General features: G+C 42.7%; 1 protein-coding gene and 2 pseudogenes across 1 annotated transcript; 1 reads left to right on the top strand and 2 right to left on the bottom strand.

Moving 5' to 3' along the window:
• Window positions 1-60,793: 60,793 nt before the first annotated feature.
• Window positions 60,794-248,015, bottom strand: LOC126105408 (glutamate-gated chloride channel-like). The gene is made up of 11 exons (XM_049912342.1): window positions 248,002-248,015; window positions 215,611-215,692; window positions 186,210-186,313; window positions 180,793-180,863; window positions 159,582-159,651; window positions 142,710-142,863; window positions 123,551-123,633; window positions 103,642-103,776; window positions 97,929-98,335; window positions 81,377-81,502; window positions 60,794-61,039 (listed from the first exon to the last, which is right to left on the bottom strand). Exons 2-11 carry the CDS (start codon window positions 215,685-215,687, stop codon window positions 60,794-60,796), a joined length of 1,473 nt encoding a protein of 490 aa, XP_049768299.1. The 5' UTR covers window positions 215,688-215,692; window positions 248,002-248,015.
• On the bottom strand, window positions 102,138-102,255 carry LOC126103714 (5S ribosomal RNA; annotated as a pseudogene).
• LOC126099993 (5S ribosomal RNA) lies at window positions 173,614-173,730 on the top strand (annotated as a pseudogene).
• Window positions 248,016-288,358: the final 40,343 nt, after the last annotated feature.

Genomic DNA, 288,358 nt, shown 5'->3' with positions numbered 1-288,358 from the left:
ACTGCAACATCCTTACAAGATCTTCAGACTGTTTTTGACCTCTCTGTATAACTTAATACATCTCATCATTCCTCACTACTTCAGTATTCCCGTTCTATTCAACCTGATAATTCTAGACGATTGATTAACTTAAGTCTATTGTTCATCATCATTAAATTCTGATCAAGTCCATACCTGTTTGTAGGTGCCAGTTACAATCTGGTATCTGATTTCTAAACTTCTGTTTGACTGCGATGTAGTCCAGCTGAAATCTTCTTGTTTCTCTGGTCCTTCTACAAGTGTACCTCCTCCTTTTGTAATTCTTGATCATTGTGGTTCCTATTGGTAGTTGAAATTTATTGCAGAACTCAATTATTCTTTTCCTTCGTTGATTCCTATTGCCTAGCCCGTGTTCTGTCATAACTCCGTCTTCTGTTTCTTAGCCTAATTCTGGTTCCAATCCTCGATGATTCTTTACATTCTGAATTACCTGTCCGCCACGATAGCTGAGTGGTCAGCGCGACGGACTATCATGCCAAGGGGCACAGGTTCGATTCCCGGCTGGCTCGGAGATTTTCTCCACTCAGGGACTGGGTGTTGTGTTGTCTTGATCATCTGCATCTCATCCCCAGCAACACGCAAGTCGTCGAAGTGGCGTCAACTCAAAAGACTTGCACCAGGCGACTGGCCTACCCGACGGGAGGCCCTAGCCACACATTTCATTTCATTCTGAATTACCGATCAATATCCTCATAAACTTTCTCTACCTCTTCATCTCCTGCTTGTGACGACGGCATGGGAGGTTATGCTTGAACTATTGTCGTTGGCGTTGTATTGTTGTCGACAGCGACGAAAACAACCCTATCACTAAACTCCTCACAGTAGCTCAGTCTTTATCCTACCTTCCTACAATTTTCTGCTGCTCTTCAACTACCCTATAACTGACCAGAAGTCATTATCTTCATTCCGTTCCATGTCACTTCACTGAATCCCAATGTATCTAAATCGAGATTTAACATTTCCCTTATCAGATTTTCTAACTTTCCTTCCAAGTTCAAACTTCGAAAATTCAATGCTCCGGCTGGTTGAATGTTACCCTTTCGTAGGCTATTCAGTCTTTTTCTCAAGGTTACTACCTTGCAGTACTCCCCTCCCCGAGATCCGAATGAGGGTCTAATCCGGAATCTTTGACAATGGAAACATTATGAAGACACTTTTTTTCAATTACAGGCCGCTTTCCTTGTTGAAACACCCTACGTGTCTGTAATGCCTTCTGCATTCCAATTATGTTAATCATTGCTGATTTCTCCGCCTTTTCCCGTTCCAAGTTCACGAGATTGCCACGAAACTTTGTCTGTTCTTCCGCCCTTCTTGACAAAACCGTTGGCAGAACGAGAATTGCTCCTTATACAAGATGTCTTCAGCCGCTGCTGCTGCTGATGATATTTATCCAAAATTTAAGTAGTGACGTTTTGATTACTAGTCAACGATGCTACCCTTAGACAAGGGTGTGGATCACTACGTCATAATAATACCTCAGGGTATAGATGAGTGCCAGATGATTTTGGCACTAGATAAAATTTTTCTTGAGTTTTTATCTCCACATAACGGTGAGAGTGGTCTAGAACACCTTATGCACTTCCAAATAGATGTCGCACGCCACACCTCCTTAGTGAGCCGATTTTCAGATCACTGGGAGTTCAGCTAGCTTTGCCACTGCAAATCCCAGTGAGCGCTAAAATCCTGTAAAGTAAAATACACTGAAGCGCCTAAGAAAATGGTATAGGCTTGCGTATTCAAATAGAGACATATTTAAACATTCAGAACATGGCGCTTCAGCCGGTAACGCTTGTGTGAGATTAAGTGTCTGGCGCAGTTGTTAGATCGGTTACTACTGCTACAATGGCAGGTTATCAAGATTTAAGTGAGTTTGAATGTGGTGTTATAGTCGGCTCACGAGCGGTGGTACATAGCATCTCCGAGGTAGCCACGAAGCGGGGATTTCCCCATATGATCATTTCACGACTGTACTGTGAATGTCAGGAATCCGGTAAAAGATCAAATCTCCGACATCGCTGCGGTCGGAAAAAGATCGTGCAAGAACGGGACCAACGACGACTGAAGAGAATCGTTCAGCGTGACAGAAATATAACCCTCCCGCAAACAGCTGCAGATATCAGTGCTGGATCATCAGCGTGACAACCGTTCAACGAAACATCATCCATATGGGCTTCCGGAGCGGAAGGCCCACTCGTGTACCCTTGATGACTGCATGACACAATGTTTAACGCCACGCCTGGACCCGTCAACACTGACAGTGGACTTTGATGACTGAAAACATGTTGGCTGGTTGGACGAGTCTCGTTTCAGATTGTCTCGAGCGGATGGATGTATAGAAGTATGGAGACTACCTCACGAATCCATGGACCCTGCATCCGGTCCAATTGACCGGTTATATCGTCAAATCTCGAGCTGGTTGGAGGGACCTGCCCATAATGCTCCTAAATTTATCAGCTGAGGAGAGATCCTACGACCTTACTAGACAAGGGAGTGTTTAGAAAGCACGAACACAGGCAATAGAAACTGCGGGAGGGCATTATCATGCTGAAATGTCAGCCAAGGATGGCTTGCCTAAAGGGCATAAAAGCGAGGCGAATAATATCGTTGACGTACCGGAGTGCTGTAAGGGTGCAGCGGGTGCAAGTAAAGCGGTCCTGCTATGAAAAGAAATGACACCCCACACAGTTATCCCAGACTGTCGGGCAGTATGGCGGGTGGCGGACGGGTTGGTATCCCATTGCTGTCTGGAGCGTCCCCAGACACGTCTTCACTGCTCATCGAGGCTCACTTCGAAGCGAGACTCATTTCTGATGACAATTCGACTTCAGTCAGTGACATTCTTGCCTGATAAGATAATGCCCTCTCGCACACGGCGAGAGTTTCTACTGCTTGTCTTCGAACTTGCCAAGCCCTGCCTTCCCCGCAAGGTCGCTGGATCGCTTCTCAAATGAGAAAGTTTGGAGCATTATGGGCAAAGCTTTCCAACCAGCTCGGGATTTTGACGCTCTGACGAGTCATTTGGACAGAAACTGGCGCGATATTCCTCAGTAGGACATCTAGCAACTCTATCAATCAATATTTATATATGAATTTTCAGCATCGTCAAGTGCGTTTGTTTTACTTTATGTCGACAACAATTAAAAATTTCGCCTCATGGTATACACTATTGCCAGCCGCTATGGCCGAACGGTTCTAGGCGCTTCAGTCCGGAACCGCGCTGCTGCTATGGGCGCAGGTTCGAATCCTGCCTTGGGCATGGATGTGTGTGATGTCCAGTCAGGTTTAAGTAGTTCTAAGTCTAGGAGACTGATGACCTCAGATGTTAAGTCCCATAGTGCTTAGAGTAATTTGAACCATTTTATACAGTATTGTGGAATTATGGTATTCCTGTTCATAACATTATCGATAAAACATATGTCTTAACATCACATACTGCTGTTTGTATGACCTATCATTTAAAGTAAGTAGGCATTTTGCTCGAATCAGGTTCTTTCAATAGTCGATTACATATATTTATCGAAATGTAAGGCTAAACTGAGACTATTGCCTTTTTATCCAAACTTTTCATGCTATATATCTTACAATATGTTGTTAACAGTCTTTTTCTGATTATCCTTTCACTACATAGATGGAATAGATTCCGAAAATATTATGAAGACCTGTTGCTTATGAAAAAAATTGTAAATTGGTGTGTGGAGGAGACGGGGCTGTGAACGTCACTTTTATGTAGCTACGTTTTGTTCTCTCAACGTTTTCATGCTCCTACACAAATTGTATATTCTAACACGCATTGTGTCCTTGTTTACGAAATACTTACACGTTTAGTCCTCTTATTTTGAACTTAGAAGGGGACGATCAGATCTGTTAATCATGGCTTTTGATGAGTTTTGGCTATGTTGTAGAGGTATTTGTTTTGAGTCCGTGGGCAACGGTTTTTCATGTGACGGCCCCTGGTTTCCGAAGAAATCGATATTGAACTTTTCTGTGTACTCCTACACGTGTAGCTTTAGATATATTTCTATGAAGTGAGCACAGCGCAGCGGCTGAATAATGCGACTACTATGTTAGTGGTACTGGTTCAAATCCCATTCGTTTACTATTTTTTTAATATCATCGTACATAATATCATTAAATAGTACGTATCTTAAAAAGTGATTCAAAAAATATTGATTTTCGCCTTAATAAGTTCATTAATAAATCAATCATTAAAGGAATTGTGTATTCCGTTTGTTTCAGAATAGACTAAAGAATCATCTTACTTGCTATCGCTTGCATCGCTTGCTGCGCTAGAACAGCATTACGCACGGTATTTGGCGCAGAAGCAACTGAAACACAGATTCGTAGAGCACCACGAGCATGTAATGAAAGTTACTGTTTTGCAGGTGCACCGAGTTTTCAGAAGTGATACCGGAAAACACAGTCCGTTTCAATTCAAAAAGATCGTTCTTTCTTCGGTCAACTTCGAGGAGAACCGCGCGTATTTGATCACTCGTCTGAAAGCAGATGCACTAAATTGATGCAGAATTAAAAAAAAAAAAATATGTTGATGGAATCCCACCTCGAACTGATTTCTCGAACTGTATTTAGTAAGTCGGGAGCATTTGGTATTCTTTTCATGACGTTTTAACCTGTGTGTAAAAATAAACGTCACAGGTTTGACAAAGTGGAGTAGATTTCGGTGGGATAATTTTTACGGCACAGGTCCCCAGTTCTCTTTCATCTTCAAAGATTTGATCGTAGAGTATTTTATCGCTCTCTCCTTCTCATGAACGAATAATGTAAAGAAATTTTTCTTCTCCCACTTATGGAAGAATGACAGATTTTGAAACCTCTTCGCGCAGCACTTTTGTGAACTTCACTAATTTCCTGCAGGTCACAATTACTCTTTTTTGTGTGTGGCAACTCGTCGAATCCTGTTTGAAAATTCCAACCAGATTTTCCGGATGGTTCTTGCATACATAAGAAAAAGTAAGGGAATATCTCTCCTGATGCAGTTATACTATACTGTGCTGTGAAGGAACGACTAATCTTGTTCAAATGGGCTTTCGCTTCTTGCTCTGCAAGGGATCTATTTTACATCGATTGGTTTGAGAGGTATTAATTACATAACTGTAGTCAAAATCAGGGATGAATAATTCCGTCTGTGTCTGGAATGCTTCCGCAGCTGCTAATACTTCGTCCGTCGATTAAAACTCTTTGGAGCTGTCAAAGTACTTGGTATTTTAGCTACGAACACAAACGGAATACACATTTAAAGAAAGTGAGGTGTAATGATTAGTTTATTAATGAAATTACTACGGTAAAAATGACTCTTCGAATAATTTCTTGCGACATATGCTATTTAATGATATTCTGTTAGAACAGGGTTTGAACTCGTAATGTCAGCGTGGTAGCAGAGAATCGTAGTTCCTAAACTTCGCTGGCTGTGAAAAAAATATAATATACGTTGCACATATAGAAGGTATGCATAAAACTTAAACATAGATTTTCTCGGAAATTAGAAGCCGTCGCATGAAAAGCCGTTAACCAGGAACTCATGACAGGTCCATCTACAACATACCTGAGACTCAGCGTATTCCATAATTAACAGGTCTGAATGACCCCCTGCTAATATTCACAGTAGACTGGGCTCTGAGTGTGTGTACGTCCGTATGTGTGTCTACGTGTGTGTGCGTGTGCTTTTGTTATGTGTTTCACTCTTCTGGTAGTTCTTTGAGAATTGAGAAAACACCGAGCGAGGTGGCGCAGTGGTTAGACACTGGACTCGCATTCGGGAGGACGACGGTTCAATCCCGCGTCCGGCCATCCTGATTTAGGTTTTCCGTGATTTCCCTAAATCACTCCAGGCAAATGCCGGGATGGTTCCTCTGAAAGGGCACGGCCGTCATCCTTCCCTAGTCCGATGAGACCGATGACCTCGCTGTCTGGTCTCCTTCCCCAAAACAACCCAACCCCCCCCCCCCCAATTGAGAAAACAGTTCCATTGCCGGGTGGGGGGCATGAATTTATAATTTATTTTCCTTTTACTGTGGCTATTTACATAGTAATTGTCTCCTGCTCTAAGAGCTGTTGCCGCAGTTAAGAACGTCTAGATCATTGTTTATGTCTGTTCCTCTGTGTCAGAAACGTTCACTGATCAGCCAGAACATTATGAACGAGGAATTGCTGTCGCTATAAACCTATCCAGCCGATAGCAGCGTCAGCTGGCGAGGAATGACATCTAGTCAGCTGCACGCATGTCGCATCTAGTATCAGTGAGCGTGCTGTCCGTGTGCAGAATGGGGAAGGCGCGCGATCCATCTGGGTTTGACCGAGGGCGGATTGTGATAGCCCGGAGGCTCGGCACGAGCATTTCGGAAACTGCAAGAACTTACCGGCTGTTCAAGAAGTACGGTTTTGCGAGTCTTCAACACGAGGCAAAACCGTAGGGAAACTACGTCCAGATGTCGTGGGGTCGTACGAACTCCCCTCATTATAAATGACGGACGTCGTAGGTTGGGCAGACAGGTAAAGCAGGATAGGCGGCGAACTGTGGCGGAACTAACATCAGATTTTAATGCCGAGCAGAGTACAAGTGCTTCTGAACACCCAGTGGACTGAACACTCCTAATGGTGTGCCTCCACAGTTGACGACACGTGCATGTGCCAATGTTAACACAACGACATCGGCAACTACGACTGAAATGGGCATGTGACCATCGGCACCGGACGTTGGGGCGGTGGAAGACAGTTGCATGGTCTGATCAATCCTGATATCTTCTTAATCATGCCGATGGGAGGGCGCGAAGCCGTCTTATTCCAGGAAAACAGCTGTACTGCTGGAGATGAAAGCTGGCGGCAGCTCTTTTGTGCTCTGGGGAACATTCAAGTGGTCATCCATGAGTCTAGTGGAGCTCGTGGAAGAAATCGTGACAGCGAAGGTTGCAGACCACATACACCTCTTCATGAGTATCATGTTACCCGACAGGAACGGCATTTTTCAACAAGGTAATGCGCCATGTCAGGAGCGCGTTGAAGTGGCACGAGGAACCCCGTGTCGAGTTCCAATTGATGTGCTACCTCTCGCCCCCTCCACAACTCGCCACTTCTGAACCCGATCGAGCACATATGGAACGTGACTGAACGTGGCGTCAGAGATCACCGGCCCCGTGCCCGGAATTTACGGGAATTAGGTGACTTGTGTGTGCAGATGTTGTGACAAATCCCTCCAGAAATCGACTAAGACTCATTGCTTCCATGCTACGACAGGTAGCCGCTGTTATCCGTGCCAAAGGTGAACTACCGGCTATTAGGTAGGTGGTCATAATGTTCTGTCTGATCAGTGTATATTGTAGGCGGTACGTGATTTCCAACTAGCAATAGGTGTGAGGCACACGCATGTACTCTGCTTATGTTTCATAAAAAATGCCTGCGTTATTGACGTTTGTGAAGCTTCCTTATAAAACAATGCGCGGTCGTCTGCCATGTATCGACGATATTATCTACCACTGTTTAGAGTTCATGTCTGGTTGTCGCAACGTTAGCCGTTACAAGAGCTTGCTGACCTGCGTTTAATGTATGGTGGAGCAGCACATAGTGCCTGGAAAGCCAAACGAACATACAGACAAACGTTTTGCAACATGTGTTGCAACATGTGTTGCAACAGGTGTTCCCCAGGGAAGCGTCCTGGGACCTCTGCTGTTCCTGATCTATATAAATGACCTGGGTGACAATCTGAGCAGTTCTCTTAGGTTGTTCGCAGAGGATGCTGTAATTTACCGTCTAGTAAGGTCATCCGAAGACCAGTATCAGTTGCAAGGCGATTTAGAAAAGATTGCTGTATGGTGTGGCAGGTGGCAGTTGACGCTAAATAACGATAAGTGTGAGGTGATCCACATGAGTTCCAAAAGAAATCCGTTGGCATTCCATTACTCGATAAATAGTACAATTCTCAAGGCTGTCAATTCAACTAAGTACCTGAGTGTTAAAATTACGAACAACTTCAGTTGGAAAGACCACATAGATAATATTGTGGGGAAAGTGAGCCAAAGGTTGCGTTTCATTGGCAGGACACTTAGAAGATGCAACAAGTCCACTAAAGAGACAGCTTACACTACACTCGTTCGTCCTCTGTTAGAATATTGCTGCGCGGTGTGGGATCCTTACCAGGTGGGATTGACGGAGGACATCGAAAGGGTGCAAAAAAGGGCAGCTCGTTTTGTATTATCACGTAATAGGGGAGAGAGTGTGGCAGATATGATACGCGAGTTGGGATGGAAGTCATTAAAGCAAAGACGTTTTTCGTCAGGGCGAGATCTATTTACTAAATTTCAGTCACCAACTTTCTCTTCCGAATGCGAAAATATTTTGTTGAGCCCAACCTACATAGGAAATATCATAAAAATAAAATAAGGGAAATCAGAGCTCGAACAGAAAGGTTTAGGTGTTGGTTCTTCCCGCGCGCTGTTCAGGAGTGGAATGGTAGAGAGATAGTATGATTGTGGTTCGATGAACCCTCTGCCAAGCACTTAAGTGTGAGTTGTAGAGTGATCATGTAGATGTAGATGTAGATGTAGATGTGTCATCCTAACTGGAAGTAAATGATCGGCATAAATACAAACTTATGGAAAGACCTGGTTCGATCAAGCTACAGAGAGCAAGCCAAGGCTCTTGTTGAGGAACAATTGTTCATTCACACGAGTGAATTTGAGATGTCGGCTCTTGCGGAAGACGATTCATCAATAAGCACACACCAACTTTCATGTGGAATTCACATTTCAGAAGTGTGGAATGTACACTTGACAGAAAAAGAGACAGTGGCTGAAATTTAGTTTACCCGCCACGTGTTATGCAGGAGCCAGTCACATTACGGAGCGTACAGATCCGTTCATAAAAATAAAAGTATTTAATTTGTGAGTGTAGTAGGAGGATTAACATCATTTCGAGAGTTAGCGTAAGGAACTACGTTCTAAAAACACGCAAGAAAACTGCGCCCCTTCATGCATTCCGTTGAAGACCTAATAAAAGCACTTCATTTAGTGATGTGGAGTCAAGAGCGTTAAGACGTATCTAAATGTCGGCAGCTGTAACATAATGCATTCCAAACTCAGTGGCATAGTCGGGGGTCTAGTAGGCAATCGCCTGGGGACAAGCTTTGATAGAATCTGGCTTAGCGCAACATATTTTGCGTTACTTGGTTAATTTGTTTAATCAGTAGAAACCACAAAATTAATATAACGACGATTCATAGTTCTCATTAAGGTATTTCTTGTCCTCAAAGGGGACAGCGTGTTCCTTTTTACACTTAATATCGCATCCAAAGACATTCAACTTCAGTGTCTGTCCATTTTCTGCACCTCCTCCTAGGTAGCTACAGTGACATACATTCCAAAGTTCATCACGAGTTCTTGACGCGGCGTCGGGACAGTTTTCTCGCATGGATTGTTTTGTCTCTGTCCATAGGTTTTCTATAGGGCTTAGATCTGAAGCAGGAGGAGGCCAATGGAGAGCAAAAATTTCTATAGGGCTTAGATCTGAAGCAGGAGGAGGCCAATGGAGAGCAAAAATTTTAACCTGTTCTGCAAGCCACTCCTGCTCCTTAGCTGACGCGTGTATAGGAGACAGAGTTTGCTGGATACAGATTGCTTCCTTAGGATATAGGTGTCACACTAGAGGGATCATAATATCATACATAATGTGAATATAATGGGCAGCATCAAGCAGATCATCTATCACGTGAAATATTGCAAGTTTACATCCATACCCAAAATGCCACAGACACACGGCCATTGTGAGATGACTCATGGATGTATTTGAAGTTGAAATGAGCACATTGCAGCCTGTATGCTTGTATTGGACTATCATTCGATGAGAGCAATACCAGTTCTTCGGTAAATATCACGTTCCACCAGTCACGATTGACGTTGTCCTCGGAAGATGCTAATTGGTAGAGTCCATGATCATCATGGCGTCAATCCTTGATGGGCGCACGTTTTCTAAGTTGTCCAGCATACCGAATCCGGCGCAGAACAAACTCACTGTCCTGTATGGGTGTTGCTAAAAGTCAAAGTGCAGTTAACACATACCTACTGGATTCTTCAGTATCTCGATAACTTTTTATCCATCGTCGCACAGTGCGCTCACGGTCGCCACATCGTGTCCCGGCCTCCGACGCAGTCAAATTCCCTTCCTGCACAAGAGAAATGACACAGTCACGGGTAGCCTGCTGGCCTCGTGGCATAGTGCATGAATAACGTGAGTCGACTGAAAACGAAGTGCTGCAGGTATTTTACCTTGAAAGTGTATAGTGTATTGTCACTGGCTATTATAGAACGAATGTTGCAATTGCAAACCTAGCTCGCGACAGACAGCCAGTCTGTTACCGTGTAATATCAGTCAAATTCTGTGAATAATTTCCAAATATTGTGTTTAAAGTCGTATTAAATTAAATTTCTCTATTCCAGGGAGGTCGTTCTCCAACAGAAGCGGCTTTCATTGATTTTCAGTCAAAAATCCGTAGTATTTTCTATGCGAAATTAGCTGCGTTTATCATCGAAATATGTCTCACATAATACAGTGTAGGATCACACGGGCAACAAATTGTTGAGACAGAATAATGTGTCTGTTATGGCGAAAAAAAGAAAAAAATTCACATGGATTCGCAGTTCAGGCGTTTTACATATAAAGCCTGCCAGTTGTTTATTCAGCTATAGTGACCATTCTACATCTACATCTACATCCATACTCCGCAAGCCACCTGACGGTGTGTGGCGGAGGTTATCTTGAGTACCTCTATCAGTTCTCCCTTCTATTCCAGTCTCGTATTGTTCGTGGAAAGAAGGATTGTCGGTATCTTCTGTGTGGGCTCTAATCTCTCTGATTTTATCCTCATGGTCTCTTCGCGAGATATATGTAGGAGGGAGCAATATACCGCTTGACTCTTCGGTGAAGGTATGATCTCGAAAGTTCAACAAAAGCCCGTACCGAGCTACTGAGCGTCTCTCCTGCAGAGTATTCCACAGGAGTTTATCTATCGCCACCGTAACACTTTCGCGATTACTAAATGATCCTGTAACGAAGTGCGCTGCTCTCCGTTGGATCTTCTTTATCTCTTCTGTCAACCCCATCTGGCACGGATCCCACACCGCTGAGCAGCATTCAAGCACTGCTCGAACAAGCGTACTGTAACCTACTTCCTTCGTTTTCGGACTGCATTTCCTTAGGATTCTTCCAATGAATTTCAGTCTGGCATCTGCTTTACCAACGATCAACTTTATATGGTCATTCCATTTTAAATCACTCCTAATGCGTACTCCCAGATAATTTATGGAATTAACTGCTTCCAGTTGCTGACCTGCTATTTTGTAGCTAAATGATAAGGGATCTATCTTTCTGTGTATTCGCAGCACATTACACTTGTCTACATTGAGATTCAATTGCGATTCCCTGCACCATGCGTCAAATCGCTGCAGATCCTCCTGCATTTCAGTACAATTTTCCATTGTTACGACCTCTCGATACACCACAGCGTCATCAGCAAAAAGCCTCAGTGAACTTCCGATGTCATCCACAAGGTCATTTATGTATATTGTGAACAGCAACGGTCCTACGACACTCCCCTGCGGCACACCTGAAATCACTCTTACTTCGGAAGTCTTCTCTCCACTGAGAATGACATGCTGCGTTCTGTTATCTAGGAACTCTTCAATCCAATCACACAATTGGTCTGATAGTCCATATGCTCTTACTTTGTTCATTAAACGAGTGTGGGGAACTGTATCGAACGCCTTGCGGAAGACAAGAAACACGGCATCTACCTGTGAACCCGTGTCTATGGCCCTCTGAGTCTTGTGGACGAATAGCGCGAGTTGGGTTTCACACGACCGTCTTTTTCGAAACCCATGCTGATTCCTACAGAGTAGATTTATAGTCTCCAGAAAAGTCATTATACTCGAACATAATACGTGTTCCAAAATTCTACAACTGATCGACGTTAGAGATATAGGTCTATAATTCTGCACATCTGTTCGACGTCCCTTCTTGAAAAAGGGAATGACCTGTGCCCTTTTCCAACCCTTTGGAACGCTACGCTCTTCTAGAGACCTACGGTACACCACTGCAAGAAGGGGGGCAAGTTCCTTCGCATACTTTGTGTAAAATCGAACTGGTATCCCATCAGGTCCAGCGGCCTTTCCTCTTTTGAGCGATTTTAATTGTTTCTCTATCCCTCTGTCGTCTATTTCGATATCTACCATTTTGTCATCTGTGCGAGAATCTAGAGAAGGAACTACAGTGCAGTCTTCCTATGTGAAACAGCTTTGGAAAAAGACATTTAGTATTTCGGCCTTTAGTCTGCCATCCTTTGTTTCAGTATCATTTTGGTCACAGAGTGTCTGGACATTTTGTTTTGATCCACCTACCGCTTTGACATAAGACCAAAATTTCTTAGGATTTTCTGCCAAGTCAGTACATAAAACTTTACTTTCGAATTCATTGAACGCCTCTCGCATAGCCCTCCTCACACTACATTTCGCTTCGCGTAATTTTTGTTTGTCTGCAAGGCTTTGGCTATGTTTATGTTTGCTGTGAAGTTCCCTTTGCTTCCGCAGCAGTTTTCTAACTCGGTTGTTGTACCACGGTGGTTCTTTTCCATCTCTTACGATCTTGCTTGGCACATACTCATCTAACGCATATTGTGCGATGGTTTTGAACTTTGTCCACTGATCCTCAATACTATCTGTACTTGAGACAAAACTTTCGTGTTGAGCCGTCAGGTACTCTGTAATCTGATTTTTGTCACTTTTGCTAAACAGGAAAATCTTATTACCTTTTTTAATATTTCTATTTACGGCTGAAATCATCGATGCAGTAACCGCTATATGATCACTGATTCCCTGTTCTGCGTCAACTGTTTCAAATAGTTCGGGTCTGTTTGTCACCAGAAGGTCTAATATGTTATCGCTACGGGTCGGTTCTCTGTTTAACTGCTCAAGGTAGTTTTCAGATAAAGTACTTAAAAAAATTTCACTGGATTCTTTGTCCCTGCCACCCGTTATGAACGTTTGAGTCTCCCAGTCTATATCCGGCAAATTAAAATCTCCACCCAGAACTATAACATGGTGGGCAAATCTACTCGAAATATTTTGCAAATTATCCTTCAGGTGCTCAGCCACAACAGCTGCTGAGCCAGGGGGCCTATAGAGACATCCAATTACCATGTCTGAGCCTGCTTTAACCGTGACCTTCACCCAAATTATTTCACATTTCGGATCTCCGTCAATTTCCTTCGATACTATTACACTTCTTATCACTATAAACACGCCTCCCCCTTCACTGTTCAGCCTGTCTCTGCGGTATACATTCCAATCTGAGTTTAGAATTTCATTACTGTTTACGTCTGGTTTCAGCCAACTTTCTGTCCCTAGTACTATATGGGCATTGTGACCGTTTATTAATGAGAGCAGTTCTTGGACCTTTCTATAGACGCTCCTGCTGTTTACTATTAGCACATTAATATTGTTATTCCCTGTTGTATTTCGCCTGCTCCTATCTTGCCGCGTCTCAGGAGGCGTCTTGTCGGGCCCAGGGAGGGAATTCTCTTACCTAAAAAAACCACATGTGCGCTCCACACGTACTCCGCTACCCTTGTAGCCGCTTCCGGGGTGTAGTGCACGCCTGACCTATTCAGGGTCTCCCTACATTTCTCCACCCGATAGCGGAGGTCGAGAAATTTGCACCCCAGATCTCCGCAGAATCGTCTGTGCCTCTGGTTTAAGCCTTCTACTCGGCTCCAAACCAGAGGACCGCGATCGGTTCTGGGAACGATACTACAAATAGTTAGCTCTGATTCCACCCTGCGAGCGAGGCTTTCCGCCTTCACCAATTCCGCCAACCGCCTGTACGAACTGAGGATGACCTCTGAACCCAGACGGCAGGAGTCATTGGTGCCGACATGAGCAACAATTTGCAGTCGGGTGCACCCAGTGCTCTCTATCGCCGCCGGCAGGGCCTCCTCCACATCTCGGACGAAACCCCCCGGCAAGCAGACAGAGTGAACACTGGCCTTCTTCCCCGACCTTCCCGCTATTTCCCTAAGGGGCTCCATCACCCGCCTAACGTTGGAGCTCCCAATAACTAATAAACCGCTCTCCCCGTGTGCCTGCTCGGACCTTGCTGAAGGAGCGGTCACATGTCTACTCACAGGCAGAGCGGGTGATGACACACGGCCAGCTTCCACATTGACCCTCCGCCTCGTGCGCCGCGAACGCCGCTGAACCCGCCACTCCCCTTGGGGAGAGGATGGCCCAACCGCGTCCGCTACCCGCGAAGATGTATCGACAGCAGGGACAGTGGGTGAAGCATGTAACACCTGGGGTGTTTATGAACGTATCTCTATTCAGTTAACATGCAATATATCTAGAGGTAATTCCAGTATATTGTCACGACGACAGAAAACATTAAAATTTTTCAGTACATTTCAGATCACAAAATGTTAATAATTTTACTTACATGTTAGATTGTAACTAGAAGCGGACACAGCTTTCAGGCGCTTGGAACATACAGGTGACAAACAGAATGAGATAATGGTCCGGACTCAACTGAAAGGTGTTTGCTTCTCAGCAGCTGACCAAACACGCCAGTGACGTTTATTCTTGATGCTTCATCAAGGCGACAAGGGTCGATGTCACAGGTGTCAGTGGTAACCTTCCGATGCACATAATGGAGGAATTTCTTGTGGGAGATAGAATGATAGACAAACATCACAGTAATAATATGTAGAGGAAATCTTCCAAGGGAATAAAAATGGTTCAAATGGCTCTAAGCACTATGGGACTCAACATCTGAGGTCATCAGTCCCTTAGACTTAGAACTACTTAAACCTAACTAACCTAAGCACATCACAGACATCCATGCCCGAGGCAGGATTCGAACCTGCGACCGTAGCAGCAGCGCGGTTCGGGATTGAAGCGCCTAGAACCGCTCGGTCACAGCGGCCGGCTCCAAGGGAATATTCTCAACAGATATGCAGAGGGCTTCGTGCGCCCAGAATCATTGTACAACAGAGTAAAAGCTCAAAGGGGGACAGAGTAAAGGAGAGAAGAGATTGCTGAATCTGAGCAGCAACGCTTCTCAGCAGCGCCTGATGGAGCAATAGATACCTCAACTACGAGAAGACGGTGGTAGAGTCTAATGGACCCGGAAATTGCAAGCCAAGTAGCAGTTTTCAGTATTCATTGGAATCGCAGTGAACAGAGACCACCTGTCTCTGTCTCAAAGAAATGAGTCAGCGGAATTTCAATGAATAGCATGAACAAGTTACTGATTGCTACTTGTCTACTGTGCTATATGACGAGTGGCCCCTGACTAATAGTGGATTATAGCAAAGCTTTGATGATTTATGAGTTAGGCCAAGTGGCAGACCAAGTGGTAATGAAAACTGGGATTATTGAAAGCACCTGACATTCTGTTAACGGCTTTGGTCTGATACCACAATGAATAAACGAGTTGGTAATAATAACAAACGAATTGACCACCAAAAGTAATAAGTTGCTACTTCAGCAGATCAAAACTGTCAACTACACCAAAACTACCAACCTGTTGCAATGTTGTGTGTTCCACACATTCCAACGAAAGAAAGCTCCTCGGTCTCATCTCTTCTATGAAGGTTGATGAATAACCTAACTAAACCCACATTGTCGTTAACATCCCGATTGTTCCACAAAGATAACACCGACGGCAAAAGAAAAAACTGATGTAGGGAAATTGTGCCAAGACGGGACAGTATTCTGTTCACAGAAAAGACTTTGTGCATTCATGGAACGGTAATTTGTGAAGTACACTACTGGCCATTAAAACTGCTACATCACGAAGATGACGTGCTACAGACGCGAAATTTAACCGACAGGTAGAAGATGCTGTGATATGCAAATGATTAGCTTTACAGAGCTTTCAAACAAGGTTGGCGTCGGTGGTGACACCTACAACTTGCTGACATGAGGAAAGTTGCCAACAGATTTCTCATACACAAACAGCAGTTGACCGGCGTTGCCTGGTGAAGCGTTGTTGTGATGCCTCGTCTAAGGAGGAGAAATGCGTACCATCACGTTTCCGACTTTGATAGAGGTCGGATTGTAGCCTATCGCGATTGCATTTTATCGTATCGCGACATAACTCCTCGCATTGGTCGAGATACAACGACTGTTAGCAGAATATGGAATCGTTGGGTTCAGGAGGGTAATACGGAACGCCGTGCTGGCTCCCAACGGCCGCGTATCACTAGCAGTGGAGATGAGAGGCATCTTATCCCCATGGCTGTAACAGATCGTGCAGCCACGTCTCGATCCCTGAGTCAATAGATGGGGACGTGTGCAAGGCAACAACCATCTGCACGAACAGTTCGACGGCGTTTGCAGCAGCGTGCACTATCAGTTCGGAGACCATGGCTGCAGTTACCCTTGACGCTGCATCACAGACAGGAGCGCCTGCGATGATGTACTCAACGACGAACCTGAGTGCACGAATGGCAAAACGTCATTTTTTCGGATGAATCCAGGTTCTGTTTACAGCATCATGATGGTCGCATCCGTGTTTGGCGACATCGCGGTGAACGCAAATTGGAAGCGTGTTTTCGTCATCGCCATACTGGCGCATCACCCGGCGTGATGGTATGGGGTGCCATTGGTTACACGTCTCGGTCAGCTCTTGTTCGCATTGCCGGCACTTTGAAAAGTGAACGTTACATTTCAGATGTGTTACGACCCGTGGCTCTACCCTTCATTCGATCGCTGCGAAACCCTACGTTTCAGCAGGATAATGCACGACCACATGTAGCAGGTCCTGTACGGTCCTTTCTGGATACAGAAAATGTTCGAGTGCTGCCCTGGCCAGCACATTCTCGAGATCTCTAACCAATTGAAAACGTCTGGTCAATGGTGGCCGAGCAACTGGCTCGTCACAATACACGTCACTACTCTTGATGAACTGTGGTATCGTGTTGAAGCTGCATGGGCAGCTGTACCTGTGCACGCCATCCAAGCTCTGTTTGACTCAATGCCCAGGCGTATCAAGGCCGTTATTACTGCCAGAGGTGGGTGTTCTGGGTACACATTTCTCAGGATCTATGCACCCAAATTGCGTGAAAATGTAATCACATATCAGTTCTAGTATAATATATTTGTCCAATGAACACCCGTTTATCATCTGCATTTCTTCTTGGTGTAGCAATTTTAATGGCCAGTAGTGTAATATTTGATCTAGCGCAGGTAAATAGAAAGATACCGAATGTTGCAATTCAATCACGTCAATACTGCACCGTGTTTTAACACTGGCTGCGACCTAAGCCTGCCAGTTTTTGTGCAGTCACAATGAGGATATTAAACCCAGTAATCAGTTCTAATCCTTGGTTACGTTACAACGCATGCATTGACTGGAGGTCGTCCCACCGAACAATTGAGCTGTGGGTTCTAGTTGTCTCCATAAAGTGTAAGTTGTTCACATCAAGGGAAACCTAAATATTCATTTCCGACGAACAGTCCCTTTTTCTTGCAGGACCCGGATCAAATCCGCGCGGCGGATTAACGACCGGGTGTGGATTTTAGGAAGTTTGCCACACTCGTTCAAGCAAAAGCTAGGCTAGTCCCCGGTCTTTATCTCAGAAAATACAATACAGGCACAATTAAAATACGATAACACGCAGAGAACGGTTTACACGATTTACAAACAGACCGGGAGTATACGACTTCCGTCCCTTAGGTTAACTGGCGACTGTGGCGATGGGAAGAGCATCTGGTCACCGAGTTAAACGGAATAAATTTACCGAGTCATGGAAACGGTGGACCCTGTACGACGGTAAACGTTTGGAAAGAGGGATTCCCTATGCTGCAGTGCTTCATAATTATGGCTCGAAAAAACTTAGACATTCTGGTTTCTTTCATTACTCCTTTTCATTAGTATTAGTTGTATTGGAGTGAAAAGGTACAAATCCTTATCGACTGTGGCGATGGGAAGAGCATCTGGTCACCGAGTTAAACGGAATAAATTTACCGAGTCATGGAAACGGTGGACCCTGTACGACGGTAAACGTTTGGAAAGAGGGATTCCCTAAGCTGCAGTGCTTCATAATTATGGCTCCAAAAAACTTAGACATTCTGGTTTATTTCATTACTCCTTTTCATTAGTATTAGTTGTATTGGAGTGAAAAGGAACAAATCCTTATGTTCAGTGGTCAATCTTTGGTAGGCCACCGTTTTCTTTCATTTTCTACACACGATGTTGCAATGATTTCTGTACTTTCTGTACCTGCAAAGTGACAAATTGCGGGATGGACTGAACTTGACGATAAACAGGTAATTCCTCTCTGACTAACTCACAAGATCCTATGATGGGAAGAAAGAAAGTGTAACCATCCTTCTGTAGGACCGTGCCAGTAGCGTTCAGCGATTTTCAGACCGTTTCCAGGAGGTCGTTGTGAAACAGGTAAGCGAGTAGGATATAAGTAATTTCCACCACTCTGAGTTTGAAAGGTGTCATTTATTCGATGTCACTCGTCACCGCTGTGTAAAAGTGGTCTACTGTCTTACATGGAGAGGGCTGTTGTCGGTGATCGCATTAGAAATAATGTAAATGATTTGCAGTCTTCATATGCTGTTAGAATTTTGGACGTCATTTGTTCCTATTCTCCAACAACGGAAATATTGTATAATTTTATTTCCTTGTGAGCAAAATTTTTGGAATCATAAGCTGTTGTTGGCCAGGTATAGACTGAAGATATTTTTCTCTTGCAGCCTCGATTTACCTGCAGGTATCATTTCAGGAAGATGTAGTTAGTCGGTAGTAGTTCACGATATATGACATACCGCCATACCAGGTGAACTCAAAGAGTTCAGAGACCATATTAATGATAATAGAGAAACGTTAAGATGGTGATTTACTTACCTTCTCATCCAGTAAAAGTGTTCTACATAGTCTCTTCCTATTTGAGTTTAAGCAACAGAAGATTCATACAACCTAGTGAAACTGTCAATAATCTCCTTTTGGGATGTTGTTGGATTCGTGAGTCACATTTTCACCTACTGCGGTCCTGGCGACCCATCAGAAGTGCATTCAGCATTTTTCCGTTTTTCGTAGGTTTGTATTCGCAACACTAAGTGTCGTCACTTGTGATTATTTCTTTTAAAAAATCGTTCGCATTTTTCATTTAAGTCAAGATGCGCCAGTTGACCACGCGGCTGTGATGTTTCGGGTATCGAGGCGTGCTTCTCTTGTTGAAACATTTCTAGAGAATGCCTGGAACAGTTTATTTAGAGATGTTCAGTCCGTTGCTCCTTTGCAATTCATGATGCAACAACGTTGTCACACTATGGTCGAACGTCCAGTATTTGTCACTGCCTGCTGACTGGTCGATAGCAAAAAAATGGCTCAATTGGCTCTAAGCACAAGTCATCAGTCTCCTAGACTTAGAACTACTTAAACCTAACTGACCTAAGGACATCACACACATTCATGCCCGAGGCAGGATTCGAACTTGCGACCGTAGCAGCCGCTTGGTTCCGGACTGAGGAGCCTAGAACCGCTCGACCACAGCGGCCGGCCGGTCGATAGCACATCATTCTGTTGTTCACAGTTGTCAGTTCAAGATGCCACCGTCGTTACTGCACTGACGTCGCTTTTACGACGCGTATAGAATCAGTCTAGGATATTTTTTGGCAGGCTGCTTACCTAAGTATGTACACAGTATAAACCTAATAGTATTTGCATGGGTTACATTGTCTCGTCAGTTAACGACTCTGATAAAACTGTCACTGCCACGGTCCACGGTTAAACTGCTTTGATTAACAACACTTTGGTGACACACAGTGAGGTCAGGAACACTTCAGCAGACAAATCACCAACAAACATTTTACTCTTCCATTCTCATCCAACACAACCTTTTCTTCGTGGTGAACACGAGATGTTCGCAAACTTCATGTTGCATTGGTTGCATAGAGTGACACTCCTCCAGGACGAAATATGACTCATTAGCACACACAGAAACAGTACTAACTTTAAGATTTTTTCATCATCTTCTGCTCCCGTAACTACAGCAAAAACAGCTGGTGAACTTAAGAACTTAGAGCAAAGGACAAAGAACACAGATTTTAATTATTCATAAAGAAGGAAGCATGTATTTCGTTTAATCACGACGGACCAGTTTCTAACCTATCAAAAGTACTATTGAAAGATGGCAAACACAAATTTAACTAGTCTACGACATTATACACTGAACAGCCAAAACATTATGATCACTGCCCACCGCGACGTTGGAAGCAACCTGTTGGCGCTGCGGGCACGTGACGCGGTAACTAAAGTATCTGAACGCAGCAGACATGGAAGACGGATCACTATAACGAAGATGTGGGCTGAAAATGTGGAAATCCGTTGAGATAAGCGATTTGGACAAAGGACAGATTAATATTACACTGAGCCTGTGAACAAGCATCTCGAAAACGTCGAAGCTTGTCGAATGTTCACGTTTTACTGTTGTGAGCATATACGTAATGAGGTAGAAGGACAGTGAGACTACCATTAGGCGCTAAATGGTTGGAAATCCACGATTCTTCACAGAACATGGCTTGTCTACTCTGTGTGGTAGGATAGGTGGTGGTCTGTGGCATATCCGCCGAAAAAACACAATACTGGTGCACGCACAACTGTTTCGGAGCACACCATTCATAGTACAATGTTGAACGTGGAGCTCCCCAGAAGACCACCCCTACGTGTTCACATGTTGATCCAAAGACATCGTCAGTTACGATTTAAGTGAGCACAGAACCATTGACATTCGACCGTCGATCAATGGAAAGCCGTCGGTGCTTCTGGTCGATCACATTTTTGCTACACTAGGCCGATGGTCAACTCCAAAAACGCCGTCATCGAGGTGAACGGCGGCTAGAGACGTCCAGTGCGACACAGTCACAGGCTGTTGGGAGCAATATTATGCTATGGGAGACATTCTCCTGCGCTTCCGTGGGACCTGCGGTAGTACTCCAAGACGCTGAACGCTGCGAACCACCTGCATCTTTTCATGGTTGGTGTCTTCCCCGACGGCGATGTCATCTATCAGCAGTATAGCTGTCTGTGTCTCGAAGCCAGAACTGTGCTACAGTGGTTTGAGGGGCATTGTAATGCACTCACTTTGAGGTTTCGGCGATCACATTCGCCTGATGTAAATGCTGTGGAACCCATCAGCGGCGCTACAGGGCGCCATCACCGCGTATGCAAATCAGCTGCTCGTTATTTAAGCGAATTACGAGGCGTATTCGGAAAGTAAGGTCCGATTAGGCGCGAAATGGAAACCGCTTTGTCTTTAGCGTGCCTATCAATCGCTTCACGTCACTCTTTTCAGTTCAGAACCCAAGGTGATCATGTAGAAATGCCTAAAACAACAGTGTCTCCCGCCAAGTGTGTGGACCTGGTGAGAGATTTCGCCTAAAGCTATACAGCCCACATAACACAAATGACATGCGTTTCTTCAAGACATTTTTCAGCCGCATTCTGCAGGGGAAAAGAAGACGCTATTGCAGCGTTTTCGGTCGGAAGTGTTTGATAAGCCCTTAATTGGCTCCCTCCGTTGTTCATCTCTGCTCACATGAACCGGTGGCTACGAAGACAACATTGTGGCACAAACAACGAAAGGAAGATCAACGTACAGAATCGCTGGAAAGCATAGGCGGCTGCTTTCTGTGACGAGGATACTGGAAAGTTTGTACAACGTCACGACAAATGTCTAAGTCGGAGCGGCGACTATTTAGAGAGGTAGCTAGAAGGTGTGGCTAACTGTTGCGAATAAAAAATTTTCACTATGGTTTTCATTTCACGACAGATCGGACCTTATTTTCCGAACAGCCCTGGTACATGACCTATATGTTGACGTCTAATCCTACATATCTCCACAAACCTACCAGAAAACTGTCGGATCCCTGATACGCAGAATCAGTGATTTATTTCGTTCCAAAGACGGAAAAACAAACTATTAAGCAGATGATCATAATGTTTTGGCTCATTAGTGTATTTGACGAGAACCTGACATGATTGCCTGTCTTGAAGGACATAGAGATAAGACGCCTCACTTTCTCAGATTTCTGGATAGGAAGATATTGTGAACAAACGGCCCTTATCTTTTAGAGTTTTTTGTTTCGATTAATGGCTGCGTTACATGATATGTCAGTACATCAAAATGCTTTATTTAATGCTCGGTGAGAGCATCGGATTAGCACTTTGTCTTGTATATTCACCGGTTAAACAACCCTCAGTAAAAATGGAGTGGCAGCTCTTATGGCGCAATCCAATTAGACTGCAGTCGGCTGACCATTCTGGAGTCTGACAAAAGGACGGTCTGACATGTGGGTCATCGATTTTGATCAAATTTTGCAAGGACGTTCCGTATTTAAAATAAATACATGCGTGTTCAAACTTTCTGCTAGATACTCCCTAGTTTTCGAAAAAGTCGTGGTATGACGGATAATTGTATTTTTAGTGCTATACATAGAAAGAGTGTCTAGAAACAAATATTTTTGTTAATGTAGTGTGCGGCCCAAAGTTAATAATGTTCGAATTATTAACGTTTCTGTCTTTGGGTACCCGTCATTCACACCACTAGCAAAGCGAGGTCGTCGGTCGAGGCGTCAAGACATTAAACTACCAAGCGGCTGATCCGTATTCCATTCTTGGTCGTTTCTTTTCTTCATTCGGTATTTCTTTCACTATATCTGATAATATTCTGATAACTATAGACCTTGCCGTTGGTGGGGAGTGTGGCGTTCCTCGGCGCTACAGGTAGACGTAATGTAAGTGCAACCACGACGGAGGGGTATCTGTTGAGAGGCCAGACAAACGTGTGGTTGCTAAAGAGGGTCAGCAGCCTTTTCAGTAGTTGCAGGGGCCAGGGGCAGCAGTCTGGATGATTGGCTGATCTGCCCTTGTAACATCAGCCAAAACGGCCTTACTATGTTGGTAATGTGAATTGCTGAAAGCAAGGGGAAACTACAGCCGTAATTTTCCTGAGGCCATGCAGGTCTACTGTATTGTTAAATGATGATGGTATCCTCTTGGGTCAAACATTCCGGAAGTAAAATCGTCCCCCATTCGGATCTCCGGGCGGTGACAATCAGAAGGATGTCTTTATCAAGAGAAATAAAACTGGCGTTCTACGGATCGGAGCATGGAATGGCAGCTCCCTTAATCGGACAAGTAGGTTACAAAATTAAAAAAAAAAAGTTATATATAGTGGGATTTAGTGAAGTTCGCTCGAAGTAGGAGCTATTAATACAAAATCAAATAGGGATAATGCAGGAATAGGTTAAATAATGACTAAAACATTGGCTACGGTCGCAGGTTCGAATCCTGCCTCGGGCATGGATGTGTGTGATGTCCTTAGGTTAGTTAGGTTTAAGTAGTTCTACGTTCTAGGGGACTTATGACCACAGCAGTTGAGTCCCATAGTGCTCAGAGCCATTTGAACAATTTGACTAAAACATAGAAACGCGAATAAGAAACTACGAACAACATAGTGAACGCATTATTGTAGCCAAGATATACACAAAGCCCACACGAACCACAGTAGTACAAGTTTACATGCCAACTAGCTCCTCAGATGTTGAAGAGACTGAAGGAATGTATGATGAGATGAAAGAAATTATTCAGACAGTTAAAGGAGGCGAAAGTTTAATAGTTGTGGGGTATTGCAATTCGATAGTAGGAAAAGGAAGGGAAGGAAAAATTGTAAGTGAGTATGGATTTGGGGAAAGGAATGAAAGAGGAAGCCGCTTAGTAGAATTTTGCACAGAGCATAATTTAATCACAGCTAACACTTGGTTTAAGAATCATGAGAGACGGCTGTATACGTGGAAGAGACCTGGAGACACCGGAAGGTTTCAGATTTATTATATAATGGTTAGAGATTTAGGAACTAGATTTTAAACTGTAAGACATTTCCATGGGCAGACGTGACCTCTTACCAGAATTTATTGGTTATGAGCTGCAGATTAAAAATTAAGAAACTGCCAAAAGGCAGGAATTTAAGGAGATTTGACCTGGATAAACTGTTCAAGAATAGGGGAATGAAATACGGTAGAAGAAGAATGGGTAGCTTTGAGAGATGAAATAGTAAAGGCAGCAAAGGTTCACGTAGGTAAAAAGACGAGGGCTATTAGAAGATCTGGGGTAACATAAGAGCTATTCAATTTAATTTATGAAAGGAGAAAATATAAGTATACAGTAAATGAAGTAGGCGGAAAGGAACAAAAACGTTTGAAAATGAGATTGACAGGAAGTGCAAAATGGGTAGCGGACAAATGTAAGGACTGAGAAGCACATGTCACTATGGGGAAGATAGATGCCGCCTACGAGAAAATTACAGAGACTTTTGGAGAAAGGAGAATCGCCTGTATGAATATCAAGAGTTCAGATGGAAAACTAGTCTGAAGCAAAGAAGGAAGAGCTGAACGGTGGTAGGAGTATGTAGAGGATCTATACAGGGAAGATGAACTAGAGGGCAATATTATAGAAATGGAAGAGGACGTAGATGAAGATGAGACGGGAAATACGGTACTGATTGAGGAATGTGACAGAGCACTGAAAGATCTAATTCGATATAAGGCCCCGGGAATAGACAACATTCCGTTAGAACTATTGGTAGCAATCGGAGAGCCAGCCATGACAAAACTCTTCTGTCTGATGAGTCAGATGTACGAGACAGACGAAACACCTTCAGAATTCAAGAAGAATGTAGTAATTGCAATTCCTCAGAAAGCAGGTACTGACTGGCGTGAAAATTACGGAACTACTACTTTAATAAGTCATGGCTGCAAAATACTAACTCAGAGTCTTTATAGAAGAATGGGAAAACTGGTAGAAATCGACCACAGGAAGATCAGTTTGGATTCCGGAGGAATGTAGGATCATGTGAGGCAATACTGACCCTGCGATTTCTCATAGAAGATAGGTTTATACGTTTGTAACTTTTGTAGACGTAGAGATGGCTTTTCACAGTGTTGACTGGAACACTCTCTTTGAAATTTTGAGGGTTAAAATACAGGGAGCGAAAGACTATTTACAACTTGTACAGAAACCATATGGCAGTTAAAGGAGTCCAGGGACTTGAAAGAGAGGAAGTGTTCGAGAATGGAGTTACACAGGGTTGCAGCCTTTCCCCCATGTTATTCAATCTGTACATTGAACAAACAGTAAGGTAAACCTAAGAAAAACTGTAGTATGAATTGAAGTCCAAGGAAAAGAAATAAAAACTTTCAGGTCTGCAGATGACATTGTAATTCTGTCAGAGGCAGTAAAGGACTTGGAAGAGTAATTGAATGGAATGGACAGTGTCTTGAGAGGAGGATGTAAGATGAACATCAACAACAGCGAAATGAGGATAATGGAATGTAGTCGAATTAAATCAGATGATGTTGAGGGAATTAGATTAGGAAATGAGACACTTAAAGTAGTGAATGAGTTTTGCTATTTGGGCAGCAAATTAAATGATGATGACCGAAGTAGAGAGGACATAAAATGTAGACTGGTAACTGAAGAAAAGCATTTCTGAAGAAGAGGAGAGATTTGTTAACATCGAGTATAGATTTAAGTGTCAGAAAATCTTTTCTGTAAGTATTTGTATGGAGTGAAGCCATATGTGGAAGTGAAACATGGACGATAAACAGGTTAGACAAGAAGAGGATAGGAGCTTTTGAAATGTGGTGTTGCAGAAGAATGATGAAAGTTAATTAGTATGTACTGAATAGAACCGGAGAGAAAAGAAATTGGTATCACAACCTAAGTAGAAGAAGGGATCGGTTGATAGGAAATATTCTGAGACAGTAAGGTATCATCAGTTTAGTACTGGGGTAAAAATCGTTAGCTGATTCTGGGGGATGTAGGCGTTGCAGTAATAACCCAGATATGAAGAGGCGTGAACAGGGCAGAACAGCATGGAGACCTGCATAAAACGAGTCTTTGGAATGACGACAACAACAACAACAACAACAACAACAATGAGCTTTTCTTTGCATTTTTTAAAAATAAAACATGGCAGGTATGGTATAATAATGAAATAAGTATGTATAGCGTATTGAAAGTTATTTTCATCATGATGCATAGTAATTGAAAAGACGTGATGTACATTATTGCGTAACCCTAACTGATCATCTATTACTGAGCGTTCTCGAAATCAGTGGGGTGAAACGTATGATAGAAGAGTGGTTCACCTGTTAAGAAAACCGCGTATAGGACGCTGGGGCGACCTGTTCTTGAGTAGCGCTCGAGTTCTTGGGATCCGTACGAGGTCGGAGTCAAGAAAGACATCGAAGCATTTCAGAGGCAGGTTGCTAGATTTGTTACCATTTGGTTCGAACAAAAAGTAAGTGTTACGAAGATGATTAGGGCTCATACGGAGGCATAAAGATAGTCGTTTTTCCCTCCCTCTATTTGCCAGTGGGACAGGAAGGGAAATGACTAGTAGTGGCACCGGTACTCTCCACAAAACGCTGTACGGTGGCTTGCGGAGTATCTACGTAGATGTAGACAGAAACAGCCAGAACATAAATATTTCTCGCAGCATGCACAACAGACCAACGACATAACGACGCATTGACAAGTTTTACTCTGATAGTGGAAAACATCTCTTTCACGTTGGTAAAACCAGATCTATCAATTTTCATGCGTACCAAGCGTGTAAAAGCATGTCGTGAAGGAGAGATGAGAATAACTGGTTCCGTGTCAATGCATGAATTTTGGTAGCATCTGACCAATGTTGTAATTCTCTGCTCTGTTGTGATGTCTCACGATTTTGGAGTCATGTGGTGAAATTCTTTACCTGTCGGAAAAAGTGAACGTCACACGGTTGAGAAACAGGTGTACATTTCGGTGTTATCACTTTAACGGTGCATATGGGTTTAGTATCAGCATCTACAAAAGTGCCATCATAGCGCGCTATTTATCACAATGAAAATAACTATACGTTATACAGGCTGAGTCACCTAACGTTCAAATACTGACGAATCGATTTCACAGACCGAACGTGAGGAGAGGGACTAGTGTAATTGGTTAATACAAACCATAAAAAAATGCACGGAAGTATGTTTTTTAACACAAACCTACGTTTTTTTAAAAATGGAACCCCGTTAGTTTTGTTAGAACATCTGAACATATAAACAAATACCTAATTAGTGCCGTTTGTTGCACTGTAAAATGTTAATTACATCCGGAGATATTGCAACCTAAAGTTGACTCTTGGGTACCACTCCTCCGCTGTTCGATCGTGTGTATCGGAGAGCACCGAATTACGTAGGGATCCAAAGGGAACGGTGATGGACCTTAGGTACAGAAGAGACTGGAACAACACATTACGTCCACATGCTAACAGCTTTTTATTGGTCTTTTTCACTTACGCACATGTACATTACCATGAGGGGTGAGGTACACGTACACACGTGGTTTCCGTTTTCAATTACGGAGTGGAATAGAGTGTGTCCCGACATGTCAGGCCAATAGATGTTCAATGTGGTGGCCATCATTTGCTGCACACAATTGCAATCTCTGGCGTAATGAATGTCGTACACGCCGCAGTACATCTGGTGTAATGTCGCCGCAGGCTGCCACAATACGTTGTTTCATATCCTCTGGGGTTGTAGGCACATCACGGTACACATTCTCATTTAACGCACCCCACAGAAAGAAGTCCAGAGGTGTAAGATCAGGAGAACGGGCTGACCAATTTATGCGTCCTCCACGTCCTATGAAACGCCCGTCGAACGTGTACCTCACCCCTCATGGTAATGTACATGTGCGTCAGTGAAAAAGACTAATAAATGGTATTAGCATGTGGGCGTAATGTGCTGTTCCAGTCTTTTCTGTACCTAAGGTCCATCACCGTTCCCTTTCGATCCCTACGTAATTCGGTGCTCTCCGATACACACGATCGAACAGCGGAGGAGTGGTTCTCAAGCGTCAACTTTAGGTTACAATATCTCCGGATGTAATTAACATTTTACAATGCAACAAACGGAACTGATTACGTATTTGTTTATATGTTCAGATACATACTTCCGTGCATTTTTTATGGTTTGTATTAACCAATTACACTAGCCCCCCTCCCCCCCCTCACGTTCGGTCTGTGGAATCGATTCGTCAGTATTTGATGTGGTTTACGAAACATATCCGGCGGTAATGTTAGGTGACTCACCCTGTATATATAATTATATGTTTATTGATCACGCCTACCAAAATTTTATTAAAAAAGGCAGAGAGAAGTGTTCTGATTATCTGAATATTTTCAGATGCAACGAAAATAAAAGCGACGACCAAGAATCAACCCACCAGCGGTTTGGTACTCCAATGTCTTGAGCGACTGACCGCCGACCTCGCTCTGCTAGATGTATAGGATGACGGGTTCCCAAGCTACAACATGAAAACACAAAAATATTAATAATTCTAACATTATTAACTTTGGACCGCATGTTATATCAAGAAAAATGTTTGTTTTTATACGATATTTAGATGTGTAGCGCTGAAAATACGATTTTCCGTCACCACCTTTGACCTTGATTTTTTCACAAAACTGGGGGTGTGTAGCAAAAAGCCGAAACCGAAACACGTGTCTCTTCGTTTTCAACATAGAACGTCCTTCCAAAACTTGATCAAAATCGGTAACTCACTTTTCAGACACTCCCCTTTTCAGCATACCAACGTATGGCGGAGCTGATAACCGGTAGGTATGACTGCCATTAACAAATTTCCACCTTGATCCCTCATAAGGTTCAGTTTGAATTTAAATATGACGAGATATAGAAGGTACTGAGTTTTTCGGGTCACTGTTTATAATATTTCAAGTAAATCCATAGTTTTAAGGTGCTGTACGTGACTGGTCCAGAACGTGGGTGTGGTTAGATGCATCATCATTTTCCTCGATTGTGCCTGTCCTTAGGATACGCCTACGAAATCACTATGCAGTGTTTGATGTGAACCTGCAGATTATGCTAAAGACAATGGGGCGAATGAGATGTGTTCAGACTCGAACCCGTCATCTGCTGTGTGAATACAAGGCGCATCTGGACTGCTACTTACGTACGATGAGCGGTTGGTCCACTTCAGCTCTGTTTTTTGTTATTGCTTTACAATTTCTTGCACAAAATTACTGTCTGTATGACAATGTGTTCATTATTCCTTATGATGCAGTCATAATAAATACTTACTATTCAGATAACTTCTGTGTGATAATGCCAAGAATGATCACCGCACACTTTAAGGATGATCTACTTAAGAAGAAGGGCATTTCTACAAATAAAATGATTCAAATGGCTCTGAGCACTATACGACTTAATATTTGAGGTCATCAGTACCCTAGAACTTAGAACTACTTAACCTAACTAACCTAAGGACATCACACACATCCATGCCCGAGGCAGGATTCGAATCTGCGACCGTAACAGTCGCGCGGTTCCGAACTGAATCGCCTAGAACCGCTCGGCCACACCGGCCGGCGGTATTTCTACCTGATATCTTTATAGGGTTAGGTACAGAGCTACAGAAAATTTTGAAATGCACCGAAGAAAGCTGTGAGTGTTCAAATGTGAAGAAAAATTTCTGCTAATGAAGTTACATTTCTGTTTTGACCTCATAGAATATGCACGAATAGACTCCATCCTATAGATTTTAATGGAAACAAATTTTACACCAAGTAACACCTGTCTCCAAGACAATTAGAGGAAATAAATTTTGCACAAGTGGAAAGGTACAAATCAGGAACAACTCAGTTTCTTCAGATTGAGCATTTATTGTAATTAGGTAAGTGACAACATTTATTGAACATTAAAACTTCATTTGATCGGATAAGTCGCTTGAACACAGCAACTTCATTCAAAACCGATTTAATTATTTCTGGAGTTTTATAATGAAAATCATGAAATAGCAAGAAAATTAGTTTCACATTGTAAGTTGCTATTGTTTCTGTTCTTTATCATGCACACGAAAACCATATATTTTGTTATCAGATGATCATTGTACTAAAACACATATTTTCCTTCAAGATGTTCATGTTTGCATGATGAATACTTCTATTATTATTCATATGAACTTGAAATGAAACATCTGAATATGGTTGATACGAGGACGATACCCTGTGAAAAGGAACGAAAAGGCGTTGACGCATGCATGGTGTGCTGTTCTCGTTTTTTAAATACTACAAGATCGTATACACTAAAGAAAAAGATATTTTTTATTTAATCACTACTACTACAAATGGTTCTTAGAGAGATAAGAAAAATCGTTATTTGTCACAATAGCTGCATGAGAATTTATTAAAACTAATGGTTTCGGTCAAACGATAGATCATCATCGATTTAAAGATGCCTTCAATCTGCATCATTTGAATCTAGATCAACGTTACACATTAAGTGCCTCGAATACACCAAAGTACCAGATATACACATAGGGCAATATGTTAACGGGGAGTAACGCTTAACACTTTCATATGACCATGAGATATGCCCTGTTAACATACTGCCCCAAGTACATGTCGGATACTTGCTACATTATGTTAGTTGGACGTACTTAGTCTATAACGCTGATCTAGATACAAATGATCGTGACTAGACACATGCCACGTAACTAAGGTGTTTTATACCCGATGATGGTCAGTTGTTTGATCGAAACTGGTGGTTTTAATAAAGTGACGTAGAGTTATTTATCAAAAATATTTGAAACGTCTAAATCATCGCCAGAAAGTCGGGCATAGTGTCTAGTGGTAAACCGCACGCCCTTAAACCGTGAGGGCGCGGGATCGATTCCTTGCCCGAACTCTGACACGCGGGTGCACGTTAAGCTGTTGGTCTTGTTTCTCCGGTTGGGTAACTGGTTACATTAGGGACATACAAGTCGGCGAATTTGTAACCAATTGAAAGACTTGCACCCAACCATTAAGACACCTCCTTGAAATAAGCATATAAAAACATAGAAATAACAGGAACGGAGAAACGGTATAAATTATTTTTCTTATTGAACGTCACGTCCTAAACAATTTTTATTTATTTACTTCATATCTAACATCAAAGTTAATTGATGTTTAAGATAAGAACGTTGAGCAGAAATGTGTGAAGCAGGGGTGAAAAAGTAGACTCGACCTACACTCAGAGTGCAGACATCCTTAAGCAGTTTCGATGTGAAAAGTAAGCTACATATATATAACTGCCAGTTACTAAACACCATTAAAAATGGCTAGTTCATAAGGGGACAGGTTGTAAGCCCCAAAGAAAATTGTGAATCATGTCTGGTTGCTTGTACTCTATCAGCAGTAAATGTGAGATACTAGTAGAATGAGCATCTCAAGAATTCGTAGACCATCAGAAAACCTATTTCCTCGGCGAAGATAAATCGAAACATTCGATTGATACTGTATTCAAAAATACGCCAGAATAAAACTTTGATTACTATAAAATACTTGTAGTAAACGCATCACAGATATAAGATCGTGTAAAAATTTAGAATCTGTTTAAGTTCCAGGAAACTAACGCGGTCCAGATACGACTGCAGCAACAAGGCCCCATTAAGGTTCCTCCTCAGTGAATAAGTACGTGTACCAGTAGAAACAGTTGAACAGGGTGAAGGCGATTGGGAAGGTGATTCGAGAGATGATGTCTATGCGCGTAGCGCGGGAGGGGAACTTGGCAAGGAAGACGCAGCAGCAGCAGTTGGCAGCCCTGGCCTGGAGCAGGCTGCCGGCACTGCCCGAGGACAGGAGGTTCAGGTTGGGCCTGCGGGACTCGGTCGCCTCCTCGCTGCCCACATCGAACTGTAGGTCTGCAGCGCTCCTGTGTGCCGGCGGCGCAGTCTCGATCTCGCACTCCTTACTCGACACCGCCTCTCGCCCGTGCTGCTTCTCTGGTTTGGTTGGCCCCACACTACTCATCATAGATGCGCCAGGTTGATTCGCTGCTGCCTCCTGCAACAGAAATTGTCATCGCTCACTTAGCCGTTGGCAGCTAACGTGGACGTACATGCGGACGCGATATCCGATTTCACGAGATGCAGGGCAATCGGCAGAGGGGACGATGTGCTTAACGTGATTTTGCGCTCTCAGCGCTCTCCAGCGACAGTTATCGGCTTTACGCGGGCCAAGTTCCTACGTTAGCTTGTAATATATCATTTCTACACAATTTGCTTCTTTGTAAAAGCTGTGTAGCTAGATTAGGAACCAAAGACAGTACTCAGTGTCTGCCTTCACAATAGCAGACAACGGTTAAATAATATCTCTGGGAGAGCATGATCGTAGCAATTACGACTAAGATTATTGGGGTTTCTTCTGTTCTGGGCTTGTTCATGACAGAAAATGGATGCTTGAATGGGCTATTAATCAAGTGAACGATATGTTCATCATCATGTATTAGTATGAAAGAATTTTTCTCATCAAAGAAAAATAGATGACTTTTCGACGACGGAGATTTATTACCTCAGACTCAACTAAAACACATTATTTCTGTTAGTTGTTAATACCTATGAAGAAGTTTCAGATTTTACTTGAGTGAGGTCGGTGCGACACTGAGAATTCCACGAACCTCCAACCAATGAGATAGGGACAACGTCGGTCAACAAGCCAAAAAAAGAAAAGCTTCTTTCCAGATCACGCTGAACCAGGAAATATACGACGTGACAAAATTAGTCTGTGTGTGATCAGAATATTACATTAAATTTTACATACAAACATACAGCTAACAACATACAACATTTTAAGCTGTGTTGAAATTTCACACTTTTCTTTCTGTGGTGTACAAACACAAAAAAGGCCGTACTTTGAACACAAAATAAGACAAAAAGGAAATATACATATCCTGTCAGTGAGGACATCAACTTATAAAAGTTCGCTACATCGAAGAAACTCACTCATTATGGAGAAACTCTTACATTTCTCGTAGCATCAAACATTACAGAAATTATTTTTACTAACTTCGTAAGGAAGTCTCAACCTTTTGGAAATTGCGAAGGTGGAGAAAAAAAAATCATTACCTAACAGGACTAGAATGCTATGCCGACCAAATCTCTGTCCAATATTATGGGGCCTCTTCTATTTACACTAGGGTGTAGCTTCCTAAAGAATGACTGTATTTTATCTTCTTGTCTTCTATGGGCTGTAATCACCGAAATGTTATTAATTCACATTTAACTATTACAAAACGCGCGAGTTTTAATGCGATTATAACTAAATACGAAAATTCTTTAACCACAAATATGACGTTCTCCGGTCGTTTCACAACTAAAAACCGTGCCAATAACAATTCGTTCTCGAGACATGCAATATGATGGTGCTTAGAAACAGCACGGATTCATGTAGTATAAGATATAACATAAAAGCCACCGAATAGGGGCTTCTACTGATCACGACAAGAACAATACGACGTCTTGCTTACTGCGGGCCTCAGGCTTCCTGCTTGTGACATAGGGAGCGTTCATGCTTACTGTTTATTCTACTTTACGTGACACGTTGCGGAAATATTGCATGACTTTCACTAAGGTGACAAATGTCATGGGATAGCGGTATGCACATATACAGATGGCGATAGTATCCCCCAGACAAAGTATAAAAGAGCAATGCATTGTCGGAGCTACCACTTATACTCAGGTGATTCATGTGAAAAGGTTTCCGACGTGATTATGGCCGCACGATGGCAATTAACAGACTCTGAACGCGGAATGGTAGTTGGAGCCAGACGCATGGGAATTAAATATTCCGACATCCACAGTGTCAAGATCGTGCCGAGAGTGCCAAACTTCAGGCATTGTCTCTCAACTTGCACAACGCAGTGGCCGACGACCTTCACTTAACGACCGAAGGCAGCGGGGTCGCGTAGAGTTGTCAGTGCTAAGAAGCGAGCAACACTGCGTGAAATAACCGCAGGTATCATTGTGGGACGTAGACGAACGCATCCATTAGGACAGTGCAGCGAAATTTGGTGTTAATGGGTTATGGCAACAGACCGAAGCTAGCGACTTTGCTAATAGCTTGACATGGCTTGCAGTGGCTCTCCTGGGCTCGTGACCATATTAGTTGGACTCTAGGCGACAGTAAAACGATTTTCTAATCAGGTGAGTCCCGATTTCAGTTAGTAAGAGCTGATGGTAGGGTTCGATGTGGCACAGACCCCACGATGCCATGTATACAAGTTGTCAACAATGCACTGTGCAAGCTGGTGGTGGCTCCATAACGGTGTGGACTGTATCTACTTGGAATGGACTGGATCCTCTGGCCCAAGTGACTGGAATGGCTACTTGGAGACTGTTCGTAGCCATTCATGGGCTTCATGTTCCCAAACAACGACGGAATTTTTATGAACGACAATGCGCCAAGTCACTGGACTACAACTGTTCGTTATTGGTTTGAAGAACATCTGGACAATTCGAGCGAATTGTTTGGCTACCCAGATCGCCCGATATGAATTATATCAGCTGTAGAGGTATCATGGCTCTATGTTTCGTGCAGGTAGCTTCCAACGACTTGTTGCGCATAGCTCAGTATTTCTGCAGCTTACTTTCGACGACTTGTTGAGGCCATATCACGTCGAGTTGCTGCACTCTGTCAGGTAAAAGGAGGTTCGACACGATATTGGGAGGAATCCCACGAATTTGGCCACTACAGTGAATTTTGTGTTTCACTTGACGAAATGGCTCAAGATGGTTCAAATGGCTCTAAGCACTGTGGGACTTAACATCTGACGTCATATGTCCCCTATACTTAAAACTACTTAAACATAACAAACATAATGACATCACACACATCCACTCCCGAGGCAGGATTCGAACCTGCAACCGTAGCAGCCGCGTGTTTCCGGACTGAAGCGCCTACAACCTCTCGGCCACAGCGGTCGGCCGAAATGGCTCCTCATCTAGAAATAGCAGAAAGTGACGTCACGAAATTCGTAAAGAGCTACGTCAACGTTAGCTAAATCTTCCCGCTTGATGACGGCTTTAGGTCGTAAAAAATTTAAGGACAAGAATAGAAGGAAATTTTCTTTTATTCCTCTGGAACTATAAAGGTAACAAGATAATTACAAAATTGCTAGGCAAAAAAAGGTGTAAAGTAGGGTCGGCCAGAGCATGCAGAAGTACATGAGTGCACAATGCGCTGCACCCGTGCCGTGAGAAACACAGCGAGTCTGGGCACTACTCAGTACGCCTCTGAACTGCTCGGTACAGTGCGGCATTCCATTTACCAGTGTGGTGCGGCGCTATTTCTTCCACTGTTTGGTGTGACATTTTTCAGTCAGAACAACTTTGGAGATGTGCCAAAGAGTCGTACGGTAAGCATGCGACCATGGTGTACGAGGGCTATTTAAGAACTATTCGACTTTTATTTATAAAATCAATCTTTATTCAGATACAATTGTTTGACACTAATCACCTCCAGATGAGTCCCCTTCAGCTTCTGCACATATCATTCAGCGCTGCTGCCACTACTAGAAGCATCGCTGGAAAACCTATTTTGGACGGTGCACAGTTGATCTGTCGAATTATGCATAATGTCTTCCATTTTCTGAAATCTGCTCCCTTTCAGAGCCTTTTTCAGGTCAGAGAAAAGCCGGAAGCCAATAGCTGCTAGGCGAGTGAAATAGTGGAATAGAGAGGCACAATCTACAGCCGCCTCATGTTTGGCCAAAGAACACTGAATTAATTGAGAACGATGAGTGGATGCCTCATCATAGTGAAGGTGCCAACTGCCTTTTGCCCACAAGTCTGGCTGTTTGCGTCTCACTGCTTCACGAAGGTGACGCAGAATTTCTTGTAGTACTCCTTATTGACATTAGTACCTTCTGGGGTGTCTCGTGATGGGCTACGTCTCTGGAGTCAAAAAGACTGTTAGCTTGACTTCCAAGTTGCTGCGGATCTGTCTTCTTGAGTCTCGGATATTATGGACGCTTCCGCTGCGATGACTGGAATTTTGTTTCTGAGTCGTACCCACAAACCCAGGACTTCTTACCAGTGATCACTGTATTAAGAAAGTTGGGGTTACTGTTCAAAGTATCCAGCATGCCCTGTGCGATCTCTGAACGAGGTTGCTTCTGTTCAGTCGTTAGTAACTTCCGTAAAAAGTTTTCTGAGATCCTCCTGAAGTCCAAAAGCACCATTAAAATGGAATTAATGGATTAAATGCTAATTTTAAACTCGTCTGCAAGTTTTCTGATCGAGATTCCTTTGTCCTGCTACACCAGAATGCTTCCGTAATCAATAAAAACCTCATTAACAGATGTTGAGGGCGTAACAGAACGCAATTCACTCTTCACTGATGAGCGGCCATTTTGAACTGGTTATACCACTCCTTTACGTGTGTGGTTCCCATTGCTTGGTCCCCAAACACTTGCCAAACCTTGCGGTTCACTGATGAGCGGCCATTTTGAACTGGTTATACCACTCCTTTATCTGCGTGGTTCCCATTGCTTCGTCCCCAAACACTTGCCAAATCTTGCAGATTGTTTCAACTTGAGAATAGCCAAGCCTCAAACAAAATTTGATGCAATAATCTTGTTCCACTTTTTCAGTAGTTTTTTCCACAACGCAACATCCGACGACTACCACTTATACATGTCCACTTGTCAACGGCTAGCCAGCGACTGATTATTTCCACAGCCGTGAACAAAAGTCAGGCATGTGCACTTTATGTTTACAAATATAGGCCGCGCGCTTGCCCTGATATCACGGTTGGTTTCAACAATAAAAAATAAGGTCGGATACGTATTGAACATCCTTCTTATAATTGGAAGATAAGGTAGGATACATTTTGAACAGCCTTCATATAATTGGAAGAGAACTGCACAAATGCTGAATAAGTCACTTAATAAAACGTCCTCAGCTGGTGAATTAATGACTTAAATATTACATATTTCGGGATAACCAATCATCAGATGTCTGTGAAACGTAGCTACAGCTGTGCCATGACACATCACGAAAAGATCCACGGGTTACAACTAAAGAACGCATAGCAGATGAATTGAAGTTGTACAATACGTACATAGCTGACAGAGGCAAACTGACAGCTTCACAGTGATAACAGCACTATGAAACAGAATTCGGCCGGTAGGCACGAAAGTGGATCTTTTGTGACTCTACCCAGCGTCAATTACATGAGCTACAATTTTTTTAAAGAAATATACGTAGTCGCGTAGATATAAAGATCTAGCTGACAATATAAAATATACAAATAACTGAATTGGTTACTTATAGCGCCAGTGTTTCCGACAAAAATTTTGAAATCGTTTTACGTAGATAAAATAAGAGAAAAAAGAGAAATCAGGTGTTTACAATGCCCTCGTTCCACGATCGCAAAAATTGTGGCAGGTGATCCAGATGACAACTTGATAAATTAAATACAGTGTTATTGTTGGCTTAAGAGTGCTAATATAAAAACGTACAAACTGGAATAATTTTATTTTGCATTTTGCAAATTACAACCATTCATACAGAACAACATACAGGAACACCAAGCTGCCTTTAGACCAAACCGATCGACAACGGATCCCATTTTCAGTCTAAGACAATTGTTTGAAAAACGCTGGGAATATGATAAAGATATGTATGGTGTATTCATCGATTTGCAACAGAATCCATTGTAATAGCCTATACAACGCACTGCGTGACTTCAGAATCCCTGAGAAGCTAGTGAGAATGGTGCAAACTTGTATGGATGAGTCAAGAGCACCAGGGCGTTTCCGAAGAGTCACAGCGAAAACGTTCGAGATTTAGACAGGTCTAGGACAAGGCGACTCTCTCTTTTGTGTTGTACTCAGTGTCATCCAAGAGATAGTAAGAAGGAATGCAGACAACAGGTGTGGACTGAAGTATAGATGTATGGTAATTTCAATTGTCTCGCATGTGCAGATGATATAATACTGGTACGTGAATCACACTACGAGTTGAAAGAAATATACTAGAAAAGGGGCAATTACGTATAGTAAATTGGGCTAAAGGTGAATCAAGACAAAACGGTGTTCGTGCAGTCAGATAGAAGACAAAAGTAGCAAAAATTTCTTGAGTAGAGGACATTAGGTTCAAAAGAGTTTACTACTTCAAATGCTTCGGATCTTGGTTTAAAAGCAATAACAGTATAGAAATGGACATCAAGGAAAGAATAGCAGTGGTAATGAAATGCATGTATTCCCTCAGTGAGATGCTCAGCTCAAAATCAATATCAGATGAGAATACATAACACTGTGACACACTCAGCAGTCATGTGAGACGAGAAAAGGAAAAACTATTAATATTTGAAAGTAATGTAACGAGGAAAATATGAAGACCGATCCTAAATAAAGGAGAATGGAGAAGGAGAAAGAATGAGGATATCTACCTCTTGATGCAACAGGCAACAATCCCACAGGAGCTGAAAAGCACACAAATCCAGTGGGAGGCGTGTAGTCCGTATGCAAAGAGAAAAGCAAGTGAAAGAAGCACGTGAGGGAAAACAAAATACCAGATGCTGCATAGGATGACCAAACCAGTGTTGGATGGGTGACATGGCGAAGGATCTGGTGGTCCTAGTGAATGAAGACGCCTAGAGGAACCGAGCATAAAGCAATAAAGAAGGGAGACAGTTTGTAGAAGCAGCTCACGGACCTCAGGGAGTATGACCACTGAATATGTGCGTATGTGCAAGTAAAATAATGAATTTTACTTTTTAAATAAATATACAGACGTATACAAGATGATCATTTGCAAATTACATTATGAAAAAATGGGACATGAAATACAAAAGCACAATTTAATCTTTACATCTCTTATTCTGGTGCTCTAATGTATGTATTGTGAAAAGGTTGACAGACATGACGTGTTAAAATCACTAAAAATAAAATTATAGATCAGACAACCTGAAGATCATAAACAACTTGACATATGCAGAAATAGCAAATTTTCAAATACATAAAATAAGAACAAAGTATGGTGGCTAGATAGGGGCTGTGGTGTTTCAATATTACGTCGCCAATATGTCGTTAAAAATATCAAAAGACCATTGGCGATTAGAGTGCAACTGTTGAGTCAGTACTGCAAGCGGGTAATGCTACTGGTGCAAAGCTATATCTGCAACCAAATCTACATAAATGCTCCGCAATCTACCCTACGGTGCGTAGCAGAGGGTACCTTGTACCGCTACTAGTCATTTCCTTTTCTGTTCGACTCACAAATAGAGCTAGGGAAAACCGACTGTCTATATGCCCCCGCATAAGTCCTAATTGCTCTTATAGTGTATACGTGGTCCTCACTCGAAATGTACTTTGGTGGTAGTAAGAGTGCTCTGCAGTACGGCTACAAACGCCGCCTCTAAAAATTTTCTCAATAGTGTTCCTCGAAAACAATGTCTCTTTCTTTCCGGAGATTCCCATTTGTGTTCCTGAATCATCTCCGTAATACTTGCGTGTTGTTCCAACCTACGTGTAACGAATCTGTCAGTCCGCCTCTGAATTGCTTCGATGTCTTCCTTTAATCCAACCTGCTGATGATCCCAAACACGCTAGCAGTACTCAAGTGTGGGTATCACTAGTGTCCTATATGCAAGCCCTTTACAGATGAACCAAATGTTCCTAAGTTTCTCCTGATAAACCAAAGTCTGCCGTTCGCCTTCCTTACTATAATTCTTACATACTCATTTCACTTCATATAGCTTTGCAACGTTACGCACAGGTATTTAAACGACGTGGCTTGTGAAACAACACACTAATAATGCCGTATTCGAACATTACATGTTTTTATTTTTTCCTACTCATTTGCATTAACTTACTTTTGTCTGCATTCAGAGCTAGCTGTCATTCTTCACACCAACGAAAAAATTTGTCTGAGGCACCTTATATACCCCTACAATCATTCTACGACATACAACATATAATTTTCTATCTTTCCCAGAATAACCAGTTCACACCCTTTATGTTCAGCATGGAGGATATTCATTCCTCTGTCAATGGGAAGTATGGAATGCCCTTTCTGTAACAGACGGCAACCCAAAGCCGTATCATTTTTGCATGTCTGTTCCCTGAATCTGATAGCAAAATCAGTACCTGGCTGTCCCACATGAACACAATCACAAGATACACGTCTAACCCTGTACACCCCAGACTTTTGGTACTCGCCCACTTCCTCAATACCGCGGAATTACGAAAAATCTATTCGAGACCCTTCCGAGTCGGAAGCCAATTTGCATCCTTGCATTTTTGGAGGCGTGTGCAATTTTTTTCGCGCTGTGAGCCCAAAAGGAAAGGGAGGCATATTTAACACTATCGTTTGATAACGGAGGCCGAGATTTTTGCGTGACGAGAACTTTTTCCTTATATCACGTATAAATTTTTGAGATTAACCGTTAGCTGATTTGACTTTGGCGATTGCATCTATTTCCCTGTTCGTATTCTCAAAATTTAGATATAATTTAGTCAGTCTTTTATTCATTAACAGGAAAGAGGCACTTTCCGTGCAAGTCGGTGACCTGAATCATTACCAATTATAATGTCAGAAGTTGTAGGTTTGCGGAAAATGTCTAAAAATAAACCTTCCCCCTTCTCTTGGGTTTTTTAAATCGAGAAAAATAAGGCACCACTCTTTGAATAATTCCGCGATTAACGGGATATTTTTTAATTTCCTTTTCACTTCCACGATACACACTGAAGCGCCAAAGAAACTGGTATAGGCATCCGTATTCAAATACAGAGAGAAATAAACAGGTAGAACACGGCACTGCGGTCAGCAACGACTATATAAGACAACAAGTGTCTGGCGCAGTTGTCAGATCGGTTACCGCTGCTACAATGGCAGGTTATCAAGATTTAAGTGAGTTATAGTCGGTGCACGAGCGATGGGACATAGCATCTCCGCGGTAGCGTTGAAGTGTGGATTTTCCCGTACGACCGTGTACCGTTAATATCAGGAATACGGTAAAACATCAAATCTCCGATATCGCTACGGCCGGAAAAAGATCCTGCAAGAAGGGGCCAACGTCGACTGAAGAGAATCGATCAACGTGACAGAAGTGCAACCTTTTTGCAAAATGCTGCAAATTTCAATGCCGGGCCATCAAAAAGTGTCAGTGCGCGAACCATTCAACGAACCATAATCGACATAGGCTTTCGGAGTCGAAGGTGCACTCGTGTACCCCTGATGACTGCACGACACAAATATTTACGCCTCGCCTGGGCCCGTCAACACCGATATTGAGCTGTTGATGACCGGAAACACGTCGCCTGGTCGGACGAGTCTCGTTAAAAATTGTATAGAGCGAATGGACGTGTACTGGTATGGAGACAACCTCGGGAATCCATGGACCCTGCATGTCAGCAGGGGACTGTTCAAGCTTGTGAAGGCTCTGTAACAGTGTTGGAGGTGTGCATTTGGAGTGATATGGGACCCCTGATACGTCTAGATAGGACTCCGACACTTACGTAAGCGTCCTGTCTGAGCACCTGCATCCATTCATGTCCATTGTGCATTCCGACGGACTTGGGCAATTCCAACAGGACATTGCGACTCTCCATACGTCCGGAATTGTTACAGAGCGTCTCTAGGAACACTCTTCTGAGTTTAAATACTTCCGCTGGCCACCAAACTCACCAGAAATGAATATTACTGAGCATATCTGGGCTACCTTGTAACGTGCTGTTCTGAAGAGATCTTCACTTCTCGTACTCTTATGGATTTATGGACAGCCCTGCAGGACTCATGGTGTCAGTTCCCCCCCAGCACTTCTTCAGACATTAGTCGAGTCGATGCCACGTCGTGTTTTACGTGTTCGCGGGGGCCCTACACGATATTAGGCACGTCGCCAAGGATACTCAAAAGGGTAGATCCCATGGCACGTCTATCTTTTTGGTAATAGATCTTATTACTGAACGTGTCAAAATGAAAGGGTCAGGGTAAACAATATGAGCTTAGTCGACTCACAAATTTCACCAATACTTAGCTTTCTGTACTGCAAAAGACTTTCTCGTATAATTTCCAAGCCGACCGTTGGTGGCCGAGCGGTTCTAGGCGCTACAGTCTGGAACCGCGCGACCGCTACGGTCGCAGGTTCGAATCCTGCCTCGGGCATGGATGTGTGTGATGTCCTTAGGTTAGTGAGGTTTAAGTAGTTCTAAGTTCTAGGGGACTGATGACCTCAGCAGTTAAGTCCCAAAGTGCTCAGAGCCATTTGAACTGCCTCATTTTGTGCAAATAAACACTGTACTTGCGGAAATAGCAAAGGGTAAATAGCGTACACACTACGATTCAGCGTAATTGAAGAACATTTTTCTGTGGAACAGTGCTGTACCAATGTTGAATAAAAGACAAATGTCGAATAAAAGTCATCAGCTGGGAAGTTTGAATAACATGTTTCAGGATAACCCATCATCAGATATCTAGAAAGAGAAGATACGTAGTCAAAAAATGGTTCAAATGGCTCTGAGCACTATGGGACTTAACATCTATGGTCATCAGTCCCCTAGAACATAGAACTACTTAAACCTAACTAACCTAAGGACATCACACAACACCCAGCCATCACGAGGCACAGAAAATCCCTAACCCCGCCGGGAATCGAACCCGGGAACGATACGTAGTCATGAGTGAAAGCAACAGCGCTGCCAGACCCCATCACAAAAATATCCGCTGGTTACAAGCAAAGGGAGCATACTAGATATATCGAGTTGCACAGATCAAGTGATGTTACAAAATACAATGTCAGACACAGACTGATGGCTGCAACAGTGGTAAGAGTACTACGAAACAAAATTCTGCAGGTAACCAGCGATGGTGTACCCACACTGGCGCAACACAGCGTCAGATGACAAATAAATATTCATGTGCGGCAATTTTTTAGAAAATTACGTAAAGTCTCATGGACAGAAAGATCCAGCCAACACTATGAAATGTACACATAACGGAATTGGTGGCTTATAGAGCCAATATGGCAAACAAAAGTTTTAAAATAATTTTGCGCAGGTAAAAGAAAAATACAAATTTTGTACCTGTACATAAATTTACAATATACTCCTTTCACCACAGCAAAAATTGAGACCGATCATCCAAATGACAAGTTGAGAAATTAAAATACAGAGCTACTGTTGCTTAAGAGCGCTAATACAAAGAACATACCTATATGACATTATAAATAGATGGGGCTTAAGAAAATAAAAGCACAAGTTAATATTTACATGTCTTCGTTTGGTGCCCTAACGTATATATTGTAAAAAGGTTGACAGACATAACATATTACAATTATTTAAAATAACACCATATATCAGAGAGCCTGAAGATCATAACACCTTTAAAGACGCAAAATTAGCCAGTTTAAAAATACATAAAATAAGAAGAAAACAAGGTGGAGAGACAAGGACTGAGGAATATCAAAAATCACGTAGTCAATATGTCATTAAAAATATCAAACAACCAATGGCGGTTATAACGAAATCGTTCATTCAGTATTGCAAAGGGGTCATGTGATTGGTGATTACAGACTTCTGTATCTTCTAGAATGTCCAGTTCACACCATTTATGTTCGGCATGGAGTCCATTCATTCCTCTGTCATCTGAAGCATCGAATGCCCTTCTTCTAACAGATGGCAGACCAAGGCCGTATAATTTTTGTGTGTCTGTTCCCTGAATCTGATTGCAAAATCAGTACCTGTCTGTCCCACACAACTACTATCACAAGGTGATGGTGATGATGATGATGATGAGATCATACTCTGAGGAGCATAGGGGACGATGCGGGAGACCTGCACCGCCGACTAAGCAAGGTCTAAGCGGAAGTGTTTTGCCATTGCCTTCCTATACACATGTAATTCTATACACCCCAGACTTTTGGTACTTGCTCATCTCCCCACCCACGGAATTACGAAAGAGCAATCAGAGCCTCTTCCGAGCGCGGAAGCCAATTTACACCCTTGCATTTTTGAAGGCGTGGGCAATTTTTCCACACTGTGAGCCCAAAAGGAAATGGGGGCGTATTTAGCCTTTTCGTTTGCGAACGTAAGCCGAGATATTTTGCTTGAGAGGAACTTTCTTCCTTATATCACCGTTAGCCAATCCTTACCAGGTTGTATTAACGAAGGGTGCAAAAGTGATGCATAGTAAAATTGCATGATTAGTCACATGAATTTTTAGTCAGAGTCGTGGTATCATAGAAATACTTAACGAACTGGGAGACGTTAAAAGAAAGTGGGTATCCTAGAGTTATGTTCGAATAAGGTTCTAATAGGATCGAAATTTATATTTTTGTGATGTGTCAGCATGATTTCTTTCAATGAAATCTAGAGCCAAGAGTACCACGGAAGTCGTCACGTACCGTTTAATATCTTTGCTGTTAATAATTATTTTTAGTTTTACCTACACAAATAAGTAGTTTAATCACAGCTGCGTATTTCAAGAGCAAAAAGGCTGCTTAATCAAGTTTAAACTGACATATTTCAGACCTGAGTTTCTCCTGGCGTATATAACGGTCGCTGAAAGTGTTACCTGGCTGAATTCCCGGAAGTTATTTGAAAATGACATATTTCATTCTGTACCGTCTACCTATAAACAATTACTCACTGATTTGAGACAACAAGGAAGGTAGAAACGTATTTTAGGACTGAAATAATAAAGTTTTAATTAATTAATTAACAGTCGAGATTGCTGGCCCTATCTCTAATCGACAAGCAGGACCCACTGACGCACACAAGTCCGCGGAAATGGCTTTCAGAGGGACACTGGTTGAGTGCGTCACACACAAGCCCAACATCCCCCCTTCCCCAGTCGCTGGAGAGCTATCCAGCTCTGAGAAGCTGCCTTGTCGGGAGAACTTGGTCACGGTTCTGCATGTAGATGCAGCGATATTCGCAAACTTCCAAAGGGCAGCCAGCCAGCAACAGGACGTGACCCTTGGGAGGGCACACGTTGTCCGTGCAACTACGTGGCCCAGTTCACCGTAAAGCCGACGGAAATGCCTTGAATGAACCGCTACGAGTTGAATTGGATACAGTTAGGGCTTCTGAGAACATACTCACTCATGATTAAATTTTTAAAATATTAAGGGAACACCGAGAAAGATGACGGATTTACAGAGGTATTGTGACAATTCGCAACGGTACGGATAATTGGAGAAGAAACTTCCGGCTCCTATCGAGTAAGGAAGGAACGGCTGCTTGATGTTCCGGAAGTGACGCAGAACAAGAGAACGCTGAAGTATTCCAAGCTTCTGCATTCGAAGCACGGTGGTTTTTTGGTATCTGTGACATCTTACAGCTGCATTCTCTCAAATCTGAGTTTCTGACGTCATTCTTACTGCCCTAGTACTAATACTTCAGTTACCTTACGCCATCTCCAAACACTGAAAATTTTTTCGCAGTTGTTTGATAGTTGATACAGTCACTTCACTCTACTTTCAGTGGTTGCGCGCCAGATGAAAAAGTACTTAATGTCGCACTACGGCACGGGTGCCGAGAGAATATTTTTTATTGACGGTGTATGACTTCCGCGGCCAGAGTCAGTCGACATAGAAGTTTTCTGGATTTGGTACCGCGTCGTAATGTAAAAACTACTGTTATGTATGACTTAGCTAACTGGTATGTACTGTTTGCTTTACATTACATTTTTCAGACATGTTGCACAAAACATATACATTTTATCGCCATTTGTTAAAGTCCCTAGTGAAATGAAATGATGGTATGGCATCATTGGCTGAGAAACGCCATCAGAGGTTCTTCGGCCCCTGGTGCAAGTCTTCCTATTTGACGCCATTTCGACGACTTACACATCGTTGCAGTGAATGAGATGTTGGACAAAACAAACACCCAGGCCAAGAGTAAAGAAAATCTCCCACGCTGACAGGAAACGATCCTAGGACCCTGGAATCTATAGGCAACGAGGTTAACCAGTCTGTCGATGAAACCTTTATTAGCTTGCTGACCGAGCGCGCTGAGCTACCGCGCCGCCAACTACAAGATCACGAGCTGTGGACAATGTATCTACCTGTAGTACACTCCAGTGGTCGTTCCGGCGGTAACCGTTGCTCCACTTGTTTTTCCTAAGAAAAATATTATATTTAGGGATAAAATTTAATAGCCAGTTCAGCCTGTTTATTCCTCATTACCGGTTTCAACAGTTGAGATCTTCTGGTCTTTAAAAACTTGTTGTTATACATCCTATTCCATTGGCTGTATCAAACATACCATGTTCACATTCTAGTGGATATTATGTATCATAATGCACACAGATCTATTGAAAAATAAAAATAATTACCGGTTCGTCAGAAATAAAAACAATACAGTTAAGAAGCACCTTCTGAAACTAGGGATGTCCACACTCATAACACACCACTGATTGCACGTTAGTAGTAGAACTGCGTAAAAGAGCACATTTCAGCACATGTTTACGTTTACATGACGAGTTCAATACATCATTGATAATCTGTGTAATTCAAAGAATGTGGGTCCTTGATGTATTTAACTCGTTATGTAAACGTCAACATGCGCTGAAATGTGCACTATTACGCAATTCAACGTCTAGCAAACATCAACGGAATGCTATGTGCTGTAGACATCCCCAGTTACACAGAGTGCTTTTCAACTGTATTGTTTTTTATTTCTGAGAAACCGGTCTTTATTTTTGTTTTTGACAAACCTGTGTGGAATGTGTTACATAATATCCACTAGAATGTCAAAATGGTACTGTGATACAACCATCGGAACAAGTTCTTTTAAAAAGATGACAGTCTCAACTGTTGAAACTGGCAATCGGGAATAAATAGTACTGAGTGCGATTTTGGCTATTACATTTTCTCCAAAGCAATACGGATCATTCGCCTTATCTCTAATGTCCGCCCCCGGTAGCTGAGTGGACAGCGCGACAGAAGGTCACTCCTAAGGGCCCCGGTTCGATTCCCGGCAGTATCGGAGATTTTCTCCGCTCAGGGACTGGGTGTTGTGTTGTCCTAATCATCATCATTTCATCCCCATCGACGCGCAAGTCGCCGACGTGGCATCAAATCGGAAGATTTGCATCCGGCGAACGGTTTACCCGACGGGAGGCCCTAGTCACGCGACACTTTATTTTATCTCTAATTTCTATGTGATATTTAGTTATTACTAATTTAGCCATTAAAACTATTCATCAATATTATTCTCCATGTAATAAAGTGCTTGATAAAAAAAGTAAAGCACCCAGAAGACATGGTCGTATGTTAATGTAACTTAAATGGTCGGAGCTGCAATTCTCTGTGAGAAGTACTGTAAGTAGGTGTTTAGGTTTCTTTATTGGTAACGCCACGTAGCGCTCTGTATGAAAATCACTGGCTGTGCTGTGTGCAGTCTGTGGCTGGTTGGCATTGTTGTAATATTCGCTATTGTAGTGTTGGACAGTTGGATGTGAACAGCGCGTAGCGTTGCGCACTAGGAGGTGAGCCGCAAGCAGTGGTGGATGTGGGGAGAGAGATTGGCAGAGTTTTGAGAGCGGATGACCTGGACGTGTGTCCATCAGAGACAGTAAATTTGTAAGACTGGATGTCATGAACTGATATATTATATATTATGACTTTTGAACACTATTAAGGTAAATACATTGTTTGTTCTCCATAAAAATCTTTCATTTGCTGACTGTGCCTATAAGTAGTTAGTGCCTTCAGTAGTTAGAATCATTTATTTAGCTGACAGTAGTGGCGCTCGCTGTACTGCAGTAGTTCGAGTAACGAAGATTTTTGTGAGGTAAGTGATTCATGAAAGTTATAGATTATTGTCAGTGAGGGCCATTCTTTTGTAGTGATTATTGAAAGATTGCTTTGCGCTAAAAATATTGTGTGTCGGTTTAGTGATGATCAAAATAACTAGAGAAAGAAATGTCTGAGTACGTTCAGTTCTGCTCAGCTGTTTGAAAATCAAATAACTTAAGGGGTTTATCAGCTCAATCATTCATAAATTTTTCTAAGGGGAGGTTTCAGTATATGGGCATGGAAATACATTAGTGGTGTTCTTGTTTCGTGCTGTTTCCAGGCCAGTTGCGGTAATAAGGTCGTGAACAGCGCCAGATGTTGAGTGATCAGTGTGAATGACACAATCAAGCCGCATACCTGTATGAGAGAGCGCGTTCAGCTCCTGACAAGAGTCTCAAAGGCGCCTCATTATGGGTCTTCATTTGGTTGGTTAGTCGGGCCGTGCAGTATCCAGATTTGTGGGGCAAACGGATGCGACAGTGACCCGATGGCGGACTGCATGGAAATGCGAAGTCAAGCGTGCTCGTCGTCAAGGTTACGGTCGACCCCGTCTGACCACCACAAGGCAGGATCACCATTTCGTTTACTGAGGACGTTGCAACCCCTTTAAATCTGCTCCTTCCGTCCGAGAACAAGTAAAGGACTTCCTGCGACATTCCGAGTCATCCCGTGCCATTGGTCGGAGAGTAGCAGCAGGAGACTAGGGAATTACCGTCCCAAGCGTAAGATGGCGCTGACACCGCAACACAAACGGCTTCGTCTGGAGTGGTGCCGCGACCTGGAAGCACGGACTGCAGATGAATGGCGCCGATCAATCATAGTGCTACTTCGGACGACCTTCTTCGGCTTACATGGGGGTGAGCTGGAAATAAATCCCATTCTTCCACTGTTTTGAAGGAACATAGCAGTTTACACCTCGTGTCATGGTGTGGAGTCCCATCGGGTTTAAGTTCAAGTGGTGGTTGGTAATGATTGACCGAGCTGTGTCGGCACAACGGTAGGTTCTCATGTACCGTATTTCACGGACAATGAGACGCATTTTTTTCTTCGAAAAATTGCCTCCAAAAGTCAGGTGCGTCTTATGCTCGAAATTAATATAAAAATTTCCAGTGTTTGATTTAAAATTCCCACCAGTCTCAAACATGGCTCTATATTCGACGCCGCGGGAAACCTATCTCGATCTGGTGGCAACATGGGATTCAGCTGGAAGCAGCGGTGCACCGATGCGACGAACTTGAGTTCCGGGGGATTCACAGGGTTGGTAACACTGTCCCACTCCTGCCACGCCACCACAAACCCAGAACAATGTCTGAAGCGTTATTGCAGTCTACGGTGCAAATGGACTTGAACTGAAAGGGATTTGTGTTACCGGTAGCAGTACAATATTTGTGTTTCGTAAAATAATAATAATAATAATAATAATAATAATATTCATACGACGCGGTTTATAAACTAAAAGTAATAGCATATGAAACCCAACATGAATTCACGCCGAAGAGAGCTTTCGAACGACCTACAATCAAACAAGTGGCTCAGTAGATAAAATAATCGTAGTCTAGAGTGAGAGGAAACATTATTATTAACTCTTTCAAGGAGTGCGGCATAAGTAAGGCTCTCAATGGCAGTGAGGACCATCTTATATGCGAAGAGGACAACGAAGACGATGAAGAGAAATAAGAAAACGCAGAAAAATAAGAAGAAGGAAGTTCAGATGACGATTTTCAGCGACTTTTAAAAGCAGTTCGATTTTATAAACTAAGAATTTTTTAGGCTGGCTTTGTAATCTAATAATGAAATTGTTAAAAATAATATTTAAAAAATTGCTTAAAATTAAGACATTTCTCACAGTCCGCAGCGTCTTATAGTCCGTAAAATACGGTATTACCTCTCATGCAGCTGTATCGTGGTGTCATCTTTCAACAATACAATGCTCGTCCGCACATGGCACTTATCTCTATTAACTGTATGCGTCATGGTGAGGTACCCATCTTGCCTGACGAGAGGTTACAACGGCTTTATGAGACGCTTCACAACCGAATCACTGCATGCATCCAGGCCAGAGCGGGTGCAGCGTCATATGGATCTGGTTCACGATAAAAAGTTCTGTGTAAATTTGACTTACTAAAATGGCGTAACATATCCTCTGAATGTGTGAATATTTCTCTTCTGGGTGGTGCACCTTCTTTTGTCATGCAATGTACCTCAAAAGTATCTGGTAATACACTACTGGCCATTAAAATTGCTACACCACGAAGATGTGCTACAGACGCGAAATTTAACCGACAGGAAGAACATGCTGTGATATGCAAATGATTAGCTTTTCAGAGCATTCACACAAGGTTGGCGCCGGTGGCGACACCTACAACGTGCTGACATGAGGAAAGTTTCCAACCGATTTCTCATACACAAACAGCAGTTGACCGGCATTGCCTGGTGAAACGATGTTGTGATACCTCGTGTAAGGAGGGGAAATGCGTACCATCACGTTTCCGACTTTGATAAAGGTCGGATTGTAGCATATCGCGATTGCGGTTTATCGTATAACGACATTGCAGCTCGCGTTGGTCGAGATCCAATGACTGTTACCAGAATATGGAATCGATGGATTCAGGAGAGTAATATGGAACGCCGTGTTCGATCCCAACGGCCTCGTATTACTAGCAGTCGAGATGACAGGCATCTTATTCGCATGGCAGTAACGGTTCGTGCAGGCACGTCTCGATCCCTGAGTCAACAAATGGGGACGTTTGGAAGACAACAACCATCTGCACGAACAGTTCGACGACGTTTGCAGCAGCATGGACTATCAACTCGGAGACCATGGCCGTGGTTACCGTTGACGCTGCATCACAGACAGGAGCGCCTGCGATGGTGTACTCAACGACGAACCTGGGTGCACGAATGGCAAAACGCCATTTTTTCGGATGAATCCAGGTTGTGTTTACAGCATCATGATGGTCGCATCCGTGTTTGGCGACATCGCGGTGAACGTACATTGGAAGCGCGTATTTGTCGTCGCCATACTGGGGTATCACCCGGCGTGATGGTATGACGTGCAATGGTTTCACGTCTCGGTCACCTCTTGTTCGCCTTGACGACACTTTGAACAGTGGACGTTAGATTTCAGATGCGTTACGACTCGTGGCTGTACCCTTCATTCGATCCCTGCGAAATCCTACATTGCAGCAGGATAATGTACGACCGCATGTTGCACGTCCTGTACGGGTCTTTCTGGATACAGAAAATGTTGGACTGCTGCCTTGGCCAGCACATTCTCCAGATCTCTAACGAATTGGGAACGTCTGGTCAATGCTGGCCGACCAACTGGCTCGTCACAATACGCCAGTCCCTACTCTTGATGAACTGTGGTATCGTGTTGAAGCTGCATGGGCAGCTGTACCTGTACACGCCATCCAAGCTCTGTTTGACTCAATGTCCAGGCTTATCAAGGCCGTTATTACGGTCAGAGGTGGTCGTTCAGTGTACTGATTTCTCACGATCTATGCACCGAAACTGAGTGAAAATGTAATCACATGTCAGTTCTAGTTTATTATATTTGTCCAATGCATACCCGTTTATCATCTGCATTTGTTCTTGGTGTAGCAATTTTAATGGCCAGTAGTGTAATAATAAATGAAAACTAATAACTGTGGAAAGTGAGAAAGACAGACAAGATCGAAAGAAACATCGAAAAGAAGAAAAATAAATTTACCATTATTATATAGTTATGTGAGTCGGGCGTGATATACTGTGAGAGTTTTTGAGTGGTCTTGTGCAATCTCGGAGACACGGGAACTCTTTGTCGAGTTTACTCTTTGCACTAGCTTTGGATACATCGTGGAGCCAGAAACAAGTTGACGATGTCTGGAAAATTGTTCGTTTCACCGCGTGTGTCGTAGGTTAGGTACTTAAGATCCAGTCTCCCTTTATAACTCGACTGCTGACCCTCGACTTGGAAATCTGAAGGTTTACTAAACCTGTTTCCCGTATTTCCTGTCCTGGTATCGAGTTGTTCACTTTCTCTACAGTATGTCACAACCTTCTGCCGTGCTCTCTTTTGGATTTCTGTGAGAAGTTTGAAGCTATTTAATTGGATAAACCATATTATTTGTCACCACACAATGCCTCGCAACAGGAATGTCATGAAGCTGCTGGCTCGCTTCTACCATCTAGGACTCATAAACTGGACGTTCCTCTAGGGATTAGCCCGGTGCACCAGTGGTTCAGCCAAGACAGCTAGGCTGCTTCCTTTCTCTGGATTCTATATAAATAATCCGGATATCAGTCGTGCCCTATCAGATAGTGCAAAAGACTAGCGTTTGGTTAAACGTGAGGTACTTATTTTAAGTGGTCTGGATCAGCAAAAGTAGTCATCTATGATGATAATATCAACAGTCTATGCTAGATTCTCAGTCTGTGGTCTCAATCTGGACGAGTTTCCAATCTTCTCCCTTGGCACGAGACACTCCGTGCAGCAGTTGACTTAATATCTGGGCTAGCGCACTTTCAGCACAGTGGTAATACGTGGAGGAGGGATGTGCAGGACGAGAGGGTGGTAAGAGTTTTAAGTTGCTCACTCCCGATGCCACTTCACTATTTCAGTCGTTATTAATCGGAGCAAATCAGCCGTGACCTCGGACCAAGTAACCCCCACACAGTGTTTCATGTATCAAGAAATACGTGTGCGCTACGGTTTAAAATAATCGGTGACGGTGTGAGCAAAATTCATTACCTTGGCTTGCAATAAGTCAGAGAAGCCAGTGGTGCACGGTCGCTTTTGTGGCCACTGAAATTTTCTTGAAACCGTTAATTAGTAGGTGGAGAAGTCAGCGAATACAATAAGTATATGTAATGAAATAAACTAATTGAAAATATGTTATATAACTGGATAAAATCCCGTAAGACAATGATGCAGGTTAAAGTAAACAGTTCGAAGTTCAAGAAAAGAATGTTCATTACACGAGATGTTGCACAAATGAGCATGGCGGCTTCACATAGATTTTCGAAATCAAACCAAGATAAAAAAGTTTCACAACAATTAATTCTGCAGTAGAAATGCAGCGCGAGGAGAGAGTTGAACACAGTATCAGAAAATACTTAAAATTTGCAGTTTCTCGCTTGCAGTCTCTACGTAAGCGAAAGTTCAGTATTCTCAACACTACTAGATCAAAATAACTAACAAATTTGTCACTCACTATTACAAATAATATATGCAGCGAAATATCACAGTTCACAAATGACTCATATTCCTTACTGAATGTTAAGTCTGGGTGGTCCCGTAAATACAATCAAAGAAACCTACGCAATAATTCTGTTCCTTCAGAAGTTAGTGTCTGGAACTTGCGGTACTAAAATTAATCAGAGTCCCGTAAAATTTTAAAGTAGCCGGCTTGAGTGTTCAAGAAATTCACAAAGCTCGACAAACGTTGATCAAAGCCACGCGCAACATATTATTTTTATTTATTCTTTTACTTTTGACGCTACGCACTCTCTATCTTTTATTTTTGTTTTGACAAGAATATCTACAGCCGCATTCGACTTTTCCCAGCTCTATTTCTGCCTTTTTTTATACAGCATAAAAAGAATAACAGGAAACTCCTTTAATTAACTTTGCAAACAGGGAAAAAGTAACTCCAAGATGTGCCTTAAGTGCGAAAACACACCGGCGACCGATCGCTTTAAAGACGCCACACGCCGGGTGGGGACGCGCCATCGGGACACAACACAGAAGCTTCGATGGTCATGAAATACAGTTGCACCTTTCAACCGCGCCGTCAGCCTGCTTAGCTGGGTGGTAACGTGCTCGCCTCCCATGCAAGCGGACCCGGGTTCGATTCGCGGCCGGGTTGGAGATTTTCTCCGCTCGGGGACTGGGTGTTGTGTTATCATCATTTCATCCTAATCACCGGCGCGCAAGTCGCCCAGTGTGCCGTCGACTGATATAAGACTTGCACTTGGCGGCCGGACTTTCCCGGATTGTGCCTCCCGGCCAACGATGCCATACGCTCATTTCATTTCCACCCCGCTCACGGGGGATGTTCCAACTACTGGGCGGGTAGTAAAAAATTCTTCCTAAGTAGTTAGCAAAAGTGTACCGGCATCTGACGGTCGTCTCATTATGTGGTGCTGTGTTAGCAAAACTGTCCAACCATCGATCTTGTTCTTGGCACCATCTCTGGAGAGATACATGACGGTCATAACCTTTATCCTGGTGACCGTATACTCCTTTTATGGAGGAAAATATGTCGCGTTCGCACAAAGGAGCTTATTGGGGACAATAAAGTGCTTTGGCACCCGGATGTAGAGGACCAGTATCTGCTGGAGAAGGAAACATCCGTCCGCCGCAACGCAGCGGAAAAGGCGGTGATTGCCCATATCGTCCACATTACACCACAGACAGAGGGGGTGTCTGCCAAGGTGAGGTATGGAGTTTGTGTCGCATCGGGTATTTAGCGGTGATGACGATTTACCAGGTGGCGCTAGTTTCCGTGGTGAAATTGTTGATAAACAGCGCACCACACCTCCTGTCACCGCAACAAGTTTTTAGCTTAATAAGGTGCAACAGAGTCATAGGTACGATTTTAAGGCTAAGTAGGTAGAAAAGTCACTTAGATAGAAAAGAGTTTTTCTACCAGGGAGCAATCAGAAAAAGATAGTGGTAGAATAGGAAGACACAAGCATCGTGAAACCTAGAGACAAGCTCATCCAGGTGACAGAGAACATACGGGCCGTGTCCAGAGATCTTGATGGCGAGGATAAGGTACTTCTGGTAGGAGAAGCAGAAAACAGTCTGGCTAACAACTTAGAATATAGATTTAAAGGTGACCTGGAGAAAATAGCAACAATACACACTCTTGTACAATTTGTCAAGGTTTTGTAGCGATATGACCAGCCTTGGGTTAACATGGCTATTAACTGTGTGAAAAAAGAGCTGAGCGAATTTTTGACTGAAAGTACGTCTGTGCCATGATTATTGCTGGAATTGGGAAATTGGGATACAGTAATTATAGCTCACATGTGAGTAGGAGGGAGAATGAATGATTAGCTGAGCACCTTGCAGAGAGTGTAATGGGGAATTGAAGCACATAAGGCAAAACCCCTGTGACTACTGGAATCATAGGGGTACATTTTTTAGGTTTCAATCAGGTTACAGACAGAGAGTGCTGATAGAAATTGGAGCAGTACAACAGTTTTGTAACAGTTTCCAGAAAAGTAGAATGAATTAGTTTCATGTGAACATTATAGAGTTAAAAAAGAAGATACGTGAGTTTATTGCATTTCTAGAAGATGTTGAAAATTCTGAAGTGATAGATGTTTTCTACTTCTCTGGATAGTAGGTACCCACCGGGGTGGAGAAGTTAAATATCAGGGGTTACAGAGTTGCATCATTTTCGTACAGAGTTAACATGGAAAAAGAAGGAGTTGTATCATATATTCGAGCTGGACACAAAGTCAACATTATTGAAACAAATAGTTTTTGTGTTGATCAGAACCTAGAAGCATGTACTTGTGAGTTGTTCCTGCGGAACACTTCTCTGGTAATTGTAACAGTCTACAGATCTCCTCTAGGAAACTTTAAGCTATTTATGAGAAATCTAGATGCATTATTGAGCTACGTGTCACATAAGAAGAAACAGACAACAGTTCATAGAGATTTCAATGTGGATTTCTTAAAAGCTACGGATGGGAAAAATCTAATTTCAGAGGACAGTTTTCCAATTCATGTGCAGCAAAATACTAGGATAAGGACTGATAACATTTTATAGACAGTACTGAAACAATTAATGTGCACTGAGTCGCTAATGAACTATCTAATCACGATGGACAGTTAATGGAAGTAAACAGTATGGCTCTTTACAACCTTGAGGCAGGTTCATACGAAGCAGTGAATATTATTAATGAGCACATGTTTTAAGAGTAAGTTAAGAAAGGTGCTAGGGGATGAGGTATATGTAGAAAGAGATGCTAGTCTCAGATTCAATTTATTTCATAGCAAATTTGTGTCAATATTTGAAAGTTGATTTCCTAAAACATTATTCAGAAGATCCATTTAAGGAAAATAAGCTGTGGATATACAAGGGAATTAAAATCTCTTGTAAGAGGAAGAGGGAAATTTATGTAAAGACCAGAGTAAGTCTGGACCCGTCATTACTTGCATATTGCAAAACTACTGTAGTACTTTAAGGAAAATCATTGAAGTTTACAGTAGTATGCATTACTGATAGAAATAAATAATGCAGACAATAAGACTGAAACTATATGAGACATTGTCAAATGGGAGACAGGACAGCCAGTACAAGATTCCATAACAATTAAACTAAACGAAAATGTTGTAACTGATATTTCACAAGCTGTAAGTAGATATAGATGCAAGTACTTTTCACAGTTACTTTCAAAACTTAACAGCAATTATGGGATCAAATGGTTTAGTTGAAGAAGCAAGAGAATATATTAACAACATTACATAAAACTTTAAGCAACTAGAAATAGCACCAGCATCCTTCGCTGAAATTAATACAATTCTAAAAATCAAAATCTCATGTGGGGCTGATGGAATTTCAAACATAATTCTGAAAAATTGTTCCAAGTTTACAGTTGTCTTCAGAAATGAATATTTGGTTTTCAATACTTGAAAAATTGTTCCAAGTTTACAGTTGTCTTCAGAAATGAATATTTGGTTTTCAATACTCAGATACTCTTCAACTTGATACTCCCAATACGCAAAAATATACTATTCCTCACAACACCTGTAGTCACTGATGTCATTACAGCTTTATTTATGTATTTATTGCTTATTTAGCCTGATAATATTAGGGCCTTCAGGTTTTCTCTTACGTCTGACCAGGAACAACAAATATAAGAAATAGAACATAACCATTACAATAATAATAATTTCCATTATTAATAAAAATAATAACACCCAATAAAAACAGTAATAATATTAATAACAATTGTAATAATGGTAATATAGAGAATGAAGATAAAGTAATGGAGGAATTGAGAATGATAATAATTATTCTATAATAAATTCGTTAATAATAACTTGCATTATTAATAAAAATTAATGTTCAATAATAATCGAAACATTAATAATAATACAATAATTGAAGCATTATGATTGGTACTGATTGTTTTAGCAGTTTTGAAGCCTTGTTTGTTATTAGAAGTGAAAGGGATAATGAAAGAGGAGAGCATTGAAAAGAATGTAGCAATGACTGCTAGGAAAGAGGAGAATTTCAATACAGAACTTTGTAGGCGAGGACAGGGAAAAGGGTTGGGGAGGGAAGGTTGATGAAAGTGAGCTGCAAGGAGTGATAGCTATTGTGATAGACGGTGGACCATTAGCTATCTTTTGAAGTTTGGAAGGCGTTTAATTTCTGTAAAACGAGGACTGTTCAATGAAGAATGATCAAAATTTTTTTATGGTCATAATTTCTCGCGCTAAAATTTAATCTTATGATATTCTGTTAGCTTAATGTGCAAAAAAGGCACCGTATTAGTTTCATTGTTGAAACTCCTGGTTCCCACCTGTGAGAGGCAGGCAAGGTCAGACATGTTCAGTATCGCCTATCGCTGCAATGGAGGTAACACGCGAGGAACAATACGCGGCTATGAAATTCTGCTTTCGTCTCAACAAATCTTCAGCTGAGGCCTATACAGTGTTACAGGAGGCCTACGGAGAGTCTGTTATTCCCTACAGCACAGCTCGAAGGTGATTTAAAGTGTTTAAAGAGGGGAAACAATCAATTTCAAAGGCAGTTGGACCCGGTGCTCCAGTTAATGCTTTTACGGAAGAAAACATCAACACTGCTGCTGTTATTGTGAGAGAGGATCGACGAATTACCTTAAGATCACTTTCTGAAATACTGAACATTTCATTGGGTGCCACCCACACCTTGGTGACAGAAAAATTACACATGACCCGTGTTTGTGCGCGATGGGTTCCAAGACTGTTGATTCCCGAACAAAAGGACATTCGCGTGCAGGTCCGCATGCAGTTAAAGTTGATGTTAGAGGAAGATTCGGAGTTTCTTTCAAATGTGGAAATCTCCTTCATCACCAACCCAAAAAAAAAAGCAAAAGTGGTTGTTTTGCTGGAAAAGTTATGGTCATCTCATTCTTTGATATTCACGGAATAGTTTATCAGCGTGTTTTACCTGCACACACATCAGTAACTGGACAATACTACAAGGAATTCTTGCAAACTTTTGCAAGTCCATATCAGGTGCAAAAGACTACATTTTCATGAAGCAGGCAGGATGCTGCACCACGATAATGCGCGGCCGAATATTGCCAATGTTGTTGCTGAATATCTTTCAATAATCAACGTGAAATGCATCCCTCACATTCCCTATAGTCCGGATTTAGTCCCACGTGATTTTTTTATATTCTCTAACATGAGGAAACGCCTTCGAGAGAGGCATCATAAATCATCAGAAGCAATGTGAAGGTTGTGGAGGCGATTTTGAAGGACCTCTCAAAAATGGTTTCCAGCATGTACTTGAAGACTGGCATATACGCTGGGACAAGTGTATCGCATTCATTGGAGACTACTTTGAGAAGGACCATCAAAATTATGATCATTCTGTATTCAACAGCCCTCGTATTTTGATAAATATTGCTCCAAAGACGGGTTCCTGATACAGGAAATGACTCAGAGAACATGGTAGTGTTGTGTTGTGATACAGAGAGGATTTTACTTTGTTGATAACGAGTATATCTGCTGTATTGTCCTGATAGTGAAGTAAGGATTGAAGATAAACAGGATGGAGTGCAATGATTGAGAAGACGATACAGCAAACACAGAGTATGATAATCTCTACGCTTACCGGCTCTTTACCACGATAAAGTGACACTTCGAGTTTCTTTTTAAGCCCAAGTGGAAATACTTTTTTATATTACTTTTGTGAATAAAGTGATGCTGACACCTTCTTCCAGGTTGCAGTTGTGTGGTCAATCTAGTCTTGGTTATGGTCGAGAATTATCTCCAAATTCATTGCAGAATAAGAGAGGGTGATTTCTGTGTTGTTTAGGATTAAGGTTGAAAGAGATTCCCTGAAGAATAATTGAGTCTTTTGTGGGCGATTAAGTTTGCTTACGTTTTATTTTGGTTAAGTTTCGAACCTATGTTCTACGCCCATTCTAATAAAGCAAGTAAGTCAATGCTTAAGCTCTGGATGGCTATACGCAGATTTGTTGGGCTTCTACTTAGTATAACTTAAGGTCTTCAGCGTGTAAAAGATATTTGCAATGCGAGGTAAAATCGACACATCATTGATATATAATTAGAAAAGTAAAGGGCCAAATACTGACCAAATACTGATCCTTGTGGACATGTGATACATTTTTGCAGTGTGACCTATTTGTTCCGATCATTACACACTGTTGCTGTGTAAGGTATGAGCAGAATCACTGTACACCACTTCCAGAAAAGTTTTAGTTTTTCAGTTTAACAAGTAGAATGTCAAAGTCGACAATTCGGAAGCTTTGCTGAAAAGCAAAAAGGGCGCAATAGTCACTTCTTGTGTGTCCATAGCTTGTTTCAGTTCGACAGTCACATTTATAAGTGCAGTCGTCGAGCCGCGATCTTTGCGGAAATCAGATTGATATTCGTCCAGAAGATAATTTCATGTTAAGAAATTGGTAAGCTGATTGTGACGTGTATATTCTGTAGCCTTAGCTAATTCTGATAGAACGTAGATGGGCCGGTAGTCCGAAGGTTCTTTGGCAGATTCTGTTTGGGTAGAGGTTCTATGCGTCCCTTTTACCACGCCATTAGGAAGCTGCTGGAGGTCAAATAAAGGTTAAAAGTATCCGTTATTATGATCATAACCATTGACGCCCTCTTCTTCTCTAACTGATTCGAGAACTTCAGGTCTGTATATTGCTTGTAGATCTAAGACGTTACTCTCTCAGACTGCTCTTAGTAATGTTTGCTCAAGACATTCAGAATCACGGCAAACGAAGCCTTACCTCATGTACAAGTTTTGATAGTATAACTCTCCCATTCTATAGCTGTCAACCTGAAATCCCCCCCCCCCCCCCCTATTACAACAACGTGAACAGAAACTTAATCACTGCAAGTTCTCCCTGAAGCGCTCTGTCACTACAGCTCATGAAGTAAACTGTTTATAAAAGCATCCACCTACCCTGCTGGACCAACGTTGTTGGTTAACTTCACCCAGATTATTTCACAATTCGGAATGTGTAATAAGATATTATCGAATTCTTTACTGCAATAAATACGCCACCACCCCTGGCGCCTCTAATCTACAACAGCAATAGTCTATATTTAGGATTTCGTTGCTATTCGCTTCCGGTTCCAAGAAACTTCAATAAGTGGTCATACTAATTCTGTAATCATATCATGGATGGTCCTGCAAACATTTTCTATTTACGATTGGCCAGGACGAAAATTTTCTGAGAATAATGTAGCTGCCCTACTTTCGATTTCAGCAGGCAGTCCATCACTGGTCCCAAAAGGCCTTCCTTTAACATAAAAAACCTCCTCATGTACACAACATGTATTCCGCTACCCAAACTGTCCTTCATTCGTGTATTTCACGTCTGACCTGACAGCAGAGGTCGAGAAATTCACACCCGATATCATCCCAGAATTGTCTGAACCTAGGGTTTAGACGTTTCTCTTTGCTCCAGAGGACTGTGATCGACTCTGGGTACAATGCTGTAATTAGTGTGCAGAGCTTTCACCCCACGTGCGATATTTTACCTAATCAGAGCAGAATAGAGTATGTAAGTTCACATTCGGACTGTCGCACACAGAAATTTGGAGATGCGCCACGGTGAGTGGAGTACGAAGAACTGCTAGCTGTGTGTTATTCAAGTAAACAGTTCATGTACTTTCAGGGAGAAAATGAAATATACATATAAATGAGACAGAAATAGCAACTGACTGTTAAAAGACGGACATTAATCATTTGAGGATCGATTTTATACGTGTTTTTTCCCTCATTTACGACGTTGTATTGAAAAACTGTAAGTACCGCAAGTTATTTTCCATGCGCCGCTTATTTTTTCAGAAATGAAAATGTAGACACCCAGACACGATAGCTACGTAATTATAGGATAGTGCTTGAGGCGTGGTATATTATGTATATCAGGAGGAGGGTTTTGACGACCTAGATACACGTAGCGAATTGTCTGCTGCAGCAGCCTCAGGCGCTTCACCTTGCTGGACGCGGCGCTGCTGTCCTCCACGGTCAGGGCCGCAACTGTACAAGTTTGGTGAGCCTGCTCCTTCGTCTTCTCTTGTGCAGTGTCTGAACGCCTCGTCTCCACCATCGCGATGTACTGATTCTGAAATGAAAACAACTACGTACTAGTTGGATTAAATTTACAGAATGCATATTTTTACAGATAGAACGTATTCCAGTATTTCGTCATGTAAGTTTGCTTTATAAGACACGAAAATTAATTTCATACCATTTTCTGTCAACTGAAAAACTTTAAACAATTGAATTAATTAAATATTTGAAAACATAGATTTTTTTTACTTAATGTTAAATTAATGGTTGGCCGGCCGTGGTGGCCGAGCGGTTCTAGGCGCTACACCTGGAACCGCGCGACCGCTACGGTCGCAGGTTCGAATCCTGCCTCGGGCATGGATGTGTGTGATGTCCTTAGGTTAGTTAGGTTTAAGTAGTTCTAAATTCTAGGGGATTGATGACCTCAGAAGTTAAGTCCCATAGTGCTCAGAGCCATTTGAACCATTTTGAAATTAATGGTTGTACACTCAGACTCAAAACATTAGGCATTATGAAGACAATGGAATGGGACGGAATAGGACGCAAATCGGTAGATGTAACGTACGTGTCTAAACCAACAAATGATTACAGTTTCAGAAAAAAATGGGTGATTTACTCAAGAGATAGAGTTCACAAACTGAGCGAGTCAAAAATGCGTTGGTCCACCTTCAGCCGTTACGCAGGCAGTTATACGGTTGACATTGATTGCCAAAGTTGTTAGATGGCCTCCTAAGGGATAACGTACCAAACTATGTCCAACTGGCGCGTTAGACCGTCGAAGCCCCGAGATGGTTGGAAGGCACTGTCCATAAAGCTGCAAGCGTTCTCATTTGGGGAGAGTTCCAGCGACCTTGCTGGCCAAGGTACAGTCGAAGACAATCAGTAGAAGCTCTCACTGTGTGCGGGTGGGCGTTATATTTCTGAAATGTAAACCATGAATGGCTTGTCATGAAGGGCAACAAAACGGAGCGAATATCGTCGACGTACTGTTGTGCTGTAAGGGTACCGCGGATGACAACCGAATGAATCCTGCTATGAAAAGAAATGACATCCCCGACCATTACTCCTGGTTGTCGGGGCGTACGGCCCATGACAGTCAAGTTGATATTCCACCCAGAAATGTCTTCGCTGTTCAGCGGGATATGGCATCTCATTGGCTGGAGTAGAATTGTCTTCAGTGATGAGTCTCTCTTCGAACTGAGACCGATGACCTCAGCACACCGGTACGTCGAAGGTATTCTACGTCCCGTTTTTTGCCCTTCATGACAAACCATCCTAGGCTTACGTTTGAGCAAGATTAAACCTGCCAGCACACGACGAGAGTTGGCGAGAGTTTCTGCTGCATGTTTTCGTGCTTTCCAAACCCTATTTTGGCCAGAAAGGTCGCCGAATCTCTCCCCAACTGAGAACGCTTGGAGCATCACAGGCAGATCTCTCCATCCAGTTCTGGATTTTGTCGATCTAACGTGGCAGTTGGACACAATTTGATCCGATGCCCCTCAGGAGGACATCCAACAACACATATCAAAGCCAAGCCGAATAACTGCTTGCATAAGGACCAGATGTCGAACAACTCGTTATTGACTTGCTCAATTTGGAAAGCTCTTTCTGTTGACTAAAAGAACTCATTTTTTTCCGAAATTGTAATCATTTGTTTGTCTGTACATACATGTCGTATGTACCGATTTCCGTCAAATTCGGATAATTCATTCGTACTGGGTCGTACTTTTTTATTTTTATTTATTCCTCTTTGTCTTAGAGCGTATTTGTGCTACTGCCAACTCTCCGATTAGTCTATACTTTTGAAACTATAAAATCTTCAGTGTTATTTCCTTTACTGTTGAGCTGTGTGTTTTACATATACTAGCCCTTGATTGCACAGTTTTTGGCTATAGAAGTATAGAGTTACAGTTCAAGCAATTGTGCTGCTGTATGTACTTTGAATTCTTTTAAACTGAGAATTTTTCTTTCGTTTTGCGTTTCCTTTGAAAATAACATTAAAGGCAGTACTCGAGTTTCTCGAATCGAATCACGTTGTACAGCATCCTAATATCTCGGAAGTATGTTGTGCATCAAGTCCAAATGAGCTTCTTCTTGTGCGCGATGAATGTCGTTCGTTGCAAAGGAAATGGGACGAAACCAAACTATTTTACAAGAAACAGCACTTATTAAATAGTGTAGGTATAAGAGTAGACACACATATTTTCCCCTGAAATGATACTATACGTATTACGTAAAAGTTTTAGTAAGGGGATATTGAACTGCCTATTTACAGCAAACAGACGTGCTATTTCGATGTTATTGCATGAAACGAATAGAATAACATAAGTTATGCTGCCATGTTGGAGGCAGTGCAATGATATCGTACTATTCTGTAATTTACAGTTTATGTAGTTTTTTATACATTAGTAATGGAATAATAAAAATCTTCATTCCACGTATCCAGCAATGATAATGTATCTGTAAAGATTCATGTTGTGTCCGTCCTTTTATTGTTGATGTTCAGAACAAAATTAGTTACTTTCACTTACAGGGTTACACAGTGTGATGAGAAACAGTCTCGAAAGCTTCTGAGGGTGTCACAGGGGAGATTGTGCTGAGAAATAATTGTTAAAGAAAAAAAACTGATAAGTTGCACCGTTTCCGAGTTACTTAGCACTGAAGTTAGCCAATCAGGTCATCACACGCGCACATTCAAGCAGCATACCAGAGACAGTGCCGCCAAATGTGTTCTCCGTTTGGTTTCCTCAAACCTAAAAAACGTAGCTTTTGCACACCTAGCTTAAATTTATAACTTCCGAAAAAACACGTTTTAACTATAATGAGCATTTGAACACGTGGAAATTCACGGGCCGACAGATGGCTGTGCATTGCCGCATTTTAGCGCGTGCAAGTACTTGAACTTGCGCACGTGACGACCTGACTAGATAACTTCAGTGCTAAATAAATTGGAAACGGAAAGACGTATAGAATTTTTTTCTTAACAACTTCTTCTCAGCGGAACTTACCATGCAATACAAGTTTTGCAGACAGTTTCTGACAACACTGTAGAGACTAGAGACAGTAATGTTTCTACATTTTCGTAGTGCCTCAAACATCTTTCTGCTTCAAGATGAACTGGATAAGTTATTGTTGAAGATATTTTTGCGTAGATATGAAAATGAGAATTAACTAAAATTCAGATCTGACCCCCCCTCCCCCCATTAAAATCAAAGACCGATTTTTTGTGGAATTTGACATTAGATCACGAAACTGTGTACGACCTACGTATACGAAGTATATTTTCAAGGAGACGGTAGAATCAGGTAATTTACCAACCGTTATGACTTCTGCAGCAGTCATCAAAGCACTTGGGAAGTATGATGTTCACTGTATCAAACGATCTATTATTCGAAACGAGGCATGTGACGATAGCCACTGTATGTTTGACACTCTGTTAGTTGTACAGCGGTATAAACCGTTACTAATACTGTAATGTCGAAACCACAGTCAAACCCAAATCTGAAGGTAGTGTCTTCAATGGAGTGTAAGTTTTAGAAGTACACAAAAAAACGAGTCAGATCGTTGTTGCAGAAGCAACGAAAAAAACATGCCAAATTTAAAAGAACGCAAAATCCCCAAGATTGGCAACGTTTTACAAAAGTTCGAAATATAGCGCGTACTTCAATGCGAGATGCTTTTAATAATTTCCACAACGAAATTCTGTCTCGAATATGGCAGAAAACCCAAAGAGATTCTGGTCATACACAAAGCACACCAGTGGCAAGACGCAATCAAAACCTTCACTGCGCGATAACAACGGTGAATTCACTGACGACAGTGCCACTACAGCAGAGTTATTAAACACGGTTTTCCGAAACTCCTTCACCAAAGAAGACGAAGTAAATATTCCTGAATTCCAATCAAGAACAACTGACAAGATGAGAAACATAGAAGTAAATATCCTCGGTATAACAAAACAGCTTAACTCACTTAATAAAGACAAGGCCTCCGGTCCAGATTGTATACCAGTCACGTTCCTCTCAGAGTATGCTGACAAAATAGCTCCATATTTAGCAGTTATATACAAACACTCGCTCACAGAAAGATCCGTACCTAAAGATTGGAAAATTGCTCAAGTCACACCAATATCCAAAAAGGGAAGAAGAAGTAATCCGCTGAATTACAGGCCTATATCACCAACATCGATTTGCAGTAAGGTTTTAGAACTGTATTCGAACATTATGAAGTACCTCGAAGAAAACGATTTATTGACATATAGTCAGCACTGATTCAGAAAATATCGTTCTTGTGAAACAAAACTAGCTCTTTATACTCATGAAGTAATAAGTGCTATCGATAGGGGATGTCAAATATCTCCATATTTTTAGATTTCCAGAAGGCTTTCGACACCGTTCCTCACAAGCGTCTTCTAACCAAACTGCGTGCCTACGGAGTATCGCCTCAGTTGTGCGACTGGATTCATGATTTCCTGACAGAAAGGTCACAGTTCATAGTAATAGAAAGTCATCGAGTAAAGCAGAAGTAATATCCGGCGTTCCCCAAGGAAATGTTATTGGCCCTCTATTGTTCCTGATCTATATTAACGACATAGGAGACAATCTGAGTAGCCGTCTGAGATTGTTTGCAGATGATGCTGTCATTTACCGTCTTGTAAAGTCATCAGATGATCAAAACGATTTGCAAAATGATTTAGATAAGATATCTGTATGGTACGAAAAGTGGTAATTGACCCTGAATAAAGGAAAGTGTGAAGTTATTCACATGAGTACTAAAAGAAATCAGCTAAATTTCGATTACGCTATAAGTCACTCAAATCTGAAGGCTCTAAATTCAACTAAATACTTAGGGATTACAATTACAAATAGCGTAAATTGGAACGATCACATAGATGATATTGTGGGTAGAGCAAACCAAAGACTGCGATTCATTGGCAGAACACTTAGAAGGTGCAACAGGACTACTAAAGAGACTGCTTACACCACGCTTGTCCGCCCTATTCTGGAGTATTGGTGTGCGGTGTGGGATCCGCGTCAGGTGGGACTATCGGATGACATCGAGAAAGTGCAAAGAAGGGCAGCTTGTTTTGTATTATCTCGAAATAGGGGAGATAGTGTCACAGACATGATACGTGAATTGGAGTGGCAATCATTAATACAAAGGCGTTTTTCGTTGCGACGGAATCTTCTCATGAAATTTCAGTCACCAGTTTTCTCCTCCGATTGCGAGAACACTCTGTTGGCACCCACCTACATAAGGAGAAATGATCATCACGATAAAATAAGAGAAATCAGGGCTCGCACAGAAAAATTTAAGTGCTCGTTTTTCCCGCGTGCCGTTCGAGAGTGGAACGGTAGAGAGACAGCATGAAGGTGGTTCATTGAACCCTCTGCCAGGCACTTTATTGCGAATAGCAGAGTAATCACGTAGATGTAGAAGGCACGTGTAATACTGAGGCTAATGTACAGTCAGAAAGGAACTGACGTCTGGACGGAGAGTACAGCTATTTAGACAGACAGCGAATATTCCAAAATGTTAGCATTTATACACACTTCGAATATTTCAGAATACACAAATATATGATAAATGCTAAATAACAAATAAGTACTAGTGGACGGGTGTGAACTGTCGACTTGAAGCCTACCAGCCAGCCACCCAGACCACTATGCTACACTGTGTGCACCGCAGTTCTCACCTAGAGAAACAGCGGCTTGCTGTTTCAGAAGTTCTCTCGAAGCCTACTGTAGCACCCTGGATCCAGGCCTTGTCAGTGGCCCGCCGTATGACGTTGCTGGTGGCTGATGAGCATCGAAGGTAGGGCCTGTAGCTGAAGTTTCCTCGCCGTCGAGTGGATAATCGATCTGTGCCTCTGACCTGTAGTAGGGCTTCATACGGAGGACATGGGTGACTCACTGTGCTCTTGTCTTCTTGATGAAGAGTCATAATCCTTCGGTTTCGTATGTGACGTCCGACAAGTCACAAAGGATACAATACGGCCGAAAGTGGTTCTTTAATAACTTCCGATGGTTCCACTTTCCCCCACAGGCGTAAAATTCCTTACTAAGTCTCCTGCGGTGTATGTCAAAGTCCGATGCTTGGTGTTATAGATCTATTGGTCTTCCTCCTGTGCGTCCAATGTCCGTTTTCAAGCCACCTGCCTTGCTTCTTCGGTCCTGGTGATAAGGTGTTTCACGTAGTAATCCTAGGTATTGTTCGGTTCAAACAGGAACAGTACATCCACAACCGTTTCGGCCTTACGAGCATGGGGCAGAAAGAATGATGTGAAACCTGTAGTTGCTTCATCGTGTTGCAAGCGAATGTCACTACAGGCAGCATTGTATTCCAACCTCTTTGTTCGACATTAACGTACATCGAGATGTGAGCGCATTTGCCTGTGGATGATAGGCAGTTGTCACTCTGGTTCAAATGGCTCTGAGCACTATGGGACTTAACATCTGAGGTCAGCAGTCCGATAGAACTTAGAAGTACTTAAACCTAACTAACCTAAGGACATCACACATCCATGCCCGAGGCAGTATTCGAACCTGCGACCGTAGTGGTTACGTGGTTTCTTACTGTAGCGCCTAGAACCGCTCGGCCACTCCAACCGGCTGTCACTCTGGGTGTGGTTGTCTCAGATACCAGTCTAGGTTGCAAAACTTTTCCATGGTCAGAGATCAACACTTGGGGTGCTCCGTTCTTCTAAATGATGTCTTCTACAAGAAACCTTCCGATTTCCGGACCTTCGGCAGTCGGCACAGCTTTAATGACAGCGTAGAAGATACGGTAGGCAGTGCAGACTGTTATCCATCGATTCCCGCTTGTCGGCTTCGGAAGTACCCCAAGAGGTCGTTTCCATTTCGGTGGAACGGCGCTGCTACAGGTGGGATTGGTACCAGTTGTCCCAGAGGTAATTGCGGCATGTGCTTCAGTCGTTGGTATTTCTTACAGTGGCTCTCATAGAGTCCAGGGAATCTATTTCTCTCTATAGTCTTTACGAATCCCATGTCATGGAAATTCTTCAGGATAGCTGGCCGTAGATGAGGTCGAATGACAGGCAACCATTTTCACCCCACTGGATCATAGTTCATCTTATATAATACTTCGTTTATGAACTGGAATTCTACTTTGGTCAGCTCCTCCTTATTTAAGTCTTCTCTGAATTTTGGTAGTGCTGGATCTTCTTTCTGCTCAGCAGCAACGTCATTTACTGCAGTGGTGAGTGAGATTTCATACACGCTGCTGTTTTTTGCCTTGAAAGGCAATCGCCATGCTTGTGTTTGCATCCATTTTTTGCGTATAATTATGACGACATACTCCTGAAGTTTGTCAGTCTCGCCACACAACCAAATGGATCCTTCAGGTTAGTCACCAAAAGTACGGAATGATAGTCTGCCACAACGGTGAATAGTTTGCCAAATAAAAACGGTCATAACCTGTTGAAGGCCGAAACCACTGAAAGGCACTCTGTCTCGGCTGTAGGATAGCTTATCTACGACTTTAGGGGTACTCTGGAAGCATAAGCTATCACCTTTCTGCACCTTACTGAATTTTCAATAGTAGTGCACCTATCCAATAACTGCTAGTGTCGGTGCCCTGCGCCGGCCAGAGTGTCCGAGCGGCTCTAGGCGCTACAGTCTGGAATCGCGCGACCGCTACGGTCGCAGGTTCGAATCCTGCCTCGGGCATGGTTGTGTGTGATGTCCTTAGGTTAGTTAGGTTTAATTTAAGTAGTTCTAAGTTCTAGCGGATTGATGACCTCCGATGTTAAGTCCCATAGTGTTCAGAGCCATTTGAACCATTTGTCGGTGCCGTGCCAAGCTCCATCGTCGTACAATGCTACAGCGGTAGTCACGAAAATAGGCACCTCGAGGTCACCTCACCGTCCTACAGCATGGTCCGTTTGTGAACATTTGAAATGTTAAGAAAAATTCCGAAAAAATATTGGACAATTTTTAGTCTAGAATATGATGGAAGTCTTTCCAAGAGAAAATTCTTGCGAGCTGCTACGAAATAAATAAATAAATCGTTAAAAGTAATGTTACCTTCAGCCTGTGGAAAAAAAACGGAGCCATTGAGGTATTTGGACTGAAAATAATATATGAACACTGTTAAAGTTAATAGATGCGTGTGATAGACGTTTTATTGTGAGGACGTCAAAGTAATCTGGGATAAAAAATAAAATACTGTAAGATGTGTGAAACAGTTTCGCCTGTATAACGAAAAATGTCGTTGCTCATGATTTTGCTTTCTGTTGGACCCTGTAGAAACTTCCAACAAGAAAATTGTTAAGAGGAGTATGAAACTATTTTTGTTAACAACTGAGGCTTTTTTTCTTTTTCTTTTTTTCCCGCAGATGTGCACGAGTACTGTATACGGCCGCCAGGATTTTAGTTCAGTCTTAATACGACCGGAGTAGCACTACACGTAGGCCCGCTCCTGCGTTTCACTAACTGCCAAACACCTGTCAATGCATCGCCACGCAGAAGACTGAAACCACACATGAACACACGATACCGTACGGAAATTCAAAATATACATATAGCGTTGGTCTACTGCACTGTTTAATTCACATGCGGCAACAAAGCTAGGAGGCAGGAAAATCGCAGCGCTTAATGCCGACGTATTCGAGGGAGCAGGTGTGACGTTCAGATGTCAAATTTCGTGAGAGGTACTCCAGCACTGGAGAAGATGTCAGCACCTTCTTAAGGACAATGAGGAAAGATGTTTCTTGCAGATTATTCCAAGAATATTTGCCGTCTCCCTGCAGTAGTTCTTGCAATGGATGTTCCTTGGTACAGAAGTCCTTCCACATTCCGAGAAAACTTCTCACATCACGAACGTCCTGTGCCTTCTCTTATTTTCTCTGGATTGAAACGCACTCCCTTAACATTAGTAGGTATTTCGAGATTATTACTTGTTTACCTTCGAAGAAGATTTTTCTTTGAATTTAGGCTAAGACCTGCAGTCTGAACGCACTTCAGTACGACTATTAGGTGGCTTTAATGTTCTTCAAATGTCTTAAAAATGACAAATTTAAATCCAAAAGACACGTCGTCTATTTAAGTTCTTGAAACATTGTTCATCGTAGGCTCGAAGGTGGCTGGAGCGTCACACAGTCCAAATGACATAACTTTGAATTCATAGAAGCCATCAGGTGTTATAAAGGCAGTTTTTTCCCGACCAGTCCCGTCAATATCGATTTGCCAGTAGCCTTTCTACATGTCTATAGCTCAAAAATACTTTCATACTTTCAAGCCGTCTAGGGTGTCACCATAGTGCAGCACTAAGTAGACATCTTTTTTCATGATTTTGTTCAGTCGTCGGTAGTCCAAGCAGAAACGCCATGTGCCATCATTCTTCTTCACAAAAACGGCAGCAGAGGACCAAGGGCCATCCTACAGCATCTTCTCTACTTCCTCTTGGAGTACCCACCGTTCAGCCGAAGACAAGCTACACGAGCACTGGCTAATTAGTCGGTGATTTCCAGTGTTCATACAGTGTTTTACTACCGGACACTTGGTCTCGGGATTTGAAAGCATCTGAAAACTGGCACAAAACAGGTAACACTCGCCGACGTTGTTCCTAGGTGTGGCACATGGGATTCTAGTGGCAGTTCGGTAGTAGGTTCCTCCCTTTCATTGTCTGTAGCCGTATGGACACGAAGCTGTCCGAAAAAAGAAATAAATAAATATATAAACACCGTTACGGCAAGCAGAGGAGTTAGATAGTTAGATTCCAATAATATCGAGGTGCTAAACCTGTGGAATCATAATAGTCAACTTATTGAAGAACCTGAGGAGCGTGAGTGGTTTCGAAAGTATAACTGTGATACTTATGGCACAGAACTCGACAACTTATGGGTCAAATTGAACAGAGCTCGCACTAGGCATGGTCAATGCGCAGATTAACTTTACAATTGACGTGCTACATAGTCTCCGGTTTGTGACTGTGGGGCTCCGAAATAGACAATCAAGCACATTAGAAGGGAACGCCCCTTACGTTCACACCAGGAGAGTTAGAGCAACGTCATGAAAGCTGAGCATAGAGCTCTTATATGGTTTAAGAACTTAGATATTGACATTTAGTTAGTTTTATATGTAGTTTTGTCTATCTGTATTCTTATTATAGACATACTAATGTTATCTAGCTATATATCTTCGCATGGAATAGTGGCTCAGTAGTTAGCGTAGCTGCTTCTAAATCTTGTGCCCCGTATTCCAAACCCGATTATTACTTTTTTTTCGTTTATATACTTACGTATGTAGGAGATTGCTACGCGAACGTTACCTAATGCATATTGATATAACGTTGTTATTATTCGTGTGCTAATTGTATGTCAGATGACTGAATAAAAAAAAAGAGCAAAGTATTTGAAGATTCAGTTGAAATTCTTGTAGTGTACCTTGATTTCTAGTCAATTACAAACACCGACTATCGAGAAAGTAATCCGTTATGCGTGGTTTGTCGCGAAATTATTGCACAAGAGCGAAATATTCACCAGTGTTAAACAACATTTCTTTCCGGTATCAGATTCATATGAAGAAATGGCAGTGTGGCAAACCCTCTTCGCTCGTTTCTCTAGGTGTTCGGAATATCTGTTTTTCGAATGTTTCTACAATCGGTATCATCCAAGGGAATGCACCAAATCTTCCTGAAGAATAAACATATGATTAAAATGTGAGATTTAATATAAGAATTCATACGAGAATGAAATTCAGAATATGCCATACATACTCATATTATATAATAAATGTGTGACACTTATCATGAAGTCCAGTTATAATTTTACAATTAATACAACGTCCTTATAAGCCCTAATTTGATAAAAAAACACTCATGTAGTAAACTTCTACGGAATTGAGTAGATTAATGAAAATAATAAAAATAAAATAAATAAAAAACAGTAATCCAGTTTCGACCGCTGGTCGCTAATTTAAGAAGCCGTGACACTAATGATTTGTCGCACGGTAAAAGTAGCATAAAGTACCTCGAAAATATGTCGAAAACTTTGACTGTCATTTTTTCAAAAACGGCCGAGTATCTACGGATAAATCAAGGCTCGTGCTCGCTTATTTTGACCCCCCTTCCACTACCACCATGACATGCAACACCTAACATTAAAGTTTGAAAATTGTCATGGTAAAACATCTATCAGAGCTGAGTACAGAAGGACAATAAAACAATCAAAAACTGAAAAATTTAGGAGATTGCTCAAAGAGATTAATTGGATGGATGTTTACAGCATCCAAGACACAAATGTAAAATACAAAACATTCATTAATAAAGTTAGCATCTTATTTGAAAATTGTTTTCCCCTGGAGGTAACTGAAGTCTAATAAGAAACCATGGATCACAGGATGGATAAATATATCATGTGAGACAAAAAGGAAACTCTATCTGATACGTAGGGACATCTTTGATACTAGCATTATAGCTCATTACAAAAATTACTACAAAATATTGAAGAAGGTTATCCAGAAATCTAAACACCTGCATTATGAGAAGAAGATAAATACATCCAGCAATAAAATAAAAACAATATGGGATATAGTTAAGTCAGATACAGGTAGGACCAGAAATCAGGAGGAACAAATAGCTCTAAAAATAAATGAAACCCTGGTAACATCGCAGTGAACGCACATTGGAAGCGTGTATTTGTCATCGCCATACTGGGGTATCACCCGGCGTGATGGTATGAGGTGGCATGGTTTCACGTCTCGGTCACCTCGTGTTCGCATTGACGGCACTTTGAACAGTGGACATTTCAGATGCGTTACGACCCGTGGCTCTACCCTTTATTCGATCCCTGCGAAACCCTACATTGCAGCAGGATAACGTACGACCGCATGTTGCACGTCCTGTTAGACTGCTGCCCTGGCGAGCACATTCTCCAGATCTGTAAACAGTTGGGAACGTCTGGTCAATGCTGGCCGACCAACTGGATCGTCACAATACGCCAGTCCCTACTCTTGATGAACTGTGGTATCGTGTTGAAGCTGCATGGGCAGCTGTACCTGTACACGCCATCCAAGCTCTGTTTGACTCAATGTCCAGGCTTATCAAGGCCGTTATTACGGCCAGAGGTGGTTGTTCTGGGTACTGATTTCTCAGGATCTATGCACCGAAACTGAGTGAAAATGTAATCACATGTCAGTTCTAATATAATATATTTGTCCAATGAATACCCGTTTATCATCTGCAGTTGTTCTTGGTGTAGCAATTTTAATGGCCAGTAGTGTAATAATAAATGAAAACTAATAACAGTGGAAATTGAGAAAGACAGACAACATCGAAAGAAAGATCGAAAAGAATAAAAATAAATTAACCATTATTATATAGTTATGTGAGGCGGGTGTGATATACTGTGAGAGTTTTTGAGTGGTCTTGTGCAATCTCGGAGACACGGGAACTCTTTGTCGATTTTTCTCTTTGCACTAGCTTCGGAAACATCGTCGAGCCAGAAACAAGTTGACGATGTCTGGAGAATTGTTCGTTTCACAGCGTGTGTCGTAGGTTAGGTACTTAAGATCCAGTCTCCCTTTATAACTCGACTGCTGACCCTCGACTTGGGAAATCTGAAGGTTTACTAAACCTGTTTCCCGTATTTCCTGTCCTGGTATCGAGTTGTTCACTTCCTCTACAGTATGTCACAACCTTCTGCCGTGCTCTCTTTTGGATTTCTGTGAGAAGTTTGAAGCTATTTAATTGGATAAACCATATTATTTGTCACCACACAATGCCTCGCAACAGGAGTGTCATGAAGCTGCTGGCTCGCTTCTACCATCTAGGACTCATAAACTGGACGTTCCTCTAGGGATTAGCCCGGTGCACCAGTGGTTCAGCCAAGACAGCTGGGCTGCTTCCTTTCTCTGGACTTTATATAAATAATCCGGATATCAGTCGTTCCCTATCAGATAGTGCAAAAGACTAGCGTTTGGTTAAACGTGAGCTACTTATTTTAAGTGGTCTGGATCAGCAAAAGTAGTCATCTATGATGATAATATCAACAGTCTATGCTAGATTCTCAGTCTGTGGTCTCAATCTGGACGAGTTTCCAATCTTCGCCCTTGGCACGAGACACTCCGTGCAGCAGTTGACTTATTATCTGGGCTAGCGCACTTTCAGCACAGTGGTAGTAAGTGGAGGAGGGATGTGCAGGACGAGACTGTTGCAGTTTTCTGTTGCATTTCCTCGATTCGGTGGTACCACTCCATGAATTTCTGCGATTCCCGGCGGGGTCAGGGATTTTCTCTGCGTCGTGATAAATGGGTGTTGTGTGCTGTCCTTAGGTTAGTTAGGTTTAAGTAGTTCTAAGTTCTAGGGGACTGATGACCATAGATGTTAAGTCCCATAGTGCTCAGAGCCATTTTTTTGGACTTTTTGGACTTTTTTGGACTTAACATCTGAGGTCATCAGTCCCCTTGACTTAGAACTACTTAAATCTAACTAACCTAAGGACATCACATACATCCATGCCCGAGGCAGGATTTGAAGCTGCGACCGTTGCGGTCGCGCGGTTCCAGACTGTAGTACCGTGGCCGGCCGATTATTTCGGAGAACGGACACACAAGCTGAACGCACAGTTGTACAACTACACCATGTGAACATTCACACACCCTTAGACGAGGTTCTTGACGTCCATGCAGCACAAACACCAGCCAGGATCGTCGTATTGTATGGGTAAAAGCAGCAGATAGTAAAGAGACGAGGTTCTTGACGTCCATGCAGCACAAACACCAGCCAGGATCGTCGTATTGTATGGGTAAAAGCAGCAGATAGTAAAGATACCGCAGCAGAAATCAGGGGCTTGTAAGACCGGTATTTGCTGTGGGACTGGAGGTACGGACACCTCCAGCCCGCCTCCACTCACACCACAGCATCGACGTGCACAAGCGATTTGGTCCCGTCTAAGGATCGCTTGGAGTGGCGTGCCTTGGTCTTCAGCGATGACACCATGACAGTAGACTTTTTCTGCACGCAAGTGATGGTCGTTTGTGCGTAGGACGTAGACCTGGTGAGCGTTGACTCGTACAGCACATTCGTCCAAGACACATTCGCCCCACCTTAGGCCTTCTCGTCTGGTGTGAAATAAGCTACAACTTTAGGTTCACCTTTGGTGTTTCTGAACGGGACGCTACTCAGCACTCGATACGTGCAGAATGTTGTTAGACCCGTTCTTGCAACAGGAAGATCATGTGTTGTTCCAATATGATAATGCCTGCCCACACAATGCGCGTGAAACTCAACATGCTATACACGTCGCGCAGCAACTGCCCTGGTCAGCACGATCTTCGGACTTGTCTCCAATCGAGCACGTGTGAGATATTACGGGACGAGAAGTAACTCGTGCTACTCGTCAACCAACAAATGTTACAGAAATATGTGCGTCGAGCAGGCGTGGCGTAACGTATCCAATGACAGTATACGCCACCTGTAGGATCAATTACATTACTGGCCGTTAAAACTGCTACACCAAGAAGAAATGCAGATGATGAACGTGTATTCATTGGACAGATATATTGCACTAGAACTGACATCTGATTACATTTTCGCGCAATTTGGGTGCATAGATCCTGAGAAATCAGTACCCAGAACAACCACCTCTGGCCATAATAACGGCCTTGATACGCCTGGGCATTGAGTCAAACATAGCTTGGATGGCGTGTACAGGTACAGCTGCCCATGCAGCTTCAACACGATAACATAGTTCATCAAGGGTAGTGACTGGCATATTGTGACGAGCCAGTTGCTCGGCCACCATTGACCAGACGTTTTCGATTGGTGAGAGATCTGGAGAATGTGCTGGCCAGAGCAGCAGTCTAACATTTTCTGTATTCATAAGGGCCCGAACAGGACCTGCAACATGCGGTCGTGCATTATCCTGCTGAAATGTAGGGTTTCGCAGGGATCGAATGAAGGGTAGAGCCACAGGTTGCAACACATGTGAAATGCAATGCCCACTGTTCAAAGTGCCGTCAATGCGAACAAGAGGTGACCGAGACGTGTAACCAATGGCACCGCATACCATCACGCCGGGTGATACACCAGTACGGCGATGACGAATACACGCTTCCAATGTGTGTTCACCGCGGTGACGCCAAACACGGTTGCGACCATCATGATGCTGTAAACACAACCTGGATTCATCCAAAAAAATGACGGTCTGCCATCCATGCACCCAGGTTCGTCGTTGAGTACACCATCGCATGCGCTCCTGTCTGTGATGTAGAGTCAACGGTAACCGCGGCCATGGTCTCCGAGCTGATAGTCCATGCTGCTGCAAACGTCGTCGAACTGTTCGTGCAGATGGTTTTTGTCTTGCAAACGTCCCCATCTGTTGACTCAGGGATCGAGGCGTGGCTGCACGATCCGTTACAGCCATGCGGATAAGATGCCTGTCATCTCAACTACTAGTGATACAAGGCCGTTGGGATCCAGCACGGCGTTCCGTATTACCCTCCTGAACCCACCGATTCCATATTCTGCTAACAGTCATGGGATCTCGAGCAGCAATGTCGCGATACGATAAACCGCAATCGCGACAGGCTGCAATCCGACCTTTATCAAAGTCGGAAACGTGATGGTACGCATTTCTCCTCCTTACACGAGTCATCACAACGACGTTTCACCAGGCGACGTCGGTCAACTGCTGTTTGTGTACGAGAAATCGGTTGGAAACTTTCCTCATGTTAGCGCGTTTTAGGTGTCGCCACCGTCGCCAACCTTGTGTGAATACTCTGAAAAGCTAATGATTTGCGTATCACAGGATGTTCTTCCTGTCGGTTAAATTTCGCGTCTGTAGCACGTCATCTACGTGGTGTAGCAATTTTAATGGCCAGTAGTGTATATGGCAGAGGCAGCGCCTGCATTGTCGCCCATGGAGACTACAGTAAGTACTAATATGGGTGTTTCAGCATGGGTCGATACCTGGTACATCAGATCCGCTTCTGTTATTGATCTGTAAATTGGAAACCTCTAAAAGATCGTATGAATTTTATTCCGGCAGTGTACCTAAATGGTCTGATGGAAGGAGAGTGCAGCACTCTGAGACTGTTTGTAGATACGCTGTAGTGTGCGGGACAATGCCGCCTTTAGAGAGTGTAGGAGGATACAGGATAACTTCGAGAAAATTTTTCTTCAGTTTGATGAATGTCAGTTTGCTCTAAAAGTAGATGAATGTAAAGTAATGCAGATGGGTAGGAAAAACAATCATGTAACATTCGAATGGTGATGTGGTTCTTGAAAATCGAGTAAATATCCACACGTAACGTCGCAAGGCGATATAAAATGGAACCAGCACATAATTTTCTACGAACGAGAACGTTTGTGCGAACCATTCTTGAGTTCTGCTCGAATGTTTGCGATCCCCCCAGGTCGAATTAAGCAAAGGCATCGAAGCAATTCATAGGCGTGCTACTAGATTTGTTACCGACAGGTTTGATGAACATACAAGTATTATGGAAATGCTCCGTGAACTCGAATGGAAATCCCTGAAGGGAAGACGATGTTCCTTTTATGAAACAGTATTGAGAAAATTTAGGGAATCGGTATTTGGAGCTGACAGCAGAGCGATTCTGTTGTCACCAATGTACATCTCGCGTAAGGACAGCAAAGTCAGGACCAATTAGGCCTCGTATGGTGGCATGCAGACAGGCGGTTTTCCGTGGTTCCGTTTTCGAATGGAGGAAGAAAATGAATGACTAGCAGTGGTGCAAGGTGTCCAACGCCATGCACCGTGTGTTGGCTTGCGGAAAATGTATGTAGTTGCAGATGTAGAAGATATTTCACGGGACATCGTACAACAAGTATTACTTATGTAATTTCATTGTGTGAGTAGCCACGCATCGTCGAAGAAAAGAATTTTAAATCATTACCGACGAATAAATTGATAGCTGTGGGAAACAATAACTGGAAAGCCATTTAGTGAAAAACAAGGTGGAAAACGTGAATCAATTTTTGATTTACTTTACCACACAACACATATCCATTATTTCTTGAAATAAGATCCTCATGATTTCAAAATCACTTTTATCGACAGGAAATGACGCTTTTCGCTATTTTGGGGCATCATCAGATTGGTATAGGGGTAAAAAATGACAATAGTGGGGCATATCCCGTGACAAATGGACGATGATTCCTTATAAAAGTTTACGTTACTGCCATATGTCGGCATTGGTGGACATAAGTTGGTTTCCAACATTAATTTATTACGTAAATTCATTGTTGTTGTCGATTGTAGAGAGGGCTGCACAGCCAGGAATTTTGCCTCTTTTGTGTTTTTATGTTAACTTTATCTACTCATTTTAATCTGCATATGCCTCTCTATCGTCATTTTTTTTAACCCTAGGCCAAAATAATGATGCCCCAAAAGGGCGAAACGCATCATTTCCTGTAAATAAAGAAGAGTTTGCAACCGAAACGCTCTTATTTGAATCAATTCCTGTACCAGACGCCCAGCACGGACTGGAACCAATTTTACAGAATCATCAGACAGAAACAATGTACATAAGCACAAATGAAAACGTATCTAGTGCATGGTTTTGTAAACTATGTTCTGCGCAACACAGCTGTTCCGCGGAAGGCGAATAGCTTCTCCGCGAAAAACTACTAATAATGTGCCCAGAATGAGATTTTCACTCTGCAGCGGAGTGTGCGTTAATATGAAACTTCCTGCCAGATTAAAACTGTGTTTCGGACCGAGACTCGATATCGGGACCTTTGCCTTTCGCGGGCAAGTGCTCCTTTATTAACAATGTGGTGATTTTTCCGACGTTTCGGCAACATTAATTATTTTTAAAAAATTTTATTATGATTTCTGTTTTACAGTTATAATTTAAAATTGAAATAATCGCCGAATAAAACAAGTTTTCCTCATTCTTTTTTAAGTTCAAGGATATATTCGGCCGTTTTGTGGATGACAGTGCGGGACCGCATCGTAGAGGGCAGGTGGAGGAAATCCTCGAACGAGAGGATATCCGATGAACGTCGTGGCCTGCCCGTTCCCCGATTTAAATCCCATCATGCACGTGGGAGGTGCGTTGGTTAGAGGGACTGCAGCACGTCCACATACACCGACGACGATCCAGAACTTGTCAGTTGCGCTGGCGGAAGAATGACACGCCCTGCCACAACAACTTCTTACCAATCTTGTGGCCATAACAGGTGCACGTTGAAGAGCATGCTATGCCATTCGTTGTCCTCCTTTTGTAAAATGTAGGGGACTGTCATTTCTGAAACTTCCTGGCAAATTAAAAGTGTGTGGTGGAGTAAGACTACTCGGGACCTTTGCCTTTCGCGGGCAAGTGCTCTACCAACTGACTACCCAAGCACGACTCACGCCCCGCCGGCCGGTGTGGCCGTCCGGTTAAAGGCGCTTCAGTCTGGAACCGCGTGACCGCTACGGTCGCAGGTTCGAATCCTGCCTCGCGCATGGATGAGTGTGATGTCCTTAGGTTAGTTAGGTTTAATTAGTTCTAAGTTCTAGGCGACTGATGACCTCAGAAGTTAAGTCGCATAGTGCTCAGAGCCATTTGAACCATTTGAACTCACGCCCCGTCCTCATAGCTTTACTTCTGCCAGTACCTCGTCTCCTACCTTCCAAACTTCTTCTGCGAACCTTACAGAACTAGCACTCCTGGAAGAGCCGGCCGGAGTGGCCGAGCGGTTCTAGGCGCTACAGTCTGGAACCGCGTGACTGCTACGGTCGCAGGTTCTAATCCTGCCTGGGGCATGGATGTGTGTGATGTCCTTAGGTTAGTTTGGTTTAAGTAATTCTAAGTTCCAGGGGACTGATGACCTCAGAAGTTAAGTCCCATAGTGCTGAGAGCCAGCCACTCCTGGAAGAAAGGATTTTGCGGAGACATGGCTTAGCCACAGACTAGGGGATGTTTCCAGAATGATATTTTCACTCTGCAGTGGAGTGTGTGCTGATATGAAACTTCCTGACAGACTAAAACTGTGTGCCGGACCGAGACTCGAACTGGAGACCTTTGCCTTTCGCGGGCAAGTGCTTCTTCCAGGAGTGCTAGTTCTGCAAGGTTCACAGAAAAGCTTGTGTGAAGTCTGGAAGGTAGGTGACGAGGTACTGGCAGAATTGAAGCTATGTGGACAGGTCGTGAGTCGTTCTTGGGTAGGTCAGTTGGTAGAGCACTTGCCCGCGAAAGGCAAAGGTCCCGAGTTCGAGTCTCGGTCCGGCACACAGTTTTAGTGTGTCAGGAAGTTTCATATAATTGCACACTCCGCTGCAGAGTGAAAATCTCATTCTGGAAACATCCACCTGGCTGTGGCTAAGCCATATCTCCGCAATATCCTTTCTTTCAGGAATGCTAGTTCTGCAAGGTTCGCAGGAGAGCTTCTGTAAAGTTTGGAAGGTAGGAGACGAGGTACTGGCAGAAGTAAAGCTGTGAGGACGGGGCTTGAGTCGTGCTTGGGTAGCTCAGATGGTAGAGCACTTGCCCGCGAAAGGCAAAGGTCCCGATTTCGACTCTCGGTCCGGCACACAGTTTTAATTTGCCAGGAAGTTTCATATCAGGGCACAGTCCATTGCAGAGTGAAAATATCATTCTGGAAACTGTCATTTCTGTTCGTCTGATTGCGTGTTTCTTCTAGTTGCCTTTCTGTTTGTTGTCTATGTTTCATCGAGCTATGTTACTTGGTGGTGACATATCGCACGAGAGTTACTTCCGTAGTTACGCTTCGCACACCAGTGTAGAAGCAAGAGTGGGCGATATTTGGAATCATAGTTTACTGCAGAAACAGTAAGGGAATTTCGCCGTCTTGTCAAAATACACCAGTGGCAGTAGACGTATTTCTAGTAAGAATACATTTAGTCGTCGGTACTAACGCTGAAAGTAGGTTCCTGCTAACATGTAAAAATACAGAAAGTTCTTTCTGGGTCTCTCACATCACCAGTGGTCAGGTGGCGGGATCTGTAAGTTAGCTTCTTTCTCCTCTTCTTCTTTAGGTTCCATTCGTAGGATACTAGATCAGATATCAGTAAGTTTGGCTTTTTGGTTTTCTGTTGCTGATTTTCTTTTTTCGTTACCTGATATTTTAAATTTTTCAAAATACAGTTAGCTGTAAACTGATTGAAATAATGAAACAACATTTACTACGAAAACTTTTTTAACACATTAACAGAATTAAACAGTATGAACTTCCGTGTTGCAGACGTAGCAATTAGTGCCCTGTCCCCTCCTCCCACGTCCCTCTAACCACCACTCTTTGCAGGAAGACAAACATCCTTGTAATGTTTCAGCGAAGGACTAAAAGGTACAAACGGGCATAAGAGACGGACGTGGCAAGCCATTAAAGGAAAGTGATGCAACTGATACGCATGCAGCGCGAGGACTGAGGAGTTCGTGTTTGGGAGCGTGCCAGTACCCACCTCGGAGGCCGCTGGGTTGCTGTGCACGGAGGGCAGGTCCGCAGCCAGCTGCCGCCTCTTCTGCAGTAGCAGCTCTGAGCTGGTCACGTGGCTCGCGAAGGTCGCGCTTTCCAACAGCGGGCCCAGCTGGTTTCGAAGCCAGAAAAATGCGATATCACATTCTAGAGCAGAGTACAGGTTCTGTAAAATTTTATTAAATTAGTACATTCTTGTGGAAACGTAGCAACTGTTTGTGAGCGCCAATGGTACTGTTTGCTGCTCTTCCTCGGGGCCTATCATAAATATGTGTCAAGGTAAATACGCAGCGCAGCACAAGGTCAGCCACCGCAAAACGCTGTTCATTGATGGGGTTAGATTATAGATATGGATTTTCCGTACTTCTACTGTATTTCAGGAACTAGTATTGCACTGCACTAAGGTATTCCGCACACAGTTTGAGCAAATTATCTGTCATGTACTGCGATTTATTAAAACTAATTACAATAGTTTCATGTGTTGTTGAATCCTTCACTACATCAGTATCAAGTGGATATTTTAAACTTAAGCGTATAGGGCTGCCGGCGAAGAACCATGAATGACTGTCCAGACATTGAAACTTTCTGATGTAACTTTCATGGAATTTACAGGAATGTGCCCGGTAGCATGAAAATATCCATAGGTTTTTTCCCGTCATTTGTAAGATAATTAAAATGACCTGGAAATTGTTCCCCTAACTATGAGGGGCATTCAAATGAAAACGAGACCAGTGGAAAAAAAAGGAGGTAAACTATTTATTATTTCAAAAATAATCGCCATAACTGGTAGCTGTGAGACAGGACGGTCAACGTCTTCATGGAAAAATATTTGTGGTTGACTAAGGAATTACGATTGCTCCCGGGTGTGCACCTCTTCGTCCGAAGCAAATTGGCATTCACTAATGTCTTTCTTCAGGACTCCAAAAACATGGAAATCGCAAGGGAAGGGTGGGGGGGGGGGGGTTAATCGGTAGTGTATGGAAGATGTATAAGGGTTTCGAGCGAAACGCCTACAGCATAGCCGAAACAACGGGCACACCAGCTGGGAAATGTCACAATGAAGTTTCTCTTTGCCTGGAAGGGGCCGCTGCTCATTGTCTTTCTGGCTCACGGGATCACAATATACGCACAGCGGTACGTGGACAAAAACTGAAGCACGCCATGAAGTCCAAGCGGACGGCATCAGTACGTTGCAGGATAAAATCCACCCACTTGTTGCCAAGGTTGTTTCGACTACGCTGCAAAGTTTGGCTGGGAAAGTCTTACATATCTCCCACACAGTTCCTATCTGTACCCATGCGATTTCAGTGTTCCCTGAAGAAAGACATTCATCGCCGTCTGTATGCTTCAGACGAAAAGGTGCTCGTCAGCGTATAATCAAGGTTCCGTATAACAACCACAAATATTTTCCCATGATGGCATGATCGTCTTGTCTCACGGTGGGATAAATGTATTACAGCTATGGTGGGTACTTTTGGAATAAGTTACAAAAAAATGGTTCAAATGGCTCTGAGCACTATAGGACTTAACTTCTGAGGTCATCAGTCCCCTAGAACTTAGAACTACTTAAACCTAACTAACCTAAGGACATCACACACATCCATGCCCGAGGCAGGATTCGAAACTGCGACCGTAGCGGTCGTGCGGTTCCAGACTGTAGCGCCTAGAACCGCTCGGCCACCACGGCCGACGAATAAGTTACAGTTTACTTACATTTTTTAATCTTTCTCGTTTTCATTTGACTGCCGCTTATAGAACATAGGTAACAGTGACATGACAGGAATTAGGCCGAGCTGTTCGCGCTGGCATTTACTGAACACTTCACCTGCATTTTAGAACTGTGTAGTGGCATCAACTGTATGAAAAGCACGCCGGACAAAAAATTAGTCTTATCCAGCAGACATTACGTTAGTATCGTCTTAGCACCGCCTCTTGCCTTGAGTACTGCCTTACTTTGGCGAGGAAGAGATCCCACGCGGTACTTCAGGTGTGCGACATCTAGCTGAAGCTGCCCATGATGGTTGGATCCTATAGAGCTACGGCGCTAAGCCGAAACATTACGACCACTGGGACGTTGGATGCCGCCTGGTGGCGTTGCAGGCACGTGACGCGGTGACATAAGTATGTTCAAATGTGTGTGAAATCTTATGGGACTTAACTGCTAAGGTCATCAGTCCGTAAGCTTACACACTACTTAATCTAAATTATCCTAAGGACAAACACACACACCCATGCCCGAGGGAGGACTTGAACCTCCCCCGGGACCAGCCGCACAGTCCATGACAAAAGTATGTACGAAGGTAAGTCATTTATTATGCGCAATTTACTTATGTTTTTGTTTATTATGGTAGTACAGTAGTTTTACGTTGATGACGCATACTTTGTTTATTTGTTGTTATATATTTGCAATTTTCAAGCTGCTAGGTTAGTTTCGTTATCGCTGCCGTGCTGTTAATCATGGCAGCTCCGCTGTCTATTTGCACTAAAGAAGAGCAACGTTCAGTGATTCGTTTTTTTGTGGTCGAAAGGCGTATCAGGTGCTGAAATTCATCGAAGACTTTCGGTACAGTACGGGAAGAGTGTTTTACCATAACGGAGTGGCTACGAATGGATTGAAAAATTCCGAAATGGTCGCACAAGTGTTACGCACTATGAAGGAGCCGGACGACCGTTTACCGCTACAAATGAAGAAACCATTGAGCGTTCACGTGAAAAGATTCTCTTAGACAGACGATTAACTATTGACGAAGTGGCACATCGTCTGCAAATTAGTCACTGTTCTGCCTTCTAAATCATTCACAACAGACTTGGGTTTCATAAAGTTTGTGCAAGATTGGTCCCAAAACAATTCACACAGTTGCATAAACAACCGCGCTTGGACATCTGCAAAAAACATTTGGATCGCTATGGTAACGAAAGGGACAACTTCTTAGATAGGATCATAACTCTTGAGGAAACGTGGATCCATCGTTACGAGCCGGAGAGTAAACGGCAGAGTATGGAATGGAAACATCCAAATTCGCCGTGCAGAAAAAAAGTTCAAGACCCAACCGTCCGCAGGAAAACTGGTGCTTACGGTTTTTTGGGACGCACAAGGTCCACTACTGGAACGTTATGGGGAAAGGGGCACAACAATAAACAGTGTACGTACAGTGAGATGCTTACTGCCAGGCTAAAGCCTGCAATTCGAAGGAAACGCCGAGGTTTGCTGACAAAAGGTGTTGTGTTGTTGCACGACAATGCCCGTCCGCATACTGCTGCCCACACTGCTGAAACGTTCCAGGAACTCAAATTTGAAGTACTGGATCGTCCTCCATATAGTCCCGATCTAGCCCCTTCTATCACTTGTTTGGTCCACTCCAACAGGCATTAAGGGGCAGTCGATTTGCCTCGGACGAAGTAGTGAAAGAAGCGGTGCATTCCTGGCTCGCAGCTCAGCCGAGAACGTTCTTTTATGAGGACATCAAGAAGCTTGTACAACGATGGACCAAGTGACTATTTCGAAAAGTTTCCTATTTGATTACAATAAAATTTTATAACTACTTTGCGGATAACAATTGTCTTACCCTCGTAAATGGAGTAGACCCGGACGGGGAATCACCCTAGTGAACATATGGGCTGCAAATGGGGAAATCCATTGAAATAAGCGACTTTGACAAAGGGCAGGTTATTATTACGCAGAGTCTGTGAACGAGTATCTCGAAAACGGCGAAGCTGGTCGAATGTTCGGGTGCAACTGTCGTGAGCATCTACGGAAAGAGGGAGAACCACAGTGAAACGACCGCGAAGGCGCTAAATGGTTGGTCGTCCACTACTCTTCACAGAACGTGATGTTCGGAGGCTTGTCTGCTCTGTAAAGTAGGGTAGATGGTGATCTGTGGCATCTCTGCCGTGAGAGCACAATGCTGGAGCACGCAGTAGTGTTCCGGAGCACACCGTTCATCGTACATTGTTGAACGTCGACTTCCTCAGCAGACCACCACTACGTGTTCTTATTTTGACGCAACGACATCGCCAACTACGCAGTGGGCATGGGACCATTGGGATTCGACCGTCGATCAATGGAAACCTCTCGGTTCTTAGGGTGAATCACATTTTTGCTACACTAGGTCGATGGTCGTCTCAAACAAATGCCGTCATCGAGGCGAACGGCGGATCGAGACGTGCAGCGCGTGGGACTTGTGGTAGTAGTCGAAGACACGCTGACAGCTGCGAACCACCTGCATCCCTTCATGTCTGATGTCTTCCCCGACGGCGATGTCGTCTTTCAGCAGTGTAGTTTCGGAGCCAGAACTGTGTTGCTGTCTTTTGAGGAGTGTTTATTGAATTCACGTTGATGTCTCGACGACTAAATTTGCAGATGTAAATTCTGTCGAATCCATCTGGGTCGCTATCGGCTACCATCACCGCTAATCAGCTGCCCGTTATTTACACGAATACATGATGTGTGCGTAGACATCTAATGTCACATACCTCCACACATCTGCCAAAAAACTGTCGGATCCCCCATACGCAGAATCAGTTATGTACTTTGTTCCAAAGACGCATATACAAGCTATTAAGCAGGTGGTCATAGTGTTTCGGGTCATCGGAGCACATACTGTTACAAATAATACCAGACATTTCCTCTTGGTGAAGATTGCCAGATTTAGCGGGCCAGTCGGAATGTGATAGAGTGCTGCTGTGTTACTCATCTCAGGCACGTGTACGTCAGTACTGTGAACAAGGCTGTTGTCATCCTGGAAGATGCCAGTGTCCACAGAATACTCAACATCAAAAAGTAAAAGAAACAGTTGAAATAAACATCTCAGTTTGTTCAAAGTTACCTGAACGGTTAGGCACAAGTAATGGTACACAAAGCACCATTCAACATCACAGAAGCTCATTCCACTTGAACTCCGTCCTTTACGCACTGCCGAAGTGGCCGCGCGGTTCTGGCGCTGCAGTCTGGAATCGCGAGACCGCTATGGTCGCAGGTTCGAATCCTGCCTCGGGCATGGATGTGTGTGATGTCCTTAGGTTAGTTAGGTTTAACTAGTTCTAAGTTCTAGGGGACTAATGACCTCAGCAGTTGAGTCCCATAGTGCTCAGAGCCATTTGAACCATTTGAACCTTTACGCACTGCAGGTTAAACAGCTCATTAGGCAGTCGGTGCGCTCGACACCTTGCAAACAGTTCGCTACGCAGTGTTCCCTCGAAATATGGTTGAGATGAACCTGCTTTCACAGACGGCAACAATTCCTGTCGAGTTGAAGCCGACTGTTACTGGCAAAGCGTACTGCTCGCCTCTGGCCACTTTCGGTTAAGATCTATTTCAGGACCACTGTTCTTATGCCGTGTTTAGGGGGTGCGAGAGATACACTATTTCATGTAGATACGCTGTTGATAAATCAATAAATCAGGTAACTTCAATCGTATTTTGGTCGTAGGAACTTCCAACAGCTTATTTCAGCTATTCTATCAGGACCTTCACGTCGATCCCACTTACTGCGCTGATTTTACACACTAACTGGCACATTCGTAACGAAGCCAGCAGAGTGCTGTTTCAAGCGGGTGGGCAATGCTTTACGTGGTGAGCTTGTATGGTGTTTTGTTGCGCAATACCGTACATTTCTAGTGCAAAAAGGCCTTAAAATGTAAAACCTCGCCAGATCAGTCACAAGCAATATTTTTACGTGCAAATAACCTTGTCAACAAACCAACTATAGAAGTTCTTTCTCTTGGATAAATCTACTTCCTTGCATTCTCTTCACACACTACATTTCATATGGTCTGGAATGGACGAGTTTACGACGCTTCTTTCATAGCTGATCCCACGTTTATGCTTGTTTGTTGCTAAAGACAAAGTATGATTATCTCGGACGAAGACTTGGTAGGAACTACGACGTCACGAAGTTTGTGGGCAACACTTCGTGTAATTGTTTGTCTTCACATATTAGGTAGGGACAGAGCATCGAGTGACGTTATACTGAGCGCACTATCCGAAATTTCCTCGAGCAATTAAACAGAGAACCGACTCGTGGAGATAACATCTTGGACCTACTGATAACAAACAGACCCGAACTTTTCGAATCTGTAAGCGCAGAACAGGGAATCAGTGATCATAAGGCCGTTGCAGCATTCCTGAATATGGAAGTAAATAGAAATATGAAAAAAGGGAGGAAGGTGTATCAGTTTAGCAAGAGTAATAAAAGGCAGATTTCAGACTACCTAACAGATCAAAACGAAAATTTCTGTTCCGACACTGACAATGTTGAGTGTTTATGGAAAAAGTTCAAGGCAATCGTAAAATGCGTTTTAGACAGGTACGTGTCGAGTAAAACTGTGAGGGACGGGAAAAACCCACCGTGGTACAACAACAAAGTTAGGAAACTACTGCGAAAGCAAAGAGACCTTCACTCAAAGTTTAAACGCAGCCAAAACCTCTCAGACAAACAGAAGCTAAACAATGTCAAAGTTAGCGTAAGGAGGGCTATGCGTGAAGCGTTCAGTGAATTCGAAAGTAAAATTCTATGTACCGACTTGACAGAAAATCCTAGGAAGTTCTGGTCTTACGTTAAATCAGTAAGTGGATCGAAACGGCATATCCAGACACTCCGGGATGATGAAGGCATTGAAACAGAGGATGACACGCGTAAAGCTGAAATACTAAACACCTTTTTCCAAAGCTGTTTCACAGAGGAAGACCGCACTACAGTTCCTTCCCTAAAACCTCGCACAAACGAAAAAATGGCTGACATCGAAATAAGTGTCCAAGGAATAGAAAAGCAACTGGAATCACTCAACAGAGGAAAGTCCACTGAACCTGACGGGATACCAATTCGATTCTACACAGAGTACGCGAAAGAACTTGGCCCCCTTCTAACAGCCGTGTACCGCAAGTCTCCAGAGGAACGGAAGGTTCCAAATGATTGGAAAAGAGCACAGGTAGTCCCAGTCTTCAAGAAGAGTCGTCGAGCAGATGCGCAAAACTATAGACCTATATTTCTGACGTCGATCTGTTGTAGAATTTTAGAACATGTTTTTTGCTCGAGTATCATGTAGTTTTTGGAAACCCAGAATCTACTATGTAGGAATCAACATGGAATCCGGAAACAGCGATCGTGTGAGACCCAACTCGCTTTATTTGTCCATGAGATCCAGAAAATATTAGATACAGGCTACCAGGTAGATGCTATTTTCCTTGACTTCCGGAAGGCGTTCGATACAGTTCCACACTGTCGCCTGATAAACAAAGTAAGAGCCTTCGGAATATCAGACCAGCTGTGTGGCTGGATTGAAGAGTTTTTAGCAAACAGAACACAGCATGTTGTTATCAATGGAGAGACGTCTACAGACGTTAAAGTAACCTCTGGAGTGCCACAGGGGAGTGTTATGGGACCATTGCTTTTCACAATATATATAAATGACCTAGTAGATAGTGTCAGAAGTTCCATGCGGCTTTTCGCGGATGATGCTGTAATATACAGAGAAGTTGCATCATTAGAAAACTGTAACGAAATGCAGGAAGATCTGCAGCGGATAGGCACTTGGTGCAGGGAGTGGCAACTGACCCTTAACATAGACAAATGTAATGTATTGCGAATACATAGAAAGAGGGATCCTTTATTGTATGATTATATGATAGCAGAACAAACACTAGTAGCAGTTACTTCTGTAAAATATCTGGGAGTATGCGTGCGGAATGATTTGAAGTGGAATGATCATATAAAATTAATTGTTGGTAAGGCGGGTACCAGGTTGAGATTCATTGGGAGAGTCCTTAGAAAATGTAGTCCATCAACAAAGGAGGTGGCTTACAAAACACTCGTTCGACCTATACTTGAGTATTGCGCATCAGTGTGGGATCCGTACCAGATCGGGTTGACGGAGGAGATAGAGAAGATCCAAAGAAGAGCGGCGCGTTTCGTCACAGGGTTATTTGGTAACCGTGATAGCGTTACGGAGATGTTTAACAAACAAAGTGGCAGACTCTGCAAGAGAGGCGCTATGCATCGCGGTGTAGCTTGCTCGCCAGGTTTCGAGAGGGTGCGTTTCTGGATGAGGTATCGAATATATTGCTTCCCCCTACTTATACCTCCCGAGGAGATCACTAATGTAAAATTAGAGAGATTAGAGCGCGCACGGAGGCTTTCAGACAGTCGTTCTTCCCGCGAACCATACGCGACTGGAACAGGAAAGGGAGGTAATGACAGTGGCACGTGAAGTGCCCTCCGCCACACACCGTTGGGTGGCTTGCGGAGTATACATGTAGATGTAGATGTAGATGTAGATTACTTCTTCAAATAAATTCGTTCTTCAAAACAATACTCATAGCCGACCGCGGTGGCCACGCGGTTCTAAGCGCTGCAGTCTGGAACCGCGCGACTGCTACGGTCGCAGGTTCGAATCCTGCCTCGGGCATGGATGTGTGTGATGTCCTTAGGTTAGTTAGGTTTAAGTAGTTCTAAGTTCTAGGGGACTGATGACCTCAGATGTTAAGTCCCATAGTTCTCAGAGCCATTAGAACCATTTTTTGAATACTTCATAATTCTGCCACTAATTTGCCGCACTTCAAACAACAGAACAACAAACAGAAACATCTTACATCCAGTCGCTGGAAACGCTCGGAGGAAGAGCCTGCACTGGCCGGAAAATTGTCCCGTCGACACTTGCAGCTACCAGATTTCCACATTTTTTAAATGTTTATTGTGGTATTTTTTGCCGACAAATATTAACGCTAACAGTCGTTAGTGGTCGTCAAGTAGCCGTTTTCGAGCAAAACGTATGCCCAGAATAAATCATAATGACTGGATAACAGCACTCAACTTACCCAGATGGCAATGCAAATCCAGAAATGAAAAAAGACACACAGTATTTCTTTTATAAACGCTGTATTTGCGACTTTTATTTTATAAGAATTAAGTCGTATTCAGATGGATGTTTCCGTTCCCAACGTTTCGTCCCTTACTACGGTAGACAACCTCAAAGGCTACAAAGGCTAGTTAAGTTTCAAATTTAAACTTCTGTCCCGTCTGTTAAATTTTATGAATACACTCCTGGAAATGGAAAAAAGAACACATTGACACCGGTGTGTCAGACCCACCATACTTGCTCCGGACACTGCGAGAGGGCTGTACAAGCAATGATCACACGCACGGCACAGCGGACACACCAGGAACCGCGGTGTTGGCCGTCGAATGGCGCTAGCTGCGCAGCATTTGTGCACCGCCGCCGTCAGTGTCAGCCAGTTTGCCGTGGCATACGGAGCTCCATCGCAGTCTTTAACACTGGTAGCATGCCGCGACAGCGTGGACGTGAACCGTATGTGCAGTTGACGGACTTTGAGCGAGGGCGTATAGTGGGCATGCGGGAGGCCGGGTGGATATACCGCCGAATTGCTCAACACGTGGGTCTCCACAGTACATCGATGTTGTCGCCAGTGGTCGGCGGAAGGTGCACGTCCCCGTCGATCTGGGACCGGACCGCAGCGACGCACGGATGCACGCCAAGACCGTAGGATCCTACGCAGTGCCGTAGGGGACCGCACCGCCACTTCCCAGCAAATTAGGGACACTGTTGCTCCTGAAGTATCGGCGAGGACCATTCGCAACCGTCTCCATGAAGCTGGGCTACGGTTCCGCACACCGTTAGGCCGTCTTCCGCTCACGCCCCAACATCGTGCAGCCCGCCTCCAGTGGTGTCGCGACAGGCGTGAATGGAGGGACGAATGGAGACGTGTCGTCTTCAGCGATGAGAGTCGCTTCTGCCTTGGTGCCAATGATGGTCGTATGCGTGTTTGGCGCCGTGCAGGTGAGCGCCACAATCAGGACTGCATACGACCGAGGCACACAGGGCCAACACCCGGCATCATGGTGTGGGGAGCGATCTCCTACACTGGCCGTACACCACTGGTGATCGTCGAGGGGACACTGAATAGTGCACGGTACATCCAAACCGTCATCGAACCCATCGTTCTACCATTCCTATACCGGCAAGGGAACTTGCTGTTCCAACAGGACAATGCACGTCCGCATGTATCCCGTGCCACCCAACGTGCTCTAGAAGGTGTAAGTCAACTACCTTGGCCAGCAAGATCTCCGGATCTGTCCCCCATTGAGCATGTTTGGGACTGGATGAAGCGTCGTCTCACGCGGTCTGCACGTCCAGCACGAACGCTGGTCCAACTGAGGCGCCAGGTGGAAATGGCATGGCAAGCCGTTCCACAGGACTACATCCAGCATCTCTACGATCGTCTCCATGGGAGAATAGCAGCCTGCATTGCTGCGAAAGGTGGATATACACTGTACTAGTGCCGACATTGTGCATGCTCTGTTGCCTGTGTCTATGTGCCTGTGGTTCTGTCAGTGTGATCATGTGATGTATCTGACCCCAGGAATGTGTCAATAAAGTTTCCCCTTCCTGGGACAATGAATTCACGGTGTTCTTATTTCAATTTCCAGGAGTGTATATAACTTCCTTCAAAAATGAAAAAGGCCTAAATTAACAAAATACAGTTTGACTACTCTCACTTGTGGTTGTATGTACACCCATACTTTCATAGCGCAGCGGAACTTTTTGTTACATTTAATATCTCCTAGCTCAGATTTATGCTTTCATGTATAACGTTGTTATATTTCGTCGAAATTACCTCCCAAAGCCACAACACCACAAAACAGCACAAACGTTTAGATGACATATCCAGCTAAGTGAATAGGGGCCTGAAGATGGTGCCAATGAGGAACCGAAACTGCTAATAAAACAAAACGAAATAAAATAATTAATAAAATTACGGCTGTCAGTATTAATTTTCTTTAAGTTTCAACAAAGAGTCCGAATATAGCAACGTTTTGGCTTACTATACATGCAATATCCTTACAATACGTCTATAACGCTGCAGACCCAATAGCCGTTAATGCCAGTTTTCTACACATTCGATAAGAAGATCTAAGCAACCGCACTGCTCCAACGTAACATGCCAAGTCGTAAAGAAAAACTGTTGCCGAGCAGACAATGAGAGGCATACGCTTTTTTCTCTCGATATGAAGTCATATTCAGTGCAGTTTACTGTAGCTCGTAACGACTTCACACTAGTATCACGCCTTCTATCCATAGCAGTGTCAAAACGGAATACGTCAGACAACTGTCTGACCTTCACAAACAACTTCCAGAGACCACTTCCTGGCCAGCAGTGTCCACCTGCTCGCAGCCACAACAGAAAACACACTCCAACTAACTGCCATTCCCTCGTTTCGAAATCTAGCCTGCCCACGTAAGGCGACGGCGTCCCCGGTATCCAATGTCTGAGCCTGACGAGCTCGAAAGACCACAGGCGAAGATCCAAGCGTAGCCGATGTAGCAGAGAAAATGCGGAAGTCATCAATGTCTTGCCGATACAAAAGTAAAAGTGCGTGCTAGAAATAGACATGTAAATAAATGGAACATATTAAAGATGGCTGATTAAGACAGACACATTTCAAACTGTTCGGCAGTTTATGTCAGTTAAATAATTTTACGTTGGAAAATTAACTAACAACGTCTTTATAGCCACCCAGGATATCTTCCGCAGTGGGAGAGTCTAACATGAGTTAGACTACGCCCTATTGTCCACGCAATTAATGTCACCAAAGATATGAGTACTGGGCGTGTAATTACAGATGCTTTCGTCGCTGTGGTCCATGTTGTTCGTCACATCTGAGAGAAGTCTGTCCGAGGACTGTTGAAGGACCATAGGAATTAGGGACACTATTTCATTGAACTGTGGCATTCTTCAAACATCACTTCTGTTTTATACTAGAGAGCAGTGAAAGTGGCGGCTGGGGGAGGTATTTTAATGCTCCCACCCCTCGTCTACCGCTCGTTTGTAACTGCCAATGAGAATCAGTTGGCCTAGTCTGGCTCGATCCACACCTTTAAGCACACACTTCTGGCGTGGAATCGGTTCTATCATAGGTGCCGTCCACGTAGCAACTAGTACCAAACGAACACCGGCCAATAAATTTTATGCGGGAATACTGCGCTTCATTCATACTGCTGCTGGTATGGCCATGCAACATTGCTGCTACCCACTGTCCAGTATTCGCTAATGTGTGCCTTACATGTAAGTGTACGTTTGCGAAGAGAGCAGTGACTTTCATCAGGTAGTACTGCAACTTTTGTTTAAAAATTAAGATGACTGAATTTCAAGACACAAAGAGCCAAACAGAGGGAGCCCTATACCATTTTTTTCCGGTCTTAAAGACAATATCAGAACACACGAAATATTATCGTCACCGCAGAATGCAAGAGATGTGCGTCATGTTTCACTACATGCCGTAGAGAGAAAATTTGTAGAAGATCGGGCAAAGCAAACCTGTGGTCCAGAAACGGAGTTTTAGTCGCCAGAAAGACGTGGATCGTCGTACTGTACTGTAATTTTGTAACCTAGGCGAGTGAACTACAAGCTAAAAGATATTTGATGTTTTACACGACAAGACTGCTTTCACAGGGACCTGCCATTCACGTTGAAAACTCTAATGTCTTTGGGATTTGTTGTGTCTAGACAAGACAGTCTAGACACAAGGCGAGGTAACCGAAATGCACGCGTACACACACACCGGCTGGCGTGAGTTCTGGAACAGGATACGTATTGAATGCTATAAAGAAAAGTACGTAGCTGCGTTAATACTTAACTTTAATTCATCCTTGTGGTACATCGCTCCTGACGATACAAATGAGACACTTTAAATATGGTTAATGGCGCCTTGCTAGGTCGTAGCCATGGACTTAGCTGAAGGCTATTCTAACTGTCTCTCGGCAAATGAGAGAAAGGCTTCGTCAGTGTAGTCGCTAGCAAAGTCGTCGTACAACTGGGGACGAGTGCTAGTACGTCTCTGTAGACCTGCCATGTGGTGGCGCTAGGTCTGCAATTACTGACAGTGGCGACACGCGGGTCCGACATGTACTAATGGACCGCAGCCGATTTAAAGCTACCACCTAGCAAGTGTGGTGTCTGGCGGTGACACCACAGGATTCAAGTACAGAATATGCAAAGAAGGACAATATATTCTGCTGGAGAGTTCCGATAATGCAGCAGCTATATTTCCTTTTCTGAGAAAAATAAACCTCAGGAAAAGCGCCATTGACCTTTCATTTATATCGATGTGATCTAAATCCGAATCACACCAGAAAGTACATCTGGCAGATTTCTAAAGGCAACGACGAGTTGAAAACATCGACTGGCAAAGGAAACGGATTTACCATCTCCCATGCAGTATCATATAGATATCGCTTCGTCGAAAGCGTAAAGGTAATATTTACATTCTGCAAATTCAGTTATTAACATGAATGAGTGAATATTGATGTACTTAGACACTGGTTTAGGTCTATTACTGGCTTTAGAAGAGAGTCGTGACATGTATTAGATAACCCCCGTACTCATTTAAGAGAAAAGGTGACAATTCCAAATATAAATAAAAAGAAGGAAGAAATTGCACAGTTGCTAGAAGAGAAATTATTTCAATTTTGGGATGCTACACGAAATCGATGTTGTAGGAACTCAGGGGCCATAAACGCATTTACAAACAATATTAACTTGACAGCTTAGCAGCAGAAATGGCGTACGAGGTTGTGAGGCTGCCCCTTATCACTACCAATACAACCCTGTAGTAAATGTGTGGGTTCTTGAAAGGGAAGGTCCCATCCAGAAATTTCAAACTGAGCATGAGAGATGAGCAGAATTTACTTGAGTAAACACTTGATGAGGTCACGGCGGAAGACAGGATTAAGTACGTACGTCACTCTAAAAAGCTACAGAAAAAGTCTTTTTGAAGGAAGCATCCGAGAAAAGTTGGTTGATAGCAATGATTTCTCGAGCACTAAATCTTCAGATAAGGAAAAATAAACAGCAATAAATTTGCATTAAAAGTTGTGTTTGTTGTTCCTCCCCCCTCGTCGAAGTTTTGAGCGCTGTTTCCTCTTTCTGCTCTTCTCTTTCACCTTCCATCTCCACTCCAAAACATTTATCAATATGAGGGAGAACAACCACCTGACGTACACTGCTTGTGCTGTCATTTGTGGGGAACAGAAGAGCTGTGTTTTCTGCCTTGTATTTAGTTTAAAACTAACATGCAACGCTCAAGAACTGTTAATTGTTTACATAATACTTTGATAATTTAACAGAAGGGTGGTAAGAAGGTACCTGGCTGATGAAACGTACGAAACTACATTAACATGGTGAGGCCGCTGTTTCACTATAGTGTTTTCTAAGCATTATCTTGGGGTATTGTTTCGCAGTCATAATAAATTGTTTAAAATAAGTAACTGTCCGCATCTGATCATAAAATCTTTGCTGAAACTTTATAGCTGACGTTTTGGGATATCATATAATTTTCAAGTGAGCGCCGTGCAATGCACTGAGCAGACATGTGCAGGATAGCACTGTCTGATGGTATTGACTGAACTCAGGCCGATGGCCTGTCGGTGACAAAGGTGTTCGGGGAGAGCACGAATGGGAGAGGCATACAGAAAAAGAGGAGAGGTTCCTTCAACACTTACCTCTCCAACCGGTCCTTTCACTGCTATCTGGTATGACTGTAGTTGCATTAAGACAATGGGCGTCACGCTTGTTCCCTTATAAAGAAGTTGAAGTGGATATGAAGGCCTTATTTAACGTCCCAGTTTCGCAGATTGTAAATTAGATCATAAGTGTAGAAGGACAGCATTGCAGCTAATTGTCTCACATCGCAACTGGGTGTTATGAAAAAACAAAGAATGTAAATAAGAAGGGGAGAGTGATGCACTGAATAAATAAGTGAATAATAAGGGAAGAGAGATGTACGTTGGAACGCTTTTCAGAGTTTCGCTTCCAGCCTGTAATGGAAATTTAACATATTTTCTTATTCAAGATTTAAACGATAATATTCACGTTTTACGTGCTGCAGTTTTTTTCAGGAATTGCAAACGTTACTGTGAATTTTTTTTGTTTTCAAATGTGAAAACATGTTCAAGTTACAACATGGTAATGTACACTTGTCACAAATATACTTAGTCGTCTATTTCTTACATTATTACTTTACTGCACACCAACAATCAGTTACTGAAATCAAATAAAACACTGCCGAGAGGGGTAGCTTAGTGGATAGCACACTGGTCTCGCATTCGGGAAGATGACGGTTCGAATCCGCATCCGGCCATTCTGGCTCAGGTTTTCTGTGATTTTCCTAAAACGATTCAGGAAATGCCGGGATGGTTCTTTCGAGAGGGCATCGCCACTTTCCTTCTCCGTCCTTCCCTAATTCGAACTTGTGCTCCGTCTCTGATAACGTAGATGTCGACGGAACGTTAAACATTAGTCTCCTCCTCCTCCAAAAAGCAGTTACACATTAAATACATTTTGAAACTGAAGCTACTGGAAACTAACACAAATTTCGATTTTCAAGATAGGTAAAATTGTTAAGAGATATAAGAACAGCAGTTATGTTCCATAGTAAAAATAAAACTTTTTTCTGCTACAAGATAGAAAATTTTGTTCGAATGACGAAGTATGGCTTATCTGTCAGTATTTTATAGGAAAAATTTTAGCAATACATAGAATTTTACGTGTCATAAAAATCTGTAACTGAAGAATTAACAATGAATTGAAACAGTTTTTATTTATTATACAGCATTTAAATTTGTAGAACTCTTTCTATAAATGCCGTACGAAACATAATCTCATATATGACAACAACCAATATTGTAGAAAATGGCAGATGCTACTTATGACGGTATTTAGTGCGCGTTAGTTCATGAGACTCTAAAATCTGTCACTAGACTGAAGTGTTCCTAGGTACACTGTAGGTACAGCACTCTCCACTAGTGTCTTGGCGACGTGGTTGTACCACAGTTGGAGAAGAACGGGACAGGAATCACCCCATCGCTACGTTAAATGAACACCACCGAGTTTACTAGAAGTGATGTAGGTCAATGACAGGAAATCTTGATCAAAATGCATCACATGAGATTTAAGTGTCAGGAAGTCGTTTCTGAAAGTATTTGTGTGGAGTGTAGCCATGTATGGAAGTGAAACGTGGACGATAAATAGTTTAGACAAGAAGAGAATAGAAGCTTTCGAAAGGTGGTGCTACAGAAGAATGCTGAAGATTAGATGGGTAGATCACATAACTAATGAGTAAGTATTGAATAGAATTGGAGAGAAATTTGTGGCACAACTTGACTAGAAGAAGGGATCGGTTGGTAGGGCATATTCTGAGGCATCAAGGGATCACCAATTTAGTATTAAAGCGCAGCATGGATGGTAAAATCGTAGAGGGAGACCAAGAGATGAATTCACTAAACAGATTCGAAAGGTGTAGGTTGCAGTAGGCACTGGGAGACGAAGAAGAAGCTTGCACAGGATAGAGTAGCACGGAGAGCTGCACCAAACCAGTCTCTGGACTGAAGACCACAACAACAACAACGAGAACTCCTCCAACTCGATAGGTAATAATATAAGCGTTTCGCAAGTGGCATCGCTCGCACAGGTGTGCACGCGGAGTGAAGAGGCAGACTGTGTGTATCTAGACGAAGTGGAGGCTTACCTTAGGAGACGTTAGGCTGGTGTCGTCCAGCGTCGTGTCGGTGGCCATGCGAGGCAGCTGGCCGCGCTCCTTCATCTCCCGCAGCAGGTCTGAACGGCTCGCGTGGCTCACCAGCGTCGACTCCAGCAGCGCAGTGAAGACAAAGGTGAAGCAGCCGCCTATCCAGACGTCGATGGCCATGGTGTAGGCGACCTGCGGCACCGAGGCGTACACGCGCGACACCTGCACGGCCAGCATGAGCAGCGCGGCCACCACCAGCGACAGGCGGGACGCGGTGTCGCCGCGGTCCAGCCAGAACGACGCCCACGACATGATGACCAGCATGCACGACGGCAGGTACACGTGGATCATGTAGTAGTTGAACTCCCGCCGCAGGAGCAGCTCCACCTTCAGGCAGCTGTAGTCTCCTGCAACAAGGCAAAGTGCCGACAGTTTGAGACCTGTCACCCAGTTTCTAAACAAAACTATTATTTGACTGTGAGCTAGAAAATTTCTTATATTTTTATTTGTGTGTGCTTGTATGTGTGTGTGTGTGTGTGTGTGTGTGTGTGTGTGTGTGTGAGTGCGAGCGCGCGTGTGTGAGTAAGTGAATGAGTTTGTGTATATTTGGCGTGCCTGTCTGTTATTGAAGGAACGATCGCACATCGCTGCGAAGTACACTACTGGCCATTAAAATTGTTACACCACGAAGAAATGCAGATGGTAAACGGGCATTCATTGGACAAATATATTATGCTAGAACTGACATGTGATTACATTTGCTCGCAATTTCAGTGCATAGATCCTGAGAAATCAGTAGCCAGAACAACAACCTCTGGTCATAATAACGGCCTTGATACGCCTGGGCATTGAGTCAAACAGAGCTTGGATGGCGTGTGCAGGTACAGCTGCCCATGCAGCTTCAACACGATACCACAGTTCATCAAGAGTAGTGACTGGCGTAAGGTGACGAGCCAGTTGCTCGGCCACCATTGACCAGACGTATTCAGTTGGTGTGAGATCTGGAGAATGTGCTGGCCAGGGCAGCAGTCGAACATTTTTGTATCCAGAAAGGCCCGTACAGGACCTGCAACATGCGGTCGTCCATTATCCTGCTGAAATGTAGAGTTTCGCAGGGATCGAATGAAGGGCAGAGCCACGAGTCGTAACACATCTGAAACGTAACGTCCACTGTTCAAAGTGCCGTCAATGCGAACAAGAGGTGACCGAGACGTGTAATCAGTGGCACTCCATACCATCACGCCGGGTGATACGCCAGTATGGCGATGACGAATGCACGCTTCCAATGTGCGTTCACCACGATGTCGCCAAACACTGATGCGACCATCATGATGCTGTAAACAGAACCTGGATTCATCCAAAAAAATGACGTTTTGTCATTCGTGCACTCAGGTTCGTCGTTGAGTACACCATCGCAGGCGCTCGTGCAGATGGTTGTTGTTTTGCAAACGTCCCCATCTGTTGACTCAGGGATCGAGACGTCGCTGCACGATCCGTTACAGCCATGCAGATAAGAGGTAGTGAAGTGTTTTACGAATATCTTTGAGTGTGTCAGCATTTTTAAAGTTAAATCTTCGGGAACTGATCTTTGGCTTCTCAGTTTGGAATGAAAAAATACATGTTCCGCTGTTTTAGGAAATTCAGTTCCAAACGGGGTGAAATACAGCCATACTGATGCACTGAGTCATCAACACCCAAGCCAAACCACTAAGGATAGAAACTAAAAACTTGGAGAGGGTGTGGCACCTTTTAAGAAGGGAATGTTCGAAATTCGACTCCTAAGGAGACGAAAATGGGATTTTTTAAAGTATTTTATTATGCAAGTAAATCTGAAGCTAAATCCTTAAAGGTTGTATTTGGCTTCGCTGTCAGAAATAAATAGAAAAAACGTGTTTCACTGCTTTTGGTAATTCATCCCCTAAGGGGGTGAAGTAGAGGATGAAAATTTTTAAGAACAAACAAAAACATTAAAAAAATTTCAGAGCTGAATCGATGAAAATTCGATTTTCATTTCTCTGTTTGATATATAAGAATATATATTAGGGGATGAAAGTTTCTCTGAAATGTCACCGGAAGAAAGCAAAAGGCATGATTAACAAAAATCTTGGATGTTTTGTCAGTAATGCATTTGGAAAAGATCATGCTTCGATGGCCTTAATTAGCGTAAAAAGTTTAAAATGTTTTGCAATTTGTGACAACATAGAAAGTCGCTTAAAGAAAAACAAAAAAAGAATTTGTACATACCATACAGCCTGTGCAAGTGAAGCAGCAGCTACTGAACTGGTCTGATATAAAAATTAGATTTTACTCTTGTGGAGGGACGTCTGTGACTTATTAATTGTTGTAAACTATGTGATGGTGTATTGTAAGATCGTTTTTTCTTGTTTTCTGAAATTCTGGTGGTTAATTTTCAGTAGAAGCAGTTGAATTATAATCCATGTATTTCCGTTGTATCTGGATTAAGGTAGAAGTGTATTGCGAGAAATCATGACTTCAGTCAACTGCTGGCATTGAAATAAATCAACGGTGAAGGCTGAAAATTTGTCGGACCAGGACTCGAACCTTAATGCTCTGATTTTCTAGAGCGCCTTGGCCATCCGAAAACGCTTCCTGTCCAGTCCAAATTTTCAACCTGTCACATGCAAGTAGTGCCCCCATACAGTATCTAGAGCCTCCTCGCAGGGCGAGGCAAATAAAAGTGGCTCGGACTGCTGGATACGATTGGACGTGAATGTATGAACATAACCACACTCTGTGATGCGTACATCACGTGTACGCCCGCTACGTGATCCACACCGGTTCAGAGCCTAGTGCGGGCTGTGTCAATGTGCGTGGAGCAGTGCAAAGGGGACGACGGTACTCACAGCTGAGTAACGGGTGTCCGCTGTGAAAAGTTACGTGGCAACGAAGTCGTGGAAACGGTGTGGTCAGTTGTTTGCTGAGAAGTTCAATGGTGTCAAAGTACCAGCATAAAGTGCTTAGTCTGAAAATTGCGTCAGTCGGGATCTGTTTCGAACAAGCTAAAGAAGTTCAGAAACGCGCCCTCACACCGGAAAATGTGGCTGCAGTTCAACATAAAATGCTTAAGAGTCCTACCACATCAAACCGACGCCTGTCGCAGGAGAATAGCATATCACGTCGATCATGCGGACGCATATTTCACCTGGACCTACACATGCATCCCTACCGTGTGACTTTTTTCATACATTAAAACCTACTCCTCAGCGCCTCCAGATTTGTGAGTGGCTATTCACTGCGATAAAAATGAATAGCTGGGACATGGGTCTGGTCATTATGTGTGATGAAGACTGGTTTCACCTGAGTGGTTATGTCAACGCACCGTATGTCATATTCTGGGTAGCGGATAATCCGCATAACTTCCACGAAACACCACTGCATGATCACAAGGTCGAGGTTTGGTGTGCCGTATCAGCACGACGCATTATTTGTGCCATCGTCTTTCATCAGGCACCGACTCGGCGCGTTACATTGCCAACATTTTGAAAACATTTGCGTCAGCATTAAGGGAGTAGGAAAGAACCATATAGTTACTTCCTATAGGATGGAGCAACTGCCCAAACAGTCGGCCGAATCTTGGAGCACCTGTACACAGTCTTCACGCCTGACAGAGTTGACAGTGGAGGTCAGTCTGGTCGCGTCCGTAGTTGACCATGCAAGTCACCTGATCTGTCAGCGTGCGATTACTTTGTATGACGAGTCATCAAGTCTAAGGTGTGTCACGAAAACGCTCACAGTCTTCAAAAACTGCAGTAAAACATTTCGAATGAGACTGCAGCAATTCCATCAGTCCAGCTTTGATCCACCTTCAACAACTTGCTGACCAGGGCGCAAAAGTGCAAAGAGATGAATGTTGGTCACTTTCAGCATCTGCTACAGTCAGGTTAGTACTGATTTCAAGTGGTTCAAACGGCTCTGAGCACTATGGGACTTAACATCTGAGGTCATCAGTCACCTAGACTTACAACTACTTAAACCTAACTAACCTAAGCACTCCGTCATCAGGCCACAAGTGGCCCGTCGGGACCATCCGACCGCCGTGTCATCCTCACTGAGGATGCGAATAGGAAGGGCGTGTGGTCAGCATACCTCTCTCCCGGTCGTGATGATGGTTTTCTTTGACCGGAGTCGCGACTATTCGGTCGAGTAGCTCCTCAGTTGGCATCACGAGGCTGAGTGCACCCCGAAAAATGGCAACAGCACAGGGGGGTCCGGATGGTCACCCATCCCAGTGCTGGCCACGCCCGACAGCGCTTAACTTCGGTGATCTGTCGGGAACCGGTGTATCCACGGCGGCAAGGCCGTTGCCATAACTAAGGACATCACACATATCCATGCCTGAGGCAGGATTCGAACCTGCTACCGTAGCAGCAGCGCGGTTCCGGACTGAAGCGCCTAGAACCGCTCGGCCAGGTACTGATTTTCTTTCCTCTGCTGTGTTTCTCTGTCCTCTAGGCTACTTTTATTTCGCCCACCCTGTATATATAAATATATGGTGTCTGTTCTGTCGGACATGTCCAACAGAACGGACATCAAATATTTATATAAAACAGAAGAGTAAAAATATAGATTATTTCAGTAGTTGTTTTGACAGAGAGATTTCTCTAGAGTCTGGAAATCGTTTTCCTCTGGTAAAACACATATACTACTGGAAAAATATCCGTTAACAGTAGAACTGATGTTTTATCAATAGGCAAGCATTGTACCAATCGATTGCAATTTCAGGCACTGACGGAATTTGGTCACGTGGCAATAGCGACTTGTTATATCATTAGAGACGTAAAAGCCACCTTGCCGCACCCCTAGTGAAAAACGTAAATAGGTTTCTTGGTTTTCCATTTTTTACCATGCAAACCCAATCAGCAGGAATAAGTATACTTAGATAACATTCTTCTCTCTTCCTGTTAACTGACATGATTGTGGATTCTTGTTGAAATATTGAATTTATTACGTAACTCTTTTCCCATGTCTTACTATCTTTTATTTACTCTAGAACATATGCTTGGAACCCGAAACACAGGTCGTGTGATATATAAAATCAACAAAATAGGCAGACGTGTATTGTCATGCAATTTTTTTTTTCGTTGCTTCTGACCAGCCTCCTTCTCGTATGGTTGGTTAGATTGTCCACGTCAGCGGACTTGTGGTCTCTTTTAACAACATTAACTTTTTATTAGATACGATAAAAAATATAGTGTCAACAGTTGAATATTGCAAAACATCAACCCAACTGTAGAGTAAGCGATAGGTTATCGGATATAAAAGGTCTTCATCCACTGTCTGTCTCCTAGGTGCCTATACTACTTGAATTGTCGTTTATGTAAGCCACTTTTTTAAGAGTACGAAAATAGATCGGTGCTTACCATACCCTGCACCCGTCTGTTACTTTTTCATAAATATCATAACTCAATGTCATCTGTTTTCAAGGATTGTGTTATGGGTCGGAAGAAAATCTGTTCACCACAATTATGAGTTAGCCCTCTGTCACTCTCATTCTCTTATATTGTAGCACATGGTCGTCAACAGGGATCAAGTGAGACCAGAAACACAGTAATTTCTAACTATTAGTGTTTCAACGACCAGTAGATCCAGTTTCACAAATTTAGAGAGTATGACTGTTGGTTGCATCTTTACCATCACCCTTCTCTCTCCCTGGTCAGAGTGGCCGATGCTCCAGTAGAGGCCATTGCCGTACCTGTGGTCGTCGCGGTGTTGCAGTAGTCCGTGAGGAACTTCTCAAGAGTGAAGAGCGACAGGTGTAGGTTGCTCATGATCTGCACAGGGTCGCCGTCTTTCCACAGGAGCACCACGTCGTCAGTCTTCCAACCATCTGCAACACAATGACTCGTGAAAAAATTTCTAAGAAACTTGACTCGCCAGGAAGTGGCGAAGACATTCCACAGTGAGCTTAGTACACTGCTTTGAGAATTCTTTTCTTAAGCTCAACTCTTTCAGTGCCCCTGAAAAGCTCACTCGTAGAGTTATTAAAAAGAGTTAGAAATCGATAGCCTATTGGCTTGCCTGACAATCAGATTCATTATCTCCTTCTGCCTCTCCAGGTTTAGGCCTAGAGCCTATCCCCGTCTCAATATGGTATTATCTGTCCCCGGTAGCTGAATGGTCAGCGTGGCCCGTTTTCGATTCCCGGCTGGGTCGGGGATTTTTCTCCGCCTAGGGACTGGATGTTGTGCTGTCCTCATCCTATCATCCTCATCGACTGCAGGTCGCCGAAGTAGCGTCAAATTGTAAGACCGGCACCCGGCGAACGGCCTGCCCGACGGGGGGTCCTAACCACACGACTAAATAAATAAATCCTTGGTATTTTCACACTTCTCTTGCCCCATGGTTTATAACCCATTGCTAGTTTAGGAAGTCTTCGTGGTGACATACGAAATAGACATTCTCTCCATTTTTCTTTGTATTGGATTGCCTTTTGGATTACTGGTTGTATTCTCAATTCTTCGCTAATTACTTCGTTTCTAATTTTGTCTTTCCCATTGCAGCCTTTTACTAGATCTTAGAAATTTGGTTCCCGACGCTTCTAGTTGCCGTAAATCTTTATTTCTCGAAGTCCAACTTCCTGCCCCATATAACATAGTATGAATGGCCATGACTTTATAAAATTTCAGTTCTGTATTTGTCTTGTTTTACCCTTATGTGTCCTTCTAATTGTGCCACATGTACGCTGATAAGAATTACTTTTTCTGTATATACATATCTTGATCATATGATATTTCACATTCTAAATACTTGATCATATGATATTTCACATCCTAAATACTTAAAATGGGCTACCTGTTCTATCGGTTTGTTGCTGAGGACTATTTTTCTTCTTACTGGATGAATGTCTAAAAAGGCCAAGATTTTAGTTTTATCTATAGGTCCTGACCGATTGTAACTCTCTATCGGTACAAAATAATTTAGGGTATCTATTGTATACAAGTATTTTATTTCGTAATTTGGTTAATACATTTACTGAAATGCACAATGAAACTGGTGGAAATCAAATATTCACTAAATTCAGATGGAACGAGGCAAAATAATTTATATACAGCATAAAATCAATAATAAATGGTAAATTAACTAACATTAATTAATATTATTTGATCTGGCGCAATCTGCCACCCATTTTGAAAAGAACGAAATCTTTCCTTGCATGTTGAAATCGATCACAATTTACTGCAACCCTGTGATACTGTCTGTCATTTTTTTTTAACACATATATGAATGAATGAACGAATAAGGTCGTGTGAATCACGTCCCAATGATAGAAGTTTTTTTTCTTTGATTTTCTTTTTTTATTGTGACATTGGACTGGTTGCATTCCAGGCATTCCAGTACCTGCAACAGTCTTCTATAGCTGGCGTCAATGAGTGTTGCATTGTGTAGTGTCCTGTTTGTGCTGTTAATGACAGATGGCAGCAGATCTTTACGTCGGCATCCGAAGTACAAACAGCCATCGACAGTGTCACATTAACCTTGATGGGACACTGCAGAGAGATATCGAATTTAACCGAGGACTTTGACAAAGAGCCTTGTGATCAGGGATCACCTCCTGCTCTTGCTGGGCAAATACTAAGGATGAAAGTAGTTTCAGTACTTTGATTCTAAACGGCTGTCTCCACGTCGACAGCTACAACACTAGCGTGAGGACGCTACTTCAGTTGCGGAGACGAATGTAACCTTAACAGACATTTACAAATCCATTTATCTGTACTGAAGTTAAAAGCAATGTAACACATCATCTCTGGCTTAAATTGATATAAAAGATAAAGACCAAATAAAGGCCCCATTGTTGGAGAACTTTCATGTGCGATAAACTGTTTAAATCATTAAATAAATAAGTGACTATCAACGTTCGAGGAGAGCCAAGTGATGTCATAGCGACACCATTTTTACGTGACTGTTCACATTCCCGAAGACGTATTTCTCCCGGAGAATTAGTGTGCTCTGAAAATTGAACATACGAATACTTCAGAAAAAATACGTTTACGGTAATATGAACAGTCACGTCTGATTTGTGTTGAGGTACAATTTAGCTCGTCACATGAGTAGGAACGAACATTTGGAGAACGTCACAGGGAATCAAATGGAAATATGAATTATGTCCACTTTGTCTTCTGTTATAAGACCAACTGCAGTTGCACGTTCCAGTAGGCGGCATGCAACGTGCTATTAGGGAAATTAGTGAAAGATATTGATCGCGCCACTGAATAGAGTGAAAAATATAAACGGACGATATAGCTTGTAACACCATAGCTCTAATGCTGTACGGATTTATTTTGCCTTTTGCTTGGGTTTAATGTTATAACATTGAGTATCTGTAAATGTGTTTGAATCGATAACATAAAATTGTATACTCCTTTCTTTGTTAAAACTTTGATGTCGTGGTTTGATTCTAAGCAACGTAGTATATCTGACATTTAAATTCTTTGTCCCATTTGGAGGGAACAAAACTTACTGTATGTTGTTGTTGTTATGGTCTTCAGTCCTGAGACTGGTTTGATGCAGCTCTCCATGCTAATCTATCCTGTGCAAGCTCCTTCATCTCCCAGTACCTACTGCAACCTACATCCTTCTGAATCTGCTTAGTGTATTCATCTCTTGGTCTCCCTCTACGATTTTTACCCTCCACGCTGCCCTCCAATGCTAAATTTGTGATCCCTTCATGCCTTAGGACATGTCCTACCAACCGATCCCTTTTCCTAGTCAAGTTGTGCCACAAACTTCTCTTCTCCCCAATTCTATTCAATACCTCCTCATTAGTTACGTGATCTACCCACCTAATCTTCAACGTTCTTCTGTAGCACCACATTTCGAAAGCTTCTATTCTCTTCTTGTACAAACTATTTATTGTCCATGTTTCACTTCCATACATGGCTACTCTCCATACAAATACTTTTAGAAACGACTTCCTGACACTACAATCTATATTCAACGTTAACAAATTTCTCTTCTTCAGAAACGCTTTCCTTGCCATTGCCAGCCTACATTTTATATTCTCTCTACTTCGACCATCATCAGTTATTTTGCTCCCCAAATAGCAAAACCCCTTTACTACTTTAAGTGTCTCATTTCATAATCTAATTCCCTCAGCAATAACCGACTTAATTCGACTACATTCCATTATCCTTGTTTTGCTTTTGTTGATGTTCATCTTATATCCTCCTTTCAAGACATTGTCCATTCCATTCAACTGCTGTTCCTAGTCCTTTGCTGTCTCTGACAGAATTACAATGTCATCGGCGAACCTCAAAGTTTTTATTTCTTCTCCCTGGATTTTAATACCAACTCCAAATTTTTCTTTTGTTCCTTTCACTGCTTGCTCAAAATACAGATTGAATAACAAAAATGGTTCAAATGGCTCTGAGCACTATGGGACTCAACAGCTTAGGTCATAAGTCCCTTAGAACTACTTAAACCTAACTAACCTAAGGACATCACACACACCCATGCCCGATGCAGGATTCGAACCTGCGATCGTAGCAGCCCCGCGGTTCCGGACTGCAGCGCCAGAACCGCTAGACCACCGCGGCCGGCACAGATTGAATAACATCGGGGAAAGGGTACAACCCTGTCTCACTCCCTTCCCAACCACTGCTTCTCTTTCATGCCCCTCGACTCTTATAACTGCCATCTGGTTTCTGTACAAATTGTAAATAGCCTTTCGCTCCCTGTATTTTACCCCTGCCACCTTTAGAATTTGAAAGAGAGTATTCCAGTCAACATTGTCAAAAGCTTTCTCTAAAGTCTACAAATGCTAGAAAGTAGGTTTGCCTTTCCTTAATCTTTCTTCTAAGATAAGTCGTAAGGTCAATATTGCCTCACGTGTTTCAACATTTCTACGGAATCCAAACTGATCTTCCCCGAGGTCGGCTTCTACCAGTTTTTCCATTCGTCTGTAAAGGATTGGCGTTAGTATTTTGCAGCTGTGACTTATTAAACTGATTGTTCGGTAATTTTCACATCTGTCAACACCTGCTTCCTTTGGGCTTGGAAGTATTATATTCTTCTTGAAGTCTGAGGGTATTTCGCCTGTATATAATTGTAATTTCTGTGTGAATAATTTTTTGTAGAAATTTCAATATGTGCAAATGTTCTGTTTTATTTAATGTGTTTAGTTGCTGTTATGTAAATTGCTGATCCTCACTTAGGGTTCTTAGTTATTCTGTATGTAAAAGTAGTTGTGGTTCCCCTCGGGAACGGAACTGTGTAGCGCGCGCAAATTGTGGTTGGCCTAGGTAGAAAGGTGGAACAAGAGTCAGTCGGGGACGAGCTACCAAGCTGTGAACTGCCGTTTAAAAGTTGCATATTGTGCTGGTTCCGAGAGAGGCTTTTTCTGCCATTTTCCAATGCCTCGGATGGATGGATAACTACCTGCAACGATTCTGGAACTGGTATCCATCATCGCCACCAAGAAGGGACAGAGTCCAGCAATTCTGCCAGCAAACCCACCTACCAACATGCATTTGCCACCACATTGCGCAATCACTGTAAGGGAATACTATAATGATGTACAGTGAATGATCAGCTTATTGGATGTGTTGGTGTGCTCAAATGTAAGGTAACTTATAACTGAATTTATGTTCCTACCTTTCCCTATCACAACACCTTTCCGGTTCCTCTCCATTTAAACTATGATTACCGAGTGTCCTAGTTTGTGGAAAAAATGAAAGCCTCAGAACATTAAATAATGTTGTTTGATCTTTGGTAAGAAGGGGGTGCTCAGATTTACTGTGAATTTAGTGAAATTGTGGGAGGCAGTAAATGTAGTTTTGTGGAGTTTCAAAGTCTCCTATTTAATCATTTGCTTGAAAGTAGAAGATTGTGGTAATAAAGACAACTTGCTGTTTCTTTTATAAACTAAAGTTCTTAAAGTTGAGGCTTATAAAGTGATGTTTAGTTAATGATCATAGCGCTACCTGTAGTAAATTTTAAAAGGTGAGTCAGTTCTTACAAATTTGTCAACATTGTGTTTCACTGTAGTAAAAGTGGAAAACTGCAATAGTAGAAAATTATATGTTCATGATTGCTAAGTGTTTGTCTCTCTTGTGTATTGGAAGTGCATATTAATAGTATAACAGGATCCACAGTTTCTCTATTGTGCTAATGCTAGGTAACAAGTAACGGGAAACAATTTATGAAAACCATAATTTCTTTATACAAAAGAGAGTGAGAAGCAACCTGTTAGTGGATTCCAATTAACTTTCATTTTAAATAGTAAAGTATTTAACTGAGAGAGACTTAACCTATGTCCAATTTGTGATCCTGCAGTGAATATTAATAGTAATGTTATAAAGACCATTCAGTTTGAACTCGCCCTGAAAGTAATAGTGTGGTTCGGTATCTGTTATATTTTTGCAAATAGTTTTTGCTGCTCTAGCTGTTAGCTTCAATCTTACCGTAAACATATCAATGCCTCAGAGTTCATTGCACTCGCGTGTGGCCAAGTATAGGCTGTGTTGGTCCGTTAAAGTTACTCATACCTACTTTCTTAAACGAGAACGTTAATCTTTCTCTTGTCTAATTAGGCTGGCGACCGTTTTCCTTATTCTTTAAACAGTATAGCTAGGCAAAAATATTGTTTGTTACTGTTCGAATATTTACGTAATTCTGACTTTAATTTCCGATAAGCCATTTCCGTTAGGTACAACACGGTCAACCTAGCAAAATTCCTCTCAGAGGGTAACACTGTTCTGTTGCGATATACCATAATTGCTTTAATAATATAGTTTTATTTCACAACCTACTTCCACCTTCGAGATTATGGTATAGCTGTAGCAGAAAGGAGTGTTATAAGCTCACACTTATGGGATTGCTTGCAAAAATAAAAATAAATAAAATAAATAAAAAGTCAAGAGGGAGTCTCCGGGTGGATATCGTCACAATAGCCCATTCAGAAGAGGCTGGAAGGAAAGGGAAATTGTAGGCAAAGTGTCTTTACTTACGACCGTGTTGCTTAATTTCTGGGATGCTGTACGAAAAGGTATTTCATGGAGTATCAAAGCAGCTTGCGAATGCACATATTCTATTTCGCGTAGGAAAGACCCCGCACCTGAGCATACCGTATATTTTTAGAAACTACATATCGATTAGATGCTCTGATTTTTAGTGCGTGATAGGCTAGATGGAGAGCTTTTTAATCACCTGGTGAATACTAAATCATGAAGCGGCCCGCACTGCATAAATGAATGAGCGAATAGAATACCTGCAGGTGGAACTGACTGCTTTGTTGCGACTCATCTGCCGATAAGTCATGAGTTGAGCCGAGAAGAACCGGGACAAGACGACCGAGCCACTGAAGGACCCTCTCCACTCTCCCCAGTAAATGATAGTTGGACGTTTACAGATGTACAGTACAGTTGAACCGGATAGTACGTACCACAAAAGAGCTATGCACACGATCACTTCTGTACAGTCGACCGAGGTAAGACTGAAGTTAGATTACTTGTAGATGTGCAAGAATGCATATCACAGCGTTTGTGTGAGCCAGCACACATGTCTTAACTACAGAGCTCTCACTTCGAGAAACGTGTTGTCGAAGCACGAAAGTCACTTATGTTGTACTAATTTCTAGTGCAGTTCGTTGTGTACTTTTTTCACGTAATCTTTTCGTTATCAACATGGCAAATCTTAAAAGAAATAACAAAACAGAGGAAATCATTGACGTTAGGTCCTTGTCTGGAAGGTGAAAAGCAGGTAGTGCGACGATTGAGGAAAGCCAGAATCTGTTTATACAAAATTGATGGATAAGCTAAAAGATTCCAAATCCCACACCGAGGAGTTAACAAAATTTTCAAAGAAATTGTCGCAAGAAGAAACAAACGTAGCTAGCATTACAGAAATCCGGACTTCTGAAGATGGTGTTTGCCTGCCTTCTTTGTTGTACTCCCATACGATGTTCTGAAGGGCCCCAAGATACTGTTTGAGGATGGAGAACCGACACAGAAGATACACATAACATGGAGGTAAGGAAGATAAGTTGTTAATGATTTTCCTTAAACTTTTGCGAAGAAGTGAACATCTTGAAGATGTATTAAAAATAATGTCTTGTATATGAAGTTATTTACAAAATAGTAGTGTGGTATCGATAGCTACAATGCCACGGCTTAGGTTGGCGCTACGACAGACACCGACGACAGTGCCCTCTAGCCGGCGCTGAAGAGCTTTACGGGCATCGTTACAGATTCTCCCCACTTCACCGAGAGCAGACGGCCGGGACACTTTGCACCTCATTCCAAGTTATCTATTCATTTTGCTAGAGTAAAGGTGATTTAAATTCATACTGCAGTACCGACGTGTATTACCTTTTCCTGCTCCTACTCGCTATGGCAAAAAAGGCATTTCTGGCCAAGAGAAGTCTACTAATATCAAATACCGGCCTTAATTTGAGGAAGAAATTTCTGAGGATGTACGTCTGGAGTACAGCATTGTATGGTAGTGAAACCTGGACTGTGGGAAAACCGGAACAGAAGAGAATCGAAGCATTTGAGATGTGGTGCTATAGACGAATATTGAAAATTAGGTGGACTGATAAGGTAAGGAATGAGGAGGTTCTACGCAGAATCGGAGAGGAAAGGAATATGTGGACAACACTGATAAGGAGAAGGGACAGGATGATAGGACATCTGCTAAGACATGAGGGAATGACTTCCATGGTACAAAAGTTGGCGACGAGGCCATCTTCCTATCATTTCCTTTTTTGCTCGGTACTGCTTTAGCTTTTTTTTGTGATACCCCTGTTTGCTTGAGTGACTGTATGTACGTGCTCCCACCTTTCGCTATATAGACTTTCATTTGTGTCAACCATGGCTTCGCCACAGGAACAGGCTTTGCTGTCCTATCTTGTACGTTTTCAGGCTCAGCAAATGACGCAGCTGTTTGCTGCCGTAAATGGACTGGTCACACTACAGACTGCAGCTACTTCGGCGCCTCCGACGCCACTGCCTGTACCGACGCCGTCGCCGACGGCGCGGCCATTTCGTGCCTTCAATCCTGACGTTGAACGCTGGCCAGAATACATAGCCCAGCTCGAGGCACACTTCGCAGCATACAACATACCAGGTACAGAGCGGCTTGCCTCTTTCATTGCCAACGTGGGTGTTGGGTTATACCGTGGGCTCGTGAAATTTTCCCACCACCCGCCCGGAAACTAAAACTTACGACGAAGTGATTGATGCTTTGAACTCCCACTTCCGTGACAGTGTAAATGTGGTAGCTGCACGATATAAATTCTTTAGTCTCCGGCGTGGCCCTACTCAGTCGAATAAATCTTGGTTAGCGGACCTACAGGGACTAACGTCTGATTGTGACTTTAATTGCTCGTGTGGACGTTCACATGCGGATATATTTAGAGACGCTGTTACGCAGAATGTGGAGGATCACCTGATCCGCGAACAAATCCTCAGATTTAAAAACCTGTCTTTGCAGGAAGTAGTAGACTTGATAGACAGACAACATACAGTATTTCAGACATGGCTACTTCCGCGTTCCACGTGACCCGGGTGTGTGCACTGTTAGCGCGGCACAACACGCGTCCTTGCCCAGCCAGCCACGCCGCGCCGCTCGCGCGCACGTAAACGTCTCAAACTAGGCACCCACTAAGAAACTGAAATCATGGCAGAACTGCTTTCGTGCCCACCCACAGGACAGTTGCCCATCCCGTCAAGCACAATGTTATTTTTGTAATAAGAAAGGACATGTGTAAGCTATGTGTAGTAAGAGACTCTAATTCCGAACTTGTCTCCCGTTCGCGTGATTCTCGTGGGCGTCACCACAACGGCAGCCACCATGATCATGATTTCCATCAGCCAATGGACGTTAATGCCATTTATTCAAAGACTTCTGCTTCACGTGCGACAACGGCTTGTGCGAATCAAGTTTTGCCAGACACTTCCTCTCGTATTCAGCGCGATGTGAGGAAACTTTTTGTGACTTCGAACATTTGCGGACGTTCTGTTCGCATGCAGCTGGACACTGGTGCGTCAGTTTCTTTACTGAACAAATCTACGTATGCCTTGCTTGGTTCGCCCCCCTTCGTCGTTCGCATTACACGCTGACTGCATTTACTGGACAGGAAATCTTAGTGCTCGTCGTGTAATTCGCAAGCCACATATGGTAGGACCCGTACAGTGTCTTTCCCTGTGCTCCGCTCTAGTGATGTTGGGAACATTTTTGACATGGACGCATTTAAACTTTTTGGCCTGGCAATTCAGGACAATGTACTTTGAATCAACGCTAGTGACCATGCAGACAGTGTTGCCGCACTATGCGATGATTTTACTTAACTATTTTCTGATGGGCTTGGTTGCGCCACATATTTTGCAGTGCATGTTAAAGACAATGCCATGCCTATTTTCCGGCGCGCCCAGTACCGCACGCAGTGCGTGCTTTTGAACTTCAGTATTTACAAGACATAGGTGTCATTGACCCTGTTTCTGCTTCTTTATGGGCTACGCCTATAGTGCGTATGAAAAAACCAAACGGTCGTCTCCGTATTTGTGCTGACTTTAAGTCTACAGTAAATCCCCAGCCAGTGGTAGCTACGTTTCCATTACCACGTCCTGAAGACATTTTTGGTAAGCTTAGTGCGGGAAAATACTATTCCACGATTGACTTGCGGTACGTATACTTCCAACTTCCGCTCGACGAACAGTCGCAGCGTTATTTTGTGATCAACACCCGCCTTGGATTGTTCGTTTCGCCGTCTTCGGTTGTACTTTGGCTCCTGCTATTTTTCAGTCTTACTTGCAGCAGTTGTGTGCCACTGTCCCTGGTTGTTCAAATTATCTGCACAATATAAACTACCTCCCATTAAAATTGCTACACCACGAAGAAATGCAGATGATAAACGGGTATTCATTGGACAAATATATTATACCACAACTGACATGTGATTACATTTTCACGCAATTTGGGTGCATAGATCCTGAGAAATCACTACCCAGAACAACCACCTCTGTCCGTAACAACGGCCTTGATACACCTGGGCATTGAGTCAAACAGAGCTCGGATGGCGTGTACAGGTACAGCTTCCCATGCAGCTTCAACACGATAACACAGTTCAAGAGTAGTGACTGGCGTAGTGTGACGAGCCAGTTGCTCGGCCACCATTGTCCAGACGTTTTCAGTTGGTGAGAGATCTGGAGAATGTGCTGGCCAGGGCAGTAGTCGAACATTTTCTGTATCCAGAAAGGCCCGAACAGGACCTGCAACATGCGGTCGTGCATTATCCTGCTGAAATATAGCGTTTCGCAGGAATCGAATGAAGTATAGAGCCACGGGTCGTAACACATCTGAAATGTAACGTCCACTGTTCAAAGTGCCGTCAATGCGAACAAGAGGTGACAGAGACGTGTAACCAATGGCACTACATACCATCACGCCGGGTATTACGCCAGTATGGCGATGACGAATACACGCTTCCAATGTACGTTCAGCGTGATGTCTCCAAACACGGAGTCAACCATCATGATGCTGTAAACAGAACCTAGATTCATCCGAATAAATGACGTTTTGCCATTCGTGCACCCAGGTTCGTCGTTGAGTACACCATCGCAGGCGCTCCTGTCTGTGATGTAGCGTCAAGGATAATCGCAGCCATTGTCTCAGAGCTGATAGTCCATGCTGCTGCAAACGTCGTCGAACTGTTCGCGCAGATGGCTGTCTTGCAAACGTCCTCATCTATTGACTCAGGGATCGAGACATGGCTGCACGATCCGTTACAGCCAAGCGCTTAAGATGCCTGTCGTCTCGACTGATAGTGATACAAGGCCGTTGGGATCCAGGACGGCGGTCCGTATTACCCTCCTGAACCCACCGATTCCATATTCTGCTAACAGTCATTGGATCTCGAGCAGCAGTGTCGCGATACGATAAACCGCAATCGCGATAGGCTACAATCCCACCTTTATCAAAGTCGGAAACGTGATGGTACGCATTTCTCCTACTTACACGATGCATCACAACAACGTTTCACCAGACAACGCCGGTCAACTGCTGTTTGTGTATGAGAAATCGGTTGGAAACTTTCCTCATGTCAGCACGTTGTAGGTATCGCCACCGGCGCCATGCTTGTGTGAATGCTCTGAAAAGCTAATCATTTGCATATCACAGCATCTTCTTCCTGTCGGTTAAATTTCGCGTCTGTAGCACGTCATCTTCCTGGTGTAGCAATTTTAATGGCCAGTAGTGTAGTTGTAAGCGGTCGCTCCCCTGACGAACATATGGAGAATTTGCGTGTCTTATTTACTGTACTTTTGCAGGCAGGACTAAAGTGTAACTGAGACAAGTGCAAATTGTTTCAAACTGAGATTCAGTATTTAGGACACACGATTAACGGACAGGGTATCCACCCCTTGCCGTCACATCTCAGTGCGATTACATACTTGCCAGCACTTAGGTACTTAAAAGAACTTCAGTCTGTGTTGCGCAAAATTCCGTATTATATTCCGTTTATACCAAACGCAGCGCAGATTGCAGCGCCTTTGCATCGTCTTCGGCGTAAGAACGTTCCCTTTGTTTGGACTTCGGAATGTGAGGCTGCTTGCAACACGCTCGAATCTGCTTTGTTTAGTGATCGCTGTTTGATTCCTTTCGATCCCTCCAAACCATTTGTTTTGGCTGTCGATGCATCTTTTCAGGGTATCGGAGCGGTTCTCTCACACCGCATTAATTCTGTCGTTCGCCCGATCGCTTTTGAATCTAAGTTGCTCAATTCTGCCCAGCAAAACTATTCTCAAAAAAATGGTTCAAATGGCTCTGAGCACTATGGGACTTAACATCTATGGTCATCAGTCCCCTAGAACTTAGAACTACTTAAACCTAACTAACCTAAGGACAGCACACAACACCCAGCCATCACGAGGCAGAGAAAATCCCTGACCCCGCCGGGAATAAAACTATTCTCGAATCGAGAAAGAACCTTTAGCTATTGTATACGGCGTAACTAAGCTTCATGATTTTTTTTTTTTTTTTTTTTTTTGTACGTTCGCAATTTCTATTTGGTACCCGACCATAAGCCTTTGACGTCGTCGTTCCACCCGTCAAAGCCAGTTCCGGCCTGTACTGCACAAAAGTTCATCGTTGGTCTTTGTTTTTGTCTAACTACAATTACGAAATCTTGTTTCGGCCTACGGCCTTGCATGGCAATGCTGATGCTTTGTCTCGTCTGCCTATCTGTCCTGACGAAGTGTTACATTCTTCTGAATTGTCCTGCTTGTTTGATTCGCAAGATAAGGAATTAGCTGATGGTTTTCCAGTGGATTTTCGTCGCATTGATTCCGCGACAGCTGCCGACGCTTCTTTGCAGATTCTTTTGCAGTATATTCGTACTTAATGGCCTCCATCTGCTTCACAGATTCGAGATCCACTTGTTCGACATTACTTTGCGCAATGTCACAACCTGTCTGCACACCACGGTTTTATCTTGTTACGAACTGACAATGATCAGTCTCGTGTGGTTGTACCTCGTTCGTTGCAGTCGGAAATCCTCTGATTACTGCACGCTGGTCATTGGGGTATAGTGCGGACTAAGCAATTTATCGCGTCGTCACTGCACTTGGGTCGGCATTGATAAACAAATTGAATTTGCTTGCTAACTGTCGATCTTGCTTGGAGCATCAATCTGCTCCCCGCCAGCGCTTCTTTGCGCGGCCGCCTCCTACTGCGCCTTGGCAGCGCGTTCATATTGATTTTGCAGGTCCATTCTGGGACACCCGCTGATTACTAGTTATTGATGCGTACAGCAATTTCCCTTTTGTTGTCCCTATGTCTTCTTCTACGTCTGCTAGTACTATTCGGGCTTTGACGTCTACTTTTCGCACTGAGGCCCTTACTGAAGTTGTCTCTGACAACAGCCCCAATGCGTGTCCTCAGTTTGAAGCGTTCTATGCTGCTAATGGCATTCGCCATCTGACCTCAGCCCCGTTCCACCCCCAGTTGAACTTCGAGGCTGAACGCTTTGTGCGTACGTTTAAGTCGCAGATGAGCAAGTTGCGCGCCACGCACTCTCGCGAGCGCGCTTTGGACTTTCTTGCTTCCTATCACTCCCAGCCTCCCAGTACCCGTTCCCCAGCGGAACTGCTACACGGCAACGTCCATCGGTCACTCCTGCAGCTATTGCACCCGCCGCCGCGTTCTCACGCTGCTTCGCCTCGTTCTGGCTTGGCGCTTCATGATTTGATGGTATCGCATTTTCTCTGGCAGGCAGCGCTGGGAGCAGGGGCACATTCTTCGCCAGCTCGGCCGCGCCTTATTTCTCATTTCTGGTCCTTCCGGCACTGTCAAGCGACACCGGAACCAGATTCGTTTGTGCCGTCCTCTGTTTTCTGCGCTGGTTGTTTTCCGACAGAATTGGAGGCATCGCGGCTTCCGCCGCCTCAGCCCACAACGCCACCGACGGCGCCTCCGCGGTGGACGCGCATGCCGTCGTCGCCGCTGCCGATCCGGTCACCTGCATCGGACGGATGCCTCTTGCCGCCGCCGCCGCCGCCGCCGCTGCCGCGTTCCTCCGCGGTGCCGGAACCGATGGACGCTGAACCTGCCTTCACGCCGCCGTCGCCCATGGAGGTCGTTCCTCCGCTTCCGCCTCCTCATCCGAGCATACCCAGTAGCGGTGTGTGGCCTGGGGAGGTTTTTCGTGGGGCGTTTTCCTCGCCCTCTCGTGAGCAATTCAGGGTTGAGGGTGAACAGCACGCTCCGGTAGTTCCGCTGTCCGCCCCCTTAGCTGTGCCGCTCTTGGGTACCTCCACCCGCCGTTGGAAGCCCTACTCAACGACGGTCCGTCATATCAGGGGGGATGGATGTGGTATCGATAGCTACGATGCCACGGCTTAGGTTGGCACTACGACAAACACCGACGACAGCGCTCTCTAACCGGCGCTGGAGATTTCTACGAATATTGCTACAGATTCTCCCCATTTCATCGAGAGCAGACGGCCGGGTCACTTTGTACCTCATTACAAGTCATGTATTCATTTTGCTAGAGTAAAGCTGATTTAAATTCATACTGCAGTACCGACGTGATTTACCTTTTCGTGTCCTACCCATGCGACGCCTTCCAGGCGGGATACAAGAACAAAATTACCCAAAAAATACACTAGAGTGCAAAACGTGAACGGGCGAAAGTAACTTTCGCATAATCAAACACTGCCAAGTTACATAACTTGATGAAACTTGAACCACACATAGGAAAAACTGCTGCAGTATAATAGAGAATGTAAGTGAAGAAATAAACTATGAGAAGAAAGACAATAATTACACTGAAGCCCACTGCGATTCATGATGATCCCCTGAACATTACAGAAAACAGGACGTGGTTCTCGATAGGGTGAGTGATCACCAGTGGTCGCAATACATGTCTGTGCCCCACTGCAGACTCCTAAGGTGCGAGCATATGGGATTGGCTCCCAAGTATGTGAGTGGCTCGAAGACTTCCTAAGTAATAGAACCCAGTAAGTTGTCCTCGCTGGTGAGTGTTCATCGGAGGTGAGGGTATCATCTGGAGTGCCCCAGGGAAGTGTGGTAGGTACGCTGTTGATTTCTATATACATAAATGATCTTTCGGATAGGGTGGATAGCAATGTGCGGCTGTTGGCTGATGATGCTGTGGTGTAAGGGAAGGTGTCGTCGTTGAGTGACTGTAGGAGGATACAAGATAACTTGGACAGGATTTTGATTGGTGTAAAGAATGGCAGCTAACTCTAAATATAGATAAATTTAAATTAATGCAGATGAATAGGAAAAAGAATCCTGTAATGTTTGAGTACTCCATTAGTAGTGTAGCGCTTGACAGTCACGTCGATTAAATATTTGGGCGTAACGTTGCAGAGCGATATGAAGTGGAACAAGCATGTAATGACAGTTGTGCGGAAGGCGGATAGTCGTCTTCGGTTCATTAGTAGAATTTTGGGAAGATGTGGTTGATCTGTAAAAGAGTCCGCTTATAAAACACTAATACGACCTATTCTTGAGTACTGCTCGAGCGTTTGGGGTCCCTATCAGGTCGGAATGAGGGAGGACATAGAAGCAATTCAGAGGCGGGCTGCTAGATTTGTTACTGGTAGGTTTGATCATAACGCGAGAAACGCTTCAGGAACTCGGGTGGGAGTCTCTAGAGGAAAGGAGGCGTTCTCTTCGTGAATCGCTACTGAGAAAATTTAGAGAACCAGCATTTTACTGCGCCAACTTAAATTTCGCGGAAGGACCACAAAGATAAGAGATTAGGGCTCGTACAGAGGCATATAGACAGTCATTTTTCCGTAGTTCTGTTTGGGAGTGGAACAGGGAGAGATGCTAGTTGTGGTACGAGGTACCCTCCGCCACGCACCGTATGGTGGATTGCGGAGTATGTATGTAAATGTTGTGCAACGTGCTTTCTCTTCGGTCACGAAGTTAGGAGTTCTTGTGGCAGGGCGTTTCATTCCTCCAACAACGCGGTTAACTGCTGGCTAGTAGTTGGTGTGCGTGGACTTGCTGCAACGGCCCCCCAATTCATTCCACTCGTGCTCGATGGGGTTTAAGTCGGGGGGGGGGGGGGGTGGGAGAGATCGACAGACCAGTCCATTCACCGCGTATCCTCTCTTCCCAAGAGGTCCTCCACCTGTGTTGCTAGATGCGATCGCAAATTATCGTCCAGAACAATGGAATCAGACCAGAATGGATGCACATGGGAAGGAGCACAGGCTCACCAAAATGTTAATGGTAAGTGTACCGCGTTCACAGGTTCGTAGATACGTATGTCCATGCAACATTTTCATCCCCATATCACAGCACCTAGTCGGACAAAACGGTCTTATTCGAGAATGTGCGATGTGCTTTGATATGACGAGAGATGGGAGCACGTAATGGAAGCAGGGACATAGTGGAACATGATCGTTTTTGTGATGCAGATGGTACGTTGGCATAATGTTGCATGGCTATATTCCACTTCTTTCTTTATAATCTATATTGTGTGATTACAATAGTTATCGGTTCCTGTTACCCACCCAAGCACACAGTTTAACGAGATTTTGGATTCATCATTTGCATCTTCCAACATAAATTTAACGGCATTGCGTATAATCATTTGTCTGATTACGCAGAACTTTCCTTGGATCTACGGTGCACGAAGACTGCAGAGCCGTGATATGTAGTAAAGACAGCACTGAGATCACTCAAAGTGCTTAGGATGGGCAGTATCTATCAACTGAGGTGGCCGCCCCCTTCAGAACAAAGGGATGGGCTCGCCTAGCGCTAAGGCCGAGAATACGATTCTTCACTGAGATCAAGTTATGTTGTGCGAGCTCTAAATGTCTGAATTTTCGTGGAGAATTTTCTTCAGACTAAACCATATTTATTTACAGAACTTAATGTCCAACAGCATCGTTGTCATGCTATTATATACGAGGGTTGGAACTTTAATATTGGCAACTATTTGTTTACAGCCCGTACAAAATAGATGTTTCAAAGTTTTACTGACCTTCAAAGTAGTCACCAGAATTGAGTATAACTTCTAGCAGTGCCAGTTGTGTTGACAGTTCGAGCGGCGCGGTCTATTGCCCGGCGAATTTGTAGCAGTTCTGAAGCGAATGCCGTGAAGTGTTTCCTTGACTTTAGAAATAGAGTTGAACTCACGAGGGTTTAAATGAATAGAGTGCAGTAGGTTGTATAGCACTTAGCAGCCCGATCAGTCAAACAAATCAGTAACAGCTTGCACTGTACGTGCTTGAGATTGTCCTGCAAAATGGTCAGGTCATGCAGAAAGTGTCACTTCTGTCTCTAAGCTGGTTGTAGGCTGTGTTCCAAAAATGAACAGCATAGAGACAGAAGTGATGACACTTTTTGCAGGACATGACCATCATTTTGCAGGTCTATGCTCAAGCACGTACAGTGCAAGCTGTTACTGATTTGTTTGACTGATGGGGCTTCTAAGTGTTATACCACCTACTGCACTCCCCTGACTTACGCCCTCGTAAGTTCAACACGATTTCTAAAGTGAAGGAAACACTTCACGGCATTCGCTTCAGAACTGCTACAAATTCGTCGGGCAATAGAACGCGCCCATCGAATTGTCAACACGACTGGCACTGTTAAGATTATCCTACGACTTCCACATCGCTGGCAACTAGTCATACTCAATTCTGGTGACTACTTTGAAGGTCAGTAAAACTTCTAAACACGTATCTATTTTGTACGAGCTGTAAATAAATAGTTGCCACTATTAAAGTTCCAACTCTCGTGTAGCTGTACTTATGCATGCAAAGAATAATTGTCAGATCCATTATTCTAAATGACATAATGTATCTGGCAATGTTGAGACCTGTGGGATGAGACACCAACTGGCGCAGAGATGGAGCTCGGCAAGGTCCAGCATAGGACTGCACGAAATCAATTATCTCCAAGCAGACAGCCTCCGCTCTTTGTGTACCCAGCGAACACCATTCGTCACTTCGTAACAGTCACTGTGTTTATCACCAGTTTAGAATCTGTCAGAATCATCCTGAGAGCGTGAACCTCAGTTCAATTACAAAGCTGTGTTTGTCATTACCGTAAATCCCACTGAGGCCACGGATGGCCTTTGTTCCATGTTCTAATTTCTACCCTCTGTTTGTTTTGCTTTTCCAATTTTAACACTGGACCAAAAATTGTTATTCATTTGCATTCATTTAACTGCAGTCCTAGAAAGCAGCTAAATTGGCTTACTTTTGTGAAAACAGAGTAAAACTGTTGTTTATTACTAAACTGTGTTGATCAGTTAAGAGCATGCTGCAACATACCATTCTGTATTTTGATAGGCAGCATCTTTAAAGAAACCATAGTTTGCATAGATTTTATAACAAGAAACCGCACTTGTCATGTTATGGCTCCTAATGTCAGCCGTGTTAGATGTCGTTCTGAGGCAGAGAAAACAGCATGCTAATCGGAGTATGAAGCATTGGCCAGGAAGGTTTTCCTCAGATAATTCCACCCCATTTATCTTCAGTTATTGTTTGTCTGGTTCTCTGGTGGACGAGATGGGGGCACACACTGTTTTCATCTCTAGGACATGGCAGTATCCAGTGTTGGTGGTTGAAGGGGCCTATCAAACTGACTATTCGAAAGGACATTGGGCTTTTAGAAGAAACTGTTACTCAAGGTTGTCCAGCAATGGTATTAGGGGGGAAAATTCTTAGTGTCTTTGTTTTATTTAATGGGAGAAAAGGGACGGATACAACAGAATGATTACCAACAAATAATTCGACTGTTGAATGAAAAATACAAGCTGGGCAACCATATGCAAGGAGAAGCCATGCAGAGAAAATTTTTGAAAGGCAACGAGAGATCTTCCTGATGTGTCTTTTCAGTGTCAGCATTTCAATATCTACTGGGAGATAGGTCAGTACTTTATTTCTGAGTGCAAGGACTATCATCTGCACTCATTGCTGATAAACGACTGCCCTTCAAAGACATGTTTACGCCAGTGACAGTTAAACTTTATTTCCACCATTATAATTTCGGCCTTATGCTATTATCAAGTGCCGATGTTTCGGCTTTAGGCCATGTCAGCTTTATACACACTGGTACATTTATATGTCGTTGTCATTTGCTGTTATGAAAAGTTAATTACCTGCCCTTCAGTTCGGCTGCCACGTGTAGCACCTGTAAATGCTGTCAATCCATGTGTGCTGTGCCGCAAGTCACCCAACATCTAAGCCGTCTGGTATTGACATTCAAAAATGTGCTGGTTGTCTCAGTGTTGCCAAAATCCTAGAATAGTGGTACTGAGATTTTAACTAAACCAATGAGCATATTATTTTTTCCCTTTTGAACTGTAATATGTGAAGTAAAATGTTAATTTTGTAAAAATAATTTCTGCAAAGGCTAACTGCAGTCAAACAATCTAGTTTTGGTTTCACAGAGATTTAGTCGACATAAAACGTTTGTAATGCATTGGATTTAAATTAATGTGCATGGGGCAACTAATCTTTTCATTTGTTGTCCGTTGCTTATGTTACACTTAATTGCAAATATTTTGTATTATGAAATATAAGTAACGACAATTAATGACCGATATGAGATTCAGTGAAATTCATCACATAAATTAACTTCTGCTTTGGGGCCTAGTTAACGGCTGAACTATGTAAAATTGTGCCCTACATGAGACTTTAACAACTAAAGCTACCACTAAAATGTTTGTTTAGCCACGCTACCGAAGCAACGGCTTAGCTCTGGACTTAAACCGCTAGCTAAAAACGATAAAACATTCCCAGTCTTTAAAAATCTTGTTCAGCCTTCTGATTTGTATGACACGTAAATTGTACTATTGGGCTAAATCATAATAATGAACCTGTTCCTGATGCTTGCTACTTATTTTAAGTGTTCCCCTAAATGCATGTGGTTTCACAAGCACTAAATTTTTCGCAGTAATCTTAAAAGTATTTCAATGTGCTGTAGATGTTACCATATGTGGAAAGCGAGATGAAGCGTAGAATCAACCTTAATGGACAAATATATTTTAAAGAAAGGCATTTTGATTGTTTAAAGTTCCCTCATTAATTGTAAGAAATATGAAGTAACAAAAGCTGCAAAAAAAAAATTGTCTACAAAAATAAAATCCTACGACATGGAATATATGCCAGACTTACAGGATCCCATCATTAGGGAGCACACTTGGACGTCATGTGGGTACCTCCTCAGATCCATTGGGCAAGATAGCGTCATCGAGATTCTGCAAGAGATAAAACATGCAATCAGTTTCGTGCAAAAAATGTATGACAAACTGGTGCTGCCTAAAATGATGGCAGTTACGACACTACTGTGTGAAAATGGTTTGTTTCGAAAACTGAAAAAGAAGACTGATGACACAGCATTATTGATTTGTCTTAACTTTTAATGTTGGAAATTCTTAGAGAATTACTTGAAAGTGATACAGTTATTGTACATACAATTCTGAACTGTTGGTCTGGTGCATGCACAACACTTAAGTACATTAAGATCCCTCCCCCGGCCCCCATTTAAAAATCTGCAGTTTATAAAAACTGCCTTCAAGGCTCCTGTAAAGAGGAACATAGTGATGATATCTATAACATCTCCTCTGCATTGTAGAGGCCTGTTCAGTAGCACAAATACAATATATACTATCGAATATTTCAAGCCCTATAGCCGAGTCTACAATGTCTATACTTCAAAGTACTTGGTTGACTGACGCTATTGTTGCAGGTTCACGTGTTGATTTCGGAGGTTTGGAGGCATTTTCAATCAGATCTTATAGCATAAGACATTTGGGGTAACAGATTTAACAGGATTATCTCAGAAGAGGCGATGCGGAACAATATCGGGTGACAAGCCGCCTTACATTAATACAAGAGGCAGTGACGTAACTAAGGTTTTGAACCCCCCCTCCCTCCTGTAAATAAATTTTTTGGGCCTTTGTTTAGTAGCAAACCTTCAAAGAATAAATCTGAAAAAAATTAAATTTCACACACCATAATTCCACTTAAAAGTGAAATAAACTGATCTATTGGTGCGCTCCTTGTAGGAAAACAACGGCTTCAGTTTTGTGAAGTGAGGCTACATGCTAAGGAACACACAGTTTTCCAGTTCTCCCACGTGTGGCTCTCAAACTTTTAGACAACGTCATGCAAGTGAAGAGAACGATATTTTTCAGTTTCAGTGAAAGCTTACAACTGCTAAAGCACCCAACCTACACTAGAATATTGAGTTTCTACGAAACGTTTTGATTAGTTTCAATTTAGAAAATGATCTTTCTTTCATAGCTGAAATGACTTTCATAGTCATCTACAATGGTACAGCTGAAGAGCTGTGAAAGATTTATTATAAAATCTGATGCGTATTTTTTAGCCAGTTTTTCAGCTCTTTTCGCTTTCTAGCTTAAAATGATGAAAAGGATGTAAGAAAGAAAAATAATCATTAACATTCTGAAGGCTGGTGAAATGTTTGTGTAATATTGTTGATATAAACATGAAAAGAAGCATTAGAACTGTGGCCTCAGAAAACTTTAGCGTATCCATAACTCTAAGATCTGCAGAAAGCTCGTCCGAACATTTCTTTACTTTAAATGGATACGCTTTTACGATTACTTTGGATCCAAGCTTCAAACTTTCGAAATTACTTTCGCTTCTACAACAATCTCAAAATTGTTTATTAAGGTGACTGAATTGTTTCTTACAGTTTGAAGTAGTGGAGACCGAATCTCTACATCACCATTACGAGCCGCGAGGGATTAGCCGAGCGTTCTAAGGCGCTGCAGTCATGGACTGTGCGGCTGGTCCCAGCGGAGGTTCGAGTGCTCCCTCGTGTGTGTGTGTGTGTGTGTGTGTGTGTGTGTGTGTGTGTGTGTGTGTGTGTGTGTGTCTCCTTAGGATAATGTAGGTTAAGTAGTGTGTAAGCTTAGGGACTGATGACCTTAACAGTTAAGTCCCATAAGATTACTCACCATTACAGGACTGCAGTCGTTTGGAAACTAGCTTCATGTTTTCCAAAACAAATGTTTCCATATTTTTACTAAATTACAATTTTCCTCTCTGCTTTTTCTTATGCTTTAAAATTCCATTGGATACACTCTCAAAAATTAGTATGGAATTTTGTTTGGTAACAAAATCTGGAAGAGCAATTGGCTGGGAACAGTTTCTTCAGAGCCGCCGTAAAACTTCTGTCAGTTGCAACAGATTCGTTTGTTTCGAACGATCGAAGCACTAAAGAAAACATGAATGCATTGAACTTTCTCATAAGACTGTTGCAGCTCCGCTACAATCTTCACGAAGTCATTTAGTACCATACTAAAGTTCTGTGTTGAACAACAACATGTAAATTCAGCATTTGGGACCTGTTCTTTGATACTTGACTGCAAAACTGAGTACTTGCCACTGACACATGAAGCACCATCATATCGTTGACCTTAGCACCTATCCAGTCGCATTTTCTCTAAATCAGGTATTTTCTTTTTCAGTATTCTCAGCATCTTGGTCCCATACCTGACGGAATTTTAAAAACGATTACTTTACTTCAAACTCCTTTATGTCAGGTTTCCTTATAGATAAGTACAAATATCTAACAACACTAAGTTGGTCCTTTCCCAACATCGGGGGGTTAGGTCTTAGTAAGTGAATAGAATGGATGCTGTTCATTTTCGCTAGAGATCCGTTCCAAAATACAGGGTGTTTCAAAAATGACCGGTATATTTGAAATGGCAATAAAAACTAAACGAGCAGCCATAGAAATACACCGTTTGTTGCAATATGCTTGGGACAACAGTACATTTTCAGGCGGACAAACTTTCGAAATTACAGTAGTTACAATTTTCAACAACAGATGGCGCTGCAAGTGATGTGAAAGATATAGAAGACAACGCAGTCTGTGGGTGCGCCATTCTGTACGTCGTCTTTCTGCTGTAAGCGTGTGCTGTTCATAACGTGCAAGTGTGCTGTAGACAACATGGTTTATTCCTTAGAACAGAGGATTTTTCTGGTGTTGGAATTCCACCGCCTAGAACACAGTGTTGTTGCAACAAGACGAAGTTTTCAACGGAGGTTTAATGTAACCAAAGGACCGAAAAGCGATACAATAAAGGATCTGTTTGAAAAATTTCAACGGACTGGGAATGTGACGGATGGACGTGCTGGAAAGGTAGGGCGACCGCGTACGGCAACCACAGAGGGCAACGCGCAGCTAGTGCAGCAGGTGATCCAACAGCGGCCTCGGGTTTCCGTTCGCCGTGTTGCAGCTGCGGTCCAAATGACGCCAACGTCCACGTATCGTCTCATGCGCCAGAGTTTACACCTCTATCCATACAAAATTCAAACGCGGCAACCCCTCAGCGCCGCTACCATTGCTGCACGAGAGACATTCGCTAACGATATAGTGCACAGGATTGATGACGGCGATATGCATGTGGGCAGCATTTGGTTTACTGACGAAGCTTATTTTTACCTGGACGGCTTCGTCAATAAACAGAACTGGCGCATATGGGGAACCGAAAAGCCCCATGTTGCAGTCCCATCGTCCCTGCATCCTCAAAAAGTACTGGTCTGGGCCGCCATTTCTTCCAAAGGAATCATTGGCCCATTTTTCAGATCCGAAACGATTACTATCTGGACATTCTTCGTGAATTTGTGGCGGTACAAACTACCTTAGACGACACTGCGAACACCTCGTGGTTTATGCAAGATGGTGCCCGGCCACATCGCACGGCCAACGTCTTTAATTTCCTGAATGAATATTTCGATGATCGTGTGATTGCTTTGGGCTATCCGAAACATACAGGAGGCGGCGTGGATTGGCCTCCCTATTCGCCAGACATGAACCCCTGTGACTTCTTTCTGTGGGGACACTTGAAAGATCAGGTGTACCGCCAGAATCCAGAAACAATTGAACAGCTGAAGCAGTACATCTCATCTGCATGTGACGCCATTCCGCCAGACACGTTGTCAAAGGTTTCGGGTAATTTCATTCAGAGACTACGCCATATTATTGCTACGCATGGTGGATATGTGGAAAATATCGTACTACAGAGTTTCCCAGACCGCAGCGCCATCTGTTTAACTACTGTAATTTCGAAAGTTTGTCTGCCTGAAAATGTACTGTTGTCCCAAGCATATTGCAACAAACAGTGTACTTCTATCGCTGCTCGTTTAGTTTTTATTGCCGTTTCAAATATACCGGTCATTTTTGAAACACCCTGTAGAATCATTTAACAGTTGTCACATCGTTTTGGATTTGTGGGCTCACAATTTGATTTCAAATTTTTATTTCATTTGAAAAACGCGTCCTCAGAACAGGATCATACCTGAAGAATAGGTCTATTAAATTAAGATATTGCTACGCTGATACCCTATTTCATATTCACGATGGCTGCAGAAAGGAATTTTACATAGGTAATGTCCTTGTTACATCTAGTGTTATAGAAATTATAGTTTTCATTTGATCACACCCTTCATCGAGAACTGTGTTAATGGTTTCGCCATGTTTCCACATTCTGTAAGTAATACATGCATTTAAATGTGTAGCGCAAGTTTAATTTGCTTTGACCTTGCCGCTCATTATTTATGCATCATGTCATGTTTCCCATCTCGGAATAACCAGCAGGCTACACAGTGTACCGCACGATGATAGTGAAACGGAGTCTATTCCTGGTGGCCCGTTTTCAAATTGAACAGCACCAGAATTTACGCTCAATTTATTTTCACATCTGGTATCGTGTCCTCGATGAACTCCCGAACTGTCAGAATATTCCCCCCTTTTCGTTATGCAGCGGTATTAAGTACCACTTCACACTTTTAAACCGTCAGACTTTTCTCCAATTTAACTTCTATTAGCAATTTTAATACATGTCTGTTCTTGGCTTGTAGCTGATCACTTGAAGGTTGTATCTGTCTCTATTGTTTTTTAGTATCGTCTCGACGGGCTTTCAATTTTCACTTTTGAGCACTATGAAATATGACCTATTTCGAGACATTGTGGTTTTAACTTAATGCAAACGTTTAAGAACAGACCGCGTTGGAAAAACTACTGGTAAGTTTTCGTTTATCCAAGCAAAGTTGAAATGAAAAGAAAATAAACTGCATTACACAGATAACTAATACACGTAAGTGTAATGTCCGGATCATTTGCGCAGTAACACTGTCTGCTATAGACATACAAATAAAAGCTGAGTGATTGTTAGGAGAGTCTCTTGTCAACACTAGGCGAAAGTAACACATAATGGAGAAGGAGCGCATTTTAGAGCTGTGGCTGGTGAACCGGCCATTGTGTGTGTAGAAAAATGATACTGGTGGTGCTGGCCCTACACGCTGTAGCATTCTTGTTAAAATTAACCCAAAACGGGTACGAAATGCGTGCTGGCACACTTCCGTTTGCTTCTCCTTAACCCTAGATTACGGAACTATCGTAAAATTTAAGATTGCAGTAGGGCATAAAACGGAACATTTGTACATAATTTGGTGTGTAACATACCACTGGATATCAAAAAATTGTAACTAATGCAAACACACAGATTATGACTTGCTTTGAATCAAACTGAATATGCGAATACGTTTTCAAATGCACAGTGGGGCCGTTATTTACGCCACTCAGAGGGAAAGCAATATGAATGTATTTTTATTTGCTGTGTGGTCGGCAGTGATAACTGTAAAGTAACTTTGTCAGATGATGTAATGTTGTATCATAGACAACATAGACAGATTTAATTTAAAAAAGACATTGATGTTGTCAGAAGCCGAGAGCACCGTTGGATGGTTAAAACAGTGACCCTGAATTCGCATTGCAGTATAATAGAAACCTATATTTGTAAGTACAATCACGCACTGACATAAGAATGAAAATCCGGGTAGCGGTAAATTTGTTTACGGATTGCTACGTAGTTATGCAAAAAAATTCTTAGAACAATGTTAGGTAACTGAAAATCGTTAGTTCCATACAACTGAAGTGATGTAAGCAGCGTACGCCACGAGACTTATTAGGAGGCATGAATGTTATGTTTCATATGTACCCGTATTTTGCGTTTGGAGTGACATCTCGAGGCAATGATGGAAGTACATCGCGATTTAATTAATGTTTTAATTACATATGTTTACAGCCAACGTAAACACGCGTGCGCGTGCGAGTGCGTCACTGAATTTGTGGCAATGTCATGTATCTGAATCTGATTGAGCGAATCTAGTCCGAAAGCCACGAGTAAAATATACTTTCTTTATTGTGTTTTCTTGATGAGTGGATGATAAGAAAAATTCTGTACATTAATATGCTATGCATAAGTAAGTTTTTAAATAACTTTATATTTTCATAGACAGATTCTTCTTTTGATTTATGGATGTATCAATTGCAGTTTAGAAATTAATGCATTACTTGTGAAGTTTGCAAAATGTTCATGGCTATACAAATCTCTAAACAATCTTTCGCGTTTCCTAAAAAAATACAATTTGAAAAATTGCTGGTGTGAAGGATGCACAGATTGACAGTCTGTAATTATTTATTTTCGAAGTGCTTCCTCCAACCATCTTTGGATGTAGTTATCCGCTATGAGTTCCTGAATGCCATTCCATCCTCTATTTTTTAAGGTGTCAAGAAGATCGTGCCCATGTCTGTTTCCTTCTCTAAGAAGCTCTCGGAATTTGCCAGTTTTTACGAGCAGTGCTGCAACTTTTCAGTTCGATCACTTTACTTTATACAGCACTGCGCATGAAACGTAGCTTCATTTCAAAGTGCCCTAACGAATAATGTGTGATTACGGTAAGACGCGTCCACGCTGCCCACGCCCCGCCACAAACATCCTCCAGTTGTCGGTACATCAAACGAAGGAGAGCGTTCATGCGCGCACACACAAGGGGGGGGGGGGGTCTCACCGACTTTGATCAAGTATTGGAAGGACCTTCTATATTGAAAATAAAGGAACACGTGTTTCGGCTTTTTGCTAGACACTCCCTAGTTTTTGAAAACCGAAGCAATCTTCTACATTGAAAGAACGTGTAAAAACAAACATTTTTATTAATTTAGTGGAGAACCCAAAGTTAATAATATTCGAGCTATTAGCGGTTTTTTTGTTTTCATGCTGTAGCTTGGTAACACATTTTAACGTCTAGCAGTGCGCGATTGTCGGTAGAGCGGTCCAGACATTAAACTACCAAACAGCTGGTCTGTGTTCGATCCCTAGTCTTCGGTTTTTTTCCATTCGATATTTTTGTCGGTGTATCTGATAATATTCTGAAAATCAGAATACTTTCCTTTGCCGTTTTTTTGAAATAAAATAAAGGGAGATGTGAATAACCAGATACAAAACGTATCGACACCTATTTTCATTGTGATATGTGATTTACTACGATTGGACTTTTGTAAATGACGATGCTCAACCAACCTGCACCGTGAACGTGATACCACCGAAATGAACCTCTCTCTCTTTCAGACGTGTGATTACTTTTTCCGACAGGTAAAGAACTTCGTCGCACGATTTAAAAATCATACGATATCAAAGCAAAGAGAGAAATACTGTATAGGACGGATGCTATTGAGATTCATGCGTTGGTCCTTAACCAGTTGTTCCTGCCTGTCTTTCACGGCATTCTTTTACATATTTGGTATGAGTTGCAAACTGATATCTGATAGATACGTTTTTGGCAACGTGAATATACCGGAAAAAATGTCAATGCGGCGAGATTTCGTTCATCTGTTGTGCGTGGTGTGAGAAATATTTATGTTTTGCCTGTTTCTACGATACGTTTCAGTCAGGATTACAGAATAATATACTGTACGTGTATTTTTATACTCCTTACCACATTACATGTATTTAGTACATTATTTTTCATTATTAATTGCACCTCCCGACGTCCCCCCCTCCCCCACAAAAGGCAAAGAAGAGTAGTTTAACACGGTATTATCGATACACCGGAAAAATATCGAATGAAATAGAAGCGCTGATCCAGAATCGAACACGGACCAGTGGTTTAGTACTTTAACGCCTTGACAGCTTTCTTAAAGAAAAAATATATAATTCGGTCACTCAATAGAGAATGCGTCTCACGACTTCTTAGTTTTGTCTACCGCTTTTTTTGCCTAACTACCTACCTGACTTTCATCTTCAAACAGAAAAAGAAGCGAGGGGGATGACCTGCTAGTTGATGTCAGGTAGCTGGCAGTTGAGACCCCCAAGGAGTGGCTCCAGGAAGGTAGAAGGGGCGCAATATTGTCATAGAGTCCCGTTAATGGGCATCGTGCCAACTTTCCATCCGTTGATCTGGACCTGAGAGCTGGTTACTGGCAAAAGGTGCAGCAGCATGTCGATGGGGCACGGCGGGAGGGGGGGGGGGGAGAGGAGGAGATCCATATGGTCCATCAGCTGCAGGAGGAAGTTATGGTGCATTCTATGGAACCCCTGATCGAAATCGATGTAGACGGTTGCGGCTCTCAGGTGGTACATCAAGGAAATCGCTATTAAGTCCCCGCTGTCCCTAGTGGCCATTTGTTGACCCATGTTGGCGTTTTAACCCAGCGATACCTATCCCAGAGGGAGGATAACCAGCAATGTCACCTTAATGCGGCCTGTCAAAAGCCTGGCTCAGATATAGTAGTCAGCATTCAGTATTGTAAGTAGCCATTAGTCAATTGCCCACCTGCTGGCGTGTGCACTGGTATAAGAAGTTCTTCGACTAAAGTAGGCAGTTCAGTGCTGTCTCGAGGCATGAGCTCATGGAACATTGTAACCCAGCAGGGCATCATGAAGTTACGAAATACTTGGTAAGACTCGACTGGTAATCCATCGCGCCATGCAGACTAATTGACTACACCCTTGTCGAAGGGCGGCCCCACTTCTTCAGGCGATACTGCCTCCATTGATGCTGTCACTATTGCAGTGTCAATAGTGCACATCACATTCTGTAAAGCTTTCGCAGTGGCTTCGTCATCTACGGCACTTTCCTGGTCAAGATGACAAAACTGATGCTCCACGGCTTTCACAATGGTTGCTTCAGTCGTATAGGGGCGACTGTCTCGCGTCTGAGACGTGAGATTAACAGTCAGCACATGTGTCACACTGTAGTGCACGGTGGGCAGCTCTGTGGCAGACTGGTCATGTCGTCGTGAGCTGACTGTGTGCCTTGTCATCGCCGCTTCGTCGATGATAGTGTGTGAGCCTTGATTCAGTGTCATTCTCATTGTCTGTCCAGTGATCAGGGCAGAGCATAGAGGTGCCTGAGGACAGCATAGTAAACGTCCAGCATCTGATGGACCTCGTCGAATTGCATCAATGCCTTGAGGATTGCCGGTTTAGCACAAAGGAGCCACCACAACAAGTCGTGGGGTATCGGGAGTGACGTTTACAGTTGGCCCATGTTGTGGTAACTTGCTGATGGCAGCCTGGGTCCTGGAGGTGAGTTATGTCCAACTTCCAAAAGCCATTACTATGTCAGACTTGTTGGGGATGGAGATGCATTATGTAGATATAGGTGCTGTGATCGTAGAAGGCTGCAGGATATCGTTTGGTGGCCACCACTTCTTGTGTAAGACTTTATGACAGGTACACTATGTGATCAAAAGTATTCGGACACAGCCAAAAACATACTTTTTTCATATTAGGAGAATTGCACTGACACCTACTGCCAGGTACTCAACATCAGCGACCTCAGTAGTTATTAGACACCGTGAGAGACCAGAACGGGGCGCTCCGCGGAGCTCACGGACTTCGAACGTTGTCAGGTGATTGGGTGTCCCTTGTGTCATACTTCTGCATGCGTACGTGCCGACCTCGTCTGTTCACTGACAGAGATCGCTGAGCCGGCCGTATGTCCGAGCGGTTCTAGGCGCTTCAGTCTGGAACCGCGCTACTGCTATGGTCGCAGGTTCGAATCCGGCCTCGGGCATGGATGTATGTGATGTCCTTAGGTTAGTTAGATTTAAGTAGCTCTAAGTCTAAGGGACTGATGACCTCGGATGTTACATCCCATAGTGCTTAGAGCCATTTGAACCATTTGAAGAAATGTGTTCAAATGTGTGTGAAATCTTATGGGACTTAACTGCTAAGGTCATCACTCCCTAAGCTTACACTACTTAACCTAAATTATCCAAAGGACAAACACACACAATCATGCCCGAGGGAGGACTCGAACCTCCGCCGGGACCAGCCGCACAATCCAGAACCATTTGAAGACACTGCCGACAGTTAAGAGGGTCATAATGTGTAATAGGCAGGCATCTAGCCAGACCATCACACAGGAATTCCAAACTGCATCGTGATCCATTGCAAGTACTATGACAGTTAGGAGGGAGGTTAGAAAACTTTCATGGTCAAGCGGCTGAAGCCATACATCACGCCAGTAAATAACAAATGACGCCTCGCTTGGTGTAAGGAGCGTAAATGTTGGACGATTGAACGGTGGAAAAACGTTGTGTGGAGTGACTAATCACGGTACACAATGTGGCGATCCGATGACAGGGTTTGGGTATGGCGAATGCCTGGTGTATATCATCTATCAGCTTGTGTAGTGCCAACAGTAAAATTCGGAGGCGGTGGTGTTACGGTGTGGTCGTGTTTTTCGTGGAGGGGCCTTGCAGCCCTTGTTTTTTTTGAGTGGCACTATCACAGCACAGGCTTACATTGATGTTTAAAGCACCTTCTTGCTTCCCAGTCTTGAAGAGCAATTCGGGGATGGCGACTGCATCTTTCAACATGATCGAGCACCTGTTCATAATGCATGGCCTGAGGCGGAGTGGTTACACGAGAATAACATCCCTGTAATGGACTGCCCTACACAATCATGACCTGAATCATATAGAACACCTTTGGGATATTTTGGAACGCCGACGTCATGCCAGGCCTCACCAACCTACATCGATACCTCTCCTCAGTGCAGCACTCCGTGAAAAATGGGCTGCCATTCCCCAAGAAACCTCCCAGCACCCCTTGAATGTATGCCTGCAAGAATGGAAGCTGTCACAAAGCTAAGGGTGGGCCAACACCATACTGAATTACAGCGTTACCAATGGAGGGCGCCACGAATTTGTAAGTCATTTTCAGCCAGGTGTCCGGATTCTTTTGATCACATAGTGTATATGCGATATAAGTTCATCGAATGATAGGTAAGATGCGTGCATCCAGAGCTGTCGCCATTTACCTTTTCCCACATGTCACGCAAGGAGTGTCATAGGACCGTTGCTATTCACAATATACATAAATGACCTGGTGGATGACATCGGAAGTTCACTGAGGCTTTTTGCAGATGATGCTGTGGCGTACCGAGAGGTTGTAACAATGGAAAATTGTACTGAAATGCAGGAGGATCTGCAGCGAATTGACGCATGGTGCAGGGAATGGCAATTGAATCTCAATGTAGACAAGTGTAATGTGCTGCGAATATACAGAAAGATAGATCCTTTATCATTTAGCTACAAAATAGCAGGTCAGCAACTGGAAGCAGTTAATACCATAAATTATCTGGGAGTACGCATTAGGAGTGATTTAAAATGGAATGATCATATAATGTTGATCGTCGGTAAAGCAGATGCCAGACTGAGATTCATTGGAAGAATCCTAAGGAAATGCAATCCGAAAACCAAGGAAGTAGGTTACAGTACGCTTGTTCGCCCACTGCTTGAATATTGCTCAGCAGTGTGGGATCCGTACCAGATAGGGTTGATAGAAGAGATAGAGAAGATCCAATGGAGAGCAGCGCGCTTCGTTACAGGATCATTTAGTAATCGCGAAAGCGTTACGGAGATGATAGATAAACTCCAGTGGAAGACTCTGCAGGAGAGACGCTCAGTAGCTCGGTACGGGCTTTTATTGAAGTTTCGAGAACATACCTTCACCGAAGAGTCAAGCAGTATATTGCTCCCTCCTACGTATATCTCGCGAAGAGACCATGAGGATAAAATCAGAGAGATTAGAGCCCACACAGAGGCATACCGACAATCCTTCTTTCCACGAACAATACGAGACTGGAATAGAAGGGAGAACCGATAGAGGTATGGAAGGTACCCTACGCCACACACCGTCAGGTGGCTTGCGGAGTATGGATGTAGATGTAGATGTAGATGTAGATGTAGATGTAGAAGGATCGTGAATCACCACACCCAGCTCAAAAGGTGTGTAGTGCGGGATTTGGTCCTTGGGATGAAAGACGCAATAAAAATCGCTGGCCAAGACGCTGTACTCATACCATCCTAGGAAAAGAGCGGCAACGTCCACAATGTAGAACCAGGCTTGGTCACGACGTTTGGTGGTGCCCAATGGTGCATAAACATTAATGAATTAGGTGGTGAGTGTTGTGACGACTAATCCTCAACTGGAAGGAGATGCATGATGTCGGTGGCTTCGATACCATCGCGGACTAATATTATTATCCTGGTGTCTATGGGACCACCAGGCATCATGTATTTGTGTAACCATAAAAGAGCAGAAGTGCATTTGTCTGAATGTCTTGTGGGAATGTGAAGTCGACTCCTGTGGCTTAATTGTTTCTCAAGAGTTGAATCTTGGCAGGGAAGCTAACCATGCTGATATTCACCATGGTCAGGTGGTAAGCCTGGTGGTGTAGTGGTTACGGAGGGTTATCCATATCGATGGTGGCGAGAAGCATAATTTACGAGTGACGTCACTAGACACTCGTAATGTAGGTGACCTGCACGACCTGGCTTGCTACATCCAGAACACGTTAGAGACTGGCCGTCATAAATAACTATGACCTGGCAGCCTCCTATTTGGGGATGTGATGGTACATGTCATTGGAGTTCAATGATTAACTGCCATACTCTGAGAACTGAATACGTCTTAAATTGGGTCCACTTTTCTGTCACGTGTTCTTATACCATGCCACAGGGGCAGAGCAATGCCACATCTGCTGGTGGTAGTTTGAAGGGCAGGTCGAATACATGTACAGTATGGAGTCCCAGTCCAGCAAGATCAACCTTGATATTGCAAACATTGCCATGTGCATAAAGAAGCGGAATCCTTCCTTCATGTCTGAGGTAGCATCGTCAATAAGTTTCACATAGACGGAATTACTTAAGATCGAAAAGTGAATGGGACAATGTCAGAAAGTGGGATCTTAACCTCCTCCTTTAAAAAGCGCTTGACATCGAGAGCTTTTAGTCTATTAAAGTTGTTTCGAAAATCGAATTTCAGTATTGATTTTCTGTATTGATTCACCATGATCTTATCACGCTATGGCGTCACTTTTGTGTTGGCCAGAGGAAGTAAACAAGGCAAGCAAGTTCGCGATGCAGGCGAAAATACACAGCACGTGCACTCCGCTCGGCTGTTACAGGTATACTGAGCTCGACCACTGACCTCGCTCTGCTAGGAGTGTACAATGATGTTTATTAAAACTATAGCATGAAAACTATAGTTTTAATAAACTATAGGATGAACCCCCCCCCCCCCCCCCCCACCCCAAGAACCATGGACCTTGCCGTTGGTGGGGAGGCTTGCGTGCCTCAGCGATACAGATAGCCGTACCGTAGGTGCAACCACAATGGAGGGGTATCTGTTGAGAGAACAGACAAACGTGTGGTTCCTGAAGAGGGGCAGCAGCCTTTTCAGTACTTGCAGGGGCAACAGTCTGGATGATTGACTGATCTGGCCTTGTAACACTAACCAAAATAGCCTTGCTGAGTTGGTACTGCGAACGGCTGAAAGCAAGGGGAAACTACGGCCGTAATTTTTCCCGAGGGCATGCAGCTTTACTGTATGATTAAATGATGGCGTCCTCTTGGGTAAAATATTCCGGAGGTAAAATAATCCCCCATTCGGAACTCCGGGCGGGGAGTACTCAAGAGGACGTCGATATCAGAAAAAAGAAAACTGGCGTTCTACGGATCGGAGCGTGGAATGTCAGATCCCTTAATCGGGCAGGTAGGTTAGAAAATTTAGAAAGGGAAATGGATAGGTTAAAGTTAGATATAGTGGGAATTAGTGAAGCTCGGTGGCAGCAGGAACAAGACTTCTGGTCGGGTGACTACAGGGTTATAAATACAAAGTCAAATAGGGGTAATGCAGGAGTAGCTTTAATAATGAATAGGAAAATAGGAATGTGGGTAAGCTACTACAAACAGCATAGTGAACGCATTATTGTGGCCAAGATAGATACGAAGCCCACACCTACTACAGTAATACAAATTTATATGCCAACTAGCTCTGCAGATGACGAAGAAATTGAAGAAATGTATGATGAAATAAAAGAAATTATTCAGATAGTGAAGGGAGACGAAAATTTAATAGTCATGGGTTGCTGGAATTCGGTAGTAGGAAAAGGGAGAGAAGGAAACATAGTAGGTGAATATGGATTGGGGCTAAGAAATGAAAGTGGAAGCCGCCTGATAGAATTTTGCACAGAGCACAACTTAATCATAGCTAACACTTGCTTCAAGAATCATAAAAGAATGTAGAATACATGGAAGAAGCCTGGAGATACTGACAGGTTTCAGATAGATTACATAATGGTAACAGAGATTTAGGAACCAGGTTATAAATTGTAAGACATTTCCAGGGGTAGATGTGGACTCTGACTACAATCTATTGGTTATGAACTGTAAATTAAAACTGAAGAAACTGCAAAAGGGTGGTAATTTAAGGAGATGGGACCTGGATAAACTGAAAGAAGCAGAGGTTGTACAGAGTTTCAGGGAGAGCATAAGGGAACAATTGCCAGGAATGGGGGAAAGAATTACAGTAGAAGAAGAATGGGTAGCTTTGAGAGATGAAGTAGTGAAGGCAGCAGTGGACCTAGTAGGTAAAAAGACGAGGGCTGGTAGAAATCCTTGGGAAACAGAAGAAATACTGAATTTAATTGATGAAAGGAGAAAATATAAAAATACAGTAAATGAAGCAGGCAAAAAGGAATACAAACGTCTCAAAAACGCGATCGACAGGAAGTGCAAAATGGCTAAGCAGGGATGCCTAGAGGACAAATGTAAGGATGTAGAGGCTTATCTCACTAGGGGTAAGATAGATACTGCCTACAGGAAAATTAAAGAGACCTTTGGAGATAAGAGAACCACTTGTATGAATATCAAGAGCTCAGATGGAAACCCAGTTCTAAGCAAAGAAGGGAAAGCAGAAAGGTGGAGGGAGTATATAGAGGGCCTATACAAGGGCAATGGACTTGAGGACAATATTATGGAAATGGAAGAGGATGTAGATGAAGATGAAATGGGAGATAGGATACTGCGTGAAGAGTTTGACAGAGCACTGAAAGACCTGAGTCGAAACAAGGCCTCGGGAGTAGACAACATTCCATTAGAACTACTGACGGCCTTGGGAGAGCCAGTCCTGACAAAACTCTACCATCTGGTGAGCAAGATGTATGAGACAGGCGAAATACCCTCAGACATCAAGAAGAATATAATAATTCCGATCCCAAACAAAGCAGGTGCTGACAGATGTGAAAATTACCGAACAATCAGTTTAATAAGTCAGGGAAGCAAAATACTACCGCGTATTCTCTACAGACGAATGGAAATACTGGTAGAAGCTGACCTCGGGGAAGATCAGTTTGGATTCCGTAGAAATGTTGGAACACGTGAGGCAATTCTGACCCTACGACTTATCTTAGAAGCTAGATTAAGGAAAGGCAAACCTACATTTCTAGCATTTGTAGACTTAGAGAAAGCTTTTGACAATGTTGATTGGAATACTCTCTTTCAAATTCTGAAGGTGGCAGGGGTAAAATTCAGGGAGCGAAAGGCTATTTACAATTTGTACAGAAACCAGATGGCACTTATAAGAGTCGAGGGGCACGAAAGGGAAGCAGTGGTTGGGAAGGGAGTGAGACAGGGTTGTAGCCTCTCCCCGATGTTATTCAATCTGTATATTGAGCAAGCAGTGAAGGAAGCAAAAGAAAAATTCGGAATAGGTATTAAAATCCATGGAGAAGAGACAAAAACTTTGAGGTTCGCCGATGCCATTGTAATTCTGTCAGAGACAGCAAAGGACTTGGAAGAGCAGTTGAACGGAATGGACAGTGTCATGAAAGAAGGGTATAAGATGAACATCAACAAAAGCAAAACCAGGATAATGGCATGTATTCGAATTAAGTCGGGTGATGCTGAGGGAATTAGATTAGCAAATGAGACACTTAAAGTAGTAAAGGAGTTTTGCTATTTGGGGACCAAAATAACTGCTGATGGTGGAAGTAGAGAGGATATAAAATGTAGACTGGCAATGGCAAGGAAAGCGTTTCTGAAGAAGAGAAATTTGTTAACATCGAGTATAGATTTAAGTGTCAGGAGTGTAGCCATGCATGGAAGTGAAACATGGACGATAAATAGTTTGGACAGGAAGAGAATAGCTTTCGAAATGTGGCGCTACAGAAGAATTCTGAAGATTAGATGGGTACATCACATAACTAATGAGGAGGTATTGAACAGAATTGGGGAGAAGAGGAGTTTGTGGCACAACTTGGCTAGAAGAAGGGATTGGTTGGTAGGACATGTTCTGAGGCATCAAGGGACGACCAATTTAGTATTTGAGGACAGCGTGGAGGGAAAAAATCGTAGAGGGAGACCAGGAGATGAATACACTAAGCAGATTCAGGAGGATGTAGGTTGCAGTAGGTACTGGAAATGGCGAAGCTTGTACATTATAGAGTAGCATGGAGAGCATGGATGTCTGCAAGACCTGATACAATGTTAAATCATCAGAACACCATGATGCTGCAGACGATCTGGGAATTCAGACGAAGTTCAGAGAATGTTTTAATAAAAGATGAAATAAAAGAAACGCCAAGACGAAACACGTAAATATAAAAATATAATTTTCATAGCTCACGAGTTTATACTACTTGTTTATATTATGTTCAACAGAAGAAAGATGGAAGGTTAGAGTTTGCCACCTCCAAGACAGTGCAGTCATTAGAGCTCGGATTAGGAAAGAATGAGAAATGAAATCGGCAGCACCTTTTCAAAGGAACCATCCCGACATTTTCCTGGCTCGATTTAGGGACATTACGGAAAATCTAAACCTGGATGGATGTACGGTGAGTTGAATCGCCCTCCTCCTGAATGCTGGTCCGGTGTGCTAACCACTGTGCCACCTCGCTCGTCATATTATGTGAAAGTCATGAGTGATGGGCATTCGTCGTGACGTATAAATCATATTTCCCGTGATAAGACGAGAACAGCACACACGTATCCCTGCATAGGCTCATGAGCCACATCATATCCACTGTCCACCGTGAGACTGAATGCCACCTGTGGGCATTGCGACACGTGGCACGGTAAGAAAATTACGCAAGCAGGTCAGAGTCGAATGGGGAAGCATTCTAGCTTAGATACTAGCCGAAAATGAGGTAATCCACTGACATAAGCGAATTTGACAATGAGTAGATTGTCATGTCCTGGCACCTGGGAATGGGAATCTGGATCCCATAGTGCTCAGAGCCATTTGAACCATTTTGGGCATCTGGAAATGGCTAAGCTGGTCGGCTGTTTGTTTGCTGCTGTCATGAGCATGTACTAAAAGTGGTTGTAGCACCGTGAAGCCACGAGCAGACGACACAAGCTATTGGACGTCCACGCCTCGTCACAGACTGTGAAGGTCGGACGCTTGGCCGCTCGGTAAAGCACAACAGACGGCTATCTGTGGCATATCTGACGACAGAGTGTAATGCTGGTGCAGCAAAAGTGTTTCGCAGCTCTCCGTTTACAGCACCATGTTGAACATGGGGCTCCGCAGTAGACGACTCCTGCACGTTGGCCCAGCGCTATCGTCAGTTATACTCTGAATCGACATCGAGATTGGACCGTGGAAACGTGTCCCCTGGCCCGATGAGCCACATATCTTGTAACATCAAGTCGGTGGTCGTGTCCGGATTGCGCACTGCATTCACCTGGTCTTCCATGAACCCATGGACCCTGCATATCACCTGGGGACTGTTCAAGCTGGTGGAGGCTCTGTAATGGTTTGGTGCGTGTGCAGTTGGAGTGATATGGACCCCTGATACGTCTAGATATGTAAGTATTAAGTATCCTGTCTGATTACCTGCATCCATTTATTGTGCATTCCGACGGACTGGGCAATTCTAGTAGGACAATGTGACACCACACACGTCCAGAATTGCTTTAGTGAGGCTCCAGGAACACTCTTCTGAGTTTAAAAACTTCCACTGGCCACCAAACTCCCCAGACATGGACGTTATTGAGCACGTCTGCGATGCCTTGTAACGTGCTCTTCAGAAGACATCTCCACCCCCTTGTACTCTTACGGATTTATGGACAGCCTCCGGAATTAATGGTGTCAATTTCCTCCAGCATTACTTCAGACATTATTCTAGTCCATGCCACGTGTTGCGGCACTTCTGCCTGCTCACAGGGGCCGACACGTTATTAGACAGGTGTACCAGTTTCCTTGGCTCTTCAGTGTAATACGTCAGGAAAATTATCAGGTGCCAGCTCTGCACCCACAAACCAACGGCCCATACCTTGTGGGGATTTTGCGAATTGTGCTACACATTCTCGAAAAATATACCAAGGACTTGTTGGATACGTGCCGCACAGAATCGCTGCTGTATCCCGTTTCTAACGAGGACCGACACTCTGTTACGTATATGGTTAATGTTTTGGCTCATCAATGTTCACCTAACGTTGACGATGGTTTATACTTACGACAATAGATGGTGTCTACTTCCTTTGTCGGAATGACAGGTCGTAACTGGAATATTGTCTATTCATTCGAGTACATTGCTTCTAATATCGTAGCCCCAGTTCATTTTAATGACAAACCTACATGTAAATTAACAGCTGATGGACGAGTACCAAAAGTCCTCCGACTGAATGGCCCTTTTCTCATTTGCCGACGATTCTCCGTCGGAATTCCTCTACTTAATGCTGCATTGGCGTTATCGAGGCCCAGCCGTCCTTCCTTACGCTCACAGCCTCAGCTGCCGCCCTTTTTCCTGCATGTGGTTAGCCGCCACGTAAATGTGCTTTTGCAACGCCGGTAGTATACTTTTAAAGGATTTGTGTAGCTCTACTGATAAACTTTGATGTGTTTTATGTTGAGATGACTTCATTTTGGTTTTACGACTTGTCTCTAATTCAAATTAATCTGGGACTGTCACAGATATGCGATCAGTTCTGTAATGGATGAAAGAGTGGAGGGACAGTCCAACGCTTGGCTACAGTAAGCAGATCAGAATGAATGTACGTCTCTGTAGAACAGAGATGAAAGGCCTTGCACAGCTGTGTGTCGAGAGTAGGGTCAAACCAGGACTCGGACTTAAGACCACAACTACAAGAGATCAGAAGGCGCGCAAGAACGTTCATTTATCTCTATATTTAAAATTTAAAACATACTGACGGCCTTACCTTGTACTGAAAAGCACAGTACCATAAGAAAATATCCGTATATAGACATTAGGTGTGACGACGTTGTGATGATACGCTTTCTTCTCATTAACGAAGAACACATCTGGAATCCATATCCTCTTAGTATCTGTTAGCGTGAGGTACTTCAATTTACCTGAAATGAGAAAGAAGAATTCAGAAAGTTGTCGATGAACTTGGAATTTTAAATCGAAAATAAGGCACTTCCTAACTTTTAGGTGTCATAGTTTACGTGGTTAATTCCTAACACACGCTCATTTATTCACATACTCTAACAAAAATCACGAATAGCTTTAATACACAATCACCATGGCACTAGACCTTTTACGTGGAAGTATAGCCATTTCAGCCTGGCTACGTTCGGCCCTAACCAATAAATGAAAATTCGTATTCAGTAAAGGAGCAATACATTGCCCCTGAGCGCCGGTGTTTTAGCGGCTACACAGAGTTAAAAAAAGGTTTGGCATGTTGCATGCCATGTTATTCCCAGTATGATGTCGCTGGGCAATGTGTACGTTGGTATGAATCGTGATAGTGGATGAAATTGTCATTGCTAGTAATCAGCAGGAAAGGGAGGAGAGTTGGTGACGTAAAGCTCCTGATCACCAGTGTTCTAGGTGTGTGCCCTGATTTAAATCCATCACCATTTTGACCAGTACTGAAGGATGCAGTCGTTAGAGTGACTATGTACACTTGACAGCACAAAAACTGACCGACGGAAATCGAAGTCCGGCACGGCATTGACGTGAATGAAATGCCACGTGCCATATTTTTCTGCTTACCTAGGGAACAAGAAAACAAGGAAATACTACTTCAAAAATTACGGAAAATTGATCTTGTCAGTATTATAGATCTCCTCCGAGAAGGCAGAAAATCTTTCCTGCAAATAGAATACGCTGGCATTATCGAAAGTAATGGCACATTAACTGAATACAAGTAAGTTAGTAAATCTGTATCCACGTACGCGTACACCATAATTAATCTAGAATGAGACGTTCCCGGGGGTGGGGGATCCACTGCGAGCCGAACCGCACAATAACACAGAAACCCTGGGTTCGGTGTGGGGCGCCGGTGGGGTGAGTGGACTGATGTAGCTTACTGTGGGGTTGGGTACCACTGAGGGCTACGGCGGAGACGAAGCCTCTCCGTCGTTTCTAGGTCCTTAGTTCAATACATACATAGCAGTTAATAAATGGTCACTGTAGTCGAATAAACAACGTGCAGACTTGATATGTAAAGTGTCTCATGTTCGAATCTATGTGAATTATTTTTCACCACAAGGGGCTATTCTTCTGGTTCTGCAATATCTAGTCTGTGAAACTCTCCATTGTATTAGATTAAACACATTTCGATGTTGTACAGCCTATTTCCTACAGAAGGTGCGACAGAATTTTCGTTATTAATTAATTAATTAATTAATGGTGGAAAATGAACTCCCTGAAGACGAAAAATTAAATCTACTACCTCTGTTTCACACAATAAGTGAGAATTATTCCCTCAGTTTCATTAGTATTAAATGGTAATTGACTGACAGTGGGCTAGTTAGCTTTGCAAGAGCACCATTTGTTGTACACTGGTACGTAAAACTTAAGGATGAAATTAACTTCCGCCTTATATGTCACTGCCAAGTAACAGAGCTCAATGATACATGTACCATACATAGAAATAACTGCTATACTGTTATAATGTAGTACAGAAGCTAACCGAAAGAAATGTGCAAGAGACGAGCACAAACGAAACTTTTATTCGAAGACAGTAATTATACTGTAGCCACCTAGATTCATGACTGTCCCCTGGACATTACAAAAAGCGGGACGTGGTTCTTAATAAGGTGTGTGATCACTACGGATGGCGATGTATGCTCTGCAACGTGCTCCCATGCTTGCCAGCACGTCGGTAAGGTGTCCTTGTGGTAGGTCGTTCCATTTGTCCACCCGTGCGTCTGGCAACGACTGGATGGTCGTTGGTGCATGTGGGCGTGGTGCAATACGTCTCTACAACGCATCCCACACGTTCTCGATAGGATATAAGTCCGTGGAATGGGCAACCTGGTCAAATCGCTGAACGTCCACTCGTTCCAAAAACTCCTCAACTCGTGCAGTTTGCTGCCCTTGCGCACTGACATCAATAAAAATAAAGTTTGGGCCGAATGCACCAGTAAAAAGACGCACGTCGGTAAGCAGCACAGTGTCGCAATAACAGACCAGTGATGGTATCGTGTTCAAGGATTTGGAGGTCAGTAGCGCCGTGCATCATTATGTCTCGCCAGACAGCAACACACGGACCACCAAAAAGATCATGTGCTGAACGTACTGTCACATGCTGAGAGGTGGAAACACGTAATGAACCCAGTGAAACCTGGTAGTCAAGGAAATCAGGATTCGGTTACGATTGTGGACGGGGCCGTAATCAGTTAATGTTGGTTCCCTTTTGCAATTACACAAATTTATTTTAAAACAGTAATTTAAGACTCAGCTATAAATAAGGATATCACACCTTATTAATGAGGGAATAAACAATTGTGTAATTAATAGTGCTTTCGCGGTTTAAGGCGCTGCAGTCATGGACTGTGAGGCTGGTCCCGACGGAGGTTCGAATCCTCCCTCGGGCATGGGTGTGTGTGTTTGTCCTTAGGATAATTTAGGTTAAGAAGTGTGTAAGCTTAGGGACTGATGACATTAGCAGTTAAGTCACATAAGATAAAAAAAATAGTGCTTCAGTGCGTTACAATTTACCAAACGTTCATAAAATACAGCCACAGCAAATAATGTTTTAAAAACAAGCCAACGTTATCCCAATCAGAATTTTGAGGCAAGTAACCACAGTCACGGCTGAAGGCCTTTAACGCCAAGAACGGCAATTATGAGAAAAAATTAACAAATACACTGTGAAACAGAAGTGCAATAGCAAGATTAATTAAAAAAGACAGGCCACTGATTGCCAAATGGGTGATACAAAATGATGGTAAACATGGTACCACAACCATTTAAACCTCCTCTACAGCCAACAATGGCAATTACACAAAAAACTTAAAAAACATACAGTAAAACAGCAAATATAGCAGCAAACGTTAATTTAAAAGGACAAGCAACTGATCACCAAACAGGTGAGACAAAATGATGGTATACATGGTAGCACAATCATTTAAACCTGCTGTAACGCCAAGATTGGAAATTATACAAAAACTTTAGAAACGTACAATAAAACAGCAAATAACTCCACCACTGCCGGTCCCAAGTCCGGGGCCTCATTTCGCAAGTGATGAGGAAGGAGGACGGGGAGGAGTAACACCTCGTTAAAAAAAAAACCTGGGTCCATCTGGCTCCGGATGGTAGCACCCTGTAAGGGCCCCTGCCTAGGGTTATTAGGTGAAACCTGGTCAACGGTCTCAAAGGCGGAAGAGGAAGTTCAGATTCCCAACGGCAGAGAGAGCGGAAGAACTACCTCCAGGACTCACAATCTTGGTTGTACATTTTGTGGCCTTTGGGCCACACCCAAAATAACTTTCATCAATCATGGAAGTATGTGATGTAAACTATTTTACCCCAGGTGGACGATCCACCGTATGCCAGTACGTCAGCAGACATTCGGATTCTGGGGAGTCGGCAACATTGCACAAAGACAAGTCGGAGTGTCTTGGAATCTCATCCAAATTTCAGTATAGGCAATCAACATACCTAGCAACTTTCAATGCAAACTCATTGTTGAAAACCGGAAAACTAAAACATCTAACAGATACGCTAAAGAACCACAACATACTCATAACAGCCATTCAAGAAACACGATACATGGATACAGATACCTTCGATTCCGAAGGTTTTAGGATATACAAAGGGAAAGTGGGACCGAGAGTAATGAAAAATGTACCACATCTTGGGACAGCCTTTATAATCAACAAACAAATCTTGAACTCAATAGTTGGCTTTGATTCCCAATCAGAAAGAATCTCAAGTCTTACATTCACAAGCACAAACAAAATCTACACAATTATCAATGCACATGCCCCTATAAACGAGGATAACAGGAAAAACAAAGAAAAAGTAGAGGCCTTTTGGAATCATCTAGATGACATTATTCAGAAAATTCCAGATAAAAACATCATCATTCTTCTTGGAGATTTTAATGCGCAGATTGGTAAAGAAAAAAGATATAAGAAAATAGTTGGAAACTATCCTGCACACAAGAGAACAAACAGAAATGGTGTGAGACTAATAGAACTTTGCCAAGCACACAATTTAATTCTTAAATCCACAGCTTTCAAGAAACTACCGCGAAGACAAAAGACATGGGTATCCCCAAATCCTAGCCTTGGGGAATTTCAACTTGATCATGTGGCAATCAAGAAGATTTCTAGCAAAGAAATCATGAACGTTAGGATACTCAGGGGTGCAAACTTGGATTCGGACCATTACCTTTCTAAAATTAAGTTCAGAGTCATCCCAAACAGGAAACGCAGCATGAAACAAATTAAGGGTCGGAAGTATAGCACAGAAAAGATATTAAAATCAGATGAATTCACAAAAGCAACAGAAACCATTCAGACACAAAGCTGGGGGGATATCAAGGAAAACCTCATTACTACAGCTGAACGGATAGCACCTAACAAAAAAAGTAAAAAACATGCCTGGTGGTCGCTGGAATGTGATGCCCTCATTGAAACAAGGAAACAGGCATGGCAAAATTGGCAATCACAGAAAACAGAAGAAAGTAGACTGAATTTCATTACAGTTAGAAAACTGGTAGATAAAGATATAAAAAGTATTCAGAAGACACACGAAAACAAAACTCTCCTCCAAATTGATGAAGAATTTGCAAAAAACAACACAAGGAGCTTTTACAGAACTTTCAAGCAAAGGTTATCAAGATACAAAGCACCCACCCTCCAATTTCGAGATGTAAATGGGACCATCGCTCACAACAACACGGAAAACTGCAAAATACTAGCAGGCTACTTTGAAAAACTCTTGAATTGTGAACCCATCCTTGAAAAATTTGAATCCATTCCAAACAACCGTGAGAAGCCGGATTCAGAACCACCGACGACTGAAGAACTACAGAAGGTCATTTCAGAACTTAAAAACAACAAGGCGTCCGGAGAAAATCAAATAGTGGCCGAACTATGGAAAAAGGCTGACAAAAATGCAGTTACATCCCTAAAGTGTGTTTTCGATCAAATCTGGAAAGAAGAAGAGATCCCCGCAGAATGGAGAACAGCTCTCATCCACCCTATCCACAAGAAAGGTTTGAAGACAGACCCCAACAATTACAGAGGAATATCACTGCTGGATATAACGTACAAGATTCTTTCTAAAGTCCTTTTGAACAGGGCAGAGCCGCAATTGGATCCGAAAATCGGGGAATACCAGGGAGGTTTTAGAAAGGGTAGATCATGTTCGGAACAAATACTAAACCTCAAAAACATTATGGCATACCAAAAATCAAGGGCAAAGACATACGTAATCTCCTTCATTGATTTAAAAAAAGCATATGATTCGATTGATAGAGAATCTCTGTTATCAGTTCTGGAAGAAATGGGTTTGGATAAGAAAACAACTAATATTATAAAAGCGACCCTTACAAATACATTTTCGAAAGTTAAATTTATGGGCGAACTATCAGAACCCTTTGAAATAAAAACGGGAGTGCGACAGGGCGATGGGCTCTCACCGTTGCTGTTCAATTGTGCGCTTGAGAAAGTAGTCAGGGAATGGAACACAAATATTAAGAGTGGTATAAGACTGGGTTGCAAAAAGAAGAACCTTAAAGTAAATTGCATTGCTTTTGCAGATGATATGGCCCTGTTTGCTGTAACAATGGAAGAAGCACGGGAGCAAATCCTTGAACTAAAGAAACAAGCAGCTAAAATTGGTCTTCACATCTCCTCTGAAAAAACTAAGATATTGACAAACATCAAGCACTCATGTAAATACCTCAAAGTTCAAGAACAAAAGATTGAAATAGTAAAAGAATTCAAATATCTCGGAGAATGGATTACTTGGAATGCTGGGGAAAGCAAAGCAATGGAATCCAGAAAAAATAAACTTTAATTGGCCTTCCAACTAACAAAAAATACATACAACAAAAAATCCCTTTCTGGGGGGTCCAAAATTACACATTACAAGACAGTGATTAAGCCAGAAGCACTGTATGCAGCAGAAACACTTAACATGAATTTCAAAGGCCAAATGGAGAAACTTGAGGTAAAGGAAAGAAAAATTTTAAGTAAAATCATTGGGCCAAAATTTCAAGACAATAAGATTATATACATCAAAAATGAAACTCTCTACAAGAAAATTGAAAAACTTTCAGATTCTATGCGAAAAAGGAGAATAAATTTTTATGGTCATCTTCTCAGAATGAATTCCAACAGATTAACTAAAAAAATCTTTGACTTCTTCCGTAACCGAAAAACGAAGCCCAACTGGTTTAAAGAAACTGAGAAAGACCTAGTGGAATTAAATATTTCAGAAAGTTCACTTATTGATCGAACTGCTAAATTAATTACTAAAGATGAAAACATAAGGTTCCAAGACAAATCCACACAAAAGTCCAAATCCTTCATCTCGGAAGAAGAGAGGAGAAGAAGATCAGAAAGAATGAAGAAATACTGGGCCCTAAGAAAGGAACAACGCACAAAGAAATGATTGATCCAGCGTACCCCAAAGAGGGTGAAACTAAAAAAGAAGAAAACAGCAAATACATAATACAAATGATAGTCACAGACGGTGCACCAGGAATCGACCTCTGATTAGTTCCGGCAAAAAAACACTTTCGCGAGCGATGAGAAAGGCAGCCAAGAGTTGCATTCCCTTCACAAGATGGTAACTCAGACTAGTGGCAGTCTAACGAATGACTAATGATAATCTTGCTGAGGCTACCTGACGTCGAATAAACCAAATGCAAAGATGTAAAAATATGCCAAAGCCGGAACCAGCGGTCTGGACTCCGCCAGCAGAGCGCCCGTAACGCGAAAGGAATCGCTAGCACCAGAGTAGAAGAATCGCCATCCAACCTACAGTCAAGAAAGCTGTGAAAACTACACTCCTCACGAGACAGCAGCGTCAAAGCGAGGAAACATACACTGCTGTTACACTAACCCCCAGGGCAGGTAACTGGGACATTAGCAGCCACAAGGCAGGAAAAATACCGTTGGTTGAACATAACAAATAGTAACAAACTGAACGCAATAAATAGTAATTAGAAGTCCAGGAAAGCTAATCGGGATGCGCCTTCCCCAAGCACTCCACTCGTTGCTCTTCTCCTCAGCAACACTACGAGCAGCAACACGAACCCAAGTCACTGGAGAATCGCAAAATCTTACAATGGTGGAAGTTTCTCTACATGAATCCAAATGCACTCAACTTAAACTTGCAGGATTCGATTTACGACGAGGTCGTGCACCCTCGTGACCAAAGGCCTTCGATCTGGTAGCCCATGCGCGTCTCCAGCAGTCCCGCCGTGTTCCCGCACTGTGTGGACCTGGCTCCTCCTGAGTCCCCAGCCGAACTCCCACTGACACGACCTGGAAGAACCACGACGTCACCCCATCCTACATATCGATAACCGCCGCTGCTGCCACTAGCGGACAGGCAATGCTTGCGAAACCAAGTGGAGTCAGTCAACTCGAGAAGAAGACAAACAACCGCAACCATGTCAACTAAACGATACAGTCTGACCTCCAACAGAGGACAGATACCTACAAACAGCACCAATGTGAGCCGGAGCATGGCTCACCCAGGCACATTCCAAGTTTCATTAAGCTGTGTCACTTGCTATTGACACTTCGTGCTTAGTTTACTGTCGTCCATAGGTTTTGCACACCAGTGTATAATAGCCATCGACAGTACAGGATCAAGGTCAAATACATACACCACATCGCTTTCATTCGAGTCACATTATCCGTGCACCATTCCTCATCATTAACTGTCTATTCACGGCAGCGTCATTGCTTTTGTGAGGGAAGGTAATTTGACGCACGCTGTTGGTGGCTTGCATACGGTATGGCGTTCCTGAACGCATTGCGCGACGACGGATAAAATGTTATCGAGTTGCTGGAGAATTCAGTAGGTGTGTGAAAACTCGACATGCACACGTAAAAAAAAATCATCTTTTAAACGAGGTGCAGTTGAAACAATGCGTTTTCCTTGTCAATGGATGCGACTCAGCTTCTGCTTTGTGGGGTCGGACTACTTACCAAACGGGTGGCCATCATGGAGAGGCTCAGTGGTGACTTCGACTCTACTGATTAGCGTTTACCGAGGACAATGTCAACAGTGTCTGTTGGAACGTGATATTTTCCGACGAATCAATGTTATCATGAGCGAATGATGGAGTAATATTATGGTCCCATCAATCGACAATTATATCTTGATGAAGTAGTCTGTTTCCAGCAATAGGAACCCCCATACACATGTCAGCGATGGTGCAGGAATTCTTTGCTAAACAGAATGAGATTTCTCTTCTTGATTGTCCTCCTTCTGCGCCGGCCCTACTGAAAACGTATGGGGAGAGACGAAACCGATCATACTAGAAAACAGACCTACCACCGTGCCAAGAACCCATTACGACCTTTGGAGGAACATCACCATAGCTGTATGGGAGGAGGTGTCAGAAAATGGGAAACATATTATCCACCTGAAAACCTCAATTCCTTGCAGACTGTAGAATGCAAACTGTCTTTGAAGTTGGAACACTTTGGGTGGGATATAAAGTCGTAAAAGAAGCTACAGGCTGTACCCTTTTGAGGGTCGAAAATATCTTAATAATAACCGAAAGCTGTTCGTTCTATTAATTTCATGGTTTCTACTGATTAAAAAAATTAACGCAGTAACACAAAAACCATGCACTAAACCAGACACGAAACAAACCTTGTCGCCAGGCAGTTGCCTATTAGACCACAGACTATGTCACTGAGCTACGAATGCATCGTACTGCAGTTGTCGACGTGTAAATAGTTCTTATCGCTCTTGAATCAACATCAAGAAATGAAATGCTGTTAACAGGCCTGCAATGCGGCACAGTTTTCTTGTATGTTTCCAGAGGTTGTGACCGTTCGCTGAATTTCATAAATATGTTATTCCTTGTCTGCACTCAAAATTACAAGTGTTCTTTACATTCTGAACAGGTTTTTACTCCCCGTCATGTGATTTTCTCTTATGTAGCTCGGTAGATAGTTCAAATACCAAACACGGCCATTTCTTGTAATGTCAAGTGTACATTACTGGAGTAGCACGATACATGTACTAGCCTTTAAACCACTATTAAATCATCATCATCATCATCATCATAACAAAGATCTCATAGAACTCGAGCGAAAGAATGTCATGAATGGAAGGGAATGAGCTAGGTGATTTACTGGTGATAGTTTTCTTACACGTTTAGTCTTGTTCTGTCAGATACTGAGATACACGCTACAGTCCCATCCTACTGCAATGGCTTCCAATCTGACTCGCAATGTCGGACAATGACATCAAATAAATAATTAACAAAACGAAACCATATGATTGCTTCCCTTCACTGCTCCAGTAAGTCAGGCGCCAGACAAGCAGTATGATATCTCTGTCATGTGGATGTAGGAGCAGCAAGAAATAGTATCATATACAGAGCTGTAGTGGCATTGGACTACTAATGTACTTCATTATAATAAAAGCCATCTACTATTTGGTTAAGTTTTGGAACATTTTAAGGCTGACATACTATAAATCTTCAGTTCTTGCTCCCTTTCTTAGTAGATAAAAAAGGAATAATAAAACATCACTTTTTTCTCTTGAAGACACAATGCCAAGTTGTCGCCATTAATAAGGTTCTCATAAATTGTTACAATAATTTTCTTACCAACGGCTTGTTTTTTATTATTTTTACTTCTATGCACAAAGTATCTGACAACAACGCAAAAATTAACTTTTTTCATTTTCAGTTTAGTTAATAATAATAGATTTCAACGTAGGATTATACAGAGAACCGGTTAGCTGTATCATCCTATGTTGAAATTAGTATACAGATGCTGAGTAACAACCATGTTTAAAATAGATAATAATAGACTTTTGAAAAATTCTTGTGCAGTATGTATAAGGAGGTCAGGAATGGTAAAAAGCCAATTCACAGAGGTACGGTTAACAAACCAAAACGCTAAGATAAAAAGTCATATGTAAAAATACAGGTTGACTCCATAATAGAACATTCTACAGAAACAAATATACTCATGCATTTCGACTAGGCAGGTTGCTAAGTCAGAAACATTACGTATCTCTCATAAAACGCAGAACAGTGATGTTGCTATACAGTAAGGTTCATAACCATGTACAGACGTAATATCAACAAAATATGTCAAATAAACAACGTACTTTGAAAAATCTCATTTTAAGAAATAGCGACAAATAAATAGCTAAAGTGAAAAACAATAAATTCAGAAAAGATAATTTAGTCGTAAATGTCGGTGTACGTTGCTACAAACCTCATTAAATATGAACAATAGATTTGGAAATAATCGTTTTTTGGAACTCCCTTTTGGAACAATAAGAACATGAAGGAACAGACTTGGTACCATAATCAGCTTGTGGAGCACGTAGTTTCGCCCTGTCTAAATCTTATAAGATACAACGTAAATCTACTAGTACGTATTTTACTTATGTCACGTTGTTGACTTGTGTTATTACAAGAGATTTTCCACTGAAAAGTTATCGATTTCTGATCAGCTTTGTTAACTTTTGTTTATTTTAGTGTTGTAGATTGGATAGTACTCCATTATGTAGTGGAATGTATTTTAATTAAAATTCTGTAAAATGGAAGATACACAAATGTAATGAAATTTAAGATGATGTAGAAATATAATCATTTATATAATTTACCTTAAACATTTATCGGACTGTGAAACATCATAGTACTTTTTTTTACAATGAAACAGAAAATCTTTTAAAGAAAAGTGTATAAAGTTTATTTAGCAAATAACATCCCTACAATACACATAATTAATTATTGTACCTTATCATTGACCTGCGATTTATCATAAAATATCATAAAGTGTTTTGTTAGGTCAATAACAGCATTCCTCTGATAATGAAGTTTATTGCAGTAATAACTGAAAGTCATTCCTAATTGTTGACACTGCCCTTGTTCTTTACATCATCGTTTTAGTATCTACTTTATTTAAAGTATCTTAATATCACTATTATTTTCGTTATTAAAATTTTGATCATGTTGTTACAGTATATCAGAATAATGACAACTTGTAACGTGCATATCTACCATGATTTCACTTTAAATAATTATGAAATATTTCTTATTACGCAGGCACCTTGTGACTGTTCCATCTGTCCAGCTGTGATTCCAAGTATTGCTCTGAACTACAACAGCATAAATCACAACTAAAATCTGAAGAAAAAATTTACAGACGAGAAGAGAATGCTGGTCCTAGATAACGATAATACAATATCAGTAAATTTAGGGATTGCAGAATATACACTCCTGGAAATGGAAAAAAGAACACATTGACACCGGTGTGTCAGACCCACCATACTTGCTCCGGACACTGCGAGAGGGCTGTACAAGCAATGATCACACGCACGGCACAGCGGACACACCAGGAACCGCGGTGTTGGCCGTCGAATGGCGCTAGCTGCGCAGCATTTGTGCACCGCCGCCATCAGTGTCAGCCAGTTTGCCGTGGCATACGGAGCTCCATCGCAGTCTTTAACACTGGTAGCATTCTGCGACAGCGTGGACGTGAACCGTATGTGCAGTTGACGGACTTTGAGCGAGGGCGTATAGTGGGCATGCGGGAGGCCGGGTGGACATACCGCCGAATTGCTCAACACGTGGGGCGTGAGGTCTCCACAGTACATCGATGTTGTCGCCAGTGGTCGGCGGAAGGTGCACGTGCCCGTCGACCTGGGACCGGACCGCAGCGACACACGGATGCACGCCAAGACCGTAGGATCCTACGCAGTGCCGTAGGGGACCGCACCGCCACTTCCCAGCAAATTAGGGACACTGTTGCTCCTGGGGTATCGGCGAGGACCATTCGCAACCGTCTCCATGAAGCTGGGCTACGGTCCCGCACACCGTTAGGCCGTCTTCCGCTCACGCCCCAACATCGTGCAGCCCGCCTCCAGTGGTGTCGCGACAGGCGTGAATGGAGGGACGAATGGAGACGTGTCGTCTTCAGCGATAAGAGTCGCTTCTGCCTTGGTGCCAATGATGGTCGTATGCGTGTTTGGCGCCGTGCAGGTGAGCGCCACAATCAGGACTGCATACGACCGAGGCACACAGGGCCAACACCCGGCATCATGGTGTGGGGAGCGATCTCCTACACTGGCCGTACACCACTGGTGATCGTCGAGGGGACACTGAATAGTGCACGGTACATCCAAACCGTCATCGAACCCATCGTTCTACCATTCCTAGACCGGCAAGGGAACTTGCTGTTCCAACAGGACAATGCACGTCCGCATGTATCCCGTGCCACCCAACGTGCTCTAGAAGGTGTAAGTCAACTACCCTGGCCAGCAAGATCTCCGGATCTGTCCCTCATTGAGCATGTTTGGGACTGGATGAAGCGTCGTCTCACGCGGTCTGCACGTCCAGCACGAACGCTGGTCCAACTGAGGCGCCAGGTGGAAATGGCATGGCAAGCCGTTCCACAGGACTACATCCAGGATCTCTACGATCGTCTCCATGGGAGAATAGCAGCCTGCATTGCTGCGAAAGGTGGATATACACTGTACTAGTGCCGACATTGTGCATGCTCTGTTGCCTGTGTCTATGTGCCTGTGGTTCTGTCAGTGTGATCATGTGATGTATCTGACCCCAGGAATGTGTCAATAAAGTTTCCCCTTCCTGGGACAATGAATTCACGGTGTTTTTATTTCAATTTCCAGAAGTGTATTTTGTAATGACAAGATCATGCATTTATTACTAAATATTCACAGATAGAGAAGAAAATTTTAAATTGAACCGCCTCCTTCCATATTAGGTGTGACTTAACGGTTAATGAAATCAAAAAGACCTTAAAACGTTTTTTATATAAACTCACTAAATTATTTAAGTATTGTCTAAAACAACTGCTACTTTCAAAAGTTCTGAAAATATTAAATTTGATAAAATTTCGATGGTAATATTCGACATGAAGGCTAACGCAAAGCTATAAATCATAACTGAATAGCTCCAGTTTTTGCAGTTTAATTACGCATCGATAGTCATTTTTTCATTATTATTTCTTGGATGACACGTTCACAGTAAACTTGCTGCTTTAAGTTCGGATAGAATCCCAAATTTTAGATGATTGCCTTCATCATCATCTTCCGGAGGCAAAATCTGACTGTCTGAAACTGGCGAGGCTTCTTCCACTTTTTTCTACGTCCGAGTCTACATACACACTCCACAAGCCAACGTATGGTCCACCCCCCTCCTCCACCCAGAGAACGAACGATAACTGATTGGCTGAACTACACTACGGAGATGAAGTATGTAGAACTGGTGCCCCCTGCCTCCATAGATGACGTCTATGCCTGCTGTCCAGTTCGGCTGCAGCGTCGCTAGGTACTGGAGTGACAAACTATAAGTTTTCTCCTGAGCTCTTTCTTTAAGAGGCTCTCGCTTCCATGCGTTTCAAAGCCATGGTCGGTGTCTGTATCAAAGTTGTTCTCACATAGACTAATTCCTTGCGAGTGTGGCAGTAGATACGTGTGTCAGTCTTTGAGGACTCCTGCCATTCTCTGTGATGAGCGTCAACGTCAACTTGAATCTAAGAATTTCTAAAAATCTACGGTGGCCGACCGCAGCCTGTTAAAATAAACACAAGATTATATTTGAACAATTGAGAATTCTTACGGCCCATGGAACTATTGGGACTCTGTAATCAGGGAAACAGTTGAAATTAGACTGGGCTTAATCGTGAATGAAATCGTAGCCATATTATTATTACTGTTGGTCTTTCGTTACTGTGTTACTTGTCTAAATATTCTAATCAGTGCGGAATTTCATATACGGCGTCGTTAATTTGTGTTGTTGTTCTGTTGTATTCAGTATTACGAAACTCCTGATGGAGTAACTTTAACTTAAATTTTGCAAAAGAAGCAGTTTGTTCAATGAGCAATAACAGATAAATACCAAAGTTCCAATCAGTTAAAGACCGATTTTTTTAAATCTCGAGTGTGCGTAAGTTGTTACATCTCCGCGAGGTATTTCGGTTTACTTCCAGTTGCGAATACGAACGACCATCAGCTGAGTAAGGGAATGACGAGAACCAAAATTCGTGACGGACCGGGATTCGAACCAGGATTTACCGCTTTCCGCGATCGGCCGCCTTAACCACGTCGGCTACCCGCGCACGACTCACAGTCTGCCCCAAACTTTCATACGTCGCCGTTCTTGCGTCTCAACCTTTTACTCGTACACACATTATGTAATTCCCGTACAGAGGAGGACATTTTAATTGCAGTGTGGATGTTGCAGCGGATATTGCAGTGCCTGTCTTGTAAAGCACAATGATGCAATGCTCCTTCGGACATTATACTGTCTGTACATTTCAGTTTCGTTAGTGTTTGTTGGCACTACCACTGAGTTTGAGAATGATTATCTCTCCCTGCCTTTACCTCACGTAAGCTGAGCTACAGCTGCGATCTCAGTCTGTTCCGATCCATTGTTTATGTGTTTAGGGTGACTAAGGTATTCTTTCTAAATCCGCCAAGTCAAATGTTCAACTTAATCTACTTGTTTTCATAATATACTGCTAATTATGACGTGTTCCCTGATTTTTCTCCCTAAAGACGAGATTCAAAAAATATTTCGCTATCAGGTTCTGCTTTGGGTCAGAATTGCCATTTCTTAACATCAACTAACTACACTGAAAATGTAAGCCACGTAGATACATTCATACACCAGTGGTAGATGGTAGATATTATCATTCTAAAGCTGATGTGAAGATTATGCGCTTCCTTCGCGGTGACCGGCTCAGATGTTACGTGACTGGAAGAAATTGAACTGTGTCTTGTAAGGATCATGTGGCTTTCTTGAGGAAAGTCGCCAAAGTAATTTCACGAAGGAAAACATTTTATAATAAGTAAACAAACACTGTCTGGACCACATTTTCATTTATTACCGATTACAGATTTCAGTCGGCGTTGCAGATTATTTTTAGGTGTGGCGCTGCGAAGTGTAGATTGTCAATAGCCGTCTTATACCACTGTTAACAAACTGCACTATGCCGCGGCAGACCAGAAGATGACCTGTAGCGCACATTGAAAACTGTAGTTGGTAATAAAAGAAGTTTTGATCCATAAGGTGTTTACTGATTTATTATATCGAAAGACATCGCAGTTTCTACAATAGGGCCTGAGTAGTGAAAAACGTTTCGTCTGGTTTTAGTACATGGCAAAAAGCGCACTAAACAGTTGTCACACAACAGCATCTTTACGAATCTTATAGCACTACCTACTAAATCTACAAGTTAAAGAAGCAGAGAGCAAGGGCCCATCTTGAAACATGGTACGTCTGTGTTCTTCCTCAATGATGTTTTCTGCTAGCATAAGGACTTCAGCAACGCTAGGGGCAAATACTGTGACAGAAACACGAACATGGAAAGGAGAAAGCAATTTTTACAAGTTAATAGGATGAATGCAGAAATCACAAAAAAGGATAATTTCAAAAGATTGCAGTATTTTCAAATCTGGCTATGGCCTGTGGATTGTTGTCATTTGCTACTAAACAAATACGTACCTCAGATTCATCTGCATGTGATATCCGTGTTTTACAAGTCTTTGAGTATGGTGGAGGAGGACTTCCGAGATAAAGTCCCTTCATAGTTCTACCAAATGCTGTTAAGACCTTGGAACGGAAAGAAGTACAAGGCACACTAGGAGATAGCTGCACCAGCAAGAGAAATGCGGTAGTATATGTATTCGCATGAACTATATCCTGCTCACATTTATGACCAATAAACAAAAAGTTTGTGATAATAATCTCCCCTTCACTCCTCCACTCGTCCTCACAAAATAAATAAATATAAATATAAATAAGAAGAGAATGATTGACAGCTTATTAGAAGCAATGAAAAATAATGGAAATGGGTCGCGAATATCTAACACTATGAAAGATAGAAGAAAGAAAAAGCAAATGGCATGAGCGAAGCAGCCTTTTATAAATTGTAAAAAATTACATTTTTCAAAAAATTACCTTTATAGAATGGAAGAAGAAATTCCTGAAATTATGTTTAACGTTCGAGAACGAATTCGAGCATTTATGAAATATGGAGAGAGTATATAGGAAAAGAATTATGTTAATATTTAAAACGTGGAGCTACAAATAGATGGTAAAATGTGAATGGTTAAATAAGATACGAAATGAAAGTATATACTGTACAGTACTGAAGTGGAGAGAAATGTGAGATGAATGAAGCAGACGGACGTACGCTAAAGAAAACAAAATATGATAATCAGGCGGGCGAGGAAGCAGTGAGTGGAAAGCTACAGCATGAGAAACGCTTATAGTACAGAGTTCTGGGAATCTGCATTTATGTTGCGATTAAGAGATTGCATTAGAGGGATATGTAATGGAGAATATCATCACATCAACAGACACATGCATAAATAAATAAGTAAACAGCTTAATTGTCCGAGTAGCAATATTTCTACCTTGTATAATGTATCGTCAGGGACTTCAGATAATTTGGTTCATTTATCTGCTGTATTTCTCTACTTATCACAGTTTTTTCTTCTTTTTGTCTGTCTCTGTTTAAGAGACCGTCCGTTCCGTTCGTGACATTTTCTCTGCTCATGTTGATGCCTTACGTCGACAAGAAGGAAGAAGAAAAGAAACGGCGATTTATAATCAGTTAAATGAAGTATGAACGGTACAAACCTCCTAGGTCGTTGAATTTTAGCCTCGCGTCCGTCCACTGTTCCTTGAACGTTATCTGCGTTTCGAATTCCTGCAACACAGAGACATGTCGCCAGTCTGCATAGATTCAAAAGTTAAACACTAGTTATCTGTCACGTTTCTATCCGTGCACGAATGCTTTAACGTCTCTTCATGCCCTTAAAACTGCACGAATAACCATTCAATAATGTAATCCAGTGAAGTACATAAATGTCTCAAAAAGGCAAGTCAAATAATATTTTAAAACTGATGGCTACGACTAATAAAAGAACGTCAGTATACACCAAATTATTTTAAAGTGTAATCCAATAAACGTTAAAGAGGATATTAGCAAAGGAGATGTGTTCGGCGGTGCAGGTGCACGACATCCTTGACAAAGATGTGGAACTTGCAAGCCTTCAACATTAGTGGGAAACAGAGCTGTAGAATGAGAACACGTTCTACTTCTATCTTGACTATGCTTCTATGGAATTATCTTTCGTAAAGCCGAGATCACGGACATACTTCTGTTGCGAGTAAGTAATACATGGTGATTCCGTGATGATTTTACAGACTTTCAGGGATGACGCAGAAGGGAAAATGAATTAATTCGAGGTAAGGAACCCTAGTCCGGAAACGATTGCGTCGAAGGTTATCAGCGAAAACCGTCCTGTTACCTCTGACAGTGGAATACACGTGCCGGAACTGTTGTTGCTGAGGCTGTTTGGCGGGCACTTTTTAGAGGTGGTAGAATGGACCAAATCAAGGAAATAATTGTCTGTTGAATATGGGCTTTAGAATGCATACCTCAAAACCTATGAGCACTTGTTCATCTTCGATACAGTAAAAAACATCTCTTCTACTGCAAGATCTTTGGTTTTCTTGTTTTTGGAGTAGGTTGCATGGACCAAAATAAAGAAAAAAAGACTAGTAAATGTGAACTCTAAAATGTATATCTTAAGAGAAGTGATGGTTTCACGGTAGCGGAGATGATCAAGTGGTCGTAGCTGTTAAAGTACGCACTTCAGAGCTCTTGTTTACTGGCCTATTTTCTTATTTTAGTCCACACTACCTACTCCGGAAACCAAAGAGCTAGCAGTAGAAGAGATGTGTTTCGCAGTATCGAAAACAAACAATTTCTCATAGCTCTTAAGACATCCATGTTAAATCTCACGTTTCCTAGACATTTTTTCTTGTTTTGGTCCACACTACCGCCTCTGAAAGTTGCATAGTCTAAAATCTCAGAAAAAACAGTACAACTACATGCATTTCATTGTCAGAGGTGTGAGAATGATTTTAACTTCTAATTTGCGGCTGGATTGTTTCCGGACCAGGGACTCTGACCTCTGTTCGAAACATCTACCTTCTACTTCACCCCTGAAACTTCGTAACATCGTCATGGACCCTTTATACACAGAGATCCAAAGCATTTGAGTTATACACGAGGAGGACGGTATTGACTCATCTAATGCACGAGATGTACTAACTTGTCGACAGTTGGGAAAAGACAATGTTTGATACAAAAGTAAGTGCGCTGTTGTTTGAACCTTAGTTGTTTCCGAAATTGTTAGGTAATTATTTGTCGTACAGTAGAGTACAAAAATTAATAATCAGAAAAGAGGAAAATAGAGAGAGAAATTAGAAACAGAAACTCACTGATCTGACCATCAAGATTTCGTAGACAGCCGTAAAGACATTGTTCCGCATGGACAGGTGTTTCAGAGAAAGCGGAAAGCAACTTGCTAGACCCAAATATCTCAGAGTTGTTTTAACATTCGTTATAATGCCATCAAAAAGCTACTTGCACAGTTTCACACTTATCGAAGCAGTCAAACACAAACTACAACCGACGCAATCACAAGAAAATTTTGGTGGGGTGTTAGTTGAAGGAAGGAATCCGTCTTTCTTGGTGACGCGGGGAATGATGATAACGCATGAGGTTCATAGATGTGGCACAGGAAACACATTTGTGGCTTTTCAGAAATACACTTTGATCAAACTTCTACCTATGGACATCAAGGCCTGTTGGAATCGACCTGTTGTCCTGCAAAAATTTCAGATAGCAATATGCTTCAAAACGGATGAACACCGAGGTTTGAATCTTGATGAGCTCGTGTATAGGATAGACTAACTCCTTCCTTTCAACCGTTACATATCTCTCCGTGGAGGTCTCATTCAGGAATCAATTAGAGCAACATCAAACAGAACACACCACTTCGCTGACAACCATGTGAGACAATGAAATTTCCAGACGATTTTTTTTTTTTTTTCATTCTGGTTGTGCCTAAGCCATATCCCCGCAGTGTTCTTTCCTCCACGAGTGGAGTATTCCCACAAGACGTGCAGGGAAACTTTTGTGAAGTTTGGAAGGTAGGAGATGAGATAATGATGGAAGTAAGGCTGTGTGGGTGGGTCTTCAGTCGTATTTGGATAATTCAGTCGATAGAGCATTTGCCGGAGACAGCCAAAGGAGCCAAATTCGATCCCAGCCCACCATACAGTTTTAATCCGTCAGGAAGTTTCTAATATATGTCAACTAATTATAACCATGGGCCTTGTTCTGTGATTGTACTTGCGGTTTCAGAATTTCCAAATTACGTATTTCGAAAACAGTTCAGGCGTTTTGTGATAAAGGTTCACTTGTTCTGCAACCTGTCTGTTTGGTATTCAGTAAACATGCTCTCATTTATTGTTCATAATTTTTAATCACTAGTGCGAAGGGAACACTAGGAGGGAGAATTTTCAATTCACTACATAGTCTTAAGACAACTGTTTTAGAATTTTTACTTAAGGGTACGTTTAATGGAATGCCCGTAGCACAATAGCGACCTTACCTATTTTACGTTTTGATCTTCGTAGACCACTGAGTAACGAAATAGTCGCTTTTACAAATCGTGTATATTGCATCGTTTTTCTACCCTCCACGTAGTATATATTATTAGAACTACGTGTTTTCTGCGCGAGAACCGTAATCCCGTTCCTTATATTCGAACAGCAGCTGAATGGTCACAAACCATACTGGCAGAAGTGAGAGCAGTCGCACTTAGCGACTGGAGCCACGGCACGGGAACTCTAACGATTAACAGACATCTTATGCACTAATATGAGACCTCAGATCTTTTTCAATCTCCAGAGAATTCATTGTAAATAGGTTTTCCGCGAACTGCGTTTGCCAGCTTTTGTAATGGTTCTACAACAGATTTTGTAAATGGGGAAGTGTTAATCTACTCCTGTATTTTATAGGACGACTCAAGCCACCGGAAGAGGCCACCTGTGCCTTGGTGGAGTGCCGAATGCCGCTCTGGAATCAGGACGAGGCGTGCAGCTCTGCGTCGGTTCAAGTGTCGGCCGACTGCTGAGAATCTTGCAGCCTTTCGGGTGGCGAGGGCAAGATGTCGCCGCGTTATTCGTGAGAGCAAGAAGAGGTCATGGCAACAGTTCCTGAACACCATTAATCGTTCCACCAATGGTTCCATTGTGTGGGACACCATCAGGAGAATTTCTGGCAGAGGAGGGAGGTGTCCCATAGCTGCTGTAATGAATAATGGCACTCTCCATACGGATCCGCGAGACATTGCCCAGACTATGGCAGCGTATTTCGCCACAGTTACTGCAACAACCAGTCAGGATCCAGGTTTCCAGCGCCATAGAGCCGTTGCTGAGAGATGTAGTCTGGACTTCCATTCCACCTCTCATGAAGTTTACAACTGCAAATTTTCTATGTGGGAGCTGGATTCTGCGTTGTCTGGAGCTCGTGACACATCCCCTGGCCACGACAGGATCCATTACAGTATGCTATGGCACCTCACATTGCGCAACAAAGAAATCCTCTTCGCACTTTTTAATGCCATTTGGGCGTCGGGTCACTTTCCTGACGCGTGGCGTGAGGCAGTTTTAATCCCTTTTTTAAAACCTGGGAAAGACCGCACAAGCCCAAGTAGCTACCGTAGTATTGCCCTCACTAGTTGCATAGGGAAGACCTTGGAGCGGATGGTCAACCGCCGCCTTGTCTGGATGTTAGAATCCCGGCAACTCCTTAGTCGCTTTCAGTGTGGGTTCAGGAGGTTTCGTTCCACCTTCGATAACCTTGCCCTCCTGGAGGCGGCTATGCAACAGGCTTTCCTACGCCGTCACCACCTTCTAGGTGTATTTTTCGACATCGAGAAGGCCTACGATACTACTTGGAGGCGTCTCATCCTGGAGCAGCTTCACGAATGGGGTTTTCGTGGTTGTCTTCCTCTTTTTATTCAGTCTTTCCCCTCGCCACGATATTTTAGATACCGGATTGGTGACGTCCTGTCTGATCGCTTTGAGCAGGAGAACGGTGTCCCTCAGGGTAGCGTTTTAAGTGTGACTCTCTTTGCCATCGCTATTAATAGCATTACGTCCATAGTGAAAAGTCCTGTCCAGTGTTCTTTGTTTGTGGACGATTTTTCTTTGTTTTGCTCTTCTTCAAGCCTTGCAACGACAACTCGTCAGTTGCAACTTACGATTAGGCGTTTGGATGACTGGGCGCAGAAGAGTGGTTTTAAGTTTTCCACGGAGAAGTCTGTATGTGTTCTTTTTAACCGTTCTCGTTCGATTTTAACCTTTCCTGAGTTGAGGATGAGGGACACTATACTTACTTTTAAAGACACGGTGAGATTTCTGGGGCTCATTTTTGACTCGAAGCTCACGTGGTTACCTCATCTTAAAGACCTGAAACGGCGGTCACTTAAGGCTGTAAGTATTTTAAAATGTCTTAGCCACAGTACATGGGGAGCTGACAGGACTTGTCTGCTCCAGTTTTACAGGGCGTTTGTGCGATCTCGGCTCGATTATGGGTGCACGGTGTATGGGTCTGCGAGGCCTTCTTACTTAAAGTTGTTGGACGATGTGCACCATGAAGGGCTTCGGTTGGCCACTGGGGCATTCCGAACTAGCCCCATACCAAGCCTCTGTGCAGAGGCTGGTGAACCGCCACTTCATATGCGGCGACGGCTACTTACAGTGCGCCAGGCGTATAAAACTTTGTCCACACCATACACCCCTGCATATCATACCGTTGCTCAGCCTCCTCTGGCACGATTGTTTCATAACCGGCAACGTGCGACGCAGCCCTATGGGATTCGCGCACAGGATTGCCTCGGTGCGATGTCTATGGCTGGTCTTCGTGTTTTACGTCGCGGTTGGAGCAGATCTCCACCTTGGCTCCTCCGGAGACCCAAACTTATTTTAGATTTGACTAATTTTAAGAAAGCTGGCACACCAAATTTTACGTTCCAATCTCTGTTTTTTAACATTTTAGATGTGCATCACGGTTTCACTGTCGTTTATACTGATGGCTCCAAACAGGAGACTTTCCTTGGCTGTTCTGTGGTGTTCCCTGATCATGTAACCCGGATTCGCCTCCCTGCTGAATATACCGTTTTCGCAGCGGAGCTCCACGCGATCCTGACGGCACTGGAGCAGATGCATCGTGTTCGGGGCGATCGATTTCTTCTCTGCTGCGATTCTCTTAGTGCCTTACAGTCACTGCAGAACCTGTACCCGACTGAAGAGATGGTCCAGCTGATACATGACCAACTGTACTTGCTCCAACGGCGGGGTAAAGAGGTATCCTTCTGCTGGGTGCCTGGTCATGTCGGCATATGGGGCAATGAACAGGCTGATCGGGCTGCCAAGGAGGCCTGCAGAGAGCAGGATGTGGTCCAGTGTCCTATCCCCTTGCAGTCAGTCATCGCTGCACTCCACAGGAAGTGCATGGAGTTGTGGGAGGACGAATGGCTGGCGGTGACGGCCAATAAACTGCGGTCGGTAAAGTCAACCACTCGGCCGTGGCGTTCCTCCTGCCGGCTGCTCAGGCGGGAAGAGGTGGCCCTCACACGTCTTCGGATCGGGCACTGTCCTCTGACACATAGCTATTTATTACGGCGGGAGGATCCTCCGTTTTGTGATGCTTGTGGTGTCCACATCTCTGTCCGGCACATTTTAACAGACTGCATTTTATACCGTGATGCAAGGGCAGAAGCACAAGTTGATGGGGATCTGCCCTATGTTTTAGCTAACGATGAGACGTGTGTGTCTAGGGTTTTTAAGTTTTGTGATGCGTCTGGACTCTGGCCTAAACTTTTAGGCTGGAGGTGTTAGTGTATTGCAGAGTGGCTGACTCCTCCCTTTTTTCCTTGCGGTCAGCCAGCCACCTCCATCTGCTACATTATTTTAGCACCCTCTACCTTTTTCTTCCTGTGTTGTCCATGTTTTACTGCTGACGCCCTGCTTCATCCCACGCTTCGGTGTGGGTGAGCACATATTTTTCAATGATTGTTCCCCGTGTTTTCTGTTCCGTTATATGTAAATGTCTGAGTTTTTTTCTTGACACCCGTCTCACTATGATACTGAACGGGCGCTGAAGACCTTGCTGTCGTGCGCCCACACAACCCTTCTACTACTACTACTACTACTACTACTCAAGCTAGTTTGTTTTCTTAAGTGGCATTTGAATGGTCAAGGTTATACTAATATCTGTAGGACTTAATTAATTAATTAATTAATTAAGTACAAGAACAGAGAAGGCCGAAAATTGTGATGAGTGCGATAATGGAGAGTAGCTGTTCTCTTGACATCGAAATCGGAAATGGCAGAATGGTTCAAATGGTTCTGAGCACAATCGGACTTGACATCTGAGGTCATCAGTCCCATAGGACTTAGAACTACTTAAAGCTAAGTAATCTAAGGACATTACACAGATCCATGCCCGAGGCAGGATTCGAGCCTGCGACCGTAGTGGTCGCGCGGTGCCAGACTGAAGCGCCTAGGATCGCTCGTCCACTTCGGCCGGTGGAGATGGCAGAACTTCCACAGAAAGCAAGATTACACAACGAGCTCGGAGAAAAGCTGACAACAGGTTGAGTGACGCAGATAAAGAATGGTGCGTTAATAGACGATTTATCCTGGTGCCAAATACTGAGGAAACTGGTACTGAAATGGCACGCAGTACTGTACGGGAATGATGGGCAGACCACTGGAGAACCGGAAAAGGAGTTTGTAAACAGCAGAAATGGCTCACTACTGAACGATGAAAAAAAGTAAATATGCGGGCTGAGTATGAGTAAGAGTAGAAGAATTAGTCAAGGAAAGAAACCTGATAAACACCCTCACCAAAAGAAGAGACAAAGAAGCAGCATGTCTGAAAACATAAACATTTAACTAGGATCTGGAAAGAGCAGTGAGGGGAAATTTGTGGCGCTGATAATTACATCCCGATTCGATTCTGAGGTATAATCGACCAGACCGTCAGACATGTTGCGTCCATAGCCCGCATCTCGTGGTCGTGCGGTAGCGTTCTCGCTTCCCACGCCCGGGTTCCCGGGTTCGATTCCCGGCGGGGTCAGGGATTTTCTCTGCCTCGTGATGGCTGGGTGTTGTGTGATGTCCTTAGGTTAGTTAGGTTTAAGTAGTTCTAAGTTCTAGGGGACTGATGACCATAGATGTTAAGTCCCATAGTGCTCAGAGCCATTTGAACCATTTTTTTGTTGCGTCCATAGCCATTAGCGAGACCGTCAGCTATGTCCCACACGGCCTGCTGACCTGCCAGGCCACAGGATCTTGCGAGAGCCAGCGTGACAGCGCGACACAAAGAGCCGGCCCTGCAAGAGGCAGGTTCACTCAGGTGCTTGCCGCTGTGCCGTATAGATCGCGTCTGGCTGCTGTTGCTAGACGTGCAATTGTATTATCTTCTGAAGTTCTGTCTGTCGAGGCTTGCTAAACCCTGTTTTCATCGATACAGCAGGAAGTGTCACAGCCGCACTACTCGCCATTGTGCACTGTCCACCAACAGTACACCAGCTGCAGGCTGCATCACGATCACGTTGAGCTCGGAAACAGGCAAGCCGAAAAACTTAGTTGATCGATTTTCACAGTAAAACTTCGCTTGTTCTGCACAAGTGCGTGAGTTTCTCCAATGAAATAGGCAATATTCATTCGTCTAAGTTGTGCATACAAAAATGCAACGGCGTTAGTTGAGGTACAGTGATCAACCGATGTCCAACAAGGCAAAATATTTGTGTGGGGCCTCGTACAGAAAAGTTGTTCACATGTTATTATTCATAGTATTTTCATTCCCAATGCCTGTAAATAAGTTCGGATTAGGCGTATTTGATTATTTTGAATCTCAATAAATGAACATATCAATAGGGTAATCAAAATAGTATGTTCAGGTTCGTGATGATCTGTGTCGTGAGTTTGCGAACCTTTTCTCGCCCGAATTACTTCGGACAACAAAATTCTAAGCCGACAGTAATTTTCAACGAACAGGATTCAATACGTTTTTCCACGTCCGCCGTAGTCATCTGCGCTATTAAAGACGACGTAAAAGCAGTATTAAGCCACCTGGAGCAACGGAGCCTGTGTACTCTAGAGAGTGGTTCAAATGGCTCGGAGCACTATGGGACTTAACATGTATGGTCATCAGTCCCCTAGAACTTAGAACTACTTAAACCTAACTAACCTAAGGACATCACACAACACCTAGTCATCACGAGGCAGAGAAAATCCCTGACCCCGCTAGAGAGTGGGATACGTTTCTTGTTCTTACCTTTCTCAGCATGGGCACCAAAGCCTCAGTAAATGTAACGATCTATGCTGTTTCAACAAGGCTGCTATTTTAAATTTATTTACTTGTTTTAATTTATTCGTTTATTTCGTCTTACATCTAACCAAACATCCTTAATGACTCAACACTACAATTAGTATGATGCAGGAGAATTGTAAAATAAATAAGTAAATAAAAATCAACCAGAAAGTGAGAAGCGATGGAAATGAAACTGCACGGATTGAGATGTATGTGATGTTATTTCAGTGACGATAAAATTGCGCCAAATTTACAAGAAATTTAGCATTATTAACCTATTTGCCACCAAGATGCACTTACTCTGGCCAGGATGCAGTTTGGAACGGTGTCATAAAACCGTTGTATCCTCTCTTGAGGCAACTAATGTAAACGGTCCTTAATGTTCTGGATATTGGCACTGGGACGACTGAGCTGATCCCTCATATGTTCTGTCGGAGATAGCAGTGGATCTCACTGGGCACGGGAGTGCCTCAAAATGAGGCAGGTAGTTCACAGAGACACGAACCATGTCTGGACGAACAACATCCTGTTGCAAAATGGTGAGAGGTGGCATGAGCCCCCTCTCATATTTCTATCTTACGATTTTCCTCTCTAATTGCATGCGGTGAAAAGTTGCTATTCCTTCACACGCGGACTTCCCACGCAGCGTCTCTCGTCACCCGGGTGGTCCAGTGACAGGCGGGCTCTGTTGATCTTGAAAGGGTAAGCCGACGGGTGTGAGGGAGTCGAGTGAATGCTTTCCAGACGCTGACATTGTACAATAGCGGCAGACACGCTCGCGGGGGCCTGAAGCTGGGCTAGAGGTTCCGTTACTTCGCAGAAGCTTAGCGAAAACACTTTCTGGCGGGCTACCAGCGAGGCGTGGGAATGACTTGTGTACCCAGGCAGTTGCGGCGGGCAAATTCCCGCGCTTTCTGCAAAATCGTAACTGTGATTGGCTTGCTCAGGGCATAGCTCCGTGACGTAGCAAAATCGGCGCAGAAATTGGCGCCAAGAATCTCCATTGGTGGAATGGTAGTGCTCCGGCAATAGAGTGGAATTTTCCGCCGGTTTTCGAGTTGCTGATTGGAACGGTTAACCACGGCCACTGTCGTGGGGGCGGGAATGTTCTGTGTTCGGTTTGTACGGGTGCTCTTGTGGGTAGTCGGCTCTCGCCTTTCGGTCGGGGTAGGTTACAAGACTGAGCTCTCGCTGCTCTGGACAGCCTGCCTTCCGTTGGCTGTCTAATTTACTTTTATTTAATTGTAACTGTTTGACGAAGTTGCTGAAGTTTCGACTTCAATGTAACTTTCCGGGTACAGTTGGCAATTGAGCGTTCTGCGTACAAGACGCCTATGTTGTCTGTCTTGAGCAGTTTTGGCTAAAGTTGACTGTATCGGAGTTACTGTGTGACTTTGCTTGTTAAAATCAATCACTGTACCGTCAGTGATTGTGTGGCGAGCCTTCTTCGTTTCCCTCAGAGGCGCATTTGTATTGCTAGGAAGTCTGTAGTCTGGAACAACCAGGCCAGGATAATTTGTTTCGGGCTATACTCGCGACATTATCATCACCACGACGGGACGTCGAAGCAACCAGCCATCGCCTCCGGTATGCCAGATCGTGTCCTTGCAGCTAAGAAGACAGCTTGGTAATGTACGTCCGCAGCACCAGAAAAGCAGGCAATTTTGCTAGGTGATAATCCGAGCTCAGCAGAGCGCGCCTGTTCGTCTTTTCTAACTTTGATCTGTCTTGGGTGTTCATTGTCTGAGTTCTCACTAACGTAGCAGCAATTAATGTTGGGTTAGCTGTGTGTCTCTCTTAAGATTTGAGTTGCAAGGAATTGGCTCCACATACCACTTAGTCATAAACGTCACTATCTAGTTTAGGGACAACTTCACCTTCACAGCGTTTATTTGAGTATCCAATTTGAGCCAATTTGATGTATTGTAAATGTTTCATGTGTTATTGTTTATTATTTTGTGTTTAGTCTTAATAAATAATATTGTTATTTTGGACAGAACTTTCATTCTGTTAATCGGTAGAGCAACCCTATCATTTCTCACTACGTTAATGAAACCTTCCTTTATTTAACTTATTTATCAAATTAAATTATTGCAGGTGCCAAACTCTTTTTCTACTCCACTTGCAGGGTTTGTTACAGTCAGTTCGCGTATCTTTTTAATCCATGTGCAACAGCAAAAATCGGAGTTAGAATAGGGGGGGCTTAGAGCATCATTTACATATGTAGATTCTAGAAGAATTTAGTGTTAAATACACTGCTAGCCCCGGCGACTCGCAATGGCACTATGATAATGTCACATAATAGGAAGCGCATCAAGACACAGGCTGTCCGTAACGTACTGTTATGCCGCCATAATTCCCTGTCATTTCAGCTCTGGCCAGAAGTCGTACCCGATGGCTCCCCACGCCCTGACGCTAACGGACTGTAATTCGTTAGCCCGGCTGCTCCTAGTCTGCAATTAATGGTGTGAGATGACGCAGAATGTTGCTGGCAGTGCATTACCTGTTCCCGGATAGCAGTTACAAATGTGAAGGGGTAACGATATTCTTGGTTCTCAAAACGGCTATCCTCCCTTGTGTCCACACGTGGTCGGACGGAACCTTGACGAAGGATAATCCTACCCTCATTTTCCCATGCAACCCAACTTCGGACACTGTCGCACCCGAATTCTATACAGATCTTGATATTCCACGATCTAACCACCTGGCCAAATGGAGACCCACAATGAGGCCCCATCCAAACTCTGTCAGGTGCTGATAACGTTGCCTCACTCGTGTACGCGACATCTCCCTGTCATTCTCAGTGTCCACTCAACATCTGACGCTGTTCACGCCCCTTATACATCCTACCAAGCCAGGTTACACGAACAACACAATACACTCGTACAGCTGTTGGAAGTGTAATAGAGAATTGCAACTCCAATAATTTGCGTAACCTGCCGATGTTGACTACGTGAACAAAGTTACAGCTCGGTCTGAGCGTGTCTTTTGGGTATCACACTTTTTCTCACGCTGTAGGTAATGGTAATGACCGCAAAAATAATACTGACATGTATAACAATGAACGTAAGGAATGTAAGAAATGTTAGTCTTATCGATATTATATTAGGCAACTTGCTCATTATGTTCGTGTCGGGTGTGAGTAGTGACATCGAACAGAAACGTGGGGCAACAATACAGAAGTAAATAAAGTTGGGCTAGAGCTCGTCTGGGCTAGAAATGATATGGAAAATACAGAAATTGAAACGTATGGAAAACGCACTGGTAGTTTCCAATGTGACATAAATACTGGTTCCTTGTTGGACGGAAAGATAACGGCTGGGATATGCCGACAACAAAGCTTCGTCGACGATAAAAGATAACGTTTTAATCTTTTCCTAACTACAGTGTGGTGCTAGGTAAGATGACGGTTACAGTGTAATTTGTTCCACAGTCGTATGGCTGAAAAGGAGAGAGAGACTGAGAAAGATTTAGTGTTACATAGTAGAACAGCTAAGATGCTCGCCGTATCCGCTCTGGTATTGCAGTTGTGGCACAATGATAGGTGTTTAATATGTGAGGCGAGTACCGAGAGCGCCAGACTTAAATAAACTGTGAAATATTCAGAGCGTGTCTCCTCGAGTCGTCTCTCCACTATTTGTGCCGTGTTGAACATCACCACAACAATAAAGATCAGACAAGACTGAAGACTGGACTAATTTTTGTTTAATTTGAGGAGTAAATATTTTTTTCTAAATTTCTGAATTTCATGTAGACACGAGAGAGATCTCCTGCATGCTGCAGTAACTTGTTCTTCCCAATCTGAATGCTGATACAAGATTATGAGATTTTTTACTTTTTTCTGAAACGCTGGTTGGACACTATTAAGAAGTACTGGAGGAACTGTTTCATGAAAATGCCAGCAGATCAAATTCTCGTGTGTTAATGAGGAAGACGTCAGACTGTTTAGGGCTTAGTTTAAACCCAAGTTTTGCCCGCCCCCCCCCCCCCCCCCCTTGATTCTGAACAAAGATCATCAGTCATACATGATATTTCAGCAGCAGTTTTCGCAGGGCTGTAGCTGTGATGTGACTGAATATTATCAATATATAAGTCGAAGTTACAAGAATGAAGCACAGATGAAACTTCATTGACACGTAAAAAGAAAATCAGTGATTCAAGGAGTGAACCCTGCCGTACTACTGAGCAGACGTGTTTTCCTGATGACTTCTATGACCCATATACACTGACATCTCTTTTTTTGAGTCACATGTATAGCACAGTTTGGGAAATTCAGCTGATTCATTTTAATATGTAATATATCGAAATCAAGAGCATGTAAAGGCTTTCTGAAATCAGGCAGTGTTAAAATGGTCGCTTCACGCCTGCCCATAGCATGTTTGGCTACGTGAGTCACTTTGGTTAATGCAGCTGCAATGCTGTGGTATCTTTGTAAGCTTGATTAATAGTTATCGTGGATGTTATAAGTTTCAAGGAAACTCGACATCTATTCGTAAACAATGTACTTCAAAGCTTTCTCAGTCACTACTAGGTAGTGCCCATGAACCAGTGTCCACACTGCCTGCTAGCCAGCAATCATGCGGGCACGGATTTCATGATATCCAACGTTTCATGCGAGAATCATTTCAATAACCTGTCCGTCGGGAAAGCTTCTAGTAACATCAGGTAGTGCTCTGGCTGCAGTCTCAAAAACTTAACACTGTCGTCTTCTTGTATCCTACTCATTGGGAAAACAATTTCAGTAGATGTACTAATCTGAATTTTCTGTGTCATGTCAATATTTAAAATTAATCCATATATTTTGAACGATCTGCTGAAGTTTTCAAAAAATTATTAGCTGCCTTTATAGTAAGACGACTGGTGTTAATTTTTATTCCTGTATATGTATAACCTCCAAAATAGGACGAATATCCACATTTTGCCATTGCAAGCGGAAGTTCGTTTATTCGCGTGTGTATCAGGAACTATAGAGAATTCATACTAGACCACTGTGGTTCACCACCTCTTATTGCTGCAGATTCTGAACGCCTATTATTAGGCAATTAATATGGAACACATTGCTTCCTGACATGGAGTTTAAATAAAAGGCATACCCATACTATGTCTTGTATTGCATAATATTGTAACTTTTGCTTGATGATTTAATGACTCATGGAATCAAAAGCCTTAGTTATGTCACAAACTATTTCCAGTGCTGTTAATGTTTGATTTATTTATTGCCATATACAATCCGCCGAGGCAAACATGGCCTGTTCGGTTGACAGACAGCCTTACATCTACACTGTTTGCTACTAGGGATAATTTTCTTTGTTAGATGTTATAAAGTTCCATTGCAAATTAAGTTCTCAAATTTTTTTAAAAACGCTGGTAATACTTCGATTATCCCTTAATTTTTATTATTGTTTATTCTCTTCTTGACAACATGGCAACGGCCTTGCCGCAGTGAATACACCGGTTCCCGTGAGATCACCGAAGTTAAGCGCTGACGGGCGTGGCCGGCACTTGGATGGGTGACCATCCAGCCGTCATGTGCTGTTGCCATTTTTCGGGGTGCACTCAACCTCGTGAAGCCAATTGAGGAGCTACTTGACCGAATAGTAGCGGCTCCGGTCAAAGAAAGCCATCATAACAACCGGGAGAGCGGTGTGCTGACCACATGCCACTCCTATCCGCGTCCTCAACTGAGGATGACCCGGCGGTCGGATGGTCCCGATGGGCCACTTGTGGCCTGAAGACGGAGTGCTCTTCTTGACAACAGCGTTCCTAACTGTCTGCGAATATACTACTGCAATCTGATGCATTACGTAACTAACCTAATATCTTTTATGGGTCAGTCAAATAAAGTTTGAATATTTTACTACAGAAGACATAATGTTAATCTGAACTTTTAGTTTTGAGAGAACATTGGAAACATCTTTTAAAGATGTAATTAAAGTATGTCAAACTTCTTTTAGAACACTTTTCTTAGAAACCAGAGTCTATTTACTAGTGAAATGTTCAGAAAAAGGTATCTGTCACAGAGAGGATAAAAGGTTATTTGGAGTGTGTTGAATTATCTACAGATGTAGCTAACTTCATGAAATGCTGTTAAATTAGTTTCTCAACCTCCATTTATCGAAAGTTTGCCCCAGAAGATCATCTGAATAGGTTCTTCATTAAATTTTTTACTGTTTTAATATTTTCCCATTTCCTATTGATAAAATGCATTTTTCAGTTGTGTAATTCTTAGCTGTTAGAATCTGTTGTAACTTTAAAGTTTTTTATCTTTTTCTTCAAATGATTCTTGGTTGATTTTATCATGTAGTCAAAAACTAGACATAAAAGTGATACAATGTAGCTGAACATAGCAACCATTAACACAATCACGTGTACTGAAACCAATTTAAGATTTTTCTATATTTATGTTACACGCTCTTGCCAGTCAAAGAAGGCTATGACCAGTTGCACCTCCCGTCTGTGTATGATCGATCTTCTCAGTTAGTTCGACTAGATGTGAGTCTCATACATTTGAACAGTATTCAAATATAGACCTTACACGTATCTTGTGTGCAATCTATTTTGTAGGGGAACTGCAGTTTCGCTGTATCCTACAAGTGGGTCTTAATAGGCCATTTCCTTTACCTACAGGTGAGCCTATCCGGTCATTCCACTTTATATATATAAGCATTACAGAGCGAGGAGGCTCAGCTGCAAAACTCTGGACTCATATGCAGGAGAACAGCGATTCAAATGCCCCTCCGGCCATCCAAATTTAGATTTTCCGTTGTTATCCTAAATCACTTATGGCCGGTTCTTTGAAAGAGTACAACCAAGACGTGTAGGAAGAGAGTCAGTGAGGTTCTGGAAGGTACCAACAGGGATGTGGTGCCATGCCGAGAGCAGGGGCGTGACTGGACTCGGCTGAGGATCCATGGTGTGAACAGCCCAATTTAGGTGGTCCTACAGAGTCCGGATTGGGTTTAAATCGGTGGAGTTGGTGGCCAGGTGCGTGCGGTAAGCTCATGCTGGTGCCGTTCGAACCACGCACGTACACTCGGGCGCTATGGCCGAGCGGCTCTAGGCGCTTCAGTCCGGAGCCGCGCTGCTGCTACGGTCGCAGGTTCGAATCCTGCCTCGGGCGTTGATGTGTGTGATGTCCTTAGGTTACACCTACATTTATACTCCGCAAGGCATCCAACGGTGTTTGGCGGAGGGCACTTTACGTGCCACTGTCATTACCTCCCTTTCCTGTTCCAGTCGCGTATGGTTCGCGGAAGAGCGACTGCCGGAAAGCCTCCGTGCGCGCTCGAATCTCTCTAATTTTACAATCGTGATCTCCTCGGGAGGTATAAATAGGGGGAAGCAATATATTCGATACCTCATCTAGAAACGCACCCTTTCTAAACCTGGACAGCAAGCTACACCGCGATGCAGAGCGCCTCACTTGCAAAGTCTGCCACTTGAGTTTGCTAAACGTCTCCGTAACGCTATCAGCTTACCAAATAACCCTGTGACGAAACGCGCCGCTCTTCTTTGGATCTTCTCTATCTCCTCCGTCAACCCGACCTGGTACGGATCCCACACTGGTGAGCAGTATAGTTCGAACGAGTGTTTTGTAAGCCATCTCCTTTGTTGATGTCCTACATTTTCTATGGACTCTCCCTATGAATCTCAACCTGGCACCCGCCTTACCAACAATTAATTTTATATGATCATTCCACTTCAAATCGTTCCGTACACATACTACCATATCTTTTACAGAAGTAACTGCTACCAGTGTTTGTTCCGCTATTATATAATTATACAACAAATGATCTTTCTTTTTATGTATTCGCAGTATATTACATTTGTCTATGTTAAGTGTCAGTTGCCACTCCCTGCACCAAGTGCCTATCCGCTGCAGATCTTCCTGCATTTCGTTGCAATTTTCTAATGCTGCAACTTCTCTGTATACTAGAGCATCATACGCGAAAAGCCGCATGGAACTTCCGACACTATCTACTAGATCATTTATATACATTGTCAAAAGCAATGGTCCCATAACACACCCCTGTGGCTCGCCAGAGGTTATTTTAACGTCTGTAGACGTCTCTCCATAGAGAACATTGAGAGGTTAGTTAGGTTTAAGTAGTTCTAAGTCGAGGGGACTGATGACGTCAGATGTTAAGTCCCATAGTGCTTAGAGCAATTTGAACGATTTTGAATGCACGTACACTGCGAGCTGTGTGACACATTGCATGCATTGTCCTGCTGGTAGATGCCATTGGGCCGAGCAGAAACAAACTGCATGAAGGGATGGACACGGTCCCTCAGGATAGACGCATATTTGCGTTGATTCATTGTTCGTTCCAGGATGACGAGCTCACACAGGTAACGCCACGAAAACATTTCCTAAACCGTAACGCATGGAGTGCGTTTGCTTTAAGATATTTCGCACCGTACACGCCAACGGCCATGTGTCCGACGGAACATAAAACGTGATTCATCTGAAAATTCCATCTGTCGTCAGTCAGTGGACGTCCAGTTGCGGCCCTGGCGTGTAAATTCCAGCCTTCGTCCCGATGAACAGCAGTCAGCATGGGTCCACGAACCAGGCACCTGCTGCAGAGCCCATACACAGCAATGTTCCCTGAACAGTTGTTAAGGAGACTGTCGGTATCCACTTGGTTCAACTCGGCGGACAGTTGTTCAACAGTTGCACACCCATTCTCCCATACGTATCACCGCAGCCGTAGTTCATTTCTATCACGTACCGCCCTTGTTCAGCATAGTTCTCTCGGCGCTGGTTTTGGATATCGTTATTTTGCCATGTTCGAAATACTTTAACCACGGCAGCACGCGAATATTTCATAAACTTAGCCGGTTTGGAAAATCTTGCACTCTTGGGCCGAAAGCCATTGATCATGCCCTTCTGGACGCCAGATAAATCGCTGCGTTTCGTACATTACGACAACGACTTTTATTGTGTCCCCCCGATACCCCTCATACACCTTCCAATGCTAGAACTGCCAACTGCCGACTGTGAGTGGCTATTGCACGCTGACGTCGAACGTATGCGGTGGTCACATTAATGTGATTGCACCGTGTGCCATACACTGAGGTGACAAAAGTCGCTGGATACCTCCTAATATCGTGCCAGACCTCTTTTGGCACAGCCTAGTGCAGCAACTCGACGTGGCATGGACTCAACAAATCGTTCAGAGTCCCCTGTAGAAATATTCAGCCATGCTACCTCTATAACCGCTCATAATAGCGAAAGTGTTGTCGGTGCATGATTTTGTGCATATAACGTCTTCTCGATTATGTTCCATAAAAGTTCGATAGGATTCATGCCGAGCGATCTGGGTGGTAAAATCACTCGCTCGAATTATCCAGAATGTTCTGACATGACACATTGTCATTCTCAAAAATTTCATCGTTGTTTGGAAACATGAAGTCCACATATGGGTGCAAATCGTCTGCATGTAGCCGAACATAACCATTTCCAGTCCATTCCAGGTAAACATAGCCCACACCATTACGGAGCCACCACCAGCTTGCACATTGCAAGGCTGAAAATTTCCACGGCTTCGTGGAGTCTGCGCCACACTCGGACACTACCGTCAGCTCTTACCAACTGAAATCGGGACTCATCCGACCATACCACGGTTTTCCAGTCTTCTAGGGTCCAACCGATGCGGTCACGAGCGCAGGAGAGACGCTGCAGGAGATGTGGTTTTAGCAACGGCACTCGCGTCTATCGTCTGCTGCCACAGCCCATTAACGCCAGATTTCGCCGCGCTGTTCTAACTGATACGTTCGTCGTACGTCCCACATTGATTTCTGCTATTATTTCACGCAGTGTTTCTTTTCTGTTAGCACTGACGACTCTACACAAACACCGCTGCTCTCGGCCGTTAAGTGAAGGCTCCCGGCCACTGTCTTGTCCACGGTGAGATGTAATGCCTGAAATTTGGTATTCTCAGCACGCTCTTGACACTGTGGATCTCGGAGTATTGAGTTCCCTAACTGTTCCTGAAATCGAATGTACCATGCGTCTAGCTCGAACTACCAATCGGCGTTCAGTCTGTTGATTCTCGTCGTGTGGCCATAATAACGTCGGAAAGCTTTTCAGATGAATCACCTGAGTACAAATGACAGCTCCGCCAATGCACTACCGTTTAATACTTTCGCCTTCAGTATAAGTGCGTATAGCTATCGCATGACCCTGTTACCTCAGAGAATATCCATAGTATCCATCTGTACTAGGTAATTTTCAAAGAAATCTTTTATGACTGTTTCGCTGGAAGGTTTCTCTCGTTCATCACAATGGTGGTTGTATCTGACGTTAGCAGTTACGTCTGCAGATGAATCCGGTGGCCGATAAAAGCAGCAAACTTCGTCTTAAGTTCCATTCGAGTGCAAAATTAATATCTGCTACAGTTCGATTATGATGCTTGTCTACTGATACAGATGTGCCACATCCAGTCCAGTGAAGCCTGACTTTTTCTCCTAAGATTTTACTATCATCTCTTTCTGGTTTTTGCCAGATCCCAGTGCCAAGTGTGACGTCACAGTTTTCTAATAATGCTTTGGCTGTTTTTTTTGCGGTATTTTTGTGAGTGTGTCTACAAACATCACTAATTTTTTGATAGTTCCATCTACTGGGGGTTTTCATGAGGTGTGATCAGGATTGAGTCTCACGTCGTTCTTGCGATACATGTGTGGACTAGGCCTTCTGGAAGTCCACCCCCCCCTTTCACTCTTTTTAGCTAGTCAAAAAGCAGCTTATTGTGCGACATTTTGTACTCCCTTAGACTCATGTTCTGAAACTGAGTTTTATCGTGTGTTACGAGCGTCAGAAATTTGCAATAATGCTGACCCTGCGATATTGTTGCAAGGGTCTTCAGTCTGGTATGATACAGCTTTCTACTTTACATCCTGTGCAAGTCTCTTCATCTCTGCATGACTACTGCATCCTACATTCATTTGACGTTGCTTGCTATAGTGGATCTTTGGTCTCCCTCTAAAATCCTCCCCCCCCCCTTCCAACTTCCCCCCGTTACCAAACTCACGATCCTTTGATGACTAAGAACGTGTCACATCAACTAAATCCTTCTTTTAGTCAGGTAGAAAATTCCTTTCTCTTAAAATCGATTCTTTACGATCATTAGTTATTCGATCTACCTAACAATCTTCAATATCTGCATCTACATGTCTATTCTGCAGTTCGTCCAACCACCTTCACACTATTTCTCCACAGTTCTACTCTCTAAGAGCGTGTGGCAAAATGAGCACTTCAATCTTTCCGTACGGGCTATGATTTCTCTTATTTTATTACTATGATCATTCCTCACTATGTAGGCTGGCGACAACAAAATATTTTCGCATTCAGAGGAGAAAGTTGGTGATTGAAATCTCACTAAAAGATCTCGCCGAAACGAAAAACACCTTTGATTTGATGATTGCGACCCCAACTCGCTTATCATATCAGTGTCACTCTCCCCCCATTTCCCGATAATACAAAACGAACTGGGCTTTTTCGATGCTTTCCCTCAATATCCTATCTGGTAAGGACCCCATAACGCACATCGGTATTATCGCACAGGACAGACAAACTTAGTGTAGGCTGTATGTTTAGTAGATCTGTTGGATCTTCTAAATGTTCTGTCAATACAACGCAGTCTTTGGTTTCCCTTCCACACAATGTTATTTATGTGATCATGCCAATTTAAAGTGTTTGTAATTGTAATTAATAGGTGATCATCAGAACTGACAGCCTTTAAATTTGTTTGATTTATCATACAATCGAAATTTAACGGATTTTATAACTCATGAGGATGACCTCACACTTTTTATCATTAGGGGTCAGCTCTCGTTTTTCACACGATACAGATATCTAAAACATTTTGCGATTGGTTTTGATATTCTGATGATTGTACTAAACAATAAATGACAAAATCATTTACCAAGAATATAATCACTAATACAGATTAGGAACAGCAGAGTACCTACAGTAATTCCTTGAGGAAGTGACAGATATCACTAGTGTTTTGGTCGACGACTTTCCATCCGTTTCTTTAAGATTCCGTTAGGTCCTTAGTAAAAATTTCGGCTGAAGTTGTCTCCGTCTTTAGCCAGCTTTCGGTACCTGTAACGATTTGAGCTTCAGTGATTTCTGTTAATGCGTGGAGCTTTGGCTCTTTCCCAACATAGCTACGACAGTTTACAACTCCAGTGCTGATTGTTGATATGACTGCCATTGTCCTGTGATTGTTAGACACATATTGAGACAGAAGACATTTCTCTACTTCCCCGAGGCCTTATCTTTTTTCTGTAGCACCGCATTTAAATAGTTTCTATTCTCTTCTAGTCTGAATTGTTTATCATCCTTGTTTCACTTCCGTACAAGACTAGACTCCAGATAAATATCTTCAGAAATGATCTCCTATTACTTAATTTTAAATTCTGTGTTAATAAATTTGTCAGTCCATACTCCGCTGCAGACTAATAACTCATTCTAGTACCTGTTATGACTGCCTGTTCATTTACGCAGTAGAACGTAGATGCAGTAAGTAGTTAACTTAAAATGTGCTGTTTGTGTACATAAATAGGCGCAAAGATGGCTTTGAACAGCATACTCACCATATTCTGATCATCAAATTTGGTAAGCGTACGGACGAAGAGGTTGACTCTCACTATGGTGGGGTTGGCACCTAGAGACAAACAAAATGGAACGAACGTTATTCGTTACGTTGTTGTTGCGTAATGCAGCATGCTGCGGCAGCCAAAACTTTTGCCTAGGTTACGAAATGTTCATGAGTTTGTTTCGGAAATAGTTTGATACTTAAAGACACAGTAGTCACGTTATTTGAAATAACACAAGACAGAATAATTTACGACTTGGATACTAGGAGATAAAGTAAAGAACATGTTAAGAACAGAAATACACTCCTGGAAATTGAAATAAGAACACCGTGAATTCATTGCCCCAGGAAGGGGAAACTTTATTGACACATTCCTGGGGTCAGATACATCACATGATCACACTGACAGAACCACTGGCACATAGACACAGGCAACAGAGCATGCACAATGTCGGCACTAGTACAGTGTATATCCACCTTTCGCAGCAATGCAGGCTGCTATTCTCCCATGGAGACGATCGTAGAGATGCTGGATGTAGTCCTGTGGAACGGCTTGCCATGCCATTTCCACCTGGCGCCTCAGTTGGACCAGCGTTCGTGCTGGACGTGCAGACCGCGTGAGACGACGCTTCATCCAGTCCCAAACATGCTCAATGGGGGACAGATCCGGAGATCTTGCTGGCCAGGGTAGTTGACTTACACCTTCTAGAGCACGTTGGGTGGCACGGGATACATGCGGACGTGCATTGTCCTGTTGGAACAGCAAGTTCCCTTGCCAGTCTAGGAATGGTAGAACGATGGGTTCGATGACGGTTTGGATGTACCGTGCACTATTCAGTGTCCCCTCGACGATCACCAGTGGTGTACGGCCAGTGTAGGAGATCGCTCCCCACACCATGATGCCGGGTGTTGGCCCTGTGTGCCTCGGTCGTATGCAGTCCTGATTGTGGCGCTCACCTGCACGGCGCCAAACACGCATACGGCCATCATTGGGGCCAAGGCAGAAGCGACTCTCATCGCTGTTGACGACACGTCTCCATTCGTCCCTCCATTCACGCCTGTCGCGACACCACTGGAGGCGGGCTGCACGATGTTGGGGCGTGAGCGGAAGACGGCCTAACGGTGTGCGGGACCGTAGCCCAGCTTCATGGAGACGGTTGCGAATGGTCCTCGCCGATACCCCAGGAGCAACAGTGTCCCTAATTTGCTGGGAAGTGGCGGTGCGGTCCACTACGGCACTGCGTAGGATCCTACGGTCTTGGCGTGCATCCGTGCGTCGCTGCGGTCCGGTCCCAGGTCGACGGGCACGTGCACCTTCCGCCGACCACTGGCGACAACATCGATGTACTGTGGAGACCTCACGCCCCACGTGTTGAGCAATTCGGCGGTACGTCCTCCCGGCCTCCCGCATGCCCACTATACGCCCTCGCTCAAAGTCCGTCAACTGCACATACGGTTCACGTCCACGCTGTCGCGGCATGCTACCAGTGTTAAAGACTGCGATGGAGCTCCGTATGCCACGGCAAACTGGCTGACACTGACGGCGGCGATGCACAAATGCTGCGCAGCTAGCGCCATTCGACGGCCAACACCGCGGTTCCTGGTGTGTCCGCTGTGCCGTGCGTGTGATCATTGCTTGTACAGCCCTCTCGCAGTGTCCGGAGCAAGTACGGTGGGTCTGACACACCGGTGTCAATGTGTTTTTTTTTCTATTTCCAGGAGTGTAGTTGGAATTGCACAAAAAATTCATAGTTTACAAAATATACGGAAAACTACTATGTAGAAACCGTTTCGCTATCGCAGGAGAGGAAGGTTTAAAGTACCAGCAGTTGTTACTGCGATTGACCCTGTCGCTATAAATGTCAAGTATAACTGTTTCATTTTCTACAGTTAATAGCCTGTCATTTGGAGCCAATATTTTTCCACAAAAATGGTTTCTGTGACCTAAAATGAAATTCCTTCATCACACTATATTTCACATTTAGTTTCAATGAATATTCCAATATACGTAACAATCGTACTTAACCATTAAGTCAGTTAAAAACTGCTTGGCAATTGACTGACACGACAGACCCAATGCGTACATCCACCCATAGTAGGGGCCTACTGTTATTTAAACAAATGCACCACTAAGATTGAACTATGTCCAACAACTAGAAAGTAGAAGTGTACTTAATGAAGTCTCTAACCGTCTATCACTGTGATACACACACGAAAAAGAATGATATACTTTCTTCCATATCAATGTTAAAGAAAGGAGCAACAAATCATCTCCCTATAACTCCGCTCATTGAAATTTTGGACAAGATGAAATTGTAGGAAATACACCTTCACTATAACACGAACGGTTCAGTATATTCGTACCGTTATTTAATCATCTTTGCTAATAATACGTTGTGCAGTAAATAAATTAGGATAAGCACTCTCTATTTTCGTGCAAGCCAAACGATGTAGCGTTATGTAAGCTTTCTTAATCCAACAAAGAATGTAAAAAACTGGAAACTTAACAACCAAGGAGTCAAAAAAGTGATAATAGTCTTTAATACTAAAGCCTATGGTTCATATAACACGTTCAGTACTAACTTAATTATACCAGCCACACGAAATATTGTAATAGTAAACACGTGGGCTGCATATGTAACTCGAAGAATGATCAAGAAAGACACATTTATGGTTTCTCTAGCTCTGTTTTAGAATTTCGAATTACTTGAGTGAGTGGTAAAAATTTGCAGTTTCATTGGGAGGCTAAAACGCAGCGTTTCGTCTTGTGTTGCTGTTGATTTGGATGTCATTGTTACTCAAACAAAATTCTCATGGTGTTTATAACAGATTTCATTCTCCAGATAGGATTGGGATTCTATATCTACTGAGGGTTTTGTACCCTCACATAGACTTCTGGGCGATAATCACTATCTTTACCTTAAAAGATATTGTATAATAAAAAAACTATATAGCAATTTCGTTTCAGAACAAAATAACGTATTTGACAATTGTTTATCTTTTTTCTCCACGTAATGTAATAGTTACTACGAAATGTTACTGTGATCTGTTATTATCTAATATGAGCTGTACATTTTCTTATATATGTGGCTTTAATCTTGTATCTAATAAGGTCCTGACTGCATGATATGTTCCTAATAAAATAAAATACCGCGCAGAATCATTTTAGAGAGTTATGCAACTTCCTGAGAGGTGCAATTTGGCTGCACCTTCTTCTTCTAGCTTTACATGGCTTCAAAAATCTATAACAATTGGTCTACCTAAGATTTACCATTCTTGCTACACATTATCTGTCCTGTCCCTCATCCTGTCTCAAAAGACGATTGTCAGTGAGTTGTTTAGAAATAAGTGGGCAAAATATTCTTCAGAAATGCACAATTGGTGTTTGCCATGATAATATTCCCAAATTATTGTGCAAAAATTTATGTCAAGTTCTTTTAAAATAATATTCACAATCAGTTTCAAATAGCAGTAATGCATAAACAAACATTTAATACTGTGTCCTGGGATGGTATTATCATTTGTCATAAGTTTCAAAGTAATTGTGTAATTTCACTTAAATCATACATAATCAAAAAGTAATTTAGATTGACAATATAAAAATTAAGTTTCAGAAGTTACCACAGCAAATGTGGTATAAGGTTTCAGTATTGAAATAGTTTTGTTGATGGCGAAATACAAATATCACAGAAAATATGACGTAGGAATCTACAACTTAAAAAATTTGCAGATTAAATGTTGAAAACGTAAATGTTATTTTATCTGCAAATAAACTGGTGGTTGATATCAAGACTACTTCGGTGAACAACATTTGTTGGGCATGTCACCTTAACTCAATTTTCGATTACATAATTTATTAAATCACACATTATCGATTCTTCAATTACATAATAGTAGTCAGAAATATTTTACCCGTTTTTATTTGGCTTCGCTAGTTTCTACTAACTTTAAATATACTACATTTACATCGCTCACGAAATTTTCAACTTTATCGCATTTAACTCTGAGCATTATAATCGTGACTCGTAGGAGGTTAGCGTCATTAAATCTACTGGGTGACTTTTGGTACTAATTATTTTGAGCTTCTATTAGTGGACAAGTTTTCCTGTAAAGGTTCTCCTTTTTTGTACGGAAAATGTAATCGTGTGATTAAGAAGGTATCCTTAAAAGAAATATTTGTTTTCATTGAGATATTTGTCTTTGTATTTGCTGTCCAACTTCTTACTGGGTGTTGTAGATATGAAGACAATAGAGCTTGCATTTGAGATAGGAATAGCGTATTTCCTTGCACAAAAATCGCTCCTCTCACACAAACGAAAGTAAATGTTTGTGACGATATGATTCAATACGGCCGCAGACGGCTTCCTTACACTCTCAGAGACCAAACCACGTTTAAATTGCTACAGCCTTTCATCCACGCCAAACTTGACACTGATTGATACACAACTTGCGTTATTGCGCATGTAACTTAAGACTGGTTATTTTATTTTCTTCTGTACCGAAAGAACTGCATCGTTTTAGGACCTATATGCTAAGCATTATAATTAAACCCTGCTATTTGTGTCGACGCAAATTATACGACAATAACTACGCTCAAGGAGTATGCGGCCGCAATAGTGCACAAACGCTTTAAAATTTGTCATAGTGAATTACTAACTCTAGTTTCCAAAAGCTCTCACATAATATGTGATATTTATGACAGGGCTAATTTCATTTCACATTACTTATTTTCAAAATAAAAAAAATTATATTTTGCCTGAAGATCCTACAAAGACGATCGAATATACGGACAAAAGTTTCGAAATAAGTGTGATTCGAATAGGAAAACATTTACCGCTATATCTGGAAAATTATGAGACGTTGGGTAATTAATGATATAGACAGTTGGAGTGATTCCACTACATGATTTGAGATGATTGTGTTGCATCCCATAGCACGTGCAAAACCGACAAGCAGTCATCAGCTTTTCTTCTGCGTGTAGTCCATACTGTTGTGGATTTGTGTGGTAGGACTATAGACACTTGTCTTCTTGTGCAACAAACATCACGGGTTATTGAGACAGTGTGGCAAAACATTTCGTCATTGTTTTGCGTCGGTGCTAACGGTCGCCATTTCGATGTATCCCTTTGAGCTGTACATTATGTCTCCACAGATCCAATTTTTATGTAAACAAATAAATGTCCCTGTAGGTCATTACTTCCTCGCCTCTTTCAGGACCTTGTACCAACTACGTAATTTTGACCTTAAAGGTTTAAGGGATTCCTTCTGAAGCTAAGGCAATAATTTTATTCCGCAATCGAAAAGGAAACATTCTCTGAATGCGTGTCGGGAACATCGTTTGTAAAATGAGAGGGAGCTGTTTGTCGGCGCGGCGCGCCTGCTGCTATGCATCCCAGAGGTACACAGGCGACGCACCTGTGATGCCGGGCGGGCGCACCTGTGGATCGTAGCGGTCCGGCCGCAGCAACAACTCCAGCGTCTGCATCTCTTGTTGCAGGCTCCTGTTCACCCACACACAACTGCAACAAAAAAAAATCCAAATAGATATCCATATGAGCAAGAATAAGAAAATATATTTTATCAAAATTTCTTGAAGCATAAATCAACGATGAATCATTTTTATTTTTGAATGTCTGTATCTATGTTCTGATTAAGTTTCAGTATTAGATCATTTGAAGCATTTTTTACGTTTAAGGAAGATATTAAAATTTTTTGTAAGCTTAGAGTCGATGGCGAGATGCAATCAATTCCGTAAAGGTCGATGTATCGTGAAAACTTGATTTCTTGAAATATCTGTATCTGCTAACACTGCCTTAAATACTATAAACACCAGTATTCTCAGACGTCGAGGGGTACCTCTCCGCCGATGCTCTGCAAAACACAGCACTTAAACACTGATCAGCAGTTTTGTTTGACAATACTCCTCATACACTGTCACTATGACAAAGCTTGGTCGCAGTGTAATGTGACTGAATAAACCACTGGTCGCTATAATATTGGTGGTGAATTTGTTCCTAAAAATCGAGTGCAGTGTGCCTTTTTTCAAACTATGTCATCTCGTTCTTACATCAGAACTTTTTCATTTTGGCATATTTTAATGCCAGTTCCCATAGATATCAAATTATTCTCAAATATCCCTTGTTAGCTTTGAAGTCCAGTTCTGACCGACGAAAACTGTGAAGTTTTGGTGGTGGTGGTAGTAGGTTCCTATGGGACCAATCTGCTGAGATCATCGGTCCCTAGGCTTACACAATACTGAGTCTAACTTAAACTAACTTATGCTAAGGACAACAGACAGACCCATGCCCGATGGAGGACTCGAACTTCCGACGGCGGGAGCCGTGTCAAGGCGCCTCGGAACGCGCGGCTACCCCGCGCGGCCTGTGTAGTTTTCTCGAAGTTGGTATTTCTTAGTATTATACATAATATTGCAGATATTTCTGGCTAATAAAACATTTATCGATATTGCCAATGGCATATTTAATACATGCGCTTCATTTAATGGTAGATACTTGAATTCCACTTCCTTGGCATCGTGTCCCTTTTTCCGTTATTTGTAAAGCATCTATTTACCCAACTTGAACTTTTTACTTGTATGTTCCGTCAACTTTTCCTTTGGTGCTGTCACTCCTTTCTCATTCTTCTCGTCATCAAATTTGATGACCTTAAGGAGGACCTATGAGAATATACATGAGTACATATAAGCTAAAACAACTGTTACTGTTTGAAAGGTAATTGAATCACGTGTTACCCTGTTGTCATTATGTTATTGGCTATAATGTGGATGTGTCTCTCAATTTTTTGTGTACGCTTTTAGAACACATAATATCAAATGGTTCAAATGACTCTGAGCACTATGGGACTTTACAACATCTGAGGTCATCAGTCCCCTAGAACTTAGAACTACTTAAACCTAACTAACCTAAGGACATCACACACATCCATGCCCGAGGCAGGATTCGAACCTGCGACCTAGCGGTCGCGCGGTTCCAGACTGAAGCGCCTAGAACCGCTTGGCCACTCCGGCCGGCACATACACTATCACCCAAGGAACATTTTGTCAAAGGTTACTTAGCTTATACCTTCAAAAAGTGGTCGGTTGGTCTTAGTAATTAGATAAACAAAACTGTGTACCAGTTGTCTAATATCACCTTAGAACTCATGCAATTTTTCAAAAATTTATGTTTATAATAAGTAGCAATTTTTGTTCCACAAAAATTAAATAAATTTGACAATAATGCACTTTGAAAAATTTTGCATCACAGTAAGTTGTGTAATAGTATAAACAAAGTATGTAACAAATTTCACCTTTTTATCTGCAATGGTTCAGCAGAAAAAGTTCCTTACACACTGAAAAATGAAAATTGTGGGCAATACACGAAAAAGATTTTATTAGAATTTATGCCAGAAACGAGTATCTTAATGCCACAGTCATACATTTGGTCTTTTTAGCTTTCATGTAGCTCTTATCTTCTAGTTAAACCCTCTGTCGTGTCCTTTTGGCAATATATTTCATTGATGTTTCAGAACTAGCAATTCGCACATGATCGGTCTTCTTTGATAGGTTTTCCTTGAAGCAACGCGTATAAAATCCTAGTCTTATTAGGACCCTAATTTTTCCACTGCTACCATCATTGAACACAGACAAGTATCATATGAGAAAAATTGAAAAATAGTCTATGAGAAAAATGTTTTCTTTGGAAGTCACTTCTAAATGAGGTTATTAAGGCTTTAGTTTGGGATTTGTGTTCCAACATGTGTCCATTTCTTTAAGAAATCGTAATTAACCGCATCGTAAATGAGCTCACTGTCTCGTATACTCTACAAATGTCTTCTCTGATGGCAGGAAATAAAATATCGCAAACAAGGGTAGAATCATGTAGAAAATGGGACGTGGTGCTGCTCATCGGTTGCAACAAGATGGATTTTACAGAATTTGTAGCACGAATTAACTATAAAAATTGGACACAGTCTTTCCAAAATTTAACAGAAATATCTGGTGGCGACAAAGTTCAACGTTTTTGACCAATTTTTCATAAACTCCCTTAACAATAAGCTGTGAACCTTGATATGCTAAACAATGAACTGGAGCGTAGCTGCACCTGCTTACATGACTAAGTTAGTTGTTGCTGTGGCAAGGTCCAAAATTTGCAATGCCAAGTAACACGTGTATACAGCCCTGCGTTGATCGGTGCATTTATTTGTGTGTGTGTGTGTGTGTGTGTGTGTGTGTGTGTCTTTGTTTGTGTTCAAGCGCGCGCGCATTTGCACGCGTGTGTCCATACTGAGTGTTTGTGCCTGCTTGCGCACCTGCGACAGAGTGTGTTTTGGGGATATTTTCAAAATATATATCATATGCAGTAACTTTAAAGTCTCTGATTATATGTTTATTGTAACGACTTCTATTTCCTTAACATGGTGTTGGTCGTCGAGATCCGTATGCCGTTAAAGCTTTAAGTACGTAATATTGCATTTCGTTCACGTTTTTATGGCAGCAATTCTCACATTATTTTTGATATAACTGCTTTTCTGTAAGACGAAGCAATGTACAACGCAATAAGCTGTGGTATTGATAAATGGAAGCCTCTCTTTGTTGTTTGGAGTAAAATGTCTTGCAAAGACCAGCGCAGAACACCTGTAGACCGTGCATGCCAATTACAACTACGGTCTTTCGTGCGACGCCTCAGCTTCGATGTTCAAGGTTCGGGACGCCGGTTTTCTTTGAACGACCATTAATAATTTGAAACAGGTTAGATCTCTGGGTGGCTGGTGTAACGTCTACGCTCTCGCGTACGTTAACTCTTTAAAGCCTGTACTATGGTAAGTTGACGGGCTTCACCTTATAAGAAAGGATTTTAGTAAATATGTTGACCGCGTGTACCTGAATGGAGGCAAAATCAGACTTACACCCACTCAGTAACAACAATGATACGTCAAGCAAGTCTAAAGTGCAACTACACGTTAGGATGGACAACAAACATACACAGCAGATGCTACCAATTGTTAATAATACGGTCGCCAGCCTAATTAGGCATTAAGTGAGTTTTTTTTCTGTACAAGTGGATGTACGTGCAAGCATAATAACACGTAGTAATACTGCATTATATGGTAAATTTTAGAACCAGAAAAATCTACTGAACTAATATTTTCACTTTCTGTACTAATTTGGACAAGCTATAAATACACAACATTACACTATAATGATTACTACAAACTGCGTTTTGTCTATTGATCCGACTGAAATCGGGTATAGGTTACCCTAGAAATAGCACTTTTGAAACACACATACAATGTCAATTTTAAGAAAGGTAAAACACTGATAAATTTAGGTTTTATATTGACTTTAACTTTATTGGTCAAATCAGTTCAGTACACTTCAGAATTCAAATGAATAGAAATGAAAAAAAGGGGGGGGGGGAACCCTGAAACTATTGTGATCACTGTAGTGAAAGTTTGATTATTAAGAGCATTAAGTATTCAAGATTTCCAAAATATGATTTACCGTTCTTTTTGTCTTATTTCCTGCTCATTTAACTACCGTTATTTTTGTCTCAATTTAAATAAACTTCATTACTAAACCAATTTCAACATTATCTTCCAACTTTGTCATACCTGTATTATTCGTCCAGTATTCATTAATAGCAAAGTTCTTTAAACATCATTCTAACATTGATAGATCTGCAGGTAATTATTATTAACATAAACTTTAAATCTTCATCTTGGGACACTCGGATTGCACAACATGTGGAAAGGACCCTGTCTAGGTTAGTTGTGAGGATAATTAATTGATAGGACAGTTCTGGTAAAATTTAAGTTTGTTATTGAACAGTATGTAGCAAAAGTAACACTGGTCCACACGAATACAGTACTAAAAGTTGCAACCTGTTCGTATCGATGAGGCGGTTGGCAGGCGGCGAGATGGCGAGGCACAAAGCACACATGCAATTACAGCAATGGCTCATGAAATATCGGCACTTTACTTCTTCATAGCGTCGCAATGCTTTCCATTTAGTGCCTATGGAATATTGCCATGCTGTATAGACGTCGGAAACGGCGCATACGAGGCTCAACGAAACCACTTTTTCCAGGAGAGCCCCCTCGATCCAGAACGTGTTTCTCAGATCGATGCCCAACTCCGACTAACTCTGCTGAGCCCGTTATGCCGTACCGTGCCCGTGTGCATTTTCCCGGGCTCGCCTACCTCCACCTTTTCCTGCTCCCCTACAGACAAGGTATTCACCAAAGGTTTTACATTCCACATATTCTAATACATTGCCTACGTATGGACCAGGCGTACAAATACAACTTTCACATCTTACAATAGTTTGAACATTAGGTACACTTCCCTTCGATTACAACATTACTTGAAATTTAACATAAATATTAAAATTTACATCGAAAATTGTTTATAGCTTCTTCAACATAATGGCATGAAACAAAAAAGAAATGAACTCAGAATATCGATTATACTAATTTATTGAAATTCAGAAGAAAAAATTTATTATAGGTACCAGAGTATAGCGTTGTTGTTGTTACACAAGGTGTATGCATCAAGGTGGAGTAACATGTACAATACACCTCTCAAAAAAAGTAAAGGCGATGGCAAGCATGCAATATGTAATATATTAAACAGTTTGCGAGATAGAAATATAAATCATAATGACACACAAATACCTGTGCGAAAGAAATATAAGTAACTAGTAAGAGCACGAGCTGCGGTGGCGGGGAGGAGGCTTCTGACTGGTCAGTTCATGCTTTATCTATAATAAAAGATCAAGAATTCCGCCAGCATTTCCAGTCACTTGAATCTGAGTACTGGTGAATACAGGGGTGAGCCCGAGTGGATTTTGACATCATCACTCTGCTTGAAGTATTTAAAGCAAGATTCGGACATTTTTCTCGAATGGTGTGACTACATACTGTCACGGAAGATATATGTTAAAAGGGTTTTCTCATTACCAGGAAGGATAGTATCATGGTATCCCAAAAATCCATCGTACCTTATATTAGTAGGAGAGCAATTGGCATTGTGGACAATGGGATGAAATTACCAGGGATTCTAGGCCGAATTTGACCTTTGATCGTCGGGATGCCTGTAGTGACTTACAATTAGCAATTTTTCACAAACCAACTTTTATTTATGTACGTTTACAAGGTTGATGACTGAACAACAAAAGTAAGGTAACAATAATGATGCCAGTAAAGCACTCCGTCTTCAGGCCACAAGTGGCCCATCGGGACCATCCGACCGCCGTTTCAGCGTCAGATGAGGATGCGGATAGGAGGGGCGTGTGGTCAGCACACCGCTCTCCCGGAACGATGCCAGTAGAAGTCTCCTAATTGAAGTAAACAAAAGTTCTAATTTTCCACAATGGTGGTAATACACACACACACACACACACACACACTAACAAAATTCCAGTTCAGACACAAAGACGTAATCTTCAGCAGTCGAAGTCCACGAGGTCGGCATCTTGAGTGAACTGAACTTCGAGGCTGGTTCTGGACCCTTAAATAGTTGTCTCCAGCCAATCAGGTTTTGGCGTAGTGATACTTCCTGCAGGCCGTGGCTCAAGCTCCCCATGCAGGAAGTAGTGCTCGGAATGTCTGTTTCCATTATCTTGTATGTAAATATCCGGTGTTTACCATGGTGCTTTTGGTACGCCTTAGACAAAGACAACACTGTCCTCTGTGGTGTAATATGGGTTGCCGGCCCTCAGCGGCTACCTTGGCTCCGCCATAACAACGCCTACATGCCGTATCAGGGGATCAAATCATGACACCATCGGGCCTCCAACATTCTCCTAAGCCCCCCCCCCCTCCTAAGCCACGCCCCTTTCCGCTCCTTTCCCATCCTCATCCCCTGCCCTCCTTCCCCCTTCCCACACGCTGTCCTATCCCAATTTCTGTTAGCCTAATCATAGCTGAGTATTTTAGTGCCATATGAGCTTTTCTAACAATATTTCTCACCTCCTTTTTAAGTCACACCATTACTGCCCCTTTTCTACTTTATTTCTTAAAAATTAGGTAGTCAGTGAACTTCTTACAATAAGGATAAGTGGATCAAAACATCGTTCTCAGTCAGTGGTGAGGTCAATTGCATAATATCCTCACTGACAGTCTGCCATGCTTCTATTCCACGACGGCCGCTCTGGCCGAGCGATTGTAGGCGCTTCAGTCCGGAACCGCGCTGCTGCTGCTGCTACGATCGTACGTTCGAATCCTGCCTCAGGCATGGATGTGTGTGATGTCCTTAGGTTAGTTAGGTTTAAGTAGTTCTAAGTCTAGAGGACTGATGACCTCAGATGTTAAGTCCCATAGTGCTTAGAGCCATTTGAACCATTTTTTCTACCCCGCTTGCCTGTGCACAGCCAAGTCCTTACACATGCACTCTATGAAAGCTGCCACAAAATATATTCTAGGTACATGCTTGAAGGGATGGACTATTCTGTCTACCAAGCAGTTTCTTCAAACAGTCATGGTAAGTAAAGATCACAAGCGATACGATGATGTATATAATAGCCTTTTCCCCTTGGATTCACTCATATACATGTTCAACATATTGAGTATATTGCACATCATCTCCTCCCCTCATCTGTGTCTCCCTCTTCCTCTCCTTGCCTCTCCTCCCACTATCTGCCCATCTCCTTCTCCCCAGTCGCTCTGACACTTCATTCTCCCTCCTTAGTTAGTCTCCTCTATCCTCTCTCTCTGAGCACACCACCCTCATCCCTCCTTCTGTCCAAATCCTCTTCACCTTCTCTCTGCCCATCTTCTCCTCCTCCCTTTCTCCCATTCCTCCTGCTGCCCCTCTTCCTTTCCATTCCCTCCTGCCCTCGTCCCTCCACATCCATCCCTTCCTGCCCCTTACCTTCCTATTCATCCCTTCCTGCTCCCTCCATAGGCTGCCATTCAGACCAATAAAGCAGGCCGATACTACTCGAACACAACACAAGAGTTCTGTAGGGCAACCTACAAGTCTGACGCTTGAAAACCGATTTCTTGCCCCTGACGTGTAGTTGCTCTGCGTAACAGGTCGATAATGCGGACTGATTTAATTCTCACACAACATACCGGTAATGTTGGGCAGCCTATAATGCAGGGGATGATAAAACACGTTTTTCCCACACCTTTGTTTCTATTAGAGCTGGGAGGCTAATAAAAATGAAGTTTGCTGTTGGTGTGTCAAATTTTATTGGAATCTATACAGAGCTTTAGGAGTCGATCCAAAACATAAATATGTACATACACACATACATATGCAGGTACATACAAGCATAATTGCTGCTTTATTCTCATAATACATCTATAACCAGTCTGTTACAATTTCAGCTTCATAATACACTACGTGATAAAAAGTATCCAGAGACCCCAAAAACATATGTTTTTCATATTAGGCGCATTTTACTGCCACCTACTGCCATGTACTCCATATCACCGACCTCAGTAGCCATTAGGCATCGTGAGAGAGCAGAATGGGGCATTCCTCAGAACTCACGGACTTCGATCGTGGTCAGGTGATTGGGTGTCACTTGTGTCATGCGTCTGTACGCAATATTTCCACACTCCTAAACATCCCTAGGTCCACTGTTTCCGATGTGATGATGAAGTGGAAACGTGAAGGGACACGTACAGCACAGAAGCGTACAGGCCGACCTCGTCTGTTGACAGAGACTGTCTAGAAAATGGGCTCTGAGCACTATGGGACTTAACTTCTGAGGTCATCAGTCCCCTAGAACTTAGAGATACTTAAACCTAACTGACCTAAGGACATCACACACATCCACGCCCGAGGCAGGATTCGAACCTGCGACCGTAGCGGTCGCGCGGTTTCAGACTGTAGCGCCTAGAACCGCTCGGCCACTTTGGACGGCGTCTGTCTAGAGTTGAAGGGGGTCGTAATGTGTAATAGGCAAACGTCTATCCAGATCATCACACAGGAATTCCAAACTGCATCAGGATCCACTGCAAGTACTGTGACAGTTAGGCTGGAGGTGAGAAAACTTGGATTTCATGGTCGAGTAGCTACTCGTAAGCCACACATTACGCCAGTAAATGCCAAACGACGCCTCGCTTTATGTAAGGAGCGAAAATATTGGACGACTGAACGGTGGAAACACATTGTGTGGAGTGACGAATCACGGTACACAATGTGGCGATCCGTTGGCAGGGTGTGGGTATGGCGAATGGCCGGTGAACGTCATCTGTCAGCGTGCATAGTGCCAACAGTAAAATTCGGAGGCGATGGTGTTATGCTGTGGGCGTGTTTTTCATGGAGGGGGCTTGGACCCCTTGTTTTGCCTGGAACAGGCCAACATTGGTGTTTTAAGCACCTTCTTGCTTCCCACTGTTGAAGAACAATTCAGGGATGGGGACTGCATCTTGCAACACGATCGAGCACCTGTTCATAATGCACAGCATGTGGCGGAGTGATTACACAACAATAACATCCCTGTAATGGACTGGCCTGCACAGAGTCCTCATCTGAATCCTATAGAACACCTTTGGGATGTTTTGGAACGCCGACTTCGTGCCAGACCTCACCGACCAACATTGATATTGATACCTCCCGTCATTACAGCACTCCGTGAAGAATGGGCTCCCATTCCTCAACAAACTTTCCAGTACCAGACTGAAAGTATGCCTGCGAGAGTGGAAGCTGTCATCAAGGCTAAGGGTAGGCCAACACCAGTAACGATGGATGACGCCACGAACTTGTAAGTAATTTTCAGCCAGGTGTCCGGATATTTTTGATCACATAGTGTATATATACACATGTACATTACAGTGTCAGCACATTACATTGACAACCAGTATTTTACTGCTACATTAATACATTTTATATCACCTTCTGCTGCGCACACGCAGCTGATGACTAATCAAATCCTCCTGAAAATGACTGCACGCTATATTGCTTACTTTATAATTGAGTATGAAGTATTTATCATGTTTTCCTGAAAGCTGTATGTAACTTGGATCTATTAAAATGCTGAACACTAGATTGATCAACATAGCTAATACATATTGTCAATAACCATCAGTACTTAACTGCTTAGCTGATGAGTATTTCACACCCTTTGCTCTAAGCATTACACACTGTGTTTCAATTTCGAGAGTGTATTAATTCTGTAGTACCATCCTCATATAACTCGATTTTCTTATCGTGTTAATTACAAGTTTAAAGGTTCTTATCCATGTATCTTTTAATAAAATCATAAATATTTGAGATAGATACATGTTATATTAAGCTGTCTGTGTCTGCGTGATTAATTTGACCACTTTTCGCCACAAAATTCTTCATTCATATACCCATGATGGAAGAATTGTCCTTTATGTACCTAAAGTATCCATTGGTACAGCTATGACTTTGTCAAAAACAGTGTTAAGTCTACTGGATTAAAAAGGAAGTTAACTTTCCTTAATACGACACTGCACTGGAAACCAGGTCTTATAATCAGATCAGTTGTGTCACATCTACCTTCCCAAAGCGTTGCTAGCTTGAAATCATTCATTTTTTGCACATTCTGCACAGTTTTGCCAAAAACTCTTATTCATGCATTTGATTTTTGCATTCATAGTTTTCCCAGCACTAATACTGATATATGGTCTCATACAGGGAATATTATGGAATGCTTTGAATTTCTGTAGTGGATCACGGAATTATGCTATCATAAAATGTTGAAAACCTCATAAAATATTCGTAACTCTTGGCTTCTTTACGTCGCTTCGTTGCGATATCATTTCTTCAGGGCTTGACAGTAGATCAGCGTGAAATGCTTGGATATTCCGGATACTCAAAATCTACTTCTAAAATGTAACCACTGTCTGCATCAGCTGGATTGCTCACTACATCAAAACTTTCCACAGATAATCATGCAAAATCAGAGAGTGGTAGGCATTGTCTCATTGCCTCGCTCTAGAGACAACCAACATCTGCATACAAATAAAAAATTCATCGTTATTTTTATTTTAATTATCGAACAGCTTGCCTATGGAAATAGTGAACAGTATCACTTCTGATGCCATGCTCAACTAATTGTAATTTTACTATGTCTACAAAAAGTTATAATTTTTTAATTTTCAGCAATGCATTACACACTAAAGCAGTTGAGAAGTCGCATAATGTACCGGATCCAGTTTGTATGCCTTAAGACAGAGTGTGCATCAGCTAACAGCAAGACGTTTTCAAATATAATTCAAATATAATTAGGAGATATCTCATAACGTGTTGGAATCAAATAAACAACAGTATTTAGGCGCTCTTTAATACTCTCATTCTTTGATATTTATTTCATCAGTTAGCAGGCTTTTGAACACTTCAATTGAAAGACGGTCTTCGGCCAACAAAATGGATTTGTCACTTGCATACTCACATCAAAACACGCCGAAATGTTATGTCGCAATGATATTTCATTGCCATAGTTCTAGTAAATGTTCTAAACTTTGACTTGGATTCATTTTAACCGCTTTTTTTGCACTTGTTTGTATTAGTTCCTAATTACCTAATTACGAAATGAGGATCAAAGATCTTCTGATCGTGAAACACTATTAGCACTGTAAAATTTGCTGTGTAATATGAATTAAGGATATTATGTGAAGCTCCTGAAAATCTGTCAGTAAACTGACAATGATCCCTGTGTTTCGAATCAGTTACCTGAGTCATTATTTGTAGATGGGCAAATTTCTGTTGATCGAAGCACTTTGTCCCTATTGAGGCTAATAATGATGTGCTTGTTTTGCATCAAGTAATTTTTAATGCACTGAGCACTCAGATACTGCTCTTTACTGAATCGTTTCATACGCTCAGCACCTTGGTATAGCTCAAACTCCGAACAGCTATCTCTGTGTCTACGGTTGTTTATGTACATGAATTATGCCAGTAACGAGATAACGAGCACCCAGAACGGGAAAAGGAAACAAAATGAAACATCACCGACTCAGGGTATGTGTGCCTTTTCAGTGCTTAAGAAATCGAGTCAATTTGGGGGTATTAGTGCACTTATCAGTATACTGTTTCACCATATCTGGTCTGGATACATGCCCTGATTCAGTTCGGAAGGGTGTCATGACGCTGTTCTATTTTCTCCTGTTGGTTCAAAAATGGCTCTGAGGACTATGGGACTTAACATCTGAGGTCATCAGTCCCCTAGAACTTAGAAGTACTTAAACCTAACTAACCTAAGGTCATCACACACAGCCATGCCCGAGGCAGGATTCGAACCTGCGACCGTAGCGGTCGCGCGGTTCCAGACTGTAGCGCCTAGAACCGCTCGGCCACCCCGGCCGCTTCTCCTGTTAGGAGCTGGCTCATAGCTGTTATAACTGATGCTTGATATCGTGGATACTGGCGCTGGTACGGAGTTGACGTCCTAGCTTGTGCTAATATCTTCTGTTAGGAAGATTCTTCGGTTATTGCAGGTCATAAGAGTACCTCAACATCAGGTAGGCAGTTTACAGCCATTTGTGCCATGTGTGGTTGTGAATTGCCGTAAAAGTCTAACACATTGGGATGTGGGATGTCCGTGACGTATCATTGCGCCATCAGGTTTCCCTAAGTCACTTCAACGTGTCACCTGAAGTCATAGCCAATGGCTACTCAGGTCCCCACATAATACCAGGCGTAACACTGCTGTGCCTCTCAAAAAATTGGAAGAATGCGTTTCCCAGGTCGTCGCCACACTGTCCAATGATGATTACCAATGGTGTGACGAGTCGTTGACTGTGGCTTCAATTCACAGCTGGTAGCGACTGAGGAAACTCTGACAATACGACTGTACATCATGGGCATCTTGCGTCCCTACCTGTAACGTCTCATAGGTCAATATTATAGTTCCCTTTTTTTGCAGGACTTTGCTTATATATACATATGACGTCGAGGTACCATAGTGGCCAAGAAAAGCGCAGGTATGCCCTCAACAGAGTACATGTGGCCCCAGCTCCGACGTCAAGACCGTCCCACGGCCAATATCTCAGTTACCAGTTGCAACAGTTGTGGGTCAGCTTGAATTAGAACGAGATGAATGGCTTTATGACACTGTTTCTAACCGCGTTAGTGCATACATCCAGGCCAGCCTCGAGCTGCTAAGTGGTTTCATACTGCCAAATTCATTGTAACATTTGATTCCATATTGTAATCACTGAAGTAATGTAACATATCTTCTAAATTCGTGAAGTTTCATTTCGTTTCCTCTTCCCCTCTTGGTTGCTTGACTTTTTTTCAAGCCAGTGTATTTGGCATTTTGACGAGGCTTGCAAGGAAGCCACGTCAGTAACAGGAACTATTTTCGTTGGTAAGGTGCCCTCTTTCTGCCACATTTGTGTTTGACGACAAAGAGTAACGGATTAATACAATATTTTATCCAGATTTCCTGTTGGCTTGGTCCCATTACATAGAATTGCAGTTGCTCTTCTACTTATACTTAGTCATAGATAACTAGTTTTAGTCAAGTGACTATCTGAAGATCACAGGTAAACATTATTTGAGGTTAAATATAAGCTCCTTGATGTCAAACACATAACTGTTTTCATTTACAGCATATGACTCTTATACATTAATACGGAATGTAATGATAATCTGTGACCTGAAAAAGATCACTCGGCCGAAACTTGTTCTCTATGAAGAACTGTACATTACAGCTTATATTTTAGGTTCCATGAGGGACATTGTTTACAAAATATATTGAAGAAGATACGTTTGAAATTCTGGACAACACACAGCTGTAAGTGGTAAACGTAATGTTACTGGTACTATTAAGTTTAGTGGCAGCTTTATTAATGTTGTGAATGAGTTTCATTTGTAGAAATTGATTATAGTATTTCACAAGTTGGCATCTTAACGTAAACACGTAGGCTGTCAGTGCCAGACACCTATTAATTTCTGAGGGCATAGATGCGAAAGTCCTCCGTCCTACCGCCCGCCCACGCCTTCTTCCATTTATTGCGGTAGCTTGCCTGTAATCACGTGTTCTTTAGAGACATCCTACCCTCGCTCCCCGTCGGGCCACACTGGCATCTAGAGCGGAATGGAAGGCGGCGTAACTCTTACAGGCTGAGCCGGCCGATGTGGCCGAGCGGTTCTAGGCGTTTCAGTCTGGAACCACGCGACTGCTACGGTCACAGGTTCGAATCCTGCCTCGGGCATGGATGTGTGTGATGTCCTTAGCTTAATTAGGTTTAAGTAGTTCTAAGTTCTAGGGGACTGATGACCTAAGATGTTAAGTCCCATAGTGCTCAGAGCCATTTTTTTTTTTTTTTCTTACAGGCTGACACACATGGCGCGCAGTACTCTCGCAATGTCGTTTGCTAATAAGCAGTGTCAGGAGATTTTAAATTTACTAACTGTAAATTGATCATTCAACCACAAATAGTAGAAGAAACGAAATACTGTTAAGTTGAAAAGGAGGTAGCTTACACGTATCTCATAAACAGAGCGATTCAGCTAAGCCGCTCGTCTCAAATGTTTCCAGAACCGTTTACTATATCGTAGTTCGGTTTTCAGCCAGATGAAGAGAAAAAATTTCTTCTATGTGACATATAGTCTTTTTATCCCATTGTTGTTGTTGTAGTTGTTGTGGTCTTCAGTCCAGAGATTGGTTTGATGCAGCTCTCAATGGTACTCAATCCTGTGCAAGCTTCTTCATCTACCAGTACCTACTGCAACCTACATCCTGCTGAATCTGCTTAGTGTATGCATCTCTTGGTCTCCCTCTACGATTTTTACCCTCCACGATGCCCTCCAATACTAAGTTGGTGATCCCTCTATGCCTCAGAACATGTCCTACCAACCGATCCCTTCTTCTAGTCAAGTTGTGCCACGAATTTCTCTTCTCCCTAATTATAGTCAATACCTCCTTATTAGTTACCCATCTAATCTTCAGCATTCTTCTGTAGCACCACATTTCGAAAGCTTCTATTCTCTTCTTTTCCAAACTATTTATCGTCCATGTTTCACTTCCATACATGGCTACACTCCATACAAATACTATCAGAAACGACATCCTGACATTTAAATATATACTCGATATTAACAAATTTCTCTTGCTCAGAAACACTTTCCTTTCCATTGCCAGTCTACATTTTATATATTTTATATCCTCTCTACTTCGACCATCATCAGTTATTTTGCTCCCCAATTAGCAAAACTCCCTTACTACTTTAAGTGTCTCATTCCCTAACCTAATTCCCTCAGCATCGCCCGACTAAATTCGACTACATTCCATTATCCTCGTTTTCCTTTTGTTGTTGTTCATCTTATATCCTCTTTCAAGACACTGTTCATTCCGTTCAACTGCTCTTCCAGGTCCTTTGTGTGTCTGACAGAATTACAATGTCATCGGTGAACCTCAAAGATATTATTTCTTCTCCATCGATTTTGATACCTACTCCAAATTTTTCTTTTGTTTCCTTTACTGTTTGCTCAATATACAGATTGAATAACATCTGGGATAGACTAAAACCCTGTCTCACTCCCTGCCCAACCACTCCTTCCCTTTTATGTCCCTCGACTTTTATAACTGCCTTCTGGCTTCTGAACAAAATGTAAATAGCCTTTCGCTCCCTGTATTTTACCCCTGCCATCTAGAGAATTTGAAAGAAAGTATTCCAGTCAACATTGTCAACATTTCTCTAAGTCTACAAATGCTATAAACGTAGGTTTGCCTTTCTTTAATCTATCTTCTAAGATAAGTCGTAGGGTCAGTATTGCCTCACGTGTTCCAACATTTCTACGGAATCAGAACTGATCTTCCCCGAGGGCGGCTTCTACCAGTTTTTCCATTCGTGTGTAAGGAATTCGCGTTTGTACTTTGCAGCTGTGACTTATTAAACTGATAGTTCGGTAATTTTCACATCTGTCAACACCTGCTTTCTTTGGGATTGGAATTATTATATTCTTCTTGAAGTCTGGGGGTATTTTCCCTGTCTGATACATCTTGCTCACCAGATGGTAGAGTTTTGTCAAGACTTGTTCTCCCAAGGCTGTCAGTAGTTCTAATGGAATGTTTTCTACTCCCGGGGCCTTGTTTCGACTTAGGTCTTTCAGTGCTCTGTCAAACTCTTCATCTCCCATATCATCTTCCTCTGCACCCTCTTCCATTTACATAATATTGTACTGAAGTACATCACCCTTGAATAGACCCTCTATATACTACTTCCACCTTTCTGCTTTCCCCTCTTTGCTTAGAACTGGTTTTCCGTCTTAGCTCTTGATATTCACAGAAGTGGTTCTCTTTTCTCAGAAGTTCTCTTTAATCTTCCTGTAGGCAGTATCTATCTTACCCCTAGTGATATATGCATCTACATCCCTCATTTGTCCTCTAGCCATCCCTGCTTAGCCATTTTGCACTTCCTGTCGGTCTCATTTTTAAGACGTTTGTATTCCTTTTTGCCTGCTTCATTTACTGCATTTCTATATTTTCTCCTTTTATAAATTATAATCAATATTTCTTCTGTTACTCACAGATTTCTACTAATCCTCCCCTTCTTACCTACTTGATCACTGCCTTCACTACTTCATCCCTCAGAGCTACCCACTCTTCTTCTACTGTATTTGTTTCCCCCATTCCTGTCAGTCGTTCCCTTATGCTCTCCCTGAAACACTGTACATCCTCTGGTTTAGTCAGTTTATCCAGGTCCCATCTCCTTAAATTTCCACCTTTTTGCAGTTTCCTCAGTTTTAATCTACAGTTCATAACCAATAGATTGTGGTCAGAGTCCACATCTGTCCCTGGAAATGTCTTACAATTTAAAACCTGGTGCCTAAATCTCTGTCTTATCATTATATAATCTATCTGAAACCTTCCAGTATCTCCAGGCTTCTTCCATGTATACAACGTTCTTTTATGTTTCTTGAACCAAGTGTTAGCTATGATTAAGATATGCCCTGTGCAAAATTGTACCAGGCGGCTTCGTCTTTCATTCCTTAATTCCATTCCGTATTCACCTGCTACGTTTCCTTCTCTTCCTTTTCCTACTGTCGAATTCCAGTCACCCATGACTATTAAACTTTCGTCTCCCTTCACTATCTGAATGTCCGCCCCAGTAGCTGAGTGGTCAGCGTGACGGATTGCCGTCCTCCGGGCCCGGGTTCGATTCCCGGCTGGGTCGGAGATTTTCTCCGCTCAGGGACTGGGTGTTGTGTTGTGTTCATCATCATTTCATCCCCATCCGGCGTGCAGGTCGCCCAATGTGGCGCCGAATGTAATAAGACCTGCGCCAAGGCGGCCGGACCTGCCCCGCGAGGGGCCTCCCGGCCAATGACGCCAAACGCTCATCATCATCATCACTATCTGAATAATTTCTTTTATCTCATCATACATTTCATCAATCTCTTCGCCATCTGCAGCGCTAGTTGGCATATAAACTTGTACTACTGTGGTAGGCGTGGGCTTCGTTTCTATCTTGGCCACAATAATGCGTTCACTATGATGTTTGTAGTAGCTTGCCCGCACTCCTATTCTTTTATTCATTATTAAACCTACTAAAGCCTTTCTTCTATTTGATTTTGTATTTATAATCATGTATTCACCTGACCAGAAGTCTTGTTCCTCCTGCCACCGAACTCCACTAATTCCCACTATATCTAACTTTAATCCATCCATTTCCCTTTTTAAATTTTCTAGCCTACCTGCCCGATTAAGGGATCTGACATTCCACGATCCTTAGAACGCCAGTTTTCTTTCTCCTGTTAAAGATGGCCTCTTGAGTAGTCCCCGCCCGAAGAACCGAATTGGGGACTATTTTACCTCCGTAATATTTTACCCAAGAGGACGCCATCATCATTTAACCATACAGTAAAGCTGCATGCCCTCGGGAAAAATTACGGCTGTAGTTTCCCCTTGCTTTCAGCCGTTCGCATTACCAGCACAGCAAGGCTATTTTGGTTTTATCTCGTAGCCGTATCAATTACATAGATATTGGTATCAGCGTCAAATGGAACCATAGTAATATTTTGCTGTTAATATCATAGTTCTGAGTCAGATGAATACAGAGGCGTATTATTCTTCGCAGATTACTTACTAGCTGTAGAGGAATTATAATATTTAGCAACTAAGGATATATCTGTTTTGATCTTGAAACCGATTGCTGTCTTACTCTGAAGTTGGTGATTTCATACTCAAAGAAGGATATACCTCAATTCAGATAGGAAGGAAACAGTGTTCCACCTCTGCGATACCGGTGTAAAAGGTGCCCAGAGCGGATGTAGCACCCTATTTTGTCGAGTTTAAAAAAGTAAATACCTTTCACAACACGAGAGAAACACTTCGGTTAGGTGGGGGTAAAGCACCGGGTGGAGTAAAAACCCGCACTTAGTGTTTAAAATGAGTGCCATCGAGTGTCATCGCGAAATACCGTTGCGTCTCTTTTTGAAGTATGATTGCGGGTTGCATGTTTGTGTTACCGTAAGTTAATGTTCCATGCGTCCTGACAAGTTGCTCCAGAGGTGATAAAACAGGATAATTCTGTTTTTTACTAATTACTTGTAACTTTTCTGATGTTTTACTTGTACGTTGCATAAGGCAGGGATTGAAAAGTAGTATCAACGAATTACTCGTTGACATTGCTGCATTCAAGCTTCAGTTCCGCATGGAAATAATTGTTCCAGCTGGTCCTCAAAGTCAACAATGACAGATTTCTCAGAAAAATGGCAAAATGATACAAATCCTCGCAAGTGTTTTGGAGTAAATCCCTGCAGTTCTAACAACGTCATTACAATTATTCAATGATAACCTCGGCAAAAGATAATACTCGACGCACAGTGGGTGAAATTATTTCATGGTAAGATAAAATTCCGCTGTATAAAATAAATATTTTGGGGAACCTTTGGGAAAGCATTGAAATCTGTGTTTCTAATGTCGATACCCAGTAAAGAACGAATAGAAGCAGAATGTATGGGAAAAGAAAAACTTGCTATTCAGAAGGAAAGCTGTGCCAACGCAATAAAGTAGTGTGCTATAGAAACGAAACGACGCAAGATAGATTTGACTACATGAATGCCAAAAAAGGAAGAAAAGAAATCAAACATTCAGTTGATTATTCTTCATATTCAGATTCAGACTTCTAACATCACGACAGTAGCTCAGATATAGATATGAACTTCTGATTTGGGAAGAAGTATCCCAAGAAGAAGAAGAATAACAAGAGCGAGGACGAATCGGACCATTTAACAAAATTACACTGTTTGGTAGGTACCTAGGCAGCTTAGCGTCAGTAATTCAACTCTTTTAGATTACACTACCAGTCCCCCCCCCCCCCCTCTTTCTTCGCCCTCTTTTCTCTTCTTTCCCTTTTCTGGAAGTACTTGTATGGAGTGTAGACATGTATGTAAGTGAAACATGAACGATAAACAATTTAGACAAGAAGGGAATAGAAGCGTTTGAAATGTTGTGTTACAGAAGAATGCTGAAGATTAGATGGGTACATTGTATAACTATTGAGGAGGCACTGAACATAATTGGGAGAAAATATGTTTGTGCCACAACCGATTAGGAGAAGTGATCGGTTGATAGGACCCATTCTGAGACAGTAAGGGATCAGCAATTTAGCACTGGAGGGAAGCGTGCAGGAGGGGGCAAAAATCGTACAGGGAGACCAAGAGATGAATACAGTAAGCAGATTCAGAAGGATGTAGGCTGCAGTAGTTACTCGGAGATGATGAGGTCTGCGCAGGATAGAGTAGCATGGAGAGCTTGTAACACCGAAAATGCAGATAAAATACATTCTGCACCATTCAAAATGTTCACCGTTTAATATCCGTCGATAACTTGCGCTGTACTTGTGCTTCTGAAGCTGTAAGCTGTATTAAAGGAACTGCATCTAATACGTAATCGATGTACTAGTGTATTTAATTTCGACTGTATATAACCGACTGTAATCATAAGGAAAACCTTGTAAATTGCTGGGTAATAGCCAAGGGAACTTTATTAAAATGTATCGATAGCAACGACGAAATGTTAGTAGCTGTGCCGTTGGTTATCTTTGCGTATGGAGAGCCTCTGTTGCGTCGTGAGCTGAGAGGAGGCACGGCAGCTTGAGTTATGAAAGAATGTGGAAGTGTTTGTTGGGCGCGGTGTGCAGGCAGCTGTGCTCGCGCCACCGCAGACGCGCCTCATTCGTTAAGCTGCGAGTATTGAGAGCTCGGTAGGAGTGGACAGGTCGAGGAAGATGCAGTTCCAACTACTGCCTGTCCCATAACCATTCGTGGCTCTGGAGAAAACTCGAGGTTCTTCTCATCGAGCAGCAACAACAACAAAAACAACAACAACGGCAGCTCAGCATTGTTGTCCGCTACATTCTTCGTCGTCCGCACAGCGACAACGTCGTATGATCGTTAACTGACAAACATAGTAATGTAGAGGCTCTGCCCAGGAACATTTCTTTCTTAAAGTATGAATAACTTGAAAACAACTTGCAATTGTTAAAACTTACAGGGCACCTGGGTTGTCATTTTCCTCAGACATTATTACCAAGCAGGGTCCCTTTCCTTTCCATGGTATCATCGAGTGTCCTACGAATATCAGAAATTAACTATTTACTGCTAGTTACAGTCTAGCGCCGTGCGGTTCTGGGCGCTACAGTCTGGAACCGAGCGACCGCTACGGTCGCAGGTTCGAATCCTGCCTCGGGCATGGATGTGTGTGATGTATTTAGGTTATTTAGGTTTAATTAGTTCTAAGTTCTAGGCGACTGATGACCTCAGAAGTTAAGTCGCATAGTGCTCAGAGCCATTTGAACCATTTGCACAGTCTAAAATTTCTGCCTCAGTAACTGTTCATTCTTGCATTGCGTAACAGAGGCTACTTAAAGTAAAATTTCACTAGAAAAACTAATAACTAAAGATACAGCATAAATTAAGAGTGCGCAATTTAATTTATTCTGTATTTAGCTTAGCGAATGACCTGTACTGGCCTGTTATGTATTTTATTGTTGTTATTTTAAAAGTAAAATCAATTGCTTATTTGCTTAAATTAAATTCAGTTCAATCTTTCAATAATCAAAAGTAAATTTCTTGCCTTTTTCTAACTTTTGCATTACATTACACTGAGGTTACCGAAAGTTATTTTCTTACCTAACAAAGTTCAAGTTAAGCCGGTCATTTATTTAACCAGTAATTTCATTTAACGTTACTTCCAAAATTTAGTATTTCAGAATAAGTAACTGCAAACTCAGTGCTTTCTGATTCATTTATTTTCTCCTGAACTGTTGTGCTGCAGAAAAGCGTGACTCCCTTCTGATGCCACGCCAGTGATTATTTGCTTAAATTTATCCGCCGTTACCTTTCTCAAGATTCTGGAGCTTCATTTCCCTAGCGGACTGGCGAACATTTAATTGTCCCTTTTTCAGCTAATCAGTGTTTTCTTTGTGTTAGCAGAGATTTTTTTAGTAAATATTACGTGATACACTTTCCCCGGTTCGTGAGCGATTGCACTATGTTCCACCCATTTCAAAGTTATCATCTAAATTTAGCTTAAATATAGAAGAGATTCTTCCTTCAGAAAAGTCTGTTGTTCACTTTCCTCCAACTAACCGCTGTTATTTTCCTTTGGTAACGAGAGCCTTATTCACTGTAAATTTTCATTCGGCATATGCAATCACGGTTCAGTTATATCGCAATCCAGTGGGCCGATTAGGAAGGGGGACGTTACGAGCTGCATCAAACTAGTTTTCGGACTGGAGACTGCAAAAATAGCAACCAATAGTCCGTTCATGGAAAAGAAAATTTTATTTTTGTACAAAGATTTTTAAGCATTGTGCTTTAAGTCCACGAGACATTTCAGTTCAATATTGTGTTGAGCAACTTGACTACAATGCAGCCAAGGGTCATTTCAAGTGTTTTCATTATGCAATCATCAATTTTATCCATGTTTATCTCAACTGGGGCAAAGTTCCGCAGTGTGAGGATTTACCCAATTTTGTGGGGTAAGAACCGGAAATTTTTGCTTTACATATTGTAAATTATTCTGTTATTAATAATAAGATGGTGCCGGAATCTGGATGAGTGACAGGTAACAATCCAACTTATGACTTCAATTGGATACTGCGGGAAAATCTACCGCTACATTCACCACAATATTAGGAGCTCTGAACAGTGCGGGGCTTTATCCCTACGCTACTTTTGTATGGAGAATGTAGCAGGATGCTAATTAAGCGAATGTGCAAAATATTGTTACTGGGTGGGCACTAGCATACTATGCAGAGAGTAAGTAGCAAGACTGCAACGAACGGACCGCACGCAATATTTTTCGTGGCAGCAGTTGCTCATAATCCGCATGTTATCTCCAGAAAAACTGAAAGCGCCTTTGGAATAAGTCAGCTCACAATTGTTCGCATTTTCCGAGCAGACGGCTTCCATCCGTATCATGTGTGACTTCACTCGCAGATGAACGAGCGGGATTCCAGAAATCATATGATTTTCTGTCACTCGGTTCTGATGCAACTTCAGGACCATGGGTTCTTTCTGCAGAGAGTTGTCGTTACTGATGAAGCTATCTTTAAACGTCATGAGAAGGCTTAAAGTCAGAGATGGTACAGTACTGGGCTGCTGAGAAGCCGCACTGGTCAACGTTTAGCGCGGGCTTATTGGAAACTACATGACTGTCCTTAATACCCTTAAGAAACCTTAACGGGTAAAAGATATGAACAGTTTGTTACTCAAGTGCTACCAGCTCCCATAGAGGAAGTATCACTAGAAATACGAAAATGTCTGGGGTATTAGCATGGGGATTGCATTATTGAACTGGGCGAGAAGGCATCACCAATAGTGTTGCACGTTCACTCAAACGGGAAATCCGTGCACAAGTTCTGACGAGCCGAGGGGATCTAAAACATTGCTTTGTTGCAGCAAGTGCAATAATATCGAAGGAATCTTTCCAATCTTCCCAGAAAACTTTGCACAAGCGCCTGTAAACGTCTATCGCAACAGACGGTGGGCTTTTTGAACACTTGATGACAGAAATGGATTTTTAAAGAAGTGTTTATGACCACAATGTTTTGTGATTCCATTTTTGTTGGTGTTGCTGATGTAATTTTGCTGTGCAAGCATGTATCTTGACCTTGAACTCATGACATGAAGTTACTATTAAACTATGTTTATGCACTAAATGGATGACAATTTTGTTGAAGGTATAGCTTTTACAAAGCAGAAACGAATTGCTCAGGACCATCAAAATTCTTTTAAAAAGAATCCGATTTATTTTGATTCGCAATACGTTACTGTGGTTGAAGCGCTCAAAGAGGTTGACAAATGGTAAGTAGGAGGCAAAAGGAATTCTTCTTCTAGATTACCCTTAAAAAGTAATTCAGTAACTGATGGATACTATGAAATCCCTCTAGAACTACTGATTGTAAAACATCACGAGAACAGGTTTGGAGAAAGTAATCTGTCAATAGGAAAAAGAAACTGCACCCCCCCCCCCCAAACCCCCATCAAAAGTGAGATAATTGAAGTAGAAATTGTTGTAGCGTCTACTGCATTCATCTACGACTACCATCTGTTCTTTTTTCTAAAGAAAAATGTTTCTGGAAAAGGGTTTTTAATCTAATGAAGAATTAATGGTAACCGTTGATGAAAGTTTCGCAGGCCGTCCAGAATTGCACTTAACGCATGGAGTCTACTGGCTCAAAGATTTTCAGTAAGGTGCATTGACCTAAAAGGAAAATAAGTTACAAACTGTTAATCTTCGCCCTAGTTCCTTTATGTGTATATTATATAAAAATTTACTAGGCAGGATCAGTAATATAGATTCCGATTCCGGTCCGTCTTCATTACTTATGAGTAAAAGATCCAATCACTGACATTACGTTCTGGATTACTGTGTCTTGGTCTGATTTACCCGTAGACAATCTCAGATACTAACCAGATTGTGCGTTTAAGTTTTAGCTCTTTCTTTACTAAAGTTAGTTTTATTTTTTGTCTTGTAACATGAAGAAGTGAAGTTCCAGTAGTTTCTATAGCAAAAAGTCTTCTTTATTAATGCCATAAACGATTCTGGGTACCTATGGCCACACTCACATTCGTACATTTGTGTGGTTAGAACTGTTGTTGTTGTTGTTGTTGTTGTTGTTGTTGTGGTCTTCAGTCCTGAGATTGGTTTCATGCAGCTCTCCATGCTACTCTACCTGTGCAAGTTTCCTCATCTCCCAGTACTTACTGCAGCCTACATCCTTCTGAATCTGCTTAGTGTATTCATCTCTCCCTCTACGATTTTTACCCTCCACGCTGCCCTCCAATGCTAAATTAGTGATCCCTTGATGCCTCAGAACATGTCCTACCAACCGGTCCCTTCTTCTTGTCAAGTTGTGCCACAAACTCCTATTCTCCCCAATTCTATTCCATATCTCATCATTAGTTATGTGATCTACACATCTAATCTTCAGCATTCTTCTGTAGCACCACATTCCGAAAGCTCTATTCTCTTCTTGTCCAAACTGTTTATCGTCCATGGTTCACTTCCATACATGGCTATACTCCATATAAATACTTTCAGAAACGACTTCCTGACACTTAAATCTATACCCGATGTTAACAAATTTTTCTTCTTCAGAAACGCTTTCCTTACTATTGCCAGTCTACATTTTATATCTTCTGTACTTCGACCATCATCAGTTATTTTGCTCCCCAAATAGCAAAACTTCTTTACTACTTTAAGTATCTCATTTACTAATCTAATTCCGTCAGCATCACCCGACTTAATTCGAATACATCCATTATCCTCGTTTTGCTTTTGTTGATGTTCATCTTATACCCTCCTTTCAGGACACTGTCCATTCCGTTTAACTCGTCTTCCAAGTCCTTTGCTGTCTCTGACAGAATTGCGATGTCATCAGCAAACCTCAAAATTTTTATTTCATCTCCATGAATTTCAATACCTACTCCCAATTTTACTTTTGTTTCCTTTACTGCTTGCTCAATATACAGATTGAATAACATCGAGGAGAGGCCACAACCCTGTCTCACTCCCTTCCCAACCACCACTTTCCTTTCATGCCCCTCGACTCTTATACTGCCATTTGGTTTCTGTACAAATTGTAAATAGCCTTTCGCTCCCTGTATTTTACCCCTGCCACCTTAAGAATTTGAAAGAGAGTATTCCAGTCAACATTGTCAAAAGATTTCTCTAAGTCTACAAATGCTAGAAACATAGGTTTGCCTTTCATTAATCTAGCTTCTAAGATAAGTCGTAGGGTCAGTATTGCCTCACGTGTTTCAACATTTCTACGGAATCCAAACTGATATTCCCCGAAGTCAGCTTCTACCAGTTTTTCCATTCATCTGTAAAAGATTGGCGTTAGTATTTTGCAGCTGTGACATATTAAACTGATAGTTCGGTAATTTTTACATCTGTCAACACCTGATTTCTTTGGGATTGGAATCATTATATTCTTCTTGAAGTCTGAGGGTATTTCGCCTGTCTCATACATCATGTTCACCAGATGGTAAAGTTTTGTCAGCACTGGCTCTCCCAAGGCCGTCAGTAGTTCTAATGCAATGTTGGCTACACCCGGGGCCTTGTTTCGACTCAGGTCGAAACAAGGTTAGAACTATTTTGTTTATTTATGTTGTAAATCTGTGCAAATGAATTTACGAGGTGTATTCAAGTTCTAAGGCCTCCGATTTTTTTTCTCCAGACTGGAAAGAGATAGAAACATGCGCATTTTTTTTTTTAAATGAGGCCGCGTTCATTGTCAATACGTCCCAGAGATGGCAGCACCGTTTGCGACGTTTTCCTTACTTGAACAGCGTGCAATCATTCGTTTTCTGAATTTGTGTGGCGTGAAATCAATTGAAATTCATCGACAGTTGAAGGAGACATGTGGTGATGGAGTTATGGATGTGTCGAAAGTGCGTTCGGTGGTGCGACAGTTTAATGAAGGCAGAACATCGTGTGACAACAAACCGAAACAACCTCGGGCTCGCACAAGCTGGTCTGACGACATGATCGAGAAAGTGGAGAGAATTGTTTTGGGGGATCGCCGAATGACTGTTGAACAGATCGCCTCCAGAGTTGGCATTTCTGTTGGTTCTGTGCACACAATCCTGCATGACGACCTGAAAATGCGAAAAGTGTCATCCAGGTGGGTGCCACGAATGCTGACGGACGATCACATGGCTGCCCGTGTGGCATGTTGCCGAGCAATGTTGACGCACAACGACAGCATGAATGGGACTTTCTTTTCGTCGGTTGTGACAATGGATGAGACGTGGATGCCATTTTTCAATCCAGAAACAAAGCGCCAGTCAGCTCAATGGAAGCACACAGATTCACCGCCACCAAAAAAATTTCAGGTAACCGCCAGTGCTGAAAAAATGGTGACCCTGTTCTGGGACAGCGAGGGCGTAATCCTTACCCATTGCGTTCCAAAGGGCAGTATGGTAACAGGTGCATCCTACGAAAATGTTTTGAAGAACAAATTCCTTCCTGCAGTGCAACAAAAACGTCCGGGAAGGGCTGCGTGTGTGCTGTTTCACCAAGACAACGCACCCGCACATCGAGCTAACGTTACGCAACAGTTTCTTCGTGATAACATCTTTGAAGTGATTCCTCATGCTCCCTACTCACCTGACCTTGCTCCTAGTGACTTTTGGCTTTTTCCAACAATGAAAGACACTCTCCGTGGCCGCACATTCACCAGCCGTGCTGCTATTGCCTCAGCGATTTTCCAGTGGTCAAAACAGACTCCTAAAGAAGCCTTCGCCGCTGCCATGGAATCATGGCGTCAGCGTTGTGAAAAATGTGTACGTCTGCAGGGCGATTACGTCGAGAAGTAACGCCAGTTTCATCGATTTCGGGTGAGTAGTTAATTAGAAAAAAATCGGAGGCCTTAGAACTTGAATGCACATCGTATGTCACAGCTGTAGGTAGGGTGACAGTAAAATCTGACTGTTACGTTTATTTCCTATAACAAATTCTAGCAGTACATTGCGGGACCTTCTTTTCTTTATAGAACATTGCACTCTATGTCAGATTTACTCATGCTGAGATTATTTGGAAACGTATTAATTTCATTTAATTACTACAACAAATATAGTAGACATTCTAAAGAGTACAAGGAGAACAGCAGCGCTACGCATATTACCGATCACTGCCGTAATAGTTTGGATGTAGAAACCAGTTCCTATCGCCAGAGGGAGAGCATCTGAGTTCCTTCTTCTATTCTTGACCGTCGACACCTTACCCGTTCAGCTCCAAAACTTGTAGCCGGAAAAATATTTTCGATGGTTAATGCAAATTAATTGTATGCTACTCTTCGAAAACGCTGATATTTGTATTCTACTGCCAATATTTCCGGATGTAAACATACAAATAAATAATGACATTGCTAGTGTAATTGTTTTGAAACAGCGTCTTCTCATTTCTTTATTTATGATCTCCTAGTTGCAAAGCCGTCTTCCCTGTAATTTGTTCCGGTTTCCTTACACTATAAAGGAAATACTTCTGTTGTGTATGACACACACAAAATCGGAAGTGACAACAATGGAAGAAGAGGAAGATAAATTACTGTTAAAAAGGATGTTGGTATTGCCAATAATATTTGACTTGTATGAGGAGCAGGTAAAGAACTGAGTGAAAATTTCAGAAATGGTTCCCAGTCGACACTGGTATTCACAGTCGCACATCTATACTATTTTCATTTCCGCGATTACTCTGACCGCATTTGAAGTTTCGCCTTTGAGGATGGCTCTGAGCACTATGGGACTCAACTGCTGTGGTCATAAGTCCCCTAGAACTTAGAACTACTTAAACCTAACTAACCTAAGGACATCACACACATCCATGCCCGAGGCAGGATTCGAACCTGCGACCGTAGCGGTCGTGCGGTTCCAGACTGTAGCGCCTTTAACTGCTCGGCCTCTCCGGCCGGCACCTTTGAGGATGAATTCGCTTTGCCTCCACCGCACGCGTATGTTGCCAATGTTTACCATTTATCCTCCTATGGCGGACTGGTTAGTCCAGAGACATTTAAAGGTGAGCTCGGTGCGATCTACACACTGGCTTCGCCACGGCCAAGAACCGCTCTCTGATTGTAGTAAATCGCAAGGCGACCGTGGTCTCACACGTCAAACGAGTATCTGCCAAGTTAAATGAAGTGCACCGATCTGACACTAATATGAGGAATTCAGTTTTGCCAGAGAGAGAAATTAACTTATACAGTGGAAAACTGCTGGTACTCTTTCCGCGGGTACTGACCGGACATCGCTCTTGTGGCAATAGCACACATTTCTGTATGTTAAACGTCTGTTACATCAGAAGGCTTCACAGACGCTCTTGATATCGCCGTGGGCGGTAATTAATGTGCGTTGTCTACAAAAGAGAGATAGAGGAACGAAAAAACTTTATTTTACAGGACCTGTAATGCTTTTGGTTATTTGTTTGATGCACTTTGGAGTACGAGATGTAACTGATGCAGTAGTAAATATACGAGGCTACATTCTTTCGTCTGCAGTATAATCATCTAAAGCGCTAGCACCACACAGTACACCGACTTGCCACTGACTTGCCCGCTACTGTTTATGTTTGGTTACATGTCACTGCCGACCGCTCACTTATACAGAGATCTTCCGTGCTTCTTTGTACTCTCGATAGGTCGTCATTTGTAAACTTAGTGGGTGTTCAGCATCTACGCTTCCTCTCCATCTACACTTAAATTTTCGCCGAATCAGTTTGAAAATGCAGTTCCTAAGGAGAGTGTACCACGGTTGTGGCAGTAATCAGGTAAACCTAAATTACGTATCAGTTTCAATGTTATTAGGGAAATTCAAGTTTAATTTGGCATTCCTGCATTAAAGTCATTCTCATATTATTTTGAGCGAGTCAGGAGGAAAGACACATGTTTTGGGTGGTGATAGGATTAGTGATTCTGAACAAATAATGCCATACGAACGTATATCCTGTTCTTAAGTTTCCCAGGAAACTGATGAAAACAGTGGGAACGTGACATATGCAGGTGATAGTAAATGAAACATTGTGATCACATGTTTTCTTTAATTATGTACTTTGCATCGCAGAAGTCCACCGTCCACTGCAAGTCATGTCGGAGTTCTTATAAACAGGTGCTGTGTTGTTGATCTGAGCTCATTCGTACGGGGTCATTTCTTGGCCTTCTAGGCCTCCATGTTACTCCATTTGGTTAATGTTCGTGGGGTTAGCTTAAAAGCGAAATCTGCAAACGCAAGGGGGATACAAAGGAGGAACTTAACGCTCATCTTTTACATTTGTTTGTTCAAATGAAGTTTTCTCTTCACGGAAAAATGCATGAGATTGCGTACGGAGCGACGACTGTACCTTGGTGTGCACCTCATCGTCAGAAGCAAATCGATGGCCATGAATCTCTTTCTTCAAAAATGTAAATCGCTTGGAAAGAGGTCGGGCCTGCGTAGGGGATGTATAAGAGCTTCACACCAAAACCTCTGCAGCATACGCAAAACAAGATTGGCAACATGTGGGCCTGCACTTACACATCTTCCACATATTATCGAGCTCTCTCCACGCGATTTTCCATTTTTTGGAGCCCTATAGAAAGACATTCGCGGCCGTCGATCTGAAACGGACGAAGAGATGCACGAGAGGTTACAATCATTGCTCCGTAGGCAACAGCAACTATTTTTCCACGAAGAACTGAACGCCTTGGCTCACAATGGGATAAATAAATTAACAGTTATGCCGATAATGTTTGAAATTATAAACAGTTTATTTACTTTGTCCGTCCATTGGACTACCTCTTACGGTTCAAAAGGACTTTGAGCGGTTAAACATATATAAATTAATCATGGAGTCTCAAGACCTGTAACTACCTCACGAACACTAGTTATAGCACTTACCAGGCTTCTGGCAGAACCGCAGCCATCAGCATCAGCGTGTGGAAGTGTCCTGGCAGCCACCGTGTTAAGGCCGCCATTGTCCCTGCAAACGGGGAGCATTCATATTACTGCAATTAATAGACGTTCCACTTCAACTTGTATATTTATTTATTTATTTATTTACACGTCAAGTTCCGTAGGACCAAATTGAGGAGCAAATCTCCAAGGTCATGGAACGTGTCAGTACATGATCTTACAACATAAAAGTAATAAGAGATAAAAATAAATGTTCATGAACCTGAAAAAGAGTCAGTCCATAAGTTTAAGTAAACGCTATCAGCAATACAATAAGAATCAGCTTAATTTTTCAAGGAACTCCTCGACAGAATAGAAGGAGTGACCCATGAGGAAACTCTTCAGTTTCGATTTGAAAGCGCCTAGATTACTGCTAAGATTTTTGAATTCGAGTGGCAGCTCATTGAAAATGGATGCAGCAGTATATTGCACACCTTTTTGCACAAGATTTAAGTAAGTCCGATCCAAATGGAGGTTTGTTTTTTGCTGAGTATTAACCGAGTGAAAGCTGCTTATTCTTGGAAATAAACTAATATTGGTAACAAGAAACGACAATAAGGAATATACACATTGAGAGGCCAATGTCAAAATACTCAGACTCGTGAACAGAGGTCGACAAGAGGTTCGTGAACTCACACCACCCGAACCGCCCGTTTCTGAGACAAAAATTTCCTTCTAGAATGGGAAGAGTTACCCCAAAACATAATACCATACGACATAAGTGAATGAAAATAAGCAAAGTAGACTAATTTACGGGTCGAAGTATCACTCACTTTTGATAATGTTCGAATATTGAAAATGGCAGTATTAAGTCTTTGAACAAGTTCCTGAACGTGGGCTTTCCACGACAGCTTACTATCTATCTGAACACCTAGAAATCTGAACTGTTCAGTTTCACTAATCATATGCCAGTTCTGTGAGATCAAAACGTCAGGTTTTGTTGAATTATGTGTTAGAAACTGTAAAAACTGAGTCTTACTGTGATTTAACGTTAGTTTATTTTCTACAAGCCATGAACTGAGGTCATGTACTGCACTACTTGAAACCGAGTCAATGTTGCACACAACATCCTTTACTACCAAGCTAGTGTCATCAGCAAACAGAAATATTTTAGAGTTACCCATAATACTAGAGGGCATATCATTTATATAAATAAGGAACAGGAGCGGCCACAACATTGATCCCTGGGGCACCCCCACTTGACAGTATCCCACTCAGATCCCACATCACAACCGTTATCAACATTGTGAATAATGACCTTTTGCTGCCTGTTGTTCCCGTCAATTCCAAGAAATACATTTGTATGTAAAATCACTTGGTACTACTGTGAGTAAATCGATGGCGCTCTCATAACGATGCAGAAAAATCGTGATTTCGTGTCATTGGAAACGTTTTGCCGCGAATTTTCAAATCCACTGAATGTCTCAGGAAATACGTCTATCATAGCTACAGTTCATTTCATTATTTAACTGGTTAATTAACAATAATATTTTCAAGGCGGAGGGCAGTAGTAGGGAGATGTCGGTGTTGGTGCAATTTTCATATCAAATTGATATACCTTCCCAGCCCCAGATGACATCATGTGTTTACCTCAGACCTGCGCATAGATCCCAGGCATTTTTCCCTTCCCACGCCAGCATTCCCCAACCCCGACTACACTCATGGTGGGTATTTCGAATTTTAGTGGGGATGTCGAATTTTGGCAGGAATTTCTTTGTCCTAGGGCTGCGCTGACGTTCAACCCCACAACCCTCCCTGGAATTGTCTTTGAATTATATGTGGTGGTGCCCTTTCTAGGACTCGAACCCTGGTAATTCTGGACAGAAAGACCAAGTGCTCAACACATGGAAACTGCCCAGATGCAGGAGAGGAAGTTTAGGTTAGCGTACTTTCTTTATTTTGATTGGGAAACTGAAGTAAAGATCGGTCCTAATTACATAATTCCCTCCCACTGGAGGTTCGAGTCCTCCCTTGGGCATGGGTGTGAGTGTTGTCCTTAGCGTTAAGTTAGTTTAAGTAATGTGTAAGTCTAGGGACCGATGACCTTAGCAGTTTGGTCCCTTAGGAATTCACACACACAATTACAAAATTAGTCATAAAGATCAGACCTAGTTACACAACTACATGCATAGCATTAGTGTGCCTAAAATTGCAATACAGCTCAAAACGTGTCGATGCCATGCAACTGGTGTTATCCTGCTGGGAAAAAATTTCACAACACCAAACTAGCAGGAGATACACTCAAAATCTACCCTGCACCTACAAGCTGGCTGGAAAAAGGTTGGGGTGTAAGGTACTGTCTTTATTTATTTATTTATTTATTTATTGCAGGAAGTATATTAAACTATGAGATGCTTGTGTTGGACAGAGGGGAGTTTAATAAGTGTATGACCTGTAAACATACTCCTGAGGACTGTATGGATCGCTGATTCTCGCCAGAGTTTGCAATGGACTCCTGCTTGACAATCTTCTTGCAGCTCAAGTAACAGAAGCCAATATACACTACCACAACTGATGGAAAATGCACCAATGTTCTAGTTACACATCTAAATTGTTGTGAAAAAAACCAACACTCGAAATCCATAGGTCATAGTGAACACATGTAATGGGGACTGGCAAAAAATCATTGAATAAAAGAACTACCGCAAAAACCGACCCCCAGAAGACTGTGGAGGGGCAGAAGTTGCAGCCATGTCGTCCTCAATGGGCTCTCACAAAATGCCAAAATTGGGGGCACTCTGACCTCCCCTCATCTGTCCCCTCCCTCCCTCCCTCCATCCACCAGTGGGGGGCGGGGGGAAACAGGCTTTTCCAAACAGTTAATTTCTACCACTGAGTGCCTCACGATTTTTCTGAGGACAACAGCTACCCTCTGCAGTCGCTGGCCTCACCCGGCCTTCTGCCATACCCCAGTGCACTCTGGCCACCTTGAGGTGAGAGTCCTTCGCCAACACGAAACCATGTATAGTCATGGGACGTCAGTACATCCCAGGGACAAAGAAATTCCTGCCAAAATTCGAAATTTCCACCAAAATTCGAAATCCCCACTAGGAGGGTGGATGGGGCATGAGGTGGGATCGGGTGGGGAGAGGAGAGGATGTGGGACCCCACGTGCAGGCAGAGACAAACATATGACGTCATCTGGGAGTAGACGTTGTGGGTGTGGGTAGGTTTGGTTGGGGGCGTAATTAAATGATCAATTTCATTAATTTGTAAATCTATTTGATACCAATCTTATATCAAAAATGTACCAGCACCGCCATCTCCATACTACTGAGGCCTCATCATTAAGTACTCATGAACACTTCATGTTACTGACACTGATACAAGATATCAGTCCTAGGAATTCCTAGACTTTAAAGAATGTTTTAATTACAAGTTTTAATTTGGATACCAAATGACAGAAGAAAGAGTTTCTTTGTGTGATATAATTACAAATTAACAATTGTTTGTTTTTTCCATTACTTGTGTTGGGAAACCTTGTTTCTTGCCAAATTACATGATTTTATGTCAGTCTAGAGTACCTTATAGATTTTTAATGAGACAGTTTGCGACTGTCAGAGTATGTAGTGTTCAAAATGGTTCAAATGGATCTGAGCACTATGGGACTTAACATCTGAGGTCATCAGTCCCCTAGAACATAGAACTACTTAAACCTAAGTAACCTAAGGACATCACACACGTCCAAGCCCGAGGCTGGATTCGAACCTGGCACCGTATTGGCCGCGCGGTTCCAGACTGAAGCGCCTAGAACCGCTCGTCCACACCGGCCGGCATATGTGGTGTAAATTGTCGCATCTTTACATTGTATAGACTTAGAAGTCTAGCTTTTTTACACCATCAAGGAACCATAGACATTAGTATGTGACATAAATTTCAACTCGATACGTCCACCTGTCCCTGAGAAAAATGTGTCTTAGCAGACGGGCAGACAGACAGTTGAATAAAAAATTCCAAAAAACTATTTTCGTATGATGTAATTACAAATTAACACTTTTGGGAATTTTTCATTCATTTTTACTTTTAAACCTTGCTTCTAGTCAAATTTCATGATTCAAGGCCAACGGGAAGTACCGTAAAGGTTTTAATGACCTAGTTTTGAAGAATTTTAACACATTTTACTGTGTGACATAAATAGCAATATATTTCGATTGCATTAATTTAAAAGTTTACATTTATTACATCGCTAAGGAACCATAGACGTGAGTGTGTTACATAAATTTTCACTTGTTACGCCCATCCAACCTTGAGAAAAAGCGGCCTTAACACACGGTAGCATCGACAGGTATCTGGATACAAATAAAGAAAAACGTTTTGTGTTAGATAACTAGAAATTTTCAATTTTCGAATGTTTTCCTTTCGCTGTAGTGTAAAAACTTTCTTTCTGCGAAATTTCGTGATTATGGGTAAACATGAAGACCCTGGTGATTTGCAGTATCAAAATGTGAGACATAAATGGCCGTATCTTTTGATTGTACTGACTTAAAAGTTTAAATTTATTACATCTCCAAGGTGCTATAAACTTTAACATGTGACATAAATTTCAAATTGACACGTCTGCCGTTCCTGTGAAAGAGGCATCTTAACAGACGAACAGACAGACAGACAATCGGATAACAAATGACAAAAATTTTTTTTCGCTTGATGTAATTACAAATTAACAATTTCATGATTTTATTTCTTTAGGTTCACTTTGAAACCTAGCTTCTTGCCAAATTTTATGATTCTAAGTCCACGGAAAGTACATTGTTTTCTTGAGTGAGTTGGTATCAAAATATGACACAATTGACAGTAGCTTTTGAATTCATTAACATAGAAGCTTCAATTTCTTACAGCACCAAGGTACCGTAGACCTTAGTATGCAGCATAAATTTCAACGAGATATGTCTACTCGTTCGTGAGAAACAGGGTTTTGACAGTCGGACGGACAGACAGATAGGCAGATGGACAACAAAATGATCCTATACGGTTTCCGTTTATAGCGATTGAGGTGCGGAAACGTAAAAAGAAAAAAATGTGAATGTGTAAAAGTTCCCTCGGGAAATATTATCAGCTACAGACCCTCAACTTATGTAAATCTAAAAAACTCAGAAAATTTTGAATTCTTCTGAATCGTTTTCACATTTGAAATATGTGCTTAATTGACAATCGTAGGAGAAACTTTGTCATATTTATTTAAGCCACCTAGCGAACGAACCACACTACCTGCCCTGTGCACCTCGTTGAAAGTGCAGCCGAAATTCGCCCTCGTAGTGTCGCAAAACATGGGATTTGCTCCACTTTTGCCTGTATTACAGTTTCTGATCTCGCTTGTGGATTATCAGCTAACCGTTTTAAGGTTTCCTGAGAGAACAAGCCGCATTATTAATTGGGATGCTCAGAAAGGGGGAGATATTTTATAGTTTATCCTTTATCAGCTATTCAGTAAGCCCAGTTAGAGGTCCACACTCCAATGTCTGTGATTATTTGCCGTAAAGGTATTCTTTTGAGGTCCGTTCATTATGGACGGACGTCCTGCATTTGGTGTACAACCGATCATGTCCAAGCCCACATCATAATGAGCTCATAATTTCCCTGTAGTTCTCTACTGTGCCACATGTGCGCAGGAGAACCGGGGCCTCACCCCCTCTCTCCGGAAACAAGACCACCAGAGGCCTCCTCCAGCCCTGGCACTGCGTATACGTAGTTACCACGACAGTCTGAACCTGGTTCGTTTCAGCCGAAGAACCATAGGCCCCCTACATTACATAGTTTCATAAAACAATGTTCATTTATACAACTAAGTATATCAAACCTAAGAGATACATATTCGAAAACGTCAAGATTAATTTAAAAACCTTTTTGCCTAATAAACGTAGTGGTGAGCATACGAGTTAGTAAGTAGTTTGTGAAACTAGAGACACTTGATTATCTGTAATCCTTGAAAAGTACGCTGTTGCCCAAAACATGGACAGTTAGATGTAAGGACAGTTTCTGATCAGTTAGACATCTCACTTTTGTTGGTTTTAGTTAGAATAATATTAACAAGAATATGAAGAAAAATCTAAAAAGTACCAGGTGAGGTTAGTACAGCTCAGTAGATGAACTCAGTAGCAGTACTTACACCTAGTGGCGATACGAAAATTAATATAACGTCTTTTGACTTCACTTACTTTGTGGAATGATTTACTTACCGTAATTTATAAAAAATTTCGAAGTCTGTAATCATTACCAGTAGAAGTTAAACATAATTTTATGATCTTTTCAGAATTTTTCTAACTCTCAATGCAGTCACTGGTGAAATTTATCTAGAAATAGCACCGAAATCCAAGCAATAAACCGAGTGCTCGTTAAATACCAGTGCTCAGGCACGAAATCACTTGTTCCTATTATACTTTCGAAGAGGGCGCTGCAATTTTGGTATTTTGCTGTACTTAAAGACGTAGCAATCGTGTTAATACGATCTACGTGTCCCTGATCATCACCATATGTATTGCTATACATACAAAATTATGGTCTTTCTAATCGCAGACATTTTCGTCACATATGCCTTTGCTCAACTATTTATGGAATTTAATGCTTTTCATCTACTGCATAGTACTTTATGAAGTTTTTCTCCACTGTAATGTAACACAGTTTCCAAGAAGATTAACGGCAGCCACCCAAAATCTAAATTTTAAATAGACTTTCAGTCTTTATTTTTTCTTGGATATCCATAATAATCCGTGCGTCGCCGATTTTGTAGGTGGGCTGCATGAGACACATCTTAATAATACAGTAGAAGGGTCCTTCTCTGCTTTACAATACGTCAGTGCCTTGATCAATAGCGATAAATTATTGGAACATGTTTTTAGGCCGACACGAACAGCTAGTTTTGGACGGATCAGTAGAGGGCAAAGGTTGCATAACAATTTATAGAGGACGTTATTTCTAGTAGGTATACGAAGCCTAAAATATTGGCGTAAGTTATGCAGAAGAGGATGGTCGCACCAACTAACTCAAGCAGTCGATAAGTTTACTAATATACACTCCTGGAAATGGAAAAAAGAACACATTGACACCGGTGTGTCAGACCCACCATACTTGCTCCGGACACTGCGAGAGGGCTGTACAAGCAATGATTACACGCACGGCACAGCGGACACACCAGGAACCGCGGTGTTGGCCGTCGAATGGCGCTAGCTGCGCAGCATTTGTGCACCGCCGCCGTCAGTGTCAGCCAGTTTGCCGTGGCATACGGAGCTCCATCGCAGTCTTTAACACTGGTAGCATGCCGCGACAGCGTGGACGTGAACCGTATGTGCAGTTGACGGACTTTCAGCGAGGGCGTATAGTGGGCATGCGGGAGGCCGGGTGGACGTACCGCCGAATTGCTCAACACGTGGGGCGTGAGGTCTCCACAGTACATCGATGTTGTCGCCAGTGGTCGGCGGAAGGTGCACGTGCCCGTCGACCTGGGACCGGACCGCAGCGACGCACGGATGCACGCCAAGACCGTAGGATCCTACGCAGTGCCGTAGGGGACCGCACCGCCACTTCCCAGCAAATTAGGGACACTGTTGCTCCTGGGGTATCGGCGAAGACCATTCGCAACCGTCTCCATGAAGCTGGGCTACGGTCCCGCACACCGTTAGGCCGTCTTCCGCTCACGCCCCAACATCCTGCAGCCCGCCTCCAGTGGTGTCGCGACAGGCGTGAATGGAGGGACGAATGGAGACGTGTCGTCTTCAGCGATGAGAGTCGCTTCTGCCTTGGTGCCAATGATGGTCGTATGCGTGTTTGGCACCGTGCAGGTGAGCGCCACAATCAGGACTGCATACGACCGAGGCACACAGGGCCAACACCCGGCATCATGGTGTGGGGAGCGATCTCCTACACTGGCCGTACACCACTGGTGATCGTCGAGGGGACACTGAACAGTGCACGGTACATCCAAACCGTCATCGAACCCATCGTTCTACCATTCCTAGACCGGCAAGGGAACTTGCTGTTCCAACAGGACAATGCACGTCCGCATGTATCCCGTGCCACCCAACGTGCTCTGGAAGGTGTAAGTCAACTACCCTGGCCAGCAAGATCTCCGGATCTGTCCCCCATTGAGCATGTTTGGGACTGGATGAAGCGTCGTCTCACGCGGTCTGCACGTCCAGCACGAACGCTGGTCCAACTGAGGCGCCAGGTGGAAATGGCATGGCAAGCCGTTCCACAGGACTACATCCAGCATCTCTACGATCGTCTCCATGGGAGAATAGCAGCCTGCATTGCTGCGAAAGGTGGATATACACTGTACTAGTGCCGACATTGTGCATGCTCTGTTGCCTGTGTCTATGTGCCTGTGGTTCTGTCAGTGTGATCATGTGATGTATCTGACCCCAGGAATGTGTCAATAAAGTTTCCCCTTCCTGGGACAATGAATTCACGGTGTTCTTATTTCAATTTCCAGGAGTGTATGAGAACACAGGTGCGCTGTCTGTCAGACATGTAAGCACGTCCCGATACGTACTGTCAGTGCAAGCGTGAAACTGTTCATTGAGATGGCTCTCCCACGTCGACCGTCTTATGATGAAGACATTTCTGACACGGATATTTGCCAACGAAGCAGTGGATAACATGTTAGCCCATCTAGCGCGAACTGAATCTAGTCACTGCGCCTATTCTAAAGACTACGAGAGGAACCTGAGTAGGATAATGAAGACAGTGCCTTATGACGCACACAGTCGGATGTAATTCCTAAGAATTCCTGTGTAAAGGCTCCTGCAAAAAGTATACTCGCAAGACAGTCTATTTAGATTGCATTTATGCTTAATGAAATTTTGTTTAGCGTAACCGTCATCGATGAATGCCTTAACATATGCTAAGTGTTGTCCTTTCATGCTGTAGAATGGAAATAGAATACGTAACATATATTAACATTTAATTAATTTATTGTGACAATAGGGTGGCTATGGTTAGATCAGAGGGCTGAGAGGATAGTCTGGAATTGAATCAAGCGTATGAACCATGGACCTTGCCGCTGGGGGGGGGGGGGGGAGGCTTGAATGCCTCAGCGATACAGATGGCCGTACCGTAGGTGCAACCACAACGGAGGGGTATCTGTTGAGAGGCCAGACAAACGTGTGGTTCCTGAAGAGGGGCAGCAGCCTTTTCAGTAGTTGCAAGGGCAACAGTCTGGATGATTGACTGATCTGGCCTTGTAACAATAACCACAACGGCCTTGCTGTGCTGGTACTGCGAACGGCTGAAAGCAAGGGGAAACTACAGCCGTAAATTTTCCCGAGGGCATGCAGCTTTACTGTATGGTTAAATGATGATGGCGTCCTCTTGGGTAAAATATTCCGGAGGTAAAATAGTCCCCCATTCGGATCTCCGGGCGGGGACTACTCAAGAGGACGTTGTTATCAGGAGAAAGAAAACTGGTGTTCTAGGGATCGGAGCGTGGAATCTCAGATCCCTTAATAGAGCAGATAGGTTAGAAAATTTAAAAAGGGAAATGGATAGGTTAAAGTTAGATATAGTGGGAATTAGTGAAGTTCGGTGGCAGGAGGAACAAGACTTTTGGTCAGGTGATTACAGGGTTATAAATACAAAATCAAATAGCGGTAATGCGGGAGTAGGTTTAATAATGAATAAAAAAAAATACGAGTGCGGCTAAGCTACTACAAACAGCATAGTGAACGCATTATTGTGGCCAAGATAGACACGAAGCCCACGCCTACTACAGTGGTACAATTTTATATGCTAACTAGCTCTGCAGATGATGAAGAAATTGATGTAATGTATGAAGAGATAAAAGAAATTATTCAGATAGTGAAGGGAGACGAAAATTTAATAGTCATGGGTGACTGGAATTCGAGTGTAGGAAAAGGGAGAGAAGGAAACATAGTAGGTGAATATAGATTGGGGGTAAAAAATGAAAGAGCAAGCCGTCTGTTAGAATTTTGCACAGAGCATAACTTCATCATAGCTAACACTTGGTTCAAGAAACATAAAAGAAGGTTATATACATGGAACAATCCCGGAGATACTAAAAGGTTTCAGATAGATTATATATTGGTAAGACAGAGATTTAGGAACCAGGTTTTAAATTGTAAGACATTTCCAGGGGCAGATGTGGACTCTGACCACAATCTATTGGTTGTGAACTGCAGATTAAAATTGAAGAAAATGCAAAAAGGTGGGAATTTAAGGAGATTGGACCAGGATAAACTGAAAGAACCAGAGGTTGTACAGAGTTTCAGGGAGAGCATAAGGGAACAATTGACAGGAATGGGGGAAAGAAATACAGTAGAAGAAGAATGTGTAGCTTTGAGGGATGAAGTAGTGAAGGCAGTAGAGGATCAAGTAGGTAAAAAGACGAGGGCTAGTAGAAATCCATGGGTAACAGAAGAAATATTGAATTCAATTGATGAAAGGAGGAAACATAAAAACGCAGTAAATGAAGCAGGCAAAAAGGAATACAAACGTCTTAAAAATGAGATCGACAGGAAGTGCAAAATGGCTAAGCAGGGATGGTTAGAGGACAAATGAAGGATGTAGAGGCATATATCACTAGGGGTAAGATAGATACTGCCTACAGGAACATTAAAGAGACCTTCCGAGAAAAGAGAACCACTTCTATGAATATCAAGAGCTCAGACGGAAAACCAGTTCTAAGCAAAGAGGGGAAAGCAGAAAGGTGGAAATGGTATATAGAGGGTCTATTCTGGGGTGATGTACTTCACTACAATATTATGGAAATGGAAGAGGGTGCAGATGAAGATGAAATGGGAGATGAAGAGTTTGACAGAGCACTGAAAGACCTGAGTCGAAACAAGGCCTCGGGAGTAGACAACATTCCATTAGAACTACTGACGGCCTTGGGAGAGCCTGACGAAACTCTACCATCTGGTGAGCAAGATGTGTGAGACATCAGACATCCTCAGACATCAAGAAGAATATAATAATTCCGATCCCAAAAAAAGCAGGTGCTGACAGATGTGAAAATTACCGAACAATCAGTTTAGTAAGTCACGGATGCAAAATACTAACGCGTATTCTCTACAGACGAATGGAAAAACTGGTAGAAGCTGATCTCGGGGAAGAGCAGTTTGGATTCCGTAGAAATGTTGGAACACGTGAGGCAATACTGACCCTACGACTTATCTTAGAAGCTAGATTCAGGAAAGGCAAATCTACGTTTCTAGCATTTGTTGACTTAGAGAAAGCTTTTGACATTGTTGCTTGGAATACTCTCTTTCAAATTCTGAAGGTGGCAGGGGTAAAATACAGGGAGCGAAAGGCTATTTACAATTTGTACAGAAACCAGATCGCAGTTATAAGAGTCGAGGGGCACGAAAGGGAAGCAGTGGTTGGGAAGGGAGTGAGACAGGGTTGTAGCCTCTCCCCGATGTTATTCAATCTGTATATTGAGCAAGCAATGAAGGAAAAAAAAGAAAAATTCGGAATAGGTATTAAAATCCATCGAGAAGAAATAAAAACTTTGAGGTTCGCCGATGACATTGTAATTCTGTCAGAGACAGCAAAGGACTTAGAAGAGCAGTTGAACGGAATGGACAGTGTCATGAAAGAAGGGTATAAGATGAACATCAACAAACGCAAAACGAGGATAATGGAATGTAGTCGAATTAAATCAGGTGATGCTAAGGGAATTAGATTAGGAAATGAGACACTTAAAGTAGTAAAGGAGTTTTGCTATTTGGGGAGCAAAAGAACTGATGATGGTCGAAGTAGAGAAGATATAAAATGTAGACTGGCAATGCGTTTCTGAAGAAGAGAAATTTGTTAACATCGAGTATAGATTTAAGTGTCAGGAAGTCGTTTCTGAAAGTATTTGTATGGAATGTAGCCATGTATGGAAGTGAAACATGGACAATAAATAGTTTGGACCGGAAGAGAATAGAAGCTTTCGAAATGTGGTGCTACAGAAGAATGCTGAAGATTAAATGGGTAGATCACATAACTAATGAGGAGGTATTGAATAGAATTGGGGAGAAGAGACGTTTGTGGCACAACTTGACGTGAAGAAGGGACCGGTTGGTAGGACATGTTCTGAGGCATCAAGGGATCACCAATTTAGTATTGGAGGGCAGCGTGGAGGGTAAAAATCGTAGAGGGAGACCAAGAGATGAATACAGTAAGCAGATTCAGAAGGATGTAGGTTGCAGTAGGTACTGGGAGATGAAGAAACTTGCACAGGATAGGGTAGCATGGAGCGCTGCATCAAACCAGTCTCAGGACTGAAGACCACAACAACAACAACAACAACAACAACAACAACGTATTAGCTAGTAGGTAAACAATTGGGGTCCTAAAGTATGGATCCCCAACCGTCTTTTATGTGTAAGCAAACGAACTTCCGTCCCATTGTGGACCACAGACCTTGCCGAGGTGGGGCGGTTTGTGTGCCTCAACGATATACAGATAGCGATCCCGTAGGTACAACCAAAATGGAAGGCTAGTTATGGAGAGGCAGGACAAACATGAGGTTCTTAAAGAGGACAGCAGCTCTTTCGGTAGTTGCGCGGGTAGCTGTATGGATAATTGATTGACTGATCTGGGCTTTTAACCTTTCCCAGTGGCACGCAGCTATGATGTATGGTTAAATGATGATGCCATACTATTGGTTAAAATATTCAGGAGGTGCAACAGTCCGTCATCGAAGCTCCGAGCAGAAATTACTGACGAGGATATCGTCATCAGTAACAACAAAATTTGCGTTCTTCTGATCGGAGGATGGAATGTTAGAGCCCTTATTTCGGAAGATAGGCTACAAAATTTAATAACAGAAATAGATAGGTTGAAGTTAGATATAGTGGGAACTAGTGAAGCTCGACTGCAGGATTAACAGGATTTCTGGCCAGATGAGTGCAGGATTACAAATGAAAACTCGAATAGCAGTGACGCAGGGGTAGGTCTAATAATTAGTAAGAAAATAGTAATGCGGTTAAGCTTCGACAAACAGCATAGTGAATGCATTATCGTAGCCAAGACAGACACGAAGCCAACAGCCATCACAGTAGTACAAGTATATTTTCCAACTAACTCTGCAGATTCTGAAGAATCGTTCAAATGGCTCTGAGGACTATGGGACTTAAGATCTGAGGTCATCAGTCCCCTAGAACTTAGAACTACTTAAACCTAACCAACCTAAGGACATAACACACAGCCATGCCCGAGGCGACCGTAGCGGTCACGCGCTTCCAGACTGAAGCGCCTAGAAACGTTCGGCCACACCGGCCGGCGATGATGAAGAGATTGAAAGAATGTTTGATGAGATAAATTACTCAGATAGTTAGGGGAAAGGAAAATTTAATTGTGATGGAGGACTGGAATTCGATAGTAGGAAAACAAAAAAGAGGGAGAATACTAAGAGGTTATGGACTGGGCGAAAGGAATTAAAGAGAAAGCCCCCTGGTAGAGTTTTGTACATAAAGTAATTTAATCATCACTAACACTTTCTTTAAGAATCATGAAAAAAGGCTGTGTACGTGGAAGAGATCAAGAGACAACTGGAAAGTATCAGATTGATTGTATGATGGTGAGGCGGTAATTTCGGATCCAGATTTTAAACTGTAAGACTTTTCCAACAGAAGGTATGCATTCTGATCACCATTTATTGGTTAAGTACTATAGACTAAAAATGAGGAAGTTAAGCAGACAGGACCTGGATAAGATGAAGGAACTAGATGTGGAAAGTTTCAAAGGGAGCATTACGTAACGACTGACTAGGGAAAGGGATATAGAACGAGACGTGTGGGGTAGCTTCGAGAGATGATATATTGAAGGCAGCAGAGAATCAAATAGGTAAAAATACAATGACAAGTAGAAATCGTTGGATAGCATAGGAGAAAATATAAAAATGCAGTAAATGCAGTAGGCGAATGGGAATTTGGATATCTGTTCTTCATCTTCGATCCTGTGGAACAAATCTCTCCTATTACAAGCTCTTTGCTTTCCATATTTTGAGAGGAAGTATATTCCCAAAGTAAGGGAAAAAATTGTATACTAACATGAGCCCCACAGTGCGCACTTTAAGAGCTGCGAGCACTTGGGCAGTAGTAGAGATGTCTTCCACAGTAGCGAAGATGAACAAGTGTTCATAGCTCTTAACGTATGAATTTTAGAGCATAGCACTTCAGAGCCCATGTTTACTGGAAATGTTTTTGTTTTGGCTTCATACCATCACCTCTAAAATATGAAAAGCAAAGAGCTTGTAATAAAAGAGATTTCTTTCAGAGTATTGAAGATGAAGAAGCGCTCATAGCACCTAACGCAAGAAATTTAAAGCCCGCGTTTACGATCCTTTTATGCTTCGAATATTAAGTCCTGTAATATACATGAACACTGACCGCTACTCTTGCGATACCCTGTAGAAATGGAGGAAGCTGGATTGCGGAGAAAAGAAATAAGTAGCGTAAGTTGACTAAAACAAGGGGTAAGGGTGGGACACATTCTAAGAGACCAAGGAGTCATCAATTACGTACTGAACAGAAGGTTCAAATGAATGTTGGTTGCAAATGTTCAAATGTGTGTGAAATCTTACGGGACTTAACTGCTAAGGTCATCATTCCCTAAGCTTACACACTACTTAACCTAAATTATCCTAAGGACAAACACACACACCCCCGCCAGAGGGAGGACGCGAACCTCCGCCGGGACCAGCCGCACAGTCCGTGACTGGAGCGCCTTAGACCCCTCGGCTATTCCCGCGTGGCTGTTGGTTGCAATAGAAGTTCAGAGACGAAGAGGTTTGCACAGGATAAACAAGTATTGAGAGCTGAATAAAACCAGTCTTTGGACAGAATACCATAACAACAACAAGAAAACAGGAATTCGATCAATGCATAATAGCATGATCGGTGTTCCTCTTATATTTCAGCCTTTGTAACAGAATATGCAGTGATCAGTTACATATGAAGTGATCACTTACAGATCCACCATATGAATGAGCACATCTGGTACATTCGAAAGCTATACACGCTATCATCATTGTGCGGTGTTACTCATTTCTGACATTTCCAGTTATCAGTTATCTTGTCTTGTTTCATGTCTTATCTGTTCTGTTACATAAAAAAGCAGTGTGTGTGTGTGTCTGTGTGTGTGTGTGTGTGTGTGTGTGTGTGTGTGTGTGTGTGTGTCCGTGTGTGTCCAGGATCAACTCCTAGATCCAGCAGCACTATGGGGTTGATATCCTCCTAGCTCCCACAGGAGTAGAGACATAGGTAAAAACAGCTTTTTATGCAAGCCACTGGCATATAGTGCACTGCGTGACAGGCATTTTGTGTAGGAACAGTATCAGCCTGATAAACCAACCAGCTTTGCTGGGCAGCTTACAGTTCACAGACAAGAAACAGTTTCCTGGTACCAACATGTAGGCTGTCCTGCGTGACAGGCTTGTTGTGGGAGTAGTAGGCTTTACTGAACTATATTTCAGGCGATAGACATGCTGATGGCCAAGGCTTGGGACATATTGAGGGAGAGGAGGAAATGGACAGAAAGAGAGCATGTGGAAAATGAAGAGGAGGAGACAGACATGGAAACAGAAAGGGGGTGGAGGATATGTTCAGAGTGAAATGGAGGCACGTATGGTCAGAGAGAAGGGGTGGAGATATGGAGAAAGAGAGCGGAGAAGGAGATGAAAATATTGGGATTGTGGGGAGGAGGAGATAGACTGAGGTGGTAGGATGAGGTGGATGGACTGAGTGAAGAAGAAGTGGGAAGACAGAGGGTGAGAAGAAGGTGTGTGCGATATATATGTAGAATCCATACAAGGGTGAAGCTGTGGAGAAACGGCTGGAATAGATATAACGTCCATTTCAGTCATGAAAATTGCGATGACACTCGTTAATAGGATAAGGTCGCGATAGAGCTCAGCAATGCTTTCTTGTTGGACTTGAACTTCTCTTCAAAGACACCAACAACCTTATGGACATTTTGGAGCAAACACTGACAACTGTTAACCAAATCTCTTCATTTATCAGGACTGATTTTCATCATTTCCCTTGCATATAGTTTACTGGTCGTTGTATCGTCTTATAGGAACTACGCTGGCCTCTGAAGAGAAGAAAGGTAAATTTTTAGGTAGCCGTGTCACTCACATGGCGAAAATGTCCAGCCGTCTTAGCTGATGTCCAATAATGCTGACTTCACATTTGTCCATGTGTGTTCTCTGTTGAACTTTGAAATTGGTGATATAATCTTCCTCCTATATTTTCAGAATTTCTCATATCACGCAAAATGTAACAGGTTATAGAGAGGAAAAGTGCAATTGATCTGGGCCCAGTTAATGAGCGAATATGATTGGAACGTCTATGATTACGATGGACCTTGTAATAACATCTAATGTTGAGTCACGTCAGTTCCCAATGAGACGTTTAATTCTAATCCCTCCCTTCTTTCATCATTAGTTGTATCCGAAAGGGGATAAATGACCATAAACAGTTAGTAGCCAGTAAAAATGTCCTTGGGTCATCCAGAATGTGGCCATCATACTTCTGTCCGTGCGTGTAAAACAGTCATAGTTACATCTCGTTAAAACAATAATTACAAAAAAATCATCTATAGCACAAATTTTTCAAGGGGCCACTCGGCAGAGGAATTGCTTGTATGGTACTTTTGACATAGAGACATCATCAGGGACGCTTGGAATGACGACAGCGTCATGATTGAGTCATGGAGCGAGACTGCCGTATGTCGGTCGCGGAAAATGCCAGCATTATTAATGACGCTAATACACCATATGGTAGATATTTTCTTCATCGGACTAACTATCCATATCACATGGTTAAACCGTGTACAGTGATCGAGGTTTGAAACAAATTTTAAAAAAATTACTACTATAACAAATGCACTGCACGAACAAAAATGTGAAGCACCCGGACGACATTGTCGGAAGTCAGTGTAATTTGGCACACAAAAGCAAACGATTAGAATTGCAATTCTCCGTCACAGATAGAGCAGTCATCAAAGTGCATTAAGGTTCTTCGTTTTCAGTGTTGTTACTACGCCTGGTAGGGTACGTAAGGGGTGTGAATAGCGTTAGGTACTGAGTAATCATCGTGAACGTCACGGAGATGAGACGCACTCGTACGAGACACAGTGATCTGTAAGAGATATCTGTCTGATATCTGTTATTTTTTTTTTTTTGCCTGTCTAAACTGTTCATTTGCTTTTGTCTCTTGTTAAGTGTCTGCAAATATAACCAACCTCTCGGAAAGAAGGGCGTCATTGTATTCTTTAGCTTTGTATGCTTGACAAATAATAATATGGGACCGCATGCCTTGCTCATTTCCTGACCCAGCCAATACGAAAATGAAATCCGACAATAGATGACAAAGTGGTAAATTAATAAAAGGAAAATAGGAAAATCCTGGTGTACATCTCACTACTTGCACTTCGAGTAGACATCCACCTACTTTGATTAAAAGTCGTTTAAGATTGGTTTCCACCACTAATTTCAGTGTGAGTAGAAGTATTTGTAATCTCCATGGCAGTTAGCCCCTTTAATAGAATGGAATATCTTAAATGGTACCAGGGTCAGCTGTCTGTAGAGGAAGACAGAGATTGAAATACATTCCGCAAATAATAGAGGACGCAGGTCGCAAGTACTACTTTCAGATGAAAAGGATGAAAAGGTAGACACAGGAGAGCAATTCGTCGCGAGCCGCATTACACCAGTTAGTAGACAGACGACTAAAAAAAAAGAAAAAAATAGAATATAGATCGGTAATTCGATACTACTCTTAACAGGGCAAGCAATAAGTAAGTCAGATTTCATTGAAATATGACGTAATACTTTCGACTGACCGAATTCTCACATCAGCGGTGTCAGTCTGTGGGCAGAATGGACTGTTGTATTAGTCAGACAATGGAGAATACCCTCACATAATGGATGCAAGCAACAATCTGGCGAGCGGGACTTCAGAGTTCCTATCAAGCAAGCCAGGAGTTCATCACGCTAGGATTTTGGTGGAATGCCCAGTGATGGACGGCCTTCTCATTATCCGTGAAGTTACGACTCCGCGAGAGACGCTGGCACCAGCCGTGAGGGGACAGCCTTGGAACTGACGTTGGGATGCTCCCACCACAGACTTGCCAACAACAGGTGAAAGCTGACAGCGGCCTGATTGACTATGAAGTTACGCCCCCAGCCAGATTTGGCCACGTGAGAAACTTTTACGAGAACATTTAGAATTTTCTTGGTGTAGTTGCCTTCGAAAATAGTCTGAATGGTAGGGAAATAAGGTGGCATTTGCACATATCTCATAGGCTAACGACGACACAAGCGCTTTCATTGGCCGCTAATATGTGGCATGGAACTTCCCGACGCTTGTAAGGCGAGACGAGGGGAGTCGACTCATAAATTTTCTCTCTTTCCATAGGTCAACAAAGGGTTTGGAGATAGGTGGAGAGTGGCAGAGAACAGTAGCTTCCTGAAACTTCCTGACAGATTAAAACATTGTGCCGGACCGAGACTCAAACTCGGGACATTTGCCTTTCGCGGGCAAGTGCTCTACCAACTGAGCTACCCAAGCACGACTCACAACCCGTCCTCACAGCTTCAATTTGCCAGTACCACGTCTCCTACCTTCCAAACATCACAGAAGCTCTTCTGCGAAGCCGGCCCGTGTGGCCGAGCGGTTCTAGGCGCTTCAGTCTGGAACCACGCGACCACTAAAGTTGCAGGTTCGAATCCTGCCTCGGGCATGGATGTGTGTGTGATGTCCTTAGGTTAGTTAGGTTTAAGTAGTTCTAAGTTCTATGGGACTGATGACGGCAGATGTTAAGTCCCATAGTGTTCAGAGCCATTTCAACCAATCTTCTGTGAAACTTGCAGAACTAGCACCCCTGGAAGAAACGATATTGCGGAAACATGGCTTAGCCACAGCCTAGGGGATGTTTCCAGGATGAGATTTTCACTCTGCAGCGGAGTGTTCGCTGATATGAAACTTCCTGACAGATTAAAACTGTGTGCCGGACGGAGACTCGAACACGGGACTTTTGCCATTCACGGCCAAGGTTCACAGAAGAGGTCCTGTGAAGTTTGGAAGGTACAAGACGAGGTATTGGCAGAATTGAAGCTGTGAGGACGGGTCGTGAGTCGTGCTTGGGTAGCTCAGTTGGTAGAGCAATTGCCCGCGAAAGGCAAAGGTCCCGACTTCGAGTCTCGGTCTGGCACACAGTTTTAATCTGTCAGGAAGTTTCATGTCAGCGCACATTCCGCTGCAGAGTGAAAATCTCATTCTAGTAGCTTCCTGGTTCAGCGATCGATGGAGAGCAGATAGCGTTCGGGATCCGGGACGGAATCAGAATGTAAGTGTTCTCGCTGTATTGTTAGGATTTAACTGAGATCAGCAACATGTACAGTTCTGGAACCTTTCGATCAAGTTAGAGGCGTTTTACAACCTTAGTCATGATTCGTAAGTTTATCATTTCAATTTTGGCATAATTCAGGAGTCAACGTTTATTACAGTCGGTCTTGAGTTACCATGACTTGCTCATTAACTTGCCCTGTGCGCGGATTAATACCTCTCCTTAATACTATTGGTAAGGCAATTACCTCTGCCACACCATAAAGGCGAGCCATTCGTGATCGCAGGAAGTAACACCTCTTTCATACTATACTTCCCAGTACTTTGGAGACGCACCATACGGCTATTACTTGTAACTAGGAAGGTTAATACTCCATTTGTTTCTTGTCAATTTGAACGAAGACGTTCGTCATGTTTAGTTTCTCCCATGTGTGCAGACACTCGTGAAATAAATGTGCAATAATCGAATTCCTCTTGACGTCATTTGGGTACTTACATAACCCCATGTCACTTGAATATAGATCATCCAAGGCCACACCCACTACATGTGAGGGGAGCTGTTTCTCTCGAGTGCTCCGTGGTGCAAATATTCTTTTAAATAACAGACAGCTTTCGACCAGCCTACAGACCTTAGGATATGTCTGCTTTAATTTTTCTATTAATCATTTATGTTTAGGCATCTGGCAACCTTTATATGAATCGCTACTAGCAGTAGCAGCTTACATAGACCTCGCTCTTTTATTTAGCTCATTATGCCAAGATATTTATTCAGCTAGTTACGGTGTTCTTTCATTTTCCCCTACAGGATATTTATTCAGTTAGTAACGGACTTCTTTCATCTGTACCTGACCAAATTTTTAAGAGGCATTTCTGTGTGGTTTTATCAGGCCGCCTGATCGACTCGTACAATATCTAGGATTGTGGGTCATCCGGATGTGACAATGGGGGCTGATGCTGGACTGCATGGGAACGTTGTCAAGGTTTCGGTCGATAATGTCCTACCACAAGAGGAGAGGATCGCCGTATTGTGCACCACGCACGTCATAACCTCTTCACATCTGCACTTGCCATCTGAGACCAAGCATTCTGTGACAGCATTCTGTGACATCAAGCGCCATTGGTTGGAGAACAGATGCAGCTGGACAAATCAGGATGATTGTCCTCTGCGACCTGGGGTGAGGTATCATTCATCCATTGCTTTGGAGAGGCACAGCGGTGTTACTCCTGGCGTCATGGAATAACGAACCATCAGGTATGACTTCATGTGAGTGGACGACGATGTGTCACGGACATCCTGCGTCCTCGTGTGTGACCTTCCATGCGACGGTACCATGATGTCATTTTCCAACAGGGAAATACTCGTCCACACTTGGCACATGTCTCTATTAACTGTCTGCGTGATGTTGATATACTCCTATGTCCAGCAAGGTACCTAGATTTGTCCCAGGTAGAACATGTATGGCCGCATGGAGTGACCGAGCGGTTTGAGGTGCCACGTCACGGACTGTCCCCTCACCCTCCCACCCAGCTGGAGGTTCGAGTCGCCCGTCGGGCATAGGTGTGTGTTTTGTTCTTATCATTAATTAGTTTAAGTAGTAAGCAAGTCTAGGGACCGATGACCTCAGCCATTTGGTCCCTTAGGAACTCACACACCTTTGAACATCTGAACATATATGGCGCCAGCACGGACGTCAACTCTGATCAGGCAAGTGCCCAGAATCTACAGGCCCACATTCGTGGGCCAGGATGCTTCAGGAGAGTATACAACGGATTTGTGACACCCTTTCCAACCGAATCAGTGCGTGCGTCCATACCACTGCAGGTGCAGCGTCATACTAATACTGTAACGTCCCCTTAGAAGAATTGTACACGACTGTGCTTAAACTGACACACAATAATTTTTAGCGCAACGCAATCTGACTTTCAGAAATCCCTACAAAGGAATGGCCCTGACTAACATTAACCTGTACCTTTCACAAATCACTTACCTCACCAAAAATCTTCGTTACTCGAACTACAGCAAAACAGCGAGCGCCACTACTGCCAGCTAAATAACAGATTCAAACTACGGAAGGCACTAACTACTAGTAGGCATAGTTAGCAAATGAAAGGTTTTAATAGAGAACAAACAATGTATTTACCTTAATAATCATAATATATACAACAGTTCATGCCATTCAGTATTACAAATCTCAAAACTCCGCCATCTCTCTCCCCACATCCACCACTGGTGGCGGCTCACCTCCAACTGCGCAACGCTACGCGCTGTTCACATCCAGCTGCCGCTGCCCAACACTACAATGGCAGACAACAATGCAAACTAGCCACAGACTGCACACAGCACAGCCGGTGACCTTCATACAGGGCGCTACGTAACGTTGCCAATAAGAAAACATAAACAGCCTACTTACAATACATAGGCTCAAACTACCAAGTTGCTTGTAAATCTGACTGGATATTGTAATATCTGAAACAACGCATACCCTCTCAACCCGTAGAGTTTCATTTTGTTTGTTTCTCCCCTTCTGAGTCCTTCACTTTCTTCTCACTCAGTGCGTATGGAATTTCATCGAGCAGCAATTCACAAAGGTAAATCACCTTCTCACTACCTGAAAGAATTGCATGACCTATTTGTTAACATTTTACTCTTTAGAGTCATTCTAGAAGCACGTGTCCTTTTGTATTTCAACATCATCCAATCAGTCATTCGACCTCCATTGCTATACACACTGCCGGAAAAAAATGTAACTCCCTCAGGGGGAAGGCCATTTTATTGAGAAGCGAGGTGACCTGCTGTTCATCATTGTAGGAGTGTATGACAACAAATTCAGACCAAATGAAACACACGTGTCACAGCAAAGGGTGAGCAAACAGTCGCATCAGTGAACAATGTATCGCTCTCACTCCTCTCCCCCCAACCCCTGGTGGCAACACAGAAGTGAGAACTATCGTAAAGGTGCCGGATGACGTCCTGAGAATAGACAGTTCCAAGCATTTTGGTCCTTCATTGCAATTCGGCAATGGTTATTTTTGGCCCTGGAGAACGAGTAAGAACCCACGTTTTACGTGGTCAGCTTACGAGACTTCTAGTGATCTTGCTGGCTAGTGCAGCTGTACACCACAAAGGGCGTGTTGCGTCGCAGCAGCCTTACGTGGACGTGCATTCTCCTGCTGAAAAAGCACACCACCTTTCAATCGAAGAAATGGCAGTAACACGGGAGTAACGGCCTGTGAAATGTAGCGGGCACTGTACATTTACCCTGCAGAAACACCACATGTGACCAAGAGTTGTAACCTATGCCCCCCCCCCCCCCCATCCTGCACCATGAATTTTGGGATGAGATTTGTTGCCGTGGGCGAAAGCACTCTGGAATAGGCAGCTCATCAGGCCCACGTGATACCCTTCTACACCCGTCACTCGCATACAGACAGAACTCATTCTCAGTTCTACAGACGACATTGGGCCGTTTCACTATCAGTAGCCGTGCTTGGCACTGTCGCGGTGTCAGTGGTAGCCTGGCCAGAAACGTAACTTACCTTGATCCTGTTACAAGCAATGATTCCCAGTGGTCCCTGATGACGCAGCAGGAGCAGTATGTGCCCGGATTCTGTCCCTGGGTGATCTTCGTTCTACCACAGCTGCTCGCAAAACGCGTCGATCTTGACATGCTTCTGCAATACTCGCACGTCCAGAACCTGGTCAGGTGCTGCCATTACCCACAGATCACTATTCAGATCAGTGCCATACCACTGATGCACTGTGTCCAACCTATGCAACAACCCGTCACTGCGTCCATCCGGCTTCCCGCAGCCCCTCAATGTGACCTCGTTCAAACTGCTGAAGCTGTTAAACAGGAGTACGTACTCGTCGGCGGAACAAGGTTGTATTCTAGAACGAGTGTTGCAAACGTTGTTCACCTCTAAACTTAGCGTAGTTACAGCCTGCAGAGTCAAAACAGAGGGTATGACAAATGAATCACTGACACTACAACCCCTGGGTACGCACTAAACGCAGTCCTCGAGCCTTTTTTTATTTTATTTTTTATTATTTCTGAAAGGTATATCTCCCCGAGTCTTCTCTACACATTAAGGTCTTACGGTAAACATAAGCATGTTACTTCTTCTGCATCACCGATACACGTTTCATTAGGTTGTCTTATGAGTCCATTCTAATTTCTTTGAGTCCAAGAGAGAATTACCTGGCGCCATGTAATCCATTCACCTGGTTACGTGACCCTCTGACCTCCATTTCACATTCATTACAGTCCACATCTACACCACTACTCTGCAATTCACATTCAGATGCCTAGTGGTGGGTTAATCGACCTCTCTCATTTTATGACATGATCATTTCTCACTATGCAGGCGAGCGTCAACAAAATACGAGGGCTGTCCAGAAAGTAAGTTACGATCGGTCACTAAATGGAAACGACTATGGAAATCCGATAAAGCTTTGCAAAGAAGTGTTGGGCAGTATCTCCAGTATGACTCTAGGTAGAATTATGTCGCTCTTTTCATTCCTGAGCTCTTAGTGAGCGCGTAAAGATTTTATAGAAAATAGTGTCTCCCGCCAAGTACGGGGTCCTGGTGAGAATTTTCCCCTGAAGCTATGCAACCAACATTACATAACTGTCGTGCGGTTTCTTCTCCAAGACAATTCTCAGCCTCATTCTGCAGGGGCAATGAAGATGTTCCTGCATCGTTTCAATTCGAAATGTTTGGTTACCCACAATACAGCCCGTAATTGTCTCCCACTGAGTTTCATCTCTGCTCATACGAACCGCTGGCTATGAAGACCACATTTTGGCACAGACAACAAGCTTTAGGCCAGCGTAGAGAATTGGCGGAAAGCACTGGCGGCTGCCTTCTATGATGAGGATATTGGAAAGTTGGTACAACGTTACGACGAATGTCTGAGTCAGAACGGCGACTACGTAGAGAAGTAGCTGAAAGGTGTAGCTAACTGTTACAAATGAAATATATCTGATTTTCACTGTGATTTTCATTTCGCGATCAATCGTAACTTACTTTATGGACAGCCCTTGTATATTCGCATTCGGAGGAGAAAGTTAGTGATCGAAATTTCGTGAAAAGATCTCGCTGTAACGAAAAATACCTCTGTTTAGTGACTGTCACCACCCCTCGCGCATCATATCCGTGACACTCTTTACCCTATTTCATGATAATACAAAACGATCTACCTTCCTTTGATCCTATACCGCGTAGCAACACTCCGGAAGAGGATGGACGAGCTTAGTGTAGGCGGTCTCTTCAGTAGATCTGTTGCACCCTCAAGGTGTTGTATCAATGCTACAGTGTTTGGCTCTAAGCACTATGGGACTTAACATCTGAGGTCATCAGTCCGCTAGACTTAGAACTACTTAAACCTAACTAACCAAGGACATCACACATCCATGCCCGAGGCAGGATTCGAACATGCTACCGTAGCAGCAGCGCGGTTCCGGACTGAAGCGCCTAGAACCGCTCTGCCACAGCGGCCGGCGATACAGTGTTTGTTTCACCCTCCCCACAGCACTTTCTACACGATCGTTCCAGTGTAAGTTGTTCGTAACTGTATCCCTAAGTATTTAATTGGATTTGTGAGGTTTATCTTGTAACCGAAATTTAAAGGATTTCTTTTAGTATACATGTTGATGACCTCACACTTTTCCTTATTTAGAGTCAGTTTCCATTTTTGGCACTATACAGGTATCTTCTGATGACTTTACTACATCGTAAATGATGGTATCATCCACAACAGCTGCTCAGATTGTCTCCTAATCGTTTATATAGATCAGGAATGCAGAGCGCCCATAACACTTCCTTGGGGATCACCAGATATCACTTCGGTTGGAGTCGGTCGCTTCCCCTTAATTACTACGAACTGTGACCTTCCTGACAGGAAATCACGAATCCAGTCGCACAACTGAAACGATGCTCCATAGGCACGCAATCTGATGAGAAGTCGCTTCTGAGGAGCAGTGTCAAAAGCCTTCTGGAAATCTAGAAATACGGCATCAATTTCATATTCCATATCGATAGCACTCATTACTTAGACTGAACAAAGAGCTACTTGTGTTTCAAAAGGAAGACGTTTTCTGAACGCTTCTTGACTATGTGTAAATAGATCGACTTAATTTCGTAATGTTCGATCACAGTAAATGTTCAAAAATTCTACTAATTAATCCTTAAATACACTAACCAAAGCATCACAGTAGTTGTCTTTAATAACATGAAGGATAATTTTCCTAGCCGGCCGCGGTGGTCGTGCGGTTCTAGGCGCTCCAGTCCGGTGCCGCGCTGCTGCTACGGTCGCAGGTTCAACTCCTGCCTCGGTAGTGGGTGTGTGTGATGTCCTTAGGTTAGTTAAGTTTAAGTAGTTCTAAGTTCTAGGGGACTGATGACCACAGCAGTTGAGTCCCATAGTGCTCAGAGCCATTTGAACCATTTCTGATAATTTTCCTGTAAGGTTATGAAGCACGATTAGAAATGAATTCAACACGTAGTACAGAGCAGCACAGTCCGTAGGGTACATGTAAAGCACACATTTAAAGAAATCTATTCCTTCCAGCCTTTCCCTTGATCCATTTCTTTGTTTCATTGCCTCCCGTACTAACTCCTAGCATATATATCTTTCTGTTTTGTGCTGGTCGCGTCCTCATATTCACTGTAGCCACCTACGGTTCATACTTCTGCTGAAAAAAATGCTTTACTAGACGGCTGTCTTGAGAGGTGATATCCACAGTATACATGTTGAAAAATGAAATGTCCAGAATAATTTAGTACCAACGTCGCGCCGGCCTTTATGACCGAGCGGTTCAAGGCGCTTCAGTCTGGAACCGAACGACCGCTACGGTCGCAGGTTCGAATCCTGCCTCAGGCATGGATGTGTGTGATGTCCTTAGGTTAGTTAGGTTGAAGTACCTCTACATTCTAGGGCACTGATGACCTCAGATGTTAAGTCCCACAGTTCTCAGAGCCATTTTTGAACCAACGTCGCTGATGACGTTCTTGCACACCAGTTATGTGTTGAATGTGAACAGTAGCTTTCTGGAGATGGTACAAGCAATGGAAAACGAACTATCTTATAGTAATAGTCCTCACAGATGGAGGGAGGGTATTTTACAAAAAAATACCACTAGTAAAATTCATGTCTATTGCAGATCTTGACTGCCCCGTAGTACAACTCTGAAAATATGGCGCTGCTAAAACTCCAGCTCCACGACGATGGCTTTCCAACCTACGGTTTTTCGAGATGCTGTTCCCCACACCATACCTGTCGAAAAAGTTTTAAGACTGGAGTCATAAAAAAATAGAGAAAGTTTAAGGTTGTGCTTTTAATGCTTCTGCATAGTTTATCCCTACTTGAGTACAACACACAGAACATGTACACAGCCATGAGAAACTGTCAGGAAGTCCTTCTTGGGGATGTTGTCTTCAATTCGTATGTCACATTGGCTTGAAAGAAGATTAAGTCGTCAAAGCGTTGATCTCTCGTGTGAATTTCTGCATTTTGTCGTTTTGTGTTAGATTTGTATTGATGACATCAAGTCTCCTCACCCATAATGATTTTTTCCAGAAAAGAATTGTCCGCATTTTGCATGTCAAACACATGCTTTAAAGGTACTGCCCCATGGCGACTTGTGACACAGCAACGTGGACACATTCCAGCCGCAGGTCCACTGCTTAACACTCCCTGCTCAGGATTGATCGGTTGAATACATATCTGTTGTTTACAGTAGTTATTTCAAGCTGCCATCGTAGTTACTTCTCTTACGTCGCTTGTACGCCAGGAAGAAAATCAGTCTTGGACCATTTTGTGCGGACGCTGTATATAGCATTAGCTTGCTTGTCATCTGCATAACATTTTTACTCAACCTGCACCATTTTACAAGGGTGTTCGCTGCTTCACGTTCTCCTGTTTAGTCTACGGTAGTGGAAATCAATATAAAGGCATGGTTTATGTAGCAAAATTAACATTGTCAGCTTAAATAGTTGCGCACAGTCTACATCAAATAGTATGAGATCTAGTACAGTGATAAATGCGGTCAAATGTTATCCCATTTGATGTCAGTAGTACAGTGTATAACATCAACGATTCAGGTGACAGAGTGTGGAACTCGGTATAAAGACAGTCGGGTCTGTGCAGTGTTAGTGTATTCGTATGTGCATTTCTGCAGACAGGAAACTGCAATATTAGTGACAATGCATATTGTGTACGTATACCATGACTGTGACAGCTCCAAGCGGAAAACAGTTATCATGTGACGAAAAACCAAAAATCGTTGTGTAGAAGGGAATGGTGCTCTCTTATAGTTAAATCGCCAAGCAACTGAACAGTTCAAGTATAGTGATAATTTCAATAGATTGGGAGCACGAAATCGACACAACGGAAATTGTGGCAAAGTAGAAAATTATCTGAGGCATCGAAACCAATATGTAAAGCAAGGGCCACAAACCGTTATTCTTATCACATTGTTGCTAGTTTGCAATTGCCAGTAAATTCCTGACGCGTACGACAAATTTTGTCAAATGGAAACATCTTGTATTTAACAAATCTGCTGTAACACCCATCATAAACAATCTAGATTGGAATGTACTGAAAAACATATGTCATGGACTTGACGATGAGATAATGTAATCTTGAGTGAAGAGAAATTTAACATAGATGACCCAGATGGATTTCAGTATGATTGGCATGGTCTAAGAATAGACTGGCAAGTAAGAATAAGAAGAAATTTTAGTAGTGGAAGCGTTATGATTTGGACAGCCTTCTTCACTAAAGGTAAAACACACATTAATTGGATGAACACTAGTATGAACTCTAATATCTACACAGAGATGCTAGAGACTGAATGGATTAGAATGTATGAGGTCCTATGGGACGAAAGCCTAATGTTTCAATAGCGCAATACATCGGTGCCTGGTTCTGCTTCAACATAAGTCTGGTTTGTAGATAAACATATCAATTTCTTGCCAAGGCCTGCACGTAACGTGGATTTGAGCTCTGTGGGAAACCTTTGGGGAATACTTGCAAGGCGTGTTTATCGCGATGGAGGGCAATTTGAGGCCGTATATGATCTGGAAAGAGCGATACGAGATGAGTATGAGAGAATATCACTGCAAGAACTACAGATCCTAACAAAATCAACGCCGAAAAGAATTTTTGAGATAATTAGGAAGAATGGAGGATGGACAGAGAACCAAAAGTCCAATAACACAACAGGACAGTGCGTGGCTGCATAAGAATTTCCACCCAGGAAATGCGAACGTCTTATTTGGTTTCTAGTGCTATTGATCTTCTAGTTTCATAATAAAATCTATAAACGTATTCTTAAGACATTGTAAATTGCTGTCGTAGGAACCCTGCCTTTATACTGAATTCCACTACTGTATTTACTACATTACAAAGGTTTCATACATCTTGTGTACGTATACTGGAATACAGGCATAACAATGCTAATAGTGGTTTCTTTAGCGCTGCACTATGTTTTACAGGCTCAGCATTGACATTTAGTTTCCCCGTTCCTTAGTAAATTACAGCGAGATCTAGGAAAGGTCATACGTTGACCTCCGTGTTAGCACAAGTACAGATATAACACTGCTGGACATGAAGTACGACCTGTGAGACAGCTCTTGAACTCTGTGTCGGTGTATTATTGTTAATCACATTCTATGGCTTGTAGTATATGTGGCGTCATCTTTGGTGGGAACTTTGAAGAGATTTATAGCGGTGTGAAGGGACGGCTGCTTACTATATGTTTTGGTACAGATGATCTCGGTGTACCTTACTTTATCTTGATGACCTGAAAGACTGTCACTGTAGATGTGTTACAGCTATAGATGTGTTACAGAGAAAGTACAAATAAGTTATAACGAAGACGTTCTTTTCGTTGTTATAAAAAAATGCATTTTATTTCGCTTTTACGAATTCCGGTCATATACAAGACATCTGCAACGCTCGACGTGCGTTTTAATTAAAAATATCATTACACATAAACCAGATAATACATACAAAACTGGCCTCTTTCCTCACGACGAATGGGCAGAAAAACGTTTGTTGCCTTCTAAAGTTACTTGAACGGTATAATTTGTAATCATTTTTTTAATGTTGCTGTGCCTCAGCCCGTCATTTCGGCTTGTCACCCTTAACGGCCGTAACCTAGCATTGATAGTATTAACGTATGTCTATTTTTTTTGGGTTGCGTAATTTAAAACGTAAGCGGGTGTAGCATGAGTAAGTGCACACAACTTTCAGAAACAAATATTATTTCATACGAAAATCAAGCTAGATGGTGAAGTATTTAACACACTGGATTTTAGAAGATGGAGGTTCAAATCGGCTTCAAATTAGGCAGTTCAGATTTTCCGTAGCTTTCCCGAATCAAGTAAGGTGAACTTTGGGATAATTTCTGCGGACAGTCTCTCACTTGTTTCCTGTCGCGTCCCCGTCCAATTCCAGAATACACTCTGTCTTTAAGGGCCTCGTTGTAGAGAAGACGATAAGCCCAAATCTTTCACGATTACCTGTAGAAGTCAGATCATACAGTATTAGTTTTTCTAACGTTGAAAGAAATTTCCAGTCACCAATGATTATTCCACACCAAGTATCAGCCACAAGCTTGGAACATATGATATGTATGCAGTCAATTTCCACCAAGTAAATAGCAATTAAATTAAGACAAGAGTCAAACATATTTAAATGCAGGATATCAGAGTTGCAGTTTTTTGACAAAACAATATGTCGAAAGCTTCGCATGAATTTTCTGGTTTTACGTAAAAATTTTCCTGTGAAATAAATTTATCCTCTATAATAATAGTATAACGTCAGCCCGTTCGCTACTGTTGACGTTTTATTTACTGAAAATTTATTGTCTCTCTTCATAATTATATAGATAAGGGAGAATAATATACATTAAACATGAACTTTCAAAAACGGTCAATCAGGTAAGATAACGATAAAAAAAATAATTTTGTGATATGTGATTTTATGTGTATGAGCGACTACAACGTATGTATCTATATCTCGTATATTGATTGTTTCTGTTACAATTTTTAAAAATTGAGTTACACAGTTTAGACTGAGCGTAATATGCTACTGCTGAATCACATTTGCGACTTCTATTTGAATCTGTCGCTGGTTGTCCACCAATAATTACATTTTGAGTAAAATTAACTTTCACCAGGTTTGGGAAACGCTGTCTTGGGTATTAAACTCTTCCTGCATTTCAGCTTCTCAACGTCTTCACTATTTTAGTGAGACCACACATTAGATAAATGTACTTCCACCGAACGATTACGAGATGGACACGGTCGCGTTCAGAGGCCCCCAAGGAATGAAAATAAGGCTGAAAAATATTGAAAGTGAAAGGTACGGAACCGGTATTGGTCACTCGATTTATCAATATAACAGTTATGTGCAAAATTATGCTAACATGTTTTCGAAACAGCCACACACTCACTCCCAGCATGAGAACTAAATAGTATACTGAAGCTGATGGAGGAATTTTTCAGATTTTTATTTAAATTGACGTAGAATTATCGAGTATTTCGTATTAAAAAATAGACAGATAAGACATTTGCGGCGTTCCGATCATAAACAACAAGAAAAGTAGCGATACCTCCGCGATAAACTAAAAATTGGACACAAAAATATTGCAGATGTGATGAAATTCCAAATGTAGTACTAGTAGAATACAATATATTTTTTAATGTCTGTGTATTCATCTCAATTCCCATCCTTGGTGGTAAACATGAAACATTTATATTATTTTCTCCATAGGTTATGGATCAATACACAGACCTCCGGTGCACAAAAATCAAGCAATTTATCGTTTTCATCTAAGTAATATAGAGGGAACTACAAAGGAAAAAAAAACTCATCATGCCGCTACCAAATGTGTTTATCAGCGTATTAGTTTCAGAGCATTACAAATCCATTTTGAATGCAAACAATTCATTTCATTCAGTTGCTCTTGTGCAGGTAGTGAGTAAACGCCATTTCAGAGCAATGTTGCAGTAATATCAACACTGCTTGATATTATATGAAGACAAACAAAGAAACTACTACCCTAAACATGACGCTGCAACTGATAAACGATGATTTCGTATACGCGTAGCGCCTCGATCAAATACTTTCTCAATTTCTCTGTGACTAAATTTTATTGTTTCATTAAATTATGTGGACGAATGACAGGATTTATACTTCAATGGAGCCATGGATGTTTCGTTACAGCATTGTATCGAAGGGGGATTTATCATAACGCAATATGAAAAACGAGTTTTCGATTTTTTATTTTATATAGAATACCGGGTGATTCTACACTTCATTTAACGAACGTCTGCAGCATAATTAAATGTAATCGTGAAAATCCATAATGGGTATAAAAGATGTAAAAATTAGTGTCAACAAATGCTGAAGCATATGAAACAATCATTCATACACTGCAAAAATAGCTGTGTCAGACGGAGGTGTATATTACACACCTGTCCACAACACGTACGACGTTCATTGATTAATGTACGCTCGTGAACAACAAAATATCGGGACTGATCGCATTATGACTACCTAGTTCGTCCAAAGGAGGGTATTAATCTGTTAAGAGCTATGGAAATTAAGCACGATTGTACATCTCACGTAGATTATCCCGCATTGCAATCGTAAGACCGGTATTTTCACACTGAATTAATCAAAGCGGTATACTTAGTAGGATCAGCGTATTCACTCGTTAACTTGTTTTTCCTTCCGGAAAAAAGAGCGCGATGGACAAACCGGAATCTATTTTTAGGTCTCCAGAGCCACCTGGCGGAGATTGGCGAAACAAGCCACCGGCCACACCCCGCGCGGCGGCCGGCGCGCGAGACGTCGGCGGTGCAGGTAAACTCGTGTAAAGGCACACGCGGAGCTTAAATAACGAATGCGCGGGGAGTGAGTGGCTACACACGTGGACACGGACAGGGGTGGAGCGCAGAGCAGAGGCGGCCGCAGCAGTGCGCCAGCTGGCCAGCAGAGGAGCACAGCAGAGTACGGGGCGCGCAGCGATCCTACCTGTTAGCGGCGCGCCGGCGTCCGCGAGAGTGCAGCGGTGGCGCGCCTGCGCGCGGCGACCCGCCTCGCCCGCTGTGGCGGCGCTGCGCCCCCCGGGGCTGAGCCGTCACACGCGCCCTCCATCACGCACTCCACTCCCGTCGACCTGCGCTTCTGTCCGCCAAATTCCGATACAGCAGAAGTGCTACACTACGCCTAAGCTGCTAACAGTCTGCCTACTGCCATAACTCACTCCTTCAGCTCATTGCACCCCCAATAAATTTTCAGTAAAACCGTCTATATTTTTAGGCTTCCGTACTTCAATCGGTGAAAACGGATGGATCATTTTTTTGTCTGCCCGATTGTTAAAACCCATTTTTCTCACAAATGAATAGAGGTACCAAGTTGAAATTTATATCAAATACCAAGGTCCCAGCCCCTTGGCAATGCAAATAATTTAAGCTTCTAGTCCACCCAGTCAAAAGGTATGTCCATATACGTCGCATATTTTGAAACTCGCAAAAACATTCATCAAAATCTATAGATGAGATACACTACTGGACATTAAAATTGGTACACTAAGAAGAAATGCAGATGATAGGGTATTCATTGGACAAATATATTATACTAGAACTGACATGTGATTACATTTTCACACAATTTGGGTGCATAGATCCTGAGAAATCAGTACCCAGAACAACCAACTCTGGCCGTAATAAGGGCCTTGATACGCCTGGGCATTGAGCCAAACAGAGCTTGGATGGCGTGCACAGGTACAGCTGCCCATACAGCTTCAACACGATACCACAGTTCATCAAAAGTAGTAACTGGTGTACTGTGATGAGCCAGTTACTCGGCCACCATTGACCAGACGTTTTCAATTGGTGAGAGATCTGGAGAATGTGCTGGCCAGGGCAGCAGACGAACATTTTCTGTATCCAGAAAGGCCCGTACAGGATCTGCAACATGAGGTCGTGCATTATCCTGCTCAAATGTAGGGTTTCGCAGGGATCGAATGAAGGGTAGAGCCACGGGCCGTAACAGATCTGAAATGTAACGTCCACTGTTCACAGAGACGTCAATGCGAACAAGAGGTGACCGAGACGTGTAACCAAAGGCACCCCATACCATCACGCCGGGTGATACGCCAGTATGGCGATGACGAATACACGCTTCCAATCTGCGTTCACTGCGATGTCGCCAAACACGGATGCGACCATCATGATGCTGTAAACAGAACCTGGATTCATCCGACAAAATGACGTTTTGCCATTCGTGCACCCAGGTTCGTGGTTGAGTACACCATCGCAGGCGCTCCTTTCTAGTGTCAGGGGTAACCGCAGCAATGGTCTCTGAGCTGATAGCCCATGCTGTTTCAAACGTAGTCGAAATGTTCGTGCACATGATTGTTTTCTTGCAAACGTCCCGATCTGTTGACTCAGGGATCGAGACGTGGCTGCACGATCCGTTACAGCCATGCGGATAAGATGCCTGTCATCTTGCCGGAGTGGCCGAGCGGTTAAAGGCGCTACAGTCTGGAACCGCACTGCTGCTACGGTCGCAGGTTCGAATCCTGCCTCGGGCTTGGATGTGTGTGATGTCCTTAGGTTAGTTAGGTTTAAGTAGTTCTAAGTCTAGGTGAATGATGACCTCAGATGTTGAGTACCATAGTGCATAGAGCCATTTGAACCATAGGTCACAACAAAAACATGTTTTCAGTATTAATTAATTATTTTTGCCGCGCTGACACATCGTATAATTTTTGTCTGGTACAGACTGTCGGCACACGGATAGACGCAAAACTTTCTCAGAGTTTCGCATTCAAGTTGCCTCGTAATCATGACTAATTTTGTTTCATAATCGAAAACGGGTCTTTCGACCAAATATGTCAATCGAAATACTCTAACACTTCTGCAACTTCGTTATAGAGACTTGGAAGAGCTACTTGTGAAAAGTAATGTAGAGACGCCCTGGACAGTTTTAACTTAAAAAGAGTTGCAACTGAAATTGTAATTACTTGCCGGTCAATTAGTTACATATGCACATGCACAGGGGCACTTTCAACTGAAACTGCAAACGATCTCGAAAACAGATGCAAGAGCGACAGTGTTTTCAAAACCTGTATAAAACCGTCGTTGTAGACATTGTGACATTGTGACAATGAATTCTTCAGACCTCATGCTTTCTTAAACGCCAGTTACCTCAGAAAATTGGATTGTCTTTGTCAGAATGCGTCCTTTCTAGTATGCGATTTTCTTTTCAAATGCATTCCTATCAAATCAGGAGTAAGTTGCCTTGGAATGTCTTACTATGGGCAGTGTGCAACAAAGTCCATTTAAAATGCGAAGTCCACAGTCCATTGCATATGCTCTTACTGTCATGCCTTTCCCCCTTTACCTTCATAAATTCAACAACAGCGACGTTTAAAAATCGTTCCATGCATGCCCCTTGACTTAACCAACGCACGTTGCAGAAATATATGAAGTCTCGATACTCTGCGTTCAATTCCATTGAAAACTGTTGCAACTGCAAACGGAATAATGGGTGCGCCTTCAGAAATATTACAATTCGTCCCATGGAGAGAGCACTCAAGAAACTCGTTGAAACTCTACCTCGGGAGGATGTGCATAATACCTGATTTGCATACGCTGATGAGGAAAAGTTTGTCTGTGATAGGGAGAGGAGCTTTCCCTCATCAGTATCTGGATAGTAAGGAAAACCTCTACGAAGCCAGGCTGCTCAACATATCTGCATTTACCAGCACTTTCACAGGCGATGCCATAACTAGTGCAAATTATGAGCATGCCGTGAATGCCCGGCGGGAATTCAACAAACCAATTTGTGTGAATACGCAAGACTATACATGGACTCCAACGTCTGCTTGCTTGCGGATGTTTTTTAAAAGTTCCGGAGTTTATGGATGGCCACTTACTCTCTGGTCCCAGCGTTTTATTGCACGGCACCTGGATTGTCATTTGACGTGATGCTCAAGAAAACGAGGCGCAGCATCGTACTTTTGACTCATACTGATATACTTCTTTTCTTTGAGTGAAGAATCGGCCAAGGCAAATAATCCACGTATAAGTGCGGGGTTCAACTCATCCCTCAATTCAAGTTATATTCTACATTTGGATGTGAATAAATTATACGGGCACTCCATCATGAAACCACTGCTGGTTGGTGGGTTTCAATGGGTGCCCGAAAATTAATTAGATGAATTAGCTGGAATAATAGTGGGTCTAGCCTGGATTCTGATGTAGGGTATGTGGTGGAGGCAGATATCATATATGCTGTAGTATACATGAAATGACAAGCGACTTACCGTTATGTCCAGAGCAACAAGTTCCACGAGGAACTGATGACCACTGTTGGAAACAAGCAGAGATACATAATTCATTATTGTAATCTCCAGTAGTGCTTCAGCTTAAGTATGGGCCTAGGTAGAATCACCTGGCCTATCCCCTTCAATCAATCCCACTTGTTGAAGGAGTATATTGAATTAAATACCGAAAAGAGGGTGGGTGCGACTATTAGTTACGAAAAGATTTTTATAAATTAATGAATAAGTCTATTTTCGGTACAACGATGCAGAATGTAAGAAATAAACGTGATATTTTATTTAGGGCTGATTGGGAGGGGCTCTGTTGCTGAGGAGATATCGAAGGTTTCAGTAGCGCTTATGGAACCCATCTATTTGGGTAAGTGTATACTGGTCATCTGCAAACTCCACATGTGCCGCTTACACTCTGAGTTTGCTAAAACTCATTTCGTGGAACCAAAGTTACTTTATATGGATACAGATGGCTTCATTTATTCGTTTAAGAACTGTGATACATATGAAGTAATTAGATGCCACGGTAATGAATTCAACATATCAGGATTTTTTTTTGGGTCATCAACCTTCTGACTGGTCCGTCACGAATTCCTCTCCTGTGCCAACCTCTTCATCTCAAAGAATCACTTTCAACCTGCGTCCTCCATTATTTGCTGGATGTACTCCAATCTTGTCTTCCTCTACAGTTTTTGCCCCCTACAGCTCCTAGTACCATGGAAGTCATTCCCTAATGTCCTATCATACTGTCCCTTTCCCCTAACAATTTTTTCCGAAAATTCCTTTCCTTTCCGATTCTCCACAGAACCTCCTCATTCCTTACCTTATCAGGCTTACATTTTTAGTATTCGCCTATAGCACCACATCTCAAATTCTTCGATTCTATTCTGTAACGGTTTTCCCACAGTCCATGTTTCACTACCATTCAATGCTCCATTATGATGCAAAGTGAAAAGGCATATTCAGGTCTGGAAGATGAGGTACAGAGAGCACACCTGACCTCTGCCTGTCAACTATGGACCCTTCGGAGAGTAGTAGCGGAACAATCATCAGAAAGGCCCTGCATGACTTTCCCAGAAGCCAACATTGCCCCATTCTCATCTCCTACGGGATACACATCCCCCCAGTGCGATCTGCTCCTGTATCCCGCAGGAACTTTCAAAAAGCAGATTGGGATTAATTTTCAAAATCGCTGGATGAGTCAATAACACAGGTCCCTGCACTTCCAAAATCATACTCAAAGTTTTTAAAGATCGTAATATCTACTGCCAAAAAGAGCGTATCTAAAGGATGCCGGAAAGAATACATTCCTGGCTGGAATGAAGAGATCAGACAGCTGTTTAACCAATTCAATGAAAGTGGAGACCAAGAAACAGCTACAAACCTTATGAATTCCTTGAATGAGCAAAGGAGAGAAAAATGGAATAAAGAAACAAGGGACCTCGATTTCACACACTCCAGTAGAAAAGCATGGACGCTGATTCACGAACTTGGAGAAGACCTTTCCCACAACAAAGAAAACTCAACAGTCTCATGCGACTCAATCGCCAGTCACTTAGTGAGAGTTTCCAAGGTCCCAACAGATAAAGCAAATCTTCGGCAAGTAAAGAGAGAGCTTACAGAAGTCCAGAAATCTCTGCAACATAACCCGGAATTCTCCTCTCCATTTACAATCACTGAACTGGAGACAGTCCTTAGGCATACGAAATGTAGAAAAGCTGCAGGTGCAGATGGGCTTTACCCTGAATTTTTGGTGCACAGTGACCAGTAACGCGAAATTGGCTAGTTTGCCTTTTTAACGAAATTCTTTGTACAGCTTTACCCAAAAAAATTTAAAAGAGCAAAAATGATCGCTATCAAGAAGCCAGGGAAATAGGGAACAGCTGCAGAACACTTCCGCCCAATATCTCTACTTAGCTGTGTTTACGAGCTATTGGAAAGAATGATTCTAAGCCGAATCCAAGATCAAATTAATGCTATGATACCACCTGAACAAGCTGGATTCAGACATTATAGAAGCTGCTGTGAACAAGTGCTCTCCTTGACTACTCATATAGAATCTGGATACCAAAAGAAACTTAAAACTGGAGTAGTGTTCATTGATCTGTCAGCAGCTTATGACACGGTGTGGCATGAGGGCTTATTATTGAAATTTTTGAGAGCAATACCTTGCAAAACGCTTGGCAACCTCTTAAGTAACACGTTAAGCAACAGGCGGTTTAAAGTACATCAAGGAAAAGAGAAAAGCAGATGGCATGCACTCAATGACGGATTACTTCAGGGTTCTGTTCTTGCTCAAGTGCTATTCAGCCTCTACACAGCTGACCTGCCAAAAATTTCAATATGCAGATGACCTGGCAATTTCATATCAGAGTGAAGACCTTTCTGAATGTGAAGAACACCTATCAGCCTTACTAAACTTTATGAGTATTTTGAGACATGGCGACTGAGACCAAATGTTTCTAAAACCGAGGTAAGCCTCTTCTACCTCTCAAATCGCCTTCCATCAGCAAAGATCAGTCCACAGTTCAGCCCTCTTGGCACAGTCAGATACAACGAAAGCCCAAAATACCTGGGAGTCACTCTGGACAGAACGAAGAACACTTTTCCAACTTGGCCAAGAAGATACAAACACGAGTGAACCTTGTGAGAAAGCTGGCATGCAGTACATGGGGAGCAACCACATCAGTCCTCTGAGGAGAATCCTTTGCACTGGTATACTCTGCAGCAAAATACTGAGCACCAGTTTGGCTTCTAAGCGCCAACGTAGTGAAAGTAGATGTCCAACTGAACTCAGTTATGAGCGTAATTAGTGGTACAGTCTGGTCTACACCTACTTGCTGGCTACCAGTGCTTTCAAATATCTGTCCACCAGATCTCCGTCGAAAGGCTGCTCTTTACAGTCTCTGTCAGCAAGTTTCTGGAAACAACTCGATCCCTCTTCATGACGATTTGCTATCACTGGCCAGGAAACGCCTCAAATCTAGAAGACGAGCATATTAAGTGGAAGTCGATATGCTAGCCACAGGATTCAACCAGGACGCATCCCCCCCCCCTCTTTTCGGTATTTAATTCAATATACTCCTTCAACAAGGGGGATTGATTGAAGGGGACAGGCCAGGTGATTCTACCTAGGCCCATCCTTAAGTTGAAGCTCTACTGGAGATTACAATAATGAATTATGTATCTCTGCTTGTGCGCGGCAAGCTACAAGAACCCAAAACCACGAACTTGTAGACAATCCAACAGTTCCAGTTCCAGGCTTCCACCAACCAAGGGAGGTGTGGGTGCAGTTAAACAGATATCGGACTGAAGAGGGTAGGTGCAAATACAACATGCACAAGTGGGGCTTTTCAAGTGACAGTTTGTGTGACTGTGGTGACACACAAACAATGAACCACGTTGTGAATGATTGTCCAATCAGACGCTTCCCTAGTGGCATTGAGAAACTCCATCAAGCATCCCACGAGGCTCTCCGCTGGATCGAGTCCATAAACATCCGAGTGTAGTCTGAGCCGTTTTAAAACTTGTGTACTGTATATAATTTCACATGTTCATTTTTATATATATTCCTTTGTTTTGCTAAATGTGTATTACTGTATTTGATGCATATGATAATAATAAAAATAATGCTGCGATCTAAACGTACTCTATCAGAAATTTCTTCCTCAAGTTGAGGTCTATGTTTGATACCAATAGAATTCTCTTGGCCGTGAATGCCGTTTTTGCAGTGATAGTCTGCTTTTGATGTCCTCCTTGCTCGCTCCATAAATCGTTATTTTACCGCCCAGGTAACAGAATTCCTTAGCTTCATCTACTTCGTGACCATCAATCCTGATCTTAAAATTCTTGCTGCTCTCATTTTGCTACTTCTCATTATTTTCGTCTTTCTTAGATATACTTTCAATCCATATTCTGTACTCATTAGACTGTTTATTCCACTCTGCAGATCATGTAATTCTTCTTCACTTTCGCTCAGGGTAGCAAAGTCGTCAACGAATCGTATCATTCATATCCATTCACATTGAATTTTAATCCCACTCCTGAACATTTCTTTTATTTCCATCACTGCTTCTTCAATGTACAGATTGAACAGTTGTCTTACACGCTTTTTAATCCGAGTACTTCGTTCTTAGTCCCCCACTCTCATTTTCCCTCTTGGCTCTTGTACATATTGTATATTACCCGTCTCTCCTTATAGCTTACACTCATTTTTCTCAGAATTTCGAACACCTTGTGCCATTTCACATTGTCAAACGCTCTTCTCAGGTCGACAAATCCTATGAAAGTGTCTTGATTTATTTTAGCTTTGCTTCCATTACCATGTGCAACGTCAGAATTGCCTCTCTGTCGTCTTTACCTTTCCTAAAGCCAAACTGATCGTCATCTAATACCTACATTTTCTTTTCGACTCTTCTGTATATTATTCTTGTCAACGACTGTGATGCATGAGATGTTCAGCGGATTGCGTGATAATTCCCGAACCTCTTGCTGTCTTCGGAATTGTGTTAATGATATTTTTAAGAAAAGTTAGATGGAATGTCGCTAGACTCATACATTCTACACACCAACTTGAATAGTCGTTTTGCTGCCACTTCCCGAAATGATTTTAGAAATCCTGATGGAATGTTATGTATCTCTTCTGCCTTATTTGATATTAAGTCATCTCTTAAACTCTGATTCTAATACTGTATCCCCTGTCTCTCCTAAATGGGATCCTGTTTTTTCTTCTATAACATCAGACAAATCTTCACCCTCATAGAGGCCTTCAGTGTACTCTTTCCACCTATCCGCTCTCTCCTCTGCATTTAACAGTGGAATTCTCGTTGCACTCTTAGTGCTACCACCCTAGCTTTTAATTTTACCGAAGGTTGTTTTGACTTTCCTATATGCTGACTCAGTCCTTACGACAGTCATTTCTGTTTAGAATTCTTCACATTTTTCCTGCAGCCGTTTCGTCTTAGTTTTCCTCCATTTCCTGTTTATTACAATCCTCAGAGACTTCTATTGCTGTATTCCTGAGTTTCCCAGAACATTTTTGTTTTTCCTTCTTTCATCGATTAACTGTAGTATTTCTTCTGTTCCCCGTGGTTTCTTCACAGTTTCCTTCTCTGTACCTGTGTTTTTCTTTCGAACTTCTATGATCGCCCTTTTTGGAGATGTACATTCTTCTTCAACTTTACTGCCTACTGAGCTATATCTATAGCCTTAGAGAACTTCAAACGTATCTTGTCATTCCTTAGTACTTTTGTATCCCACTTGTTTGCGTACTGATTCTGCCTGACTAATCTCTTAAACTTCGACTTACTCTTCATAGCTACTACATTTTGATCCAGGGTATATCTGCCGACGGGTACGGCTTACAATCCAGTATCCGATTTCGGAATCTCTGTCTGACCATGATGCAATCTAACAGAAATCTTTCCCTCTCACCAATTCTTTTACAAGTATACGTCCTCCTCTAGAGTATTCGCTATTACTAGCTGAAGTTTATTACAGAACTCAATTAGTCTTTCTCCTCTCTCATAACTTGTCCCAAACCCATATTCTCCTATTCTCCTGTACACTTTCCTTCTATTCCTTCTCCAACAACTGCGCCGGCCACGGTGGCCGTGTGGGTTCGGGCGCTGCAGTCCGGAACCGCGGGGCTGCTACGGTCGCAGGTTCGAATCCTGCCTCGGGCATGGGTGTGTGTGCTGTCCTTAAGTTAGTTAGGTTTAAGTAGTTCTAAGTTCTAGGGGACTTATGACCTAAGATGTTGAGTCCCATAGTGCTCAGAGCCATTTGAACCATTTTTTTCCAACAACTGCATTTCAGTTCCCCCATGACTATTAGATTTTCATCTCCTTTTACATATTGTATTACCCTTTCAATATCCTCATATACATGAACTTTCTCTGTCTCATCATCTTCTGCTTGCGACGTCGACATGTATACCTGAACTATCGTTGTCGGTGTTTGTTTCCTGTCGATTGTGGTAAGATCAAATCTATCACAGAACTGTTCACAGTAACACACTCTCTGCCCTGTATTCCTGTTCATAACGAATCCTACCCCTATTCTACCATTTTCTGCTGATGTTGACATTAGCCTATACTCATCTGACCAGAAATTCTTGTCTTCTTTCTATTTCACTGACCCCTTCTATATCTAGATTCAGTCTTTGCATTTCTCTTTTCAGATTTTCTAGTTTCCCTAGCACTTTAAAGTTACTGACATCCCACGCCCGGGCTCGTAGAATGTTACCTTTTGGTGGTTGTTCAATCTTTTTCTCATGGTCACCTCCCTCTTGGCAGGTTACTCCCACAGTTCCGAATAGGGGACCACTCCGGAATCTTTTACATATCAAGGGATCATCATTACACTTTTTTCAATTACAGGCCAAATGTTCTGTGGATACACATTATGCGTCTTTAATGCAGTGATTTCAATTGCCCTTCTGCATCCTCAAGTCGTTGGTCATTGCTGATTCTTTCGCCTTTAGGGGCAATTTCCCATGCTTAGGACAAGAGAGTGCCATGAGCCTCTGTCCGCTCCTCCGCCCCCTATGACAAGGCCCTTGGCAGAATAAGAGTGACTTCTTATGCCGGAAGTCTTCGGCTGCCAGTGCTGATTATTAATCAAAATTCAAATGTTGGCGGCTTTCGAGCGCGGGACCGAGGACGTTTTGATCAGCAATCAAAAACCCTATCCTTCTTTGTAACTTTTTTATGGATATCATTTTGTTCGTTATTGTTGGATGCATTTGTTCGGGACCGACGTCCCATGACACCCTTTCAAGTTCATCGTTGATCCATTCGCTCAGTTTTTTTTACTACAGGGGACAGCTAGCCCTCTGGCCGAACACACTGAGCTACCATGCTGGCTAAGTCCTTGACCGCAGGTACTATATCGGGATACAGAGCCGATAATGCTAACGATAATGTTCATCAAAACGAGAAGATTATCGCGTAAATGGGGCGGATGAATTGCCAATTGTGGAGTTTGTGGGTCTAAGATATAAGATGTATGCATATCGTTAAAGAGATGGAGCTTCCCAGAAGCGGTCTAAAGTTGTGCAACGTGAGGCATACGTGTCCTCACGGTCGAAAACTACTTCCAGTGCATGTACGATGGTGTTCGCGGTGCTCTGCCGCAGGATACGTATTTGGTAGAGCAAACACGTTTTCGGTTTTCGATCGCGAGGTCACGAGGTGTACACTGCGCTGCAATATAAAAACGAAATATAACCTCGTGACGATAAAAGAACAATTTGTGATGACGGGATCGAAACCCTCCCGTACTTACACTATTTCCTTGAAGGGCGAGAGGAGGTAGGGGATTCCGACGGACTGAATTAGTGAGAATGAGTGGCTGAGTGAGAGATTGTGCTGCATAGCATGGCTCTTTTATCGCAGTGTAATCATTGTATGTATCTGATGTATAGTGTGCCTGCATGTGTGATTTCTTATATGTTTGGGTGTATGTTTGTGAGTGCATTTGAGTGTGGATGCCTGTGTAAATATGTATGCCTGTGTGTACATACATTCTTTTCTTAATAAGTAGCATACTATGTATGCATGAATACATGAGCACCTTATGCTGGAAAAAGATTTTATCCACTATGTGATCAAAAGTATCCGAACACCTGGCTGAAAATGACTTACAAGTCCGTGGCGCCCTCCATCGGTAATGCTGGAATTCAATATGGCGTTGACTCACACTTAAGCTTGATGACAGCTTCCACTCTCACAGGCATACGTTCAATCAGCTGCTGGAAACTTTCTTGGGGAACGGCAGCCCATTATTCACGGAATGCTACACTGAGGAGTGGTATCGATGTCGGTCGGTGAGGCCTGGCACGAAGTCGGCGTTCCAAAACATCCCAGAGGTGTTCTATAGGATTCAGGTCAGGACTCTGTGCGGGCCAGACCATTGGAGTAATGATATTGTCATTTAACCACTCCGCCACAGGCCACGCATTATCAACGAGTCCTCGATCCTGTTGAAAGATGCAATCACCATCCCCGAATTGCTCTCCAACAGTGGGAAGCAAGAAGGTGCTTAAAACATTAATGTAGGCCTGTGCTGTGGTAGTGCCACGCAAAACAACAAGGGGTGCAAGCCCCCTCCATGAAAAACATGACCACACCATAACACCACCGCCTCCGAATATTGCTGTCGGCACTACACACGCTGGCAGATGACATTTAACGGGCATTCGCCCTACCCACATCCTGCCATCGGATTGCCACATCGTGTTCCGTGATTCGTCACCCCCATAAACATTCGTTTTTCGTATTAGGTGCATTGTGCTGCCACCTACTGCCAGGTACTCAATATCAGCAACCTCAGTAGTCATTAGAAATCGTGAGAGAGCAGAATGAGGCGCTCCGCAGAACTCACTGACTTCGAACGTGGTCTGGTGATTAGGTGTCACTTGTGTCATACGTCTGTAAGCGAGATTTCCACAATTATAAACATCCCTAGGTCCACTGCTTCCGATGCGATAGTGAAGTGGAAACGTGAAGGGACACGTACAGCACAAAAGCGTACAGGGTGACCTCGTCTGTTGACTGCTAGAGACCGCCGACAGTTGAAGAGGGTCGTAACGTGTAATAGGCAGATATCTATCCAGACCATCAGACAGAAATTCCAAACTGCATCAGGATCCACTACAAGTACTAAGTTTGGCGGGAGGTGAGAAAACTTGTATCTCGTGGTGACGCGGCTGCTTATAAGCCACACATTGCGCCGGTAAATGGCAAACGACGCCTCGTTTGGTGTAAACAGCGTAAACATTGAACGATTGAACAGTGGAAAAACGTTTTGTGGAGTGACTAATAACTGTACACTATGTGGCGACCAGGCCTACATTGATGTTTTAAGCGCCTTCTTGCTTCCCACCGTTGAAGAGCAATTCGGGGATGGGGATTGCATCTTTTAACACGATCGAGCATCTGTTTATAATGCGCGGCCTGTGGCGGAGTGGTTACACGACATCTCTGTAATGGACTGGCCTGCACAGAGTCCTCACCTGAATCCTATAGAATATCTTTGGGATTTTTGGAGCGCCGACTTCGTGCCAGGCCTCACCTACCGACATCGGTACCTCAAGAATGGGCTGCTATTCCCGAAGAAATCTTCCAGCACCTGATTGAACGTATGCCTGAGAGAGTGGAAGCTGTCATCAAGGCTAAGGGTGGGCCAACACCATACTGAATTCCAGCATTACCGATGGAGGACGCCACGAACTTCAGCCAGGTGTACGGATACTTTTGATCACATAGTGTATCTAAGTGGAAGTTAGGTAGAAGGAAAGAAAAATGCAGACTTTGAGGCAAAAAATTCATTTGTTTTCATTAATCTAAATTAAAAGTAATTTTACAATTTCATAAGCAGACACAGTAATATTTTCACATATCTTCTTCTTGAGCTGATGGAAAGCAGGGCACCGTTAGAATTCCAGGTCTTGAATAGATGCAAACTTGAAGATTCGCTGCATTCGTGTGAACTTCTCCTCGCCTTTGACGTAGATGATATCAGGATGATCGAATGTTCGAAGTTACGTCATCATATATTTATAAGGTATACCAGGATCGTGCCAGTGGAGTCCATGAAAGAAATGTGTTAACCACTTTGCATTCTTCCGTGTTTTAGCACAATTCACATCCTTGAAAGGCAATTCTTGGTGAGAATGTCTCTATTAACCGGCCGGTTCTGTGTATGCTGTGAAAGCAACACCTTTAAATATGAGTTGTCTACTCTCATCATCACACAAACCTTGGATACCAGCAACGAAGTTCACACTCCAAGCTGTCATTGTGTAATGCTCTGAGTCTGACATAGCACTTGGTCATTTGTGCAGTACGCTGCTCAACACCAGTAAGTGGGCAACAGTTAATCACACGACCATGTACAACGAGTGCATACGCTGCAGTGTGTTCTGGGTAATTTGACGAGGATTCAAATTCCGTTCGTACATTTATTGGTCCTAATTTAATTATCTCATTCTGCTTAGAATAGTGTATTATGATGACTGGTGCCAGCTGCTTGAATTTCCGTGGACGGGTTAGGCACCCTTGCTGTTTAACACCTAGCATACATGTCAAATGCTAGACTGTATACCTTCTGATCCCACTGTATCAGTAAACTGTCATACGGATAGAATTATGAATTCAAGCATTAGTTAAATCACAGTTGTCAAATACGGTGAAATCATTTCTAAATTCCCCTTTCTATTGGTCTGATATGAAAGTATGATAAATCTCGGTGTTTGCAGCTCCACGGTGATTTTAATAGCCAATGTCTGTCTTCTCGCTGTCGGTAGCACTAGATACGACCACTAGATACTCAAAGACCACCAATGAGCGGAAAGTTAATGGCTGATATGTACCAGTATTCAGAACCTTTAAAAGCTCAAACTCTCCTCGTCTGTCACAGTGATGGGTGCGTTTTCCATATAATTTTATTGATGATGATATGATTCTCCTCTTGAGCTGCTTGGATGTGTGAATTGCTATATGCTCCAGTCCGTATCAGAAAAAGTCCCAGTTTAGCATTAGTAATAGTTCGCTGCATGTCCCGAAAGTACCCCATAAGTATTTTTAGAGGTATGCATGCAGTAAGTCGGTCTTACTCCTCTGCTGTTCTGCCCAGAGGCTCGTTATGAACTATCCTGGATATTCTAAACCAATCAAATGTAAGGGCTATGATGAGACATATGTTTTAAAGGTTTTTGCTCTTGCGACACTACGTTGACGATGAACCTCTTTCCCATTAAGTTCATATCGAATTTACAGGAACAGGAATGCGAAACCATCACGATAATCTTTCATCCCACTGTATGACTAACATCCCTTTTCTTAAATCATACATCCAAATATATGAAACTCTTGGATGGAAGAGTTAAGGCGTCTTGGTGCTGTATGATAATCCTAATTTCATCGTTCTTGTTAAATGTTTTGAGAAGTATTACTGGCCTATGATCCACTCATCGTATTACACTGGGTGAGATATATTGAACAACGACGTCATTGCGAGGTTTCAAACCTACTGATGTATGAAACTCGTAGTTCGCACGTGTTATCACTTTGCGGTTCTGCTGCGAAGTGCTGTGCTGTGCGCTGTGTGCGCTTGTTTTATACCTTACTCCCACCTTGTCTTAGGCATACTCGTGCAATGATTTCCTCACCAGGAAAGTCAACAAGTTGGTTGTTCTGGTCCACAATACGCAGCTCCAGTGTCTGATCTGTTCCTGGATGGTATATAGCGTTGGTAGGAGTTTCAACAGTCTTAGGCTCTGTTCCAACAGGAAGAATACGTAAACTGAATGAATCAATCTATCGGTGAGATATGAGTTCGTTGTGATGTTACATTCAACATGGATTGTACTGACAGAGAGAATATCCACTGTCTGATCAGAGTTGTAGAATTTACTGGGATCAGTCATCAATACCTGTCCCTTTGTGAAACCCAGTAGTGGGCCTATTGAACCTTTCTGCTTAAAGTCAATCGACGTATTCACAGTCTTTATTTCAAATTTAAGTGTACTGATGTTTGCACGAAGCTCAGGCCCTTTTCTTCACTGTTTTAAAACTTTGTTTAAATCGTCAGTATCGTATGCACCAGTTTCAATTTCAACAATTTCGTTTTTACCAATAATTTCCAGATATAGTTTATTGTTAGTCTCTGTGATATTTGAGGTGGTGTTATATGTCTCCAGTGCAATCAGCGTGATACTCCAATCTCCAATGCTTAAATCAATTGGCCGCTAGTAATTCGCTCGTAATACGGACGATCGTTCTTTAAAAGTCAGAGTGTACGACATGGCATCCAAACATCAACTGGTGACTGAATGGATGATAAATTCCCGTCCTTATGTATCATTCGTAAACGTCAGGAGGAACATTACGCACAGTTGACCGCACAGAAGTTTATTAAAGTCTTGGTAGCGTCGAAAATTGTAAACACATGTCTTCTGTATGTGTAGTATCGTTGTAATTCTGGAGGCTGCAGGCCGCCAAATGAGTCGAAATAGTACCGTTATTTTTATTTCATTTTTTAACACATGGTACCCAGTGATATCCTGTTCCTCCTTCTACATTTAGATTCACAATTCCGCATTCTCCTGATACCCACGTAGTCTTCTGTAATGTATTCCGCATAAACACACCGCACAATCTCGGAATGTTGAATTTCTTCTTAACAGACTTAAGCACATCTGTATTTGTAAGCGCTCTGTCCCGTAGGACTGTTTTGGGGCTTTTTTTTGTTTATGAAGACAGATAGTCCTTGCTTGTATGGTTTCAGGTATAGCCCTTTTCCTATGGCTGCTACCTCCATCATGCGGTTATGCCTTCATGCCTCCTTCAGTCTCTCCTGAGAGTTTTGTGTATTCTTGACTGTCCTGGCAATAGCCACAGCACTCCCAGCCAGTGACCCAGCCGAGAGACCGCTAGGGCAGTAATCAGGAAGGGAATGATTCCACCCGACGTCTAGGGTACTGGTAGAACCTTGGGTGGTTTAATCGATCTCCTCTTTCTCACTCCTTTCTGGTTCAGGGCGCTTTTAGCAGCATACATCGGTGTCAGAATACAGTTTTTCACGCAGCCTTCGGTTGTGATCTTCTTCCTTAGCGCCCTTAGTGCAGCGCTCATAACTTGACTGAACTTATTCACACCCAAGCCCAGCTTAATTTAACCACGCATAGTTTTTCAACTGAAAATGCTGCAGTGCGTTAACCTATATCAATACCTTTCTCGCACGTACTACCTTAGCTTCATCAGGTAAAGTTCTATCGGAGGTGTGACGATCTTTATTTGCTGCGTAAGCTAAGTCATCCTCCATACACGCTTCGTCGAGCAGATTTATTCGCTTATAACCGCCTGCCAATCGTTTTTGATGTTTTGTTCCAGATCCACAGTAGTTACATTCAGGACTGTGTAATTCGACTGGTAGTTTGTCGAGAATACCGCCTCCTCCTCTAATGTGTTTCCTATCACACATATTATGCTACTGAGATGATTGTGGTCTGCGCAGCCTGTTATATAGCAAATCGTCTGCGTCGATCCAGCTGTTTTGTGATGCGGGAAAACCAAGCCATTAAACCAACGCTCTAACCCTTCGATGTCGTATGACCCTCTGCACGAGATACACATCTGGATCCGAGCTCTTCTGTAACTCCCATGTGCAAAAGCATTCTGCAATGTTTCTGTAACACTGCTGTCCTTTAAGAGGTAGGTTCTAGGTTTCGTTCTCTAACCTTTGGAAACTGTGAATATCTCGACTGGCCAGTTTGGCACGTATGAATTCTCAAATGTTATCTTGTGATTTGAAATACCCGTTCTTACTAAATCACCGACATTAAATTGCTGTTTGTGTTGGTCTAACATTTTAGTACGATTGTATATTGCATCTAGTAGTCTATTATCACGAAGATCGATTGGTCTCATTTTTATTGAGCGATATTTGGTTCGATTATACTGTGCAATTATTTTCAGGAGGGTATCAGTCTGTTCGTGTAAGCCATGGAGATTGAATTGCATCCACATCTGGGCTTTCACTGTTCTGTTCAGAGGTTCCACGATACCCGCCTTCAAGTTCATGGACGTTGAGTAGTGACGTATTCCGTACTGCTCCATCACAGTCTTGAAATACCTATTGTAAAACTCGTAGCCGTAATGTGTCTGAAGGTCGTCTGGGCTTAGATTCGTCCCCGTCTGCGGCAGTCCCTCAAACATATGCGTGACATCCTTACCTGTTTCCGCTCTCACGGGTAATGTCCAGGTTATTTACAATAAATATCAATGACCATTAAAATATATTTTAATCTGTTATTCACACGTGAATATTCCCTCATGTCGACAAGATCTGCCTGCCACAGGTCATACAAATCTTTAGTCATAGCGTATCTTTGAGGTTATGTTTGGCCTGCTGGTTTTTGCAGTTCTCGAATTACAGTGTCCGTATTTATTCTATCATACCTCATTCTCTAAGCTCAGAAATTACTGATACAATTTCATTCGAATCAGATGTATTACCGGTCTCAACAGATGCCAAGAGCAGCTATATCTGGTCTATTAGCCCATTGGGGTCGTCGTAATATATGTACTACGGGAGGCGATTGCTCATTAATGCTGAATGTCAGTACCATCATCAGTACTATATTTTCGCCATCCAATGTACACTGAAGCGCCAAAGAAATTGGAATAGGCATACGTATTCAAATACAGAGATTCGTTAACAGAGAGAATACGGCGCTGCAGCAACGCCTATATAAGACCACAATGTCTGGCGCAATTGTTAGATCTGCTGCTACAGCGGCAGGTTACCAAGATTTAAGTGAGTTTGAAGTTGGTGTGATAGTCGGTGCACGAGTGATGGGATACAGCATCTCGAAGGTAGCGTTAAGTGGGGTTTTTCCAGTACGACCATTTCACGAGTGCACCTTGAATATCAGGAATCCGATAAAACATCAAATCTACGACATCGTTACGGCCGAAAAAGATGCTGCAAGAACGGGACCAACGACGATTGGAAAGAATAGTTCAACGTGATTGAAGTGCAACCCTATCACAGATTGCTGCAGATTTCAATGCTGGACCATCAAAAGTATCAGTGCGCGAACCATTCAACGAAACATCATCGATATGGGCTTTCGGAGCCGAAGGTGAGTACCCTTGAAGACTGCACGACACAAAGCTTTACGCCTCGCCTGGGCCCGTCGACACCGACAATGGACTGTTGATGTCTGGAAGCATGTTGCGTGGTCGGACGAGTCTCGTTTCCAATTATATCGAGCGTATGGACGTGTACGCGTATGGAGGCATCCTCATGAACCATGGACACTGCATGTCAGCAGGGGACTGTTAAAGCTGATGGAGGTTCTGTAATGGTGTGGGTGTGTGCAGTTGGAGTGATATGGGACCCCTCATACGTCTAAATACGATTCAGACACGTACGTAAGTACCCTGTCTGATGACCTGCATCCATTCGGGTCCATTGTGCATTCCGACGGACTTGAGCAATTCCAGCAGGACAATGGGACACCCCATACATCCAGAATTGCTACAGAGTGGCTCCAGGAACACACTTCTGAGTTTAAACACTTACGTTGGCCTCCGAACTTCCCAGAGATGAAGATTATTAAGCATATCTGGGATGCCTTGTAACGTGCTGTTCAGAAGAGATCTTTACCCCCCCCCCCTCCCCGTCGTACTCTTACGGATTTATGGACAGACCTGCCGGATTCATGGTGTTAATTCCCTCCAGCACCAATTCAGACATCAGTCGAGCGCATACCACGTCGTGTTGTTGCGGCACTTCTGCGTACTCGCGTGGATTTGTATTTCAAATTGCTTTGGCTTTCTACATTCTTATGCAAATCAGTGAAACATGTATGATTTTTCACCGGTGACACCAAATGTTTTGCCTATCCTAGCGTCTCTGTGATAGTTAATGAAATCGACAATGGCGTCGTCGTCGTCGTTATGGAATTTCGCTAAGAGTTCATAGAGAGTTTGCGTGATCGGTTTATAGGTCTCTTGCAGTGTTTGCTCCCGCTTCAAATGCAATAACCTCAGCAACCGTAACTTCTCTCGAACGGTCTTTAGTGCCTCAATGAGTTTATGCTTGGTCGACATCTCGTTCTATACTAATCGAACATCTGTGTAGTGTGAGGTTTATATATCCACTCTTCTTCTTCTTCTTCTTCTTCTTCTTCTAATGCTTCTCGCCCTTGTCGGTAACAGCTATTTCCCATTCAGTTAAGGTGCCTACTTTCTCTTAAATTGTATCAACCCATTCATATAATGTCCCCTTCTGAAAAACAGCTATTTCTCCTTCAGTTAAGTCGTTTACTTTTTTTCGATTCCATTTACCTGATGATTCAGTGTATTCTTCAGTCTGAGAAGCGTATGACAACATGTCTCTACTTCCTTGCGTATGGCTCCAACTTTGCGTTCAAGAGTTTGAATTTTCGCGCCCATGTACAAGCGAATGATTAATCTATGCAGACCCATCTTATCAGACTTAGCTCCTGGCATGCATTTATCCATGGCGATGCGTATACTTATGTACTCACCTCTTTCCATGGCTATATATATAGTATCTCCTGGAAGCCCCGTCTATAGCTGCCATCTTCCAGTTTTCTCGTGTTATCAATAACGAGAAACCCATACTGTGAGTGATTCCAGCAATCTGCACGTATCTTTACAAAATCACTTGACTATATATCCGTTCCTGTAGGAACCTGAGCCTGATAAATGTGTTTTAAATTCAGATTATCGTGTTCGAGCTCTATAATTAGGTTTGAATTATCCCTCTCCAGCTGTTTTTGGATTCTGGAATATGTCTGACTCAGACGAAATATATCAAGAGCCATTTGGTGACCAAAACAGAAATGTCGTCGAATTTGATCTAGGTTTTTCACAGCAATATCGTCAAATATGAACACTGTGTTTGGCTCTCCTTTATCTGGCGGACGGATATCACTGATCACACTGAATGTCCTGTATGTCACACCATCTACACCGTGCAATATCTCCTGTAATAGTTGGTATATGGGCTGAAACAGTGTTTTTTTAAAATACACATACATGCTCAAAGCAGACTCTACGTGGATATGTTAGCAGCGGAATGAGAACATTTGTGTTGCTGCTGTTGGTTGGACCTACAATTATTACATATATGTTGTCAGCGAGGAGAATGCCAGTCTTTTTCTGGTCTTCATGCACGCTGTCGCAGCTATAGTCTCTTACAACAATGTCTTGATGCTTCACCCACCCTGCCATGATACTACATCAGAATTGGAGTGCAATACGTTTTTATAGGAAGTAATGAACACTATACCCTGACATGAAATGGACTATGTCAGATATTGGTATTAAATGCGATTTAACAGCGAATTTAGTTAAATGATATAAACTTCCGCTGTTGTATGTTTGCAGTGAAAATACTGGTGGCATTAGCTTTGGCGCTTGCAGCATAATACGAGGTAAGAAATAAAACACATACATGGTTATATACATTTTCATTCAGTAATCATACACAGGGTGGACTACATCGACAACTTCTTTATCTTAACACCAGCACAGAATATATAAAATAAAGCCTTCTTATAAGCACAGAATAAAGCATGTATTTCTCTCAAACTTATTGGCAATGCATTAGTTTCCGTTAACATCATATTTACCCGCTGTTGGAAGTTGTCTACATCCACACTGTTTATATGGAGATACTCTGCAATGTCCCTATACACAGCTTCAACATAAGGTAGCCATTAGTTCAATCTTTCCAACGCAATGGATAGCACCATCTGTAGACCAAACAAGTTTGTAACGGTGGAGTGCTGTAGGTAAATGGATGTGTCACCGAGTTTCACATGAAGCAACGAGTCATCATACACTGTTGTAGTGGATTGAATTAGAGCAGCACAATAAATTTCCGGAGGAAAACGGCTCGGATGATACTCGGCGGTCAACTGTTGCTAAGTGTAGGCTTTTGGACAACATAGTTCATCCCATTCCATCTCTGTATACCGCACGTTAACACTTTTAGCTGCAATCTCGATCTTTTCCACAACACGTCAGTTTCTATCTGCAGATACTTCTATAACAATATGTAAACGCCTTAAACTACTAGCGGTTAATTTATACACTGAAGTGAACAGTAGTTGTGCACAGGGCTTAATTGGTATCTTCTCATCCAGGAGATCCTCACTTTGTTCATACAGTATCACTGCAATATTCTGTGATGGCGGGCGTGCCTTATACCCTTGACATGATCTCATGCTGCGTTCCTATTGGCTACTGCCGGTTTTACGCGCCTCTGGTGGTATAGTTATGTTAAGGGATGCACATGGGGTTTCCTTACAGAAGGACTGGGGTTCGAGTCACAGAAAGGGCACCTCTATTTTGAATTTCCTACCAATTTTCGGACGGAGGGTAGGGTGGGAAGCTAGCACAGCCTTGGGGGCCATTTCTGAAATTCCCAGCAAAATTCGAAATTCCCACCAATAAGGTATGTGGCGGAGGGGAATGGATGGGGAGAGGTGTGGACACATGAGCAGGCTGAAGAAAACATATGACGTGATATGGGGGTGGGGATGGGGGCAATTAATTTGTATATCAATTTGAGATTAAAATTGCTCTCGGAACCCCATCTCCCTACTGCTGTTAGCATCGGAGAACTTTAACCTGAATCTGGAGCAAGCTGGACGTTGAATTTTCCGAGGTTTTGGAGTAAGTGGGGACCTAGCTGGGATACTGCCTGGTTATTTACATTTTCACTTAGAGTAAACATTCCTACTTCGAAGTTGATGAAACTTGTTGCTGCTGCTCGTAAGAAAAACCGATCTACCACTGTCGTGAAACTCAAACCCTTGTGAGCTCTGAACTTTATTACGCAATCCCTGCCTGCATTCTTTTCAATAATTAGGGCAAATGCGACGAATGAATAGTTGATCCTGAGAAGTTAATGCAGCCAGACTTTATAAAAGTCCAACCTTTCACTGCGGCCCGTATGGTGTGTTAATAAATAAAACTTTAATAAATAGATCATTTGCTCAGTAGTGCTGGCAGCTGAGAGCTGTACAAGTGACCTATTGGACATTGACTTCCAAGTGAAATTTGTCCAGCTCAGTACTTCAGTTCTACGTTCACATGTCCAAGTTAGCCAGTGCACATAGGAATTAGTCGTCTGTGCAGTAGAGTCTCACAGCGTAATTACTGGGCAGTTTAAAGACACATATCCTGTAGATTAGTATGAACAGAAAAAAGGTGTTTTTTCGGCTTTATGCAAGGAGAAATGCTTGAGCGGGATAGCATTTCTTAAGATGTGGTGGTCGCAAGATAAACCGTGGTCAGTGAAATAATCACTCCTGACACCCACCAACTATACATGTCTAACTAGAATTATAAAAGAAGTTATCAAAAAATATGTGGACAAGAATATATACCTGCATGACCTGATACGTGAAGAATAATTGATGGATTACCAATCGCTGTGGATGGAGAAGTTTCATTGTTGCTTCACCACAACGTGGAGACATTACATTTAATACTGGATAAGATAGAAGCAACGACGGAAGAGAAATTCCGGAGGAATGAAAGAGACCGAAGAGTGCTTGTAGAGTGCGGTCAGGAAAAGAGAAACAGCGACAGTGGGGTTTCCGTAATAGGGGGCACAGAGGAATCCAGTTAATTTGGGAGAATATCGTAATTTTAATGACCACCCAACGCGTAATGTTTGCGATAGTCACAGAAATAATAAAGGAAAAGGTATTCGTGAGATCAATTCGCACAGGGTGGATACTGGCAAAATGATCGCGGCGAATTTATGAATAGCAGGGGGAGGACACCGAACCGATTACGAGAAATTAACAATCGTGAAGAACGCGTACCAACAGTTCTGGAATCAGAAAACTCAAAGACGTTCCTAACAGGACCCAGCTAGGAACGAACATTATAAATGTCTCGGCATCAATCATGTTGATGAAATGTGAAGGATGGAAGATTGGGTTTAACTCGAGTAGACATCGTGGTCATTAGAGACGGAGCACGAACTTGGATTGTGTGAAGGATGGGGAAGTAATACACCTGTACCCTTTCAAGGAAACCATCCCGGAATTTGCCTGGAGCGATTTAGGGAGATCAAGGAAAATCTAAATCTGGATGACTGGACGCGCTTCTGAACCGTCATCTTCCCGAATGCAAGTCCAGTGTGAGCCACCCAGCTCGGAATGAAATTTAAAGACCAGAGAGATGGAAATGGAAATGAGCGTTTGGCGTCATTGGCCGGGAGGCCCCTTACGGGGCAGGTCCGACCGCCTTGGTGCAGGTTGTATTACATTCGGCGCCACATTGGGCGACCTGCACGCCGAATGGGGATGAAATGATGATGAAGACAACAGAACACCCAGTCCCTGAGCGGAGAAAATCTCCGACGCAGCCAGAAATCTAACTCGGGCCCGCAGGATGGCAATCCGTCACGCTGACTACTCAACTATCGGGGCCGACAGCAGAGGGATGTAAGGGAAGATCTATTATATAAAATAAAGTCCTGTATAGTGGTACGCTAATGCCACTTTCATAGACAGATACACGGAATACAGATAAATTCTTACGAGATACCAGCACTGAGGTTAGAGCTGTCTCAGCTGTATTATATGATCAGTTAAAGAATACTGAAATCATTCCAGCCGTACCATTAGTGGAATTCGTATCATTAGTGTCGTAGGGAACAAGAGTAAACTGATAAAGGGACAAGCTTTAACAAGGTTTAAGATTGGATTGAGGGAATTCTAGAAGAGCGTCATCATTCGCAACAACATTTCTTCGGTTTCGGCACGAATCGATGACATGTGGCCGGGCAATATTCTATGGAGTAACGAGACACATTTTACTCGAGAGGATGGAATGAGTAAACAGAACTGGCGAATTAGAGGTACTGAGAAACCGCCTGTTGTGCACGAAGAGCCAGTTCACTCGCCATATATGTCTGCGTGCTGTTGGTTCACAAGCACCTTTATTCTCGATCCGTTCTTTTTTTAAGATAACACACCCAGAGGGCCTGTCAGGTGTACCATGACGTCTGCACGTTACCGAAACCTCAGTGTACAGCATTTGATTCCTGCTTCAGTCCGCCGCTCGTGGTCTCGCGGTAGCATTCTCGCTTCCCGAGCACGGGGTCCCGGGTTCGATTCCCGGCGGGGTCAGGGATTTTCACCTGCCTCGAGATGACTGGGTGTTTGTGTTGTCCTCATCATTTCATCATCATCCAGGAAAGTGGCGAAATTGGACTGAGCAAAGATTGGGTAATTGTACGGGCGCTGATAACCACGCAGTTGAGCGCCCCACAAACCAAACATCATCGATTCCTGCTTCAGAAGAGCGCTACTGTCTGGAAACCACTGCTTTTTTGCAAGATGGGGCAACACATGTTACCCGCCAAGTGAAAGATATCCTTGATGCAGCCTTCCAAGAATGTGTTATCTCCAGAGATTTCCCGATGCATGGCGTGCAAGATCATCTGATCTGAATCTACTTGACTTCTGGCTCTGGGGATATGTAAAAGAACGCGTTTACCAGGAACACGTTCTGTCTCTACCTGATCTGAAGGCCAGTATGAAGCAACGCTTTGCTTAGATTCCAGCGGAACTGCTGCAAGCAACTGTTGATCACGTCGATTTACGGCTGCAGCACCTCTTCGACGTATCCCATGCTCATATTCAACAAACTGTGTAAGAGGTGGTTAGTAATAAAATTAACACTATGCTTTTCTCACTTGTTTGACCTTATCTGTCCACTTCCCGCTTCTAATCCATTACATATGGATACATCTTTGTTGTATCCAAAGAGCCAGATTTACACCTGGTGGCCAAAATTGGAACTAAATTTTTTTCAGCCTAAATCTTCCAATTTCGCTGCTATACGATACTCTCAGCCTGCACTGGCTCTATACGAGTAGCTGCACTTTAATTATGACCACCCTGTAGATAACTTTGATTATTTAAAAAACTCGACATACACTGATAAAATACATACAGAGAAAGCTATTCTTAATATTGTTGTTGACTTAGTCTACAGGATGTAGTTCCTGAATTTGGATTTGTATGGTAGACTTTAAATATTTTGCTTTGTTTTTGAATGTGAATAGCAATTTCTTCTAAACTTTTGGGAAAAATTTAACAGTGTTCACGAATATTCGCAAATTATGTTATTAATTATTTTGAAATTCTCACTTAATTTTTTTATTCCCAATTTTTAAATTTTTTGTGTTATACCAAAAAGTTATTTAGAAAACCATTTTATGCTGTGGTGAGATGTAAGATATGCATCTTAATCTCCATTATCGTAATGTAGCACAAGGGAGAATATTATATTACATCAGCAGTTCAGAAAGCAACTCAAAAATGTAGGGATATACGGGTGGCAACTAGCGCTGCCCACTGGTGCCGGACTCTCTTGTGTGAACTTGCATCAACTGTTATCTTGCCATGGCATTCTCTTCGTTTCATGTTAAGATCACTCTCTCCACCACGCTTCTTACAAATATTAATAGGAATATTGCTTTTCTCTTATGTTGGCACGTGGTACGAAATTGTGTGACAAAGTATTAATTAAACTCAGAAGTATAGTTGTATCGCAGAGTTTGGGCTGTTAATCAACCGTTGATCTTCAAACTTTAAGTGACAGATATTGCATATCATCTTGCTGTGGCACTCTATGATTGGGTCAACATATTTGGAAGAATAAGGATAAGGATAAGGGGATGTATAACCTTGTTTTGTCCTATTGCACATTAATGTTGTCATCTAGTGAAGATGAACGTTAACAATGGATGCAAGAACTTAATAGAAAAATTCCGTAAAGAAGCTTGAAAATCATTTGCAAAAGAAGGTAGTAAAAATTGGAAATGAAGTTGAAAGGTTTTAATATTTAGCACAGTCGAAGACAAGGATGGATGAACAGCAGGAGAAATAAACGGAGTGCTTTTGGTAAACTAAGTAGTGTTTTCAAAATTAAACTTCCTATAGTCTGAAACTGCAAATTTACATTTAGCGTCTACTACCAGTTTATATTTACAGCAACCAGACATGTACTTTTAACCCAGAATCATTGAAATACAAACTCGGAGTGCAATGATGAGTCGAATAATCATAATCACTGTGAGAGGTTAGAGAGAGATAAATGGATGTTTCAGGAAATAAATTGGCTGAAAAGCTTAATTATGACTGTGCTAAATCTGTTATGAAACCAGGTATTGGAGGTGAGCAGTATATGTAGCCAGAAGATTGGAAGGTAAATGGATGAACGAAGAACTTCACTAGATACCGTGGGATGGCCCAATAGAAGGAAGTAGAACTAGATCAGAAAACTTGTACAAACAACGTAGATGCTCGTAAATGAAGATCTGGAGAGATTTTCATACTGCAGGGGATGCCAGATGACTTAAATTGATGATGATGATGATGGTGAGGCAATGCTACTTACGTACTGTCGCTGTGGCTCATGACACTCGAAAACCGTGGCTTTGGTGTGAAATTCAGGTGGATTTCATTTTATCTTGGTATGTTGCTCTCAAATACAATTTGAACGGAGATATTTTGCGAAAAAATCTGTGTGGAAATAATCCATCGAAGCAAATTGAATAATTTATTTATTGTTTCCCATGTCATGCTTTTAACATATGAAACATTTTTAAATACCTACTTCAAAATATGCATCAATAACAAATTGAAAAGGGGCACCTAAATTCATGTTTATCGCTTGAGCTAAAGCTTTAAAATTATCTGTAATTCTGTTAATGTCACTGAACGAGCGAAATGGTCACTCACATGTTAAACGTGTTGAAATATGGGCGGTGATAGTCACAGATGCATCTTATTTTTACGAAAATTTCACTTTATTTTGGTACAACATTTCTGCTACGGATTTTTATTTTCTGATACAGATCACGCTATAGACTACTAAACAGAAAACATGACAGCAAAATAATGTTTTATATTAAAAATTCCTTCGAATATGAAGTAACTGTTAAATGTGTAGATGCAAAGAAGGTTGGCAAACATGTAACGTTTACATGTTAGAGGGGAACTGGATATTAGATCTGATTACGTAGTAATAAATTTGATTACTTTGTCTGTCAGTTAGGGTATGATAATTATAGTAACCAAATAAAAAAATCCTCAGTGATTACTTTTCACTTGCAAGTAATGCTGTAGCAATATTACTCACTTTATCTATGTTCTTTCTGCACAAGACATCTCGTTATTTGATCCCTTTAGTAGTGAGAGCAGTCTCGTCTTTTTTTATGTTCCAGTTTATCCCAGAGATATTTATTTCTATATCCCATCGAAATACTTGCAACATATGTATCCGCATAAGAAGGAGGGAATCCCATAAACGTCAAGCGTCAGTAGTAAAGAATTCTTTTTTATCTTATTGTTACATCAGTTAAACTTATCAATTGTCACTTAAATTTATCAATTTCAAGTCTTACTGAACTGTCTCGTCAAAATATTGAATATCAAGTTATCAACAGCAACTTCCAATGCTCTCAATATATTACAAAGCAAGTAAATGACGAATGGGTTTACCTGAAAAAACATCATTAGTATTATGAGTTCTGCCCCTACTAGGGATATAACAGATAACTGAAAAGCCAAAGGGAGGTAACAAAAGCATGTTAAGTCACACCCAGTTAGTTTGTAATAATCGTTGGATTCACAACTGAGAATTACTAGATCCGGCATTTGCCTTACAATGAAGGGAAACCACACAGAAATACTGGTCGGAAACGGTGGGTCGCAGCTGTTTTCAATTTCTATCCTGGATACAGCGCACAAGACAAAAATATTGGTCTAGCGTATGCATATGAATTCTCAAGTTGAAATAGAGCATTTAGATCACGTGCTTGGCTTGTTATGCAGCGTACCCTTATCATGACATCATCAGATTTTTCTGTATACATATCGTCCTTCCTTCAACAAATGGCAGCATACGTTCTGTCATAGTTCCTTTCAAAAAGACACGGCAGCTGGCGTTCTCTGGCCTTGCTCTATCCGGCCTTGTGCACTGTCTGCAACAACATCGTTATCGATGGGGCGTTAAACTTAATTTTCCTTCCATCCTTCTTCAATTTCCAGTGAAAAACATGCAATGATTAACAGGAAATGTTTCCACCGTGGTTGATAAGTTGTATACCGAGGAGGCATGTGACACTAAGTTTCAGTTCATTGAAAAGGTAACAAAAGTGTTTATGAATTTTAATAAATTGTTATAGTTTCAAATCATTGATGATACAGTCACATTTTTGGTAATACATCAACATAAGAGAAATTGTACATTCTGAAAATAATGTTATAGTGTTTTCCTGGTTGCGGTTTTCATATCAAAGACTAGTTTGATGCAGTTCTCAACGGTAGTCTACCATGTGAAAGCCTGTTCATCTCTTAATAATTACTGCAGCCTACGTCCTACATACTGTGCATATGCCTGGGTCTCCTCTTTCAATTTTACTTCACAGTAAAATGGAAAAAAGAACACATTGACACCGGTGTGTCAGACCCACCATACTTGCTCCGGACACTGCGAGAGGGCTGTACAAGCAATGATCACACGCACGGCACAGCGGACACACCAGGAACCGCGGTGTTGGCCGTCGAATGGCGCTAGCTGCGCAGCATTTGTGCACCGCCACCGTCAGTGTCAGCCAGTTTGCCGTGGCATACGGAGCTCCATCGCAGTCTTTAACACTGGTAGCATGCCGCGACAGCGTGGACGTGAACCGTATGTGCAGTTGACGGACTTTGAGCGAGGGCGTATAGTGGGCATGCGGGAGGCCGGGTGGACGAACCGCCGAATTGCTCAACACGTGGGGCGTGAGGTCTCCACAGTACATCGATGTTGTCGCCAGTGGTCGGCGGAAGGTGCACGTGCCCGTCGACCTGGGACCGGACCGCAGCGATGCACGGATGCACGCCAAGACCGTAGGATCCTACGCAGTGCCGTAGGGGACCGCACCGCCACTTCCCAGCAAATTAGGGACACTGTTGCTCCTGGGGTATCGGCGAGGACCATTCGCAACCGTCTCCATGAAGCTGGGCTACGGTCTCGCACACCGTTAGGCCGTCTTCCGCTCACGCCCCAACATCGTGCAGCCCGCCTCCAGTGGTGTCGCAACAGGCGTGAATGGAGGGACGAATGGAGACGTGTCGTCTTCAGCGATGAGAGTCGCTTCTGCCTTGGTGCCAATGATGGTCGTATGCGTGTTTGGCGCCGTGCAGGTGAGCGCCACAATCAGGACTGCATACGACCGAGGCACACAGGGCCAACACCCGGCATCATGGTGTGGGGAGCGATCTCCTACACTGGCCGTACACCACTGGTGATCGTCGAGGGGACACTGAATAGTGCACGGTACATCCAAACCGTCATCGAACCCATCGTTCTACCATTCCTAGACCGGCAAGGGAACTTGCTGTTCCAACAGGACAATGCACGTCCGCATGTATCCCGTGCCACCCAGCGTGCTCTAGCAGGTGTAAGTCAACTACCCTGGCCAGCAAGATCTCCGGATCTGTCCCCCATTGAGCATGTTTGGGACTGGATGAAGCGTCGTCTCACGCGGTCTGCACGTTCAGCACGAACGCTGGTCCAACTGAGGCGCCAGGTGGAAATGGCATGGCAAGCCGTTCCACAGGACTACATCCAGCATCTCTACGATCGTCTCCATGGGAGAATAGCAGCCTGCATTGCTGCGAAAGGTGGATATACACTGTACTAGTGCCGACATTGTGCATGCTCTGTTGCCTGTGTCTATGTGCCTGTGGTTCTGTCAGTGTGATCATGTGATATATCTGACCCCAGGAATGTGTCAATAAAGTTTCCCCTTCCTGGGACAATGAATTCACGGTGTTCTTATTTCAATTTCCAGGAGTGTATTCCTTTTTGCCTGCTTCATTTACTGCTTTTTTATTTTTCCTCCCTTCATCAATTAAATCAATATATCTTCTGTTACCCAAGGATTTCTATTAGCCCTCGACTTTTTACCTACTTGATCCTCTGCTGCCTTCACTACTTCATCCCTCAGAGCTACCCATTCTTCTTCTACTGTATTTCTTTCTCCCATTCCTGTCAATTGTTCCCTTATGCTCTCACTGAAACTCTGTACAAGCTCTGGTTTAGTCAGTTTATCCAGGTCCCATCTCCTTAAATTCCCACCTTTTTGCAGTTTCTTCAGTTTTAATCTAGAGATCACAACCAATATATTGTGGTCAGAGTCCACATCTGCTCCTGGAAATGTCTTACAATTTAAAACCTGGTTCCTAAATCTCCGTCTTACCATTATATAATCTAGTATCTCCAGGATTCTTCCATGTATACAACCTTCTTTTATGATTCTTGAACTAAGTGTTAGCTATGATTAACTTACGCTCTGTGCAAAATTCTACCAGGCGGCTTCCTCTTTCATTTCTTAGCCCCAATCCATATTCACTTACTAAATTTCCTTCTCTCGCTTTTCCTACTACCGAATTCCAGTCGTCCATGACAATTAAATTTTCGTTTCTCTTCACAATCTGAATAATTTCTTTTATTTCATAATACATTTTTTCAATTTCTTCGTCATCTGCACAGCTAGTTGGCATATAAACTTGTACTACTGTAGTAGGCGTGGGCTTCGTATCTCTCTTTGGCACAATAATGCGTTAACTATGCTGTTTGTAATAGCTTACCTGCAGTCCTATTTTCCTATTCATTATTAAACCTACTCCTGCATTACCCCTATTTGATTTTGTGTTTATAACCCTGTGGTCTCCTGACCAGAAGTCTTGTTCCTCCTGCCACCGAACTTCACTAATTCCCACTATATCTAACTTTAACCTATCGATTTCCCTTTTTAAATTTTCTAACCTACCTGCCCAATTAAGCGATCTGACATTCCACGCTCCGATCCATAGGACGCCAGATTTCTTTCTCCTGATAACGACATCCTCTTGAGTAGTCTCCGCCCGGAGATCCGAATGGGGGACTATTTTACCTCCGGAATATTTTACCCAAGAGGACGCCATCATCATTTAACCATACAGTAAAGCTGCATGCCCTCGGGAAAAATTACGGCCGTAGTTTCCCCTTGCTTTCAGCCGTTCGCAGTACCAGCACAGCAAGGCCGATTTGGTTAGTGTTACAAGGCCAGATCAGTCAATCATCCAGACTGTTGCCCTTGCAACTACTGAAAAGGGTGTTGCCCCTCTTCAGGAACCACACGTTTGTCTGGCCTCTAAACAGATACTCCTCCGTTGTGGTTGCACCTACGGTACGGCTATCTGTATTGCTGAGGCACACAAGCTTCCCCACCAACGGCAAGGTCCATGGTTCATGGGGAGGGGGGGGGGGGTATTGTCTCAAGTGAGTCTCAATTTCTTTGAAACCCAAGCTGATCTTCCACGAGGTCAGCTTCTACCAATCTTTCCACTCTTCTGTAGAGAGTTTGTTCAAATGGCTCTGAGCACTATGGGACTTAACATCTGTGTTCATCAGTCCCCTAGATCTTACAACTCCTTAAACCTAACTAACGTAAGGACATCACACACATCCATGCCCGAGGCAGGATTCGAACCTGCGACCGTAGCAGTCGCGTGGTTCCGGACTGTGCGCCTAGAACTGCGAGACCACCGTGGCCGGCGTAGAGAGTTTGTGTAAATGTTTCGCAGTCATGACTTATTAAACTCATGGAGCGGTAATATTTACTTTTGTCACCACCAGCCGTCTTTGGAATTAGAATTATTAGATTCTTCTTAAAATCAGAGGGTATTTCGTCGTGGCTGGCTCTTCCAAAGACCTCAGAAATTTTGATAGAAGCTATCTACGTTAAGTGTCTTACGTCTATTTAGGTTATAAAATCATAGATGCTGCAACAACAACATTTATACTAATTTTAAAAATAATAACTTTTGTGTGGTTTCACATTTGTGTACACATTATACTGAATGCTATTTACATATTGATTTCCTTTTGTACGTTAAATGTGACAAACATTTTTTGTACCCTCACTGGTCCATGAATGGAATTATAAACGATAGGGAAAGTTGGAGGGAAGCTGAAAACGCGCGAAAAAAATGTATGGACGTGTAACGCCGGAAATGCATATCCTCCTATTTCCATCAATTGTACTATAAATTTTTTTCCTTATTTTGTTACCTGAAAATATGTCATTTCTGTGTCTTTATATATTGTAATTGTTTTATATATATATATATATATATATATATATATATATATATATATATATATATTTATGTATGCATTTATGTCGATGTATAATTGGTTTGTTTTGTAAATATTATTTGTATTTTTACGCTGGGTCCTGCCTAGGGAAAACTATGCTATCGAACGAATACATCGATAGGTCGTGTGGAGAACCAAAGTGTTTAGGGTCTTTGGTAGTGTTAACTCTGTCGCGTGGAGCGCGGGCAGAGGGAGAGTCTGGCTGGGGTGGTGCAGTGGGGCAGGTGTGTTGTGTGACGCTCTCGCGAGTTGCCGCGCTTTCAGGGTTGGGCAGCATGTAATTGCGCTCGACTTGCTACGATAGATTCTGACACAGTGTCGTGGACGGGAAGCATTAGCTGGCGCACATCAAGAGCCCGTTTCGCCTGGTGACCGTGTCGAGAAGAAGGCGCGCCAACATCCAGCTTCTACAACAGCGACGGCCGACAATGAGTGACTGTCACCACCTCCTCGATCGACGGCTTCAAACCTTCAATCAACCATCAAGGAAGACTGGAAGCACGTAAAGTTTTAGAACTGTATGGCAGACCTCAGCTTTTCAAACTGTTCCATTTTCATAACTAAATTACAGCAATGTAGCATGAACCTTTGTTGCTCATTGTCCCAATTGCATTACCAAGCAGGGTCCCTTCCTTTTCCGGAATGTACCCGAGTGTCGTTGAAATTCAAACGCCAGCATCATTCGATTTCACAGCTTTAATTTCAAAGTTCAGTTAAGGTTTTCATAGCTGGCTACAATATTTAGATTACACAAGCACAAATTAAGAGTGCGAGTTTTGTTACCGTATTTTAGCTTACCTGTGACTGCAGCTCAGATTGGTACATACTAAATTTTACTATTGTTAATTGTTCAGAATCATTTAATTCAAGTTCAAAGTTCAATCTCTTATTTCTAAATTGCGTAGATTCAAGTAGCTTTTGAAATGAGTGTTGAGGTAGTCCAAGGCTAACTGTATTTTACTGTATTTCGATGTGCTTCAGAAAGATGGCTCACTCTTAACTTCAGTCACTAAATTAACTTTCGATTTTCCAGTTTTATTAATTCTTTTGCTAAATTAAGTCAGAGTGTAGAGAAATTTATTACTTCTGACAAACTTTCAGTTTTCACACTACACGTGTCAACCTTCAGTTGCCACGCCTCTAGTGCTAATTATATGTGTAATAACTTTTCTTTTTCAGTTAATTGTCCATAGGATTGGCGACTGTAATTTCCCCCAAATCTCAAATATCTAATTACCGCTAGTTAATTGTTAACGTAACGGCCGCACATTTATATTCTTTATTAACTTTACCCCTTTTCAAAATTAATTTCCACGAGTTTCATTTGCATTTTTCCTTTCATTTAGATGTAACCCTTTCCTCCCTCTTTACCGACAAATTAACTTCGGTGACGATTGCTTTTTCCAAATTTCCATTAGGTACACATGGTTTAATTTTTCACTGTCATTAAGGTCGATAAGTGAGGGGGAGGTTACACGTGGCGACAGGACAATCTTCGAATTTGAGGTTGTTCTGGACACGAATTTTGCATTGTGCAAATCTCGTAACAAAGTACTGGTTACGAACAGGCCGTTACGTCAGCGAGAATTAGTAGTGGGAGTAATCCTAATTATATTTGAGATCTGGCATTTATATTGAAAATTATTAAAATGAGTGAAGGCAACAATTACCAAAATTTGGTAGACTTGGATACGGAACAATCGGTCGAACAGTGGGAAACGCGCACCACGGTACCCATTGTTCAGGGGCAGGCGGCTAGCATGAAAGATGCGACCGCCGAAACGCAACAAAGAGCAGAAATGGAATTCCAAACTTTAGAAAATGTTTCGGAATCGGAAGTGAAAATCAAATCTGAGTCCCTTGATGACGAATACGGGGGGACAATTAAAGAGGAAGCCGCTACGGAAGTAAAACCGGCCATTTCCGTGAATTTAACTGATCTATTGAATGTTTTGATTAACGAAATCAAGAGTCAATCGGCAGAAATTGAAGCTCAGGCTGCCAAGCAAGAAGCTCAGGCTGCCAAGCAAGAAGCTCAGTCTGAAAAAATTGAACGGAAGCTAGACAATCAGAACAAAGCTGTTAATGTTGTTAACAACAATGTTGGAGTTGTTAACAAAAAAGTTGATAAAATCAAAGAAGATATTGTTGTGATTAATACCGAAATCGCTAATCTTAAACAGGAAATGATAGGCGTTCAGGCGGAAATTGCGAGCATAAATACTCGTTTTTATTCCGGAATTAGCCGAATCGAGAAAAGTGAAGGAGACGCAGTTGCTCCGATCATCGAGAATAAGGTGACGGAACAAATTCAATTAATGAAAAAAGAGGATCAAAAGAAGGTGGAAACTTTAAAGGCTTTAGTATCCGAAGTAGATACCAAAGTGCTAATACGTGCGAAGAAAAAGAAAGGGTCCGCCGCTCGTGGTCTCGCGGTAGCGTTCTCGCTTCCCGAGCACGGGGTCCCGGGTTCGATTCCCGGCGGGGTCAGGGATTTTCATCTGCCTCGAGATGACTGGGTGTTTGTGTTGTCCTCATCATTTCATCATCATCCAGGACAGTGGCGAAATTGGACTGAGCAAAGATTGGGTAATTGTACGGGCGCTGATAACCACGCAGTTGAGCGCCCCACAAACCAAACATCATCATCATCATCATCAAAAAGAAAGGGAACTAGAAACGCTTGCGACAACCACTTGCCAAGTAATTACGAGATTTTCGGAATTAGAAAAGAAACTTGACGAAAAACAGAGCTATGTGCCAATCTGCGCACATAGTTCGGAATTGTTGACGAAAGAGGAGCGGTTCGACCCCTTGGAAAAAGGCGGTATACACCCGACGGATTTCATTAAAAATTGTGAAAGAGTTCTACCCAGATCATGGACTAATGAGAGAAAAATTAATGCGGTTATTGATGTGTTGGGTGTTGATGCCAAGCGTTGGGGCTTAAACCTCGACATTATGAACCTGACTTTTGACGAGTTTAAAAATTTGTTTCTGGCTGAATACAGCTCAGAGCAAAAACAGCAAAGTGTCTGGCGCGAATTTGTCGTATCGAGGCCTTTCGATGCGAATTCGCGCGGCTCGATGAAGGAGTTTTGTGAGGGCTGGATCCGCAAGTTGGAATATTTGCGTGACCGCCGCACGGAATCCGAAATAGTCTGGGAACTCTACAAGAAGCTTTCAGATGATACAAAACGCTATGTAGGAAGCAATTACAGGACAATCAGTGATTTCCTGGAAAGAGTTGAGGACGAGAACAATTGGCGCAATAATCGCGACAGTGGTAGAGGCCATGGCAACAACAACGGGTACCACAGCAACCACAACAACGATAACTATGGGAATAATGCATACCGCAATCTTGGCAGCAATAACAATAGTGGTTCGGGCCGTAATGATAATCGGTACAATGCAAATAATAACAGGAATGACGGAAACCAGTATCATACTAGCGTGATACGGGCTTCGCAGAATAGTAATAACGCCAGAGGGTGTGATCAGCCGCCTCAGCAGCATCCGGGGAGCGTAGCTGCTGGGACGAGACAGGGAAACCATTAGCCGCGCCGGTGAGGGGCCGACCGGGCGTGGAGAAATTTTGGAGTCCCAATAACAGGAGAAAACCCAGGTGTCGTCGTTACGAAAATTCCGTATGTAATAATCAACGGCGGGAGAGTGTGCCAGTGTTAAGAGAAAGGAGTGCGCCCACAAGTAGTAGATCAGCTGTAGACTGTCAGTGAGAACAATTTAAGTAGTGTTCCGGAAAACGATTGTAAAGTGGCAGCTGTAACACCCACAAAGGAAATGGAGATTGAGTTTAAGAATGATTCGCAATTGTTGAGAGAAGATCAGATGTCGGATAACACGTCCGTCATTGAGCGAGGGGATGCAGAGAGGGATGAGGTCTGGTTAAGGCAGTTCGGTCGCTTATACGACGAACTAAGAGATTATAGGGGCCTGTATGGGAGAAGTGTTTATGGGGAGCGCGGGCAGGATTTGCCGCGTCTCGTCCCACAGGAAGATAGTATTTGTGAAGTGATAGAAAGTTCTGGCCCTAACCGGCAGACTTTACTAGAAATAGTTGATGGTAATGGGGGGCACGACCAAGATTCGTCGTGTTTCGTCCCGCAGGAGTTGGATGTTGAAGTAGTAACGGAAAGTTCTGGCCCTAACCGGCAGACTTTACCGAAAGTTATAGTGGTAGAAGTAGCCGACCCATCCGACGCCAACCTCCAGTTTAAACATTGCGAGAGTATTAAGGAGAAAGATTACGAAAATTTTAGTGATAGCCGGACACGATTGGTAGAAAAGCACATAGATTACAGCGTGTATGAGGTTAGAGCTGACATTATAAGGTCAGGCGATAGCAGTGTGGGTTGCGCAGATCTAGAGGAAGTAATAGCAGATACTACTGGGCACATTCCTCCAGTGAGATTGGCAGATGAGATCAATCTGACCAAAGAGGAATCAACGAAGGTGACAATTAGTGAATTGATAGCAAAGCAACATTCACTAGTTGACGAGTTACAGGAACAGGTTTCGGTATTGGAGGCGAAGCTACAGACTAAGCCTCAGGATAAACGTGTTGAAATTAAAACTGTATGTGAACAGAGGCTGAAAAGGCCGCCAGATAAGCCGGATTTAGGATCAAAGCCGGATGGTTTTTTCTGGAATGAACTGGATATAGAAGAGGATTTACTGTGGGAAAATAAAGAAACAGTCGAGGAAAAGTGTAGACAGATAGTAGTGTCTGTTAATATGCACGACCTACAACTAAACGTGTTGATTGACACCGGTGCAGAATTGAGTACTGTTATCTGAGAAAATATTTGAGTTACTGATAGACAGACCTGGCATCGTAGTTATGCCAGTAACAGGAGTGAAAATTATCGGTGCTACTGGTAAGGCCAGTAAACCGGTCACAAAACAGATTTTTGTCAACTTCGAGATATGTGGGGCACGATTAGAACAAGAGTTTGTCGTCGTGCCAGACTTAACTACGGAAGTAATTATCGGGTTAGATTGGCTATTAAAGTACCGTGCAGTGATTAATTGCGAAAGCAAAACTTCGACATGTACGTCGCAACATAACAACAGTAGTTAGTTTTGACGATGCAGGAGACGGTGTGCATAGGCAATACCAGCCTATACACATTCTTAACTGGTCGGATGGTATTGACGTAGGCATGAATTTGAACTACTGTAATGTGAGGAATCTCGGCATTGACAATAGTGTAGAAAGTGAATTGGAAAGTATTGCAGACGGTGTGTCAAACGTAACACACGAACAAAGACGAGGCCTGTATGAAGTGATAATGAGAAATAAGAGTGTGTTTCCAGACAAACCGAGTATTGGTGTGAAAAAAGATGGTTTGCCAGAAATAATTTAGGTATAAGCCGGTGCTCGCATACGTCGTCATGACGCTAAAGCGCGTTTTGATAAATATGCAATTGGAGGCTTAGTACTTGTAAAAGCTCATGAGAAATCGAGCGAGATAGACAATGAAATCTCTAAATTTAAGTTTGTTTATAATGGATCATATAAAGTCATTGGTATACCTCACACAAATGCTTATTGCTTAGAGTATCCAAGCTCTGGAAAACTATTAGGTATACGGAACACTGTAGACTTGAAATTGTACCAACCTAGGATTGATTAATACCACAGAATGGGTAATTTGTACATTATGTAAATATAGAGTGTAAGATTTAAACGATTTGCTAGATTGCCATGCTTTTGCCTGACCAAGAGGACATTAAAGAAGTTGTAATTAATAAGTAATTAATTTTTACTAAATGATTTAAGAGGAATTGATTAATAATCAATTGAAAAATCCAAGCTGCTATTTTAAGTTTTCAGCTGAGTCACAGTAGATTAAGGAATGTAAATATGATTTTGTAACTAGCTGTAAGATTTCATAAATATGTGATTTACTAGTCATTGCCGATGTACTTAGACGCTGTTTTAAGTTTCAGGCTAGTACATGCGTATGATGATGGACGGTGTTGAGATATCCACTGTGATAGTGTTAATGGACTCCTTGAGATTACTCGGGAGTGAGTTTTCCGAAAGAATTCATTTAGATGTAACCCTTTCCTCCCTCTTTACCGACAAATTAACTTCGGTGACGATTGCTTTTCCCAAATTTCCATTAGGTACACGCGGTTTAATTTTTCACTGTCATTAAGGTCGATAAGTGAGGGGGAGGTTACAGACGGACGTGAGTGAGCACGCCAACTGTAAGGCAGTCTAGTCTGAGGATACTGTTGAAGTATTCACAGCCTGATGTAGAAGGCAACTTTGCATATTGTGGAATATTCAAAATTATTCGGACATCGCCAAGAAGAGATGTTATAGAGAAAATTGGATGAAGAGCCTCAGTTGCGTATTACTGTCCAGTGTTACCGCTACAGCACTTTATCACTTCCAGGCAATGTAAGGAGTTTTTATTAGAACTTTACTAATGATGGAATAAGTGTTCTCATTGCATTTGTTTAACATGTGTGTTCAGTTAAACTATGTGCGTTAGCCATACATCACTGCCTGTATCATGTTAGCTACATTAGGGTCTTGTTCCTAGCCCATGAACTTTCCGAGTGATTGCACAATTACACAAGTGATAATACACTCCTGGAAATGGAAAAAAGAACACATTGACACCGGTGTGTCAGACCCACCATACTTGCTCCGGACACTGCGAGAGGGCTGTACAAGCAATGATCACACGCACGGCACAGCGGACACACCAGGAACCGCGGTGTTGGCCGTCGAATGGCGCTAGCTGCGCAGCATTTGTGCACCGCCACCGTCAGTGTCAGCCAGTTTGCCGTGGCATACGGAGCTCCATCGCAGTCTTTAACACTGGTATCATGCCGCGACAGCGTGGACGTGAACCGTATGTACAGTTGACGGACTTTGAGCGAGGGCGTATAGTGGGCATGCGGGAGGCCGGGTGGACATACCGCCGAATTGCTCAACACGTGGGGCGTGAGGTCTCCACAGTACATCGATGTTGTCGCCAGTGGTCGGCGGAAGGTGCACGTGCCCGTCGACCTGGGACCGGACCGCAGCGACGCACGGATGCACGCCAAGACCGTAGGATCCTACGCAGTGCCGTAGGGGACCGCACCGCCACTTCCCAGCAAATTAGGGACACTGTTGCTCCTGGGGTATCGGCGAGGACCATTCGCAACCGTCTCCATGAAGCTGGGCTACGGTCCCGCACACCGTTAGGCCGTCTTCCGCTCACGCCCCAACATCGTGCAGCCCGCCTCCAGTGGTGTCGCGACAGGCGTGAATGGAGGGACGAATGGAGACGTGTCGTCTTCAGCGATGAGAGTCGCTTCTGCCTTGGTGCCAATGATGGTCGTATGCGTGTTTGGCGCCGTGCAGGTCAGCGCCACAATCAGGACTGCATACGACCGAGGCACACAGGGCCAACACCCGGCATCATGGTGTGGGGAGCGATCTCCTACACTGGCCGTACATCACTGGTGATCGTCGAGGGGACACTGAATAGTGCACGGTACATCCAAGCCGTCATCGAACCCATCGTTCTACCATTCCTAGACCGGCAAGGGAACTTGCTGTTCCAACAGGACAATGCACGTCCGCATGTATCCCGTGCCACCCAACGTGCTCTAGAAGGTGTAAGTCAACTACCCTGGCCAGCAAGATCTCCGGATCTGTCCCCCATTGAGCATGTTTGGTACTGGATGAAGCGTCGTCTCACGCGGTCTGCACGTCCAGCATGAACGCTGGTCCAACTGAGGCGCCAGGTGGAAATGGCATGGCAAGCCGTTCCACAGGACTACATCCAACATCTCTACGATCGTCTCCATGGGAGAATAGCAGCCTGCATTGCTGCGAAAGGTGGATATACACTGTACTAGTGCCGACATTGTGCATGCTCTGTTGCCTGTGTCTATGTGCCTGTGGTTCTGTCAGTGTGATCATGTGATATATCTGACCCCAGGAATGTGTCAATAAAGTTTCGCCTTCCTGGGACAATGAATTCACGGTGTTCTTATTTCAATTTCCAGGAGTGTAGTTATTTGAACAGCTAAACACATTAACTGCTCAAGTCTGTGGAAACTTGAGTGAAACCGTTTTTCCATCCTGAGAGCTAATGCAGCCTTCAACTGCTCCACGTCCTCAGACAGTTAAATAACAGCATAAAATATTTTGTTAAATTTTCTTGCTTTTGCTTAAGTAAGTATTACAAGGTGTGTTTCGTGTTCTCCGTGTTTATAAGTATGAAAAGTGAAGCTTAAAGAG

The sequence above is a fragment of the Schistocerca cancellata genome, chromosome 1 (genome assembly GCF_023864275.1).
Source record: "Schistocerca cancellata isolate TAMUIC-IGC-003103 chromosome 1, iqSchCanc2.1, whole genome shotgun sequence".
NCBI lineage: Eukaryota > Metazoa > Arthropoda > Insecta > Orthoptera > Acrididae > Schistocerca > Schistocerca cancellata.
Note: the sequence above shows the minus strand (reverse complement) of the source record. Positions and strands in the feature narration are given on the sequence as shown.

Bases quoted from the DNA above. Each gene is read 5' to 3' on its own strand.
- LOC126105408 (XM_049912342.1), bottom strand. From the start codon at position 215,687: ATGGCGGCCTTAACACGGTGGCTGCCAGGACACTTCCACACGCTGATG. The intron at 180,864-186,209 runs GTGCGTCGCCTG...GTTTGTCTCTAG, and splicing joins GCGCCCGCCCGGCATCACAG to GTGCCAACCCCACCATAGTG. The intron at 103,777-123,550 runs GTAAGTCTGGCA...ATTGTGTTGCAG, and splicing joins CTCCCTAATGATGGGATCCT to ATGGTTGGAAGACTGACGAC.